At 40.9% G+C, this 288,358-nt stretch overlaps 6 protein-coding genes and 1 pseudogene across 11 annotated transcripts; 4 read left to right on the top strand and 3 right to left on the bottom strand.

Annotated features, from left to right (window-relative positions):
• Positions 1-24,169: 24,169 nt before the first annotated feature.
• Positions 24,170-28,674, top strand: TMEM247 (transmembrane protein 247; the record flags this gene model as incomplete). The annotated part of the gene is made up of 3 exons (XM_081068847.1): positions 24,170-24,286; positions 25,004-25,333; positions 28,435-28,674. The coding sequence occupies 3 exons, from the start codon at positions 24,170-24,172 to the stop codon at positions 28,672-28,674; spliced, it is 687 nt and encodes a 228-aa protein (XP_080924973.1).
• Positions 28,675-53,556: 24,882 nt separating this feature from the next.
• ATP6V1E2 (ATPase H+ transporting V1 subunit E2) lies at positions 53,557-54,237 on the bottom strand (the record flags this gene model as incomplete). The annotated part of the gene is made up of 1 exon (XM_081068321.1): positions 53,557-54,237. The coding sequence occupies one exon, from the start codon at positions 54,235-54,237 to the stop codon at positions 53,557-53,559; it is 681 nt and encodes a 226-aa protein (XP_080924447.1).
• A 20,240-nt stretch (positions 54,238-74,477) lies between these two features.
• On the top strand, positions 74,478-110,700 carry RHOQ (ras homolog family member Q). Its single transcript, XM_081068011.1, has 5 exons — positions 74,478-75,161; positions 75,729-75,787; positions 105,905-106,069; positions 106,389-106,484; positions 109,745-110,700. The coding sequence occupies exons 1-5, from the start codon at positions 75,020-75,022 to the stop codon at positions 109,898-109,900; spliced, it is 618 nt and encodes a 205-aa protein (XP_080924137.1). The 5' UTR covers positions 74,478-75,019; the 3' UTR covers positions 109,901-110,700.
• On the bottom strand, positions 110,183-134,423 carry PIGF (phosphatidylinositol glycan anchor biosynthesis class F; the record flags this gene model as incomplete). 2 transcript variants are annotated; one of them, XM_081068009.1, is made up of 6 exons in its annotated part: positions 134,328-134,423; positions 132,151-132,399; positions 131,434-131,525; positions 130,078-130,194; positions 120,709-120,817; positions 110,270-110,405 (listed from the first exon to the last, which is right to left on the bottom strand). In XM_081068009.1, exons 2-6 carry the CDS (start codon positions 132,376-132,378, stop codon positions 110,292-110,294), a joined length of 660 nt encoding a protein of 219 aa, XP_080924135.1. In that variant the 5' UTR covers positions 132,379-132,399; positions 134,328-134,423. The 2 variants fall into 2 exon arrangements, with proteins under 2 accessions (XP_080924136.1, XP_080924135.1); XM_081068010.1 differs by lacking the exon at positions 120,709-120,817 and having other exon boundaries at positions 110,183-110,405.
• Positions 134,424-134,598: 175 nt separating this feature from the next.
• Positions 134,599-144,474, top strand: CRIPT (CXXC repeat containing interactor of PDZ3 domain). Its single transcript, XM_081068219.1, has 5 exons — positions 134,599-134,716; positions 136,693-136,758; positions 137,509-137,563; positions 140,729-140,832; positions 141,142-144,474. Exons 1-5 carry the CDS (start codon positions 134,701-134,703, stop codon positions 141,204-141,206), a joined length of 306 nt encoding a protein of 101 aa, XP_080924345.1. The 5' UTR covers positions 134,599-134,700; the 3' UTR covers positions 141,207-144,474.
• SOCS5 (suppressor of cytokine signaling 5) lies at positions 134,610-257,023 on the top strand. 4 transcript variants are annotated; one of them, XM_081068216.1, is made up of 6 exons: positions 134,610-134,716; positions 136,693-136,758; positions 137,509-137,563; positions 140,729-140,832; positions 198,571-198,769; positions 252,772-257,023. In XM_081068216.1, the coding sequence occupies exon 6, from the start codon at positions 252,784-252,786 to the stop codon at positions 254,392-254,394; it is 1,611 nt and encodes a 536-aa protein (XP_080924342.1). In that variant the 5' UTR covers positions 134,610-134,716; positions 136,693-136,758; positions 137,509-137,563; positions 140,729-140,832; positions 198,571-198,769; positions 252,772-252,783; the 3' UTR covers positions 254,395-257,023. The 4 variants fall into 4 exon arrangements, with proteins under 4 accessions (XP_080924342.1, XP_080924341.1, XP_080924343.1 ...); XM_081068215.1 differs by having other exon boundaries at positions 134,632-134,716; positions 198,571-199,102; XM_081068217.1 differs by having other exon boundaries at positions 134,634-134,716; positions 198,571-198,819.
• LOC308506012 (AP-3 complex subunit sigma-1-like) lies at positions 227,077-228,624 on the bottom strand (annotated as a pseudogene). The gene is made up of 3 exons: positions 228,611-228,624; positions 227,589-227,659; positions 227,077-227,387 (listed from the first exon to the last, which is right to left on the bottom strand). The product of its transcript is annotated as an AP-3 complex subunit sigma-1-like (transcript).
• Positions 257,024-288,358: the final 31,335 nt, after the last annotated feature.

The raw sequence follows: 288,358 nt of genomic DNA, 5'->3' as shown, positions 1-288,358 counted from the left end.
TGCCAGTGTCCTTTTGATTCTCCTTTTGGGTCTCTTCTACCAAACATGGCCCTATTTTCCTCAGGTAGTAGAGGTGAGAATTCTTCCAAGCCTTCCTCCAGCTTCCAGCCAGTGACTCTCTATAGGAGAGGAGGTCTGTAAGCTTATTCTCCACTGATTAAAGTGGGACAGACTAAGACGTCCTAAACTCAAGTTGTTTAAATTCCAGGGGAAACTGTCCCACATGCCTTACTCTAGAGCCCCATCCTCAGCTCTGAAAATCCTTCCTAGGGGCCAGTAGTAGAGACCCAGGGAGCATGGATGTCTTCTTGATGATTGACCCTTTTATCATTAAGAAATGACTCTATTTACACCTGATAATATCTATTGTTCTGAAATCTACTCTGTTTGACATTAATATAGTTCCTATAGTTGGTATATCTTTTTCATCTCTTTACTTTAAACCTATTTATATTTTGTACTTATAATATTTATATTTAAAATGGGTTTCTCATAGGCAGCAAGTAGGTTGGCCTTGTTTTTTATCCAGTCTGACAATCTGGGTAATTGCCTTTTAATTTGGTGCTTACACCATTTCCACTTAATGTGAATATTGATATGCTTGAGTTTCAATTTTCTATCTTGATATTTGTTTCTTTTTGTCCTGATTTTCTTCTTCTACCTTCTTTTGGATTGAGTACTTCTTATGATTCATGGTATCACCTTTGATGGCTTCTTCACTAGACCCCACAGCGGTTGCTTTAGGGCTTATAGTGTTCATTTTTACTTTTAAGTGTTACACAACTTCATACAGCGTATGAAAACCCTACACTAGTATACTTCCATTTCTCCCCTCCTGTCTTTGTGCTAATATTGTCATACATTTCACTTCTTCATATGTTATAAAATTCACAATACATTGTTATTATTTTTGCTCTAAAGTCTGCTATCTTTTAAAGAAATTTAAATAGTAAGGTAAAAAGTCTATAAATTTACCCATGTAGTTACTATTTCTAGTACTCTTTATTCCTTTGCATTGATTCTGGATTACATCTGGTATCATTTTCCTTCTGTTTGAAGAACTTCCTTTAACATTTTGTATAGTGCAGGTCTGCTGGTGTTGAATTGTTTTCAGGATTTTTTTTTTTTAGGTCTGATAAAATCTTAGGTCTGATATTTCACATCTGTTTTTGAAGGCTATTGTCATTGGGTAAGGAATTCTATGTTGACTTTTTAAAAATTTCTGTACTTTAAAGATGTTGCTCCACTGTCTTCTTACTTATGTTGTTTCCAATGAGAATTATTCTTATCTTTGCTCCTTTGTCTTTTTTCTTTGGTTGTCTGATTGGTTTTCTCTTTATCATAGGTATTAAGCAATTTGATTATGATATGCATTGGTTTAGCTTTCAGCATGTTTCTTGTATTTGGGTTCATAGAGTTTCTAAGGATTTATAGTTTTTATCAAATTTGGAAATTTTTAACCCATAATTTCCTTAAAGATTTTTTTTCTGTCTCTCCTCTCCTTTGAGATGCCAAATGCATATGTAATTGACTGAGGTTATCCCAGTTCACTCATGCTCTGTCCATTTTTTTCAGTCTTTTTTACTCTTTGTCTCATTTTGAATAATTTGTTGTTGTCTCAAGTTCATTAATCTTTTCTTCTGCAATTTATAATCTGCCATTAATTCCATCTACTGTATTTTTCATCTCAGAGTTTTCACCTCTAGTAGCTCAATCTAGTTCTTTTAACTATATCTTCCCTGTCTCTACTTAATATGTTTCTCTAGCTTTTGAACATATGGGATTATATTACAATAATTATTTTTAGTTTACTAATTCTCTCATTTATGTCATTTCTTGGTCAATTTCAGTGGGTTGGTTTTCTTGTTTGTGTGTGTATGTGTGTGTGTGTGTGTTTAATTTTGTGTTTTCTTTGCATGCCTGGGAATTTTTTATTAGATGACATTGTGAATTTTGTCTTGTTGGGTACTGAATATTTTTTGAATTCCTATAAATATTTTTAAGCTTTGTTCTCAAATGCAGTTATTTGTAAACACTGATGATCCCTTCAGACCTTTATTTTTAGCAGTGAACAGCATTTAATCTAGGCTTCACTTTCTCTCCATTACAAAGGGAAAACCCTTCTAAGTTACTCAAACAAATACCCTGTAAATTATGAGGTTTCCAGTCTGGCTTTTGGGACTAAGCACTATTCTCAACTATATGTGATCTCTGGTCACTGTTCCCTCTGATCCTTTCAAGTGGTTCTTTTCCAGGTCTCAAGTAGTTTCCTCACATACACATTCTAATCAGCACAAACCAGAATGCTCTACACATCTCTAAAATTCTCTCTCCGTGCAGTTCTCTCCTGTTTTATATTCTATTCTGCAAAGCCTAGCCATCTTAGTTTCCCCAAACTCCTAGTTCCATCTCTTTAACTCAAGGAGACTGGTGGACAGTGTCCAGATTCCCCCTCCCTAATCCACAGCCTGAAATGTTTCTCCAGGCCATAAACTAGGGAAATTGTAGGATTCACTCATATGTTGTCTTTCTGGGACTACTGTTTCTTATTACTTGTCCAAAATCTTGTGAGCTACTGTTTCATATATTTTACCTGTTTGGTGTTTTTTTTAAGATGTTTCAGGCAGGAGGGTCGTTCCAGTCTCTGTTATCCCATATTGGGCAGAAATGGAAGTCAATACTGTGAGTGTCATTTTTACATCTGTGACAGTGGTAGCCACTGCAAAGCAAACAAAATAGGGGAGGGGGAGGGTGTGTATATCCTCCTAAATAAGATTATAAAATTCCAAGAGATGACAAAATTATTTTGCAAGAGTATAAAGAGCTAGGAGCAAAATACCTTAAGTCAGTCAAAGAAATGCAAACTTTAACTAAAGGAGAGGCAGAGTCTGTTGTAATCTTGGTGAGGTAATAGTCACAAAAATTAAGCAATGTGTAAACTGATATTGAATATAGAAGAATGGATTTACAGTGCTCATTTGGAGCCCAGGTACCTGAGCCCTGCTCCACCATCTTGGGCAAGCATCAAGCCCTGTGGCCTGGGTCATCTTGTGCAAGCATCAGGCTGTTTTCTCTAGTCAATGAGAAACATGGAACCTGGTATCAGAGACTCCAAACCATTCAAGTTGAAATGACATGATTGTTTTATCAGATAATGCCTTTCTAACCCTAGGCGATTTAAAAGTATAGAAATTATTAAATAAGTCAAATCTATATTAAAGGTAAAATGTTAAATTTAGGAATATTTTATGTAAATTTAATATTCAAGTCCATATAATGTTTAAAAGAATTTGTATATTAAAGTATCTGACAAATTAGACTTGTGATTCTAATATAAAATGTGTATTACTGTTGGACTTATGATTTTAAGTTGAAAATTCTAAGATGCTTTCTTAAGTTTATACAAAACACTGGAGTTTCCATATTTATATGTTTAATTTATTTTTGAAAATTTTTTCAAGTATTGTATACTTCAGAATATTGATTGTTCAGATAGTGGGAGCTCTTAAAAATAAAAATAGAATACACTGAATTTTAAAGGCAGTTTGAATATTTTAGAAAAACCTACAGTGGTCCCCCTTCAATGCGGTTCTAAATATTTGCTAGATTTAGCAATAGAATTATGAAACTTGCACGTCAAACTTAAAAGCTTAAGGAGAAACTAGAGGTTTCTACCTAAAATGTTCATATAAATTTTGAAACAAAAGTAGACCCTGAATAATCTTTTATGTGTCCTTGCTCCCTCCTTCCCCCAGAGTAAGTTTCCCCCAAAAAACTTACACTGACACAACAAACCCAGCCCTCCAAAAGTACGGTATGAAAAACACTGCTGGAAGTGGTGGACAATCACAGGAGGGGTTTTCATGAGGCTACTGATAGCTAACCCTGACTGAATGCTAACTTTGTACCAGACTCTATTCTTTACAGATTCGCTCACTGGATTGTCACACTAAAAATAGGGATTATTTTCAGTCCTAGTTTTACCAGTGAGGCAACTAAGGTTCACAGCCAGGATGGGGAAGAGCTGTGGGGTTCAAGCCCAGGCTTTTTATTCCAGAGTCAGTGTGCTCAACCACTATGCCATGTGTAACGTGATCCGTTTGTGTTGTTTCGTTTGCCTTTGTTTTCAGAGTATTCCAGAACAACACAAAGGATGGGTCCCTGAGAAGAGTCAGGGAGGCCAGCTGGAAAATGGCTGCTCCCGTCCAAGGACGGACACAGTCCAAGGACTGTGTTACTGAGGTTGGAGTAAAGAGGACAGATTTTAGAGGAAAGTTGGGAGAGGGCTACTTGAGAAGTACCCATTGGACTAGCTGACAGAGAAAGGTGACCCTAGGCTACTCTGAGCGGTTGGGGGTGGAGGGCACTGGGGTGGATAGTGAGGGACAAGGTGGAGAGAAGTAGAAGGGAAGGGTTGTATGTGAAGTGCCTGTGCAAGCAGCCAGTACCAAGAGATGCTGGCCGTGTGGTCTAAGGTTAGGACAAAGGTAAGGATTAACAAATTGGGGAGGCAAAACGTTTATTAACACTGAGAGTGATATGAATGTTGTTAATCCAATTCAATTACTAACTCGTTTTCAGCTAAAGTTATGGTTTGGTTTGGTTTGGTTTGTTTGCTAATTTTTACGTTAAATCTCTAAGGGCTAAATCAATGTGTGGAGTAAAGCTGCCTTTTACAATCAGCCTCAAAGAGAAAACTGTGTGTTGAAAACACCAGCAAATCCTCCTCATTCAGGGGAGCAAAAGTGAGCATTCCCTGGCTGGGAGCTCCACCCATCCACCTCTTGTGGTGCCTGCCTCTCCCTGTCCTGCAGTGGCTCTCCTCTCCCATGTACTTGGTGTTCAGGGGTATGTATTTCTTCTGATGAAGCATATGCCCAAGGAACAGGATCCTCTCCTTAGTCTTAGCTCCTGGGGCTCTTTATAAGGAGTTGGGATAGGGGAGAGGTACAGGAAATGGTACATCCCAGCAGAAGCAGGGGCTGAGGCTGGGGCTGGATGCAGTTTCTCCTGGCCACCCCACCTTCTGCCAAGAACCATTCCTAGGATTGGAGCTGCTATTTCCAGGGAAAAGTGTTATCTCTGCTGCCCCTCCCGTGGGCCCCATTGTGTGATGCTGTGTCTGTATACTCGTATTCTATAAAAGGTACTTGTCTTTTCCCTTTGCAAACTGTATTTGACATGGATTAAACCAACAACAACAACAACAAAAAAGTGAGTATTCCCGAACCAACTATGGCTAATTTCTATGCCAAGTGCAGGAGGGTAACAAAGAGTGTTAAACATAGTACCTGCCTTCAGGTGGATACCAACATCTCTCTGTGTCTGGCTTTCAAATATCTGCTATCCACCAGTGGGCTAAAGGGGTCAGTATTAATGAGTCTTGAAGTAGCTTTCATAATTTAGAATCTGGTCTTGCCTTGAAGTTGCCAGGTTCTAGAAACTTTGTTATTTCTTCTTTTATTCATTTGCATCATCAAAGGAATAAAACACATAATCAGTTTTCCATTGTTTGAGCAAAACCCATTACAGTTGCTGAAAGTGGTAATCGAGTTTATCAAATATAATTACCTCCACTCAACCCACCTCCTCTTCAGTTTGTCTCTCTCCATCAGGAAGAACTAACTCCACCTTTCACAAAGGACACTTGCATATTTGAATGGCTTCCCAGGAGTCTGAGTGGCATATAATTACACTTAATTTAATTTTTTTGACATTAGTCCCCAAGGCTTTGATCCAAAGTCTGTATTATTCTTATATAAGGAAAATAAAGCTCCACCTCAAATTAAATATTTGCTTTTGCATACAGTTTGCTGTTCATTGTACAACTGATTTTCTGTTAGAGTCTTTGGTTTCCAGAAGCCACTTCTGGGCTTGGCACCTTTTCCAGTTCCTTGTGCTTCCTCATCAGTTGTCAGTTCACCGGGAGCCTGAGCACACTCAGGTTTCAGGGACACTGTCAGACCCCAAGGTCCCAGGACATGACACATATGGGAATCTAACATCCCTTGTACTTTCCATGTGAGAGGCAAACCATCATGACCTTGAATTTAGGGGAGGAAAAATAAAGCTCTCACGAACTTGTTTCGGTTAATGTACCCAAATAAGTCACAATCTGGCCAACTTTCCATTTTAAACCAACATTTATTAAGTACTTGCCACACGAGCGTACACTATACCTGGTCCTCAAGGATCTAACCGTATTGTGAAAGAAAGGCTGAAAAAGGTTAGTACAGGTAACCCCTGTATAACACGGTACTTCTATAACACGGTTTCACTCTAACACGGTTTGAGAATTAGAGAAATCCCCGAACAACATGGAGCGTAATGAGAGCTTTTAAGAACAACAACAACAAAATCTCCTTCAATATCAGGGAAATCGCCGAACAACACAGAACGTAATAAAAGCTTAGTACTGATGACAAAGAAAACATTATTTAATACATATTAATGTGTTATACTTTGGGTGAAAATTGTTTAATAAATATATTTCTCTTAATTATAAAAATATAATAGTATGTTTTTTAAGTTTTGGAAACTAACCCCCTTTTTTGTACTAGTTCTTTGTTTTGTGTAACATGGATTCGCATAACACGGTATTTTTTAGGTACCTAACACCCATGTTATATGGGAGTTACCTGTAATAGCAGGAGGCCAAATGAAATATAGGCTATCACAGAGGTGCAAAAACTATGCAGAGGAACCTCAGAAAGAGGCACAAACTTAGTAGGCCATTCCTCTTCAGCTTTGTGGCAAGACCCCTTCCCTCTTTGGTGGCTAAACCAACCATCACGTTGTCCCCAACCCCTTATCATCACAATTCTATAGGGGCTACCTGAATTCTCCCTACCTTAGATTGAGGAGTGTATCATCCAGACCCACTGACGTCCTTGTCGCCCAATTCCCGGAATCATCTTGGGGGAATTCTGTACCCATGTGAAATGATATTTAACATCCCAGTCTCCAGGTCCTTAACATTCTCAGCTCCAGTGACCTTTTCCTCCTTTCCATATTGGACAGCCGAACCCCTTGGTCTCCCTTCTATATTACAACCACTGAGAACCAATTCATTTTTGAAATCTTAGCCTCAATACTCCACTCCCAGATCATAACCTCTGATTCTTCCAGCTCTCACTCAGGTCCTCCCACTCTACCTACATCTTACCTCACCTTGATCTCTGAGCTTTTAACTCTACCTGGTTCTCCATATTTATCAGCATCTCCTGACTTCACTTCCTTCCCCATTTAGCCAAGATCCTAGAAGATTTCACTTCAATTGTTCTCTTGAAAACCACCTCAGCTCTGTCATCTGCTTGTCTTTCTATCACATCTACCCCCAAAAACTCCTAACCCTGGATTATTCTAAATACCCACCTCCTATACCAGGGTTACTTTTAGGATTGCTGGAGAAAAATCTCACCACAATGAAGAATGGTGCCCCACAAATTTATAGCATCAGCGACTTCCTCATCACTCTCAGCAACTTCTCCATGACTTCTCCCATTCCCCTCAGGGTCTCGTTTAAATTTAATATCTTTTCCTCCTTCCTAACTCAACTCCCTTCTCTCTTTGTTGACCCTAATTATTATTTTACAGAAATATAAATTAAAATCTCTCAACTTCCTGCCCCTTCATTGCCACCACCTAGAAACATAGCTACATTTGCCCTCAACGCTACTCCTCCTCAGAGGAAAAGACAATCTGGAGATTCAGATGTACCCTTTATCACTAACTCCTCAAGGACCTGGCTCCATTAGAAACAATTGCTCTTCCATGATTGTCGATCGTTGGATTCCCACTGGATTCTTCACTTTCTCCTAAACAAGCTCATGCCTCCTCTTCTTTAAAAATTCTCCTTCAACCTATCCCTCCCCATCTTTCACCAAACAGTACACCCTTCTTCCACAGCCAGACTTATAGGACATATAGTCTATAGTTTCAGTCTCCACGTTCTCACCTCCAATCCACTCCCCAAACATGGACAATCTGGGTTCTACCCCTCCCATGCCACTGAAAATGCCCAGTCAGCATTTCCATTCAGGCGGCTAAATGAACAGCTCAAACTCAACGTGTCCAAAATGAAACTTCTCATGTCTGAACGCAAACCTTCCCTCACAATCCTTGCCATCCTTCCAATGGCTCATGCTAAGAAATTCAAAACAATCCTTTTCTTCTTTCTCTCATACCACACAGCCCAATCCATCAGGGGTTCTAGAATTTGATACTTCTGACCCCCTCCAGTGCCACCATTCTGACTCAAGATACCATCATCTCTTGCCTGGATTACTATAACAGCCTGTCGGCTGCTACCCTCCACTCTTACCCTCCCCTCTCTACAGTCTATTAGCAATGCTGTACTAGAATACTCTTTTTAAAACATCCATTATACCACGTCATTCCTTGGCTCAAAACACTCCAGTGGCTCCCCAGGGTCAGTCTTTCCAATGGTCTACCAGGCCCTGGAAGATTAGCCTCCACCCTCCTTCTTACCTCCTTGATGTTATCTCCTACTATTTCCCCCTCCAGCCACACTGGCTTCCTGGCTCATCCTAGAACACACCAGGCACATCCCACTTAAGGCCTTTTCAATGGCTATGCCTTTTGCCTGAAATGCATTTTCTCCCAGATATTCACATGGTTAACTTCTTACCACTTTCAAGTATTTGCATACAGGTAAATTCCTGACCACCACATTCAAAATTTCAACCCCTGCCCAACATTCCTGATTTCCACCTTAACATGTCTGACTCTAAAGTTCTTCTAGCATACTATAAATATGCTTATTTGTTACGTCCACTCTTTATTAGCTATCTCCCCTCACTAGAATAGAATTAGTTGCCGATCCATCCTCAGTGCTAAGAACAGAGCCTGGCATACAGTAGGCACTCAACATGCTTGCTGAAAATGAATTCAATTAAATTACCAAAGTCACTGGTGACTTTTCACCAGATCCAAAAGGAACTTTCCAGTCCTCACCATTTTGTGTCTCCCAGCAATTCTAACACTGTTGACCACTGTGTCTCCCCTGAATCTCTCGCCTCCCTTCATCCTCCTTCTACATCTGGCCAACCCTCTCCTCCTGTTTGCATGTTTCTCTTCCTTTAAGGAGTGATGGTCCTTCCAGCCCTATCCCCAATCCTCCCCTCTAGTCTTCACATTCTCTTTAAACAAGGACATCCACTCGAGGTTTCAATTGCCACCTGAACATTGATCTAAAATTTACATCTTCAGAGAGACCTTTTCTTTCCACGTTTCAGACCTATATAATCATCTGGTCACCAGAAAATCTGAAATTCAATGTGTCCAACCCTGATCTTCTTTCAGAGTTCCGTTTCTCAGTCAGTGAGCACCATTTGCACAATTGTCTCCAACCCAGGAACCTGGGCCTCACCCTCGGTCACTCCCACTCTCTCACCCTCCACATCCAGTCAATCACCAGTCGTCTCTGTCCAGCCCACTCCTATCTCCTAATCACCTCCTCCTTCACCTGCCATCACAGGCTTCTCACAGTCTCTCTTCTTCTAACCTCACCCCTCCAGCTCATCCTCCTCCTGTCTCAGCATGATCACTCATTCAGGTTGCTTCCTTGCCTCTTAGCCATCTACAGGGAAAGACCTGAATTCCCCTCAGGCAGGAATGCCAGGCCTTTCACACGGGCCCTACATGCCTGCCTAACCTCCCGCCACACCCCTCCCACTCCCCACTATGACAGCCCTGCACTCACGCTTGCCATCTCCCATGCCTGCTCATGCCTCTGTTCATGCTTTTCCCTGCCTATCTGTCTTTAGACATCTTGTTCCTCAAAGCTCAGGCACAACATCTTCCTCAAGCCTTCTCTGATTCCCTCAGGCAACTCGAAGCATTCCGTTCATGCTCCAGTCACATTTTGTACATGCCTCCACCATGACAATTACCTTGTCATCTTGTAATTAGAATAAAAGCCTCCCTATTGACCTACCATGGTGGTTGTGTGGGTCAAGTGATAACAGGGGAAAGAGCTTGGTAAGCTGTAAAACTTCAAACAGATGTTCCTCTCAGAGGGAGGTTGGAGCCAACAGAGAGAGATACAGGCCACAAACAAGTACGATACAATACAATGAGATTACTACTATTGTGAAGCTATAGATGTGGAAATTGAGGCTCAGGAAACGTCAACAAGGAGCTAAAAGACTTGCATCTAAGCATCTTGGCAACTGAAGAGTATCACTCAGGGAATCCACTTGTGTTTGTTAAACAAAAATGCTGCCACATAAGGAATCTGGTGCTTAAAGAACGCATCATGGAAAGAGCTGGAGAAGACAGCCCTCGGCTGGGCTCTCAGAAATGCTGACCCAAACCCTGCAGCCTAACTGGCCCACCAGGGAAGCTGCCGCCTCTGCCATAATCAGGATGGCAGAGAATGAAAGCCCAACACACGGAAATGTAGAAATGAAGAACACACCACAACTCCATTTCCAGGACCGGGAAAGCATTGCCACCCCACCCACGTGCCATGACATCCATGGAGTTAGTGGCTGCACATAGAGTCACAGCTGCAGAAACATCCACACCCAGAATCACACTGGTCGCCAGCAACAGCCAGCACAGTAGAAAGACAGACTCCTTTCACATCCACCTCCAAATATTGCCTTAGTGCCTCTAATGGTGGAAACTAATTTAAATCTAGAATCTCAGCAGCAGGGGAATCGGCCATTTTTAGCTTTCCAGCCTCTCAGGTACAGGAAAACACATAGATGAAGTTTGAAATGGATGCCAAGTGCCAATCCACAGCATCCCCACCACAGCACAGAGGGAATTGCGTGAAGTGATACACATCTTATTATGGACAAGCTCCTCCTCTCAGGGGAGACAAAGTGTTTGCTTGTTCGTTGTTTATTTGTTTTAGAACAAAGAACTGAAGGACATTTTAGTTCCTGGCGGGGGAGAGAGGGAGAAGAAAGATTTTCCTAATAGGAACTGCTGTAAGAAACTTCTCGCGTGGGACGTTCCATGGAGGACATTGCATGATGTTTCAGTGCAGTGTCTTCAACAGAAGACAGAAGGGGCATTCGTGTGCTGGTTCTTAAAGCGACGTTTGCTAAAATGCAATGGCATGACATGGACGTGAAATCAGGAACTCGCTTGTCTTCGTGTCCATCATTAGATAGTCTGACCCTTCCGGCATCCACTTCCAAACTGTGTTCCTCAGAGCCTGTGGGTTCCGAGAGGAGCCTGGCGATTCTAGGTCCCTTCTACCAGGATAGCCAGAGTTTTCTCTGTGCCACCTGCAGTCCACATAAAACTCCCTTTGAAAAAAGGGTTTAATTCCTTTCAAAAACATTTGAAAATTAGTCTTTGACCATCTCTCGTACAAGTTATGTCGCATACACCGGCTTTGGGTAGGAGCCAAACTCTGGACAATGTAAGGTTTGACACTGAGTCACAAGACCAGAATTCTGTTCAGCTGATCAAAACCCATTCAAAAGTGTTTGAGGGGCCGGAAGTGGTCAATTTTGAGGTGGCCTTTTCCAGATGACAAAGTCTGTACGTTTTTCTCCATCACTGCCCACATAACCCAGGTCCAGCCTGGGACCGTGACACAAGCTAAATTGCAGAACATCAGGGTACAAAAGGAGTTGGAAGGTCTTCCAGCTGGGACTCTTATTTTACAGGTGAGAAAACCGAGGTCTGGAGGGAGGAAGGGACTGGTTAGCCACAGAGCTGGGCCTCCCTCCCCCACCCAACTCCTCCTTGTGGGTACTTAACACCTATCTTCTCCTGCTGGTTCTATATTTAATCAGCGTCTTGTCTGCATCTGTGACTCCCTTAGAATCAAAATGCACATTTCACAATGCTAGCAATGTTCCCCTGCAGGAGCTGAGCATTAACCAGAAATTAGTGATTCCAAGGAAACTCCAGCAAATAAATGTCTCCATCAATCATACGAGCAGATGTCTGAAAGGATCTGAATGCCTCCTGCTCCCTTTTGCTTTTCCCAGAAAATGATCTACCATCTTTGTTGTTTCTCTCCCCCTTCTGAGACAGAACCTCTGGTCTTTACTCCCCAGACAGAGCCTGCCAAATGTGGGTAAGCTTTCTACCTAGCCAGCAAAACCAGCTGAGGCCTGGCTTTGCAGGGAGAGGAACAACAGCCCCCGGTGAGGGGAAGCCCAGCCATAGCCAGGGATCTTTCTGCCTAGGCCAAGGTCAGATGTCAGCACAGAGCCAGGCCAGCAGGCCCAGGTTCTTAATCTGGTAGGTAGCCAGAGGCTAAGTCAAGACACAGGGCCAGCGTGGAGAGCACGTTCTGAAAAGGAGACTCGAGTGCTGAGGAGAGCCTGTGGGAGAAATCCTATCAACTGTCCTCACCTATTAGTGTTTATATTTGTCCAAATGAACCCAGTCATCTCAGGTGGAATCGCCTTAAAGCTGAAGTTTCTCCCCATAGCAGACTTTGCCTATATAGCCTTGCCTGTTTCTTCCATAATATCACCATCCTCCTAAGCTCTGAGGCCTACACTCAGTCAAATCCCGTTGATTCTTCCTGCATAACGGCTATTATATCTGTCCCGGAACTTACACTAGTCTGCTAAATGGGCTCCCTCCGCTTGGTCATGCACAAATAGCCACACTAATCTTCCTCCCACTACCTTGTATATGATCCTTGCCCATAAACGTGCAATGTTCTCCAAACTAATGAGCCAGGACTTCAAGGCAGTCCATAATAGACCTCATACCAAGTTTCCAGATTCATCTCCCTGTTAAGGGCACACTTGCATGTGTACACACACACACACACACACACACACACACACACAGAGACACTCACACACACACCACAGCTTTTGACTAAGCCAGAATGATGTGCCCACTGTTGCTAGGAAATGTTTCATGGATTCCTGTCATTGTACCATTGTTCCCACCGTTCCCCATCTGGCACACCCTCCCCCATAATGTGCACATGTCTAAATCCCTCTCACCCTTTCAACCTTCCCTCGTTCTTGCACCTTCCAGGCTCACAGAGAGCCCTGCCCATCTTGAATGCATCCGCACCATCTACATGAACATGGCCTCCAGACAACTGGCAAGGTAGACAGGGCAGACATTATTATCCTCATTTTGCAGGAGCAGAAACTGTGCCCAAAGAGCTGGAAGCTCTGTCTCCAAGTTTCACAAGAATGGATCGTTTCAGCAGAAGTGGTCCTGGTCTCCAACGCAGCCCTCTCCCACTACCGAGAGGCAGAGGAGCCAGAGGAAGGGTGGGGGGGAAACAGGAACCGGCCCTGAGGGTGTGGGGGGAGGAAACCGTCACTCACTCACGCTCCAAAGACCCTGAGAAAAGGCAGTCAGTAATGGTCAGCGCCCCTGTCAGCCAGAAAAAATAGGGCAGGCTCTGGCTTGAGGAAGCCTCCGGCACAGCGTCCCCTGGTACCCCATGATCAGCCAGACCTGGGGCAGAGGAGTGGGCAGCTTCGTATAAACAGCCCCGTTGCTGTGTGGTAGAAATACGAGGGGGGAGTGCTTCTGCTTTCCTGGGAGGCAGGACTAAGGCAATTGCCATCGTTACATATTTCTATGTTATCACATGAACTTGCGGGAGTTCAACACCATTTGTCAGACTGTAGGAAAACACAGTAGCCAGGCCTTCAAAACAGGGCGCCTTTGTCCACCGCTGACACCCTGGCCTGGAGCCCAGCTCAGCTTCAGGGGAGGATTTAGGTCAAAAGGAAAATAGGGGTGGGGGGAGCTGCAGCCTTAAAACCTGTTTTAGCGCAATATTAGGAAGATGTTTCCCCTCTTCCCACTGTCACACCTATGCCCCCTGGGGCAGGGGATAGCTGGCCTTGCCTTAGTAGTTACAGCTTACTTTGAAGAGAAAATATGGGGAGGCCTCAGCAGCCCTGCAAAAGAGCTATTTGGCAACTTCCCATCGCGCTGGAAATTCCCCGGGCCATTTTGTTAGTCCATCACTTCTTTTCAGTCAGCTCAAGCCGGAAAAGTCTTTACTTACCTCCTCAGGGTGTGCAGACCAGCACAAAGAGGGGTGTGACGTTAGAGAAGCTTCCAGTTAACTGGGGAGGTGGCCACAGAGCTGGGAGTGATTTCCAAAGAAAATGCACTTCGAGAGGCACAAAGGATGTTGTCCTGAGTCATTTAGCATCTGAGGACTGTGTCTGCTCTTTATTAAGTTCATATTCTACGTGTTTCAAGAAATGCTACTACTCAAACATTTATGAGGAGCAGCCCCTCCACTGCCTGCTGTCACATTGTTCCTTTAAACACCCTTTCCAAAAGGCTGCTTTTCTCAGGGATCAACCAGAAAACCTACCTCGAAGGCCAGTCCTCACCACCCAGGCGCCTTTATAGGGTTGCCTGATAGGTTTCAGATTTCCTCATCTTTTATGAAAAGGGGTCACCCCCACGGGCCGGGCTGCAGCGCGAAGCTTTCCTGCTGGCCTCTCCCGCCATCTTGTGGACAAAGGCGGTACTGCTGCCAGGGAGAGGATTCTCCCGCGAGGCTTCTAGGGCACACTTGAAAATCTACCAGAGAAGGACCTGAAAAAAAAAAAAAATTACTCTTCTCAATAAAGCGAAGCGCGATAAAACAAGGTATGTCTGTAATCAATTTAATTTTCTACATCAAAAGTACATTTAATGGTATACTATTTGCTGTTGTTTTTAATCATTTGCAGAGCGTCTTGCCTCACCTATCGCTCAACGAGTATGTAGTTGAGTACTTACTATGTGCTAGATGGCATGCTAAGTGCTGGGGGAGAGATGAATCAGGCAGCCCTATCCTAAATAAAAAGCCTAAAGTCTTTTTCTATGAACCTAAAACTTCTCTAAAAAAAAAAAATTGGACAGGAAAAAAGGCCTGAAGTCCAGATGTCCAGAAACACATGAGCCAATAGTAACATTTCAATGTGATTAGTTCCTGGAGTGTACCATGTGCTACAAGGCCCCAAAAGAGGAAGTCTGCTTGGGGCAGAAAGGAGGAATGGTCCAACAGGAACAGAGAAGGTGACATTTGACTGATGGTGAGCAGCAAAAAGGGAGGGCAGAGAAGGTTCGATTGTCTTGTCAAATTGAAAACGCTGACCACTTCCTTCACTCTCCACCGTGGTCAGCAACGCTGTTAGTAGAACAAGAACACTGGTCACTGCGAGCCTGGAAGGCATCTAGAGAAGGGGGAGAGGTGAAGGGTTGTGGGATCTTTTTTGACGATGATGAGGGGGGTGGCTATAGGGCTATTGCCTCCGTCTGTAGGTGTGGGACAGTAAGTGCTGTGGCCAAAAGGAAATAAAACACTAGACTTTGGAGTAAAAGAAACCTGGGTTTGGATTTCAGCGTTGCTACTTAACAGCTATAGGACATGGGCAAATGACTTAACCTCTCTGTGCCGCAGTTTCTTCACCATAAAACAGCCATGGAAGCTGCGGGGAACTCAGGCAGCTTCTGCAAGTCAAAGCTACATTTTGATTCACCCTCTCATAAGGATCTCAGTGCCACGAAGGCAGATTCCCTGTGAGTTCCGTAGGAAACTAGTTCTAAGGAGGGGAAGCACAGAGCACACAGAGGAAAATGAGTCTAGATCAAATACATTTGGGAAATCATACTAAACAAAAGTATGCGGTTCCTTTACTGCTAGGCTTCTCAGACCTATAATCTGCTGATGTGGGCTGAGGATTCTAGCAGGCACATGTGGTATATAGTGCTTCCCAAACTGATATGGTCATGGAAACGTGGCCTTCATACGCATCCCTTAGGATTGGCTTTCTGGGAAGTGACACCTGAAAGCAAGACCACATCCCAAACTCCTATAAACTGCAAGCAGGACAAAGGTGCTAACAGTCCCTGTGAGAATAAGCCATTCTTGATCCAGTGGTGAAAATACCCTCTTAGCCAGCAAAGACAGCATAGCCATGGCCCACATGTGGGGTTTTTAAGATTGTCCCACGATAAGTACTGGATTTTAAGCTGATGGGGTGTTCATCTTGTGGAACAATGAGGAGTTCTGAGATGCCTTCCCCAGACTCCTAGCCATCTCTCCCATTATTCTGCTCTGCACCTCAAATTCCATCATTTCAGTGTAGAGGACTTGATACCACTCTGAATGCAAATACGCCTTGATGAGCCCCCAGCAGCCACCAGATGTGGTGTGTTCAGTAGATGGCATCCCTCTCAGGTAGCAGCTCCCAGGGCAGCCTTGTTTTCCTGGCAGGGAAACTTGCTCTGAGGCCCAAAGCAAGTGCACAAGCTGAGGGAAGGAGCAGGCCCAGCTGTCTGAGGGGAACAGGGCTCTGCCAAGGCTGGCAGGGAAGAAACTCAAGGTCAGCTCTTTCAGAATTTATCAAGCTCAGGTCTTACATGGAATCTTGTAAAAAGCTAAACACAGCCTGAAGTGACAGCCCCTACATACAGCTAGAGGCATTTAATCTTAACTTTCCCATAGGTTCAGCACCCCCTCTGGAGACTTCCATCTACCCTGAAGCTTCTAGTCACCTGTGGGATTGCATAGCACTTACAAGCACAGGTCAGACTCAGGGCCAGACCTGCTCTAACGTGACCCCAAATTCTGGTAACTGAGCCCACCTGCTACCCCAGTTCTAAGACCTGAGTGCTTGCTCTTGTCCCCTCACCTTATTTTCTAAGTCCCAAATTTGGTTGCCTGCCAGACACTCCTCTCCTCCTGTCTTAGTTTCTGCCTGTCACTCCACTTCGGGACCCCCAGATCTGTAGCCCTGCAACTCTTCAAGGATCAGGGGTCCTACCCCAAACCCCAAGACAAACCCAGTTGTTTGCTATCACAGCTCTCCTACCTGCTGGAGGGAACCTCCAGGGGTCGCACTCTACCTGCCTGCTGGGAGGGTTGCTGACTGCTCCCAGCTAGATGTCCCAAATGCCGAATGCCCCTCTTATGGCCCCTTCTATTTTCATTCTCATTCATGTGATTCTGTCTGGGCTCTGTTCCCAGGTATTTATGTTGGTGACGTATTCCTCTCCACTTTAATCTTCTCCCTGGAACACAGACCTCCACAAAGCCAGTTCTGCACATTTGGGTTGCCACCAGGCATTCTCTGGGGATGCAAGCCCTCCCAAGGATCTTGTGGGTTCAGCTTTTCTGGGGTGACCATCTAATAATTCTGCAAATGGCCTGGAGCAGGAATCTAGAAAAACTCCTGGGCTGAAAGCCTCCCAGTAAGGAGAAGCTAGACCACCAGGGGGCAGCATTGGCCAACACTAGCTTCACAGAGTTGTGGTCACCTTGTGGTTAGGGGGAGGGGTATGAAGTAGCACAAAGAAGAGGAAAGTCCTTTATGGGAATCAGTTTATTTTATGTAAACTTACATGAAATGAAAAAAAAAAAAAAAACATGTCAGGTAAGACACTTAAGGAGGCTTTTTTGTGGTCGACTTCCACAGTGTCAATCCCATTACCTCTTCCAGCCGAGCCCCACCAGACCCACCACTGGAAAGCACAAGTACAAGGCCAGGTGGGGCAGCTCTAATAGCAAATGCGCCACTGGACTCCAAACCCACCTGTTGTAAGTTGGAAACAATTATAATAGGCCTGTATGAAAGAGGGCAGCCTTAACTGTCCCAGCTTTTTACTACATGCAGAAGCTGTACCTCTGGAGGGTTTCAGTGATTTACCATAGGCTTGGCTTAGCTATGGCAAAGCTTGGGCCAGAACCCCAGACCCCTTATCCCTGGTGCAGAACGTTTTTCACTGTACTCCCCTGGACCGCTCCTCTTATCCCAAATGAATTAATCAGAAGTTGTTACTGAGAGTCACTGCGGCTCGTACTGGAGGGTAGCCATGGCCCCTTCCAGCTCTAAATGATGAAAGCCTAGAATTTCAGGCTTATGCAGGCTCTTCATTGGAACATTCCTCCCATAAGGAGCTCCAGCCTGATTAGAGCACAGGGGCACCTGTATTCAGGCTTCTCTGAGGTCACCACAGGTGGGCTTTGCTTTAACAAGCCCATTAGATGAATGGTCATAGATTTGCATAAATTATAGATTGGGGGAAAACATCTTTGTGAAATTATACCCAAAATTCCTTTAAATAACAAAGTTTCCACACTCATCATCCTACTTCACAAAATAAAGCTAAACTCAAAAGACCAGCTTTGGGGGAATTCACCTATTGCTAATTCACCCACATTAAGATCAAGGGATCAAATAAGGAAAGTGCCTAGGATTTGAGGCCTCTGGTCCTGCTTGGGGTGTGGAAAGACAAGCAGAAGGTTTAGCTCCTTGATCCTCTGGTCGGCTTGCATGTCACACTCATAGCCAGAAGGGAGCCACAGCCCGGCCAGAGCCATGGGCTAAACCAGCCCTTTTCTGTCACCTACTGTGTGGGGACAGAGCCCCAGAAAGCAGTTTCCAGGCTCTTGGCCTCACATAGAAAGGTGCTGGCTCAGCTAGTAAATGCCCATCAGCTCTGATTGGATGGCCATCAGCTGTGGCTAGTTGGCCGTCAGCTGTAATCAGTGAGCCATTGGCCACTAATATAACTGCTGTGGCTTCGCTAGCAGCAAATGGGGGCTAGCAAGAAGATGGTGGCTGAGCCAGCAAGCGCAGATTGCAGTTAGCAAGGAGTCGGTTGGCAGGCAGAAAAGTGGACAGCAGGTCGCACATTGTGTGAATCCAGCCTCCAGTAAGACTATAGTGGTATGACTCCCCTACGTATGGCTCCGTGGGTGTTCCTTTTTGGCCTAGCCACATCCTGTGTTCTTCTGTGGGGAACGGGAGCAGAGACCGCCCCACACGACATACTGGGAGCAAGACAACGTGCTCTGTGCTCCCTGGCCTCTAATCTAGGAGGGGAGATGAAACAAACACTGGATACTTTTCATACAAAGCAGTCAGAGACACAAAGCACCCAGTTTCACAGGTGATTGTAACTGGGATGGGCTCTGAAGGCTGGAGGGGATTATCATAGGTGGAGATAAAGAGAGAGGGTTTTGTGGGCTGAGGAAACTGCCAGCAAAAAATCAAAAAGACAGGCAATTATCAGGTGTAGATTATATAGTCAACAAAGGTAAGAGCTGTATATGATGATCTTTGGTATTCCCTCAGTACCTACCTAGCACAGGGTTATGAACCTGGAAGGGGCTTCTGAAATATTGTTTTGGGTGAACTTCTCAAAAGGCAGGACATCCCCACGGGGCAATGAGGCAGATGTGTTCAAAAGGAACTAAAATCCTGCTATGCACACGCTGTGCCAGTTATCAGTTTATAGCCTCTCAGCTACAGATCCACCCTTCATTGCCCTACTGATACCCAAGCTGAACCTTATAAACATTTCTCTTGCCAGCCCATGATGTCAAGCTTTGTCAGTAGAGGGCGCCAGAGAAACATCGCAGGAAGAAAAGGCTCCTCTTTCTGGTTCTGGAGCACGTTCCTTTTTTCTTACTCCCTCAGCGCTGCAGTGCTTGGCCAGCACACCTTGTTGCTCTCAACTCCCAAGAGTCCCATGGGCACCTTAGGGGCAGCTTCTCAAGTTTCCCAGCTGAGGTTCTCTCTCGTGACTTCCTAGCATATTCAACACCACCCTTTAGGCAGCTTCCTGATCAGTTTTGTTGGCATGTCCTTGAGTAGTTTCCTGCTTGACCTTGACCTGCTTGACCTCGACCTCAGTGAACTTTTACCCCATCCAGTCGCTCCAGCCACACCCTCTCCAATGAGATCTGAATCTCAGCCTCAGAGGAACACCTCTTCCAAATGTATTCCTTCCTGTATTATTTAGAGTTCTCTTTACCTCTAAGTAGCCAATCCCTATCAGTAGTTAATAATTCTTTAGAGTCTACCTTCCCTGTTGGAGTTACTGTCTATGTAGTTTCTGTGTCCTAATTGGACCTGACTGATACAACACTCATTACACATGCCTTCACACCCATCCCTGCAAACATCCTGGAGGGGCCCTCCTCAAGCAGCTCCCTGCTTCCTCCCCAGTTGGATTTCCCCAACAAATCCTCTGAGCATCTTGAGTCACCTCCACCTCTTGAATATTCCCTGCATGGCCAGAGTTCATTCAAGAAAACAGAATCCACTCTCAGTATTCCAGCAGGAAGGGATTTACTACAGGGACTTTGGTGCTTCGGTCTTGGCTTCCCCTATTCCTGTCACTGTGGCCCGGGTGCCTTTGCCTCTCTGAAACTCAGTTCTCATTCCTATAGAGATCATAATAGTACTTAACTCATACTTACATAGTTCTCAACTCTTACATAGTTCCTCTGAAAAATGACATAAGATAATCCATGAAAATTCCTTCTGCCTGGTACGTGGTTAGGGCCCAACAAATGTAAGCTATTATTAGTGTTACTATTATAATCCTCTAAATGCTCCTGCACATCTGAGCTAAAGTGTCCCAAAACCACAACAGTGTGTAGCTGAGGCAGCCAGGAAGGAAAGAGGACATTGCAGCAGTAAGACATCGTCTGTGATTAAAGACTACCCTAGAGCAGTAGGAGGCAAAGGGGTGGGAGATGATGTGTAGGCTGGCTATGACCCAGTGGCTCCAAGGTGCCTGCCTGTCCTCGGCTAGAACAAGTTATACATCTAAACTTCCTGCACCCATACTGAGCAAAGCTTTCTCTTCCAGGTACCTTTTTAAAATTCTAATTGAAAATGTAATATATGTACCTTGTTGTTTTTTTAATAAGTCAGTACAAAATGCTATATAGTTAAGAATGTCCCCCTTCCATCCCAAACCCCCAATCCCTCAGCTCTCCCACCTCAGAGACAGCCATCACGAACCAGTTTCTTATGTGTCATTCCAGGCATATTCTAGGCATCTACAAATATGATACATGTTCATATTTTAATACATATGGGAGCACTGTTTTTGCTTTTCTACTGAATTATATATATTGGAGAACATTCCATATTTGCACTGATACATCTATCTTACTTGTCTTTTTTTCTTTAATCTTATTATTTTTAAAATCTTCATAGTATTCTTAATATGAATACAGCACTAATCATTTAACCAGATCACTTCTGGCAGAAATTTAATTTTTCTCCAGTCTTTTGCTATTATAAACAGGTGTCGTAATAAACATCTACATACTGTTTTCTTTCTTTCTTTTCCTTTTTTTTTTTGGTAGAAAAATTATCTTACCTCTTAGAGCCCCAAAGCCCATTCTCATGATCTAGTATAAAAATACCACTTGTTGAAGGAGGTGGAAAACCTGCATTCCAGTCCGGGTTCAACCACTAATGTCCTTTTCATTCAGATATCAATCACTTCATCTCTCTGTGTGACTGGGGTCCCTTGCTTGTCAGGAAGCAATAATTGTACCTGCTTTCATTTGCCTCACAAGGGCATTCTGAGAATCAAATGAGATCATGTACACACAAGCTTGTGAGTGCTGTACTCATACACAAGTCTCTCCTCTGGTTATTTGCCAAACCTACAATTGACATGTTGCGCTATGAATGTGCCCACAATCTTCAACATGGTGCCTTCTAAGGGAAACTTGACCCTCTACACACAGCTCCTGTTTACACACAACCCCAGGCCCCATATGTCCCTGCCCTCCCCATCCTTCCACTTCATCCCTGACTGAACTGGGCTGGGCATCTTCCCAATCTGCAGGCTGTCCAGTGGCTAGAATGAAATGTTCTGCCCAAATAGAGACAAACCAGGTCATTCTAATTCTTGCCCTTGGAAAAGTCTACTAGGAAATCATGAGTGACTAAGATAGTTTGGACAGACACAATACAGAATGCATGGGGAGAGAGGCCATGCAGTCAGGGCCATGAAGGGCCATTAGAAGCTGAAGTCACAAGTACACTGAAATGAGGAGGAAGGGGAAACCTTGCATACACTGCAGCTATGAGGTAGGAAAAATATCAGGAAGGATGTTGGCGAAAAGTGAAAGGATGAGGAGCAGCAGAAACACCAGAACCAGACAAGCTATAACAATGACAAAGCATGTGAAGGTGTGCCCGCCCTGGCTGCTGAATCCAGCACAGTCCCCAAGAGACTCAGTCACCCAAGTCCCTGTCCTGTCTCTATTGTTCTCTCCTGTGACTTTACTATAATATCCTGTTCTTTCTCTGGCCTCAATGGAGAAAGCGGAGACTCTTTTCATGCTTCCAGAAGTGCCAAACCAACACAAAGCTTATGAGTCCTATCTCCCCAGCTTCCTGCAGAGTCCCCTAAAGAATAGGTGTGTGAGGATCTTACCTTGAGAGAGAGGAAATGAGAGTCCTAGACTCCATTTTGTGGGAGAGTATACTACTTTGCTTAATGAATTAATGCAGTTTCTTGGAGGTCAGCCTCCTAGGGAAAGGGCAGGGTGGCAAAGGGCAGAGAGCAGGAATAGAGAGCAAATGGATAATAATTTTCAGGCAAGACTTTGCTCATGCTGATCCTTCCATCTTGCCCAAATCTCACCTAACCTTCATGTCACCTCATCCACCAAACGTCCCCCCTGTTGTTCTAACCATATCAGCACTGACCTTCTTGACTATAATGATAGATTACCTTTTGGGCCCCAACTCTTCACCCCGCCCCAATTCCACATCCACTAAAGGGGCAGAGTACATTTCACCATCCTTTGATTTCCCTTGTGGTGGCCATTAAACATCTTACATTACTAGCCAAAGCCAATAGTATAAGATGGAGGTGATGGTGTGCCAGTTCCAAGACCTCTTCTGCTACTTCCATTGCCACGAAAAAGCATGCCCAGGCCATCCCACTGTTCCCAAGAAGAAAATGAGGGACATGTGGAACAAAGTTGCCTTGGCTAAGACCCCTAATTAAGCCCAGACACCTCACAGTTCTGGAGGTTAGATGTCCACAATCAAGGTGTCGGCAGGGCTGGTTCCTTCTGAAGGCTGTGAGGGAGAATCTGTTCCAGGCCCGTGATGGTTAGTGGGTCAACTTGACTGTGCCATAGATAGCTGCGTGGAGGCCCAGTTATCTGGTTAGACATTATTTCTTAGTGTGTCTGTGAGGGTTTTTCTGGAAGAGATTAGTATTTGAATTGGTGGGCTGAGTAAGGCTGATTTCCCTACCCAGGGTAGATGAGCATCTTCTACTCTTTTGAGGGCCTTCCTAGGACAAAAGGTGGAGGAAGGTTGAATTGGTTCTCTCTGCCTGCCTGCTTGAACTGAGATATCTGTCTTCTTCTGGTCTTGGGCTGGAACTTACATCAGCAGCTCTTCTGCTTACTATGTTTCTCCGAAAATAAGACCTAACTGGAAAATAAGCCCTAGCATGATTTTTCAGGATGCTCGTAATATAAAATAAGCCCTAAGGCATCTTTTGGAGCAAAAATTAATGTAAGACCCAGTCTTATTTTCGGGGAAATACAGAAGGGCTTATTTTATATTACGAGCATCCTGAAAAATCATGCTAGGGCTTGTTTTCTGCTTAAGTCTTATTTTCGGGGAAACCCGGTATGAGGCCTTCAGAATCAGACTGGAATTTTCCTGAATCTCCCATTTGCAGATAGCAGAATATGCTACTTCTCAGCCTCCATAATAAATCGTGTGTGTGTGTGTGTGTGTGTGTGTGTGTGTGTGTGTAGATAGACAGATATATCCTACTGGTTCTGTTTCTCTGGAAAACCCTGACTCATACAAGGCCTCTCTCCTTGGTTTACAGATGGCCATTTTCCCCCTTATCTTCCTTCTATGCATGCCTGTGTCTAAATTTCCTCTTCTTATAAGGACATCAGTTATATTGGATTAGGAACTACCTTAATGACTTCATTTTAACTTAATCACCCCTGTAAAGACCCTATCTCTAAATAAGGTTACATTCTGAGTTACTGGGGGTAGGACTTCGATATATAAATGGAGGGGGGTACACACAATTCAGCCAATAACAGGGTGTGTGGAGCTAATTGTGACTCATCCAAATACAGTCGGCATTTAAACGTGGACCCCAAGGGAGTAGATTTCAAATGATGGAATTCTGGACTTCGAGTGTTGGAATTCTAGTTTTCAAAGCAGTCACTAGGGGTGGCAAAGGCCCAGCCTGCGGTTCTCAATAGCGGCACCTCAAAGGTATCACATCCTCTGCCAAAGGGTCCCTAGCAACTGGTAGAATGTGGGTTATTATGAGGACAGGGGATTGTGATGAAGGCGGGCTGTGGAATCTGATGAGGCTAAATGTCAGTGCCTCTAAAGATGTCCTCTGACCCCAGTTGGCAGCGTTGTGGCTCTGGATGGCAACAGAGGAAAGGGAGATGATGGAAGCTCGGGGGGCGGGAGAAAGGTGCCCAAACTTCCCCAAGATGGTGCCTGATGACCCCATGTCTGAAGGGAAGCCAAGGGCTGCTTTGGTAAGGAGAATGCCTCCTCTCACTGCCGAAGCCTGTTCCCACAGGGGGAGGGAGAGTACTGTGGGGACAGGTGACAGTAGGTGAGTGCTATGAGGTTCCAGAGAGCTGCTAAGAAGAGCAGGTGACGTGGACCCCCTCCTCACAACTGGCACCCAGCTGTAACCAGGGAGCCCATCATAAGATTGTGAAGTCACTTGAAGCTAGCTTTGGTCTTTCCCATCTACTTCCCCTTCTGGGGCCATTTCCTCTCTCTGGATAGGACACAGCTCCCTCCGTAGTCCTTTTATTGATTCCTATATATTTAGGTTCTCTGTACACAGACCCTGGTTTCTTCCTCCCATTGTAGCCCCTAGAGGACTGGGTATCTAACTCTTCTCAAAGTTAGGTAGAGTTGGGAGAAGGGAAGTTACCTCCATGGTGATTTAAAAATCACCAGAAAAATAGCCTTGTATCTCATCTCCTCAATGACTCCTCTTGCAACGTTAGGGTACCATTCCTTTGTGTCAGTTTGTCCACTTCTTTTTCCTAACTCTGAGGTCCTGATAACTCCATGTTAGTGCGTTTCTAATAAGAACTCAGATCTTTACAACTCACAACATTCTTTGAAACACCTGAATTCATTGTGGCTTAGAGCAATGGGAGTGCCGTGGGGTGGGAGTAGGGGTGGAGGACAGTCCCATACTCACCATCCCTCGACGTCCCCCTTCCCAGCCCCAGGAAGCAGAGTCCCCTCATCCAGACTCCTCCTATGACTACCTGGAGGAGACAGAAACTTGTGACGACAGAGGCTGCCCAGGGCCACCTATGTCACTGTCCCCCAAAGGCGGCCCCACCACCAAGGGACAGGCGGGTGATGGACCAGAGCTTGCAGTGCCATCCTGGGCCCCGGGGACCCAAGGGACTGACTGTAAGGCCGAGATAGAGCTGGAGAAGGTGCGCATGGAGTTTGAGCTCACACGGCTCAGGTACCAACATGAGGAGAATGAGCGCCAACGGCAGCATGAGGAGATGATGGAGCAGCTGCAGCAGAAGGGGACGCCCCGCCTGGTAGGTGACAGGGAGGGGGTGGGGGGAACTGACCAAGAGGCCTGCAGGTCCAGCCTCAAGGGCCAGGGGCTGATTCTGGGGATCAGGGACGCCTCTGTCCCTGACATGTCCAGAAGCCCACCCTACCTGCTTCACCGCTACAGCCTGCCCTGGATCCAGAGCTGGGCTACTCACTGCTTTAGAGCTTCTATGCTAAGCTGAAATTCACCTCTTTAAGGAGAGTTGGCCCTAGGAGGTGTTCCAGAACCACTTTGTCCACCCACCTGTCCATGGCTTTCCTTCTCGGGGAAAAGTCTTCAACGTTTCCACTGTGACTGGATTTCCACCACTCTCCATTCCTCTCTGCATTTCTTTTAAGAGATGTAATGCCTAACACTAGAACTCCCACCGCAGTCTGGCCAGTGGATTTTGATAAAAACACCACCTCCTCTGATCAGGGCTGCTTTTGCTCTGTTGGATCACTCTGCCTCATTGTCAACTAAAACTTAGACCTCTTTTGGCAAGAAATGGACCATTCTCACCTAATCTGTACTAAAAAGGGATAAGAATGCCTATTTAGGATTAAATGGGATGTTACGTGCTTAGTACTTGGGCCATCATAAGCACTGAATAACAAAAGATGCTATTGTTTAAAGCAATGTCATCTGGGCTTTAAAATCAGACAGTATTGGGCTAAAACCCTGGTTCTACCACGTATAAACGGTGTGACGTTGGACAAGTTACTAAATATCCTGGAGCCTCGGTTTGCTCATCTATAAGGTAATACCTACCTCATCGGGTCATCGTGAGTGTTAAATGAGAAAAGGCACAGAAGGCACTTTGCAATGAGCCTGGCACATTAGGTAAGCACTCAATAAACATTAGCTATTACCATTTTTATGTACTCATGCAATTCACTTCTTAACCCAAATGCAACAACTTATGTTCATCATTTTTTAATTTGATTGGAATGTAATGTATTAGCTATGCTTCCCAGCTCTGACTCATCCTCAATTCTGAGAAACTTGCCTCTGTCTTTGTCTAAGTCATTGCCATAACTGTTGAGGAGGATATGACTTAAGTAAATACCACAGAAAGATCTCCCTACAGGTTAGCTGTGTTCCATTAATCACCACCCTGGTGTTACATTTTATCCAGCTCACATTTCTCTTTGTTCAAAAAACTATCCTGAATCATACTGTCAGGGAAACCTGGTTTCCCTGAATTAAGATATTACACTACCAGTAGCATTTCTCCAATTGAATGGTCGATTGTTTTTAAGAAAATGGGATTGGTTTTACATGATCTGTTCTCAATGAATACATGCTGGCTTCTTAACAAGTATCTTTTATTTATTTATTTATTTTGGTCACAAAATACTCAATTATACACTGTTTTGCTGAGCCAAGTGAAGTTTATTGAACTGCGATTTCCAGAATCCATCTTTTTCCCCCTCTTTTTAAAAATCTAGAAAACATTTGCCAGTCTCTGAGATTCTTTCTCATTTCTTAATGTTTTTGACACCTCAAAAATAAGTTCCATTTCCAAACTTGTGGTTTTATTCTCAGTATTCTGGGATAAAATGTGTTACAAGTTGGAGCCTGGAACTATTGAAAGCACATATGGTGTGGTACTATGCCTTTGGTCAATGTGTCCTCCTAAACATATTGGTTTTCCATTTTCCGTTTGAAAATCTTTTTCCTTGCTAGATGAGTTGGAACCCCTTGGTATATAGTCCTATCTGCTCTTTGTCTTCTACTCAAAAGCTAGACCATTGAAAGTGTTTTGGGAAAAAAACGAAAGGTTTTACAGATGCATGTTTTGTCATCTAAATCATAAATATCATCTATCAGCATTTCAGACTGAAAACACATGCAGACCGCACAAGGTGGCAGGAAGTGAACAGACCCAGAGCCGTATGGGGTCTGCAGAGAGCCATTAGATCTGTCCTCCCTCTGGAACACCAGGTTTCTTCCTCTGGTCTTCCACCTCCCTTGCTATTCATTCTAGCATCGCTGGAGTTGTTTTCTGACCCTTCAGTTTTATTTAGTTGCCCTCACATTTCATGCACTTGTTTCAATAATGGTGTGCCCAAAACCCCTGTCTCTGGTAATAGTTTACAAAAGTGTTCTACTCTTTGTGTATTTACGGAAAGGTGGAGAGTTGACTTGATTTTTAAGCTTCTTCCCACTCTCTCTTTTTCTGGGTGGATCGGTGGATAGGTAAATTTCATCGTATTGAAAAATACATCTTGTGAGTAAGTTTCTAGCTGGTTTAGGGAATCACAGTCCCTGTCATCTGCCTGCTTACAAAAAACATGTGGCCTGATTTAAAAAGACATTTTAAAGAATAAACCATGGGTAGTATCTTCACTGCAGATCAAAATATTGTATCATCTTTTGCTTCACTTATATGTTGATGCTTTCTGCAGTTAAAATGGGCTCTGTCAAACCTCAATTACATAGGTTCTGGAAAGGAACAACACAGAGGCAGCGTCAGCCAGACAACTCAAGCTATTTTCCCCTATGCCCAAGTCTCTGAGAGTTCAAGGAGGCCCACCACCCATTTCTCACCACCTGTCTGCAGGAGAGACCAAATCCTGGGCTGAAGGACCATGTACTAACCCCATGTGACATGGGCCAGGACCAAGAGAATCAGAAGCAGTCATATGTGTCCAAGGGGCACCCCCTCATTGTGCCACTGTCCAGAAAACAAGCTTGAGTATCAGGGAAAACCATCCAGGGGACACTCCAGGACTTAGCCTCCCAATCTGGGATCTCAGAGTCAGAGAGAGACAGCACAGCCGTGAGCCTCAGAGGCTGGATGGAACGGCCAGAGAGAAAGGTGTTGGCCTGAGCCAGGAGGGACAAAAGTAGGCTCAAGAAGTAAAAGCTCATGAGTGCCCTCTACATGCCAGTGAGCTGACTAGGAATTTCTCATTTCTTGTCTCACTCACCCACCTCATAATCTTGTGAGGTGGGCGCTACTCCCCTTCCCTTAGGTGAGGAAGAAGACCTTCCAGTGGTTACAGTCAGGAAGGGACAAAAGCAGGGTTGAAGCGCAGCTCTGCCTGGCGCCCACGCCCCCGTTTTGCCAGCTCCACTCTCTTCTTTCCCCCACAGTTCTCGGGAGGCCTCCAGGACCTCCTGCTCCCCCAGAACCAGTTTGCCATGTTCCTGTCCTGCTTCGTCTTTATACACATAATCTATGTCACCAAGGAGATGACGATCTTTCTCTTCTCCAAGCACTACCTGTTCTGCATCGTGGCCATTTTGCTCTGTTTGATTAAAACTTTATGGTCATACTTCCAAGTGCCTTCACTCTGTCCATCACTGGGAACCTCCACGCTAAAGTGTGATTAAGACCTGACCCGAGTTAGCCCATGTCTCCCTGCCTCCTCCCTTCAGGGCGCCTCCTGCCTCCAGTCGTCAGAACTGGTTGTTAGGAAAGGATCTGCTGCCAGCCATTCACACCTCAGTGTGAAGTACCAGGTCCCAGCCTTGTACTGAGCCTGAGTTCCCACTGTGGATTAACATGCTTTATCCGCTAAGAGAAGGATTTCAGAAGTTAACAGTGAGGGAGGGATCTGGAGGGAAAAGGGGTTTAGAAAGCCTTTCCAGAATTACAGAACTCACGCCATGACCAGACCAGACTGGCTTGGGATCCATCACATCCACTCACTCGCATAGACTCTGAGGTGTGGGAAGCTGTGGTAGCCTTGGGGGTAGGCCCTCCAAAGATGTCCATGTCCCAATCACCAGGGCTTGTGACTATGTCAGCTTATGTGGCAAAGGAGACTTTGAGGTGTGATTAAATTAAGGACATTGAAATGGGAAGATGATGCTGAATTATTCAGGCTGAGCCCAACGTAATCACAAGGGTCCTTCTAAGAGGGAGACAGGAGACTGAGGATCAGATTAGGAGACGTAATCATGGAAACAGGGGTTGGAGTGATGTGGGTACATGAGCCAAGGAATGCAGGCAGTCTCCAGAAGCTAGAGAAGGCAAGACAATGGGTTCTCTCCTGGATCCTCCAGAAAGAATACAGCCCTGCCAACCCATTTTACATTTCCAACCTGCAGAAATGTAAAAATGATTTGGAGTTGCTTTAAGCCACTAGGTTTGTAGTCATGTGTCATAGCAGCAACACTAATGCAAGAAACTAATATAGGAGCCAACACTCCTCGAGCTCTTTCCAGCTCGGCAAACATGTCAAGATAGCGTCACCAGACCACTGGCAAAGGTCCATTTAGCACTAGGCCTGAGCAGGACTGTACACAGTCCATCCTGCAGGCTTGGAGCATGCCCTTGGCCCACATGCAATTTAAAAAAAAAAGACACTGAAGCTCCAGGGAGCCCAGGACAGGCCTATCAGAATCTGACGGCAAAGGGTATCCATATGACTGAGCAGTACATGCCGGCTAAGGCGGGGTGGCAAAATTGAGGTGTCCTCCTAGGGGCATTGGGAAGGAGGAATTGAACACACGATTGGGCCCCCAGCAAGTCAGCAATGCTGCTGTAATGGAAAAGTGGGAAGAGAAAAAATAACAGGCCACACAGCCCAACCTTCAAGTCAGAGAGAGAGAGAGCGAGCAAATAAACAGTTGTCCCCAATAGAGGTGTACAACCCCCAGCCCCCAAATAAACTGTCAACCATATCTTAACGAACAGACTTTGAACACTAGTGGGCTCACAGGAAGCACAAAATGAAACCGCCTGGTGTGTACATAACAAGGAAAAGGGGTTCAACACCCTCATTGCCAGCTCCACGACCCCTTCTCTACCACACAGACCCCCTAGCTGATAGTCAGCTGCCCTGACCCCACCAGCCTCGCCCAGGAATGATGGCTGGCAGCCTGGCTGAGGTATAGGCGACTTTAAGGGGTAATGCGGCAAACTGAAGTATGTTGGACACAGCTGTGCAACCAATCAGGTCTTTATAAACCCCTCCTCTGCCCTAAGAGGGACAAAAGAGTAAGTTTCTGTCTTGTTGGGTTCTTCAAGTGAAAACACATGAAAAAAGGAAGACTGCCCCAGGATTCAATGTCAGTGCACATTATCCTGCCATCTAAGTCTACGGTGACTTCTTGTTTTCTACCCCATTCAATGCAGCCACCCCAATTTATAGCTCCATTTGACAGGGATTTATTTGGAAATAAGAAAGCCATCATTTCTCCTTAAACTTTCAATGATAGGATTTTTTGCTATAGGTCACTTCTCACAACCATCTTATTTTATCTGGGTTTCTGGGATGGAATTGAGGCAAAAGGAGGCAGTGATCAGGATATCAAAAAAGTTAAGGCCCCGGGGTGGCTGATTAGCTCAGTTGATTAGAGCGTGGTGCTAATAACACCAAGGTTGCCAGTTCGATCCCCACATGGGCCACTGTGAGCTGCGCCCTCCTTACAAAAATAATAAATAAATAAATAAATAAATAAATAAATAAATAAATAAATAAATAAATAAATAAATACATACATACATACATACATACATACATACATAAAATAAAATAATACTTCCTATCCCAAGGTCATGAAAAAAACAAATAAATAAATAATAAAAAAATTTTTTAAAAGTTGAGGTCCAGATGTTTACCTTATCACAGACAGAATTGGGAATTTGCAAAACATTAACAAGTGCTAGAAGGTCATTTAGTTCATCACCTGTTGCCAGATAAAACTGGGCTTTAACACATCTATTTTCCTTACCAACCAATCTTCAGAGAAAGACTTAGTTAACTCCCTTGAGCAGGTAACAGCTCATCTCACTCCTTTGGCAATGGGCATGAAATCTCCCCTGTACACCTCCTATTGTGATTGAAGACTGAAGCCAGGAGCCTAATACCTGCCTTCTCTGGAAACGAAAACAGTTCAGGGTCACTCCCCAAACTTGGTACAGGTCTCCCAATTCAAGTGCAAAGCAGAAAATCAGAACAGAAATAGACGAAGGTGGAAAGAGAGGCAAAGGATAGGAAAAAGGCACAGCTGAGGGGTTACCAAGCAAGCAACGTGTCACCATACACTTGTTGAGCACCTCCAGTTGCCAGGCACTTCCTTAAGTGCTTTATGGAGGCTATCTTCACCAAAAGCCCGGCAGGTAGAAATGCATTTTACCCCCCTTCCACAGACAAGGATACTGAGGCTCAGAGAGGTCAAGTGACATACTCAAGACCATCTTAGATCTCAAGTCTGACTCGCCAGCACATGATCTTTCTACACTACCATGCTCCCCACATCCTGCTCTGGAGGACACAACGGCCTTGCTGGGGAGACGAGGCCAAGACACATAAAAATGTAAAGATTTTGGTGATGAAGGAAATCAAAGAAGAAGAAGGCGCCTGGAACCCAGGGTGATAGAAAGTCTTCTTAAAAGAGCATCCCCCGAGAGCAGGTAAGCCTGAGACAGGAAGGAGGAGGGAGAACTCATATGCACTGAGATCAAGGTGGAGTATATAAGATGTATTCAGGAGAAAGAGAATGCTCATCCTTGCTCCAGTGAATGGTATAAAGGGCAACGGGCCAAGAAAATTAATTTGGGGCCAAATTTTATAGTCCTTAATGTTGGTCTGAGGAATATCAACTTAATCCCTTGGGAATAGGGAATCCCTGAAGACTGTAGAATGAGACCGTCACACACACACACACACACACACACACACACACACACACACACACACAAAGGGGGCAAAAGTCTCCTTTCCCCCTTCTCTCAGGCAACCATGTTTTTTCCTTGACCTTCTCTTCCCACTTCCATCTCAGGAACATTCTATCTAAGGTCCTGTGTGTGAGAATTGCATTCAGCTATAAAAGAAACCCAGCCACAAGTGGCTTAACCAAATAGAGGTCTATGTTTCTCACATACTAATAAGTCCCAGGTAAGACAGTCCATGACTGGGGAAATTGCTCTATGAAGTCATAGGGGACCCAGGTTTCTTTTTGCTCTACCGTCCTTAGCACACAGCTTTTATCCTCCTCATGCCATGGCTTTCAGCCTCACGATCAAGATGGTTGCTGCCGCGTCATATATCAGGTCCACAACTCCAAGTCAGAAGAGAGAAAAATGAAAATGTGCCACCCTTTAAAAGCTTTCTAGAAAGATTTACCTAGAGACTTCTGCCTACCTCTCATTGGCCAGTCTGGTCATGGGGCTGCTCCTAGCCACAGGCATGTGAGGTGGTAAGTTTTTTGCCTGTACACTGTTGAAGAATTGAACAAAATTAGGATTCTGATAGTATAGGGGGAGGGAAGGATGGATATTGAATAAGTGATTATGTCTACCACTGCTTTTTTAAGGTCCAGCTCCCACTTCCTTCCCCAACCCTGACCCAGTCATAGTAGGGGTTGAGACAATTGGGTGGTGCAAGCTGCAGCCAAGCTAAGCCTGGCCCACTTCTGCCTTAAGGCCTCATTCACATACCACAGCAGAAAGGTCATGATTTTCTCTGGAACTAGGACAGGAACAGCTCTTTCTTCATCCTCCTGCCCTCTGCCTGAGGCCTCATGACCTTACACAACTAGGGCAGAAGCCTTGCCTGGGGTCTCTCTGTGCTGGGTGCCCTCAGTAAAGCTGCAAGAAGAGGCAAGTTTGCCCCTAGAGTCCCCGTCCCTAACAAATCCCAGATCCCGCAGAACAGAGCCCAGCGCCCCTGACACCTCTCCTGTGAGCCCACTCACATCAAGCTGCTATAGAATGAGTGTGTAACAGATCCTACACATTACACTCAGCTTTCACCCAAACAAACAGTAATAGCAACGCTTTGGGCAGGCTTAGGGAGAGGAAGATGGAAGTATCTTTCCTGCTCCCCACGTGGAAGTACATAGGTTGCAACCCCAAGCCAAAGGACAAGACAAGAGGCCTGGACACTGCTGAAATCTGCAAGAGGGAAGAGGGAGCAGCCCTGGTTCCAAGCAGGCTTGGTTCCCTGCCATACCTGATTCTCATCCCAGTTTAACAGATGACCAACTGCAAACAAGGCGGTTAAACTTTCTCGGCTTCATTTATGTGACCTATAAGTTATCTAGACCCTAAGTCAGTTTTTAAAAAAATTTTAAAGGATCAAAGCCTAGGATCTGATTTAATTGATCTACAATGGTGTGGGGGCTGGGGGGTGGTTGTCATGGGCAACCAACATGACAAAACCTAAATCCTTGCTGCTCAACATGTGATCTGAGGACCAGCTGCATCCACATTTCCTGGGGCATCTTAGAAAGTCTAAGAAGCTCACTGCTCTAGGTGAGGTGACTCAATTCAACCTATGCTTTGTTGTGAAGACACAGCTCTTGGCCTGGAGCGTCTGGGGAAGGGGATGCAGGAAGTGCTGTGGGATCTTCTATCAGCTTCCGGAGCAGCCCAGGGTGCTGGTCCATCTGCCCTCAGCCCCCTGTGCTCTTTTGCAGTCCTTGCTTCTGGGCTTCTGAGAAAACAAATGATAGCTCCCAGGACTCTGGGATTCACCAGAAACTTCAGGAATCCCCCCAGGCCTGTCTCTGCCTCCGTGCCTTTTTTGATCTGGCTCTGATGTGTGTAGCTTTGGGAAAATCTTGTTAATATACATTCATTCATTATTTAAAGTCTGCCTTCAAGAAGGTTAAGCATGATTAAAAGATGGGATTTTTCCACAGGGCAGAGCAGAAAAGCTAGGGCTCCCACATTTTTAAGCTGTTTTGGCCAACCCTTGTGGCATAATTTAAAGTCTGTGACTCAATTAGACTTAATTAGACAACGGAGCAGCAGCTGCTGGTTCATTAGTCAGTATTTATTAAGCGCCCTTGGAGGACTTGGTCGGCTCTTAAGAGTAAAGTAGAGAATCAGCTTTGGACTTGCAAATTTCCTACACTTAAGCAAGAGGGGCTTATAGATGTGTCAGGAGGTAGGCACTTTTTCCTCAAGGAGATCAAAGGGCCTGGAGCCATGGGCCAAATCCCCACTAACGACCTTCTCCTCAGCCATGAGTGGATGACAGGTGGTGACAAGTGAATATGATAAGGGGGGTACAAGCTCCTGGTAAATGTGGATCTATACAAATGACAGGTGTTAGTAAGAGGTGAGCAGGGAAGGTGTAGGGATGGCCCATCTGATTTCAAGAATTGGAAGAAGCAGAGAGCACCGGCTCCAGGATTTGTGGGGCCCAGTGCAAAAAGGACAATGTAGGGTGCCTTGTTCAAAAAGTATTAAGAATTTCAAGACGGTAACAGTGGAGCCTAAAACCAAGTATGGCAACCCCCACCCAGCACAAGAGTCCCTTTGAACACCTGGGTCTCCCTGAGCTCAGGGCCCAGTGCCACTGCCCTGGTGGTATGCCCAAGAGGCCAGCCCTAGAGGTGCATGAAGGAGACTGGGGTAAAGGACTTTTGTTGTGTCTCTCAAATCCCACCCTGAGACACTATGTCCTTGGCCCCAATGTGGGAGCCCCATTAGCAGGAGGGAGGGGAGCAGGGGGACCACGGGAGCAGGCCCAGGAAGCTGAGTCTTGTAGTCTAAGAGGAGGAAAGTCCCACTTCCGGGAAAAGTGGGCTCCTGCTTCACCTGCCAGCTCTGGAAGTAGCGTCTGGCTGAGCAGGAGGTACCTCTCTACATGGAGGTCACGCCCTAGGCTTGCAGCTCCTAACCACCGGCTAGCAGAAGCCTCAGCTCCAGGCCTCTGTGGTTCCCCTCCCTCCGTGATTCTCCTCCCTCTTGGCTTCCACCCCTAGCCCCGTCAGCTGATCATTTTGCTCGAGCTAGAAAATCCAAAAATAGGAGAATAAAGCTCAACTTTTACCCCCATGAGCCTCATTTGTATCAAATGACACAGTCCCTTTGCCTCAAACTTTTCATCAAAGGGGCCTTTGTAAGGTCCCAGGGCAGAAAGCAGGCCTTGGAACAAAGCCACCAGGAAGCCATGCAGAAAGTGCTGAGCAAGGCAACTCTTGGCTGATGAGGTTGGGGGAAGGGGTCTCCAGAGGTCCCCTCCGCCCCAGAAGGGTTAGTGCCAGTGCTCCCTGCCACGGAGCCGCTCTTGTCCCAGCACCCAGCTCTGGCTTCAGCCAGGAGATGCCAAAGCAGCTACTAGCATGGCTGCAGGGAACACCCAAGTGATGGGGGCTGAATCAATGCTTGAGAAATAAATGAGTGAAGAATTCAATGAACCAAAGGATGCAATCGGCAACCTGAGAAAGTCTCTATGTACTGAAGCATTCTGTGAAAGCTTCCTGGAGAGGGGACAGGGAGCATCTAATACTCACTGTATATTCTGCCCGTCCAGTGCACTTGATGTCATCTCACTGCATCCCACAGCCACCTCCTGAAGCAACACTCTTACTGTCTTCACTTTGCAGCTGAGAAAGCAGACTCAGAGGTTCAAGAGTGGCCAGAGCTTCCTCAGCCAGAAGGTGACAGAGACCAAGTGTGGCAAGGAGCTGAAAGTTGATTTAAAGAAAACAAAGACATACGTGTCATTATCTATTTGGGTTTGTGGATGAAGATTCAGAGCTGCTTTAATGACGTAAAGAGTAGTGTTACTGTATTTCAAATGGTCTCATGAGGCCCCACTGTGTGTCTCTCCACGGGTACACCTAGCGGTAGCAGATTCAAAGGCGTTGGACTTAAAAACCTACCCTTTTATTCTACTCTCCCAGCAAAGGCTGTGGTGGGGGCGGAATGTCTTTCAGAGGGGAGAAGGATATAGGTCCTCACTCACTGGCCCAACTATTCCACAGGCCTACCATTTTCTTGAGAGATCCGTACTCAAGGCCCTGAATAGCTTCCTCTGAACCCCACCCAACATCCTCTACTTTGTCCCTCTAGTCAGGCGAGTGCGTCTATAAGCTGGCCTGAGGGTCTTCCCTCTTCAATCAGCCATGCATAGCCCTCTCTCTGAAGACAGGATACTATGGCAGGTGTATGAAAGAAGGGGAAGGTGGTGAAACCCAGAGAGAAACCTTGTAGCTCACTCTCCCTGACTTTCAATTCTGGGCCATTTCTGTATTCTCACATACACAAGGACCACCCGGGTATCAGAGCTACTCCAGCGAGTTTCTACAAAATGATGTGCTTTGGAAGACCCCGGAAGCAGAACAAAGTGGCAAAAAGCTCACCTGCTCTCACATATCAAGCTAACTTCAAAGGAACTTCAGCTGGCTGCCCTAAGCAAGCCACAGGCTGCAGGACAATCCTGATTCTCAACACAGGTCAGCTACAGCAGGGGTCAGAAACTGGGTTGCCGGTGGGACTCAGATAGGGCCGGTAAAAGAGGGACACTGGCCAGGTGCAGCTTATAGGAAAGGAAGAGCCAGTGTAAAAACATCAGCCCCTACTCACCTCCCTCCTGCCCATTTTGACCATGTGAGGAAGGAGGCCTCTTGTACCGTTCGTTGTTCAAGGACAGCCGGAAATTGAATCTTTGTACGTGATACCTGCTGATGTCTAGCTATTGATTCAAGTTTGTTAGCCACTTTGTGGATCTAACAAAAGTCTGTGGGCCCACCGGCTCACAGTCTCTGAACTTAACATGTGATTTCCCTTACAATAGAGTCTGTTTCACACGAGAGACCTGCTAGAGGATTTCTTTAAACAGAAATACTCCTAGTACAAAAATAGAATGTGATTCACTCTAGCACAGGGTTTAAGCACAGAAGAAGCAATAAGGGACACTTCTCCTCTTCACAAATTGCCTCACCTTGATGTGTTTTAAGAGACAGACCTCTTAATGCATTTCAAATCAGGTTAGAGTGGCAAAAATCTAATTTTCATACAACGTCTTGAAGAAAGATGGGAATTCGGCTCAAGCCTGGATCAGGATTAAAGAAGGGCCCTGGAAACAGGGAAATGAGGAGGAGAGTGTGTTGGGGTGAAAGGCAGAGCTGGGTGCCCAGGCTGAGTGATGTAGAGAAAGGGTGGCAGCAGCTCTGTGAGGCTGGTCAGACAGAGGCGTGGCGGCCAGGGACCAGAGCAGGCCAGAGAAGAGAAGAGGAGGATGCAGCATCATTAGTTGCCATGGTGACAAAAGAATAAGGAAAAGGGAGAGAGAGTGAGGGGTGAAGCTCAGAGAAGAGCTATGTTGTGCTGCTGTCTATAACCAGCTGTCTCCTCTCCATCCAGGCACCTTGTCTGTGACACCCTGGTCCCTCTGATACCCCTCCCCCCACCTGACTCTGCTCATTCCTGGCATGCATAAATTACTGTGAAATTACATCAAGGACATTTAGATCTTAAACATGGGTGGGCTGGATGGGTACCTACTTACTGATCCTCTGGGTCTCAAAAGGCCTCTTGAATTCAAAAATAGTTTCTCCACTGTACTTCCATAAAGCCTATAATTCCATCATTAGGGCAAAGTTTCTTAAACTAAAGATTTGTTCATGTTCAATGACAAACCCTCATTAGGAAGGCTAATATCTTGGATATCAATTTCTAGAAACTCATAAGAAATTAATTTATCACATGTAGCCGGGATCTCAGCTTCAGTCTAGGGAAGTCCACTACTCAGGTTCAGGCAAAACTGAACATGTATGATAAACTAGTAGGGCAGACTCCAGACAGGCCAGTCCACAGGACGGTTCCGGTGACATCTGCTCTGTGTGCCCAGACTTCATTTCCCTTGATTCTCTTTTTGGGGAAATCCTTGCTCCTCAACGTTTGTCCATGAGGTTCAGGTTGGCTGACTTCCAGTCAAGAGTGGGCCTTAGACCCAGACCTGACCATTAGAGCATTCCATCTCCTGATGAAAATACTCGGTTCTTGTGTAGACACATGACCCAAGCCTGACCAGTGAGTCTCAGAAGTAGGACTTTTGCAGGAACTCTTGGGAAAGTAAATTCTCTTTCCGCTGGGTACTAAGCTGATAGAAAATATGTCCAGAGCTGCTGGTGGCTATCTTGTTCCACTTGGGGAAAGCCTGCCTGAGAATAAAGCTGACAGAAAATTAGAGCCAAGAAAAGGTGAGAAAGAGGGTGGCCTGTTGGCTCAGTTGGTTAGAGCATGGTGCTCTGAATAACAAAGCTGCCGGTTCGATCCCCACATGGACCCGTGAGCTGCGCCCTCCACAACTAGATTGAAACAACTATTTGACTTGAAGCTGATGGGTCCTGGAAAAACACACTTAAAGAAATAAAAGTTAAAAAAGAAATAAAAGATGAGAAGACACAGATAGGGAGGGAGAAAGGAGAAATGGAGGAGAGGAGAGAAAAAGTGAGCTCCTGTTGGCATAATTTGAGCCCCTGGATCCACCTAAAATAACATCCCTAAGCTTTTCTGTTGCTATCAACTTTGATTTGAATGGGTTTTTGTCACTTGGAACCAAAAGTTCTAAATCATGGAGCTTTCCAATTTGGCTAAAGAAAAAGGATTATATGAGTTGGAACCTGGGCTCAGCAATAGCTAATGGAGGAGGTATCATGGCATCTGTTTCCAGCTTGTCCTATGGAGAAAGCTGTGGGATTAAAACTAAATAAGGGAGTTTTGGAGACATGGGGAGAGTTCTCACAAGTACTTCTGATCAAGAAAGGAAGCCATTTCCCCACTTTTTGAGGGAAAACAGCCCTGTTCTGTCACCATGAAGGTACCAAGGGAAATGGCAGTATGGCCCAGCTGAAAGAAGATGCCCAGTGGGAAACTCCACAGACAACCATATGCCATGTGTGGCCAATATACCGAGCACTGCACTCGCAAAAGGGTCCATGAAAAGACCATGAAAGGTCTGGAAGCAACCCAAATGTCCATCAACTGATGGGTGGGATCTACATGTGGGATTTGGCAATAAAAAAGAAAAAATGAAGTTCTATGACATATGTTACAACATGAATAAATCTTGAAAACATTATTAGTGAAAGAAGCCAATCGTAAAACATAATATATGATTCCATTTATACAAAATGTCCAGAATAGGCAAATCTAGAGAGACAGAGAGTAGATTAGTGGTTGCCAAAGTCTACGGGGGCAGGAGGATTGGGGGATGACAGCTAAGGGTACAGGGATTCTTCTGGGGGTGATAAAATGTTCTTTTGTTGATTGTCGTGGTAGTTGCACAACTCTGAATATACTAAAAGCCATTGGATTGTACATTTTAAGTGGGTGAATTGTATAGTATATGAATTATATCTCAATAAAGATGTTACCAGAAAAAGAGGCTCTTGAGTTTCCTGCCAATATGTGTGGTGGGGTGAGGGTTGGGAGTCAGCCTCCAGGGGCCCAGGGCACATCACTTAGCTGCTGCTACTCTTAGAGGCTGTTCTGTCTTTAGACCACATAAGTAGAACCTCACGCTGGGCTGGTACTCTAAGGGGTCCCCACTCTGGCTCTTCTCTTGCCTCTCCCCTCTCCCTCGGTTAAGGTGTCTGTGAAGCCAAGTGGATGTGTCCACCACACTCAAAGCATAGGCCTCTTCCCCATGTCCATCTTCCCCAGGGTAGACTGAATTGGTAGTGAATGTACAAGAGGTGTGATTAGAACTTGGATAGGTAGGCTGGAATACCCTTATCAGACCCCTGAAAGGGAGAGGCAGATCTGGGGGGAGAGGAGGAAGGGGACAGGCCATGTGCCATGACTACAGGGTCTGGGGCGGCCAGCTCTTCCGACAACCACTGTGTTCCATCATGGTGATGTGAGGAGTATGAGAATTCTCAATTCAACTTGAACTTCCAGGTCATTATGAAGATACATTTTTCAAGATAGGAAGCTAGAACTTTGAACAATTTATTAGCTTGCTTTATAATTGTAAGATATTCAAACACATGGTTTGTGGATCTCCATTTGTCCCCTGGACCCCCACAAATACAAAGATCTGACCTCCTGGTCAGATTTAAGAGAGAAATCTATCAGAGCTTTTCTTTCTTGTGAATGCTGGTGTGGGATTTTTCCCAGGCTGCATTTACGGATTTGTGAAACACGGTTCATAGATTCCTTGCTCCAGGCTAAAGAGAAATCTGACACATGCCTGCCCACAACCTTGAAGTTTAATGATTTCTCTCAGCGTCTTCTCAGCTGAGCCCACAGCTTAGGCATGTAGTGAGGTGTGGGCTGAAGACTGGGGTGGCTATATAAGCCACAATAAGAAATTCCGTGTCTGTCTTGTTCTCCTGTTTTTTGTTTTGTTTTGTTAATATCTAATGTAATAGAGTCCAATTGGCAAGACATTTTAAGAGAAGCTCATGAGAAACATCTGAGAGCAGGGCTGGGGCAGGCCAGAGAGTATTGTTCATTCTTCTACTTCTTCCCGAAGGCCAAAAACCCTGGGGGATCCTGTGCTAGTGCCCTTGGAGTAGAGACATACAAGACACGTGGCCTCTGTCCTCAAAGAAGTCACCATCTGGTGGAGACAACAACACTGACACATAAGTCACTAAAATACAATATGAAAAAAATCCCACAATACCATTTAGGGTGTGACATGAAGTCCTTTCAAGACTAGAGATCATCTCATCTAGAGTTTCTGCTTGGTACGATTGACATTTTGGGCCAGAAAATTCTTTGCTTTGTTGGGGGTAAAGGGTCCTGTCCTGTTCATTGTAGGATGTTTAGCAGCATCTCTGGCCTCTATCCCCTAGATGTCAATAAAAGGCTCCCTGCCTCAGTTGTGACAACGAAAAATGTCTCAAGACACTGCCATATGTCCCCAGGGGTCAAATTTGCTGCCGGTTAAGAACCACTGCTCTAGTGTAAACCCCCCACAATTTCCAGCGTAATTAATGTCTATACACTGACAGTACTGCAGGAAGCCCACGGAAGGGAAGATGACTGTGGGCTGCAACAGCCTGGTTCTTGGAGGAAGAGGTGACATCTAAACTGGACCTCCAAGGATGGGTAGAATTTGGCTAATGTAGCTAAAAGGTTAACACTCCAGCTCAGGGAAACAGTGCACCCAGGGGCAGAGAGGGTGGAACAAGCAGCACACCCACATGGTCATGCTGCTGTGCAATGCCAGAAGGTGCCCAGCTGAGGGGACAAGTGGGAGGTGAAAGGCAGCCCACCCTCCCCTGGCCAAGCCATGCCCCTGGGCGCACAGCTTCTTCAGTGCAATGGAAGGGGAGCCTTTTCCTTAGCACAAAGGTGTCTTATGTGCCCCAACCCAGGGGATCATGGGTCTACATCCGCCCAGAGGGGGCCTTTTTCTAATGACACAAAGGTGCCACTGAGGCCAACCAAGTCCCCATGCATAAGTACTTCCTGGGATGGAGAGGAGGTTAGCCAGTAAAGTAGCCAGCACTCTGTCAGGGGCTGACTGGGACTCTAGTTTTCTCTGGCCCTCGTTGGCCCCACCAAGTCCTTTCCATTCTGACTACTCTGTGAGAACCCCATGCTGGCCTGCAGAGGCCTTGCATGAAGGCTCTAAAAGAGTCTGGATCAGAAGACAAACTGAAGCCAGAGTATCTGGGGTTCAGATCACTGTTGCTTCTGCTCTCTCAGGAAGATGCTACAGAGAGGTGATCACCCATCAGGGAGGTCACGTCTACCCAGAGCACCTTTCCTACTATAAATATACCTTCAGACCTGCAGGAACCCCTCATCCCATTACCTTGCCTTCTTTGCTCATCAATCCAGCAATGGACTGTACAGACTAAGGTACAGGCACTCTTTGGGTTACATGAAGATTCTCCAAAGGGTACATATTTGGGTGTGGGTCATTTTAAGAGCCTCATACCACAAGCCCTCTACTTCCACAAAATACAGGCATCATGTCTGAGCACACGGATGAATGTTGCTTCTGGTTCTCTCTCTTATCTCTCCCACTTCCCAAAAGAACGGTCCTTGTGGCACCCATCTCAAATATTACATTGACTTAGGGAAGAAAACATATGGTGAAACAAAGGCGCAGTCAAAATTCTGGTATCCAAGTTGAGAAAAAAGTTACTAAGACTGGGCAGATCAACTAGCTTCCAATTCTCTGCTTTCATTCAAAATGAAAGAAAACCTATTCTAGTTGTCAGCTAATTTTTAATGATCCACCCATATGATCTTTGGCATGTAATTCAAAAGGAGTTTGGGAACTTGAGTGACATTGCGGTAAAAAAAACTCTTTACATTCCTTTGTACTTATGTATGTGAAAATGTTTCTGAGCTCAGCTCTTGCATCTATAAAAAAAAAAAAAAATACCAGAAATAGAACGCTGAACCCTGACCCCTTCTAGCAATGAGTAATAGTCATCCATGGATATATGAACTAATTAGTGTGGAGGGAGAAAAGCTTCATCTCATTAAGAGATGCATTTCCAATTAAGTTTTGTTTTTTTTTATGCTTCCTTAGTATCTATTAAAATGTCTAATAGCATTTGTTTTGATTAATTGTGTACTAGACATCATGGTACAAATCCAGACAAAATATTTCCAATATTTACAGTCTATGGTCACAGGAAATTAAAAAAATAAATTTGTTTTACATACATAGCTTTGTTGCACAGCAGCATGATAGGATGATACATAAAAGAAATTCAATCATAAAAATATATTAGGATGAAATTCTGTAGGGGAAGCAAAATGGAAATATAAATCCGAGGAGAAAAAAAAAGATGGAAATTTTTCCTTCTTTTAAGGAAGAACTTCACGTTTTTTTTATAAGGATGGTGGTGGATAGCCAATCATATAGCATTTCATTTAGAAAGATTTTTCAGAGGACTGAAAGTTTTATTTTAAAATGCCAATATTTGCATACACGCTATGTATGAAAGCACACCCTATGTAACTATCCTATGAAAACATTTTCATTTTCAACATTCTTTAAGGAGTTTGCAAGAAAATGTTTAGAGCCCTAGGATCACGCGGAGTCTGGCTCTTGCCTGCAAGGGGAGTGTGCCTAGAACAAATGCAAAACCAACAGATTTGACTATTCCCTAAATCTTGGGGGACCTGTCATCACTCTTAAAGGGGGAGGAGGACAATCACGGGCGCTGGGAAATGAGCCAAGAAGCTCTCCCTTTCTCCTATCAATACTTTACTCTGGTCTTCTGTGTTTTCTTGTTTTAAGCATTCCTCTAAAATCCCATTCTCTCCAACAGAGATGACCCATCAGGTCTGCGTGGGATCTGTTCTGCGTTTTTCCCCTGCTGCCTCAAGCCTTCCTTTCTTCCGGAAACTTTGTGGGCAGACAGCGCCCCCACGGCCACCTGCACCCCACCCCACGCAGCCTCGTGGCCGCAGTCTAACGCCAGTTTTACGCGTGTGGCACCCACTGCTTCCCCCAGTTTTCTGTTGCTTTGGGCTCGTCCTCACTCCCCAAGTAGGCCTTAAGTTTTCTCGTCTGTGTCCTCAAGTCTCTTTTCTCAACAGTAAGATGTAAATAAAAAGAATTAAGCGAGATGACATTTGCACAGCGCCTGGCACCGAGCCTGGCCTGCAGCCTCCAGTTGTGTCCATCAAATGCTTGCTGATGGTGCGGTCCAATTTTCTGGCTGGCCAGTGATCCCCGAAGTCTGGCTTTCTAGAGACCCCCTCCTTCCTCGCCCGGGGAACCAAGGACAGACAGTTCCCAAATCTCCAGGTCTGCTTCAGGTAACTTCCTAACTAGGAGTGACGAGGACGCCCTCCCCTTCCTGCTTCCGGCCGCCGGGTCGGCTGCGGGGAACCGGCGGAGCCGGGAGCTATGAGGTCATGCTCGGCTCACGTGACCGCTGCCGCATCTGTCAACTGCGGTGCAATTACTAAGACGGTGGAGGTGTGTGACATTCAAACCAGTTATCTCCCTCCTCCCTCTCTGGAGCGCTGGCCCCTTTCAAGCCAAGGGACCGTCTCAAAAGTCTAAGACACTGAAGGGTATGGCTCCAAATGCTACAACTTAAGGGCTAGTAAAGAAAGAAGGGAGAGAAGAGAGGAAAAAAGTCCAAGATTGCACTTCTTGCTCCCAGAGTTTGCTTCAGCTCCTGTTCTTTAAAATCTTTTCTGCCAAAATAATTTGGCATATGTATTAAAGAGTCTTTTGAAAATCGTCCTACTCTTTAACCCATTAAAGTTCTAGTAGGATGCTTGCCTATGGGAATAATCCAACCTGGGGCAAGGATTTAGGTACACAAACTTCACTGATGAAATTGACTAGATTGGGGTATAAAAGAACAATACAATATTGGGCACTCATAAATGGTGATTTCCAAGAATTTTCCATGACATGAAAAAATGACCGTAGGGACTATTGAGCACTCATGTTGAGAACTCACTATGTGCCAGATGTTTTGCTAAATGCTTTATATGGACTGAGTCTTACAAACTTAGGAGACAGATACTATTATTATCCTTCTAACACTGCAATCTGGAGAAGAAACTTGCCTAAAGTTGACTAGCTAGTAAAGTACAAAAACTGAGGCTTAGAGTTCATTCAAAGGGTCTCACTGAATAATTGGCGGAGGCAGGATTTGGATTCAGAATCCAGCCTCTTAACTCCCATGCGTTCGACTGTGTGCCACCATGGTAACTGGTGAAAAAAAATCAGGATGTAACACTGCTCATACACACCATCAGGCCACAAACGAGTGTGCACTTGTGTGTCCCTACACACAATATACACCTAGAAAAAGAATGGAAGCACAGACACCACATGTTCACAATTACCAATGATTTAAATTTTCTTTATGCTATTCTGGATATTTAAATTTTTCTACAATGTGTGTCTATTAATTTAACAAGTAGACAAAATGTTATATACAGACTGATTCCACGAAAAAGCCATGTGTCAATCACAGCTTTGTTTATTATAATGAAAACTTGAAAGTAGCTCAAATGTCAATTACTGTTTGAATAATTAAATAAATTATAAAACATATCAGGTGCAATAATTTGCAGGCATTGAAAAGGAAAGTAACAAAGACCAAGTGATACCATTATGTGAAAAATCATGGTATAAAATGGGAAGCATATAATGAATAATTATTTGAGGCTTTTGCTGTGAAATCTGAAAGAAAACAGTAGCTGTATTAAGAAGGTATTATATTATATGTGATTTTAAAAAGTTTTTGAGCTTTTATAATGTTTTCCTATTTCTTGCATAATAATACAAATATTTCCATTGAGTTAAGGTTCAGTTATCAAAATTAGCATGGTGTTCCATGGGAATCTCTTTTGCCTTTCTGTTTTGCTCATTTCATTGCCAAATCACCCCAATGAAAATAGGCTTTTTCTCTCCCATTTTACTTATAGGAAAGTTAAGGCATACAGGAGGTGAATGAGTTACTTGGAGTAAACTAGCTAATATACCCTGGGATTAGAATTTAGGCCTGAAGTCTCCCACTCCAGGCCTCTGGCCTATAAACCACAACCATTCCTTTATGTAAAAGGCTGCATGGCTCTGCCTAGAGAATACAACCTACTGTTATTAAGACCTCAATTTCTGAAATCCAAGTGTTGATTCTCTCCAATGGGTGAGAGCCTGGAAGCAGGCAGCATACCCTATTTATGCTCTTTGTCTTCAGAGTGGGCACGCCTAAGGCTGTCTCCAGCCACCCTCCAAATCCTTCCACCCACACCCATACCCACACACACAGCCTGCCTTGTCCCCAAAACAGGCTTTCAGGAAACATGTCTTGCCCTCTGATGGAGAGAGAGGTCAGTCATTTGCAGTTTAATCTCCCCCACTCCCTTTAGGGTACAGCCTTGCTCACAGCCCCCATTAGAGGAGCAGGAACCCCAGAGGCCAGCACGTGTCAAAGGCCAGTTACAAACCAGGTGGACACTGGAGATGCAAGCCTGGAAAGAGAGATCAGAAGAGGTCAAGGGTCAGCCGCAGTGGGTGAACCCTGCAATGGGGGCTGGGGGTCTAAGAAGCCCCAGGGAACTTGGTCATCAGGCCCTGCCCCTCACTTGACAGAGTGTGACCTGCCAAAGAGAGTAGAAGTGAATCCAAACCAAAACCCAAGGGAATCAGTCAAAGGCCAGGCCACCAGACTTCACAGAGTCAGGCTCATTAATTAATTCAAGATAAACCCAGTGCCATCCCTGCTTACCAGATTTTTCTGTGTTCTCATGGGGCTAGAGCCAGTACCCTATCTCCAATCCCACCCCTCTTGGGGGTCAAGAGACCCCATAGTTAAAGGTGGAAAAAATCTGGGAAGTAACCAGCAAGGAGGCAACTCCCTCTACAGGGAGACAAACCCAAACTCCAAAGCACAGGAAACAAACCAATGGGCTGAGAGTCCAAGGGTGTGACCAAGTCCAGGAATTCCAGGACCAGGTGGGGCAAGGTTCCAGAAGGCCAGAGGAGTCTGGAAGAGGTAGGACTTGAGTGGCCCAGAAGGAGAAGCCTGCTAGTATAAAGGGCTAAGAGAAACCAAAAGTTTCTGTGGATATGGTAGTGTCACAAAGAGTTATGAGGGGGAGCTAAGGCTAGGTTTAGCAATCCTGATGACAGGGTAGGCCCCGAATGAGGAGAAAGGGAGGTGTGAGTGACTGGATCTGAGAGAAAGGGAGGTGTGAGTGACTGGATCAGATGTGTTAGGAGGAATGAGTCACTGGAGACCAAAATTGGCCTATTAGAATTTGCCATGTTTGAGCTGTGGGAGATCAGGCTAGAAAAGCCCATAACCTTCCCAAGCAAAAAGGGGTATGGAGTTTTATAGGAGGGGGTAAAGGAGGTTGTTCCCCCTTCAATGCTTCAGGGGGATTTCCTTGCACTGTCTCTATCAACATGACCAAGCCCTCCCACCCTGGCTCCCAGGCCTCCAACCTGACCTGACCCTCCAGGCCGGCCCAGGCCTGCTGATCACAAGCCCCTAGGAAACAAACAAAGTACAAAGCAAGACAGAATAAGATGGTTTCTACATTCCAGGCGGCTTCTCCAGGCCTAAGGCAAACACAAACTGGCAGGTACAAGATACAAAGCAAGACAAGATGGCTTTTAAGATAAAAAGGTTCCTGTTCCCCGCCTGAAAATGGCCTAACAAGGTGATTTCTGTAAATAGTGCATTTAAGTGTTTGTTCCCACCTCGGAGTAGAAACCATGGAATATCTGAATGTTAGTAGTTCCTGCTACTGAAGACAAAATGAAGTTGATGGTACTTTCTGTAAGGAAAGGGGATGTCATTGGCCCCGAATGTTATTTACAGGGGGCTTTTCAGAAAACAAACAAACAAACAAAAAACAATGTTGCCCATAAAGAGACCTGTCATTGGTTTGAACTGGCTGATTTGCTTTCCTGTTTCTGTGGGGTTGGTGTGGTTTCTGAGCAAAGAAGGGAAGGGGCAAGTGCTATATATTGGGAACCAAACAGAGAACATGCTATTAGGTTGGTGCAAATTAATTGCGGTTTTTGCAATTATTTTTAACCTTTTAAACCACAATTACTTTTGCACCAACCTAATATATTTTACACGGTAAAATGAGGTCATGCCCTTTCCATGCTTGCAAGCCGTCAATGGCTTCCCAGTGTACTTGGAATAAATCTAAAATTTTTTAGTGCCACCCACAAGACCTTTTATGATCTGTCCCTGACCCTTTCCTTTCCCCTTCACTGGCTTAGTGAAGCTCCACTGGCCTTCCTCACTGCTTCTCAAACCAGCAGAATTTTTTCTGGCTTGGTGCCTTACATTTGTGGTTCCTTCTGCTCAAAATGCCCTTCCCTTCTGCCCACCCACCCCTCCCCCTCTGCTGTCTGCATGGCCAGCTCCTTCTCAAGCTTTAGGTGCCTGGGCCCCACTTGAGCAGTGGTCAGGGAAGGCCTCACTGCCCATAGCCCCTGACGTCTCTGTAGCACTGAGATCAGCCCCAAATCACCAGTGGTCTGTTTGGTGTCCACTTCCCAGTCCTGACTCCTCCCACCCACCCACCCCATCCACATTAGAATATTCTTTTGTGAAAGCTGGGGCTTTAACGGTCCTGTTCACTACAAGAGATGCAGAGCCTGGCAAAGCCTGACATTTGATAACCACTCAATAAATATTTGTGGAATGAATGAATGAATAAGAGGTCTGCTGATTTGAATTTAACTGCGTGAAAACCCAGGGCTCAAATTCCAAATGAGGAAAGAATTCAAATACTCCCTATTGTTCACCTTCTTCCAAATGAGCCCCTGCACATCTTGCTTCCACTTTGTCCTCTCCTCTTCTCCCTCCCTCCCTTCCTTCCCTCCTTTCTTTCACAGAGCTTCATTAGCAACTGCTCTGTGCTAACTCTGTGTTAGTTGCCATGTGATGGGCCCACCTTCCTAACCACTCTGCTCCCCAACATGCCCCTAGTGCCCTGACTTCCCACAGGGCCCCAGGCTTTCCCTGGGTCCCCTCAAATCACATCCCTCATGCAATCATTCACTGGTACCCTTTCTCTGTGGGCCTTCATTGTGATTGAGCCCTAAGGCTAGGACACCCTGGAAAAGAGAAATGAAGGATTCTCCAAGGTGTGTGGTCTGTGGCCATGCATTTGCTAACATACAGAGGATGCCAAAAAAAAATGTATACACATTTTAAGAAAGGGAAAAACTGTGCTAAAATTGTAATTCTCAATATATACTGATAACAAAAGATGAATACAAGGCGTGTGTATACATTTTTTTAGCACCCCCACCCCACCCCCTCCACCCCCCTCTACCCGGTGTTTGTCCTGCTGGGAACCAAAGTTTTGAAGCTTCTATATAGGAAGTTTTTCATAAAATGAATGACAACAACTCAGTCTTTTCAGGTATTTTCTTTGCAGTCCCAGGAGTCTCACTAGCCGGTTATGAACCTGGACTGCTTTCTTGCTTCCTTTGAGCTTCAGTTTCAAATGAACATTTGGCTCTCAAGATTCTTTTAAGTTCTAAACCTTCTGGAACCTCCAGGATGTGAATCCACTCAGGTTTGAAGCCACCACGATGAGTCAAACATCACCCTCTATGAGCTCATCTCCGAGTAAAAAAAAAAAGAAGAATGCACTCAATTCCATCATTCCCAGGGTGTGTGGGAGCTTGTGGTGACTGGGGCAAGGGTCTCCGGACTGTCTCTGGGAGCCGGGGTCCCTTTTGCTGCGTCTGCAGAGTGGAGTGGAGTAGCCTGCCTCCCAGGGAAAGGGCTGCTGGCCTGCAGGAAAAGGCCACGGGGTGAACTGTGAGATTGTGCCAGAAAGCTTAGGGTGCTATGAGAGAACAAGGTAGACGAGTCTAGGAAGATGGAGGTGGGAGGAAAGACTCAGTCCTTTCTCAGTGCTGTCAATAACAGGCATGATTTCAGGATGAGGTGATGAATTGGAAGGCTGTAGAGATGGGAACTGAGGAAAGCATAGGGAGGGACAAAAACTAGAGCAATTTCTCAGGGAAGCTCAGCTTAGGGCTGCATTTGCTCCCCAGAGGCCTGGGGGTTATGGTCGACCAGAGTAGATCTCCTGACCCTCTTCTGGGGGTCCTGGGACCCCAGGGACAGAGAGGAGGCCCTTAGCATTTTCTGTTCTGTTGGTTTGCATTCCTTGCTTGCTCTGAGGTTCTAACACAGGTTCAAAGCATCCCCTCCATTTCTGGCTGTCCAGGCAGCTTAAAATCAGAACTACCTTTACACTCCACTCTGAGTTCCCCTGCCAACAGGATTCCTGGGGTGGAGGCCTCAGCTAGGGGCGGGGCCTGGCTGTGCCGTGAGTGTCCAGATCTCTCAGTCCTCCCCCAGCAGGGAGTGAGCCTACAAAAGCAGCCTCGCCCTAAGTACAGCCTCTGTCGGCATCAGCAGCAAACAGCTTCCCTTTCACCTCAGGAAGAAGTGTCAATGAGGAAAGTGGTGGGGAAGGGTTGTGCCTGCCTGTGGTTGTAACAGTTTGCTCATTTTGGCTCTCAGGGATTGAGGAGCTTAAAGGAGCAACACGCCTTCTTGAGGGTAGGACAGTTAAGGCTAATAAAGAATACCTGTACGATTTTACCATTCAACCAACAGAAAGACCAGTGCAAGCATTTCTAAAGCAAAGACCCCTACAGGAGTGCAGCTGTCAGAATTAAGGCTAGCATTGGGGGCTACAGAAACATAAAAGCTCGGGGTCACCTCTCCCATAGCTGAGGCCCCTAAGGAGGACCCAGCCCATCCACAGACCCTAGCTTTGCACCCAGTTCCAAAACAAAGCCCCCTCCCCCCTTTAGTTTCCCAAAGAGGGAAGAAAAGCAATAAAGCACTAGGTTTCTCCAGGATGTAACCAAGCCCTGACTGAGGTGAGTAAAGGGCACAATCCTGCTTAAATTCAGGCTCCACACATCCACAGCTTTCTCCCCAGGAGCAGTAGAGAAGGATTTTCTTGCCAAGCACCATCTCTGGATGACAGTGCCGGCCCTTCCCTTCCCCCATCTCACATCCTTGCCCTTTTCTATGGCACTATCTATGGGCAGAAGAGGAGACAGACTCTGGAGGTCTCCATCCAGAAACCAAAATCAGGCTGGGAACGAAGAACGTAGCAACCATAAATGTCTGTTCAGAACCTACTACGTGCACAGCCACTGACATAACAGCACTGAAATAACAAGGCAGTAAGGAATGCAAAGAATAAACAATATCCCTGCCCACAAGGAGCGGGTTTTAAAAAAGTGAGATGAGTAGAAAAAGCTGCTATCTACGAGGAGAAGGCCTAAATGGGAGGGGCCGTCCTTGCAACCAGGGACTGAGGGAGGGCGAGGCTTAGTTGCCCACTAATTTTTATTTTGCTGAATGAACGTTTTGAGGGAGGAGACTGGAACCATGGGTTGAGAGCGCTGAGGAGAAGGTTGGGGAGAAAGAAAACGTATCTGTTGGCTCTGGGAGAGAGAAAATTGGAAAAACAGAGAGATGTTTAAATGGGACTTACGGGAAAATTTGCCCCACCAGCACTATGGAAAGCTCTCCTCACCTTCCCACAAAATCTTTCATAGAACCTACCTACCAATTGTTTTGGAGATGAACAAATATCGGGGCCTTAATAATGGATGGAGGGCAGCTCAGAGAGCCAGAGCTGGAAGTAGGCCAATGGGGTTCAGAGACTCCTGGGTTACAGGAAGTGGGGTCTGAGTGCTCAGAAAGGGTGGGTGCTGAGGTGCTGGTCATCTGGGAAGGGACTGCTTTGCTGGGTCTGGAAGATGGCGAGGAGAAAAGGGGGAAGACTCTGAGGGTGGGGGGCCTCTGATTAGAAAAAGTTGTAAGACGAGGTGAGACTGTGATGAAAAGCCTCCCGTCCTAGACAAGTGCAGGATTTATTCAGGTGGGAGGAAAGGAGGTGGGAGTGGAGAGAATATAGGTCACTGATTCTAATCTCTTCCAGCCTAGGCATCAATGAATTTGACCTACTTCACAAGAGATCTGGGTAGATTATTCATCATTTCTCCCTTGGGTGGAGAAATTGCCACCAATGGAGCTTCTGCCTCCAGTCTCTCTCTGTCCCTCTAATATAGCTTCCACATATAGTGACACTAAAATAATCTTTTGAAAGTCTAGCTCTCATGGTGTCACTCTTTATTTCTGGAACTACAACATGTAAATTAGGGAATGTAAACTTTGTGGGGTATGCATACTCCACATTTAAACTGAAGAGTAGAGAAAGTCACTCCTTAAAGAAAGAAAATGAAGTGGCCAGATGATTTTAGATGCCTTCTGATCCCCAAGACCAGCCCTCTCCTGAGACCATGAGAGAGTCCTATCCCTAGGTTCTGGGAGACACCCCTGTTTACTAATAACCTGTCCCCTACTTTGTGTGGGAGCTTCACAAAATTTCTGTTCCTTACACATTCCTGACCACACAAGGCAACCTTCGCCATTGGCAGAGTTACTTGGGGTTTTTTCCTTCAAAAAAACTTTTAATACATAAATCACACTCGGGTATAAATTAGACTTTAAATCATCATATCCATGCAGAACTGACTACATATAATAACTTACAAGGCTCAATGCAAAATGAAAATGTATCCTGTGTTCAAAAGTTAAAGTTACTAAAGTTATTAAAATATAAAGCTTTTTCCATTTTTCTGCAGTCTCTCTTTTTGACTAGTCATGGTGTTTACTTGTTATATAATGTCAAAGAAAATTAAAATTAAAATTTTAAACCATTAGCATGAATTTTACCATTTATCTCTATATTGTGCAATGCCCATACGTTGAATCACTGAAATTATGGTCTGTATTTCTTGGCTTCTCTTGGAAGATTCATCAAGCTGGCAGGAAGAGATGAGCCCAAGTGCCCCCCAGGCACTGAGCTGTCCAATGGAGAACTCTGTCAGGCATGGGATACTTTACAGGGCAAGTGCAGACCCTCATAAGACCCTGATGTTACCACCCTGAGACTCAGGCCCAGCAAGGGCCTGACGCAGGCCCAACGACTGCATCCTTCTTTCCAATAGCCCTCAGGTCTACATGCTATGCCATGGCTAGAGTCAGGAAAGCCCAACTAGGCATCTCTTATTCCAATAGGCTGACAGCAGACAGGCGAACCCCAGGGTCTTTAAACCTCCACACTGGGATGTGCTCAGTATCTGACAGGTAAAAGACTCACCCTCTTTGAGTCATCTGATGAATGTGCCATGGAGCTGCCAGCCAGGGGTGAAGATGGCCACTATTATACCCATTCATAAGAATTTGCAGAACACGCAATGCACACCTCACCCTGAACCTTCCTGCCTGCATGCCAGGTCATTACCAGGGTCAGAGGGCAGCAGTGTTCACTGAGTGAGGGAAAGGAAGGGTGGGTCTCGGGGGCACCAGAAAGCTGGACAGTGGACGGCCAAGAACCCATCCCAGGGTGGTGAGTAGACTTCGAGAGTTGTCACCATGTATGAGCCAAGGCTCTAAGCCCTGGGCCACGCTCCAAAGTCCCGTGGGGCTTCATTTACAAAACACATACACATTCAAAGATAAAAATTAAGAATATTAAGGCAGTAGCTACAGAGCATTAAACCCCAAGCACCAAGTTTTTCTGAGCAGAGAAACCTGTACGATTGCACTGGTTACATAGCCCATGAACTTGGCTCTGTACATACAAGGAAGATCTCTAAACCTCATTTAATAACATAAGTACAGGAAGTTGAAGCGAAAAAAGGAAAACACACTTCGTGTACATATTAAAGAAACTTGGGGCACTTAGATCCATAAGTCAAATATACTATTCGCATCTCATCTGGAGAATGAGCTAAAGAATAGATGTCTTCACTCCTTTCAATCCAGACTGCAGAATTGACCAGAAGCTGTGGTATTATGGATGAACTAGAATTAGATGTCTAAGCATTTAGTCAGGCTTTATTCCAAAGTATAATGCCATTAGCTATTCAAAGGGTATATCCTGAAAGAAGATGGAATAATATCAGAGCAACAAAGAAGAGGAAACATAACTAGTTTCCTTTGCCTTAATAACTTATGATGTTATGGCTTAACAGTTCAACATTTCCCAGAGGCTTATGCAAAAAACTTCCTGTTGGGATTGGGTCCAAATAAGGCCTTTCGTATTTCTGGCATCTTTTGCTCGGCTAAGAGATCCAGTCGACTTTCTAGGGTATTAGAAACCTTTATTCTCTGATTGCCACTGTAAACCTCCACACCTCCAGCTGCGTTCATAGCCAGGTGCACCTCTCGGTCAACTTGGACATGCACAGATTTTTGGGAGACTGCCGTGTATTCAGGGATGGCTTTTTGCACTGCAGCCTCCACCAGGAGGTGGTCCTGTGGCCTACAGCGGACAATCACCACAGGCTCCAGCAGTCGGAACAGACCCTGGAGCACTAGTTTAAACAACATTCCCTGGTAGACTTCTGAGTCTGCTACAATCATGCTGAGTCTCAGCTTTGCATCATTCAGTAACTCCAAGATGAGGTCATTTCGGGCTTTCAGGACTTCCAGCCTTGCCTGATTCCTCACAGTGGACATCTGGATTTTCTTCTGCTGCTCTATCTGCTTCTCCTTTTTCTCAAAATACTCCATAATCTTTAGTCGTTGGGTTTGCACCAGGCGTCCTTTCTCGATGTTGAATTCCTCCTCAGCCTTGGCATCTATTTCTTCTGCCTTCTCATTGGCTTCCTGTTCAATGAAAGCCATCATGTGCTTAATCTGCTTCTGCACATGAACATCACTCAGGGCCATGGCTGCTCCCCGAAAGGGAGGAGGAGGGAGAACTGGCAGATCTTCTGGTTCCTTTGCTTTAGGGCAGTTTCAGGAGTGTCCCTGGAGTTCCACTTCCTTTAGCTGTGGAGTGCATAAAGGGAGGTAGGAGAGAGTCAGGGTCCAAAGGGAAGGATCATGAAGCACAGCTATCCACTACTGAGGCCCACAAAGGGAAAGCAACCTGTCCAAGGTGATACCGTAAAAGAACAAAGACTTGAACCTGGGCTCCTAGAGTTCTGTCTCTACTACACTCACTATCTTCTTATCATCAAACAATAATGAGATGATTAGGGCAGACCTAGTCCAGTTTTCTAGTCAGCTATTGATGGCTCAATACTCAGGAGAGATTACTACAGATGCCACAGAAATAAAAAGAATTATAAGAGACTACTATGAATAATTATATGCCAACAAATTGGAAAACCTAGAAAAAATGGATAAATTCCTAGAAACATATAATCTACCAAGACTGAACCATGAAGAAGTAGAAAATATGAACATATCTACAACTAGGAAAGAAATTGAATCAGTAATTAAAAACCTTCCAACAAACAAAAAAGCCCAGGGCCAGATCATTTCATTGGAGAATTCTACCAAAAATTTAAAGAAGAGGGTGACTAGTTGGCTCAGTTGGTTAGAGCACAGTGCCCTTAACACCAACATCGCCAGTGCAATTCCCACATGGGCCAGTGAGCTGCGCCCTCCACAACTAGAGTATAAACAACAGCTTGACTTGGAGCTGAGTTGCCAGTGGGTGGCTGGTTGGCTCAGTTGGTTACACCTCAGTGCTCATAACATCAATGTCGCCGGTTTGATTCCCACATAGGCCAGTAAGCCATGCCCTACACAACTAGTTTGAAATCAACAACTTGACTTGGAGCCAATGGGTCCTGGAAAAACACACTGTTCTCCAATATTTCCCAACAAAAATTAAAAAAAAAAAATAAAGAAGAATTAATGTCAATACCTCTCAAACTCTTCCAAAAAAAATTAAAGAAGAGAAAACATTTCTAAATTCATTTTATGAGTCCCATATTACCTTGCAACCAAAGCCAGACAAAGACACTACAAGAAAAGAAAACTACAAGACAATATTCCTGATGAACACAGACGTGAAAATCCTCACAAAATACTAGCAAACTGAATCCAACACTGCATTAAAAGGATCATACACCAGGAACAAGTGGGATTTATTCCTGGGATGCAGGGATGGTTTAACACACAAATATCAATCAATGGGACACACCACATTAACAGAATGAAGGATAAAATCACATGATCGTCTCGGTAGACACAGAAAAAGCAGTTGAGAAAATCCAACACCCTTTCATGATAAAAACACTCAACAAACTAGGAATAAAAGGAAATTACGTCAACATAATAAAGGCCGTATATGAAAAGCCCACAGCTGACATCACAATAAAAAACTGAAAGCTTTTCCTCTGAGATCATAGAGCAAGGCAAGGATACCCACTCTTGCCACTTTTATTTAACACAGTATTGAAATCCTAGCTATAGCAATTAGGCAAAAGAAAGAAATAAAAGGTATCCTAATAGGAAAGAAAAAAGTAAAATTATCTCTATTCCCAGGTGACATGATCTTATATCTAGAAAACCCTAGATATAGTGCCACCAGTGCCACCAAAAAAAAAATGTTAAAACTAATAAACATGGGTGGTGAACACACAATGGGATTTATTGATGATGTAATATGGAATTGTACACCTGAAATTATGTAATTTCATTAACAATTGTCACCCCAATAAATAAATTAAAAAAAAAACTAATAAACAAATTCAGTTGCAGGATACAAAATCAACATATAAAAATCAGTTGTGTTTCTACACAAATAATGAATAATCTAAAAGGGAAATTAAGAAAATAATCCCATTTACAGTATCATTAAAGAAAAGCTAAGAATAAACTTAACCAAGGAAGCTAAATGCTTTTACACCACAACCTACAAAATACTGTTGAAAGAAATGAAAGAAAACACAAATAAATGGAAAGACATCCCATGTTAATGGATTAGAAGACAATATTAAGATGTTCATATTATTCAAAACTATGTACAAATTCAATGCAATCCCTAACAAAGCCCCAATGGCATTTTTTAAAGAAATGGAAAAAAAAAACCCTAAAATTCATATAGGACCTATTCTGGAGGTTCATAAATAGGTTCATAAAGGACCTAGTCTGTATAGCCAAGACAATCTTGAAAGAGAACAAAGCTGGAGGCCTCACACTACTGACTTCAAAACCTATTACAAATCTACAGTAATAAAAATAGTATGGTACTGGAAAAAAAGACAGACTTATAAACTAATGCAACAGAACAGAGAGCCCAGAAATAAACATACATATATATACAGTAAAATGATTTTTGACAAGGGTACAAGGACTACAGCATAAAGAAAGGATAGTGTCTTCAACAAACAGCGTTAGGAAAGCTGAATATCTGTGTGCAAAAGAAAGAAATTGGACCTTTATCTTACACTGTACACAAAAATCAACTCCAATGGATTAAAAACTTGAACATAAGACCTAAAATTATAGAACTCCTAGAAGAAAACATAGGGAAAGCCTTCATAATACTGGTCTTGGCAATTATTTCTTGGCATGACAAAAAGCACAGGCAACAAAAGCAAAATAGACAAATGGAACTATATCAAACTCAAAATTTGTGCAGCAAACAATACATATAGCAATAAGGCAACCTATGGAATGGGAGAAAATAGTTGCAAACTAGATATCTGATAAGGGATTAAACCGAAATATATAAGGAACTCCTACAACTCAATAGAAAAAAGAAAAGCAAAAAAAAAAAAAATTTTTTTTTTAATTAACAAAGGACTTGAACAGACATTTATTCAAGGAAGACATACATGTGCCCAAAAAGTATATGAGAAAGTGCTCAACATCACTAATCATCAGGGAGCTGCAAGTCAAAACAACAAAGATATATCACCTTACGTTTATTAAGATAGCCATTATCCAAAAAAAAAACAAAAAAAAGCAGCAGAAAATAAATAAGTGTTGGAGAGAACGTGAAGAAATGGAAACACTTGTCCACTATTGTTGGGAATGTAAAAAGGAGTAGTAGCTATGGAAAACAGTATGAAGTCTCCTTTAAAAGTTAGAAGTAGAACTACCATATGATCCAGCAATCCCACTTCTGGGTATTTATCCAAAAGAATAGAAAATAGGATCTCAAAGAGGTATTTGCCCTCCATTTTCACTGCAGCATTACTCACAATAGCTACGAGGTGGAAGAAAACCTGTGTCCATTGACAGCTGAATTGATAAAGAAAATGCTGTATATACCACAATGGTATATTGTTTTGGTCTTAAAATATGACAAGGAAATTCTTTCATGGATATAACTTGAGGACATAATGCTAAATGAAATAAGCCAGTCACAGGGCAAAGACTGCATGATTCCACTTAAATTAGGTATCTAAAGTAGACAAATTCATAAAAGCAGGAAATAAAATGGTGGTTGCCAGGGGCAAAGGAGTTAGGAAGTTGAAGTTCAATGGGTGTAGAGTTTCAGTCATGTGAGATCAAGTTCTAGAGATCTGCTGTGCAACGACGTGCATCGAGTTTGCAATGCTAACCATACCGTACTGTATCTTAAACATTTGTTAAGAGGGTAGATTTCCTGTTATGTGTTTTTTAACACAATTTAAATACAAAAAAAAATAGAATGCTGCCCCAGAAAGATGCACCACTCACCAAATTTGGTGGAAAAATAACCCAGTGTTTGTGACAAAGACCAAGACTTTGGGTTCAACCAACAAACTGTCATTGGAATTTAAAAAGAAAATGATTTATCCCACCCATTGTCCCATTATTTTAGTATGTAATCTATATTTCTAAACTGCACTTTTTAAAATAGAGCAAAACATTCTCTGATCCTAAATAAGACAAGTCAATTAAATGGTTGGGGGGGGGAAAAGGTTCCCTGGATAACCCTGCCGGTCACCAGCTTTGGAAACCACTGTCAACGAAAGCAGAGAGAGTGGGAGACCCAGGAAGCCCCAGGTTATGCATGTCGAAAAATAAAATGTACCAGATGAGCTCTTACCAGTCCCCTGCCAAAGGCCAGCCTTTGCTCTGGCGCCGGGAATCTGCAGGCGGAATGTGGAACTTGGAACGCACACTGGAACCTGGCACTGTTACTTCCTTCTTTCTTCAGACGACCCTCTCAGGCTGCCCAGGCAGCTTGAATCCAAAGAGCCAGACTGACACTGGGGAAGGCTGGCCAAGTCTGCAAGGGGAGGCCAAGAGGGATTTCCTTGGCACACAGGCCATGCCAGGGACTACCCTTGCATGCTTGGAATCGCAATTAAGTTGACATATGGTGGACTTCAGGTCTGGGGAGGGCTCACCTTAGCCAAGCCTTCAGAAATGAATATGCATGTGACCACGGGCAGCCAGTTTATTAATTTACTAATGAAAAATACAGCTGTCACGTTGGCAGATCTTGGCCTTCTTTCCTGTACGTGAGTCGCTTGGGAGGATAAATCCAAAGGCGGTTTAACGAAAAACCAGAGCAAGTAAAATGTGCTAGATGGTCTTTAAGAGGGCCACACCCCCCCAGGGGCTAGTCTGCTCTTGTTGGTGAGGGAGGACATCTTCTGCAGGCCCAGATGGGGCTGAAACGGGCATCGCCAGCTTCCAGGGGATCGGCTCTGGAGTCAGACTGCCGGAATTCAGATCCTAGTACTGTATTTCCCATTTGTATGACAAAGCTGCTCACCCCTTGAAGCCTCGGTTTCCTCATCTGTGTAATGGAAATAATAATATCCCCATCCCAGGATTGTTATGAGGATGAAATGAAAAAAATGAATGTTTAGCATGAGGCTAGGCCATAGTTAATCGTCATGCTTGGTCCTTATTTATTGTCATTATTACTGTTACTTATTCTCTTTTCTCTTCTGCTTTATGCCTCATTCTTTCTCAGTCACTCTTTGTGTGTACAGAGGACCTGTGACTGATTTGGTTTGCAGTCTAAAGTAAGTGGAAATGCAGTCTAGTCTCGCTTCCTTGTATTAAAGTTAGGAGCCTTGCTTGGAGTTTGGGAATCTCCCAACACCTCATGGCAGCTTTCCCCACAGGCTCAGGTGGCTGGCCATATCCTTAGTGATAGTGGGGGAAGTCCCCAGATTCCAGGGCTCGTGGGCCTGGGTGGAGTCATCTCACAGACTGTCACATATCACAGTCCTGCCTCCTCCCACCCACCTGCTACTAAATAGCTTATCAGTGCAGGGACCAGAAGGCAGCTGCAGGGTGGGGCAGGGTTAGAAGTCAGGGATTGAGCAAGTGTTTCTGCAGGAATTCCGGTACCCATGTAATATGTCTGGCAGATGTAACTTCCAGTCTGTCTGGGATGGGGATTATGAGGCCACATGGGCCTGTGGCTTGAGCAAAACAACAAAACAAACTGAGAAATGTGAAACGCACCATGTCTGCTCTTGCGGAAAGGGCCCAGACCCCTCTGATAAGATGAGGCAGGCTTGTGCTACAAGTGGCATCCCCGTTACCCACGTTTAGGGCCAGCACAGCATCTAGGGCCCTTCAAGACGGTCTTATTCCCAATGAGCTATTCAGTAGCAGGGTCTCTTCATTGGCCCCCTAAACATGGCAGGCTCTGCCCCACCTAACAGCATCTGGTCATACAGGTCTCTCAGCTGAAATGCCTTCCTTTGGTCCTCTCCACTTACCTAAATACCACCTATATTTTCAGGCCCAGTTTGAGTCTCACCACCTCCTTGACCCCTAGAGTCCTCCTCAAAATGACAGCATGGCCTATTTTCCAGATATAAGTCAGAGCTGGATTCAGTGTCGTTTTTACAATTATTTTGCTTCTTCCAGGAAATTCCTTGAGGACAATCATCAACGGGATGGGTGGAAATAGGCATGAATTAACACGGATTGATTGGATTAAGGGCTGAGGGTTTGGGGAGGACTTTCTTTTTTTGTCTTTTTTATCGTGAAGTATAATATGCACATGGAAAAAGTATATAGAACGTAAAGGTATGGCTCAATGAATTATTATGATATACAAATATCCTGTAGTCACCACTCAGGTCAAGAAATAGAAAGTAACCAGCACCCCAGAAGCCCCTCCTTAGGACATGAAGGAGACATTTCAAAACTGGTGATTTTGGGGTGACCGGATGGCTCAGTTGGTTAAAGCGTGAGCTCTCAACAAGGTTGCCAGTTCAATTCCTGCATGGGATGGTGGGCTGTGTCCCCTGCAACTAAAGATTGAAAACGGTGACTGGACTTGGACTTGGAGCTGCGCTGCGCCCTCCACAACTAGATTGAAGGACAATTACTTGGAGCTGATGGACCCTGGAGAACACTTTGTTCCCCAATATTCCCGAATAAAATTAAAAAAAAACCCACAACTGATGATTTTGTATTCGTGGCCATAGGAGGGGTCCTTGGTGGAAGTGTGAGCTTAGAAATCTCCCTTCATTGGCCCCTCATCCTTGCCTACAAGAGAGACTGTGTGCACCGTGGGGAAGTGTAGAATCCATGGCATCATGAGAGGGAGGAGGTGCAGGCAGAAGTGCTCGATGGGCAAAACATGTCTGTCAGTCTGGAGCCCTGCCCAGACCCTGAAACAACTGTTCTTCATTCAGCTGGGATTTGTAAATCTGAGGGCAAATATGTCTGGGAGTGGGCTCCCTACCCCTGGCCAAAAGAGAGGTAACCCAACTTGGACCTCCACACACATAGAGATTGCAGAGTGAGGAAGGGAAGGGGCTTTCCAGGGCCTGGAGCGCTGGGCAACTTGCAGGGCCCAGGACGTAGGTGAGGCAATTTAGAGGAATACTGTGTCCTTTGGGAGATTTCAAATGCTAAATATGTGGGAAGGAGGCATTCCTTTTTTTGTCTTTCAAGAAATACTTGATGAACAGTATTATTCTACATTACATGCCAGGCACTGTGTAGGCGTTGGAGATAGAATAGAGAAGACAGATAGCAGCCCTGCCTCACCAGCCCATGATGTAATGGGGGAGAGGAACTCTTAAGCAAATAATCGTGTGACAGTGTGGGATGGTAGGCACCAGAGGTTTCAAGAAAACTAAGTGAAGAAAGGGATCCAGTCCCTGATTCCTCTTCCAAGTTCATCACAGGCTCTTTTACAATGTATTGTCGTACAGGCAGGTAAACCCTATAATGGGTGACATACCATCACTGACAGAAGCCTTAACTTGGAGACAAGTCACCTGGAAAAGGTAGCAAGTTGACAGTATTCATTAAGAAGAATGTATACAAATAGACAAGAATCGAATGAGTCGTTATGGACACCTGACTCTATAGGCAATACCTTTGGGTGTCCAGAGAGAACCATGGTTCAGAAATATGGAACAGTATTTGGCACCCAAAATGGGATGGTATAAGATCCAGGAATGGACATAGGTTGAGTGGCTGCAGGCTTCAGCGGAAGGAGTGGTCTGGTGGGCAAGCGGTCAATCCAGGAGGGCAGAGTGAAGACAGGCATTGAGGGACTGAGCATCTTGATAAGTAGAAAGAGAGGGTGAGATTGTCTAGATGGGGAGAATGCTGTGGGCAAAGGACGGCGGTGGGGATTTGTAGGAGGTCTGGTTGCAGAGACCAGATTGGTTTGGCAGCAGCGGACAGGCCTGCAGTGGCTGTGGCAGGGAGCAGTGTCCAGAAAGCCAGTTTTAGTTCAACTGGTGAAGGTTTGAAATGTCAGACTGAGATTGGGTCATTAGGCAAAGGAGGCCCATCAAAGGCTTCTGAGCAGGATTGAAACTTGGCGAAACCTGGGTGTAGGAAGATTAGCCCGGTGGTGGCAGAGGCAAAAGAGTCTGGCTCTAAGCCAAATGCCAGGTGGCATCTGTGTGTGAATGAGGGCTTAGATAAGGACACAAGGAGGGAGGCTTTGGGATGGAAAAAGATGTGGTACAAGAGCCAGATGGCAGGTCTGATGACTTAGAGTCAGGCCCTGGTGGTGCCTCTGCACCTCCACTCACAGAGCCGAGCAGCTCAGCTCAGGATGAGGATGAGGGAAAGCAGGCACTAAGCACCCTGCTGCCTCCAGAGCGAACTGAGGAAAGACCAACAACAGCCACAGAGAGGCAAGGGTCTGGACATAGAGGGAGACACCCAGACAGAAAATCAGAAGTGCCCAGAGGGCTTTGTCTTCTGCTTCAGCGCTGATGAGTAAGGGGCCATATACAGTTATATATATATATATATTTATATATATATGATGTGATATGATAATATATATATATGATATTCAGAGGGTGCCAAAAAATGTATACACATTTGAAGAAAGGAAAAAACTGTACTAAAATTGTAATACTCAATACATACCAACAACAAAAGATGAATACAAGTCACATTTGACTCCTGCAATTACAAGAGGTGCTCAAAGTGGTTACCATTGGCATCCAGACACTTCTGATTACGGCGAATTACTGCTTGAGCAACATTGACCACAATGTTCACTTGTATACATTTTTTTTGTTTGGTACCCCATGTATATACAAATATATATATATATTTAAATTTATTTGGTACAGCCACTATGGAAAACAGTATGGAGGTTCCTCACAAAATTAAGAATAGAGCTACCACATGACACATACAATGTTATTCCAAAGACCTCCTACAGAGGCCAGGCAGGTCATATAAAGGAGAGAACCAGGCAGGGCAAGAGAAATTTCTCCTCAAATAATTTACATTAAGAATTCACACCTTAATTTCTCTTTTTCATACCTCTGCAGGAAGGTTACTTGAAAGCAGTCAGGTTCTCTCCAAGAGCAAATTGCTTCAAGTTGCATAGCTAAAAGGTTTTCAAACATGGTTTCCCCGAAAAGATTCCATCCTTGTCTAAAGAGCCCAGACTTCTGCCGCCATAGGAAATGTGGACTTGGGGTCATACGATCTGCTACTTTATAGAAATTGGAAATACCATTTTAAAACTAAAATTCATCCGTTTTCTTTGTTTTACTGAGGCAAAATACACGTAACATAAATTTTTACCATTTTAACCACTAAGTAACGATCAATGGCATTAAGTTCACTCACATTATTGTGGAACCATCACCAACATCCATTTCCAGAACTTTTTCATCTTCCCAAACTGAAACTCTGTACCCATTAAACACGAATTCCCCGTTCCCGCCTCCCTTCAGCCTCTGGCAACCACCATGCTACTTTGTGTCTCTATACATTTGACTGCTGTGGATACCTCATACAAGTGGAACATTCAATATTTGTCTTTTGTGATGGGCTGGTTTCACTTAGCATGTTTTCAAAATTCATCCATGTAGTAGTGTGTGTCAGCATTTCCTTCCTTTATAAGGCCGAATGACATTCCCTTGAATTTATATATCACCTTTTGTTCAGACATCTATGAATATTTGGGTTGCTTTCATCTTTTGGCCATTGTGAATCATGCTGTTAGGAACATGGGTGTACAAATATCTGTTTGAGGCCCTGCTTTTAATTCTTTTGGGTATATACCTAGAAGTAGAATTGCTGGATCACATGGCAATTCTGTTTAATATTTTGAGGAACTGCCATACCATTTTCTACAGCAGTTGCACCATTTTACAATCTCACCAGCAATGCACAAGGGTTTCAATTTCTCCACACCCTTGACAATATTGGTTATTTTCTGTTTTTCATTTGTTTGTTTGTTTTATAACTGCTAATACCTAATGGTATGAAGTGGTATCTCCTTGAGGTTTTGATGTGCATTTCCCTAATGATTAGCAAAGTAGAGTATCTTTTCATGTGATTATTGGCCATTTGCATATCTTCTTTGGTAAAATGTCTATTCAGGTCCTTTACCCATTTTTTAATCAGGCTGTTTGTTGCTGTTGTTGTTGAATTGTAGTTCTTTATCCCTCTGTGGTCCTGAGCACTCACTTCCAGTTGTAAGCCAGACAGCCATCCAGCAAACAGAGCTCTACAGAGGGGTTTTTCAAAGAGTGGGCCATGCAGCCAAATGGAATAGAAAAATCTAGAGATCATTACAGGTAATAAGGTTAAATATTGTGTAGTCAAACTTTTATTTCCTATATGTATATGTCTAGATGTATACATGTATGTATATATGCATAGATATATGTAACAAGTACATTTGTATATAATCTGATTCACAGTGAAAACTGCATTTGTTACTGTGATGGGCAGTACAAAACTTTTGAGAAACACTGGCATCAAGTTAACTGAATCTACCCTCTTCAGAAAGCAGTTAAGCAAGTATCTGTTGTTAAGCAGACCTTTGGAAGATCTCACTTAATCCACCTTTCAAAGTATTCACCCTTCAAAATTAGCCTCTTATAAGGTGGGGATGGGGAGGGGGGTGTGGGAGCGGTCTGAGATTCCAGTTATAATACATGATGTAGAAGCAGTTTATATGGTTAATGTTTACTGAGCATGCCCCAAGTTCTGGGTGATTATGGGATGTCATGGGATGGTAATTCCTCCAAGGCAGGACCCACTTCTCCCTCTGCATACAAGGAGACATCTGAGGGTAGGAACCAGGCTGCCCCTGAAATAGGAAGTCTCCCTCTTGGCCTCCAATGCCTCCACCGGCAGCAGCTTCGTGTCATGAGAAGTGCATTAGACTGTTCAGGTTTCAGCCCTGATGTCACTCAGAGGCTGGGCAATCTAGATAAAAGCTCAAAATCGACCTGAATTCCATCCAGATAAAGACACAAAGGCTCATCTGTAAAATAAGGATGTTAATGAGGAATTCTGCTGCTCTCTCAACGGAGCTGTGAAAGCCAAATGATGCGAGGCTAGACCGGCTTTGTAAAATGCTACCGAATGTCAGCTGTCATTCACAAACACCCCACCCCTCATTCTGCCCTTCCTAGAACCACACTCCTTGAGGTGCTTGTGGAAAGGTAGGTCCAGACCAGAGGTTAGAGCCACAGGAAGCCTCCAGGGTACTGAGAGTTAGTATGAGGTCAGCAAGGAGCCTCAGGACACAAGCCCTTCAAAGAGAAATGGTTGGCTAAGCCTCCAGCCTGTGAGCCAAGGGCAAGGACAGCCTTAACAGAGCTCAGATGCTCTGCTTGCTCAGAAACACATGGTCCTCACTCAGCTCAGGGCACATATTCAGATGCCAAACATTGCTTTAATATTGACTTAACTCTCACTGCAGTAAGTTGTGGCCTCACCTCTACTGAGATATACAGCTCAACCCCTGACACAGGGAGGTTTCTGGTTTGCGAGGAAGAGAGTATATTCATCAAACTCTGTTCCTCATCATGAGTGGGACTTCCACGGTGACCTCATTGGGGAAAGGACTATTTCTGACTCATCTTAATACTTCCCACAGAGTCCAGTAGACAGCAATTGCTTAATAATAAGTTGGACCTATAGATGAATAAATAATGGTGAGGAAAGAAGTCTCTTTTATAGACTATCACAACCTTAGGAATTTGCAACCCTCTTTCAGAAAAAAGAGGAAGGAATGGGGAGATGGGAACAGGAACAGCAGTGGCCTGCCCCAAAGGGACACCTCCTCCAGTCCTGCCCACATTCCTGGAACACAGAACTCAACAAAAACTTTAAAAATGTAAGTTATTTCTATGAATTCCCTCAGTCCTCTCGTGGAGTCTATTATACTCAACAGGTAACTTGAAGGTCCAGGAAGACTCCCTCAATCCTAACATATCCTGTAATCTGAGATGGCACTCAACCTAATTAACAGCTAACCAATCAGAGTAGTCCTGCCTGCCTTCATTGGAACAAGGTCCTGACGGCCTCTTGCTCCGCCAAGCATTAGCCCTTCATGTTGAATCAGGAGGTCAGAGGGAGCCAGGGAAAGGTCTGGGGTGACTGGAGCACCTGCGGGAGGAGGACTCAGGGCAGGGAACATTTACCAACCAACATGAAATTATTTCAGGTATTATACACCCTGTTCGGTTACACTGTTGAAGAGGTTTGAAGGTTAGCCTTATCCCTATGACATCTGCTGGAAATTCCCACCTTCAACCAAAGGCCTCAGCAATACGTAGGACACAGCTACTGTGTTTCTTGTTTTGTTTTATTTCATTAATCTTTTTCTCTGTGTGCTTTAGTTTGGATAGTTTATATTGCCATGTCTTCAATGTCACAGATTTTTTTTTTCTATAATGTCTAACCTGCTGTTCAGATCAGCCAGTGAAATTTTTCTTTCGGGTAGTCTTCAATTCTAGAAGTTCAATTTGGTAACTTTTTTATACTTTCCATTCCTCTCCTCCCGATCTTTACATTTTCCTTTAAATTCTTTTGTATATTTATAATTCCTTTTTTAACCCTTGTCTGCTAATTCCATTACCTCTGTCATTCCTGGGTTTGTTACTATTGACTGATTTTTCTCCTGATCACATTACCCTACTTATTTGCATGTCTAGTAATTCTTGACATTCTGAATTTTATGTTGTTGAAAGTCTGTATTTTGTTGTTGTCCTTTTAAAAATGATGAACGTTGTTTTAGGTGGTAGTTATGGAAATCGTGGATGAACTTTTTCTTTATGAGGTTTGTTTATAAACTTTGTTGGGGGGACATCTAGAGTTACTTTTATATTAGGGCTAATTTAGCCCTTCTACAAATGCTAATCCTTTTTAGAGGTTTTTACTGAATCCTCTTGACATTCTATCAGGTCTCTTCCCATTGGCTGGTTTGAAACTCAAACATCTCCCCGCCCTGTGTGAGCCATGGAAACCAATCAGTTCATGCTCCCTGGCAGTTCTTTGCCTGGCACTGTGGAATTGTAGATGCATATACAATTTAGTATCAGCAGCAGACTCAAGAGGATCATGCTGGAGCTTTTTGTGCTGCTTTACTCCCTTGTCTCTGGTACTCCGTCTTGAAAAGTCTCTTCACCTACCTCCTCAACTCAGCAAACCACTATGGTCTGCTTTGGTTTCCCCTCACTGTGCTGCAATTCAGAAAGTACTTCTGGCAGAAAGGGTGATAGTAGATCTTGCCCCATTTGTTCTTTTTTTTTTTTTCAGCCCCATTTGTTCTTTTTTTTTTTTCTTTCAAGAATCATAGTCTTGTGCTATGTGCTGTCCACTATCTGAAAACAGTGGTTTTATATATTTTGTGCAATTTCCAACTTGCTTACATTAGAAGGGTATTGTAGGATGAATGTGTCCCCCAAAATTTATATGTTGAAACCAAATTCCCCAAGTGTTGTTATTAGTAGATGGGGCCTTCTGGAGGTGATTAACTCATGAATGGGATTAGTGTCCTTAAAAAAGGGGCCCAACAACATTCCCTAGTCCCTTCCACTGTGTGAGGGCCCAACAAGAATTCTTCAACTCAGAAGAGGGCCCTCACCAAAAGCATGCTGGTACCCTGATCCGGCACTTCCAGTCCCTAGAACTATAAGAAAAACATTTCTATTGTTTATAAGCTACCCAATCTATGGTATTTTGTTGTAGCGGCTGGCATGGACTCAGATAGCAGGTAGGTCTAGGACCAGTTCCTTGGGTATAGCAGAAATGGGAACCTTTGCGTGAAGCACATTCACTATAGTGATCTGCTCCTCCAACCCCTTCTCAGGAGGGTGGGTTGCAAGCCACAGAAGCTATCAGTGGTTGACTGAACGGAAAAGGAACCTCAAAGGATCATATGTAGCTCACAGGACAGTGGGAGGGCTAGAGACGCTGCTCAGGACTGTCTTTATAGGAACTGTGCCCAACACGTCTCAGGAACTGCTCTAATAAGAAAACCACTTTTGGTACCATTGCTGCCATCAAACTCTAAACAATCAGTGTGTACAGCTGTCACTTCTGCACCAGGAACTCAATTATACCACAACCTCCACCACGGCCTATCCTTATGTGCCACTTCCTGTGTCAGTTACTGAATTGTATACCCACTGCTAAAGCTGCAGCCTCCAGAAGGAATGTGCCCTGTACTTAACTGTAGTTGCAATAGCTCTTGAATCTGACAAGGAAACCAGGACTGTAATTTTCAGCTGCTATAAGGGACGATCTTTTCTTCCCACCAAGACTCTCAAAGTGAGAGATTCCCCAGATTCGAAATGTGATCGTGATGCTTGATAGCCAAAACATGCGCTTTAAAAGAACAACCATAAGTGAGTCTTGGATGGTTTCTGGCATTCTTAGTACTGAAGCGTGGAATAACATCACTAATTTCATTGCTAAAAGAGGGGTCTGTGATTCAGCCTCCTTTGAGTTTATGAGAGAGGCCACTCCCAGATCATTTGAATATTCCATACAGTAACCTCTGAGGAAGTGTCCTTTCCTATAGCCCAGCAATGAGTGCCAATACCATCAGTCAATAACAACTGGTCTCCTGACCTAAGGTTGTAGCAAAAGACAGAAATGAAGATAGCAAAACATTATTAAGGGAGCTTGAGCCAAAATTCTGAAGCTGGGGCATACTTTGGAATTTCTGTTATGAAATGGGAAAAGGGAACTAGATGCATTCTAAAAGCATAACTAGAAATGAAAACCAAGTGACCCAAATCTTATGGGATTTATTTATCACTATGATCATTAGGGACCACTGATCTTTAAGAAATTGCTGCAGTGTTTAAGCCATTAATACCGTAGCTCAAAAAATTGTGCAATGTACATTACATTTGAGCCCTAAAAGAAAAGGAGGTTTTAGAAGTGGGGAGAAAAAGAGGAATAGGTATGGCATAAAGCAAGATGCTATAAAAGTGGGCCAAGTAGAGTCTGGGAAGCAGGAGAGCCCTGAGGAGTGAAGAGGCGGTAGTCTGAAGATACTGGGCATGTGTGGAGGGAATAAGCATTAATAGAAGAACAGGATGAACCAGAGAAAAGGATGATAACCATTTTACCTCCTTACCAATGATTCTAAGAAGGAGGTGCAGAGAGAAATAAGAGTACCTACTATAGGCCAAGAATTAGGGATTCAGAGTGAGCATGGGTTCATGTATTGACAAACCAACTGACTGAAATTTGGAATAAAGCATGGATTTCACTTGGATCCTTCTTACCTCCCTCTCCCCTCAAAATCTGCTTCTTTTCTAAAGTTCTTTATTTACTGTGTAGCTTGGAATGGGGGAGTGGCATAGCACACCCAGTGAGCTATGACCCAGATGTAATGGATATTGCTGGGTGCCTCCCCAGTGTGCATTTCCCCCCCAAATACCTGCCACCCACTGTACAAGAACCCTCTTCTCTAAGTGGGAATAAAACTCTGGCCTAAGGGTGAACCCTGATGGGCCCAATCAAGAGAGTCACAGTAATGGTTTCAGGGATGGGCAGTGGTCTAGACCTAAGGCAACAACCATATGACATTCTGCTGGCCACCATGATTGGTTCAGGGATGAACTAATCTGATCTAATCAGAGGAAATCCAAGATTTTAATTTAATGAGTGGGTCTAGAGAAGGTCTTTCTCCTGGGCAGTGTGGTGAATGGGTTGTGAGGCCTGGTCCTGATACAACCATTTTGCTTCTAAGAGAGAATGCAATGTAAGGAGGAAGTTGACCCAAGAAGAGAAAAACTGAAAAAGTATAGAAAAAAATAGAGCCAGAGCTTTGATCAAGCCATACCTGAAGTTTGAGCTACTTTCGGATGTTTCAGTTAAAGAAGTCTATACAGCTATTTTGTTGTTGAAGCCAGTTTGGGTTGACTTCTATTCCTTGCAACCCAAAGCGTCCTAGTCACATCAAATGATCTATTGGGATCCATTTTGCCATTTCTGGGATAGATGTGAGGGAACACAAACAAAATGACAAAAATAAGTATATTTTAGAATCTTACTGTCCTGGAGTTCTACGCTCAGTTTGATTTACGCAGTTGGTTGCATGGTTAGGAATCAATAGGAGATGGGAAAGATTTAAAAAGTGAGGAAGAAGCCCAAAGAAGAAGTAGAAAGGGTAAAAACAGAGGAGATTAAAAAGGAAAAGAGAGCGGGAGAGAAAATTGATGGAATCAAAACATAGAAGCCTTCGAGTTATCCTAGGTCTTCTCATGCTGTGTGATCAAGCCCTGAAGATTCTGATATCTAAATATCCCTGGTACCCACGGCTGCCTCTTCATTTTTCTGAAACATGCTTGCTTCAGACCCTCATGATCTTTCTCTTCTTCACTCTCTCTGCCTTCACTCTCATCCCCTCCAAATCCATTTTCTACACCACTCACAAAGTGACAAAATTCTCTATACATTTTCTTTTCAAATGACAACTCTAAACTTGTCATTTTCTTACTGAAACACTTTTGATGCCTCCTTGATACGGAAAGTGGGAAATAACTGAGCTTTTGACAGATCATTTTGAAAACTAGCCCTGCCACTTAACAGCTGTGTGACTGGGAAAATTTCTTAATCTCTCTGCATGTCACCTGTCTGAATTCCAGTGATAATACTGTAATGGTCAGGATTTCTTTGGTTACGAGTGACAGAAAACTAACCCATACTCACTAGGCAAAAAGGGAAGGGGGGACTTATTAACTCAAGTGACCAACTGAAGAACAGTAGCGCAGCAGGGTCTTGGGAATACCTAGAAGTAGGAACTCACAAATGGCCTATGTTGTCTCTACCTTTGGAGCTGGTTAGAAGGGGGCTTTATCTCTCCATTTTTTATTCTCTCTGCATTTTAGGTTCATTTTCTTGGATTGGCTTTTTATGAATGGCTGAAACATGAAACATGAAAGACCAACAGCTTCCAGGCTCACATCTTCCAGTTTAGTAAGTAAAAGAGGGGAGACTCCTGTTTTGAATCTTAAATTCAAACCTTTCAAGGATGGTTCAGACTGCCCCATCTTAGATCAGCTATCTACCCACGGCTCATCAACGGGGGTCAGGGGCAGGATGTATAAGAAGATGGCGCCTTCCATTTAAACCACATGATCACAGAGACTAAATTAGAAAGAATATTTAGCAGAAGCAAATGGTGCTGTTCTGGACAGGCAAACAAATAGATACTCTCTACAAACTTTATCTTGCATGTTGCTTTGGAGGTGAAACAAGATGCCCTATAAAAGTGAGCATCAAATACTCAGGACAGTGCCTGGGCATAGTATACAGCTAAGTACACAGCAGATGTCCTGCAAGTTCTCCTTTCCTCCCTTCATCACATTCTCATTCTCAGAGCCACTGTTTACCTAGATAGTGCCTTTGTCTTTTGCTAAGTAGAAAATGGTGCCCCTCTCTGGGTGGACGCAGCCCTATGGGCACAGGTTTGACAAACCAGAAGTCATATCTGTGATGAGAAAAGAATGCTCCTTCTTCCAATAAACACAGCCTTGAGCCAGGGTTATGGCTTTGTGAATATCAAGTGGGCCAGATTTCTCCCTTCACCTTTGTGCGGTGCTCAGACTGCACAGACCAGGAGGGTTCCTGCATGCTCCTTAACAAAGCTTTCAGAGGCCCAAGGACTGGCTGCATTTCAGTTTCCAATTAAACACAAACGAGTTCCTCTGCACCACTGATCCTGCACTTTGTCCACCCTAGATGGCTCATCATTCCCAAGAAGTCGTGTGCTTGTTCCTTCTTGCTGTAGTCTGGGGCTGTGTTTCCCAGGCACTCTTCTCTTACTCCTATTAGCCCTTTAAACCTCAGCCCAATGACACACCCTTGTGCAAATCCTTCCTGAGCACATCCAGAGCTAGCCACATGCTAACAGCCTCCCCTTTACTTCCAAAAGCCTGTCCTTTATCCTCTACCACACCACTGATCATACGATATAGTAATTATCTGCTCATCAGTTCCTTTCCACCTCTCCCTCCAGCGATTGTGGCTTTCCAGCTCTTTGTCCCCTGCCCAGGCATAAAGCCTGGCATCTGGTAGATACTAATAAATGCTTGTGAAATGAAATACTAGTGTATCAATGAAGAGTAGGAACTACAGGAAAAAGAGAAGCCTAAGGAGAGATTTCACCGTCCTCACACAGACCAATCAATGTGTTTTGACATTTGCATTTGACACAAAGGAAGGAAATTTAGCACAGAGCCTAGAGGAGGCTTTGAAACAGTTGCTTTCTGTCCCTCAATCCCTGAAATTTGAGGACTTTTTTAATCCACTTGAGACACTGTCTTCTTTGCACATAGGAACGTGAGATTTATGTTAAGATCTGTTTGGTCTTCCCAGCTAACCCATTCATGGGCCCACCTGGGTCATCCAAGATAATTCTCCCCTTCCACTTCACACACACACTGGTGGAATCAGCCCAGAGTGCTAAGCATTACTGGCAATCAGTTTTGGCTTTTCTACGGGCCAAAGGAATGAGATCACTCTCACCAATGAAGTCACCACTGCATGATTCATCTGACATCAGTTCCTCACGTGGGGTGCTCTGATACTCCCAGAGCTTCTCCCAGAGCATCCAGGACCTGGGGTCCCTGATATTTTTCAAGGTTCTGGAGCTGATCCTCCAGCTCTCTGGATCCCTAGTAAATGTCTGCCCCTCTGAGAACTAGAGTGAGAACTGGGAGGCGGGAGCCCTGAACAGGAAGTCTCCAGGAAGCCTCCATCCTCCAGGCCTGGGGCAGACCTCCTCATCCCTTATAAAGGCCTTCCCCATGTCTCCATCAACTGCTTCTCCCCTTGTTCCAAGGCTACTACTGGGAGTTCTCAGAACACATTCCAGAGGACCCTAGAGTTTCAAGGCTGAGACCTGATCTCACTCTTATGGATGAGATCACATTTATAGATGAGAAAGTCGTGGCCTAGAGAAGTGGCATGCTTAAGGTAACACTGTTAACTAGCATCAGAGATGGGACAAAATGTACTCTCCTGGCTGAGTGTACTCCAGTAGCCCCTTAACCTCTTCTGATAGACCCTTCTTTCAGAATACTGATCCCAGCAAATGCCTGAAAAATGGTATTGAAGGCAAAGGGAGCCTGTCCTCCTTTCTTCCCCTCTAAGCAGCAGCAGAAACTGGTCTTAAACCAAGACCTGACTTTAAAGCTGCCTTTCTTAACCTGTCCTTCAGTACATACAAAGTTATCTTTCGGATTCCTTGCTTAATCTAAAGCAGCAGGCATTGCAAATGCCCACACTCAGATGCACATGGAGGGGTCAGGTGAGATGTGGCCTGTGACTCCACAGGGAACTTCCAGTCATCCAGGAAATCTTCCTGCAACAACAGAAATCAGATTTCGGGTTTGAAAGTTGAGGACTGAGAAGTGGGGCGTGGGGACACAGCAGTGAGTATTTCGCAATACTTGGAGTCTGCTCCAAGTCCTTAAATGCTGGAATTAGGGAAGCCTTTGGGATAACCTCTTCAGCTCTCTAGGTCTGTTTGCTTACCTACAACGTAAGGGAGATCTAAGGAAGATGATCCAGTTGACCTGTGTGCTGCTTCTCAAGACAGCATTTTCTAATCCTGTGAATCGATGAAAGGAAGTGATTTATCTCAGGTCAGCAGTGGGGTGGGGGGGCGGGAGTGGAGGGAGGTGTACTCACTCTCCTCTACCTCACTCCCCCAGTGCCTAATGTTCAAAGCAGTACTGTTGGCCAGTGAACTGGATCTGGCCAGCCAGGTGTTTCCAAGCTTTGCCCAGGAAGGGGTTGCCACCTGGATCACAGGCCAAGTATTAGAGCACAAGAGTGTATCACTCCTCAGGGATCACAACCTAACACCTTCCAGGGACACTGCAAGAGGGCTTCAGAGAATATCGCCTCCAGAGGAACACAGGTACATTTGTCGCATTCAGAGCCAGCAGTGTCTCCCTTTTCTGGCTGGTTGCGGATGCTTCAGTGATTCAAGATGCTGTAACTTCCTTAGTCACCAGTTTCATAGTAAATGATTCAAGCCTCTGCTGTGAACGGCATGGGTGATGGTGGGAAGGGGGCCCAAGCAATAATCCAGGAGTACCTACTTTCCAAGTCAGGGACCACCACCACTCCTCTCCCATCACCCCGCGCGCCTTAAAAAAATGTGGTTTTTAACCCTCTTGTCTTTTCTTCCTTTCCTATTTCTAGAGCTGTGTGCACTTAGAGGCCGATGGGATGGATCTTGCCTTCCGGGTGGAGTTTAAATCTTATGTACAATTTTGCATGAGTATTGCGTCATCATTGGAGTCGTCGAGGGTCCCCCATGAGGCCTCCACGTCTTCTCCCAGCAACGGGGCCTTTGGACGCTTCCGGGCGCTGCGGGCACTTTCGAGAGGAACCCTCGGCTCCTCCCGAGCGCTTCCCTCCCCACTCCCTCCTCCAGCCTCACCTACCTCCCCGCCCTCCTCTCCGGCTCCTCCTCCACGCCCCCTCTCCGCTGCCCTCGCAGGGAGTCAAGCTAGGGTGAGCCGGCAGGGCCGAGGGGCTGCCGCGGGCGGGGTGCGGGGCGCGGGGCGCCGGAGCCCGCATTTGGGGGAGGTGCCTCGGCCCGCCCTCTTCCTGGGCCCTGCCGGGAGGGGGCCGGCGCGGCGCGGCGCGGGGCGGGCAGAGCCGCCTGGCCCCTCCCCTCTCTGCCCTCCCTAAAGTTGCGGTCTCCCCCGGGGCCGGACAGTCTTATGATCCGGCGGATTCTCCTGGGGAGGCAGGACTGGGGAGAGGGCGCGGGAGCCGAGCGGCGAGGGCAGCGGGCGGACTCTGCGACGGGGGCCCGGGCAGGGATCCGCGCAGCAACCCAGGCGGCGGCAGCACAGCGGGCCCGCCGCCTCCTCCCCTCCAGCGGGGGGAGCCGCTGCATGGGGCCGGGGGGGCGGTCCTGCTGCGCGGAGCCGCGGCGGCGGCGGACCCCCCAGGCGGGCTGGGGCTGAGCCGGGGGCCGGGGCGGGGGTTCCGGGGGGACCATGCCCGGAGGCCGGCTGGCTGCAGCATGGCTCACGGGCCCGGCGCGCTGATGCTCAAGTGTGTGGTGGTCGGCGACGGGGCGGTGGGCAAGACGTGCCTACTTATGAGCTATGCCAACGACGCCTTCCCGGAGGAGTACGTGCCCACCGTCTTCGACCACTACGCAGGTAAGAGTCGGAACTGCTGACTAAGGGGCCGTTGCCCGGGCCGGGAACTTTGGAGCAACTTTGGTGGAGCCCCCTCGCTGCCTCCCCTGGGCACTCTCCTTACCCCTCTCCCGCCGCGCCCTCTGCCAGGCGCCCGGCCCCACGCCCAGGCTTTGCCTCTAAGCCATCCCCTTCACAGGCAGCTCGGACCCGTCTTCCTATCCCCCACCCCCACCCCCGCGCCCAGAGCCAGCTCCCCGCACTTCCCAACCCCTTTGGCGTCCTGGGCCGACCTCCTTGACCTTCCTACAACCGCCTCCCCTACTGCCCCAAACATTTGGGAGTACTGGGCGAGAGAGTCGTGGCTAAGAGACTTGGGAGCAGGGAGTGAGCAGCTAGGGGGTCCCATTGCACCCCGAACCTCAAGCCACTTCACAGTGAGTCGGGCGCAAGGGAAAAGGGATGACATCTCTTTGCAAGCGCCCTCTTGCCTGCAGCTGGATTGGGAAAGGAGGGTCCTGGTGGGGAGCGAAATTGCTCCAGAGTAATTGTGAGCTTTTCTCTCTGCCCCCGCTTCTGCCCTTGCAGTCAGCGTCACTGTAGGGGGCAAGCAGTACCTCCTGGGACTCTATGACACAGCCGGACAGGTGAGTGTCTTGGCCCCTGGCCTACACCCCTTTCCCTGTCTCGATTCAGGGTGGCTGCGAAGGGCCTTTGGAAACTGAGGTGTCTAGGAGGGAGGGTGTGTCTGCGAGGGGCCCCTCTGGATCAAGTCTTTATTTCTTTTTTCAAGTCTGCAAATTAGGAAAACGAAAAAGACCCAACAATCCCAGACTAGCCCACCTCATATGAACCCCCGGGCTGTGAAAGTTTTTGCCTGTGTGTGCCTTCTGTATGGTGCTTGGTGTGTGGGTCCCAACTCCTGTTGCAAAGTGGCAGCGGCCAATCGTGAAGCGCCCTTATTTTTAGTTGCAGATGACCAGGTCTCCCCCTCACAGCCTCCGTCTGGTCCTTCATTGGTGATTGGTCTGCCGCCGGAGGAGCCTGATTGGTGGAAAATGGCATCATCTAATATGATGGGAAGGCATTTGGTCCTGGTTATGTTTATTACAACATCACTGCACTCTGGGACTCCAGTCCCTGAAAACGTAATTTGTGTTACCAGGGGACCACAGGGGAAAAAAGGAAAGAAACAATAACCATCTAGCCATACTCTGGCGCTGGGAGGGGCAGGAAGGGTTAGGAGTTCAGTGTGAGTCTTGGAAGAAGAGCTTTATTTTTTATTTTTCCCTGGAAATGCCAGGTCACTTTTGTCTGGGTTTTTTCTGGGAGAGGTTATTGTGCAGAAAGAAAATGGCATACTCCTCCAGGTAGCCTCTGACCATTATTTGCAAGTTAGAGGTGGCTCCTAAAAGATGAAGATGTCTCCTCTCTCTCTCTCTCTCTCTCTCTCTCTCTCTCTCTCTCTCTCTCTCTCTCTTTCTCTCTCTCTCTCTCTCTCTCTTCTCTCTCTCTCTCTCTCTCTCTCTCTCTCTCTCTCTCTCTCTCTCTCTCTCTCTCTCTCTCCCAGCTTCACCCTCTTCCCAGACCCACTTTTACTGTGAGGCTAAGATGATTGTGTGTGATGAAGTTTTGCAGAATCCAGCCCTGTGATTAGGTCTGAAGTTTCCACCTGTCATGCAGACTTGAGTCCTTGAGGACATATGAGGAGCTGAGGGGCTTAGAGAGTGTCTTTGGGAGATGTCCAGTCGTAGTTTCCTTACCTGTAAAATGAGGCTTAAAAGACTCAGACCATTCCCCTGTGCAGATATTATATGCCAGATGCTTGGGACTGAGTCTAGCACATACTAGGTAGGTGCTGAATAAAGGAAAGCTGTCCTTTGTGGCTCTTCTAGTTTTGGATTTCAAAATTGTGGTACCAGGTTAGATTCTGAAAAATGTCTTATGGGGGGAGGGGTGCCTTGATACGGCCTCTGGTTTCTGAACAATTAAGTTAGAGGAGCATCTGAAGATAAACTGTTGGCAGTGAGAGGTGCCTGAGGCTTCCCCCTTTCACCAAACTGATTCAAGTCAGTACAGCGAGTTCTTCAAGGCCCCTTTTGGTTGTGTCTTGTAGTTGTTATTCCTTCTATCAGAAGGTATGGAGGGGCAAAGAGGCAGAACTTACTCAATCAGATAAGACCACGTTTTCAGCAGTACAGTTGATAAACAAAAGGTTGAAATTGGTTGAAAACAGAGTGGTTTTAAAAAATTGTCTCTAATTTTAATTTCTGTTACTCTCCCTCTTTCTTTTTCTCCTTTACTTGACACTATGACCATTTTTGGACCATGAGCCCTATTCAGCAGGACTTGTATATGTCAGAGCTATTCTGTGCACATTCAAACGCAGCTAATATTTACTGAGTTCATTCTGCATATCACGCCTGGGACAGCCACATGCAAGTGTTATTTTCTCCACAAAACAACCCTATAAGATAGGTGATCTTCCATGTTTGCAGATGAGGAATCTGGGGCTCAGAGAAGTTAGGTTGCTAACCTAAGGTTACACAGCTACTGAGAGGTGTTGCTGGGATTAGGACCTGAATCTGCCCTAGTTGGAGGTGGTTATATACACAGGAAACTATGGGAGGTGCTGAGATACCACTTGGTTTGACTGGATTGCTTGTGTGTCTATAGATATGGTACCTGGAACCTTTACAGCCATTCTCTGAGTGGGGGTTATATGCCACCCCTACAGAGTAGAGAACTCAGATCCAATGAATCACCCAAATGTGGGCCCACTCACAAAACCAGGGCTTTCCATGTGTCATCATAATTTCTGTTTCCCGTGGAGATTGTAAGATATACAAATCGGATCAACCTATTCGTAAGGTTCAAATGATATATTACTGTTTTTACCCAGTGATGGAACTTTTCCTCTGTTAGCCAAGATGTGTATTAGGCACCCTTGGTGTTTCTCCCAATGTCTTAAAACTTTTGTTTTTGGATCAAAGTTAGTGATAATTCATTTTTCAGCATTTAAGAGTTTATTGTTCATAAGCAATCTTAGCAAACTAATCATCAGTGAGATTAAATGACAGGTGCCCACCATGTACTTAGCACTGTGCTAAGCACCTGGGGGGTACAAAAGAATGAATTTAAGATAGATTTGCCATGTCTGCTGACAGCAAAGGTAGAAGTGTCTGGAATAGATGCCTGTTCATGTGTGTTATGTAGCAGATTTCTGTGTTATATTGGTCATTAAGACTCCATACCTCTATATGTCTATGAATCTGTATCAGATTAATCTTACAATAACAGTAAATACACACACATACACACACACACACATGCACAGAATTTTTAAGCCTGATGGGCAGCAGAGGAAAAGCCCATGGGCTTTGGAACCAAACAGGCTTTGGCCCAGATCTCCTGCTTGTTCCACTAGTCATGTGATTCCAGCTAAGTTATTTACCTTCTTCGTGACCTAGTAAAAATATGAATAATTAGACTGTATACTGTGTAGTGTTGTAGGTCAGCTTATATTGTTTAAAGTATGTGAAAGCAGCAGACACTGTTCTTCGTTTGTAGGATATGTGTAATAAATACTACAAGAAATTATCGTACTCCACTCTTGGCAGTTTTGTGGGGGGAAGGGATCGCAGGTGGAAGGACAGCGTGTTATGCCTGGAGTTGATAGCAATTCTACTAGGATGCCAGATCCTACACTGTTCTCAGCAGAGTTGTGGAGCCAGCTTTGCACTTTCTAATTCCCACAGCCCCCATCACGGACTCATGGACATCGTTGAGTGCTCCCTGCTCTAAGTGCTCTGTTGTGTCATATGGTTTCCTTTTTAATATGGTTTCCTTTCTTAATCACAGCCTGTATCCCCAGTGATGTAAAAGGAACTCTTAGAAAAATAAGAGTTCAGTGTAGAGTTTGAGAAACAAGTGGAGTGTGTAGGTTTCAGTTGATTCTACTTTGGGAAGTAAGGTGGGATGGGGAGGACTCTCGCAGCACTGAAAGCCCACAGATGCTTTCTGTAGAAAGTTTGCTCTTGCACATGGGCACTCTCTGTATTTGAATAACAGCAACAGCGCCTCCCTCTGGTTGGAACTTCTGGTCAATGTGCTTAACTCTGACTCCAGCGAAGTTCAAAGCCATAGGCAAACATTTGCCCAGTGTATACGCCTATATTAGGGAACTCAAAGAATGACTGTACAGGCATACCTCATTTTATTGCACTTTGCTTTATTGCATCTCATAGCTGTTGCATTTTTTACAAATTGAAGGCAAGACCTTCTACCAACAACAAAATCACAACTCGCTTTATTGCTGTGGTCTGGAACAGAACCTGCAGTGTCTCTGAGGTGTGCCTACAGTAGATGACCGTGTGCCTTCCAGAATAGGCCACTTCCCCTGTTGACCTCTGCTGCTACTGGGGAGAGGGAGAGGAAGAGTGAGAGGGGAAAGGGGACAGGAGACCGGACAGGGAGAGGGAGGAGGGGAGAGGGAGAAATGTAAGTGTGTTGGTTAGTGTTAGTCCCCATCACGTGCTCTGCCTGGGGACATCCCTCCATATCCCTGACACACTTATTAGCATTACTGCCAAAGGGAAGCCCCCTCTCCTGGCCAAGCCCCTGGGTGGTCCAGGAGCAGCTGACATTTTGACTGCCAAGCATTCTGGAGTGGAAGTTGAAGGCAGCGCCTTCCTCCTCCCTGGGGCCTTGTGCGGGGGTCTGGCTTCCGGCCTGGGCCTTTGTGGAGCTTCTCTTTTCTTGCCTGGCTCTGAGGACTTAACATAGGCTGCTGCCAGCCCCACTGTCTGCTCCGGGAGGACTGGAGAGCCGAGACTTTCCCCTGCCTCTGCACTGTTTGAAGCACATGGGAAGTGGGAAGAGCTCTCACTCTCTGTGCAGACAAGCCATGGGGAGCTGCCTGGCAAGCTGCTCTGGAGTTGCTGGCTCCAGGCTGATATCTTAATTCTTGGCAGGGAGGCAGAACTTGATACCCTGAAGAGAGAGGACTGACGCCCAGTTTATTCCAGGTCCCGGAATACCCACACTCAGGAGAGTGTGTTAGGGGTGAGTTTGGGTTCGCTAGAGTTCCAGATTTAGCCATGCCTCGGTGTGTGGAAGTCCATATGTGCGCTTTGGGGCATGCTATTTGCTATGGCTGTTAACTTAAACACACACAGGTTCCAGGGCACATACATGAGAGCTATAAATTTCCTTAACTCAGGTGTCCCCTGGGGTTGCTTTTTCAGTGACAAGCAAAGTCTGTTTCTCACTTGACATAGCCCAGCAGCTGTGGCTGCCCTGCAATAGCTCTGGACAATCAGGGAAGCACTTCCCCTCCAGAAGGGAATCTTCCAGAGAGGCAGCCTCAGAATGCCCCTTCTGCGTGTCATGGGGCAGCACCCAAGGGCTCAGTATAATGGAAAGAGGGCCAGAGTTTTGCCACTCACCGAATTCCTCCCACCTTCAGGCAGCCTTCCTCACAATGTCTTCCCAGGTAGACTTTTCCCAGATGAGGAAATTGAGAGTGACTGGGCTTATGGAAAGCAGACAGAGAGGCGATGAGGAAAAAAGTTTTTCTTTACTTTGCAGGGGACCTGCAGGGCACACCAGTAGGGCTTAGGGAGTACCTACTGCCATCACCCAGGCTCCTGAGGGGCCTAGGGAGCAGAGTTTGGGAGGAGCCACTGGCTCCCTTCCAGATATCAGCCGCAACAGGTGAGATGCTGGCACTAAGCATCCTAGTTTCCCTTAGTAACCTACTGTAGATTTGTCATCTGCATTTTGCTCTCCTTTTTAGAAGCTATTTATATCTCCAGCCTGAACCACATCACATGGAATGCTGGCTTCCTCCTCTGTGTTGGGAAGGTGGATGGCCTTTGTTGGCTCCAAAGCCTTTGCAGTGACTAAATGCCCTATGTCCCCCCTCTTGGGACTGCCATGTGCGTTTGGGAAATGCTAGCTCAGACCGGCAGGCAGGGACCTCGCGGTGGGGACAGTGCCCAAGCAGCTCTAATTGGTTTCTCTTTGTGCCTCAGATGGGCCTGTCACCTTCCTGACCCTTGGATCCCTTTGGCTTCTCCACTTCGGTCATGATTCTCTTGAGGTTTGGTGACATTTAAACTCTGGGAGCTCCCCAGCAGGTGTATGAGGAATGGGTGTCACAGGTGTGCTGAGATATCATCCTCACAGCTGGTGGGGTGGGCAGTGCAGCCCCAAGGGGACTGAGCATATGCTGCCGTTTTCTGTGCATGCCAGGATATGAAGAAGGTGGGAAGAATGGCTTTAAAGTTCATGGGTCAGAGGCCTTCTGGAGAGCTGCGTGGTTGTGGTTTTGTCCTGGAATTTGGAGTTTCAGGAGATGAGACCTAGTGGCATTAAAACAAAACAAAACAAAGCAGCTGTCCAAAGGGGTGGGGGTACCAGTTTCTAGCAGTGACATACGTGTTGGCAGCAGCAGGTCCAAGAGGCCTCGGATACAAAATAGCAATACTTCAAGAAGGAGGCAAGAGAAGCAGTTGCAAAAAAACAAAACCAAAGACCACTGGTCTTTTCCAAAAACTAAAATTCCTGAAGCTCTGCTGAATATCTTTTCATTTGGAGGGGCCCGGTTTTATCCTAATTTGGCATGTGTGAGTCAAGGAGCAGCTTTCCTTGACCTCAGCAGTTCGCTCTTCCTCTTTTAGTTTCTGGCAGGCAGCTGCTTTGCCAGAGGAAGCGAGGGGACATACAGCCAGGGAGGCTGCATGGGGTGGCAGGATGGCCGTGGCCAGGTCATCAGAACTTCCCCAGGTTTCCCACCTCCCCAGAGTTCTCCCAGATCCACTGCCTGATAGCACCTCCTGGTCCGCTTTTGCTCTCTCTAAGCTCCATGAAGACAGATGACTATGTCTGTCTTTTTCTCCGTGTTTCCAGTGCCTGGTGTGTAGAAGGCATGCGACAACTATTTCTTAGATTGATTTGATTCTTATTTGGCTGTCAACTCATTTCTGCTAAAAGGTTAACTGAAGACTAAGGTTATAGCTTCAGGAACCACCCCTTTCCTGGGGGAAAAAAAGCTTTTTTAAGAAGTAGGTTCTCCAAGGTTCAAAAGAGTGACAGTGTAGAGGTATACAGTTTTACCCCACCCAGCACCTGGGGTGTAGTGGTCTCCAGTGGCCCGCTGGTTCTCTCGTAGGCTCAGGCCTTTGCATCTTTCCTGAGACTTCTCACTTCCAGGTTGCCTGAGGAGGAGGCAGTGTGGCAGTGAAAGTGTAGGTTTTAGATCCTCCAGACCAACTTCGAATCCCAGGTCCTCCTGTTGGTAGCTGTGAGACCGTCAGCCAGCCAGCTCACCTTTGTGATCCCCAGCCTTCTCCCTCCCTATGAATGGGAGATAATGTCTACCTTTCAGGGTTGCTGTGAGTTAGAGGTGAAGTATGTAGTTGCCCCATACGGCCTGGTGCTCAATCAGTGGTAAGTCAGAGTGATGGCCCAGACCAGCGTGGGGGGCTGCACACCAGGTCAGTTCAATTGGGGTTGACTCAGTGCCTGCTCTGTGTTCCTACCTTCTGCAGGAGAAGAAAGGGGGATCAGATCACAGAAAGGTCCACCTATGCAACTGGGAAAGTTCATCGTGTGAAACCGAGTGCTCCACAGTCCCAACTAGGAAGAGATGGCAGGGATAAGATTTTTGGAAGATCTAGGCTTTCAGGAAGAAATGGGAGGCAGTAGAGTATCCTGGTTACCATGGCAGATCTTCACATTGGACGGCTAGGGCCCACTTGCCAGCAAGGGGCTTGACCCCTCAAAACCTCAGTTTCCTTATCTGTAAAATGGGGATTATAAGAGTACTTCCTTGTAGAGTCATTGGATCATATCAGAGCTTCCCTTTGTCCCAGATAATGGATTTTTCAGGCTCAAGGTGGCTAGGTGGGGCCTGAGACAGACAGCCTAGGCTTGGGTTGTCCCTTCCAGTTTGAGCAGTCCAACTTCTGTCACTTGCCTCATGGTCGTTCCATCTCAACTGCTGTGTGTCGAACACATACTCTCTCTTCTCTGTACCATAAAGTGAAAACTGGGGAAGCATTGGACTACATGAGTTCATACAGGCAGAGGGTCATGGGAGCTCATATGCTGGATAGGAAGGATAGGAAGAAGCAGTGTGTGGACTGCAGGCATTGGGGACGGGGGTATCCCGAATGTGTCTTTTTATGATTCTAGATCCCTGCTATCAGTATCAACATGTGGAATAGGGTTGATAACTAAATTATAGAAGTTTTCACCCAGTAACTGACAACTTAGTAATTAGAGAGCTATTAATCTAGTGCTGTGGTGCTTTTTGATTTTAATAGAAAAAACAAGAAGTGGGGGAAGGGGCCTTTATTGCTGTCACTGTTTCTTTTCAAGTGACTGGTGGGAGTAGTACACCAGCTGCCTCTCTCCTGATCCCCAGACTTGCCAGTCCTTCCAGGGCTCAGGTTAGAACTTGGGGTTGAATAATGACACACTCATCGCTGAGCGGCATTTTTACAGAGTACAAAGCGTGTTGCATTTGGTACCTCTTTGAGCCTTCTTACCTGCTCCAGGAGTGAAAAAAGCAAGTGCTATTTGACTCATTTTGTAGGTTCCAGGAGGTTCAGTGACTTGCTCCAGGCCACACAGCTGATAAAAGGCAACACCAAGATTATAGGGCAGGCTGTCCACCTGTGAGTCTTGGGTTCTTTGTATTCAAGTACTCGCGCTAAAGAGCTCGACAATGTTAAATGTCTCCCTTAATTGCATATATTCTATCGTTGAATATTTCATGTGAAGAGTAAATTCCAAGTACATCGCTTTTCTAGACAGAAGAGTTGGTGGAATGGTGTCTGTAGATAGAACAGTAAGGGCTGCTGCTAAAAGAACTCCAAAAAACTGTCCCCCGCCCACCTGGGAAGTTAAGGTGTTTTGTCACTTTGTTCATTAATCTCTATTCTTGCTTAAAAAGAGGCATGCCTGGGTGGCAACATTGCTTGTGAGCGTGTGGAAGAAGCTCAGTGCCATTTGTGGAGCCTCTTCCGGGGAAGGAGGACAGGGGACTGTTCTATGTTGACATAAGCTGACTCTCCTCAGACCCAGAACTACCTCCCTGCCCCTTTGCGCTGTCACCCCTGTTCTGCCTGCCAGCCTTGACTTGACTTTAGCTTGCTGTTTGGGGGCTTTGGGTAGGGCAGCTCTGGCCTGCAAACGACAGGTGTCTTTTGCGTCCCAAGCGCCTGCCCCAAGCCTTTTTTTTTTCCTCTAAGAGTTTTCTTATTTAGGTGAAAACTGCCATTTCGTATATCTTTATCCCTCTTCCATCTGAAGATGCCCTGGATACACCCCAGGCTTCCTCTGCCACCTGCTGCTCATTTTGCTTGTCTTCCTGGGCTGTCCCCATTGACCTCTGTATGGGCTCTCATGTCTTCCTGCCTGGGCTGGCTGTCAGGACTGGATGAACATTCCCCAAGCACCAAATGTGGGCTGGGGCCAGGGGCATGGCTTACACAACAGGTCAGGCACAGGCCCTACCCCCAGGAGCTCACAGTTCAATGAAGGGGTTGGGCCAACAGTGAGTGATGGGAGAGGAGTGGGTACCTGTTCACTGGGGATACAGAGAAGGCCAGGTTCTGTCCTTCCAAGGAGATGAGCTGCTCCTAAGAGGTAAGCTGACCACCGAGATTTTCCAGATTGATTTTTGGTGTAGAAAGTGCTCAGATTGGATTCTGACATGTACTAGGTGCTTAAGAAAGGTTTGAATTACTGCACTGGCTCTCAAATGTGCTCCTTGAACCAATATGCGTCTCTAGGGAACTTGTTAAAATCCAAATTCTTAGGCTCCATCCCAGACCTCCTCAATCAGAAAGGTTGGGCCATCTCTTGGGAGAAAACCTCCAGGTGATTCTGATGCAGGTAGAAATGTCAGAGCTACTGAGTGACTTAGTATTTGTGTATTATGTGCTTCTTCCTAGCAAGCCATCTTCCTCTCCCCTTCTCCTTGTGCGCGCGCACGCGCGCATACACACACACACACACACACACACACACACACACACAGAGGCACCCCCACCTTACACACTTTCCCCAGAGTACATAATTTATTCCTTTTTTTAACCCCAGCTCCGCCAAACACACCTCTTTTGTAGTCCTTTTCACATGGTTGCAACGTCATTCAGCCACAGGTACTCTCTTCCTAGCTCACCTGGTGGAGATGGGGCCAAGGCACTGGGTAGAAAATGGAAGCATAATTTCCTAAGCCTCCCTTGGCTCCATTGGTACACAGTCTGGCCCAGGGCTGTGCACACAGTATGCAACATGGGTATTCCTTGATGAGGCCGAAGGGCCAAGCCATTTTCTCTCCTGTACAGTAAACAGCCAGACAGATTGGGGCCCGGGCTCTGCTGTGTTTACTGTAACCGAGGTTAGCACTTGGGGTGGTGATAGGCCAGCCTCTGAAGAGGATGCCGGTGTGGTTTGTGCTAAATTAGATCCAAAGCAACAGATGTTCGATGAGGTCCTTTTGTATTGAAACTTCTCAGGCAGGTCCGCAGGAGAGGTTGGAGGAAAGGCTGTTACTCAGACATCCATATTGGCAGTTATTACTTCTCTGGCTGATTCAAGCTTTCTGTGTTAAGTGTCCTCCTTCATTCTTTCACACACACACACACACACACACACACACACACACACACACCACTTTAAAATTCTTTGTTCCTTCTATCTTCCTTTCTCTTTCCCTTTCTTCCCCCACTTTTTTCTTTTTCCCCAATCTATGCCAGTGTAGAAAAACGATCCTCTTTCAAATGGCATAATGGTTGGGATTATAAATGAGTTGTCTGAAAGTATACTCCCTCTAAGAGCTGATGCCGAGAAAGCACATTTAATTCTGATTATCCAGTTCAATTAAAGTTCCATCTACTCCAGCTTAATTTTCAAAGGGCTGTCCTCCCCAATGACCTGGTTCAAGACTCACATTTACTACCTTAAGGTATTTCTAGTGGGCTCCTTGGCCCCAGAGGGATGGGGTAGGGACTGGGTGTGAGATGGGGACAGAGTTGAGAGGTGGGGTCCCTGCTTTCTCCATACAGGGTCCTTGTCTGGAAGGAGGTAGCTAAGTCTTCACCTAGTTGCAGAAAGTGAAAAGGTCTTTCTGAGGCTGAGGCATCTTATGCTTTCCTCAGTGACCCCAGCCCTCTTGAGGTTAACTCCTTCTTTCATTTCCACCCTCCCGTTCAAGCTGTTGTTTCTCAGTCTAGTTGTGTAGGACCAGCTCCCTGGCCCATGCTGGTATTATGAGCCTTGCGCTCCCCCCCGGCTGAGGTAGTCAGTTAGTCATCTGTCGGCCACTTTATGGCAGCTGCTCACGGTGGCACACGGTAGCCTGCAGCAGCTCACGCCAACCTCCAGCTGCTCACTGCAGCCCAGCTCCAGGGAGAGCTGTTGTTCACAATCTTAGCTGTAGAGGGTGCAGCTCACTGGCCCATGTGGGAATCGAACCGGCAACCTCGGCGTTAGGAGCACAGCACTCCAACCACGTGAGCCACCTGGCTGGCCCCCCTTCTTTCAATTTCAACTGAGTAAATTGTCTATAAGCTATAGTCTAGCATTTGGTTTTATTCACATGTAAATCTTTACTTGGCACTCAGATGGTAATGTGGCACATAACACTTAGCACAAGATTTGGGGGGGCTCCAATAGAAACCAGGTATGTATTGGATTTAGGGGAGTCTGTCACAAAATTATTGTGGAAAGAATCCCATGACTTTACATCACTTCCATATTGGCTTTCTTATCAGCTCACTTTAAGGGGGTTCTGATCTGTCTGGACATTATTAAATGTCTTTAAAATCAGGTTACAAGTGGTCATTTTAAAGTACTGCTCATTTAAGCACAATAGAAAGCATTTCTTCTCATTTCTGCCCATTAGCAGAAAGGCTTCCAGGTCTGTTTGGATAAAATATTGGCCAAGATGTGTATGTAACTGTTCTCTAGCACTTCTGGAATTTAAAGAATACTTCAGTATGCTTGATGTCATTTGTCCCTCTAGAGCCGGGGTGTCCACACTGCGGCCCACAGGCCAACTGCGGCCCGCAATCCATTTTTAGTTGGCCCGCAGCAAATTCCAAAAATATATTTAGTTTACTTAACTAAACCAAGTGAGGCAATACGTACTTCACCTCGAGTGAGTGGCCCGGCTGTTTATGTATTTTACTGCATATGGCCCTTGGTGAAAAACGTTGAAAAAAGTTTGGACAGCCCTGCTCTAGAGTGTCCTGTCGCCCCTTCTGTTAGAAGCAGGGCAGAGAGGGCGCAGAGAATGGCTGACTTTCTCATCTCTGCCTCGATAGGAAGGGAGGAGCTGAATGCTGTCTGCTGTCCTGGAGGGATCCCTGACATTCTGCTGCCAGACCTGACAGCACAGGAATCATCAGAGTCTAGGCAAGCTGGTGTTATGAAAAAAGTGATTAGTCAGAGATTCCTGGTGGACCAAACCGCTTGATGTATTTTTAAAAATATAAATGTAATTCACATTCATTGGATTTTATATGTTCAGAAAGTTGTGCAACCATCACTGCTATTTAATTCCAGAGCATTCTCATCATTCCCCAAAGAAACCATGTACTCATTAGCAGTCATTCTCAATTCTCCCTTCCCCGCAACTCGTAGCAACCATTAATCTACTTTTCGTCTCTGTGGATTTACCTCTTCTGGACATTTCATAGAAATGGAATCATGCAGTAAGTGACCTTGTGTGTCTGACTTCTTTCGTTTGACATAATGTTCTTAAGGTTCATCCGTGTTGTAGAATGTATTATACTTCATTCCTTTTTATGGCTGAATAATCATTGTCTTTCCTTTTTATTCCCTTTTATCAGTCTTTATTACATGGGCATTTTGCCCCAGGCTCTGGGAGTCAGTTTTTTGGGTTGTGAGGCAGAAAGTGAGGCTCTGCTGGTCATGCAAGTCTCGTGCTGTCTTAATCCCTGCCTTAGGTAGGGGTGGGCCTGGTCTCCCCCCTACCTTTCCAGTGTTCTCGTTTTCTCTGTGGCTCTGTTCATAGCCTCCCCTACCACTATCCCCACCCTTATATCTTTTTTCATCAAGTGAACATCTGTTATGAACATCTGTTAACCACAGGTGAGGTGAGGGACATAAAGATCCATCAGATAGGGTTCTTCCCCTGTAGGAGTTTAGAGTCTAGTGAGAGGGAAAGATATATACAGGTGACCAAAGTGCAGGTAGAAAATGGGACATGCCATGAGAAGCCAAAAATTGTGGAGTGTGAGGGATGTCATGAAGATGCCCAACTGCTTGGCTCCTTGCCCAGAGCCTCACAGATAAGGCCTCAGTGGGGCCATCTAGATTCGGAAACTTCATTTTATTGAGGTACTCACAGATCATCAAGTCCGTGGGTCTGATCTCTATTGATTCATAAGAGATCCAGGTATAAATGAGGTTGCCAAAGGATTAATTTACCATGTGGTCTCAGTGGAAGAATGGACACAAGACATGAACCAATAGCTCACAAAAGAAGAAAAGCAAAATGTCAGCGAACACGTGATATGCAAAGATATGCAAATAAAAATTTTTTTTTTCCACCTATCACATTGGACAGGATGGGAAAACTTGTTACCCAGAAGTGGATACACTGTACACTGTTGTTTGGAGTACAAACTGATACAAACCATTTGGAGGTTCATTTAGTGTTCTGAGACTCAATTTCAATGTGTGTGTGTGGCGGGGGACATCCTCCCCCATACAACAAGCAAACACCAGCAGGGTTGTTGGAGAATTTCACTCAATTCTCACACTATCTACCTGGAGACAGCATCAGATTCAACAGGTTAAGGGTTTAGTCCTACAAGACTCATCCCCTACCACCACTTCAGTTCAGATACCAGTTGCAAGCCCAGGTTGATACCTGTGCTTTCGACCAACCGACTACTGGTTGGAGTTCCCAAGGACCCCGTCCAACTCAGGATGCCAATCAGAAATCCAGATGGTTACCTGTCCTTCTGACTGACTGGCTATAAATCAGAGGTTCCCATGAATCCCTCTTCAGGGGGTTCAATTATTTTGCTAGAGCAGCTCACAGAACTCAAACCTGTTACTTATGAAGATCATGGGTTTATTATAAAAGGATATATAGCTCATGAATAGCCAGGTGTAGAGCTGCATAGGGCAAAGTATGTGGGAAGGGGTGTGGCGGTTCCCTGCCCTCTCCAAGCACACCACTCTCCCACCACCTCCACGTATTCACCAACCCAGAAGCTCTCTGAACCTTGTCCTTTTGGGTTTTTATGGAAGCTTCCTTGTATAGACACGATTAAATCATTGGCCATTGGTAATTCGTTCAACATCAGCCCCTCTTCCCTCCCCACTTCCCAGAAGTGGTGGGGAGGGGTTGGGACTACAAGTTCCAACCCTATAATCACATGGTTGGGTTTCCTGGTAACCTAAGAATAGGGTCCAAAAGTCACCTCATCAACACAAGAGATACCTTTATGCTGTCATCATTTAGGAAATCCCAAGTGTTTTAGGAGCTCTATGTGAGAAAAAGGGACCAAGACCAAATACATATTATTATAAATTATAATATCACAGAGGTTAATTTGGCAAAGACCTTAAATTTTTGATGATCCATTTCTATGAATTTATGCCAAGGAAACATCCAGAGTGCAGAAATACTGGGGGTGTCAAAAAAAAAAAAGTCTGCAAGTGGACACTTGGGTCAGTGTTGCTCAAGCAGTAGTTCGTCATAATCAGAAGTATCTAGACGCTGGTGGTAACCACTTTGAGCACCTCTTGTAATTGCAGAAGTCATCTTTTGTTATCAGTATATGTTGAGTATTACAATTTTCATACAGTTTTCCTGTCTTAAAATGTATAGACATTTTTTGGCACCCTCTATATTTACTTAAAATAATATTCTTCACAACAATATTTATAATAGGTATAACTTATAAGCACATTAATGCATAGTAAAAAGGGGTTTATTAAATGATAGCATGATGTGTATTAGATTAATCACAGCCATTAAAAACTACTTTCAACAAAGTGGGGAGGGGCTTGGTAGATGAGGGTAGAAGGGATCAAATATATGGTAATGGAAGGAGAACTAACCGAGTGGTGAACACACAATGTGAGATATAGATGATGGATTACAGCATTGTACACCTGAAACCTATGTAACTGTACTAACCATTGTCATCCCAATAAACTTTAATTTAAAAAAAGTTAACAAAAAAATTTAAAGATATGTGAAAAGATATGTGCTAAGTGTGGAAAAGCAGAAGTCAAAACTATATATAGCATGATTACAACAATGATTACAAAATGAAAAATATGCATATGTATAATGTGCAAGGAAAAGATTGGAACAAAATTGTCCAATTGTTAAATTGGTTAGTTCTCGGTGGTGATATTAAATATTTTTAATAATTTACTTTATGCTTTATTTTAGTTTCCTCCAATTTTTAAAAAAGGTCATTTTTTATTAAAGTTATGCCTGCAGGTGGCTTAGAGATCAACAGTGGTGTCAGACCCTATTATGGAGAAACAAAAGACCCCTATTTACTCCCCTACAGTAAAGCCATTTCCCACTTCTCTGAGGCAACCACTTTAACGTTTAGCTATTTATTTTGTTAAAAAACAAATCCTCTATTGACTTCACACGGTGCCTGTTGAGGCGTTCGCTCTCTTTCACACTTATCTTCCACTTCCCATTCATCCTTTCCCCACCCCGGGAGCTATATTGTGATTTGATCACTGATCAGTGGTTATACATTTCTTTTTCCTTGCTGCCATTTGCTTTTTTAAATTTTATTTTTCAATTATATTTGACCAGTGGTTATATTTTTATTACTATGTTATCACAGTTGAGCCACTTAGTATACTGTAAGTACTTTTTCCTCCTTTACCATTTTTCGTTTCCCTTGGAACTAATAATTAATTGTTTCTCCCCCTGCTTAGTTTTCACTGCATGTCAAACCTGCCTTTCCATGCAATGTAACATATCAGGTATTCTGTCAGTTTCTTCTTCTTGGAAGCATCCCTCAGGATCCTGACCTGCTGTTTCTAGCTTGCTACATAGCTGTCGTGCTGGGATTTCCCTTCTTCGTTATTGGGATTCTCTTTGGCCTATCCCTTGTATTAGATCCTTATTTGTATTTTTCATGTCTTCCTGGTTTATTCCGTCATTTTGGTGGAGCGTATATGTTATTAATTTCCCAAGAAAAGATGCATTGCAGGCAAAACTTTTTGATAGCTACTGTGTTTGACAATGTTTTTATTTCCTTCTACCTGATTGACAGTTTGAAAATGGATGGGAAATCATCGTCTTTTCTTCAGCACTTTGAAGAAAAACGTCTCCAGTGTTTCCTAGCTTCAATTTGTGCTGTCACAGGTCTGATGCCAATTTGATCCTTGATTCATTGTTAGGAACCTGGTTCTCCTCTCTGGAAATTTTCAGGAGCTGCCATTTCATGCTCCTGAAATTTCAGTCATGGACTTTGGAGTGGCGAGCTCCCTGTGTGGGTCCTTTCAATCTGGAAACTCAAGTCCTTCCATTCTGAGAAATTTTCTTGGTTTATTTCTTTGATTTCTTTGCTTCCAGTCAATCTCGGTGACACTAGAACTCTCAGCAGTTAGATGTTGGAGTTCTAAGGACGGTCCTCTAATTTCCTTGGGTTTGCTTCCTCTGTACCTTTTGGCTCTATTTTGGGAGGAGTTCCTCAATATTATCTCCTTCTACTATATTTTTAAATGTAATTCTAATTTTAGTTTTCGGGAGTCTTTTCCTGTTCTCTGGATGTTCCTTTAGCATCTTCTAAGTTGGGTTTCGCTTTTTGACTGAATACCTTCTCTAATTTCTCTGAGGATATTAATGATAGTTTTTTGAAGCTTATGTTGCCCTGCGTAGTCTCTCATGTCGATCTCTGTCTTTCCTGGGAGTTCCTCAAGTGCCTCCTCATATTTACGAGAATGTCACTGGAGCATGTGGGAAGCTCTGTGTGTGCGTGGGGCTGGCTGACTCTGGCCTTGACCACAGGTCGGGTTTCTCAAGCTCAGCACCATTGATATTTTGGGCTGGATAATTCTTCCTTGTGCGTTGTCCCGTGTGTTGTAGGATGTTTAGCTAGCAGCATCCCTGCCTCTTCCCACTAGATGCCTGGAGCACTCCCACGCAAGTCATGACAATCAAAAATATCTCCAGACATTGCCAAATGTTCCCCTCACTCCTTCAGTTGAGAACCACTGCTGTAGGGTGATCTGTCTGGGCCTTTACATTGGAGACGCTATAATGTCAGACTTTAGTTTTCTTGGGCTGGTCATATTCTCCAGAAAAGAATCTTCTATTTTCCTGCCCGAGGGGTTTCTGCGGGGCTGCCAGTGTTCAGGGAGGTGAGTAGAGGAAGTAGGGTAGGAATCTCAATTTTTAGTGTGTACCCTGGCCTTGTGTGTTTGGTACGTTCACTTGGGCCTTGTGTCCTCCCATCCAGGGAACCCGCAGTTCTCCCCTTTCCAGAGAAGAAATATTCTCTGCTTTTCATCAGACTTGGGGAGAGTGTTTCCCATGACAGATAACGGGATCTGGGATTTAGCGGCTTCCTAAGCAGACTGTCAGTCCACCCTCTTGTTTGTGGCTCTACCTTCAACTCAATTGCAGAACACACCGCTACGGTTCCCACACTTTTGGGCGCTCTGTTGTGCCTCTCACCTTTCTCTTCTTTGCTGGCCCAGGATTTGGCTCCCTGGGTCTGCTAAATCACTTCCAACTTGTTCTTTCACCTTCTAGCTTCCAAAATCATGTTGCTGTTGTCTCCTTTCCTATTTGCTTTGTCCTTGTGACTTTATTCCTTTTTCTTTTTCTAAAGTACTGTACTTGTTAGGGGACTTAGGAGATATCAGAGATAAATATATGTGCTCAATCAGCTGGGATTTAATTGAAGTCTTCCCCCCTTTTTTTTTTACAATTAGAAAACATAAATTATGAAGAAGAAAGTTACAGTGATGGGTATTCTTTTCCAGTGCCTGCCATCCAGTGTGTCTTTTCTTAGCATCAGGGTACCTGGGGAAATGAATTCGTAAGAAGCTTGTTTGGGGTGGAGGCTTCGGAGCAAAAGGAGCTAGACGTCTTAGAGATTTGTATGTCTTCCAGCTCCTGGAATCTCGTGATGAACTTTCCCTTCTGCATGAGAGCATAGCTTTCTAGTGACCAGGACCTGTATATCCATCAAGTTGAGCATCTTACCATCGGACAGAGCTGGATAGACATTAATGTTCTAATTATGCAGTTTCTCCTTTCTCCTCTGTGTACAGTCTTTCGAGACCGTGACTTTTCAGTTAATGTTTTTCAGACAGGCGAAAACATACTCTATTAGGTTACAGCATTCTTTAGTTACTTTGATTCGATGGCTGTTTTCAAGTGGTTCAGTCATCTCTTAGTATGACCCACATAGCAGATGACTAAGAACTGTTATGGTTTGATTTTCATTAATTCTCAAAATGTAGCCGTAAGCCAAATTATTAGGGTATCCTACTGTAGTTCTGCTATACTTATTAACTGTATTTATAGGTGTCAATGACATTGGGAGGCTGGAAGGAGCACTTTCAGCTCTGGGGATGGTGGCAGGAGAGTCCGAACAGTTTTCCTCAGTGAGGAGATGGCATGTGTGTATGGGTTCAGGATGGGCAGGGGTCACAGGTAGGACAAGGTATTCCATGCAGCCTTTTCTAGGCCTCAAAGGTAGATGTATTCTCTCCCCTCTGAATTCCTGTGGCACTTAGCATATGGGTCTCTTGTCAATAATGTTGTGTCTACAATTTGAGGACTTCTGTGGACCTGTTTATCCCATTTCATCATAACAGTGACCTGCTGGGGTGATATTGTCCTCCCCCTTCCCCTGCATTTTTTTAATGGATCCATAAAGACTCTGAGACACTGAAATGACCTTACAGGTTACGTGTACAACCCATGAGAGGCAATGCTAGAACTCCGACCAGGCCCTCTGATTCTAGATCTAGAATTCATTATTCTAGTGACTTCATCCTGCTGCCAGTGTCTTACTAGGTTGCCTAACTAAGCGAGTGGCTCTCTGGAGAGAGATGTATGCTGTGTGGTTTTCCAGGCAGCACATAACACAGATTCAGTGAAGGAGTTGACGTGACGACTGCAGGCTCCTACAGGACTCACCTTAGTGGGTAACACAGGGCAGCGCTAAGAGCTGGAACCTCGCAGTTTCCTGTGCAGCTTGACCAGACCATAGGGTCCATACCTCAAAGTTTAAAAACTACCCCCACTCTCATCCTGACCAGTCCAAATGCCCCACTAATAGTTTTGCCAACACTTCACCTAGTGCCCTGCGTTCAGCTGCTGCCCTCACTGTCCTGGAGGGCAGGATGAAAGCACCTGTCCTAATGCTGCTGCCAAGGGTTTTATGAGGATATGCTAAAGAGAATGGACACTTGAAACCACTGGAATGACCTTTATCTGGTGCTTATTGAGTTTTGTTTTTGTAGTCGTTGCCAGTTTCCTCGTCTGCCTGTAGTGTGGCTTCTCTTTGATTTTGTTTCCCTGGCTCTCGGTTCGCATCGGTAAATGTCATGTCTCCCTAGCCAGGTTCTTTGTAGTGGGACGTCGGACCCTGGATTGGCTGAGCTTCTTAGAACACAAAGGAGGCTGGTGCAAACGTCTGTCTAATTAACCTTTTACAGTCAGCCACTGAAAACTGCCTGTGGCTGTGTGCAGCACACGAGCAAGCAAGGGCTCAGTGGCCACATCAAAATCCACATGCACAGGCCCGGCCCAGTAGCTCAGGTGGTTGGAGTGCCATGCTCCTAACACTGAGGTCACGGGTTCGATTCCCACATGGGCCAGTGAGCTGCGCCCTCTACAGCTAAGATTATGAACAACAGCTCTCCCTGGAGCTGGGCTGCCGTGGGCAGCTGCAGGTTGGTGTGAGCTGCTGCTAGCTCAGTGCTGCGGAGTACTACTGCAGACTGCTGTGTGCTGCTACGGGCTACCATGTGCTGCCAGGAGCGGGCGGTGGCCAGTGTGAGTGGCCGGCAGCCGGCGAGAGTTGCTGTGAGCTGCCAACCAATGACTGGTGACCAACTGCCTCAGCTGGGGGGTGGGGGTAGTGCAAGGCTCATAATATCAGCATGGGCCAGGGAGCTGTGTCCTACACACAACTAGACTGAGAAACGATGGCTTGAACCAGAGTGGGAGGCGGGGGAGGCTAAAGAAGGGGGGGGAAATCTACATGCATCTTGACTCCTTTTCACTTCCTAGGTCTCATTAACCAGCATTTTAAAAAAACATATTTGAGCTATATTGGGTTCACTATATTCAGGTATTTTAATTAAGAAACCTGACTTCAGTTCTTGCCAACCATGTAAACATAAGCACTTATTAAACCAGCAAAACTTCTAATTAATACAGGTCCTGAGGAGTTGATGTGTCAGGTTCTGGGGATTTCCTGCAGGGTCTTTCTGCCATCTGCAGCACCTCTCTGAATTTCAAAGAAATTTCTGTGGCTGTGTGTGTGTGGGTGTGTGCGCAAGCGTGTACGTGCCAGTGTGTGGAGACCTGCAAGGTCCCACCTTTGCACTTTTGGACCTGTGTGTATTTTTCTTAAGGTGAACTTCACACAACATAAAATCATTTTAAAGTGGACAGTTCAGTGGCATTGAGTACATTCACAGTGACGCACAATTTCCTCCTCTATAGAGTTCCAAAACATTTTCATGACCCCAACAGAAACTGTAGTTTTCAAACCGTCTGTTCTGTGAAAAAAGTGTATTTTCAAACTGCATTGGGTCATCCTGATTTTGCTTTCCTGCTGAGAAGCCTTCCTCGTCCTCAGGTGGTAGATTGCACTGTATGTTTGGCCAAGGAGTGTGGATCAAGTACTCAAATTCCAAATGGGTTTGTTAGTCATGGTTTAACTCCTCCATGCAGCTTGGCTGCCTCATCTGGTCATGGAGGAAACCAGCATTTCAGGTTTAATCAGACTTTAGTTCCTGGGGTCCTCTCTTGCTGCTTGGCTACTTGTCTTCTTGGGACATTAAAAGGCCAGGTGTAAGGGTATATGCCCGTGAGAGACTTAAGTCCTTGCAAGCGTCTTCTCCAACCTCAGCAGCAGGTGTTAGTCCACAGCTGAGGAGTATAGTGTTTTCTTTAGATTTGGCCCATCCATAACTTAGAGTTGTGTTGGCTATTCCCCTCCCCCACCCCCACCGTGGGAAGCCCGAGTGACCTGTATCCACAATGCCCAAGGGTCCTATAGCCTAAGTACTGAAAAGCGTGAGAGGATTGTTCCCATGCAAGTGTGAGGCCCGGAACGTATATGTGCCTCCCACTAGATAGCTGTTGCTGGGTAGCATTTATTCTGCTATGATACAGGGACCACAGCAATGACCAATGTAGAAGGGATCCCCGAACAGTCTTCATGAGCTGCAGAGATGAGGCTCAGTGAGTGGCAAATCCTTATATAGTGCGTGAGAGAAGGAGGGAGGGAAGGAGAAGGAGAAACGAGGAGAACCAGCAGAAGGAGAAAAAGGGTGGGTGAGAAGCCACCTTAGATAATCTAGGGAATACTTCATTCTGTGATTGGACTCCTTAGGTCTTGTGCCCATCTGAGAACAAGTGACTTTGGCTAGGGCATAGGGAATGAAGCTCCATGATTGGCTTAAACCAACCAGGAATTCTTTTAGCTAAATATGGGGTCAGGGTCCCAAGGGGCATGTCTAGATACAGGAGAGGTGGGTCCTTGGGAAGAAGAAGGAAATAGGAGAAGGATGCGCAATAGACAGTCAACCTAGGTAAAATAAATGTCAAGACAGTGAAAAAAAAAAAAAGGCAGTGGTGAAAAAAACAGTAGCAGGAACTAAAATGCTAAAAGTCTATGGCCCAATCTGAGGCTCTCCTCTTTAGAGCTCCCATTGTTTGGGCAGATAGGTTGGACCCATTAGTACACCACAGAAAAAGAGCCCTGATCACAGGAGGCAGTTTGATTCTTGGCTGAATGTGGTAAATGCAACCTGAGAAATTAGCCTGTTATTGCAGAAGTCAGACACTTGATCCACCTTCTCCCACTTTGTAGCCCGTGAAGGAGGTGCAGACCAGCACAGTGCAAGCCACCTGGGATCTGGCTGCAGTTTACCTTTCTGACTTCACCTTCCCCATATTACCCTCTTTCACTCAGCAAGAATTTAGTAAGCAGCTACTATACTCCAGGCTTTGTAGACTAGTCCCTGCCCTCAGGGAGTCCTGTGGAGAGTACACATAAGAGGCGATTCTATTACAGTGTAAGAAAGGGGATGACAGGAATAGCCAAGTTGCTACAGAAATACTAAGGGGCAATGCTAAATTTGAATGGGGGTTCAGGGAAGATTTGTTGGATGAAGAAATTTCTAGACCAAAGCCTGAAAGATGAGTAAGAGCTTTTCAGGTAAGGGAGTGTGGCGAGGGAAAGGACAGGGATACTGGTTGGGCAAGTGACTGATTTGCTGTGTGTTTGGAGTTGATATTGAGATTTTCCAGGGGTCTGGCTTCAGCCTGATTGGGTGGTGATGTCTTTTACTGAGATGGTGAACACAGGAGGTGTTGCAGATGTGAGGGGGAAGAAATGAGTTTAGCGTAGAAATGTCGAATTTGAAATGCTTCTTAGCCAAAAGGAGGTGTCCATCACTGAGTCTGGAACTCCAGAGGCAGAGAGCTCCTCCATATAGACTTTTCCGACAGTCTTCTCGACATCTCAAGCTTCACATGTCCAAAATTGGCTTCCTGAGTTTTCTCCCTAGTGTTCTTCTTCACCCTCAGCCTTCCTCATCCCTGTAAAAGACATTATCCAGGCAACTACACAAGCTGAACCATGGATTATTCCAGAGACTTCCCTGACCTTGAGCCCCACATCAAGCCCATCACTCAAGCCTAAGTTTACTTCCAGAATATATATAGAGTCCACCATTTCTCTAGCTGTCCACTGCTACCACTTAGTCCAAGCCACCATCTTCTCTCACCTGAATTATTGTAATACTCTCTCCCCTTATACTCCTGTCCACCTCTAATTCATTTTCCACAAAGCAGCCTGAATTGTTTTTTATAAAAAACAAATTACATGATTCCCTTTTCTCAACCTTTCATTGACTTTCCATTGCAATGGGCTCTTATGACTCAGAATGGCTACCTCGCCAACCCCACTGAATCACCCTGGGCCTTTTTTCCCAGGGCCTTCAGAATTTGTCAGGGCTTTGCTGCTATGGGGCTGTTGCACACACTGACCCATATCTAGCTTGTTAAACCCTCCCTCATACCTCAGGTTGCTCCCTCTGAGAGGTCTTTCCCGACCACCCAGACTGAAGCTGGTCGTCCTGATGACCCTCTCCCCTAGAACATGGCTCTTTTCCTTCATAGCACATATTCCAATTTGCATTTATAGTCATTTTTGTCCAATTTATTAAATGCCTGGCTCAGTACCCCAACCACATCAGAACTATCCCCACTTTGAAAGAAATGTTTTTTTCTTATCTTCAGATGAAATCTACAGGTAATATAACCTCTCTATACACATAGTTTTAAATCAGTATAACATCCTAGCAGTAAATGAAGGGGAAATAAAAAGAAAGTAATTCATAATAAAAATGTTTATTTCAGTATTGAATTCCTAAGTTCTCAGAGCTGAAGTACTCCAGAAGTCATAATGAGCAGTCATGTGCCTGCACCTAGAAGTACAATTACCATGAATACAACAGCTACAAATGTTGCCTGACGTAGTTGTGGTTTATTGGTGATTCAAATACTGAGAGCAATATTAAAGGTGGTGTACAGTTTTCTATAGTGGTAAGCACAGTCTCCTTCAATTTGCACTAAAATTACCTTCCTAGAAAATTAATTCAAAACGTACAAAATATACTTTGTGCTTTTATGTACACCAGTTAGGAGGTCCTAAGATAAGAGTAATTATAAAAGGGGCTTTTCGTGTTCATCAATGCCTAGCATACACTCACCAGTCATGCAAACAGGTGGTAACATTTGACTCCCACCCCTGAATGACAGTTGCTGTCATTCATATTGACATTTATATCGACCCCCCACTCATATTGACAATCAAAAACACCTCCCACGTTTCCAAAACGTCCACCAGACACCAGACATAGAGTAGCGCGGCCCTAGTTGAGAGGCTCTTGCCTCCCTCACCCCTTACACTAGGAACTTCACGAAGGCCGGGGCCCGCTCTGTTTTTCACTAGAGCACACACAGTGCTCAGCACCAAGCTGGTTGTTATTTGTTAGAATTAATAAATCAATGACTTCCACCAACATGAAACTTGTGCCAAGAAAGTTCGAAAAGGAATAGACCGCCTGGAAGCATGACCTGACATTTACCTTCTTTCTACATGCCTTAGGCCAGCTGACCTCTGTTTTAGTGACAGAGATTTGTCATTATAGCTCCAGACTATGTAGAATTTCGGTTCTAAATCCTTTACAATGAGGGAAGTCATCTCACCATGCACAAAAGAAAACTGCACCAGCTCTGAAGTTGTGGTTTGTCTTTTTTTGGCAAGTCAGGCTCGTCTACTGAAGAGCTCAAGACACTTGACCAGCTCCCTCATTTATCTTAACATGTGTATGCTATATTTATTCTCCCCTCACAGATGGGGAACTTGCCTGAGGGCCATATTTAGCTAAGTCTTGATCCTCTGCCTTGTGGGGTCAGCTTAGATAAAACAGAATCTTAAAGCTTGATTTTTACCAGTCGTTTAAATCTCCTCCCACATTAAATCTGTTACTAGGGCTGCTCACCACGGTAAAAAGTGTTAGTTTGAGCATTTTGAAGCGTGTAATGGGGCGATTTAGTTCAGTCCTGTCCTTTTAGAGAAGAGGAAGTGCTGGTTCATAATGACATGGTTAGATAAGGGCTGGGCTAGTTCTCTAGCGGATTGTCTTTCTGCTATAGCACGTTTTAACTTTCTCTCCTTTCTCTCCAGCCAACCTAAACAGGAGTTAGGATCAGTCAGGCAGTCAAAAGGAAAATAGTGATGGGAAAGAAGCCAACTGTCTGGTTCACTAGCTTTTAAATAGTTGTTAAATCATTTGGGAGACTGAGTTATAAATCAAAATATATGAAGATGACAGTTGCTGAAAGTTAGAAGCTAAACCCTCAATTTCAAGAATTCTTTTACTAAGAGCGAATCAGGTCAGTGATAGCTATAAATACCATTTTACAACTGACTTGAAGATTTTTAAAAAGGCCAAATGTTTGAAAACTTTTTGAAAAACAGTTACCTCTTAGGAATTTATAGCACTTTTAAAAAGTTCTTTCTCCGCCCCAAACTTTGTTTCATCCAACAGTAGTCGGTGGTGGCAGGCAAATTCAACAAACTCATTACTGATGCATTTGGAACCAAACTTATCAAAATGCTTCCAGTACGGACCCAACTCAGCTTCCTTTGAAAACAGAATTATTGTTAAGGGGGTGAAAAACAATATTTTCATTTCGGAAAGTTAAATACAAATTGAACTCAAAAATGACAAAAAGGAATATACAAAGGAAATGAGGTTTCATAGACTACTATTACTAAGCATTATTGTAGGAATGCTTATAATTTATAAGTTAGATTTATGACAAAACACTTTTCATCTTCAGAAGCTAGCTTCGGTCCACGTGGCCTCTTGGCTTTAGTACAGCACCCTTTGGGGGTTGCAGTGTTTCAAGAGCCATGCCTGATACCTATTTTGGGCTTCTCACGAGAAACAGATGTTTCAGATGGAAATTACTGTGCAGTTTGGAAGTGACAGAGTTGCTCCTTCATATTCCACAAGCCACCAGTTGTCCGGGGCATTCTTAGTTGTCTTACATTTTCTGTATTTCTTAAAGTAGTTAGAAGCTGTTTTAAACTTCAGAAGTCAGGGGCTTTTCGGTTAAAGAATTATTTGCTTGTGGTCCCCCTTTTTCTCATTCTGGGTTGTTACAGAGGAAAACGCTTAGAGGCTTTGGTAAATGACTATTTCTGAAATCAAAGGAACATCCTGGATCATTCAGGAGTAGCATATGTTCTTAGAACACTTTATAGTCTTCAAAGCATTTGTCACTGACACTCTTCCATTTTACGGAGAAACTAAGCCTCTGAGAAATAAGTGACTTGACTAAGGCCGCTTTGCTAATATTTGGTTGATATAAAAGTAATTGTGGTTTTTGCAGTTGTTTTTAACCTTTTAAACCGCAATCACTTTTACACCAACCTAATAGGTCGCGTATGTGCCAATCCTGTCTGTTCTGTGAGCCCCAACTCAAATACCACCTCCTTTAAGAAGTCTTTCCTTGGTGTCTCCTAATTACCGCTCTTGCCATTTACCATATTCTTATTTGTAGTATTGCGTTCACATACATTTGTCTCCATTACCATGAGCTCCTTAAGAGCAGAGACTGTTATAAATGTTTGTGTCTCTCCCCACCTATGAAATTCTTCCTCCTCTGTGCTAACCTTATGCATGTTCCCACACCAGCATCATGATTTCTTCCCTTCTAGACTGTGGCTTTGAGGTCTGCAAAGCCCTGCTGAGGTGCACGGCTACATTGCGCGTACTATTATTGCTTATTTGAGCTCGTTGCCTTATTTTTACCATCCAGGTATCTTTGCAAATATTTTTAAGATGTTATACAAATCAGATGGGATCTGAATCTTGTCCTTCCTTCATTTCTCTGATGATTCATTGCACTTAGCACCATTCTGGACACATAGTAGGTGCCTTATTAATGTCTCTTGGATTAAGCATTTATATATTCATCTGCTCAGTTTACACTTTTCTTTCTCCCATTGTTGTGTATGACTATCTTTTTATATGTATGTGTCTTAAATTCCCAACTAAACTATCAGCTCCAGGGCAACAGTTATGTCTTATATTTATGTGTATTCTTAGATGTATCCTTCCATGCAGTAGGATCCCATAAATCTTTGCTAATTAATTTGAAGTGACCAGTGTGGGACAGCATACCAGTTAACAAAGCATGGCAAGGCCTGTGCTGTGAGTGGTTTTGCTTAAAATTCATGTTTTGGATATGTTTTTTAAATACACATGCTTAAAAATGTGTATTTTAAAGAGAATCCACTAAAATAGAAGGGAGCCCCAGGTCCACATGAAGGAGACAAAGGTAGTAGAGAAGTAGGGGTGCTCATGGGCACTGCTGGCTGAGCTGTACATACAAAGGGGGTCTCCCACCAGATGGTCATTGGCTACAGCTCTCTGTTACACCTGAAGGTCTTTTGTTTCCTCTCAGAGCACATTTCTTCGGTCTCTTTTTGTCTGTGAATCCTTGTCAGGTTGTAAGTGTGTGATATTTCTCGGGTGTTAAGGTTGTCATCATCACAGATTAAGGAGTCTTGACAAGAATGGAGAGCCTAATCCCTAAGCTACCAGAAGACACTTTTAAAAAATTGGTCATTAGCCAGTTGGTTAGAAACTAAAGATGTTACAAAGTAGTCCAACAATCCTATTGACCGAACTCACACATTGTTTTTCATGGTTTTGATGTAAAACATTTGTGTTTAATGCACTTTATTCCTAAAAGTGTTTAATACACTTTTCTCTACATTCCAGTTACCATGTTGAAATGTTTTAATACCTACCTTTTTTTTAAAGCAGTAAAATATAATCGATTTGTTAATTAGGAGGACCCTAGAGAATTGGTGGGAAGTTCTGTCTTTTATAAGGGGCTATTTAAAAGTAGGGCAGTTGCTCCACATTTTAACTTTTCTTTGTGTTGTCAAATTTCAGTAGCTGGAAATGAAACAAAGGTTCTGCATGCTTCAATTTATTTTTCCCCAAATCTGGAATTTCACATTAACTTCACCCAAGATCCTGCTCAGTGGATATAAATGATTTTATAAGATGCAGGGTACGGTATGCATCGGGGATAATTTATTTTTTTAATTTGCTATTTATTATTAGGCTTCTCATTACTCTGGCTGGATTGAAGTAGGAAGTTTTCATTCTTATAATAACTGCCAATTTATTAGCTGGAGATTACAAACAGGAGTTCATTTTAGATAGTAGAGTTCAGACTTAAGAGGTAAAATTTATTTTTTAAGGAGTTCTAAACATACTTGTCTTTGTTTTTTTATAACCCAAATCCTTCACATTTTAATTATTTCACCAAAATCTGCAATTTAACAAATACCTAGAAATGATTAGTCTAGCTTCTTTCCTTTGTGCTCACATGTCTCTCATTGAGGAAAGTCAGTATTTACCAAGGTTATGAAGGCAAATCATATAACAAACTTATGTTCTGTAGAATATTTGGAGTAATATTATTAAGCATTTCTAGGGAACTTTGCATTCACTTATTTTTTGTTCCTATAATACTCTTCTAGAGAAAGAGTGCACATTCTGTTTCCCCAATGAGGTAGGTTAACTTGCTTGAAAAGTAAAAATTTCATTAAAAAAATCTAATTTGGTTTTCTTAGAAATATATAAATCTTTTTTTTTTCTGGTTACATTTTAAATAGTCTGAAAGTTTTTGAGTCCCCAAATGACTAATTAGTACAGTAATAGTATTGTTTTTTATTAATCTGAAAAGTATACTGTCCTCAAGAGACCTCAGTTTGATTTGTGTGTTGATGCCAGTGTAAAAAATTTTATTTCTCACTAAAGGATTTTCTTCTCTGTGGTTGGAGAGAGATGGAGAAAAGCAGGCCTGGTGTGGGACTGCTGGGACCCTGCTTGGATTTATGGAAGAATAGGAGAATCAAGTTTCCTGTGAGATGAAAAAATTATGTGAAAGTGTTGGAGGAGTTCTTTTCTGTAGCTGGCTCTATGCTGAGTGCTTTCGTTGCATTATTTCATTCATTCCTCATAATCCAATGAGATAGTATCCACATTTCTAATTCTGTGAAAATTAGGTCTACATATGGATGAGGAGAGACTTTTAAACAAGAGTAACCCCATTCCTTGACCATGCCAAATTCTCTTGGAATGTGGAGTTTATGGTTAAAGGCTAAGATTAAGTGCTGTCTCCCCCCCACACACCACCACCACCACTGACATACAGTTTGAGATAGGCAGCAGAGTACAGACAGTATATTTAATGCACCCAATCGTACTACTTAACATTCACACTGATTTTTCAAAACGTGTTCTGTTTTTAATAATAGTCCTCTAATAGTAACTGGCTGGGATACCACATGTTACTGGCTGGGACCCACCTCTACTTGATTTCTTCATTAATAATTTCTTAACACCAGAACACTGCTTTATTCAAGACCAGTTAGAGGCCTCCACTTTTAAAAATAAAGGGTAAAGAAGATTGGAGATGGCATTTCCCCTCTTGTCGGGTAATAGCTAATACCTGAGAAATCTTTCAATGCCCACGGCTCCAGACAGTGGGTGTGCTCTTCGAAAACACTGCAGAAAAACAGGCTTAACTCCAAAATCAAGACTCTGAGGTATTCATATGCTTGAGTTGAACATTCCAGTAAGAAAAGGTGTTAGAAGAGAACATGAAAGGAAAATGGTTCCACAAGGGAAATTCTACTGCTGAGACTGAGAGTGAAAGATGTTTTTAAATGTTCTTTTAGTTCCACGTTCATTGAAGTTCTAGTAGTGAATTGGGTCATTTAAGTGGGGTGGTGGCCTAGGCCAAAAATAGTTTTCTTGAAACCAAATGACAGGCTAGCCCTGAAAAAAATGGAATCCTGTCTCTGTTCACTCACTAGAATGTAAATGAGCAGAATTTTGTGTCACAGAAAATAGTCTAAGCCAGAAGATCTTCACTGCCTTTTGTAATAGAGATGCTAAAACAGCCACCAGCAGTACAGCTCTTGTATAGAATATGAAGCAGCAGGTTAAAATGACTTTGTAGTCTAACATGTTCTGGTCTGGAAAGATCTCCAAGACATACTAAAGAGTGCAGAACAGTGCAGATTGCACGATCTATTCTATGTACAGGTGTTTGAATATGTGGAGTTGTAGGTACACACATGCACAGAGAAAGAACTGGAAAGATACACGTGAAAACATCTCCATTTCAGAAAGGACTGGAAATTGTGGAGGAAATGGGGGCATTGTGTGGATTTATTCTGTATTTTTCTATCTTTAAATTTTCAGACACACACACATACACACACACACAAACAATTAAAAAAAAACAGGGAAAGCAAAGATTTATGGTCTCAGCGAAGATGCATAGTGGGCAAGGCATGGGTTCTGGAGTAAAACGGCCAGGGTTTAAATTCCATCTCCTTTACTTACTGCCTCACATCCTTGACACAAGTTATGTAACTTCTGTGCCTCAGTTTACTCAAATGGAAAACAGGGATAATGGTATTTATGTTATCATGTAGTTGGTATGAGGATTAAATAAATAATACTTGGGAGAGCATACGGATCAGTACCTGACGCAATAAACATTCGGTATATGTTAGTTATTATAAATGATAATACTGAGACAACATCTAGCTACAATCAATTCTTTGTGCAAACTTTTCAGTTAAAAATGTTTCCAATGACAGCGTTAGTAACCACAACACGTTTTCTCCACGTTTCATTGTAGTTGTCAATGATCTTGTCATATTTTTACCCCACTCGTGTTCAGAACTTCAAAGGGATTAAAAATAACAAAAATAAGTGGCATTATCCTATTTTACGTAGAGTACCATACATTCCACTTGTGGAGTACTCCTGACTGCTTCTTTGACCGTGTGCTCTAAGGTACATATTGTGAGTAAACTAAAGAAATGGAAATAATGAGATTTTTCTTTCTCCCTTAGGAAGACTATGATCGTCTGAGGCCTTTATCTTACCCAATGACTGATGTCTTCCTTATATGCTTTTCTGTGGTAAATCCAGCCTCATTTCAAAATGTGAAAGAGGAGTGGGTGCCAGAACTGAAGGAATACGCACCAAATGTACCCTTTTTATTAATAGGAACTCAGGTATGTCTGTTTTGATTTTACCCATTTCAGAAGAATTTCTCTGGCGTAACTTGTTGTGTTGCTTGCAGACAAATGGTCCTAAGGTTTAGCAACTGGTACACATGTTTGTTTAATCTCAGTTGTAAGTTGTAATAAATGCGATCACATTTTTGGAAAAAGTAGTGCCAAAAGGAGGCAATTATTATATTACTTGGTTTTAAAAATTAAGTTCTTGTGTTTAATCTTTTATTGGTATGTGGGGATTAAATGGGACTACATGCTTTGATTTATTTTTAAAGACTTGTAATATTATGGGACATTATTGACCTTTCTTAATTAGATTGATCTCCGAGATGACCCCAAAACTTTAGCAAGACTGAATGATATGAAAGAAAAACCTATATGTGTGGAACAAGGACAGAAACTAGCAAAAGAGGTAATGAAATCTTTAAAGAATTTAAAAGTAAATGTAAGAGCAGCTAAGGTGATAATAGAAGCTAACATTTATTGTGTACTTACTGTATGCCAGGCACTGTGCTGAGTGCTTTCCGTGCATTATCTCATTTTCATCCTTGTGCTGACTGTGAGGTAGATCTGGCTAGTTCCCTGTTTGACAGAAGAGAAAACGGAGGCTTGGCGATGTCAGGTAGCTTGTCAGGTCTCACAGGTAATGAATGGCAGAGCTGGTTTTCAGTCAAGGCCTGCCTCTAGAGCCCAGGGTCTTACACTACCACCAATGTTTTCCTAATAAGTCATGTGTAGAAGGAGACATCAGAAAAAGGTGCTGATCTTTAAGTTCTTCGTAATCACTTAAATATTTGTACTGTGCCAGATCAGGCCCTGGGTTCAGTTAACACTCATGGAGTACGTAGTGGAGTGACATAAGGTGACAGCTTAAATCTGTAGTGAAAAACAAAAAAATTATGGGTAGGTTTGAAGTGAGTTGAGTTTTCTTCCAATCTTTTTATGAAAGATAGGATAATAGTAGCATTCTAAAAAATACATAACTGTGATATGCATGTATTACTTGTATTCTCCCCTTGTCCCAAAGCTAGGCTTACTTTTTTCTCCATTGGGCCCTAATATTATTGGATTCTACTTTTTATATGTTGTGACTTTAATAGGACTTTGGGGAAAACGGAATCTAATAAGGTCTTTTAAATTGTACTATCAGAAGGCAGGAGAAAGCAAGGACACTTTTTGGAGGACAGTTTTTCCTAAAGCAAAATATAAATAGCTTCACCAGCAAATCAGTTTAAAACTTCCACATATAATCTTGGGGAGAGAAGGAATTTCTAAATGTCATAAAGGTAAAAGTCATAAATGAGAATATTGATGATTTACATAAAAATTTAATACGTCAAATGCCAGAAATAAAATTAAAAGTCGTATTACAAACTTGACAAATATGGCAGAAAAATGCATTAATATCCTTGGTTTACAGGAACCATTGTATATGAAATAATCAGAAAAAGACATATATAGCCCAATAGAAAAGAACATCAGTGGAAATTTTTTAGAATGCAGATCGCCATTGAAGTTAGGAAATATGTTCAGACTCCGTAGTAGTCGATGTCCACCTACAAAATTGGCGACAAATGAGAAATTAATTATAATAGCTACTCTTCTGTGGGTTTAAGGAAGCGGGCAGTCTGTTGTACTGTTGGTTGTTGCATAAAAGCAGTCTCAATGATATGCAAAAGCCTTAAAATCATGCACTTTTGATCAAGCAATTCCATATGTAGGAATTTATCCTAAGAAAATTATTAGGGGTGTACTTCAAGAGATGGCTACAAAGGTGCTACACTGTTTATAAGGACAAAAAAAACCCTGCAACTATTAAACATTTATACTAATATATCCATTGAGATGTTCATATTTTTTATGTAGTTTATGAAAAACAAAGTGGTTGCAAAACAATACAATCCCATTTTTTAGACCTCTCAGCTGCATGTGGCAATTGGTTCCTTCTTGAAATACTTTCACTTGCTTCCTTGAATGCCCTCTCTTTGGTTTTTCTCCCCCATCATTGGCCTGTCCTTTATCTCCTCATCTCCCTGTCTCTGAATGTTGGAGGGCCCAGGGATCAGCACTCTACTGCTTTGACATCTTTTCTGCTATATCCACACTCCTCCTCTAGGGCTAGGTGAGCTGATAGAAAGTCTTGTGGTTTGAACAATCTATGACTGAAGATTCCCAAATATCTGTCTCCAGCCTGGATCGCTTCCCTAACCTCTAGACTTAGTTATCTAGCTGTTCCCTTGACACGTCCACCTGGGTGGCTAAGCATCTCAAAATTAACACGTCCAGAACGGTTCTTAAATTTGCCCTCCAAGCCCATCCTCCCCGTTATTCAGGTCAAAACCTTGAAGTCACACTTGACTTGCATCTTTCTCGCATATCATATAGCCAACCCTGCAGCAAAAGCTATTGCTCTCCCTGCAGAATCAAAATCCTCCGCACCACACTGCCCCCACCCTGCCCCCATCGATCAGGTTCAGGCCCCTCCATCTCTGGCCTGGATTATGGGACCGCATCTAATTCACTTTTCCGCGTCTGTCTGTGCCCCATGCTAATCTGTGCTCAACACTGCGGCTTGAGTATTTTAAAATACGCGCTCCATCAGCTCACTGCTTTCCTCAGAATACTCCAGCAGCTACCAGCTCACTTGGAGTCACGGCCATAGTCCTCACTGTGGCCCGAGACCTGGCTGCCTCGCTGTGCTCCAGACACGAGGCCGCCTTGCTGTTTTCCGAAGTCTACCTCAGAGCTTTGCTACTTTTGCTGCTCCCTCTTCCTGGAATGTTCTTACCGATTGCTCACGTATCACTTTAATAGGCCTTGCCTTATCTTGTCCCCACTCCTGACCTCTTTTCCCCAGACTGCATATTACCTTCGGACATTCTACATCTCTCTGAGTTCATGGTCTTCTCCCTCTGAAGTGTGAACTTCCTCAGCAGACTTACTTTTTTCCTTGCTGTACTTTCTCATTTGGCAAATAGAGTACTCAATACATTTTCAGTGAGTGAGGAAATAAATAGGTTCCCTCCCAAAGAAGCAGTGCAAGTCCTTAGGCCACCTCACTGACCTCATCTCTTGCCATCCTCCCTGCTGCTCATTCTCTCCTGCTACTCTGGCTCCTTTACCGGTCCCTAAATACTCCTCCCTAGCTCCTGCATCAGGGTCTTGCATTGGTGGCTCCGTCTGCCTAGAAATTCTTCTAGGTATCCCTCACTGCCCAGACTTCACCTTGTTGAGCAGCTTTCCCTGGCCACCACCACCACCACCATCTTCTGCTCTCATCTCCCTCAGTCTGCTGTCTTTATCTCCAGAGCATGTACCACCATCTGCTCTATAGTGCCTGCTTTTCCCTCCCCCAGTAGGACTTCAGCAAAGGTAAGCATCACACAGCAGGGATTTTGCTCTATCGCTCACTTCATTGACATTATCCCCAGCACCTAAAACAGTGCTTGGCATATAATAGTAGGTACCCAGTATTTGATGAACAAAGGAATTTTTCATAGAAAAAGTTTGGAAGGATATACACTAGTATTTTAAGTTAGCTATCTCTGGGTATTATGATTTCATTCTTTTTGCATAGCTGTATTTTATAATTCTCTTATAATGGTATCTTTGTGTCATTCCAATTATGTAAAAAAGATTTTATATATTTGTGATTTTTTTCCCCCCTCCCAGATAGGAGCGTGCTGCTATGTGGAATGTTCAGCTTTAACCCAGAAGGGACTGAAGACTGTTTTTGATGAGGCTATCATAGCCATTTTGACTCCAAAGAAACACACAGTAAAAAAAAGAATAGGATCAAGATGTATAAACTGTTGTTTGATAACGTGAGAAACATCTTCAGTGGTCAAGGAAACTGCCCATTTCTAAGAAAGCGTGTGAAATGCTACAGCTATACCCAGACCTCCTATAGACACTGAAGCAGTTCAAAACTTGAAAGAAAAAAAACAAAGCTTTCCTCAGAATTCTATAAAGTTAAGAATGTTTCTTAAAGGTCCAAGAAGCAGCAAACAGCATCTGAAGCCACAATCCATTATAAATACTTTATTTCAACTAGAAGGTACAATCTCTCAGGGGTTTCATAGTTTAAAAAGCTACAATCACATCATGTAACTACATAAAAAACAGTGCTGTAAATGGAACTGCCTGGCTTAGACCATATACATTTCTGCACAGTCTTGATGGAATCTGCACAAAGAAATATCTTCTCCCTTTGTTCCAATTAATTGTTCTTATATGTAAGTTGCTTTCTATTGCAGTATATCCAGAATGGTGAAATAACAAGGCCAGCCACGTAGCCAAAGGTCGCTCCGAGCGTACAGGAGATGGGCCATACCTGAGGAGAGAATGTATGAGATCAAAAAAGAACAAATGTTTTATTATTACTTGAGCACAAGTGTAACCTACATATTTCTATATTAAAGCTTAATGTGCTTTCTTAAACAATGCCGAAAGTGTAATAAGGTCGTAACTGCATTTATCATGAACACTAAAAATGTACACGTTTTAGTTAATGTGCATTTAACTGTAACAAGGCTTCTGGCGACTGTAGATTTAGTTTGATGCTCCCCAAACTGCATGACAGACATCCTAAAATTAAAATTTCGGGTCAGAGTTGACCATAATCTTGGACTCAGTTTAGCTCTCTGAACTAGTTGGTAATTTTGTTTTTGAATTTCCACATTGGCTTGTATAGTAAATGAAATGAGAAGTATGTATGCTGACCAAACCACGAGAAATTTTAAATTGTGTTAAAGAGAAAAGACCTCCAATTCAAGCATGTTACATGGAATTTATAACAAAGCAACTGCTTCCATTATAAAACTGATGTCACCTTTCAGATACAGATGTTGGAACCATGGCAGAAGTTATAGAACTACAACTTAAGTCAAATACCTAGAATGTAAGTTAAACAAAATACTTGCTTCCAAATACCCTTTTTCCCCTAGCCATATTACATTTCACAATATTACATCAAGCCAGAACTAAATGTTGATTTATTTCATCCACAAGCAGTGTATATTGGTCCCTAGGTGAAAAGTCCTGCTTTAAAAATTTTTTTCATGTTCAACTGTGAAACTTATTTGGTATAGTAGAGCCATTTCTAACCTTTCTCTGGGTGAATAGGCCATAGAATTGTGTTAGAGGTGAACCATCTTAATTACTGTTTGTTACCTAATTAAGCTTCCTTGTTTGGTCTGCTGTGGATCTGCCTTATTCCAAATGCCATGCAACAGACAGTAGTGTTAAACAAAGTTTCAGTGTGAACAAACTAGTGCAGTTCAGAGAAACATTAATCTAATTCATAGATTCCCCCCCCCCCAACAGTCTTTCTTACGTTTAAACTTGCTGTTGCCTAAATTAGGATTTCTTTATGCCTTTTGTGAGCTCCTGTTAATTTCCATGACTTGAGCTTATAGCTGTGTCTATTGCACAGATTGGGTAATGGAACACTAAACTTTTATACTTGAAAATGACAGCCTTAAATGCTCATCATATCAGTCACAAATTTAGGATGCACAATCTTGTATGTGAGCTTTGTAAAGATTTTTTAAAATATAAGAATCATCTTCCCTACTGAGGAGTGGAGAGTCTACTGGATACCTAGTCAGGAGCTTTCTCTTGGAATTGGACAGTGGAGTTGTCTTCTATCTCCCAAGAAGTGGTCGTTCACATTAAGTACCACGGCCTTATGTATATTCAAATGGAATCTTATGTAACTTTCTCCTTTTAGTCTGCTATTTTTAGATAAAATTGAAAGGAATTGTATAAATCAGTTGGTATATTAGCTAAGTTGTCCAACACTTGGTATAAAGGAATTAAGACACTAAAGTATTATACATTTCCAACTTGCCTTTGGGGATTTGATGGGATTTTCACCCCCTCAAATTCTCATCTCTGAAACTCTTCACACTTGTTTACTAGCCAATGAAATTTAAAATCTAGAATTTATCCTACCCTAAGAAATGGACTAGGAATCTGGAAACACAGCTCTGGTGTCATCTGGGCCTCGGTTTCCTCATCTATAAATATGAGAGGTAGAAGAGATGATCTCCAGTTTCTCTCCCATTCATCAACTCATGCTTCTCTTGTTTCTTATTCACAATAATGGTTTGACATTACCTTTTTAGCTTCACATTCTTAAGGTGGTAAAAATCCTGTGTATAGATTATTAGAACTCTAAGCAAAGACGATTGTATCATTAACCTGAGGTGCCTTAGGTATTCTATTGACCTTGACGGGGTTTGGAGTTTCCCATTGCTTATTAAGAGCTATTTCATTGCTTTGGTTCATATATATATATATATATATATATATATATATATATATATATATATATATATATATATACATGTACATATATTTTTTTTCAAAACCCTTCCTGCCACTTTAACTAAAAACCAAAGATTTGTTTTCTATTCATAAGCAGATTGTAGAAAATTGCCTTATTTTCAGAAGTACATCTTCATTAAAGGCTTAGGTTTCAACAGAAATTCAAACTAGTCCTGGAACAGCTAGTTCAAACTAGTGAAATACCTGGGATGTTAAATACTTCAAAAAATATCTTACATGAGTTTTGCTAGTGAATGCAAATATACTGCTTCAAATAAGGCCATGGACGAATGAAGTTAAACTTGGTTAATATTTTTTTGCATATAATCAGTTCTGAAGTTCTTAAAAGTGATTTTACAGGCTCCCTGAAATCTCATTTAACACTTTGCTAACTTACATTACACCTATCTCTAAAGGTACGTTTTAGGTTAGCCCATTTTGAATTACTATATTTCCAATAAGTAGAGCCTGAATTAATGGTTTTTATTGTGAATTATCTTAGTTACTTTAGACATTGCTTCCATTTTGATTTTTAATTATTAATTTTAAGTACCAAATTAAATACTGGTTTGTTGGTTGTTGCTTTTTAAGTGATTGTTACTTTAACAGTGTCCCATCTTAACACATGGGGTTGCAAATAAAATAATATGCATAGTTTACTATCTATGTAAAGCATTGAACTTCTTACCTTAATAGTTTTTATTTAACACCCTATGTAAATATTTGGGATAATATTCTTTCCTTTGTTTCTCATGCTGTTGAGTCTACTCATCATCTGCCCAGTGTGAGCACCTGCACTTTGTTAAAAAGCACACTGTCAGAGTGTAAGGAGAATAATAACCCCTCGTGCATCCCTGCTAAATTCCAATTTGGGTTACTAAATTCTCTTTTAATCACGTTGTAATTTCAGTATGGCTCTTTGTTTCTAAACACATACATACATTCACACACACACATTCCTTAAACAGCTGCTATACTTCACCTCCAGTGGAAAGCCAAAAAATGAAATAAATATTAGTTAAAAGTCTTGTCTAATGAAGGGGTAAAGCTTGGAACACTTACTATTATTAAATTTCTCAAGAAATTCATGCCATCAGCAAATTAAAATGTTGGACTGGCTTTGAAGGCTGTTTCCTAGTGATGGATCACGTTTTCTAGCTTGACTTTCCTAAGCTGTCTTTAATTGTAACAGCCATTTTAAAAAAAGAATTTCTCTACAAGGGAAACTTTCCTGATTTTTGTGGACTAAGACGGTATGGCAAAAGGACTGGCTGAAGGGAATCGGGGGAGGTTGCCCACTAACAACCTTTCCTCAAGCAATTTCTCACGAACCTTATAATTGCTTTAAAAAATTTAAAACTACACTATGGCAAGGTGAAAACCACATTGCTCTCTTCAGATCATGCATTACTGTAGAATTCTGCTTACATTTTAGGCAAGGAAAGGTTCCAATGTACCTATGTAGTGCTTCTTTTTCAAAGCATGTATTAAGTACAGAACAGTGATGAAGAACACTGATGTTTGTATTAGACTGGATTTGAACCTCAGCTCCGCCATTTGTTAACATGTGACTCTGGGCAGGTCACCTAGCCTTTCTGTGCCTTGGTTACTTATCTGCAAAATGATCATCATAAAACTCGCCTCCTGGAGTTGCTGTAATGATTAAATGAGATAACCATACTTATACTTACTTATACTTACATACTTACAACCATACTTATAACAGTATCTGGCACATAGTACATGTGAACTATACTTGATAATCTTTTAGTTCATATTCCCAATTGGCACATATGAAATAAGTTGTATTACAATGTAGAACACCGTCATTCCTGAAATACACAATCTCTAATGCTGCTCCTGTTAAAAAAAAAAAAAAAGTCCTGCCCAAATTTTAAGTACTGTAAATATTTTTTAAAAAAACTACATCTAACAGAATCATGTTTCCTTCTTGTCAAACACAATACATACATACATACATACACATTTCAGGGGGTATAGAGCTCTGAAGCCCATCTATGGACTCCTGGGTGAGAAGCCTACCACTCTTAAGTATTTTTATTAACAGTTCTAGTTAGCCAAAGAAATATGATGACCTTTTACATTTTGGTTTCAGAATTTTAAGGATCATTTTCAGTGATGTAGATACCATTTGTTTGTTATATGATTTGAGTAAAAAGTTTAAATTTTACTTAATTATAATATGCACATTATTATGTAGGTTCCTGTTATTACGTGCAAATAGATTTTTAACCCTGTAACGTCATTAAAATGACATTCCCGAGTTTTTCATACTCCATATAACAGTGAGTTTGGTATTGTCACTGACTATGGTTGTTTATAAGCTTCTGCAGGTTTCCTAAAGTGATCATGTATTTGAAATTAGATAGCTATGATTTTTTTCAAATTAAAAATATTCAACAAAAAGTTGAAAAATAATTATAGGAAAACATTAGACTACTTTTAAAAACACTTCACATTTTACTTGGGAGCTTTACTTTGCTTTTCTGGGAAGCAGCATGGGACAGTGGAGTGAGAACGGTGTGAGTCTGCGGGGCCAAGTCAGCCGCTTACTGGCCGTATTACCATGGCCAGGTCACTTAACACCTGCGCCTCAGTTTCCCAATGTGCAAACCAGGAATAACAGCACCTCTCGTACTTAAAACATGGGGCTACGGTGTTAAATGAAGTAAGATTTTACATTGTCATGAAAGCTGTAAAGTACCATGTACGCATCAGTATCATTTTGTGTATTACATGTTCTAACTTGAACAAAATTAAACTTACGATCACTAATGTAAGGATTTCTTAGGTAACGACACTGCGAGGTAATAATTAGATCCAGCAGTTGAGAACAAATAAAATAGTGCATTAGCAATGTTCTACTGTGTGGTAGGAACTCTTCCCTTGCCCTTGTGATACAATCATCTTTAATACCTGCTCTTCTTTACATGAAATACCTGGGGAGTATGAAGCTACAACAGAAAACACTGGTATTAACCATATGCAGCCTCACTTCAGAAACAGGAGGGCAATTCCTGCTCCTAGCTGTCATTTTTCATAAATTTTAAAAAGTGTCAGTACAGAACAATAGGTTCTAAACCAACCACTGGTAGACATTTGTGTCATTTTTAAGTGTATCTTATGAATGATTCCATTCGTTCACAACTATTAAGTCTCTATAAACCAAGCAGTTAAAGTACAAATTATTTAATTTTAGATATATTTGAATAACAAATTCTTAAAAATGTGTTGCAATATAATTGTAAGTGTGGGAGACGTATATGCCATCACAGATACCAGAACACCTAAAAACACTTAGAACAACTCAACAACCATTAGGATTACTGGCTCTTTCAGATAAAAAAGGAAGATAAAAGGCAGTCAGTTCTAAACTTCTCACGAGCTACTTTTTAATGTATTAGCTTGGTGCAAAAGTAATTGCAGTTTAAAAGGTTAATTGCAGAAACCGTCATTACTTCTGCACCAACCTAATATTTGTTTTGTTTATTGTGCTTATCACAAATTTGTATCTGCAGGACAGACAATTCATCTTTCAAAGCTTGCTGACACTTCTACTGATTTTAAATGGCCATTTATATTTCCTTCTGAATTTGGTTGTAAGTGATGTTTTTCCAGATGTTCTTAAAGCAAGTATTGTCTGATGCAGGAATAGAATACATGTACAGATGATCTACTCATCTGGACACACTTCTCTAGTTGTATTATCTGCACCGATCTATGTCTACGCTACCTCTCTCCTATGCCTAAGAGTACAGTCTGTGGTCAGAACTTCTTGTCAGTGACACTAAATGGCCTTGCCACGATCGCATGAAAATAAGGTAACTTGTCCAGCACTGTTCTCTTTCACATTGAAAGTCCTGCGAGCAGAGCACGAGCAACATGATTACCTTATAACGAACCTGCCTTTAAATCCAAAATTGCTTTGTTGGTTAAGTGTTAGCTTTTTTCCCATGTTTGGAACATATATTCATATAAATTTATTTTGGTCTGTCTAAAACACTGTATAATACCTTTGGCAACAGAAACACTAATTAACCTAGAAACAGGCAACTCTTCAATAATTAAAGCCATAATCTTTGTTTTATCCCCCACTCCACGTAACATTATTTGTAGTAATTCATTTAGTCATAATCCTTATCTTCTCTAGTTTCAATTTATGGAAGAATTTTCTGTGGCATCTGTGACTTTACAAAATGAATATGTTTCCCAAATATTGCATTTTTAACCTAATAAAACCAGAGAGAACAAAAAGGATTTTTAAATATAACAATGCTTCTTTTCTCTGGTATCTGATGGGAATACATACAAGTATTTTAAAACCATTTTAAATTGTTTTAAAGACAATCTCAACTCTGATCCATTTTGGAGATAGTAGCACTTAAATCCAAAGTTTAAAGGCATTTGTAGGTTTTCGAGGCACAAAAGATTTGCATATTAGCTTCAAATGCTCTCCTACAAATGTATTAAATTTTATGGTCTAAAATACATACACCAGCAGAGTGGTCATGGCATTTAAATGACATTCTTATGTGGGAAAAGAAATACAATATAATAACTAAAGCTTTTCCGAAGAGATGTACGAGTAAGTTATGGCCGTTTTTTAAAAACAAAAACTGTTTCAGTGTCTCCAGCAATGAAGAGACTTGTGTCCTGGTGGTCTGGCTTGGATCCTAAAGAAAGTCTTCCTCTTATCAGCCAAGTCTTGTTAAGCAAGATACGTCCTCCTCTCCCCACACTTTAACTTTCCTATGTGTAAAAACGGGAATGAAATCTACCTCGCACTAAGATTGTCAGGATTAAGATATTTGTGTGACAGTGCCAAGTTCCACATACATAGGGTTATCTAAACATTAGGTTTTCTTTCTATTGCCATCTGAAATGTCAGGATTGAAAATTATTTGAAGTCCAAATACCCTAAAAACCTAAATACCAGGGAAACAAGATGAATTAACAATCCACTCTACCAACTGAAGGACTGCTGAGAAAAATGAATAACATCGTTCGTCACTTCTCATTATTTACAATTATTTAAAATTCCTCTTAGTAAGTAAAACTTTCTCATTGAGATCACATATTTTCAATGGGCCTTTCCAGTCCTAAAATGATAAAACAATTTTAAAAATGTAAATATGCTTGAAATTGCTCAATTCAGAACTCACACCATTATAATCTTATGTTTTGCCTTTGGAACTTTATACAAAGTCAGATTTGAGTTCAAAGTAGAGAAAATTGAAATAAAACATGTAAAAGTTTTTGTGGCAGTGTGAGTGAGCGTTTTCAAAAAAGGCATAATTGCTTAACCAGATACTCTTGTTTTTCTGACTGGAATACAAATAAAACTTGATCACAATCTAGTAAAGCTTGATTTACCACAAACGTATCAAATCTGAATTGGGCTACAAGGAACAGAAATCTCTTCTTAATATGTTATATTTTAGATATAAAATATATACCGTAGTGTCTTCTCATGAAGACATTCTAGAAAAGTCTCCATTTTGAGATAATGCCATGTTCTTTTATCTGGTTTATTGTTCCTCTGGCAGATTCTGTCAGCATAATGAGCCACACTGAGTACTTACTCTGTGCAGTTTAGACTCATGAAGAAAACAAAATAAAAAACCTTGTTTGCTCAAACCAAAAAATGAAAGCCAAAAAAATGAAATCTCATCTTTTCTCTAGCAATAACTGCTAAAAGGGAGAAGGTCGGGTAGTTATTATATAAATAAAAGAGGATTAGTTATACATCAATTCTACCATTCCACCAACAATATGTATCGTAATTTTAAAACATAGTGATGAGTGGGTCATTAACTTGGAATATTCTAAAAACAACACAACGGTAAAGATAATTAAACAACCAGTAATATTCCAGTCAAATAAAACAATCTTAATGATGATCAACACTTGTTACATATTTAAATTAGACAGCCAGAAATCTTTTTAAAAAGTCAATAATTCAGGATCAAATATATGGTGATGGAAGGAGAACTGACTCTGGGTGGTGAACACACAATGGAATTTATAGATGATGTAATACAGAATTGTACACCTGAAATCTATGTAATTTTACTAACAATTGTCACCCCAATAAACTTTAAAAAAGTCAATAATTGAATGGAAACTTTATATTAATTTTAGAAGTCTGATTCCTTCAATTTGGATCCAGCTCACCTCTTATTGTAAACAAGCACTGAAGTTGAAAAAGGAGAGTAGCTAAAAGCCTGAACAATCCAAAATGAGTAATTGAATTATGAATAAGATACATATTTTCTACACAAACCTAAACCCAGATTTTACAAAGACACATCTACTCCCCATAATTCAATTTCTACTTCTAAATCTTGTAAACAAGTTTTAAACAAGTGTAAGATATCAACCTTTTACACTATAAAATGGTCCATCTATATGCAAACTGACATGTTAATTACACATCACCTTACCAACTCATTCAAGTTGATGGTCCATGATGCTTTATATATCAATGCTTTGTATTTAGATTTAATTGCATGTATCTGAAAGTAATGAATCTACTATAGAGTAAAACGCAATTCTCTGTGTGTACTTTTAAATGACTCTTATTGTCCCCCCATTTGGAAATCACTGACACTGTTGAATGAAATGAAGTTCCATCGGATAGTAACAAGTACAAATGAATCCCCATCTCCCAATGATCACTGAGATGGCCAACGAAATATCAAGGAAACCTTTTTTAGTACTAAAGCCTTGGGAAGGGTATCAGTGACAGCATGTATTCCAAACCCCTAGGGATTTCTATAATGTATAGTAGATGAAGAACCAATACAGGGAATGGCAAACCCACCAGACATGGAATGTACAAGAACAACTTGTCTGGGAGAGACTCAACATCTACTAGAAAGCACAAAGAAAGAACTTAAAAGCAGGCAGTTAAATGGAAGATAAACAGTCTGGCTCCCTCAAGGGCCTTTGGAAAGTGAAATATGTATCAAAGATTTAACCTAGCCATTCATTACCTAGAAATTTATACTAAAGAGGAAACTGGGGAAATATGCAAAGATGTATGTTTAAGTATGATAATCACCATTAATAATAATAACAGTAATAAACTAATAATAGGGAAAACGATAAACAACCTAAATGTCCATTCATAAGAAATTGGTACGTGATTTTACCCAAATAATGGATTACATATATGTAAATTTTCACTGATATAGAATGAGTTCCATCTGAAGCTCCATTAGAAAAAAAAAGCAGATTAAAAATAACATATTATGAATAGTTAATAGACATGGAGAGAGCTGCAAAAATTATCACCAAAATACAAATGGGAGTTGCCTCTAGGTGGTTGGATATTAGATAATTTCTGCTTTTTTCTTTATAATTATTAATATTGATTAAATTTTCTAATTATAAACTGTAATCAGAAAAAATTCTCTTCATGTTGGAAAAAGAATACTTTTTTTTAATACCTCAATTAAATTTTGGGGAAATTATCTTAAAAAAATAATTGGAAAAAAATCTATGAAGACATACAGATCTAAAGATGTTTATGATGGAAGTATTTTTAATAGTAAAATATTGACAATGACCTAAATGATCAATAGTGAATTTGTTAAATAAATTTTTGAATAACTATGTAATGGCATACTACTAACCCATTAAAAATTAAGACAAAGATATGTGCATTACTAGCTCAGTGACCTTGGAAATACTGCATATCTTCTTGTTACCTGTTTCCTCAACTGTAAAATGGGGATAAAACAAACACTTTTGTCAAATTGCTTTACCTAGCATATTAGCTATATCCTACTGGGATAGGAAACGAAACACCTGATGTTTACAGGCTTCCATTAGTATCGCATATCCCTTTTAAAAACTTATTTTGCTATATGCTTTTAAAAAAATATTTCAAGATCAACATTCAATTTGGCCATCAAGCAAGTTAACAAAAATATGAATCTAAGACCACAAAGACAACGAATATCAAGTTGAAAATAGGGAATCCCTGCAACTTCTGGCCTATTTTTTAAAAACTCCTATCCATATCCACAAACCAAGCTTGTTTATTCACCTATACATGTAGAGAAAATAGTACTGGAAGATAGACCCAGACAGATGTAGACACCTGTGACACTGAGATGCCCCAAAAGGAAATCACCTAGGTTATGGTGACAGAGGAACTGACGTCCCTACTTAATCGAACAACAAAACAACTTATACATACATCAATTTCAGTTTATAGCTTCATCAGTTTTATTATTGTACAAACATTTATTTTGTTGCTTTAAGGAGCTGAAACCAACCTGCCATGGTCTTTCCCAATCGAGTGGAATAGGAAAGGCTCCAAGCCATGTTCCTATAAAACTAGAAATTGTAGTGATCTGGAGACTATTCTCCCAAATGGATGTAAGTCTGTAAAATACAAATATGTAAATCATTGGTGGTATATATTTTAGCTGCTGGAGAATCAAACAAGCACAAAAGGAACACTATACATACTCATATATGTTCTCTTCATTTAAAATAAGCATCTCAAATTGACAGTTACTTACCATGAAATATTAACAATTGGTAAGAAGTATTTTTCAGTTGGAAAAGTAACATATGCACATAGTAAAAGTCAAACAATATGATCGAGCATTTGCAGTGAAATCTAAGTCTTCCTCCCACCCTTATCATCACCGCTGGTTTCTGTCCCAGAAGCAACTGCTATTACCAACTTATTACATATCCTTCTAGAAATGTTTTATGCACGCACAAATACACACACTTTTGTTTAGAATGATGTATGTATATTTGCATATATGCACACACATATGCATATATCCTTCAAAACAAAACTCAAAGCATCATGTTATAAACCCAGTTTTACTGTTATGTTTTCCCTTGTTGATAGTTATAATAGTATTCCATTGTAAGGAGGGAATATCATTTTTCAGCTAGTCCTTCTGATGGCACATCATATTTAAACAAATCAACTCTATTTATTTGGTGGTGGAGTAGAGAACGAGAACAAAATATTTCTAAAGATTCAGTGATTTTGCCTACCATTCTTATTAACTGCACATCTTAAGAGTGCAAAGGTGGAAAGACATAATTCTGCCATTCTCTTAGTAGGTCTTGGTTTCAGCCTGCTCCTAACAGGGTGACCACTTAGCCATGGGGAACGTGAGTCTGGTTAGAGTAAAACCCCACCACAATGCAGTGAGTAGGGTCCAAATAATTGTTTAAGATGTGGGGTATTATGAAATTTATGAAATGCACTTTCTTCCAGATAGCGTGGAAAAAAGGGAGAACATTTGTTTTGTTAGATAATTTCTTTTATTAGAAATAAGCCAATTGTTACACCAAAAGGTACACTGAATTAAAGAAGTCTCAAATGAGAAGTCAGTTCATACCCAATCCCTCTGTCACCTTTTCATCTCATTACTCTGCCTTCCTCACCTATACAAGAGCTTTAGCTTGTTCTATTGAAAATTGGGGCTGGAAGAAGGTTGATGCCAATCATCACATATGCAAATTTGTTATTTGATGGGCTTTATTGTTCTTTATTTACATAACACCTATAAATGCAAGTCAATTTCTTCAACTAGCATTCAACAGAACAGATACCTGTTACAAGCTTGAAAAAAATTAGCAAGTTGTATGTAGAGAACTGTACTGTTCAGGCAATTTGAAGGATTTTCTAGGGTAATTTTGACTCTTATGTGGCTCACATATATTGACTAGCATTTCAGTTAACACGAAACTCCTCTATGTTGCAATATGTAACGTGCTGTGCCTAAAGACACAAAGTCTGATAGAGGTTGAGAGCAGAGTTTACTTTCTGCTGGGAAGAGTTTACTCTTTCCATTTCATGGAAGAGGAGGAAGTTTCGCTGGATTTGGAAAAATTGGTAGCATTTGGTCTTGAAGAACTGGAGAAAGAGCTGCACTGCAGGTAAAAAGAGTATTAGTAGTAAAATTGGTTGAAACTGAGTGGAAGAATGAAAAACAAGACTAGAAAGGTAGTTTACAGTTAGGATTTTTGAGTAAATACTTGCTAAAAACAAATCCTTCTCCAGGCATATAATTCACTCATTCAAAGTATACAACCCAATTTTTTTTTTAGTATATTTACCGAGTTGTGCAACTATCACCCCAAAATGAAACTCCATCCACTAGGAGTCACTCCTCATTTCCCTTTCCCCCCAGCCCTATGCAACCACTAATCTACTCTCTGTCTCTATGAATTTGCCTATTCTGGACATCTCATGTAAATGGAATCATGCAACATGTGGTCTTTTATGACTGGTTTCTTTCACTTAGCATAATGTTTTCAAGGTTCATCCATTTTGTAGTATGTAAAAATATTTCTTTTTCTATTGCCAAATATTTTGTTGTAGGGCCACACCACATTTTATTGTTTCCATGCATCGGTAGATGGATATTTGTGTTATTTTGACTTTTGGGCTATTATGCATAATGCTACTATAAACATTCATATACAAATTTTAGGTGGAAGTATGCACTCATTTTTCTTGGGGATATACTAAGGAATAGAATTTGTGGATCATGTGGTATCTCCATGTTTAACCTTTTGAGGAACTACCAGATTGTTTTCCAAAGCAGCTGAGCCATTTTATATTCTCACCAGCAGTGTATGTGGGCTCCAATTTTTCCACATCCTCGCTAACATTTGTTATTAGTGATTACAGCCATCTTAGTGGATGTGAAGTGTTATCTCATTGTGGTAGACTCAGGGTAAGCATTTTGGAGAAGCCTTAAAAGTCAGAGTAAAGGAGCCACTGAGGTTTTTACATCAAGACAGCAGTATGACCAGACCTGCGTTTCAATAGGATTTATGTACATGCCTTATCGAACCTCTAAGCTCCAAGCTGCTTGCGCTAAGGGGCAAGACCCATGGCTTCAAAGTTTTGTTACAGCACATTTGTGGCCATCCTATAATTGTTATGATTAAAAAGTGCAAACATCTAAGAGGCTGTCCTCTATTTTTTTGATGTATTCAAGAGTGTTTATGATCTTCACATATAATAAATGTAAAAAAAAATGGAACCAAGGCCTAGTTTAAAAAATACTCTGTAGCCTTTTTAAAATTAAAATTTGATATTTATCAAAGTAATATATATAGTAATCTGTGATACTTTTAAAGTCAAAGATTACAATTAGGCTAATAATAATAAAAATCCCTTCCTGCAACAGACGCTTTCAATTCTTCTCGGTTTCTTCTGTGTACCTCAAATTTAAAAGAATATACATTATGCACGGATTTTTCAAGATTTAGTTACTGTCTGCTTTCTACAATGGAAGATTTAGCACTCTACCCACAAGCATCCTATTCCCACAAACACATTTCTGACTCATCGTCCCCTCTTTGATAACATCTCCTCTCGGCTGAATCCCGAACACAGTATCTACAGTATTACGATTATGAAAATATTCATCACAGCTGAATCACGCAGTAAGCCACAATTATATTTCCTTTCTTTTAGTACACATAATTTTAATTTTCCTTGGATGTTAAACACTGCCTCCCTTTTCGCCTCCATTTGCTTACGTACTTGTCATGAAACTATCCTCAAGTATTCCAAAGAAACTAAGCATTGACTCTAAATGCTCGCTTGAGCTTTCTTTTGTGGAGACACTTCACCTGCTTCAAAGTGGACTGGTTGCTCCCTTAGCCTGACATACAGCTGCTGCCCAAGCTCCCTACACCATCATCTTGTGAATTCCCTTTGCCTCTCAGTGCTTTTGGGTCTCCCGTTTCCCAGATTCCCAGACTGCTTCCATTTGCCTTTATTTTTTTCCTTAAAGCACCTCCTTCATTAGATTCCTGAAAAGGGTACGCGGAAAATAGATTTGAGAGATGTTTTAAGTCTGAAAAGGACTTGGCTATAATTGTTGGAAATCATTTTGCCTCAGAATTCTGAAGGTGTAGTGCCATTGTTTTGATTCCCGCCTGAGAAGTTCGGAGCCATTCGGAACCTAGTGCTCTGTAGGTAAGATGTTTCCCCTGTCCCATTCCCTCTCTGGGACCCTTTATTCCTGGTTATTTAAAATTTCACAATAATTTGTCTTTGAGTGGGTGTTTGTTTATCCATCATGCTGGACATACATGTGCCTTCTTATTCTAGAAGCTCAGGTCTTTCGGTTCTTGAAATTTTCCTTTATTTAAAAGCTTGCTTTTTTTCTGTCCAGATCCCTTAAGAATTTTGTTTTTCTTACCCTTTTGCTAGGAATACTACCATTTGGAATTAATTCTCTTATTTTCTTACCTTCTAGCTCATTTCCTATATCTTTACCTTTTTGTTTGACTAAGGGATCTTTTTAACTTTGCCTCTACTTCTACTGAATTTTTTTTTATCGTATTTTTAATTCTCAAGAGCTTTATTGTTCTTTCAGTATTCCTTCTGATTGCCTCTTGGTCGTTTTTTATGGATGTAAAACATGTTTTTTTAGTTACCTTTATTCTGCCTTTGTTTCCACTGAGTTTGTTTTTTGTTGTTTTCAGACAGCTGTTACTCAGATGTCTAGTGATTCTTCATTTCTCATTCTGCTTAAAACACTATATATGAAACGACCTGTAGACACAGCAAGTATTTTAGTGGTTGCCTGGACTGGGTGGGAGAGAAAGGTAGGAATGGAGGAGGACTGCTAGTAAGCATCGTTTCTTTTGTGGTGATGGTTGCAAAACTGTGTCTATACTAAAAACCACTTTATGGTATGATGTTGTATCTCAATAAAGTTATTTTTAAACCCCAAAAAGTGAAACACTAAACAGCTGACTGGATGTTCACTGTGCATGAATAGCATGACTCAACTGCTGGGCTTCACTGTTCTAGGGATTGGGTAGGACCCCTGCCTTTTAGAGAATCCCCAAAGGTCAGTAGCTGTTTTTCTTTTGTACCATTTTCCCCAGAAATATTTCAACATTCTACCCAGATGATATATCCTGGCTGTCAGTATTCTAGGCCAAGCAGATAAAAAGAACTAGGTGTAAGGTGAGGACTCATTGATCAGTATGTAGAATTTTATTTAATCCTTATTCTCTGAAGAAGTTGTACCGAATAGGCTCAGGATCTGGCGATAGCGAGTAGTTTGGGAAACAATTATATTTTCTCCATCTTCCTTTCCCCTACTGTATAACTTCTATTGATTGTTATTTTTTATAGTATTTATATTGTTCTGTAACCGTAATTCAATTATTTTCTTGATACAGTGAGCCCCCTTAATATGCAAATTAATTATTTCATTTGGGGAAACTTGTCTCCTATCCTATCTTTGAATTAATATTTTATTTTGTATTTTAGGGGCACTAACTCATCTTAAGTTGATCTCATTTGTTTGTTCTCTATTTGTTATTTCTTCTCGAATTGCTTTATTCTTCCCAACCCCCGCCCTATCCCTGATTCATTGAGAGCTGTTCCTCAGCTCAAATCTTTGCTCCATGCTAGAATTTGATTTTCTAATTTGTTTCTAATTTATGATCTTGAATGGTGTGGTTTGGATTCTCAATTTATTTCATTAATTTGGAATTTCCTTCTCCATCTCATTTTGTTTCATTATCTCATCTCAGAGCTCTTCTTATATTGAATTATATCCTCAATAACAGGTAAACTGTGTTTTATGGTTTTTATTCCTTGGGCAGTATTTTTCTTCCAGGTTGGATTCTTTGTCTTTTGCATGCCTTTTTCTTTTTCTATAGTGCGTTTTTAGGGTTTTCATGCCATTTCTTTTCATCTTGCCCACACTTCACATGGGCAGGCTGCCCAGACTACCTATTTGCCCAGATACAATCTGTGGTCATCCCATCTTCACTGGTACCAATTTTTCCTGTGCTAAAGCTGCTTTTGCGGACTAGATGTTATTTTCTATCCAGTTTTCTGTAATATGAGGCAGAAGAGAATGGGTTCAGGGAGACAGAAAGGAAAATGCTATTTCTGAGGTTTAATCAGTAATATTCAGTTGAAATTTAATAAGTGGTAGTTCCACAAATCAAACTTTAAAAAAATTTTGTCCCCGGAGAATGCATCCCATTAGAAATCATATGAAGCTACTGTAGCACAATCTGCCCCTTTGACAGAGCCCAGTAGACAGAAGACGTGGTAGATTGATAAAATATATTTAGCTTTGATGGGGACTCAGCGAAACCAGCACCTTTACACATATGTATACAGGTATGTAAGTATATACATATCCTTCAAATTAGAACTTTAGTTTGGCACTGCCTAGCAACTTCTTTTACTCTAGGAATTCTACTCCAGGAATCTAGTCTACAGAAATCCTTGCACAATTATACACAGTGAAATGGTTCAAAGATATTCATAGCAACATTATTTATAATCATGAAAATTTGACAGCATTCAACAGGAAGTTAGTTAAATAACTCATGGTACATGGAATACTTGTGATGATGATTAATTACCCTACATTCATCTCATACTTGATGATTAGACTAATTAAACCATGGTGATCCCATTCTCCTTCCCAGTGATTAGTTAAGGAAAACTCAAAGAAGAGAAGCTGCTGCCATCTCACTACCAATCCAAGGATGAGAACCAGGAGAATCAGTGGGAAGCACAGCCACACCTTGACTATCTGTATCTAGAACCACACAACCTGTAATGTGAGATAATCAGTTTCCCTATTGTTCAAACCAGTATAAGCTGAAGTTTTCTATTACTTATAGATGAAGGAAGATATACTAAGGACACTTTGAAGAAATATATACACACAATTAAAAACGTTCCTAATAAGTGGGGGGGAAAAGCAAGTTTATAAAGCATTGTCTAGTATAACCATTTTTATTTTTAAATTACATACATGTTAGACAAAATTAGAATACATAAAATCTATTAGTAATGGCTGCTTCTTTGATAGGATTACTGGTATGCTTAACTCTCTGTATTTTTCTATTATTTGAATTTTTACAATATTTATTCTTTGGTAATAAACAAGATAAAAAGAAACAAAAAGGAAGTTCCTTTCTACAAAGTAATTTATAGCAGTACTGACATTGGTTCATTCTCATTTTATGTTTCCTTAATAAAGTCATCTGAATTCTATGGTTTTTGGCTATTTTTTTCATATTGTATACACATAATCAATAGGGCTGAGAATAGAATAAATGGCTCACCGTTTTGTGAATAAACTTAAAAAGTAACTAAAGCAGTATTACAGGTCAGTCTTTATGACAATGAGTTCCAAGTACCTGTCCACATTATTTGACTCCACTGAAATTCATTACATCAAACATTAATTGAAATAGTAGAACATTTTAAATGGCTAGTATGTGCCAGACTTTATCAGATACCTGAGGTAGTTAAAAGTAACTACTATGCCTTAGACAGCCTGTCATCACAACGGCTTTTTAGATGGAGATGTTTTTAACAGTTCATCTCTTCATATGAAAAAGAAACACCACACAACTCCTCCTAGTGGCTAAAGATGTTTTACAGGATTCTATATAAACTTTCCCCTTAGCCACTGAATGATTATTAAAATCACTGCCTCTTAAAAAAAAAAGAAAAATAGAAATATGAAGATCATGAGGAAATTTAGTTAAAATATACCTCTTTGCCACTAAATTTTTGTGCCCACGTTAAGGCTAAATTACCTATTTTTTATGTATACATTTTTGGTTATTCCTATCTTTTTAGTGAGTGTTCACAGTGGTTTTTTCAATATAAAATCCATTTCAATACAAAGATGACAAAACGAGGCCTGTTGTCTTTGTCTACACAAATAGGTCTACTACCTTCACCTTGGCAAGACAACCAGATTTAGGAATCTATTCAGAAATTATTTTTTCATTTCACCAGAAGTGATCCGATTCTGACTTAAATATTCAAATAATGGCACAAAAGAACTAATTAATGAAAAAGCAAACTTCAATGAGAAGCATAGGTTTAAGGTAGATTATTACTTTCCGTCATAAGAAAGTCTGCAAATGAAAAATAACCCACAACAATTATAATACTAAGGCCACAAATTAAACTAGTACAGATTGAATATATTCATTTTGATTTTGAGTAGGTAGTACATTAATATGGTTCGAATTTCAAAGGATATCAAAGGGTAGTCCAGTCAGTGGAAAGCTTCCTTACCTGTCTTCTGGCTTCTCAGATCCCTCCCCAGAGAGAACCAATATTTTACCAGTTTCTTATGTATCCTTCCAAAGATATACAGGTATATCTATTGTCTCCTGCCAACTTTTTAAATAAATGGTAGCATCCTACACACATTTCTTCACCTTGCTTTTTTCCACCTAACAGCACATCAGTAAATAGTGGGTTAGGGGTTTGTTTGTTTTCACAATTAAGTTTAATCCATCCCTTATTAAAGGACGTTTAAGCTATTTTCAAAGCTGCAATGAGTAATATATATATGCACTTTGTAAGTGTGCAAATATTTCTATGATAAAATCTCACAAGTGGAACTGCTGGATCAAAGATGGGTATTTGTAATTTTTACAGGTATTACCAAACTGTCCTCAGGGAGTTAGAGCCAATTTATGTTCCCACTGGCATTTACTTCCTCCAAATCTTTAACATTATGTATTATCAAACTTACGGACCTTTGTGAATCTGCTAGCTAGAAAATGGTATTCCTCTTCCTATAATTTTTAGTTTTACTTTTGTTATAGATCCTTCTGAGAAGTGCTGGTAGGTAAATACCTACTCCCTGCTCCCTTCCAAATCACACAAAAATACCACGTTCATTTCAGTTTCCTTGGTTTCATTCACTCCCCTAGCACGAAGTGGCTTTCCCTTTCCCCTAGTCTCACCAAATCTCCTGTTCCTGATTCAAGTCCCTCAGAGATCATGCCTCCTCCAGCTCATTCTTCAGTGGTTGCCTACCACTTGGAATTCTGATTTTCTGATTTACACAAATTTAGCCTCACAGTTTACTCACTTCATTCTTGTCCCTTGAACATACAAGTTCCTCAGGGAGAGAATCATGGCTAAGACTTGAGAATCTACACAGAGCTGTACAACATGGAACACAGAGTAAGAGCTCAAGAGCTTTTACCGCCAGTTGATAAACAGGACAAAATCGTGGACACCAAATAACCTTCTAGTTTTGTTAGTTACAACTCAACCATTTCTGATAGAAATCATTTCAATGGCTTTCAAGAAGCTTACATATTCATTTAGCTATGCTGAAAATACACATGGCTACCAAGGAAATAAAATCCTATAAAACTTGTACCCGGATGTCATATCACAAAAGAGGCTAAACAAGAAATTAACAGTTCTTACATTTTTAGATTGTGGACCCCAATTCTACATTATAAGATGGATGGAAGCAATTTTATCTGTAGCAATTTTATCACCGTGACAAATTATCCCTGAAAAGTGGTTTTTCAAATCTTTGGTAGAAGAAACCTTTTTTCAAACAAAAGGCTAAGTAGAATTCTACCACAGAAAAAATGCAGAGCTGATCTTGCTAACGTACAGGGAGGAGCCTGTAGTTGTGTCTGTACTCCCCCTCAAGTTCACACCACCCCTTCCCTGTCCCCGGTCCTCAAATGCAGTGGGCCCTTAGGCATCTCCAAGAACTATACACTGCTGAGAAACACTCATGGAACAATCAGCAAGCTGCCATTAATAGAAAAGTACATTAAGTTTTTAAGATTTTCAAACATCATTAAAATATAAAATTAAAACTTACCCATTTCTACTGAAAACTCTTAGCCATGCTTTGATGTTTGGTCCTAACAAACACAAACAAGGTACAGTAGTAAAAGTAGACAAAATTACTGCAAATAAAAATGTTTCCAACACCAACCTAGAAAAAAAAATTTTCGTCAATTTTTTAAAAAGTGTTAAAGGAGCACATATACCTAACCTTTGTTACTTAAGTAGATTTCATATGAAAATATTTTACTTATACTTTACCTTGAAAGGTAACATGAGTCCTACCAAAATGATTACTATAAAAAATGCAAGCTATAAAAAAAAAATCTAGCAAATATCTGACTTTAATGAGCTCAGAAGTGTTAAATACTCTATGAGCCATACTGTCCATTGCAAGAAACCCCATTGCAGATCGTTAACTTTCTTCCTCAGGAGTCTCTGGAACTTTCTCTGCACACAGTAGTTCAACTTGAGCTTATTTTGGAGCCACTTAGAAAGCTGGATAAAGATGAGGGGGCCCACCTCTAGAGTTTGTACTGAGACTTGAGAATTTGCATTTGGATAAAATGCTGATGCTGCTGGTTTTAGAACCACAGTCTGAGAACCACTGCTCTAGACATTCATTCTCCTCTAATAAGGACTAGATACAAACATCCATTTACCATTACAAAGGTCTTGTCCTCCCTTCTCTAGAAAAGAATTACCTGTTAATTTAGAGTGTGTGTGTGTGTGTGTGTGTGTGTGTGTGTGTAAATATAGCTGTATAGCTATATTTGTGTGTATACATATAAAAAAATCACTCATTTCACCATGATCATTAATTACTGCTAAACTAAAGTTTCCCAAACTATTATGAACATTATATAAGAAATACTCATCAATTTAATTTCCACTAAGTTAAAATTGGTCATATTTGAAAAAGTATTGAGTTAAATTTTACCATTAAACTATAAACATTAGCATACCAAGTATTTAAATACAGGACTCGATTGACTTTTCTTAAGAAAACAAATTATTTTCAAGCACTTCAGAATCATACTTACTAAGAACTTATATGCTTACTATAACTAACTTCTCTGTATTACTATAACAAGTTCTCTTAGAGGTTCTAAGGGCCACACATCTATTTGTATATTATAGTTTCTCATGACCTCCTCCCACATGCAATTAGGTAATAGAAGGCTAGGTAATAGGAGGGTTTGATGATTAAGTTATTCTACTGTTTTTTAAAAGAATAACACTGCTAAGGCAGGGCAATGAGGTCAGTATCCTTCCATGACCCAGTAATCAAACACACCAGTTTTCTCTAATCACCAAAAGAATTAGCCCTTTATTTAGTAAATGAACATTTTAAAATGTAATTGCCCTAAGGTAGAAATTTCAGACTTACTCTATTAGTGGTGCTCCATACAGAACAAAAATCACATGGAAGAAGAAACAAGACATAAGGAAGTAGACACAGCATTTCAAAAATCTGGTTACCTAAAAAAGAAATGAATAATTTAAAAACTCAAGAAAATGCCTAAAGGACAGCCAATGCTTCCATTTTATATATAAATAGAGCTTATTCCCATGTGTGAAACAGTTGAATGTTCCTTGGATTTGGGTATCCTGAAGTCAGATCACATATCCTGTGCATAGTCAGGTGCACAGCCCTCAATACAGTCCTGTGAAAAAGTCTGTAAGGCAAGAATCCCCTCATATTCCACCCACCCAACTGACATTAGAGTCAAAAAGCATGCCTATTTGTATGGTATGTATTGAGCTATGCTGTTAATCAGGACTTACAAAATAGTTGCCAATAACAGACTGCTAGAATATAAGAACACAAATACAGTCCTTATTATGTGATGATACATGAAATATTTGTTATATTAGCCTGAAGATGTCCAAGTCCCACAATTAATGCAAGGCACAGATTTATGAAACATAAATCCTTCCATGTGGGTAGCCTTCCGGCAAGTAACAGGTTACTAATTTGAAATAAAAATCAGGTCCTCTTTACTCACTGTAAATAACCTAATAAGTACTTGACTGATGCTTTGTTTTTCCATTAAGAGAAACACTACCTCTATGTAAAAATCAGTTATCAAGAAATAAGCCTTACCTTATATGATAATGAACTTCTTTTAGAGGATGCATTTGGTTTCACTACTAAGTACAATACTAGATTGACGGCAGTTACAAAGACAGAACAGATGCACAACCACGTCAAGTGTGTTTCCAATATTGAGAAGTTCTCCAAGAAGAATGATGGAATGAAGAGGCTTAGGATAACTGAGAATATGCATGAAAGATGGATATACAGCAGTCTCTTGATATCAGTATCTTTCATGGTGTTTTCTTCAGTGGCTACCTAATGAAAAGCAAATTAAGAAGAGCATATGTAATAATATACTTTTTCCACTGTCCTAAATGCTCCAACACCTGAAAATAAGTCACGAACCAAAGACAATTTTCTATGGGCAATAATGTATTAGTTTCAGAATATAGGAAGATACATATCTATAAATGCATATGTAGACTAATATGGTCAACAGCTCTCAGAGCCTGAAAAGAACAAGTTTTCTAATTTCTTAAATATTTGTGACTGTTTTCTGCAAAGGGTCATGTGCTAGGACCAAGTAAGCAATTTCTTTTCTCTCTCTCTCTCTCTCTCTCTCTCTCTCTCTCTCTCTCTCTCTCTCTCTTTCTCTCTCTTTTTTGCCAAAATCAGAGGTGAAAACAAACTGCATGGATTAATGATCTGCCCCATAGGAAATATAGCCTAGGCATTCTAGAACCTCCCTGAATATACTTTTTTGAATATACTGAATATACAGTTTGGCTAAACTGTTGGCATTTTTTGCCATTGTGGACCCTTGCCTAACATCACAGTAGTTCACATCTTCTAGCAAACACCAAGTGACACCAATACACACTCGAATATTCAAACCGTGGCCAGTGTAATCAAGAGAGTTTAAAGAACACTGTGCTAAACTAAAAGATCCCAGTGTTCCAGAACTACCAAAACGACAATGTCTGTTACAGGTGCAGCTTCCAATCAAAAGTACAGCATAAAGGGAAGGAGCAGAAAAATTTACTCTCTCTCTCTCCCTCTCTATATATGTGTGTATATGTATAAATAATAATGTATAAATAAAACATTTTTATATATACACTTATTTGTAATGACTTAACAGAGTTTATACATAGCACTGACTAATGTTAAGTAAGGACCTTATTAATTTAAAGTTACACTGTGGTGAATATTCCAGAATATATATAATATATAATAATATATTCATATATTATAATATATATTATATAGTATACACACACAGAGGAGACACCCACTAACGCAAAAGGGAAAAGTCCAGGCCCTATCCAAACAGCTCTCATTTAATTCACATTATAATTTTCAAAGGCAAATATTTTACTGATAAGGAAACAGGCTAAGACAGGTTAAGGGACACGTCCAAGGTCCCAAGTGTTGAAGCCATTTCCAAGCCTAGCCTCTTTGTTATAAAGATACATACTCGGGGTCAAGAAGAGAATGAATGGCAAGGAGGGAGAAAGGAAAGGCTTCTCACGGGTCCGGAGGGCAGGGGGGGGATTCACAACACATGTCTCGACGCCCCTTCGGGCCTTTCTTTCTGGCCCACTCTCAGAATCCCAACTGAGGTGAGCAGATTTGGATGTAATGCAGTGAGCAGTACCCAAACTCAAAGGTTTGCTGAATGAATGAACGAATGAACGAGGCAACGAAGAAACAGAGGAGAAGGGGTCAGGGCTTTGCCCGTCTTGAGAAACCAGTCCTGTGTCAGGCCCGGGCGAGCGCACGAGGACACCCGTCCGGCTTCCCCTCCGGGGGCCACGGCCCCGGCGTCCCAGGTCTGACCTGGCCCGTGTCCGCAGAGGCTGTGGCGGGAAAGAAGGCCCTTCTGAACCGCTCCCGACTTCGCCGGAATCGCGGGACCTTTAGCACCCGCATCCCCAACTATGCCGCTCGGGACTCTGCCCAAGGCTCAGCCGGCTTAGCAGCGCGGGACGAGGTGACAGGCATAATCAAAAAGCACAGGCGGGGAGACCAGGAGAAACGGAGGGGCAGACACAGTCAGAGGACCCGTCCGTCACGGCCGCTCGTGGGTCACCCCGAAGGGTGGCGCACAAGCGGGTGGCGCACGTGCAGGTGGCGGGCGCCGCAGGGCCGGGGGCACCGAAGCTAGCAGCCATTTGGGCAGTTAGCGGGAGTTGCCTGCACACCCAGGAGGCCCGCGTGATGGAGCGTTCGGCTTTGCTTACCTAATTCTCCAGCCCGCACACAAAAAAAAAAAGCTAGCCACTACCTCCCACCATCAGGTGCGACTAGCTGTCCGGACCCTCTCCCAGGCGCAGGCGCAGGCGCAGTCCTGTGGGGCGGAGACGCAAAGTAGCAAAGCCAATCGGAAAAGTGGAGGGGCGGGCAAAGGAAGCAGCCCCGCCTTCCCGCTGCTGTTTATTCCTGCCTCGCCTTTCCAGGTGTATGATAGGCGGGCCGGAGGGAGGAGGGGCCGCAGGGAGGAGGGACCGGAAGTGGGTTTTCGTAACCCGGAAGGGGGATCTTTCCCTGGCTGTAATATTGATGTTTTCAAGCTGCTGCTGTTGCTGTTGCGACTAAGAGGACAGTCGCGGAAGGATGGTGTGCGAAAAATGTGAGTTAAGGGGCCGCTTCTGCGGGAGCAGGAGGAGGGTAGAACAACCTAGCTGAAGTTCCCCAGGAACTTTGCCCGTTCTTTGTGTTTCTCTCGGCCTCAGGTCTCTGGTTATAGCTTCTGTCCTCCTACCCGACCCTCTGACGGTTCCTGCCCCTTCCCAACGACCGTATATATAGCCCTATATGTTTTGCGTTCGGGGTGGTTTTAGTTCTTGCACCTATTTGTCCGTTTCTGTTGCTTCCCGCCAACCCCGGATTTCATCCCCTACAGCTTCTTAACCGGCTCCCTCGCCTCCCAGACCTTCACGTTTGGAATGGATCTCAGTCACTTCTCCATTTGCCGTATTTAAGCAAATAAAAATATCGACGCCCACGTAAATTGCAATTTGTGGAAAAGGACGGATAGTTTTTAGTATAAGTATATCCCATGCCGTATCCGAGACTTGGTTGTTTGCTGCTCCGAAGCACTTACTCGTAGGGCAGTCTTTCCAGAAAAAGGATTCGTTGTTTATCTGAAATTTAAGTTTAATTATGCATTTTATCCAACGGCCCTAAGTCAGTATCCCATGCAATTGCTGAAGCGCTCTTTTCTTGAGGCCTGGTGGTAGGAGATTCTCAACACCTTCAAAGCATCTGTGCAGATTTCACCGGCTTTTAGAAAAGTCTGGCCTCCCTATAGTTGCCATCAATGATTCTAATGCCAACCCGTGAGATTTCTAAAAGCTACCGTATGCCTTTTTTTTTTTTATCTTGCAAACTGTTTATGTTTTAAAACAGCCGTCATATACCCAAGTCTCTTCTTCCCCGGGCTAGCCATCTCTGGCTCCTCTGTGGCCTGTTTCAAGTCCTCTTATCCTGGTTACTTTCTAACGTGATCCATTTCGTTTGTGTACCCCCAGTAGGTAAAACTTGGAACACAGACACCCATGAGTGTGAATCACAGATCTTTCATTAGGTAGAAGAATGGACATGGACGAGTTACTTTCATAAGTTCTCGCTGTGCAGAGAATAATTTGCGGTTTCTGTATTTGGAGCCTGGCATTCAGGACCACCCTCCACCATAAGGCCTCAGCTTATCTTTCCAGTTTCATTTTCACTAACCCCTATCCTCTTAACACTTTGGCCAAACGAAACTGTGTTGCATGCCCATGTCTACCCTTCGCTTTCCATGCTTTTCTTCAGGATGTGTTCTTCTTCGAGTTTGTCTCTATCATCTTTCCTCCGATTTCTTCACAGTCTGATTGCGACGTATCCTCTCTGTTGCCTTTCCCACAAAGTTTTCCTAGCCAAGGTTATTTCTTCTCCATGGAATTTTTCCCAGTATATTAGCGCTCAATATATTTTAGCTCTCAATGCTTACACTGTTTGTTTTCTAGCTTATATTTAGTTGAATGGTTCTTAACTTTTTTTCCCTCGGTTCTCTGAACCCTTTGAGGATTTGTTGAAAGCTGTAAGTTCTGACCGAAATCTGTTAAAAAAGAGATATACAAAAGGTTTATGTACAATTTCATCTAGTTCATGTAGCTCCTAAGGTCCACCGGTGAAACCCAGTTAGTACTACTGTTAGAGAAATCAGCAAGCTCCTTGAAATTTAGAACTGTAACTCATTGGATTGTATTTTGTACAATAGTTTATACATAGTATAAATGGTTTATAGATGCTTTGTAAATATTTATGGAATGAATATGCTTAACAGATACGTTTACCTGATTTGTTCAAAGTATACATGTACAGAGGAAGCTTATTATAAACCATACTATTATACTACAGATTTTCCTAAGAGTCAGTCAGTTTTCCATTGCCCACAGTTAACATCTGAAGTCTCAGGTCACTGGCCCTGACTCCAGCATTAGCGTTACCAGCCTCCTACTATAATGTGACTGTTAATGCTATTGTGAACTTGAGGCACAATGTGGTGTATTTATTAGATAGTAAAGACTAATTCCCCTTCCTTTTAATATCTTGTTATAACAGGTGAAAAGAAACTTGGTACTGTTATCACTCCAGATACATGGAAAGACGGTGCAAGGAATACCACAGGTATTTTTCCTTTTTGAACACAGTTGAATCAGAAACTTCCTGTGAATAATGTTTTAACTTTTACATTACTTGTAAAATGAAATGTTATGGGTACAAAATATTTCACCTATTAAATATTAAAGAATACTGGATCCCCCGACAATTTAATATCTTATTCTATTTAGTTTTCTCAGTTACATATCAGTGTTCCTAATTTGGTAGGCAGAAGATGACATAATAAATAATTGTCAAGCAATGAGTATATCATAGTAATGGATTTGATTCAGCTTATATAATTATAGTTGGTATTTAATTCCCCTTTTCCTCACCTGATTTTTATATTCTTAAACAAATCATTTAAATGTTTTCATCTTCCTAATCATTAAATACAGTGAAAATGTCAAATGGAAGGAAAATAAATACTTTCACTGTATTCAAGGTCTATGGCACCAAAGTGTGGCTTCTAGGTTTTACAGTACATATATTAAATGTAGACCTATTCCTGAAGTCTTGCTTTGAGTCTGAGAAATAAAATGATTGTGTTATCCAATTTTTTTTGGCTTCATTTTTTTGTTTTCCTAATAAATGTTTTAAGTAGCGTCTTAAGAACCTGGATATTAAATGAAGATTTTTGAAAATATTGATATAGGCTAGTCTATTAGTAGGATGTCAAAAATGAACTTTTAAACTCATTGTTAAATGTTATATGTATATTTTATATGTGAAATGTGTAGAAATGACTCACTGAAATACATGTATATTTTGATACAGAAAGTGGTGGAAGAAAGCTGAATGAAAATAAAGCTTTGACCTCAAAAAAAGCAAGGTAGGTATAGGAGCATCTGTAGAGCAGCAATATATAAAATTACCACTCTTTTTAATATTACGCATGCTGAAGTGAATTTCGTATGCATCATTCTATTGTGATAAAACATAGGTAGTTCCTGTCACGCAAAACCAAGCTATCTGTTATAACCTGCTAGTTTCACCCTGTCCCTCCGCACTGTATCACTATATGAAATTATTAGTGCCACTTTCTTTTTATAATTTCACCAGAAACATGACTTTTTTTTTCTAGTTCTTAATTATCCTGCAAATGAGGGGCTGCACAGAAATGTGGAAAGAGTTTAAGTTCTAGAGTCAGACCTCAATTTGAATCCAGACTCTGTCACTGTCTATCTCTGTGACCTTACACAAGTTAAGTCAGTTTTCTTAACTTTTCTGAACTTTACTTTTTCATCTGAGAATGGGGCTAAAAATGTCTCCCACCTTAAAAACATTTCTGGACACCATGCTTTATTATATCCAGTCTTAAAAATCCCATGAACCCTTCCAGTTTCCACCCCATTTCCTTGCTTCCCTTTATAGCAGAAGTTTTCAAAAGCCTTATTAGATACTTTCAGTGTCCTTAAATTTCATTCTCTCCTTCAGCCACTCCAGTCAGGCCTTCCTCCCCACCACACTTTTGAAACTACTCTTGTCAGGATCACACGTTACCTTTAAAATTGATGGCTCTGGGACACCATGTTCTTCTTTCCTCCCAACTTATTGGCTATCTTTTCTTAATCAAGTGCCTCTACACTCAATCCTAGACTTTCATAAATTTATAATTTCTCCTCAAGTGACTTAGTACAATGGCTTTAAGTTCAAACTGTCTGTTTATGACTCCAAAGTGTGTATCTTCAGTTCTGACTTATCCTTTGAGCTCCAGACATGTCTCCAGCTGCCCACTTGATTTAGCCAATTGGATGTCTAACAGGCAACCTCTTTTTCCTTCAGTCTTCTAATCTTGTCTTATCATTGCACCACTGTCCAATCCAGTTGTGTAAGCCTAAAAGCTAGAATTGCTCACAGGTTGCCTCCTTTCCCACTTCCCATACCCATCAGCAAGTTCTTTGGCATTGCCACCAAAATATAACCTGAATCCACCTGCTTCTGTCCATCTCGCTGCTATTATCATATTCCAAACCACTGTCATTTCCTACTTGGATACCTTAATAACTGTCTGCCTCCCTGCTTCCTCTCTAGTTCCCTACAGTTAAGTCTTAAAGTAACCAGAGTGGTCCTTTAAAGGGCATGTAAGTCCTTTGCTCAAAACCCTCCATTGGTTTTCTTTTTATACTGAATAAAATCCAAGCCCCCTACTACGTATGTTCTTACAAGGTCCTCTGTGATCTGGCCTCTCCTGCTTTCTATTGTACCAACTTCTGCATCAGATATGCCAAGCCCAGTCCCACTGGAAGAGGTCTGTGTTTGCTTCTCTCTCCTACAGCTCACCCCTCAGAGCTTAAATAGCTGGCTCCTCCTTGTTACTTTGGTCTCAACTGAAATGTTACCGTCTCAGAGAGGGTCCCTAACTAGCATCTAAACTAATGTCTTCCCTCCTTCCCCTCATGTCTGCCATAGTATCCTGTTTGAATTTTATCTACAATGTATATTACTATCTGAAAAGCATGTTTGTTTCATTACTTATTGCCTATCTCCTTTCACTAGAATGTCAACTTGATGAGGGCAGAGACTTTGACTGCCAAGTTCATCTTTAGTATTTAGAACAGTAACAGGCACATAGTAGGCACTCAGTATATATGTGCTGAATGAATAAATACCTGTTTCATGACTTCATCCCAAGGATTAGAAATAATAAAGATAAAACTTTTACTGTATACAGTACCTGGCACATAAAATAGCACTTAATCTAAGCACAACAGACTTAATCTTTTAAGTGACAAGCAGTGTCACACTATATTGTTGACAATGATCTCTTCTATGACCATTCAGTTATTATTAAGTTATTTTTATAGATTGTACAATTTTACATATTTCTAGTTCCTTTATGTTCCCAAACTTACTCTGATATTAAAAAGTAACTATTAGTTTTGATTCTCTATCTCACTTTGGAAATTTTTACTACTGTATTGTGTTGTAGCCAAGATATCATTATTTGTAGAGTGCATCATTGGTTTAAGAAAGAAAAAGCTCTGCCAATTAATTTTAAGATTTCAGAGATAATAAAATATACATCTTAGAATGATAAAATACGGTTTTAAGAAAAATAAATCTCCAGACATACAGGTCCAAACAAATTGAGCTTATTGAAAAGAAGAATAGTGCCTGTCTTCTCTTGTGGGGCGTAAAGTGACGTTCTTTTGAGTTTGGGAAAATTAACCTTTGAACGTGAACTATTGTACTGTACCCCAAGAGAAGAAACAGTCTTGGTATTCAGTATATGAGTATTGTTAGAAAAAGTTATTGCCAATTTAGGGGGAGGTATTTCCTCTAAAGTTATTTTGCACTTCAATCACTATAAGGTAGCATTTTTATATAGTAGGAACGCTTTTATCCAAAGATATTGGATCACTTAATTGAAGAGGTCAGTTAAATTAGACAGTCATTAAAAATACGCATACCTTATTTTAAAGCACATAATTGTATGTGAATTCATCAACCACTTGATTTTGAGATAAGGCCATTTGAGTTCTTCATTTTTCTCCCACAAATCATAACCAGAATATATATTTCCAATATCTTTAAAGTGGAGCATGAACTAACAGTAGCAAAGTACCAAATCCTCCCACTATGATTTTTCCCCAGTTTTTAAGTTGTCTTATCCATACCTAAAACAATCAAAGTTTTAATGATTCACACTTACATAGTCATCCTAAAGCATTCACTTGGTTTTTCATAGAATCAATCACTGTTTCTGCACTCATATTTCATCAGTTTTCATAGCATTTAATTTTATCACACAAATAGATTGCCAAATACAGCTAATATAAACAGGTTTGGGATTCAGTACAAATGACTATAAGCATGCAACTTACATGGAAGTGGCAGAGGTGTGTAGGCATTTTAGAGAGTAGCCATCTGGAAGAGTTGTAGAGTTTGACAGGAAATAAAGAGCATGGATTAATCTCATTTATTGCTTAAGTGAGGTTATTTGTAAGAGTGTTGACATTATACATTTTTCTTTCTTTTAAAAAAAAAACTCTAGATTCGATCCATATGGAAAGAATAAATTTTCCACTTGCAGAATTTGTAAAAGTTCTGTGCACCAACCCGGTTCTCATTACTGCCAGGGCTGTGCCTACAAAAAGGGTAAGTTTAATACCATTTTTCTGTTCATATCAAACCTGTTTCATTTGGTACTGATTTGGATAATAGAGAAAAAGGAGTAGCCTTTCGTAAATCCTATTGTAGTAAAATACTCTTTTTTCCTAAGGCAAAATAGAACTTGTTCATTATTAAAAGTATATTTTTTCTCTTTTCTGATGCTGTTAAATTATGTTTTTAGCTTCAGGATTGCCTTATATTAACCAAACTGTTAGTATTAGATATTTGATTGGTATTATTAGTTTGTATTATGATTTGGTTGCTCACATGGTTTTGTTTGTTTGTTTGTTTTAGGCATCTGTGCAATGTGTGGGAAAAAGGTTTTGGATACCAAGAACTACAAACAAACGTCTGTCTAGATGTATTGATGAAGTTTTTGGCTTTCTATATCATTTTGCTTTTTGCTTTAAATTTTCAAGGTGTATCATAGTTGTTAAAGTTACAAAATAACATGTTTTAAGACAAATTAAGTTTAAACCAGGGAAGTTGATTGGTATTCATTCTTTTGCTCTCAAGAAGTTCTAAATAGAAACAATGTAACTAAGGCTCCTGTATTTTCTTTATAAGCATCTTACTGAACTGGAATTAAGTGGCAAATTTAACAACAACAAAAATTTTCCCAGTTCTATATGCACTTTTTATTTAACATTATTCATATAATTCTTCTCCCTCTCCTTTATTTATAGATATTGCAAAAGTGAGAAGGAAACTATTGATATTTGCTCAGAACTTGGCATCCAGACTTATAATTCTACCTTCATTCCCTTGTGGGTTGCATAGTTCTTAGAATCAGTAGTCCCTTAATTAATTGCAGCTTCACAGAGTATTTAAATATCTGAGACCATTATTGCTGAATGGTTCCTTAGTAATTAGCCAAGACCCAAATCAAACACAAGTTGTATTTATGGTTTTTAAAACTTTGTTCTTGAAACCAAAGTGCTAATACCTTCATCTGAGAACAAGAACACAAGGGACACCCCATATATGTCCAAATAAATACACTGGATTTCAGAAAAACATGTCATACACATTACCTTGAATTCACACTGTCATAAAAGCCTGGAGAACAGTGTTCACCCATGATGATGGGTAATGAAAATGAATCGCCACTCTTTGGGAAAGTTTTTTTGAAGCAGAAATCAAACTTCTTGTATTCCCCCAGTCCCCCAAAAGAAATAAATAGAACAAAACGAACATTTTGATATATGTATGTATATGTGTATGTATACATGTATATACTTATATATATGTGTATATATATGTATATGTACATATATATGTTTTTTAGGCTTCAAAGAAAGATTTTTTTCTTATGTTACCTTCATTGGAAACCTGCAGCCTACTAGGGGAGACCAAAATAGTATTCCCTTGTTACTAAGTATAGTATGTATAAATACTTATCACTTATAAAATATGTAGAATATGTAACATGATGCTATACATAGTATAGATATTGCTTTTTATATTAAAGTTATTATGGAAAGTAAAGTTTTAACTGTTTATAAGGTTGTTTAGTGTTTCTAAGATACGTTGTTATTCATATTCTGAAAGATCACAAGGAGAATGTAAAATACAATAAATAACAATAGCTGTGAAGACAGGAAGTATCTTTTCATGCTTTAGTCACTTTGGGGATTTTTAGTTAAAATTACCACAAGGGACTCATAATAGGACCTGTTTAGAGAGTGGTCCAGATCCGTTAAAAGTTGGGTTGGTCGACTTAGGGAAAGGTGCATTTCTGAGGTATTAAAACTGGGATCTGGTCTTCCGCAACTCACATTTCATATTCATACCTTGAGTAGCCTCCTTCCATAAGTGATCCAGTGGCCAGACTCAGTTTCTCCTATGAAGAATTTTGTTCGTATTAAATCACAGAACAGAATATAAGTATTATAAATATTCATATTGTTGAAATAATAATATGACTTCCATACATTGACGTTACTAGATGAGAAGTCAAATTCCAAAACATAACATGAATTTAAAATATTTTTTTTAAAGTCATAAAAACAGAAACTATAACATTAAATAAGATAACACAATTAGGGCCAAACATAGTTTTCATCAAAGTAAATGTAAAAGTGATGAAATAAGATATTTTTTAAAATCTCAGACTGTATCTAAATATATACAGAGGGTGCCAAAAAAATGCATACACATTTTAAGAAAGGAAAAATACTTAAAATTGTAATTCTCAATATATACCGATAATAAAAGATGAATACAAGTCATGGGTATACTTTTTTTTGGCACCTCCAGTATATTAGAAACAACTTAAGTACCAATAGAACACTTCTTCAAATCATTTATTCATTAGAATATGTAGCAATCAAGATGATATAAGAATGACATATATGTGCAGCAGTTTGGGTATACGTATAGGAAACATCTGAAAGCTATTAATGTTGTGTTTTCTGAGCAGTGGAACTCAGGGTTGAGAAAAGAGAAACTTAACCCTTTACAACCTCATGCCAATCACCTAATACTTTTTAGTCCTAGTTCCCTTACCTAGGAGAGCAGGAGAGTACTACTAATTTTAGTATCCTAGAAATAGACATTTACATGCACATGTATGTATTTGTTTTGAGAATTTTAAATAGAAAAAATACATATATTCTTCACTTTGACTTTTTTAATGTTTCTCGTATCTGCTTTACCATTTTCGATCTCTTGTTACATATTTTTTTCCTTGACCCTTTTGAGAGTACATTGCAGACATTATACCCTTTACCGTTCAGCACAACAGATGTGCATCCTAGGAACAAGCATACTGAGTACAGTTATCAAATTCAGGAATTATAACATCAGTAACAGCGTTTCATCTACAGTCCCTATTCCAATTTCATTTGTTCAATTGTTTTTGGGGTTTTTTTCAGTTACAGGGTCTAGTCCAGGATCATGTTACTTTATCGTGACTCTTTAATCTAGGACAGTTCTTTGGACTCTTTGTCATTTGTAGTATTGCTGTATTTGAAGAGTATAGGACAGAAAAAGTATAAAACATCCCTCAGTGTGGGTTTTCCAGTGTTTCCTTATGGTTAAATTCAGGTTATGCAGTGTGGGCCGAAATACTCTGATGGGTCCTCCAGAGTCCTATCCAGACTTCTAGAACTTCCCTTTGCCCCTTATTGGTGATGCTCACTTTGGTTACTTAGATAAGATGTTGCCAGTTTTCCACTGCACAGTTGTTTTTCCTTTGCAATTAGTGGTTGATTTGTGCAGAGAGATTTTTGAGACCATTTTGATACTCTATTCATCAGACCTGTCCCTCCTAGATTAGCATCCTTTCATGAGTCTTATCTGAAAAAAAATTTACTGTGATGTTTACAAAATTGTTATTTTCTAACTACATCATTCTCTGTGTATTAATTAGTTGTCATTCTACTATAAGAAACAGGTTTCCCTTTGTCAATATAGAATAAATGCCTTTTTTCTGACCATTTGTATGTTAGCTGCAGATATGATGCCTCTTTACCTCAAATACTTAAGCTTAAGTGTGTATTTCCTAAGAACAAGGATATTTTATAATATAACCATAGCACAATTGTCAAAACCCGAAAATTAACATTAATGCAGTACTATAATCTTTTATATATTTTACTAGTTGTTCCAATAATGGCCTTTGTCAAAAAACAAAAACCAAAAAACAAAAACAAGAAAAAACAGGGCCAGGATCCAATCCAGGATAACATATTGCATTTACCAATCGTGTCTCTATAGTCTCCTTTAATCTAGAACAATTCTTCAACCTGTCAAACATGTCAAAATTATGAACGATATAGTCCAGTTATTATATAGAATGCCCCTTAGTCTGAGTTTTTCTGATGTTTTTTCATGATTATATCGAGCTTTTATACATTTTGACAGGAATGTCATAGAAGTGATGTGTATTTTTTAGTGCATCATATCATGCTGTCGGTTGTCCATTTCAAGGTGTTAATTTTGATCACTTGTTTTAGGTGGCATCTGCTAGATTTCTTCATTATAAAGTTTTTTTTCCTATTAAATTAAGCATTTCATGGGGGAGATTCTTTGAGACTATTGTTTCTCAGCAAACTTTCACACTAATTCAGTGATGTATCTTGGCTGAATTAATACTCTGATGGTTGCCAAATGGTGGTTTTACAATTCTGTCATTCCTTCTACATTTATTAGTTGGCATTCTATTGTAAGAAAATACTTTCTTTTTTCTCACTTATATTAGTATGAACTCATGGATTCCTTTTTTATTCAGTCTGTTACTTTCATTTGTTTTGATGTCAAATTGTCCTAGGTTTAGCCAGTGGGAGACCTTTCAAACTGTCTCCTGGGTCTTTTTGACATGTTCTTACCATTTTTTTGAAAAATACTTTCCAGCACAAGTGTTCCAAGTTTGTCTTTTTTTTTTTCCCCACTCCAGCTCTGGAATCAGCCATTTCTCCAAATATCCTTTTTTTTTTTTTTAGTGGAGAATGGTGTTTAGAAACTAAGATCTGGGCCTGTTGGGTTGTCATTTCCTCTAGGCCTCTTCAACAGAAAGATCTAGAAAACACATGTATTAAACATCACAGGTTTTATCGATAACTTCAATTCCATTCCAACCCCACAGGGTTCTTCCTTGCCTTTCTCCATTCCATATTTGTATCTTCTACAGTGGGAATGATAGCTCCCAACAATATATTAACTCAGTTTTTATATTGGTCATGCATTTTGTAATTAAAAATAATTTTAAGTTTTTTTAAAAATTTAGGTAAGTCAAGCCCACAGGGGAATTACACATGTGAGTGTCATTCATCAGTCTGTTATTACCAGAAAACACTTGGAAACTTCTGTACATAAGTTGCCTCCCAGGTAAATTTGACAAATGAACAAATGGTACTAAATACTTTTTTTCAGTTCAGCTAACATTTATTGGACCTCTACTTTGTTTTCATCCCTAGTCAGACTGCTGTTATTGGTTCTAAAATTTTTGCTTTTAAGCAGGAAATTGATATCCCATCAAATTAACGTAAAATTATAAAAGTAATGTGTGACAATAGGAAAAAAGAAAATACATTGAAAAAATAGTGACTAAAGAGAAAATTCTAGCAGAACAAAAAACTAGGGAGTAGACTAAGGTGGTACTAGGAGAATGGAAATGAAAGGACAGATACAGAAAGACCTGGTAAAAGAAGATTCCACAGGATTTGTTGACTAAATGTAGGGGGAATGAGGTTAGTCATAGTGGGTCTCATTTAGGTGTGGTAATAGAAGCTTTGTCCACCAGATGGCAATGGTGTTCTTTCTTGGTTTTGAATTTTTCATCATGCTAAAAGATTTACAGTTTTAGCAACTTAAAGATCAAATAAATGGACTTAGGTTTCCAACAGAATTGTGAACAAGATAGCCAGGGAAACTTAACCATACAACAATAAAAATCCTGGAAAATATTTACATACATACGTACATGCGAGATCTGACAATTAAGTTTGTGAACTTGTTGGAACGATGCTAACTAACCTTTTCTGATATCAGAGGGATTATTCATTATGAATTTGTACCAACTGGACAAACAGGTAACCAAGTTTACTATCTGGAAGTGCTGAAAAGGCTGCTTGAAAAAGTTAGACGACCTGAACTTTTCGCCAACAATTCATGGCTCTTGCATCACGACAATGCACCAGCTCACAGGGCACTGTCTGTGAGGGAGTTTTTAGCCAGTAAACAAATCACTGCATTGGAACACCCTCCCTACTAACCTGATCTGGCCCCCAGTGGCTTCTTTCTTTACCTGAAGATAAAGGAAATATTGAAAGGAAGACATTTTGATGACATTCAGGACATCAAGGGTAATACAACCACAGCTCTGATGGCCATTCCAGAAAAAGAGTTCCAAAATTGCTTTGAAGGGTGGACTAGGTGCTGGCGTAGGTGCTTAGCTTCTCATGGGGAGTTTTTCGAAGGTGACTGTAGTGATATTCACTGTAGCAATGAGATATGTAGCATTTTTTCTAGGATGGGTTCACAAACAGTTGTCTGACCTTGTATGCATATAAGTTTACAGAATTTATATGTATGTATGTAATTTTAAATATGCACGTGATTGTACTGGCAAGAAAGTAATGATGATCCTTGGAGGCCAGAAACAAAGGAAAAGTACAAATTCAAAAGGTAAACTAACACCAAAGGCAGTGCTTGCCTTAAGGAGTATCTGCCAATCTCCCAGGATCTAAAGCCTAAGTTTTAAAGGGCATCACATACATGGAAGACAAAGCCCTGGGCTTGAGCAAGATGGGAAGATTAGATCAGAGATGTGCGCATGAAGTATAGAGCCCTGCAAGGCAACAATTTCAGTCAGTTTACTGGACTACTCCCACATATGCACAAAGATAGTGGGGATACTTTTGTGTCTTGGCCTTAGCTCTGGGAAGACCAGGGAGAAAATCAAAAATCTCTCCAGAGACTTCAGCACAAAAATCCAGAAATAAAAATATTGAAATTGAAATTGAAACATGAAAGAGGAAAAATGGTCTCACATTACCACCCAATGTTCCAGAACAGATATATTTAAATTTTTTTCAATATTGTTCTTTTAAAAAACAGAAAAATGAAATCGACGTTTTTAGGCAAGCAAATGAGTTTACAACTAACATCCTCACTAGAGGACATTCCGAAAGGCACACAGAAGGAAATGAGCTCAAAAGGAACATATAAAATGTAAGAAAGAATAGTGAGTCCCAGAAAATGGTAAATACACAGATAATTGTAGAAAAACATTGATTATATAAAATGATAATATCACATTTGTGGAGTAAATAACTAAAATACTAGAAAATAATAGAATATAGTTTAGTTGATTAGAGTAAGTATTCAAAAAGAAAAAGATAATGACAAACTTTGAATTTGGTCAAGTTAAAAATACATATTAAAATTTCTTAAATAACTAAAGAATAAAATAAAGTGCATAATTTCCAAACCAGAAGTATATGGAATGAGGGGGAAAAATGCCAATGCAAAAGAAGTCAAGAGGCCGGCCCGGTGTCTCAGGCGGTTAGAGCTCCATGCTTCTAACTCTGAAGGCTGCTGGTTCGATTCCCACATGGGCCAGTGGGCTCTCAACCACAAGGTTGTCAGTTCAACTCCTCCAGTCCCGCAAGGGATGGTGGGCTCTGCCCCCTGCAACTAAGATTGAACACGGCACCTTGAGCTGAGCTGCCGCTGAGCTCCCGGATGGCTAAGTTGGGTGGAGCGCGTCCTCTCAACCACAAGGTTGCAGGTTCGACTCCCACAAGGGATGGTGGGTTGTGCCCCTGCAACTAGCAACAGCAACTGGACCTGGAGCTGAGCTGCGCCCTCCACAACTAAGACAAAAAACAATAACTTGAAGCTGAACGGCACCCTCCACAACTAAGATTGAAAGGACAACAACTTGACTTGGAAAAAAGTCCTGGAAATGCACAGTGTTCCCCAATAAAGTCCTGTTCTCCTTCCCCAATAAAAAAAAAAAAAAAAAAAAGAAGTCAAGAAAGGAGAGGAAGGGAAAAGAAAAAGAAAATAAGATGGAGGGAATGCAAATATGTCTCTAATAACAACGTGAATATACTAAAATTTCCAGTTAAAGCAGACAAAATATTATCACATTGATTTTTTTTTTTTAAGTTCCAGCTAAATGTATGCTAAATGTGAGTTTATAGTAAAAGGGTGGGCAAGTATATCAGGCAAATACTAACAATTGGTATGGCTATATTAATATAGAGAAAATAAGGCAAGAAAGCATTACTAGAGGAAAAAACATTACATAGTGATAATAGGTTGAACTTTCCAGAAGATTGAAAAAAAAAACACAAAAACTCAACTTTCATCCTCCTAGTAATGTACTTCAAAATACATAGAGCAAAAATGACAAAACTACTGTAGTGGAAGATTTTACACACTTCTTACAGTAGTTGGGAAAACAGCTGAAAGATAAAAGTTCAGTAAGATTTGAACAATATAATTAATGAGCTTGATCTAATAGACATATAAAACTTCCCAATAACTGAGTAATACACATTCTTCTTAAGCCTGCAAGGAACATTTACAAAAAGTAACCGTGTATTAAGCCATGACAGGTCTCAACAATTTTCAGAAATTTGCTATCAGAAAAACCAATTTCTAACCATAACACAATTAGGTTAGAAATCAATAGCAGAAAGGTAATTTTTAAAAACCATATATTTAGAAATTTAAAACACTATATAACCAATGAATCAAAAAATCATAGCGGAATTAGAAGATACTTAAGATCAAATAATAACGAAAATATTTTATCAATACTTGTGGGATACAGGTAAAGTGGAATTTAGAAGGAAATATATAGCTTTAAATGCTTATGCTGTATAGGAAAAGTCTGACAATGAGCTAAGAATTGAACTTGGAAGTTAGAAAACAAGTCCAAAGACAGGAAAAAGGAATTAATAAAAATAAAATCATAAATGAATTACATAAAATAAAATAGAAGAAATAGAGCTCAACAGAGCAAAAAATGCTTTGTAAAGACTAGTAATATTCTAAAACTTGTAGTAAGACTGATAAAAAGTCAGGAATAGTCAATTTTAGGAATAAATAAACATAATTACAGATGCAGCACAGGTTTTTTAAAAAAAGAATGTTTTGAAGAATCTTATTCCAATGTTTGAAAAATATTAGGTGGAACACTTTCCTATAAAAATAATAGGGATTGAAACTGACTCAAGAATAAATTAAAAATCTGAAAGGACTTATACTCATTAAAGAAATTTTATAAGAAGTTAAAGAAACCAGAAATTTTATCAGGCGTTAACAAACCAGAATGAGATAGTTTTATAGGTGAGTCATATAAAAATTCTAACAACAGGTGATTCCAAACTTAAAACTTTTCGAACAATAGAAAAAAATGGGAATACTCCCCAACTCACCTATAAGGCTACTATAACCTTGTTGCCCAAACCAGGCAAATACTATAAAGGAAAATTATGGGGCATTATCAATCAGGATCAGAGATGGAAATATTTGAAAATGAATCCAGCAATGCACAACAGTTAATACGTATTTTGTGACAAATGTGGATTAATCTCTAGAATACAAGATTGGCCAACATTAGAAAAACCTATTAATACCCACGTTAACAAATTAATGAAAAAGCTATTTTTGATAAAATCCAATAACCAATCATAATGAAAACTGTAAGTAGATTAGAACAGAAATTTCTTAACCTAGTAAAGGGTAACATCAAAAAGCCCACAGCAAATTCATATCAAGTGTTAAATGCATTGCCTTTAAAATCAGTAATGATAAGAATGCCTACTCTACCACTTCTATGCAACGTACTGGAGACCCCAACAAGACAAAGGGTGAAAAAATATAGAGATCAGAAGGAAGAAACAGAACTGCCATTATTTGTGGTATTCCAGTACATTGTGGATTCCAAAAGAATCCACAGCAAATTATTAGGATGAATAAACTTAGTTTATCCAATTTACCACAAAGGACAACACCATTACACAAAAGTAAAATGCATTTCTACATAGCAGCAAAAACAGAAAATGTAATTTAAAAATACACTGTATGTAACAGCAACCAAAAATATAATAAATATAATAGAAGATGTCCAAGTCATTTATGTAGAAAGTTATAAAATTTTATCAAACAAGATAGAACTCAACAAGCTGACTGTAAAATTTATATGGAGGAGCAAAGGGCCAAAAGGCACTTTTAAAGAATAACAAGTTGGAGGGATTTGCGGTACCAAGTATAGAAGTTTATTACAAAAATGAAGTCTGAAGACAGTAACAAAGACAGACACAGTCCAGAGGTAGACGAATACATCCATAGAAAGGTGGTATATGACATAGATGGCATTATAAATCAGTGGGGAAATTCTTCAGTAAATTCAAACTGGATCCCTACACACAAAAGTCAAATCCATGACTTAAATGTGAAAGGCAGTCCTCCTGTGCCTGCTGTTCAATATCAGAAAACAATTATCTAAATGTCTAATTTTCTAATTTAGAGCAGAAAGGTAAATGTCCCCAGTAATCCATCGTAGTCATAAGTGAAAGTCTAGTATAGTTTTTTGGAGTTGTCCTCTTCCTACAGTCTATTTTCTTCACATTGCTTTTATCTGTTTGTCTAGTTCTCTATCTTCCTTGTTAGAAGTTTTCCTCATATGTCTGGTCGGGTTTTTTTTGTTTGTTTTCTGCTTGTTCTTAACAGAGCGGGAAGAGTATTGGAAACCTGCCTGTGTGGGTGGGCAGGTTGACCGGGAGTTTCACGTCAGACAGCTTGTGAGCGGTGACACTGCGGACATTTTGGACGGGATAATTGTTGTGGAGGCTTTTCTTGTGCATTGTAGGACATTTAGCAGCACCCTGGCCTCTACTCACTAGATGCCAGTACCACTCCTCTGAGGTTTGTGATGTCGCCAGGCATTGCCAGGTGCTTCTAGTTGAGAATCACTGATGTCAGATGATTTCTCTGGGTTGTTTGTGAGGGGACTCTTGAAGTCAGCATCTTTAGATAATTCCTCTGGAGATGATCATATTTTACGCAGAATAGTACTCCAATTTCTCTTGTCTGAAAGATAAAGTGGAGGAGGAAAGCAGGAAGACTTAGTATTCAGTATATATGCGTTCGGTTATTCTTCCTGTTTTAAGTACTTCATACCCACCCTCACCTGTATGAAGGATTCTGGCGTGCATACTGAATTTATTTTTATCTTTATCTAATGTCAGTTTACAGTTTGGTCTTTCGTCAGCCAAGTCCAATACCATTTTTCTGCTTGCTTGCTACCCTCCAAAAATTTTGTTCCTTTGGTATCTTCTTTCGCTGTCTTTATCCTTACAATTTACTCCAACCCCTAATGCAAAAAAATACCTTTAATGTAGTTTTATGTGGCGAGGTTGAGAAGCATAAAACCTAAATGTGTGTTTCATTCTGCTGTCTTCATCCAGAAGCTTCAATTTCATGTCTTTTTTACAGTTTTGTCATGTTTCTAATGGTCACCAGACATTGACTGTTACTTCAGAATGTTAGCTGTCAGGTGGAAGGGAACAGATATAGCCTTCATTTTCTTTTCACCCTTTCTCTTTCATACAGATAATATTAGGTTTATATTTGTTATAGGTGATATTATAATTATATTTTGACCCAGGGAGGAAGTACTCTAATTAATAGGAGAAATAGTGGGGACAAAAATAAGCAAAGACATGGAAATAGGAATGAAGTGAGAAATGAGGTTGGACAGTTAAGTTCGTGAACTCATCCTAGAAAAAGTGCTCCAAACCTCATTGCTGAATATCACTACGGTCACCTTCGAAGTACTCCCCTTGGGAAGCTATGCACCGATGCCAGCGCCTAGTCCACCCTTCAAAGCAATTTTGGAACTCTTTTTCTGGAATGGCCATCAGAGCTGTCGTCGTATTTTCCCTGATGTCCTGAATGTCATCAAAATGTCTTCCTTTCACTATTTCCTTTATCTTCAGGTAAAGAAAGAAGTCACTGGGGGCCAGATCAGGTGAGTAGGGAGGGTGTTCCAATGCAATGATTTGTTTACTGGCTAAAAACTCCCTCACAGACAGTGCCCTGTGAGCTGGTGCATTGCGGTGATGCAAGAGCCATGAATTGCTGGCAAAAAGTTCAGGTCGTCTAAGTTTTTCATGCAGCTTTTTCAGCACTTCCAGATAGTAAACTTGGTTACCTGTTTGTCCAGTTAGTACAAATTCATAGTGAATAATCCCTCTGATACCAAAAAAAATTTAGCAACATCGTTGCAACAAGTTCGCGAATTTAATTGGCAGCTCGTATGGCCCACAGTCCAATCTCCTATTTTTGAATATAAGGTTTTACTGGGATACAGCCATAACCATACATGAACAGGTTGTCTATGGTTGCTTTTGTGTGCAATGGCAGAGTTGCAAAGCCTAAAATATTTACTACCTGGCCCTTTAAGAAAAAATTTCCACTCCCCCCCCTTTGGATAGTTCTAGAAATGATTAGCATTTTTGGAGAAACCTTGGGTTGATGTAAAAGGTGGCTGCACAGTTGCGGTACAATTTTTCCCAGGCTCTTTTTATTATTTCTTAATTCCTTAATCACTTGGTGGACTAAATTTAGGGCCAGAAGTCACTAAGGCATTCCTGAAGATTGTCTTATTGTCATAAGCTAATGCATATATTATTCTTCACTCATGGACTAACCTATTAAGTAATTTGATCTAGAGGACTTGGTTTACAGTGAAACCCAAATGTCTTTACTCTGTTCTGGTTACTCAGCCAAGGATTATATTTTCTTGCTACATTCACTCAAGATGAATAGTATGTCATTTATATCTTGTGTGATCTGGAATATTGTGGCCTTACTCCATATCTACCCGTGACATGATTCTACGACGTGGAATTGGCCTTTTGGTGATGTGGTTGAGGTTCCCCAAATAGAATATTAATTTTTACTCTTCACAGCCGGAGAAACATAATCCTGTTTCACAGTTTAGTAGGCCAAAGAGCCTCCTATCTTCTCATACTCTTTTTATAAAAAATAAAATAAATGTTAATTTGGTTTCTTTGTGGACCATTTGATACAAACTTGTAATTTCAAGGCACTCACCCATCCACAGGTGAGTGGCCTCAACTAAGGCAGACCATTTGGAGTGTTAGCCACGAGTTCAGTGATAAAAATACATTGCTTGCGAAAGCTCTAATTTGGCACTCTGCTGCCTCCTGTGTGGTTTTGCCAACAAACCCTTCTTTGCCTTAAATATAAGTTTTTGCCTTGCCTCTCCAAGAGGCAAGGGGGAGAGACTTTGTAGCTTTTGCATTCATCCTGAAGGACTTTCCACCCCCGTGTTGCTCCCCGAGGCTCCTGATTCAAACAGCAAAAAGTTGAGAAACAGGGAAATGAAAAGTTCTTGCCTAGACATGCAGTAGTTAATTCTTTTGAATTAGAAAAATGTGTGTTCATAATCACCAAATTTGAAATGTGTAGCCATCACTGCTGGGAATTTGGGGCTGGTTCAGAGTCAGATCAGCTGCTCCCTGAGCCCTTTCCCACTTAAGAGGTATCTGTCTAGCCTGTAGTCACGCCTGCCAGAGCTTGCCCTGCCTCAGAGCTCTGGTGTTCCTTCTCTCAAGTTCCATCTATTCCTTCTTGTCCTACCCGGAAACCCTTCTCTGACACCTCAAGGCTTAGCTAGGTATCCAGCCTCTGTCACGGTGCAATCTGCATTTTCTCCATCACAATATTGAGATCTCTCTTTCACTTATTTTTTCATGGGCTCCTCCCTCCAACTGAACTGTAAGATCCTTAAATCCAGAGACTAGGTCTTTTTTGTTCAACAAGACTCTCAGATAAGTTCACCAAGACCAAAATAGGGTTACTTGTTCCCCAGTATATAGCCCTGCATAGAAATTCAGTGGTTTTGAATGAAAGAATAAATGAATGAATGAGGGACTTTAGATCTGCCTGGGGCAGGAACTTCAGAGTTTGAGGCAGCTGCCTTTTTTACAGCCCCAGATGCATGAGCCATGAGACAGGGAAGAGACAGCCAGAGACAGGGAAGTTGCAGAGAGGGCCTAAATGAGAGGAGAGCTCAAGGTGGTGCCTGGCAGTTTGCAGCTGCCTCCCCTTCCCGCCCTTCCTCTCCCGACACCGCCGTCTGACTGGCTGAAGAGCCTCCATAAACCACTAATGGAGCTTTCATTGTTCACCCCATTCTTAGAAAAGATCCCTGTGTTTCCGTGTTGTGTCTAAAAGTCACTTAGCTCCAGATGCTGCACTGCAGAAAGTGTGCAGAGCGTGTAGGAAATCTGTATCAGTGCTGGGGGGCTTACTTTAATTGTTCTATAAAGGTGCACTTTTTGCTCAGTGTCTGATTTCATTTGGGGGCTGACTTCCTCTTTTGCAGGCCCTGGACCCATGAAATCTATATTAATTTGTGTATGTGGCAGAATGATATCAGCCGATTCCTTTCCCCCACATTTATCCTCCTCCTTCCTTTGCCTCATTCAAGCGGCAACTAGTGGAGTTTGTGCTTCTTTTATCAGAGGAGGGATGTGATAGCAAGAGGCAGAAAAATAAGAGTGTCTTCCTGGCTTTTTGTTTCAGAAGCTGCCCTTAGGAGAAAGAGGGAGGGAGGGAGGCAGGAGGAGGAAAAGAAAAAACTAGTAGCTTAAACAAAATGTTTGGAAGATAATTAAGGTAAAAAAAGTTCCCTATTCCTGAGGGGAGGTGGGGGGGTGGTGGAGGGAGATGAACTAAATTCATGGGAAAATACCAAGAGCGGAGATGGTGCTCGGTCCTGTGCGCTCCTCTGCAGGCTCACCCTGGGAAGGTGGCACAATCCCTGATTGTGGGGTGTCAGAATAGAGAGGATATGTTCCTTGCGTCCTCACTAGAGTCCCAGGAAGGTTACAAGGCCTCAGAGAAGAAATGGGTGCATAGTAGGTCCCTCTGAAGGGGCCTTAGAAGTCCTGCAAAATTGTCCATGCCCCAGTGAGATCTGGAAGCATATCTCCTGTGCTCAAGAGGACACTGGAGAAATGGAGGGTGTTCCTGGTCCTGAAAGGGTCATGCAAACAGGATGAAGGATGGGTCGATAAATACCAGTGTGGAAGGATACCCGTGGGGACCAGATGCCTCACTCCCTCCACTCCTCCCCCTATTGCATACCTTGGCATCTCATAATCACCTCCCAGAAACTAGACACAATTCTTGGGAAAAGGGAGGCTGAAATCAACAAGTCCTCTGAGATCGAGTTTTTGACAATGCAAAAAAAAAATGGAAGCTTGAAATAAAAATAAAGTTATATTTCTTTATATAAATGTGTGGACTAAGAAATGTATCCACTGCTTATAGCTTGTATTCCAGGATGACATTTCTCACAGAGGAGCAGTGCTCAACTAGCTACTTAAATGTCTTCCAAACTGGTTTTAAGGTTCTAGACACCAAATGATGATATACTACCAACAATTGCCAGTAGAACTAGTACCTAGAGGGAAAGTTTCTCTCCTAGTGGGAAGCTGTCCGTATTTACTGAGCTAAGAATGAAGTCAAATGATCTGACATGTGAACACTTTTGACATCAAAAAAAGTCTTTTTCTTAAACTCAAGCATGGTATTATCTCTACTTTTAGTATCAGTTGATTAAGAAAACACATAACAAAAAGCTAAGATATATTCAGTGCATTGTAAGTTCATTTCTTTTATTCATCACAACATGTATGCATATGGATGAGTACATTTTTCATCCAGTCTACGGACAGAACATGCACATGGGTTTGCAGATCTATAAGGTAACTCCACAGCAACCAGTTAGGACACGCAGGGCAATCAATTTGAAATTGGTTGGAAAATTTGAAATTGGTTGAAATTTGAATTAGTGGGAAAATCCAATATGGATGATGGCAATGTCTTGCATAAATATTTCTTTCAGTATCCCAGTCTGTGGGCTCTGGCAGAAATAATAGTTTGCTGCAAAACAGATCACTCTTTTTTTGTTGTTGTTGTTTGCAAAGTCTTCATACCAGCTGAATCACAGCTTGCTTTTCACTTCTCGTTAACACCTTGCAACATCGCAAAATATTTGCCGAAGTTTGTGAAGGGCGGCTGCAGAATAAGTAAACTGAAAGGAGGCCTGCCTTTACTCCCACCCCTGTCAGCACCTTCTGTTCTAGCAGACCGACAGGCAGCTTGAGAACTCTGACTGCTTCTCCAGATTGGGACAACTTTTGGCACCATAGCCTGGAGCAAGAGTGGAAGCAAAGGAAACAGGGAGTTTTGCAGGTGCCTGTACAGAATGTTGTCACTTTACAGAACTGAATTTGTAAATGACTTCATGAAGGTGAATTGCTATGGAAACCAGCCTTTTTAACTTCAACATAAATAAGGCTGGTGTGGGCCATTTCTATTTGGGATTATCTGAGTTTAATGACAAACTACCCATGCTCTAAATTCTAGTTAACTAGGCTCATATAATGCTGGACCAAGAAGGAACCTTAGCAATTATCTAGCTCCACCTCCCAGGTTTATAGATGGGGAACTAAGACTCAGAGAATGATGTCTCAGACCTGAGCCCATATTTCCTCACTTAGTTTTCTAGTGCTCTTTTCATTGTACCATGCTGCCTTTTTGAATGGACTCAACTTCCACGAGTGGATAAGAGAAATGGGACCACAATTAGACATAAGGTCATCATCGCTTCTTATTACGGTGTTAAATCAAGTCATCGATATGCTGGTGTCCAAGTGTATAACTCTCTCCATCAGTTATAAATTCCAAATTCCAGCAACTTTCATTTACCCAGAATGATGGATGGAAGAACAGAGTGGGGAGGTGAGACGTGATCTGAGGAGACTTGATCCACTAATGTGGTTCCATCATATACCATACATAGATGAGCAATTTGCAAAGAATTAGGATGTGCCAAAATTATATTGAACATAAGGTAAATTTCCTTTAGTGATTAAAACAATATCCTTTAGGATTTTCCAAGGCCTAATTTCTTGGAGAACGGTTCCCATTGCATAAATACATGCAAAGGTGCTTTGGATAAGAGCGTTCCTTCTGGTTAATAAATCACCAGACCTAGAAAATTTAGCTATTATGAATCTTCATAGGTTTTTGTAGAGAGGAATGGCAGAAGCTTAGAATATTTAGTAGCATTCTTTCAAAAGCAAATCAAAATCCAAAGTTAAAACTAAACAGTGAAATTAAAGAGTGTTTTAGAGTGTTATTTTAAAGGGACATGAATACAAATGTTAATTCCCCAAAATCTTTAATGTGTGCAAATCACCTGGGGATCTTGTTAAAATGCAGATTGTGGTTCAGGAGGTCTGAGATGAGACCCAAGATTCTGCATTTCTAAAGAAGCTTTCAGGTGGTGGTGTCTGGTGATGGTGTCAATCCCACTGATCTTTGGTCCACACCTTTAGTAGGAAGGAACTAGTTTACCTGCCTTCTCCTTAAATGCATTTTCTATGAAAGTCAACCCTGATTTTTCAGATCTGTGACCACCCCAGTCACAAGAATCCTTCTGGCCTCTGGTCCTAGGACTCTTCTATTTGTATGTATAATCCATAAGGCACTTAGGTACTGCTGTGTATTATGTCCCATATGTCTTATATGTCTCTTATGTCTTATATCCCCAGATTGTAAGCCCATCTGTGTTTGCTTAGCCCTGTGTGTGCAGCACACATGCTGAATGAAGAACTATTGATGATTGCTAAATTGAAGATTATTTCCTCGTCACTCAGAATGCTACAAACTAGCTCATTAATGAGCTCAAGATTTAAATCAAATGTCAGGTCTAAGAGCCACTGAGTTTATTCTGCCTCTCATTTCCCCCTCTCCTGTCAACTGACTTTTTAGAAATCTACGCCTGTGAGGAGATTTCTGATTAGGCATGTGATAAAATAACAACCAGCTGTGAGGGGGGAAAGGGGGCGGGGCAACCTGTCACAGTAGGAAGCATGTTTATAGGTTGCATTAGACCACTAAAGTGGAAGCACTGGGGTATACTGAAAAGAACACAGGCTTGGAGGCCAACAGACCCAGGTTCAGAGCCTTAGACATCGTACAAGTTGTGTATCTTTACAAAATTTACTCAAAATTACTAGGAATTTCTCTCTTCATCTGTAAAATAGGTATTTTCTCCTGTGGTTATTGTCAGAACTACAGAAAATTCATTGTTAATTATCTATCAAGTTGCTCAATAAGAGATAATCGTTCCCAATTCAAATTAGAAATTGAATGGTCCAGCCATCCCTCTGGTTTCAGAAGCCAGCTGGACAGTGTACATGCCTGGTATTAGCTTCTCCTAGTGGTGTGCCACTGCCTCAGCTTCCTTACAATTCCGTCTTCCCCGTGTACATACTTTTGATGGTCACTTGATTGATTTGTTGATTTCATTCCACAAGTATTTATTGGATGCCTCCTGTGTGCCGACACTGATTTGGCTGCTGAAGCAACAACAGGGAACATATAGAGTCCCTGCCTTTAAGGCATTTACAGGCAGGTGGGGAAGACAGAAATTAAATCATTGCCCAAGGAACTTTCGAGTTCGAATTCTGAAAAGCAGTAGAAAGGGCTACAGGCTCCTGTGCGTCTGTGATAAGACTTTCCTAGGGATGGGACAGTAAGGGTAAGAAGAGAAGTTGGCTAAAAGACCACATCGGGCATGCGTCAGACACCTAGCATCTCTGGATACCTCAACTCCCATTTAAGAGCAGGATGCTGCCAGTGTACTTGGCACTCCAGTCTTAGACTGTGGCCTCTTTCATGAGTCATTTAGTAACTATCACATCCTCCACGATGCAAGTCACTGTGCCTTCATCATCACTGAGCTCACATTATCCTTCTACAGAGGATGGTCAGAAAGGCACAACACGACATGCCACAGACAGGATTCGCACCCAAGTCCTGCATTCCAAGTCCATCCTCTCCGCGGCTTGTGCTGTCTCCCCCATGCCAAACCCAGACCTCTTTGTTCTGCTGCTTGCATGTGGCCAAAAGGAAACTACTAGAAAAAGTATTTGGAAAGAATGAAAATGTGAAGGGAAAATAGAATAATAGCTTGGTGGGTCATGTGTGAAGGGCAGAGAGGAAGCTGCTGACTCGCCTCGTTATGCTCCTTCAGTGTGTTTTAGAAAAGTGACCCTGAGAGATCTCCTCTATCAAGGAAGACAGTCTCCCTAATAATGTTCATTATGCTCTTGTGGTGCAGCTGTTGCTAAATTAAAATGATTTGAGGGATCAATTGGAGAAGAGAGATTATTATCTGGAGACCTGTAGAAAAATTCAAGGATTACCAAGCACCAAGAACAAAACTTTACTGGGTCAGGAAATGGCTACAGGCCTATGCAATGGGTCGGGTAGTTTGCACAAGGCTGAAAAATTTCCCATAACACAGGACTTTCAGCTTTAAAAGCAGGACATTCCTGGGCAAACCATGATGATTGGACATCCCAGAAATGGGCTAGACTAGGAGGGTCTGATATACCCATGGAAGTTAGGCTGGGGCAATTCCTGAAATGGGGGCTCCAACTGGGAGCTTGGTCATAGACCAAGGCAGAAAAGGTGGGACAAAGGAAGAGAGCTTTGTGCTGAGTCCCTGGGTTATCAGCTCAGGGCTCCTGCTCTAGGCCCTGAGGGCAGAACTTTTTGGCCTCAGGCCTGAGGGAGGGCTCAGGTAGAAGACAAGTATGAAAGCAGACTCAGGCTGGTCAGTGCCTTGGTTTCCTCATCTGTAAAATGGGATAACAGTACCTACCTCCTAAGAGTGTGTGTGTGTGAATATTTGAGTTAATATGTGTAAAGTGCTCAGAGCAGTGGCTGGCCCAGAAGAATACATAAAGTATCACCACGTGATTCTCAGGAAGAGAAACATGTGTCGCCCTGGACCGATCACCTTCTATAGCTGTTTCCCCATCTTTTTAAAGTGGAAATCAAAAGCTCTGCCAAAAGCTTTTAGAAGAAACAGAACAGGACGCAATCAACAAGGAAATGGAGAGTGGTTAGGAATGTGTGCTCTGGAATCAAACCATCTGGGTTACATCCAGCTCTGCAATTTAGATGTTCATTTATTATTTAGCAAGCACACACAACCCAGGCACTTTTCTAAGCACTTTACACATATCAGCTCATTCAATTCTCATAGAAATCTTATCAGGTGGGTACTTTTATTATTCATCCCATTTACAAATCAGGAGACTGAGACACAGAGAGGTTATAACTTGCAAGTTTGTTGACATCTATATTCCCTTATTCCCCCAGAAAAGTGGCGCTATAAATTATGCTACCTACCTACATATAGGGTTATTGTGTGGATTCGATGAGATATTCTATATAAGGCATTTAGCAAAGGGTCTCTTAGAACAGGGTAAGTGCTCTGTACTTAAACACAAAGTACCTCACTACTTAATTGGGATGCCAATACAAGTATTACTTGCTGTAACTATCAAAAAAATAGCCAGCGGTTTAAGAAAATGGCCAAATGAGTACAGTAGTGCACGTCTGGGGTGGGGTGGAATCTATAAAAATATCCTGAATTTAAGGATAGGAGGACAGGCCTAAAGAGCCTATTTGCACGAGAGACCTTGTGATCCTGTGGGGAGAAATAGTGAAGAGAACTTTAAGGATTGACACTTGGTCCCAAAACTCCAGGCTTTACTTTCCTGAGCTAAGACAATGACCTGAGCTACCTGGAGAGGCCCACACGTGGGCCTGGGCTGCATGGCTGAAGTGGCCCACAAATGCAGCCGATTCTTGCCTCCTGCTGTAGAAAGCCTGGGCAGGGGCAGGCTCCAGCCCACGTTCCAGATTTCTACCGTGACTGCCCTCCTGTTTGCAGGCTTCAAACCACTGTTGCCCTGGCATTATCAGTCTGGCTTCATCCATTTAGACTCACGTTTGACTCACTAAACTCAGCCTTCATCCTTTATCTGCTCTGTGTTTGATTGTGCCCCCTGATTCCCGACAAGGCACCTCACTCTGTCCTAAGTGGAGGGACCTTGAGGGCAAAGAGGATTGGCCAGGGATGGGTGAGGTGAGAGGAATCTCTCTGAGAAGAGATGTGGCAATGATAGCTCTAGACTCTTGGCCAAGTCCTAGGAAAAACTCACCCCAAGTTTTTCATCAAAGAGGGCGTTAAGCTACATTTTGGAAACCTAGTAAGAGTTGTAATTAGCAGCAGTTAAGAGAATAAGAACCCTTATCCAGGGTGCGTTATACGAGCAGTTAGCATTGAAAGGACACTGGTTGTCCAGCCAAGCCACCATCCCTTTGCTCCTCTGTCACCTCTTAAAAAGTGGCTGGAGCTGTGTACCCGGGCTCAGGGAATTCTTTCATATGGCACTGCTTTGCCTCCAGATGGATTCTCCATCTCTCCTAACCCCTCCGGATGGATGGTACTTGATCAAAGGCACTTGATTTTAATTTCTATTTCTCGCCTGGATGCTGCCCTCCTCAAATCATTGGCAACCAGTATTAGCAAATTCCATTTGTCACCTTTGGGTGGATATTACACCCTACCCTGGGCCAGCGCCTCGAGGCCTCTTGTCTGTGTGGAGGATTTGGGTTTCTTGGGTCTTGGGTTGTGGGTGGGATGCTGCAGAGCGGAGCCGCCATGTGGCAGAGTGGCACACACTGGGGAGAACCCCTGCAAGGGTCAGGGGCGAGGGGTTCCGTGGGAGGACATGATGGGGAAACCCTGATGGTCAAAGGCGCCTGAGTTGTTTCCCACAAACAGATGTTGCCTGGGGAGACTCAGCTAAAGTCACCGTGTGTCTCTAGGGTTCCACGAAAAAAGCTTCCAAGAAGAGACTGGAATTGGGCTTCGTTTGAGCTCGTGGGTGATCCACCCACGTTGTGCATTTAGGTCTGCCTTTCCGCTCCAAGGTGTCTGCCAATCCAACTTTACATTTTAGTAACGCTCTCTTTTCCATGAATGTTCTGTTTTGTTCTACAGATCCTATAGGAGATGGCATGCTATTTGGCTTCCTATTGCTGTTACGAAGAGACTAAATTAATATTGTATGGCACTTTTTTTTTAATGTAGGCTCTGTGTGAAAATATCTAGTACCCAAATCAAGTAGCCTGCTTTCCATTGCCAAGCATCTCCGACACAGGAGCTGTATGAAGTGGAATGAACATAAAACAGTTTTTAGAATCACAACTTTGGTAGCTGGGATCTGAAGGCTGGCAAGCGCCTCTCTGCCCATGCCACCAACGACGGACCAGGTTGGGCATGCCCTTCTGTTAGCTCAGGATTGCTGCCGAAGAGGGAGCTGCCTCTCCTTGGATGCCATCGCCAGGCAGCCCCTACATTTCTGACACTCCCATTCCTGCCCTGGGGACTGATGAGCACCCCGCCGGTGCCCTCCCAAGCCCTGTGCACCGGCCTCCTTGCTTACACACTCCCACGGATGGCATTCCGAGGGCTCACCGGGGAATGGAGCCTTGTTACTCATCTCTTGCGGTCACTGTCATCTTCCCTTCCCTCTCTGTGGCCTCTCCTTCTGGAGCACATTTCTTTTTTTAACTAGGAGGAGAGTCTCTTCTGACCTTCCATCGGGAGGCCTTTCCTTTTCAGTAAATCCACAGCCGCCCCAGCTCAGCCCTGGCACCTAGTGTCCTTCTCACAGTCCCCGTCACAATGCCCTGGGCTTATCTGGGCCAGCTGGGACATTTCTATTTACGTTTCATTACAACGTGGACTTGAGGTGCACTGTGGATGAAATAAGGTGTGAACTTGTTTTTGTTTCTTGTGATTTTCAAGGGTGGGGAGGAGAAAACGAATGAACCTGGAGGGAAGGAAAAGAGAAGTAGCATTTATTGAGCCCTTAGAGGGCTGGAGATAGACACACATTAAGTTACTCATCCTTCCAGGGGTCTTGGGAGGTGTCTGGTATCCCATTTTACAGAGCAAGACATGGAGGGTAAATAACTTGTACAATGTACCAGGGCTGGTAAACAAAGAAGCCTATTACTCATTTGCTCTTATTTTGCATAAAAATTAATGAACATTTTCTGGATGATTCAGTACTTTTTAACAAAGGATTCATGAAGCATGCCATCAATTGAGCTCTGTGACCTGGGGCAAGTCAATGAACTTCTCGGGCTATCATTTGAACATCTATAAAATCTGGAGGCTATTCTAGAGGCTCTACCATCTAAGAGCTTCTGACCCAGTCTTTAATTACCCTTGTCCTCAAAGAAGTACTTCCTCCTGCCCAGCCCAAATCTCTCGAGGAATTAAATCATGTAGGAAATAAAATGATTAGCACTCACGCAGTATTAATCAGGAGTACATGGGAATTTCCATCCTTTCTCCAGTGGGGCAGCAGTTGTATAGCCATGCTTTAACTCTCCTAAATCAGGACCTGTGAGCGGGCAGAAGGATGAGAAAACAGAATGAGTGCTAAAGGGTTTCTACGTCACCTAGATTTCTATATCACTCCTCCTCCACAGCCCCAGCCTCAGCAGCTGGAGCCAGTGTGCCTCGACCCTGCCATTCTTCCCTCTGCAGTCATGTGCTCCCCACAGCTGGCTGCCAGCACCCTGGGAAGAGCCAGTGCTCACCGTGCTTTATCTCTGGGCAGGCCCAGCCAGGGTGAACAGGCCGGACTTGCATGGCTCCCCTGCACCCTAGGAAAAGCACTGCCCATGTGGGGAAAATAAGATACTATGTATGAGAAACTATGAAATTCTAGGAGCCTTGAAATGAAAGACCACTTCTTGACTCCCTGTGCAATTTGTACTTGCCTGGCCTAAGTGGAGAAAGGATCTCTCTCTCTCTCTCTCTCTCTCTCTCTCTCTCTCTCTCTCTCTCTCTTTCTCTCTCTCTCTCTCTCACACACACACACACCACACGTACATGCACATACATGTATACACATACATATATGCATATATATATATATATATATGCATATATGTATGCTGACTGTCTCTTTGGGATTTGGTAAGCCTCGCACATGAAACATCAACAACCTTAGGAAACTACTTGTGAAGTCTAATTCTGCTGGAGCTTGCCAGCATTCCAGGGCCAACTCAAGACTTTTAAATAGCCGTGGACTAGATTCTGACCTGGGAGCATAGACTGGAAAAAGTAGGGCCCAGAGATGCCAGGGTAGCTGAATTTAGGAGGAAAGCCAATGCCTGCCCCTCTCACCATCCCTATCCCTCTCTCCTTCCCAGCCTTCCCAAGCCTACCCCTTAACACACACACCAAAAAAACATTAAGGCCTAGAATGAGCAAGCGGGTATGACACAGACAGACGGTGGTTGCAGCGTTGTGTGGGCATGTGTGTAGCTGTGCCCAGTACTTGCTCTGGGGGTGACTCCCAGACGCAGTGTTATAATAGTTTCAGTCAAGTTTTCTTTGGCAGTCACGGGTATCTCATAGCTTATCCTTTTTGTTCCTATCCCAGCCCTTCTCGGGCACCCATCCAAGCTGCTCTGTGCAGGTCAACTAAATTTATAGAGCGCTCCTCCACTCATCACTGCGCTGAAGAATACAAAGTCATCCGGTACCAGGTCTGTTGCAAGCTCTGTGACCTTGGGCTTCTCAAGTGACTGTGTTCTTACTCCACCTTAGAAAAACTGGAATGATGCAAGAAAGATGACGAGGAACTCATGCTCAGATGAAAATCCTAGGCTTCTCATCAAAAGACTGGCAAATAAACCTGTATCTGTATGTTTTAAGTTAAAATAAGACACTTAAGGCTGGTGTTTCATTGTCTCATCAGCTCTAACCCACCTTTTCAGTAACTCCTCAACAATAGTCCCAATTACGTTTGATGCGAGCTTCTGCAATAATATCTTAATGCCTATATTTATTAATGTCCACAATTTGTAAGGCACTAAGAAGATACTACTGGAGCCAAAGGGAGGTCATCCTGGAGGGGTGAGACTTGGGGCGGGGCTTGAGCCAGGCTGATTGACCTGAGGAAAGACCAGGCTGGGAAAGGACACAGGACATGGACCTACTCTTATGTCTGGACATAGGACGAGGGTCGGGGTCAGGGAAATTGGGGTGGCTGAAGCGCAGGAACTTGTAAGAGAGTAAACAATAGGACGTAGAATTGCATAGGTAGAATAGGGAAGAGGAAAACATATTTATTATTCACCAGTTAGTATATCACATGATTTCATATATATAATCCTAACATCCCTGGAAGTAAGTGGGGCTGGGGTTTCTTAGCCTTTAACAGGGTTCATTAAAGAAATTAGCTTATTCACTTAATCTCGAAATTGGTTGTGGTTCTCTACCAAAGACGGGCAGGTAGTTCGTGGTAAAATTTAGATTCTAATCCTCCTTTTCTGTCTCCCGGTCCAATGATGGCTTCTTTTCATTATACCTCACCTGCCTAGTTACTAGCATGTTAACTTTCTAAAAATGTATGCAAATGAATATAAATAATATATATGTATTGTTGAAGAGGAATAAAATAAGCACTTGTGAACTCACCACCCAACTTAAGTAATAGAATAAAATATGACCAATATTATTGAAGCCCACATATGCCTCTCCCTTCCTGGCCCCAGAGGTAACCACAATGCTGAAATGTGTGCCAATGGTTTCTTTGTCCCTTATAATTGTACCACATGTATTTGCTGTGTAATTTCCATTTGCCCCTCCAGATCCATTCTCCATCCTGCCCTGTGTCCCACTGGGGGCTCCCTTGCTCCCTGGCTTTCTGATCCGTGTGGCTAAAGTGAAGTGCTGCCAGGAGATCAGAGGATGAGGAGAAAGAGGTCAGGGTGTTTGCCCCCGTGCCCCCTCCGTGTTGGGTCACCATCATAAATTGGTTGCAATCCGCTACCAAAGACAGGCAGCTACCTCTCCTTATAGCTGTTCCCTCCCTCCCCTCTCCTTGGTAAAGCTTCCTGACTTTTGTTAGTCCTCTAGGACCCTGCACCATTCTTTGTTGTTTTCCCAAACACAGTGTTTCTCAATCTTTGCTTTTTTTCCTTATCACCTCCCACTAAGCAGCCTTTTTAGATTTTTTCCTTATCGTCTTCCCCACCATGAAATTTTAATACCACAGACATGCTGTTTATGTACTGTAAATATCTTCTGTGCTTTGTACATGACAATAATATGTTTTGCCCCCAAGAACCAATTTTCACCCCCTTGGAGGTGATACTGCCCTCATTACGAATGCATGCGCTAACTCGAGTCACATGTTTTTTGTATAGAGTCCTTCTAATAAGCTATCCTAACCACTCAGTTTGTGGGTGCCATCTCTTTTTTGCCAGAGCACTGACTGATACATATCTGTGTCTCTGACAATATAGTTTTAGTTTTTCTGGATTTTAATCTTTACATAAATGAAACAACACGGTGTGTTTTTTTCTTTATCTTGCTTTTCTCACTCAATATTTTTTGTGCAATTCATCCATATTAGTGAGTATAGTGATTGTTCATTTTCACTGCTCTATAGTATTGCATTGAATCAACATATCAAAATTTACATCTTCATTTAGTGTTGATAGACATTTGGGTTGGTGATTCTGAACATGTGGCATGAAATATTCTTGTACATGCTTTTGGGTATGGATATAGAGATACAGATGAGATAGATAGAGAGAGAGAGAGAGAGAGAGAGAGAGAGAGAGAGAGAGAGAGAGAGAGAGAGATGGAGTGTCTACGGTACATACCTGGGTGTAGAATTGCTGGGTTGTAGGGTGTGCCTATCGTGCTTCTTACGAGGAAATGCCAAATTGTTTTCCTAAACCTGTACCAATTTACACTCACACTGTTAAGGTATGAGAGGTCTGGTTTCTCCACATTCTTTCCAGCATTTGTTATTGTTAGACTTTAAAATTTTTGCCGATCTGGTGGATATGAAATAGGTATCTCATTGCAAAACAAACCAAATGTAGATCATCTTTTCACTTGTTCACTGGTCATTTGTGTTTCCTTTCTGTGAATGCTTGTTTATGTATTTTGTCTATTTTTCTATTAAGATATTTCTCTTTATTTTTTATTCTTTGGTGCCCTGCATATATTGTGGATGCTAATCCTTTGTCAGTTACATATGTTACGAATATTTTTCCTAGATTCCGGATTATGTTTGTGCCCTCTTTAAGGTGAATTTCAATTAATAGAAGTTTAACTTTTAATGTACAAAAAAATGTATTAATCATTTCCTTTATGGTGTGTGCCTTCTATGATTTGAGATATTCTTTCCTATCCTGAGTTGATAAAGTTATTCTGTAGTTTCTTTTAAAATAATTTTGAAATTGTGCCTCTCACATTTAAATTATTATTCTATCAGAAGTTCTTTGTGTATAATCGGGGTCCATTTTATTTTTTCTCCCCATATTAATTGAAACTTATTTTCCAGTGCCACTTATTGAATAGGCCCTCATCACCCTTGTCTATGTTTCGCGCCATCTCTATTATATATTTATATACATGTGGGTCTGTTTCTTCATTCTGTCTTCTATTCCCTTGGTCTGTTAATATATTCCTGTACCAGTAACGCAGTTCTAATTTCTATAGCTTAATAATAAGTCTTGATCTCTGGTAGGGTAAGTCTCTTTTCTTTCTTAGAAGTGTCTTGCCTAATCTTTGCTCTTGGATCTTCCCTATAAAAACAAAACAAACAAAAATTGTAATGGTTTGCCAAGTTCCAAAAAGAAGCGTAGCAGGCAGTGTCGTGCATAAATAGCAGGAGCAGGGAGCAGCAGCCATATTCAGAGCGATGAAGGCTACTTGGGGCAGAGCAGGTGATGAAAGGTGGTGCCAGTGATAGAGCTAGCTGAAGTCCAGGGACCGGGGCTTCTGAGAGCCACAACAAGACCACCTGGGATGGGGCAGCTCAGCCAATGTCAGAAAGTGATGCGAGGCTGTCTCTGCCTGTTTTTATTAGCACAGAGGCCCAGGGACATCATAAAGGTACTTCACTTCAATCATAAGCCTCCTTTATTAAGGATCTGGAATTATTTATTCGGAAAAAGAGAAAAACTAGCAGAGACTTAATTGTTCAGTACTGTTCCAGGCTAAGAACAGAAGTGAAAATGGAAAAAGAGACCAGAGTTGGGGAATCAGATTCAGAGGCATCGATTAGTATCACAGGGAGATAAACCTAGATGAACCCATAGCAGCAGCCCATTTTCTCCCAAAGAGAATGTAGATGGTTCCAGTACAAATCCACGTCCACTACTGGCGTTGTTGTTGTTTGTTGTTGTTGTTGTTGTTGTTGTTGTTGTTTAGATGACACTTGTTGAGCTTTACTATGGATCTGGCTCTCTGCTAGGCACTTACCAGGTATTAGTTTCTTTATATTCCCCCCTCTGACCCAAAGCAACTCATGTGTCCAACTGATTGATGATTAATCGATCAATTGGTGTGTTCCCAGGAGGAACAGATTACTGAGGCAAGTCGAAGACTTCCCTTTATGTAGAGACCTTTGATAACCACTCCCCCAACTGGGCTTTTGAACATTTTCCTAGTGGATCTTGTTCATTTGCTCTGAATGAAAGAACGTAAAGCCAGGAAACGGGTTATGCAGTTTAACAACAAAAAGAAACTGGATCGTGGTGACCACATTTTCTCTGTTGGGGGCAGGCAGAAGGAAGGAGTGAGCAGGTCGAGGGCTGTTCTGGAACAGACTGCCTGGAGTAACCATTATACCTTCCACAGAGGCTGTGTGAACAAAACTTGGCCCCTTGCTGTGGGCCAGAAAGTCCACAGTCTCAGATGCCAAGTATTGGCGTCAGGGGGTTTCCAACAAGACGGCAGTGCCTCAAATCCTTTGTGGAGCAAGACAGGTTATAAATAGATGTATAATTTTTTTTTTAACCAGAAGGCAACAGGCTTAGCACAGCTATTCTTCCCTTTGGTTCTCCTCCCCACACGGCTTTGCCTATTAAAGCCCTGCTACCAGGCAGATCTACCTACCTCATAGCCAATCCTCTGCAGCAGCCCCAGGAGAGCCAGGATGGAAACAGGCTTCTATTACGATTCCAGGTTGTGACCTTGCTTGTGGAAAAGAGGCAATCTTCCTGTCTTATCTCTGGCTAATTGGGCAGGAGGTAGAGGAGACAAGAATTTATTATACAATTTGCCACCTGCTGAATAGAACACTAATGTGTCTATTTCAGAGGCAGGCTCTGATTTTAGTGACAGGCAGAAGAGAAAAAGGACATAGACTGGATTTCTGGGACATGTAGTAAAGACGTGTTCATGGGGCTTTTAACTACAAGATCAGAAGACTGGTATTTTACTGGTGGCCAAGTTATATGTGGCTGTGTGTGTGTGTGTGTGTGAGAGAGAGAGAGAGAGAGAGAGAGAGAGAGAGAGAGAGAGAGAGAGTTGGATTTCATCTCTTCCAACAGATCCGAAGGCATTTGAGCATGCAGGGACTGAGAAATCATTTAGCCCAGTGCTTTTCACACTTGGTCATGCATCAGAATCACCTGGAGGCCTGTTACAGTACAGATTGCTCGGTCCCACTCCCAGAGTTTCTGATTCAATAGCTCTGGAGTGGAGCCTGAGAATTTGCATTTCTCATAAGTTACCAAATGTCGCCGAAGCTGCCCATCCGAGGACCACACTTTGAGAATCACTGCTATAGCCCAGCCTCCTGATGTCCCAGACGAGGGAACTGAAGCCCACCACTTAATCAGAGCACATGTCCAAGGGCGCACAACTGGTTACCGGCTTAAGCCAGACTAGAACAGAGACTCCTGACTCCTAATCTGGTGCTTTCCCCACCACTTCAGGCTGCTACGTGGCCAGAGTGCCAGGGAGGTGCTATTCTAAAAATAAACACGTTACCCTTTATGGCTGAAGTTTACCAGTCTCCACATTGTTTCCTCTTCCTCTGCCATCCTCAGTCCAGCATCACTGGCCCTGCATACATAAATAGCCCAGTCCAGCCCACTCACCCCATCCTGCAGTGGGACTTAGGCTGTTCCCACAGCCAGGTACCCACTTCCAAAGGCCTAGTGCCTACTTTACTCCCTTCATGTCCTTTGCTGGTAAACGAACTGGAGATCGGAGGCCCCTTCAGTGACCACTGGTAATGCGTATTGGCCCTGAATTATGGCTCTTTCTACATCCTCCCTCTTCACCAGAGCTTTAGCATTGGTATCTGAGATTTAGCCTGCCTACCACCTGTCTATCTTCTAAGGCTGGAGCTCTACTCTGAATGACCATCCAGCAGTGGGGGACTATGCTTCTGAGGGTCCCATTCCTGGGCTGGAGTGTTGGCCTACGCCCAAACCTCCAAATGGCCAAGACGTGCAGCCCATGGGCAAACCTCCTATATGGTGTCTGCCCACCCAGAGGCTTTCTGAGCACTGACTGCCTCTTGAATTCTTTAGGGCTACACTCTGGCTGCCATATTGGAAACCCCAGAAATCAAAAGCTGAGGTTATCACCGCCCTGTGAGGCTCATCTACCCATCACTGCTACTTCCAGAGCCAGCTTCTGCAATTGGACCCGTTTCCCAGCCCCATCTCACCCTAGTCACGTTCCTTCATTTGCCCAGTGAGATCCAGCACAGAGATGTTCTCAAGAGGGCAAACACGTACAGTTTTCCCCCAGCCTGGGGAAAGGATACGCTGATCCATCCATATAATACCTTAGAGGCCTCTTTTCACAGGAAGGTGTTGTTCCAAAGGCATGGTCTGAACTGGCTAAATTATTCTGCAGAAAGAATTGCTGGGTACTGGAGGTGAGGGAGAAAATACATCGAGGGTGCTGGAGAACACTGGAGTAGTATGAATGACAGCAGGAAGCTGGAACCTAGAGGGAAGGTAGTCAGTAAGAGAGGCCCTCTATGGCGTGGACTTTTGCTGTTCAGTTTTAATTTGCCTGCTGTGGGGCAATATGATCTCGTCCTTGCTCCAAATTTTGATACATGTCTGCAGCTTTTGTGGTGGTGGCGCGGGGAGTGACAAAGGAGGACAATATACAAAAGTGTGGCTTGTTCCGCTCACCTCTGCTGAGGCTCGTGTAGCTAGCAGCGCTATATCTTGATTCAGGCTGTCATCTACTAATTCCAGGGGGCCGACATCAAGGGGTAAGCAGTGGCTAAAAGTGGGAGGCATGCTTGACCCAGAAACAACTGCCAGGTGGACGTCTCAAGCAGGGAAGTGAATCGTATCCCCAGTTTGCTAAACATACTAGAGGCTTCAAAGGCAAATCTTAGGTGATGGGGCTGGGTTATTCTGGGATTCATTGTCACTGTACTCTAACCATTTGAGAGAACTAGCCTGATATGAGACATAGAAGATTCTCTTTAATTTGGATCCAATTAACTTGGAATCTCTGCTCCCTTGGTCAGGGATTTGGGGAAAATAATCTTTTTCTTGTCTGTGAAGAAACAAGTCAGAAGTAGAGACAAGAAGGTAGGAAAAATGTTTAGCCTTTGTAAAGGAACAATTTAATAATTCTTGCATTCTGTTTATTCTTGGGAGCAAGGAAAAAATAATTTGCAACAAATGCATTCATAGTTTAGGGGTTTATGATTTTAGAGAAAAAAAGTTTTAAACCCTCAACCCCTTTTTTTTACAATTTGGTTTGAGGGGACTTCCAAACCTCTTCCTAACCCCTTTCTCCCTTTTATTTCTCCCAAGTAGATCTTTCATGATGAGGAGATGATATGGAGAGCTAGGGTGCCAGGTTTTTTTTAAAGGCTCCCCAAAGTATCCTGGAATGGGACAAGTTTTCTTTCTCCTCTCCAAATAAGTGTCAATCATCAGGGCTTGTGGATGGTCAGGATATTGCAGTGGGAATAGAAAGAGAGGAGAGAAAAACGTTCTTGCTGAAACCATTCCCTTTCTTTTATTTGTTCCTAGTCCAAGAGCTGCTGGAAAGTGTGTCCCAGAGCACACCTTGGTACTTTTCCTGAGAAAGCCAAACTTGGAAGTGACTAGCAAGTCTAATTGTGCCTCTATGGAATCCAAATTCTGGAAGGAAACAAAGAGAGGTCTGGAGGCCTCTGACTGGAGAGCCTGATGGATTAAATCCAAGCCTCGAACGGTCCCAAAAAGCTGTCAGGGTGCCTGGGCAATGTTGGAGCCAATCTGGACAATGCATTCCAGATGGTTTGCCTTCCTTCCTTGGATTTGGGACCAGTTGGAGCTCTCGGGCGGTCTCCCAAGGTAGACCCCCAGAGAGGTCACGGCAACTGTCCAGTGGGAGGGACCAGGCTCAGGATGACTGGGGCAGGCTAAAAATTAGCGGAAGGGCCCCCTCCTTTGTGTGGAGCATCTGGATATCATTTTTCAGGCTATTAAAAACACTAACTCTACTCTGCTAAAGACAGCCAATTCATTAAAAAAGAAGAAGCAGCACTCGGGGGACAGTCCAGGCCAACCAGTTGCCCCCAAACAGATCCAAATAATCTTAGGCTGCATTATATGGTGGAGTTCAGAGAAGGGCTCCAAAATTCTCTAATAGATGTCCAATCACCATGCGCACGCCCACCTCCCAATTTCATCAGCTCACAAGCAGTGACGCCACCCACTGACAACAAAGACTCAAGGGCAATGTTAGGGCTTTGCAGTCTATTTTACTTTTTGTTTTTGTTTTATTTTAGCTTGTGCAAAACGTATAAGGCAGAGGTAGAAGGTTTTCTTCCACATTCAAGGCTTTCTGACTGGTTTACAGAAAAGAAGCATTAGCCAGAGATAAGGGTAGGGACAGGAAGCGCGCGTGAGAGAACAGAGAAGAAGCAGACTCAGTGGATGAGCCACCTGAAAATTCCCAGTGCACTCCATGCTCTGTGAATTAGCTTTGACCGGGATCAAATTTTTTACTGTGAAATAAAGGTTTATTTGCCTGTGGTCCTGTTGCAACCATGTCTTTGGATGGTAACCTGGGGTCAGTCAGCTAACAGCAGCCCCCTCTCCAAGAAGCCAGGGGAGGAGACAGAGGGTACAGAGCATTCTTCTGTCCAATGAGTGTCCAAGGCTGGATGGGAGAGAACCAGTTCCATCTCTGGGGGAAGCCTAGCTAACAAAGCAGCAGGTCCCATTGCTGGGGAGCTTCTGGCTTACTAGAGGAGAATGATCACAGAGCAACATGCACTAAATAATGTCAAGGGAAATGAGTTCATAACTATTGAGGGGACAAGGTGAAGGAGTGAACAGAACAAGCTGGGGTCATTTGGAAGAAGAGTTGCTAAAAGAGAGAAAACCCTTTTCTACCCACTTGTCATACACAAAGGAAGCCCAGGTACAGGTCTTGCTCAAGCATTCCAATGTCTATTCTGTTGCTTTTGGAATTGTGCTTTAGTGAAACTATTTTGGACACATTTCCAGAAGGTAAATACCAGAGAATTAAAATCATATACATCCAATTAACCCCTCAAAGTCACCTTGTTTGAGGAGTGGAACTGTCATCTATATGTATCTCCAAATTCTATAAACTACCTCTGATGGTAAAAACGTACATCCTAAAATTTTCAGTATAGTCCACCTTGGGGGAAAATAATGGCACTCAGTACATAAATGTCTATGTCATATATATTATTATACAAAAACAAGCTATGATAGGCAAATACATAAATCTATAGACTGCAATGTCGTGGTGACATAGCCCTACAGAGCACATCCTCATGCTCCTTACTACTTTATCTAACTATGTCCTCAGGAGTCAGACAAGAGTATCAGTATCCCTATTTTTGAGACCTCATTTGACCCTAGTCCTCTTGGATGCCTCAGCATGCAAATCTACAATCTTGAGGCTCAGACCCTCACCTGTCTTGACAGAGCTTTTCTGGGCTGCCAAACAACGCCCTGCCAAGGTGTTATAAATTAATGTTGATCTTGCTCATGGCAGCTCTGCTGTGAAATGCCAGTCCTGATCATAACTCACCAGTGGGCTCTGGGCGTATCTTCATCAAGTTACACCTCAGACCTAAACTTTATCTTCTTTTGCAATATTAGGACATTGACAGACTCTCAAATGCCATAAACAATAATTTTCTGAAACCCAACCATCTTGTGGTAGCTGACACACAACATGAGCGCCAGCCAATCCTTCTGAAATAATATTGATGGAAGTTGACAGGCACCCAAGGAAATGACAGGCATTTTTACCTCCAGATTTAAATGGGGATGTTTGATATTATTTCCTAGACTAGGAGATTTATGTGGTGGAGAACTTCCCTGGACTGAATGTTTCTTGCTTATTTGAATTTTAAGAGAAACTTTTCCAAAGGGTCCAGACAAGTGTTGCTCTCATTGTTTACCTGGAGCAATGTCAGTTCTCGTCTTGTCCCTACCTGGTAACCAGCAGCACTGCTCTTCTGCATGATGTTAGATACTTTCCCATTATGGTGGGACCTTTCCCTGTGTGACTTGTGCTCCTCAACGACAGGTTGAATGAAGGAGCCCAGGATTTTCCCAGAGACACCTGAAATGGGCCCCAAATCAGCTTGCCTAAGGAACAGAAGGATGCAGGGCATCTCTGCACAGCCCCAAATTCCATGGCCACCAGTCCTCATTTACTTTCCTGGAACTGCCCATAAGTTCTACTTGAGACGTAGGCCCCAGTGTTTGCTTAGGAAGAAGATACCTGGGGAACTACTCCATGATGAAAATTGGAGTCCTTGAGACTCTGCTCCATAGGAGTTTGGTCTAGATTTTTCTAGAATAACTCACTGCACTGTGGGAAATGAGCTCATCTGGTCATGGACCCAACAGATGGCAATGACTCTGGTCAACAGTGCCAAGGAAAACTCCCCAGATTACTGCTCCTCCCTGCGGTTTTGGTGGTAGTGCCGCATAGATGGGTCTGTCTGCTGGTAGCCTTTTCATACCCACAGAGTGTAAGCACCAAAAGAAGCCACATTCCCTGGGATCTACATAGGGGATTTCTTGGTGGGCATCTGACCTAATTAGAGTCAGCAGAGGAGAATCCATCAAACCAAATCTCATGTAGGAAATGTGGGGCTGTTCTTAGACTCTGACCTGATAGAGTCCACTCTGGGACCTAAGGGCAGAGGAAAATTGGCAGAAAACAGCAAGACTCATCCAAGAAACAGGGTGGAGGCACACCCATCCTGCCTTGGTGGCTGGCTGCCAAAGTGGATTGGCTCCAGGTAAGTCACTGGCAAAGAAAAGAATGCTTCTCCCCGCACTGCATCAGAAACCTATACATGGGTCATGAGCTGCTGGAGCAAGGGCATGGTGTCCAATTGGAAGGCCACCAGGAGGCTCTTGTTCTCTGACGATATTCCTGGGGCTCAGTGAACTCTTCCATCCGTTTTCCTACTTCCAGGAGGCTTCCTCCCCTGGCTTCTCTCCAGGTGCCGTGATGGGCCTTTCATTTGATACTGAGCAGCTATTTCCACACTGAATGTCCGTGCCTCCATCTGAGAGACGTTGTTATGTTCTTGGCTGACCCAGGTGATCACCATCTGGGCTTTTTCCCCCCAGCTTCTTTCACTTGTAACTGAGAAATGAGATTACCCTGCAATAAGTATTTTAGGAAGAAGGTACACAGATTTATTGTTACCAAGAGTATCTAAATTTACTTGAATCCATGGCAATTCATGTGAGGAAAAAAGGCACAGCAGTTTTCTTTTTCCTTCTGATTGTTCATTTTACCCTTGTAATGCTCGGAATCACTGAAGGACTACACAAATTTCCTCCATTTGACAGCTGACAACAACACAGCCCCATAGTAACTTATTTGAGGGAGTCCAGGGAATTGGTGACAAAACTTATATGTGACTCCCATTCTGGGATTCTTTCTACCAGTCTTCCTTATTTCATTCATTCAGGGTAGCAACTAAAATGACAAAGTGCCTACTACATGCCATGAAAGAAACAGGTTTCTAGTCTCATCTCCCACATCCCACCCACACAAACCACCTGTCCAGCCACACCAAAATAGGTTGTGTTTTCAGCCTTTGCACCTTTGCTTCTGCCATGTGACTTGCTTGAACTGCCCTCCTCCAATTCTCTGTTTAATGAAACTTAATCATCCTTTAAGCCCAAGCTCACCTGTTTCTATATTGCCCTCCTGATTATTGCAGCAGGAAGTAATTTCTTTGGCTGGGGATGAAGTTAATTTTTAAAAGGTAACTTTGGTGCCATCATATATTGCTTTGGAATTTCATTTTTTGCAGGTGAATTTTATCTCCCCAAGTAAACTATAAGCCTAAGGGAGGCAGAAACTGTGTTTTGCACATTTTAGTGTTCCCCACAGAGTCTTGTATATAACAGAAGCTCAATATTTATCAAATGAGCAGAGACGTGAGGAGGTTAAGTGGCTTCTCTGAAGTTTCACAGTACTTGGACTTGAATTCAGAACTCCAAAATCTGATCGCTACCTACTTACCACCAAGTTATGCTGAAAACAATGCAGTGTCCACTATGGTTAGCCTCTTTGTAGGTCAAAAATGGTTGAACATAGGCTATTTCATATAGCTCAATCTAATACAATGCATATTGAGCTGTTCAGAAAGAATAGAATAGTTTAAATAGTTGGGCTTAAAAACAACTTCCTGTGCTGTTGGCTGCCGTGAAACGAGTAGCCCTCGCCTAAGGATGCCTTCTTTTTTTATAAACTTGAATTGATTCTTATGATGGGTCAGTGTACAAATAAAGTATGGTGGTCATTAAGGTGCCTTCATGGACCAAACAAAGAGGCGAATGAGAGATTGACCCAGCGTTATCTTTCTTCAGTCATCCATGCACTATTTCTATCAGCATTGACTAAGCACTCTCTTTCTACCCACACTGAGCTAGATGTTATGGATACAGAAGTAACACAAAATCTCCACCCTCTGGAATGTCAATCTGGTAATCATTTATGGCTACTGCCATAGTAGGAGTAGAAATCTTCCTGTTGTTTTATCTGAAGAGTTGAATTGGGATTCCAGGCATTCTGTAAATGAAATGTAACTCAATCTATATTGAATCAATCTGCACACAGTAATAGAATAAAATAGAGATAATTATGCTTGCTAGGACTTCTTCAAGAAGCTTCTGTGGGTGGGAGACTCCTAAGAGAGTTGCTCAGGTAATAACAATATAATAGCCTTCATAGAAGGCTAGAGTGTGGTTAACTATCTCTTTTGCTGAGCCGAGGGTACAGGTTTGGGTCAGAACTAAATTGTTCAAGCCAATAGATCAAAGACTTATCCTATGTTCTTTCCCCTGTGGTTGTCAGACTGTCTTTAAATAAATATTAAGCACATATTTAAAGAATATGGGTTTGAAGTACTACCAAATTGGCCTATTAAGATGGCAGTCTATCTTGGTCTAGCCTTGTTTGTGTCATTTTACTTATCAAAGGGAATGGACCACTCCTTGGACAGTAGTAGCAGAAGCCACAGCGGAATTCAGGAGTCTTAACCCAGTATTGCAGCCTATGCTGCATTAACATCCCATTGCTATTAGCAATTCATTCCATTTGTTTATTTATAAATGACAAGGATCTGCATTGCTCCAATGACTTCCTCGTCCAAATTAAATATTGGGATATTCGGTCAACAACATCAGTCTTTTTGAAGGCTATACCTCTCTGAAGTACAAAAAGTATTCAACAAATCAAACAAAAACCAATTGCCCACTTCCTACTGGTTACTATGTTAGATATTGGATGCCACAATAGGTCAGAGCTAGTATGGTTCATTCAAAAGACTACTCTGATAGACAAACCAATAAATGTTTCTGTAGAAGGCAAAAATAATCACCATTACATCATCTTTACAAAATTATAGCCACATCCTAAACAGCGCTAGCTCCCTTTAATAAAAACTCATGTGTTCTTTATCTATGCAGTTACGTAAAATCCTATAGCATTTACTTTGTTCATATCTCTAGCACTTCTTGATATGATGAATTTATAACTCAGGGACTAAAGTAGAGTTTCCTCTCATGTGTTCTAAAATTACTTCTTTCAAAGTTCAGGGGCTCCTTCTTCCCTTTAGTTTTAGTGTTGGATAATCTGGTGAATCATTCCCGATTATACAGTATATAAACTTCCTATTTTCATAAAATTTCGTCATGTTCCTGCCCAGTCTTCTTTCCAAAGTCCTTTACCTGCCGCAGTAAGTCACCAGTCCTCAAGTCATTTCTGAGGCCTGTGTGGAACTTTTCTAGTTCTTCATGTTTGTATTGATGTGTATGGTTTCCAGAAGAGGAGGCGATGCCCGAGAGATGTAGCCTACCATGATTCTGTATATATCCAGGTCGATGCCTAGATAATTACTTAATCATAAACAGGTCAGTATTTCACGCAACCATTTGTCATCAATCTCTGTTTCTTATCCAGCAATTAACAGTCTATTCTGTGAATGGTTTTTAAAAATACAGTTGTTGATATTTCACACTTCACAAATGCCAATTGTGAGACTTGCATTTAGGGAATAATTAACTACTTTAAAACTGGACTTCAATGTTGTGGATGGAAATCATGTAATGGACTGATGAGGAATGGATGGAATGAGTGGGTTTTAAGTTTTTAGGAAGTACTATTGCCTTCGGGACCTTCAAGATAGTCTGTGGGCTAGTATTCTGTAAAATAAATACAACTAGTAATACATTTAAATAAACGAATTCGTTCTAGAAATGAATGCTTTTTAATGTTTCATTGGTATATCTTCAAAAAAGGCAACATTGTACCCATTCATTCAGGGAAAGCTTTTTTTATTAAAAAAAAAAAAAAAAGCCCATAAAAATTGGTAGTCTTCCCCTGAATTGTCCATTCTAAGTATTTTTAGTCTAGAGAATCATCATTGGCCTTGAAACTCCTCCAAGGAAAGCCTCTACTGAGTTTTCATCCTGAGTTTTCTAGTGATAGGCTCAGTACTAGTCAGGCTGCATGAAGATATAGGTGAGATCTTCACTTTTCTATGAGCAGGCCACTGAGTAGGTGGCATCATATTTCAGTGAATTGGGAGTGAACATAAAATTAACAGGGACAAGTGTTGACACTGCATAAGGAAGAAGATTGCTGAGTCTAATGTTTTAAAATTATAAATTAGTCAATGTCTAGGAACTCTTCCACACATCAGTCTGGAAAGATTAGTCAAGTACAGAATGTTTTCTTTTTCTACCGTAAATATCTGTACCAGTTGACTAGACAATGCTATGTGAGTTGCTAATTTTAGAGGCATTGGACTCATTTTTACAGTATAGATATAAACTAAATATGAGGTCCAAAAGAACTAGTTTTTTGAGAATATGACAAAAAGTCCCTGTCAGAAGCTGTCTGTTGTTAATGAGAAGCCTATTGAAATAGAGAATATAATAAAAATCAAGTGTCCTTCCCAGCTGACTTAATTTTTGAAGGAAGCTGAAAAAATAGACATGTGACCTGGGGTTTGAGAGATGCCCAAATAAACTCCTCTAATATATTTATATTCAAACTTGACCCTGCAGAGATCTTCAGTTTCTGCTTTAAAGATGCTATGGCTAATGGAAGAATTCATATGCACATTCTTCCTGAGTGGGCCTCTGAAAGGCAGTATGTTACCTGTCCTCCGGCTGCATTAATCATCTCAGAGAAGCCCATAAAGATTCTATAAGCATTCTACAGAATTTAAGATCCCACCAGCTCTTATTTCCAAAGCCCTTTGATACCTATTCACAGACTTTTGGTTCAGAACGAAAATGCATAGGATGTATAGCCCTTTCCTAGAAAAATCACTATTTTCCTTTTGCTGTTTAGGAATAGGAGTCTAATGATTTAAAGCAAATGTCCACAGGAAACACATCATCCTCTAGGTAGTGTAGTAATATATACCAAATTTTAAAATTTGGAAGAGATTCTGAGAAGATAGAATGGGTAGCAGCATAGCTTTGAATCTCCCCAAGTCCCTTCACAAAAACAGCATAACTAGATAGCAAAACTAAAAAAACTTGATGTATTACAGTAAAAGTTGAAATATTACAGTAAAACTTGGAATATTACAGTAAAAGTTAGGTGACAAAGTACCTCCATGAACTTCAAAATACAAGCAGAAAGGGTTAGACACAAGACCTGGATTTTATTGCACCTAGGCAGGAATAAACAAAGGGAAGGGACAGTGTATCCAAAAGACTTGAGAACAGGAAAGATTAAAAAATAGCCAATAGGTACTCACTGGAAAGTATAGTGGGCCAATGTGATACCAACAGCTAAATCTGGAGGAATTTTGCCCTCCATAGTGGGTGAGTGCATGGAGCCCACAGTAAGAGAACTAAAGGGATTGAAGCCATATAATCCCTACGTACTCTTAAGACTGACAAGCCAGAGCATCTTTGCAGGTGAAAACCGACAGTCAGGAGAAACTTTGGGGAGTAGCACCAAAATTGATCTGGAGTAGGACAATAGAGACAAAAGAAAAGAAATTTCAGATAAAAATGAGGAGAACAGAGCCAGGAAATCCCAGAAAGCCAGACACCTTGTTTTTGAACACTCCACAAAACAACAAATGAGAGAACTCTGTGAAGTTAACTTTTCTAACTCTTGAGCCATGAAGAACAAATCCTGTGCAAACATTGTTAGAGAAAAGACCATAAGGAGCAGAATAATATTCCTACAATGAAATCACTCTAGAAAGGCAAGTCTTCAAACAAAATGAAAACTGTAAGTTACCATTTCAAAATGAGTGAAAGACATTAGGAAAGTTACACAACCTAGGAAAGGATGACATAAATCAAAATTAGAAAAATATGAGAAATAAGGAGCCAGAACTGAGAAAAGAATTAGAAATAAAAGAAAAATTTATTTCAGAAGTAAAAATGAAATTACAAGGAACACAAAAGTAAATAAATACATCAACAATGCTTTAAAATAAATATAAGATACAAAGGAGGGAAAATCTTACAAACTATATGAAACGAAGAAAGAAATAAAAACGTTGACAAAAAAGTGACCAATATTGACAGTAGCCAAAGAAGATCCAACATACAATAATGGGAGTCCCTAAAGAAGAAACCCAAATCAAGTGGTTTCTTTTAAAATAATCAAGAAACTTTACTGAAATAAAAAAAATTATATAGAACTACACAAGGAAAAAGTATACCGTGTACCTGAGAATATTCATTCAGAATGATGAACCAATACATAGTCTAGTAAAACTACTGAATATAGTTTTTCTTTTCTTTTATTTTTTGAGGATAGTTTACTGAAAGCAAAGAGTCAGAGCTCCTGTGCAGGAGGGGGTCCTGAATGGGGGTGCCCCTGAATATAGTTTTTAAAAGACAGTGTTATAAATGAAAGAAAATTAGGTTAGCATCAGATGTTTCAACACTAACACTTAATGTCTGAAGAAAATGGAGTAACATATTTAGGATTCATAATTAATGTGAACTCAGGATTTCCTATCCACAATAACTGACTTTCAGGTACAGAGGACACAAAGTGTCATCAACATGTAAGAGATCAGGGAATATTGTTCCTGTGAACCCTTCCTGTGTCTCTGCTAGAAAACAGGCTTCAGAGTGACAAGTGCCACGTCAGTATGAAGACTAATGAGTGTTAAAATATATAGCTACTTGTAGAATCAGAATAAAGTGAGAGATAAAAGGGAGTGAGTACTGTATGCAATGGCTATATACTCTGACAGTAGAGATATAGTAAAAATTACTTTTAAAAATAGAGGCAAATGCAGAATGCAAATGAAAAAATATATAACTCTGACCAATCATATTGGTGACAGTACTAGCATTGCTCTGAGTCTATCATGTTTTTAAACCTGTGGTACTAAATTCTAATTGGTATTATCAAAATGAACTCATAAGGTATTTTATCTTTCAATATATAGAGATATTTCATAGCTCTGTCTACTGAAAAGGCCTGGAAACGATGACCAACATAGAAGTGATGAACATACTTAGAGCCTAGATTATAGTTTTGAAACACCATTTCCTACTAAAAGAAATCAGGGCTTTTGGAGAAATGGCAGATTCCAGGTCTGGGGCATGAGATGTACAAGATGAGGCTAGAATATCTTGTCATATCAGATGACAAGGAAGCTATCAAAGGCTAGTAGGGTCATGTCAAAAGGACTCAAGTGCTAATGGGAGAGGCTCTCATTGGCCAAAGATGGGACCAACTGAGCTGCGATAAAAATAACGATTGCAATGACTTGAAACCCATAAAATATGATGAATACATGAGTTCATGATGACTAAAATAAAAAAATCACCTTTGTAGGGTGACAGAAAACATTCACTATCTTGAAAATCGGTAAATTCAGGCAAATAATCAAGTATTTACTTTGTCTTTCCTATCTGATCCTCATCGCTGATTAAACAAATAATAGATAGGAGGAAGTATCTTTTTATAGAAATAGTCCAGCTAATAAATGAAAAAAAAAAGCAGAATTAAAATGTTCTAACTGCACAGTAAATTCATGGATCTAGTCCTTGAGCATCAATATTTACTAAAGTCACAAAGAGAGACAACTAGACATTATGTACCTCCTGATGTACTAGCCAGCATCTTGCCAAAGGTGAGATTCAAAACCTGAGTCTCATCAAGCCTCCAAATCTAGCTGCCAACTTGCAGAAAAGACAAAGGACAAGGGAACATGCTAAACTGCATCAAAGAGTATGCAACTGGCATCATCCAGACTGCAGGAAACTCTGCGGGTCAAATGCCCTGAGTTCTACAACAGAGAAATCATATGGACACAACTAGTGTTCAGGGATGCCACTTGGAGGGGAAAACCACAAAAAAATAGAATGAAGTGATTTCTATAGAAGTCAGTTTAGTGGTTACTTTCAGGGGAAGGGAGGCAGTTGCGATCACCACAGAACACATGGAGGGATTCTATTTCTTGATCCGGGTGATGGTTAAAAGGGTACTTACCTTATAACAATCCATTAAGCTCTGCATTTGTTTTGTTTGGTTTTCTGTATTTGTGTTCTATTGTATAATTTAAAAATGGCTTTAAAATAAAAAATGCACATATCCTTTGGCCTAGCAATTCCACTGCTTGTCTATAAGATAAACTCATTGAAATATGGGAAGATCCATGTACAGATATGTTCACTGCAGCACTGTTTGTAATTGCTAAAAAGTTGGGGTGGTGGTAGAAATGAACACCCTTTAGGTGGGGACTCATAAATTATGGTACATCATTACCATGGAACATTAGGCAGCCAAGAAAAAAATGAGATAGATCTATATCTCACACATATCATTAAGTGTAAAAAAGGAAGGTAGAATAATGTGATGATGATCTCATATGTGTATACACATGCACACACATTGTATTTGCATTGAAAACATTTTCAACAAAATATCCCAAATGAGAAAACACTGAGGCCAGAAAGGGCTGGTGCAGGAAAAGTATGTTAGGATGGCTGGCAAAAGTAAACCCTTTGGGGTTGGTGAACCTCAAAGAAAGCAGATTTCCTATGGTGTGCAAGATTTATTTAGGCTTAGTTTTAATAAATAATCATGAGACACAAATTAAACTAATGGTCATCTTACCACTGATGGTTCCTGAGAGTCTTCAGAGTATGGTAATTCAACTTAAACTTGGAGCCCTATGCTGTTGGGTGGATAGGAAATTCAACTCGGGTCAGTCTGAAGTATCTTTTGTATACTCATTGAGGGATCTGGCAGGGACAAGACATTTTAAGCAGTGCAAGAACATCTGGAGGTCCGTACCATCATGACTCCACACGGGCAAGTTCCAATCTGCACGGTCCCTTTGGGTTCACCCCTCTGCTATTTCCTAGAAAAAAGGGACTCTGGCAAAGACACAACCTCCCTGGAGCATACATAGCAGGGGTAGTGCCAATAAATACTGTGGTATCCTTGCTGTTTCTAGGAGAACAGATCTTCACAGTCTGGGGCAACCCAGTGCTCCTTACACCATATTCCCCTCCGTGGGTTTATTTGGAACTAAAGCCTGGAAGTCCAGCCACAAGACTCTCCTGAGGCAGATACACAGAACCCTTTAGAATGGGAGAGAGAAAGGGGGGAAATACGGAGAGAACAAAAATAAATACTTCTTAAAAGCCTTTCTCTCCAAATTCATTTTATTTTAGAGTTGGGAAAATAGACCTGGGCATAAGGACCAAGGGCATACGACTGGTTACTGAGAGAACTGGCTCTTTCTGCTAGATCACAGTGCCTCACGGCTTTTCTGATTTCCAACCTCTGTTCTATTCTAAATTGCCCTTGTTAATTGGCACTTAAGTCCTTGCACCTCGAGTTTTAGACATATTTGGAAACTTCTTTTAAACATGTTGATCCACTCAGGGCTGAATTATTTGTGACAGCAAGAATAGCTCCACCCTGGGGCATATCCAGCAGGATGAGGGATTCTGGGATAAATTATGGTGTGTTTCATTCTTTCTGGCTCTTGATATTTTCACACAGGAGGAATCCGGTTCCTGAGAGTTCACAGGCCCCAAAAGGCCATCCTAGTGGTGTTTGTGAGGAAAATTCCCTCTGTGGAGCAAAAGGCAAAGTCTCATGGGTCCACATACCCTCTACAGACACCCTTAGGATCACCTTGGAACCTGATTCCTCCGTGGCAATGATGTTTGTCCACTGGGTGATTTTGGTGAATGAGCATTATATGTAGGTGGTTAAGTTTTTGGTCCTTCTTAGTGACAGCTGGCAAGACCATGTCCTTCTCCCACTGCCTCTGAGAGTCACCATTCAGCTGCAGCTAGACAGGGAGGGGAAGAGGGAGTGGTATTGCATCTAATTTTGAGAGCAATCATTATTGTATCTGTGCAAATGACGTGTTCCAATGGACAGTGTAGGAGTGTGCAGGATTGTCTAGTTATCTTGTATATTATAGGCACAGTCTAAGACTTTCTCATACTCTCTCTTCTAATAATAAATCGCAAGAGAACAGGATGTACTGTCGTGCTTCATAATTCAGGCAAACAATGCATGTATTGGCTAACATGAGTTGACATGATCAGCTGCCTTTGTCTTTTTTAAGCCAATCTGCCAAAAAAGCATTGGGGCATTGTGAGAGTTGCATTGGTCCTTCCAATACTTCTCTGTCCAGTCCATTAATCAAGCAGCAGAATAGCTGTAGTTACTGCGCTAAAGCCCAAAGAGATCTGTGGTTGTGTGAGTGGGCTGATTGGGAACACAGTTATATCATTCCAATTCTGATTGATTAACGCTGAAGTCATTGCTAAATAATGATTACCAGTCAGAGTTACCACAAATCATTTAGTGGGTGAATAAAGACTAAGTGAAACAAACTTGGGCTTTTGAACACTGATTTTTCTTGCAGTGGAGCCAGAGGTGTGGAAATGGTGGGGAATGGGAGAGAAAACTAGATCTGACTAGTTTTTTTTTAATACTAAGCAAAGAGAAAACAACTGTGGTTCAAGTTCTCATGATGCCTTCTCTCTGTAATCAGATTACCTCTGAATGCTGGCACCATAGTCATTCCCTTCTATCATCTTTGGCTCTCTCCTTACAGATTCCCAGGACTAGCCAGATGGAATTACTGCCTACTCAAATGATTTAGACCTCCCCTCTCTCAACGCTTTTCCACCCCAATTCCTCCCAATAACTTGTTTCTAGCAAAATATATTCCGTATCATTCTCCTTCTCTCTCTCTCTCTCTCTCTTTCTCTCTCTCTCTCTCTCTCTTTCCCTTCCTCCTTCCGTCCCTCCGTCTCTCTCTTATTACTCCCATGTCCAAGTATTCGCATGTATGAAAAGATAACATTCATCTACTTAGGTTAGAGGACCTTTTCAAAATGTTTAATGTGTTTCCACTAATCCTCGACACAGAGTAGGTAGCATGTTAGAGTCGCAAGAATATTTGGGGCAACATCAAATTTAAATATTGCTTTATCATTTGTGGTTCTTTGAGACACGTTCAAGTGACCCACGGGATAAAAAATGTAAGTTTTAAGTAAGCTCTGGTTGCTTTGGTGTCAGCAACCTCTAATGTTGCTTCTTCACCGCTTTCCACTTGGTAGAAGATGCTTCCTAAAGATGCACTTTTGTGAAGTCAGAATCAGCATAGACTGAGCCAAATCATGATTAAAATTCTTGCTGGCTGCACCTTTTGCCAGTATAGTTCTGTGTTTCCACTTGTTGGAAATATATGTGCCTGTCCATGTTTGAGAACCTCAGTACCTTCTTGAAATTAAAAACACACCGTGTTCCTCTTTAAGAACGCCAGCATTCATAATTTCTAAGTCTCAAGAAATGGAAGCAGTTGAATCCCTCTGCATTTTAAAGTAGAAATGGGAATATTACATAGCTGGAAATTTCTATAAAGTGTGGATTGGCAATAATGTTATTTATGCTTTCAAAAAGGAGTTCCTTCTAATTTTATGCTTGAGTATCAGTCACAAGTTAGTACATTCCTTAACTTCAAACTACTTTCGTGTCCCAGAAATTCTGACTGATTGCTATGATGCAGAAATTTACAGAAGTCTGAGTTGAAATGAAATGTTTCAAAACTCAGGTAGAAGTCAATTATAATTTATTACTGCGAGGAAAACACTCTTAGTTGCAACACCTCTTACAAGAAAGTTGTTAAATATTCTAGATACAACACATAAAGATTTATGAGGTATGATTTCACAAGTAGAAAAGTATTTTGGTGAAAACTCCTTTTTTGTAGGTAAAATAAGAAATCACAAGAATAACTATATGACCTCTGGGGAAATCATCTGCTAACTTAATTGAACAAATGAACTCCATTAAACTTTGGAAAACCAAACATGCATGTTTATTATTTAGTTTCTGGCATTGAGTTATTTTTATTTTCCTTCAGAGTTGTTTGTGGGATCTGTTATTTTGAAAACATGCTATTTTAACATAACTTGATCCTAGTAATATAGTGGAGAAGGCATTAGATTAGGAACCATAGGGCCTGGTTGTCATTCTCACTCTGTTCCTCACCAGGTTTGTGACTCTGGTCATTTCTCTCCTATACTTTGGACCTCCGTCTTAACGATTCAACAGGATTAAGAAATACCTGATCTTGCCTCTTCATGTTGTTGTGAGGATCAAATAAGGTCCTAATTGTTAAATCTTTTGAAAATATAAAGTGCTATACAATATAAGGCATTCTACTCATTATCACCTCAGAATTCCTCTCAGATTACATTGCCTCAAATGCATTATTTAGGAAAAGTACAAACTTAAATGCCATATGGAGTTCTTGTTGACACTGCAGATGTTGGTTAATTTTAGATTCTAAAAGAACAAAAGAACAGAAGTACTACCAAGCAAATTATCCTCTCTTTAGCTTTTTCTTCGAAATCTTCTATTATATGAATACCAAGCTAAAAATGGCAGGCTAAATATTATAGAAAATTACTTCATTTGAAGCATTGAAATTCTGTATATTCAAGCCCTTTTGCAGAACATGAGTTTATTTCTTCTAGGGCACATTGCCAATGAATTTAATGCTGTAAGATTAATTATGGTTATTTCTTTGAGGACCAGGTAAAAGGATTTTAATCTTAAACATCAACTTCAAATGACACAGAGCCAGGGGAAACGCAAGGTCCCAGAAGAGTCACAAAAAGATAAGCAGTCCATTTTGGTGGTCTTCGTCTTTCTCGAACTAATGGAAAACTGAACTAAGTTCAGCTATCCCTGGGCCCCAATTCTTAAATCCATATTTATAAGTGGGAATTTCTTAGCAGAACAGGTGTGACAGACATGCACATACTCATGACAACTGGTTTTACAGCCCCATCATATTGAGAAGACCTGTCCTGCTCACGTGTGCCATCTGTAAGATATCTCTTTGCATCTTGTCAAATCCCACTTCCTGCTTACAGGTGCATAAACAAGATGTGTTTTTGTAAAATATATAGATGGCATCTGGCATTCTCTCTTTTGTTTGCATACCACCCACTAACAAAAATATCCTGGAACGAGATGATCATTTTGTAAGTTTCTTGAAATTATTTATATATATATATATACATATATATATATATAATATTTATATATTAAATGATAATATATTTATATGTTCTACAATATATTCATATAATTAACATTATATATTATATATATACATACACACACGCACCCACACACGCACGCATATATATGAAGCAATGAAACAAAGGATACTTCATATCAGACCGTATCCATTAGATTACCTGAAGAAGTTCAAAAATGGTCCAGCTGATATTGAGTCTAGATTTTTAATAACATTTTCCAGAGAATAATCCTATCCCAAAATTGTTCACTATGTCTTAGGGCCTTAAGATATTGACAGAATATCACTCTAATTGGAAATAATTTTCCGAGGCCATAAATGTTTTACCTTTAAGATGGTTGTTCCTCTAAAAGAGGCAAAAAAGTTTCAAAAGATGTTTAAGTGTGCTCTCCTGTAGATTAGAGATACTGAAAGTAAATTCAAAGGGTTGATTTTTATGACACTGCTTACAATGGATTCAGTCTAGGCTGATTATTTTAGTATTAAGTATTCCGTGAATCACCTCCCTATCCTGACCATATGCTACCTCTTTTAGCACCAAGACCAAATAAGACAGGTGCAACTCGATTCCGTGTCACATAGTTCTCTCAAACTGGAACACAACTTGAACCTCACAAAATATTTTCCCATGTGAAGGACTTTGGATTACTGCAAATGATTACAGGCCTGAACCAGAAGTACATCCAAACAACTTTCATTCACTACTGAAACTGAACTAGAGCTGACCCCCAAAATAAATTGGCATAATTCCCTGTAAGAGGAATACGAATCAGGTTGCCATCTGTTCCCTTCCTTCTTTTACCTCACCAATGGGCTCTGTTTAAACGTATAACTGGTGGAGTCCTTGGAGGGAGAGGGCCAGAACTCTGGTGTGGTGTCTGGACAGCTATTCTGCAATGGTAGAGTCACTCCAAGTGCAAGAAGAGAAGAGTCTGGGAATTATCTGGGGAAATCTTGTCATATGTCAAACCATGGGAACAACATGAATTTAATTTGCCTAATTTTGTTTGAAGATATTGAATCAACTAAAACTCCTTTGCTTGCCAGAGATGTAAAACATAATCCAAACTAGCTTAATCAAAAAGGTAAATTTATTGGCTCATGTAACTGAAGCATTTCAAGTTTCTGGTTCAGGTGAAGCTTGATCCAGGGCTCACACAGTGTGAGTGTGACCAAGGACCTGATTTCTCTGTCCAGCATTTTCAATCCTGGCTCCATTCTTGGGCAAGTTCTCTCCTTGTGTAGTTAATAGGGATGCGAACCACTGCAGGGACTACTTGCCTCTAGGTTCAAATCCAGGGCCAACTTTTCTAGTACGTTTAGAATGGATTACTGTGGCCAGGGGAATAGGTTATACTAGATGCCGGAGACCAAGGTCACGTTTCCTCTCTGAGGCAGGGGGGTGGGCACAGGGGTGGAAATATCACTCTTCTCCCCGAGCCCTGGACTGACAGTAAGGGAGGACTATAGACCCCAGAAAAAAATGAGAGTGTGGTGAGTATACCTGATACTCTCTGCAGATACTCGGGACCAGACGCACAGATAACTTCATCAAATACTGCTTTTCACTTAAGAAGGGGTCTGGCTATATCCTAAGGTTAGTGTCCAAGTCTTACCAGCTGAGGGGGGATAATGTAATAGCCAAAAGAAAGACTATAGAATCCTCATGTGAGACATTTTAAAAATGGGAGATAGTTTCAATTAGAGCCAGGACTAGCTACTCTTCAGAGAGATTGAACAGTTCTCCAATTTCTACATTTTGTGATTCCTGAGGAAGCGAGCTTTAGAGCTATGAAAAACTTCCTGGTTCGCTATCTGCTGCACCTTGTAAACATCATGGTTTATTTTTAAACACTTTCTCTCACACTATAATTTTTTTAAAAAACCTCCATACACATGGAACAGAATGAAAGAGAAGTACTATGTGGAAAGATAATTTTATTTTCTAATAATAATAATAGTAATATAGGTAAGTTAGCATCTTATGTATATATGTGTATGTATAGAGGGTGCCAAAAAACGTATACATATTTTAATTGTATGCAATCATACCCGTATATATTAATGGCAGCTCTTACTGTCATATCACTTATACATATTTCTGTATCTGTTCTCCCCAACATCTCATGTAAATTAACTGCCTTCGGATTCTTCCATCCTGTTCTCATGTATCTGGAAGCTAATAAATAAGAAAAAGCCTTTGGAAGTGGGGGCTAGTGTAGAGGTAGAATACTTACTTTACATGACCCCGTTTTAAGCACATTTACTAAAGTCTACCTTTTTACTAAGCCCTTAAATCTATTTTCCAAAAGCGACTATGCGAAAATGAAATATTCCTAAGGGAAATGAAAAGGGATGCTAATAAAAGATGGCCAAGGAGTATTTGGCCCTGGGGACAGAGTGGCACTAGAGCTATTTGGGGCAGCATACTCCTTACAAGTTCCAACTCTAAACCCATCATCCCCACCTGAGGTTTCATTCTGGAGATGCTTTTATATGTTGAATAAAGAAAATGCAAGTATCATTTAGAGCGTGCGATTCATCAAACTGAATTTTATTATGCAGGAATAGTAGATTAAATATGAAAAAATTTTCTTTATTGGAAAAAATACAAAGATATAATTTATAGGCCAAAGAATGAGGAACTATTCTTAATGGACTGTGAGAGTTAATCCTTGGAAAGCTGAGGTTCTAATTTGTCTTTTTTTTCGGTATTTACATTCTGTGTTTTTTTTTAATTAAATTTATTGGGGTGACATTGGTTAATAAGATTGTATAGCTTTCAAGTGTACAGTTCCATAACACATCATCTGTATATTGCACTGTATGTTCACCACTGAGGTTCTAATTGGAAATTTAGTTACACCATTCATTGTAGAACATTTGTTTGAAAGATTTTACTAAAAGTGTTTGGGAGACTTCTGGGAATTTATCCTAAGGACATGTCTGCAGACATACCTGCTAGGTTACCTGCTAGGTTATTCATTACAACATTGTTTGTAATAAATAGCAAAGATTGTGTTCATCAATAGGGGAATGGTTAAATAAACTATGGCATATCTTGCAATGTAATGCTATACAGCTGTTTAAAAGAATGAGGAAGCTCTCTTAGTGCTGATCTGAAACATCTCCAAGATACATTGTAGAGGGGACAGCAAGATGCAGATATATAAGAATGCAAAATATAAGAATTGCTTGTATTTGCATGAAGGAATACTGGAAAGGGACATACAGAAACCAATATAAAGTTATCTCTACCTATGAGTGTGGGTGGGTGTCATGCGGGGGACCCTGCTCGCTGCGCCATTTGTCGTGCAGGGTCTCAGCTCCCACTCCCCGCCCAAGAACGCAGGACACGGTAAGGCTAAAAAGGAACACCCACGGAGCCATAGGTAGGGAAGTCAAACCAATATATTCTCGCTGGCGGCTGGGCTGGAGACACAGGAAGCAGGATTTACATAATCTGCCTAACAGCAGTCCGTGCTTGCCAGCCACCATCTTCTTGCTAGCTTCCATTCCTTCCCTGCTAGCGTAGCCACAGCCGTTATATTAGTGGCCAATGGCTTACGGGTTACAGCTGACGGCCAACTAGCCACAGCTGCTGGCATCTGATCACAGTTGATGTCCATTTACTACCCGAGCCAGCACCTTTCTATGTGAGGCCGAGAGCCTGGAAACTGTTTTTTGGGGTTTTTGTCCCCACAGTGGGTGTGGAGACCTGGATGGAAGGAGCAGGATGGGCAGAGACTTTTCACCATATAACCTTTTCTTTTGCCTTGATCTTTGAAATAGGTGAATGTATCATTTGGTCAAATATAAGTAATTAAAGAAATAACAGATAGAAAAAAGCTTGAGAGAAGTCAATCAGGAAATCATGTGGTGATTTCATTAACGTTATGGCTGCAACTAAAACTAACAAAAAGCCTGAATCCATCCTCAGGTGAAAGCCTACTGTTGGTCAGGTTTGAGAAGGGAGCCGCAGCAGTAGCCCAGACCATACTGACTCCCATTCCTGTTACCGAGTGCCTTGCCTCAGTATCTTCAGCCTCCTGGCTCTCTTTTTTAACACTCTTCTTTCCAATTCTTTAAAAAAAAACAAAAACCAAAAAAACCAGGATTTGTTGACTACTATTATACTTTGTTCATAGAGAGTTCAGTTAGAGCTTTACCTAGAATGTAGATTGTTGCCTATTCACAACGTCAGGGAGGTTCCCTAGTTATCTTCCTGAGAGTAGGACTCCTGGTTCACTTAACTGGACAGGGCTTAGGGGCTCCGTTTTGATGCTTTCATTGTAACCCATGCATAATTCTGTCACTGGGCTTAAAACATCCCACAGAAATCACCACGGTAGGAAGCAGTCTTCCCCACTGGACAGTGTCTTATTCCTCGAGCTCTGTATTCCCAGAGCCTTGACAGGTGCTGTGCAAACTTGGTAAACTGCAACTTCGTCCACCTAATTGCTTAGCCCACAGTCCTGAGTCCTCTTTAATGTCTTTCCCTCACTCAGTGATTAAGTCTATCAGTTACACCTGTCAGTTTTCTTAATTCAATAAAACAAAGCCCCAAACCTACCACTCTTCCTCATCTTTACCATCACCACCCTAACCGGACCACCACCATCTCTAGTCTGGACCAAAGCAACGAGTCTGCCTTCTGCTCCTCTCTCCCACTGCCCCAAGAATGCATTCTTTGTACGCAGTTAGCGCAATCATTTTAAAAACAAATGAAATCATATCACACTCCTGCCTAAAGCCCTTCAATAATTTTAAAAATTACAACTAGAATACCATTTAAACTCGTTCCCCTCACCTTCCAAGCCCTACAAGATCTGGCCCCGTCTGCTTCTTGGATTTCACTTCCTACTGTCCCTTCCTCCCTCTGCACTACATAGGCCTTCTTTCAGTTCCTCACATCTACTCTGCCTACTCCTGTCCCCAGGCCTCTGTCTGCTCTTTCCCCTGCCTGGAAGACTCTCCCCCTTTCTTTCTGCATGGCTGCCTCCTTTTCATCCCTGATGCCCAAACACCACTTTCTCAGGGAGGCCACTCTGACCACTCCACTTACATCAGACCCTGAACTCAGCGTTGTTGTATTTGTAGCACCTTTAACTAAATAGATTCACATCTTCATTTGTTGGTTTGTGCTGATTGTCCCCCCTATAATGTAAATTCAATGAAGTCTCTTGTTCGCCTCTAAATGACCAGTGCCTAGAACAAAGCTGGGCATGTAATGGCTCCAAAAAGCTTTTGTTGAATAAATGAAGGAATTTAAAATTAATTGTGGATAGCATATTTATTTCATTTCCTTAGAGGCCTTTTAATTATAAAAGCAATGAATAATTATTTTAAAAAGGAGAATGTCACGATTGGCTTTTGAAGAAACATTTTAGAAAGCAGGTTAACAGAGTTAACTGCAAGAACATGATTCTACAAAAAATGGTAACTTGTGTCATAAACCAATCAGGCAACAGGCAGGCCGAGGCACTATGTTATGTAGAAAGGATATAAAGATAACCAGATGTTGGTTTTGCACTCAGGGGACTCAAAATCTATCAAAAGATACAACTTTGTAATTATAATATCTAACATCTACATAATTCAAATCACATTCACATTGGTAATTACTTCATTTGATCACCACAAGAATCCTATGAGGTAGGGTATTATCATAATTGTTATTATTACAATTTTATAAATTAAATAACTGAGGCTTAGAGAGGTTATGTGACTTGCCTTAGATGGCACAGCAAGTAATGAATGAGATTTTTCAGTTAGACCCAAATCTTTTGACTCAGCTCTCCTGTTCACCATTTATGTCTATTCGGTGTGAAAAATATATGTGCAACTTGCTATGGGAGGTCAAGTGTAACTTATCTGGAGAGGTCTGGGAAGCTTTCATTGAGGAAAAAATATATAAATGGGACTCTGAAAGGTGAACAAAAGTTTTCAGGTGGAGAAGGAGACACATTTCAGACAGAATCTGATGAAAAAGAGCAAAAGATGAAAATGTGTAGCATGCTCCAGGTGGCAGGGAGCAGAGAAGTCCAGAAGGAGAGGTTGAGACCATACTGTAAAAAAATTTCAGTGCCATTTTGTATGCAGCTGGGCAGTCTCTGAATGCAGAGGATTGAAACAGTCAGATCAGGGCTTTGAAAAGAAAATTGGTGGCAGATTGGTGGATGAATTGGAGCATGAAGAAACAAGTTAGGCATTTTTGCGATCGTGCAAGCGAGTTTAAGTGTCTGAGGGAGGATAGTGGAAATGGAAAGGATTGACTACAAAATGTTTATGTGAATTAGAATCATTTTTGCAGAGGTGGAAGAGAGGGGGGAGTAAAGATTATTTTTAAACATTTCTAGCTTGCATGACTTGGTAGCTGATTATCTCAACCAAATTGAAGAATACAGAAAAATGGTTTGAGAAGGGAATTGGAGGAGGGAGAAGGGCGGTTTTCTTATAACTGAGATAAAGCATTTGCTTTCTTTCACTTGTTTTTGATTTGAGGTGCCTGTTTGTAACATCCTGATAGGTATGTCAAGCAGGTAGCTAAAAATATGCGCCTAGACTTTGAAAGCAAGGTTGAAACTGGAGATCTAGATTTTGGAGTGATCAAAATATAAGTTGTATTAAAATGCCTACTGCAAAAGGGGCACAAGGGAAGTTTTTGGGGATGATGGAATTGTTCTATCTCATCATTATGATCATGGTTACAAGGGTATATACATGTCTCAGAACAGATCAAACGATATATAAAATCGGTGCATTTTATTGCATCTTAAATCCCTTAAAAAAACTGAAAACAAATGAACTGCTTTATCCAACATAGTAAGTGCTAAATAGTTTTGTTCTTAATTGTTAATCAATTATTTTAGAAAAATGAAGAGAACGGGATATTCTGCACACATCAGTTAAAAACAACTGATTGGCAGCATGGAAAGCTGCCATAGTTTCATTTGTTCCAGAAGCTAGTGCTAGATGTGTCAGTTTATGGGCCATTTGGGAGTCTTCCATTCAAAATCCTATTCCCTCCCCAAACCATCCTCTTCCATCCTCAGCCCACCCTGGCACCACCTGCGTTGATTTCCGCATTTGGAATTGCTGAGACAATAAAGGCACTTGAAGAATATAATATGACTCATCGCTGAACAAAAAAATCTTTCCTTATTGATTGATTTTAGGCTTATGGCCAATTTGGTCTCATTTGGCTCCATTCCCTCAGCATCACTTCTGAATCATCCTTTCAGTGCTCAGCTTAAAATCTACTTTGCACAGAAAAACATTTTTTAATTTGATAGAGGGAGGTGAAGTTCGATATCTGTATCCATTCACTAATGTGGGCACATCTACCATGAGTATATAATCACCAAATTTGTATCTTTATGTTGAAATCTCAGTTCTGTCATTTGCGAAATCTTTGAGACCTTGAAGAAAATGAGGACAACAAAAACCTGCCTTGCAGAGTGGTGTGGATTAAGTCAGATAGCATAAGTGAACATGCTGAATATGGCATCGAGTAGGCATTTGATAAAAGGCAGATGTCTTGTCAAACCTGGCTATACTTTATGAATTATTTAGTCTATATCATAAATATTTTGAAAGTAAAAGCACTCTTACCTGTGCTCTGTACTCCCACCCTAACTAATACATCCTCAGGAGTCATTGGGAAATGACGTTTAGGAAGCTGCAAAGTAAAGGATAAAGTTGAAAAGGACTTACACAATAAATATGAGAAGAGATCATTGTGGGGAGATGGGGATAAAAAAAAGGAACTCGTTGCAGAGGTGGTGTCAAAGGTCTTTCTTTACATTTCCTCTTTCCATTTATTTAAAATTTTATGTTGCCAAAAAGAGGGGACAGAGGATTCATTTTGATGAGTGGAGCTGCAAGACTGTGTGCCAATACACCTGGTATTGATTCATGCCAGCTGGGAGAGGAGCTTGGCTTCTAAGTGTTTTACTACTGTGGTTTCCTGGGCTGGGCAGCTGGGGGCCTAATAATGATAAAAACCATAATAATGCTTCATAATTATGTACTGCCCTTTGCCAGAACTTGGGTTTAATTGCAATGACTATGACAGAACTGCCAACATCTCCCTCCCTGTTGGGGTGCAGTACTCAGGGGCCTGGAAATACAAAGTGAAGTGGCAACTGCAACCTTCTCCTACAGAGCCTATCCTGGCAATTCACCCAGAGTGCTCTGGGTTTGAAGCTCATCACCAGAAAGAAACTGTACTTTTTAAATTGCCCTCGTGTACTTTTGGCACTGTCAAGTAAATAGTGTTTATGAAGCAACTACTGCCACACATGGGGCACAGCATCATAGAATCCCAGGCCTGGAAGGGACCAACACAGGTGATCTCATTCATTATTACCCTGTGCCCTGACGTGAGGCATCAATCACTGCCGCTACTCTAATAGGTGACTTCGCTGACCCTCCATTCTGACTTGGGCCAGAGACACTTTTGTGGCAGCCTGATTCAGGTGTCAGGGGATTCACCAATTCATTTAACACTCATTTTGTGGTACCTATTCTGAGCCAAGTCACTGAGGAGACACAAAGATGTGCAAGGTACAATCCCTGCCCTCAAAGTAGCTTATCTTCTAGTTGGGGGATTTGTATTCAGGCAGCTGTAACATAAAGATAGTGGAAAGTTCTGGCATACGAAAAGGAATACATTCAAGACTCCAGGTGAAAGGATCAGGGCCTTCTTCTCTTTGAGAATAAAAAGGAAGGATGAGAAGGTGTTGGAAATACTGGGGGAAGAGTGAGGTGACGAGTTGGGCAACAACTTCAGGAGATTCTTGCAGGTTTCCATTTTTTGTTTTGTTCTGTTTTCTATTTTTGGTCTTCACGGCACTTAGCAACGCCTGAATTATCTTATTTATTGGCTACTTGACTCCTGTACTTTGTCTCACCCCATTTAAGAACCTTGTTAGTTTTGTTCATCACTATATCCTAAGCATCTGCAATGTCTGGAGCACAGTAAAGTGCTTAGTAAATATTGGCCTAATGAATAAAGGGCCCAGGTGAGGCAGTGTCTTTCGAAATGGAGAGGAAAAGGCATTTAATAAATATAATCAACACGACAAAGTTAGAAAGGGTAGGGAGGTATTACAGCAGTGAAGCAGCAGCATTCAGGCTTACTCCCAGGTTCCTGGTTTGGCTAAGTGAGTGGATGGTGATGTTATGAAATAAGATCAGGAACAGAGAAAGAGCAGGTTTTGTGAACCTCTGCAAGTATTTGAGTTCCCGTTTGAGTCTGTCACGATGAGACTCAAGTGGTGATGTCCAAAAGCACTTACACATGCTGACCTGGACCGCATTCACGGCATACTCAGCCCTCAGAACGGTTAAATCACCAAGTATGCAGCCGAATGACTGTGTACCACCGAGGAGAGGACCACGGATCAGATCCTGGGAGTCTCTTAGAGCCAACAGAGAACCGACTTAGGTTAACCGAAGAGAAAGACGACCTGAAGGTTTACGGTTTCAGGGAAACTGGGATGAGTGGTGCACCGGGGAGGCGAAAGGGCTTCGAGACGGAATCCACGGAATCCACTGCAACAGAGATGGAGTAACTGATAAGTGACCTGGAGCTTGGTCACATGCATGCCACTGGTAGCCTTAGGAGGAGCACTTTCCGTGGACCAGTAGGGAGTATAAGTTAGTCTATACTTGAAGCGTGAATTAACTGAGGACGAGCGCTAGACAAGGTCTCTTGGCAAGTTTTTGTTTGTTTTGTAAGTTTGGAGGCGTTGGGACACGACCACGGGTGTGCCTAACACAGCACTGTCCGCTGCGTTGGGGAAAGAGGACAGGTTTCTAGAAGGGCAGATGAGTCCGGGCAGCGTCCTGAAGCCTCAACTATGCTCCTACCCTTTCAGCCATTTCTAGGGCGGGGGCCCCTCCATACAAAGTGCGGGCAAAAAGTGGGAGATACACATCCCGCCGTCTGATCTGTGGGCTGTGTTTGTGCCAGCTGGGAGTGGGAATGGCAATATTTGAATTACATGGAGTTCCCAGTTGCCAGCAGATCGTGGAACGTAGTAACCAGGAGGCTCCATGCTGGAAGACGCTAGGGAGACGACTCATTCACATTTTCCGACCCCGCGCTCACGCCATCCATTCATCATTTTTCCTTTCCTTTTCCCTAGCGGAGTTGAAACCAGAGACAAAGCGTTTTTCCTCTTCCCACCTCGGATTGACCTTCTGCCCCCAAGCCCACCGATGACCCTTCTCCGACCACATGATGCTCCTCTGCTCCAGTGACTCGCCGCCGCCGACCTCTCCCCTCCAGCCGCTGCCCGCTTTACCCCGCCCCTCTAGCCCACGTGACAGTCTCTCGGCCACCTGACTGGCTCCTCCCTTTCCCCCGCAGGCCGGACCCGGCCGCCGTCACAGCTGCCAGACTCCAAAATGGCAGCCGCGCACAGCGCGCACCGGAGCGGCCAGACCTCCCTGACTCCAGGGCCGCCCCCTCCCGCTCCCTGCCTCCCTCCTCCGGCCATCACCTACATGCCTTCGGATTGGCCTCTAGGAATCCCGCCCCTCCAGAGCCCCGCCTGCTATTGGTCACGGTAGGCTGCCCTTCAGAGAGGCGTGCTCCCGCCGCCCCCCGCCCCGGGAGGTATTTTCCATTCTGGTGGGGGTTGGGGGGTGGGGGGAGGGGAAAAGGGTGAAGAAGGGGAGGCGGCCGGGGAAAGGGGTGGGGGCCTGGCGGGGGCATCCGGCGGAGCTGGGGTCCCCGAGCTCCGTTCGGAGGAGGTGAGCCTGCGATCGCCCGGGCAGTCAGAGGGGACCGGACGGGACCTGCGGGCGGGCGGACTCGCCCTCTCGGTGACTGCGCCGTCCGGACCCGCCTGCCTGGCCGCAGGTGCCCCTGGATGAGGCCGCCCCGCGCGCCCTGACCGGTGAGTATCCCCGCGGCCCGTGGCCGGCCGTGCCGGAGCCCGCTCCCCGGCCCCCGCGCCGCCGTTAGCGGCCGCCTCTCCGGCCCCCGGTGCCCGCGCCCGGCGCAGTCTGGCTTCGGCCGGCGTCTCCACACCGGGCTGGAGGCAGCATCGGCCCTGTGGTCGGGAAGAGGAGGACGGCGAGCCCGGTCCAGACCGCGCCGCGCGTAGTGGGAGCTCGCATTTAGTAGGCTCTCCATGCATTTCCCTGGAATTGTTTTTCTGGTTGCAGAAACGTAGGGCGTCAAAGGGGAAGGGGGTCGCCTCGGTCTAGCAGGAGGGCTTTCGTGATCTGGGTCGTGGTGGAAGGGGGGGCACCCGAGAGTGTGGGGCAGTTGCGCGCGCTGCAGGGGAGGGGGCTCCAAGGCTCCGACCCGGGGGCCCCTCAAGGTCGACGGGAAGAGGTCCACGGGGAGAGGAGCCAGGGCACTGGGGCGCTTGACTGAGGGAAGTGACTGGAGCACCTCCGAGGCTTAACCCGAGGTGGAAAGGGATGTGCAGGCGGTCACTGGAAGACTCCTCTGCAGATACTTGGGGTCCTAAGATTCTTGGGTGCTGGAAATTGGGCATTCAAGTAACTGAAGTGAAGTGGCTTTCTGGAGGGGCACTTGCATTTGAAGAAGGATGCTGAGAAACAGTTTAAGTACACATCCTGGCTTGGTTCTGAACTTTGACGGCTGGGGGATTACAGTCACAAGGTGATTTTGACATTTTCTTTTGACATTCCAACCGAAAGGTGGCTCGCAGCTGGACCTTGTCAGTTATCCTTTATTTTAAAATGTATTTCTGTGTTTGATGGTATTTCACAAGTTATTAGTTTTGCTGGAAATTCTTGTAACTGCACCTTGAAGTTCTTGTAGAAGCCTCTCCATCTGCAAAAGAGCCTTTCTTCAGGTCTCTCCACCTAAAGCAGTGGCGTAGTTCTTCCCAATTTAACGTTTAGACTCGACTGTACTATTATAATTTGCTGAGTTTTATTCTATAAGATTAATAAGCAATTGGCATGCTTTCTTTCCCTTGCTTTTAATTGTTTCTTTACAAGATCATGCAAAATTGATAGAAGTTTTAAGATATTTTTTAACTTTAATTGTTGAACTGGAAAGATGTTGGTAAGCTAGCAGCTAGAAAGCAATACTAAAATCAGGTTGAGTTTTCTAACAGTTGGGAATCTTGCTTAGAATGTCACATGCTTAATTTAATAATCTCGTATTTGCACAATACTCTTAAGCATGAGTTAGGGACATAGAAAATGCATACCAGAGTTAGGCAGTGGCAGTCCACATAATCCATTTCTGTGGCAGCCCATGGAAGTTCTTCATGTCACTGAGAAGCAGCAGTTGAGAATTGCACAGCTAGCTCTTTAATCTTTTAAATATTTCCTTAATCATATATATATATATATATATGTTACTAATTCCTCATACTTTAACAAAGTGAAAGCTTTTTTTAGGGAGTACTTAAACATATTTGAGAAATTTTCGTAGATCAGATTTTTCCCTTTAATGTAATTCATCAGTCAAGAGAAAACATTTCTGCAAAAAAGTGTTAATATTTTCAGTTGGCACCTTTGTAGTTCTTGAATAATTAGTGGAGAATTACATTTTTTTTCCTCCCCATTGTCCTTGAGTTTTACTGCTCATTGGTAGGGAGAATGTACTGGCACATAAAACAGTAGCCTAAAATATTGAAACCTAACACCTTTTAACATTTTAATTGCTTCTATATTATTCACCTTGAGACTTATTTCTATAGCACAACAGTATTTGGAAAGGCTATATCCCCCTAACACCTTTGATGAGGATGGGCTGTTTTCTCCACTTGTAGAACTAAGGGACAATAATGCTTATTGCCTGCAAATTAGTGGTAATAACTAAATAGAAGGGAGTATGGAAAGCTTGGTAAAAAGACCTATGTGTGAGTCACATTTCTTCTAGAGCTGGAAGAGTAGATCATGGAGATGATTATTTTGCAGATCTGGAAACCAGAGCAGTCAAAAAAAGGGACAATGAAATTGCTAGTGATGGAACCAGGGTTGGTGGGCAGGTCCCTGGGTGTTGTTCCTTCTAAGGATGCAGACATTTGAGTTGACTACTTTTATACATGAAATGGTGTAACACTGGATGAGCTTTTACTGAAAAGTTTAAAACAACATGCATTATTAGTGGAACTGCTGATATTTTTCTCATTGAAAAGAAACAAACTCATCTAGATTAAAATATTAGATGAACTTCTTAGAGTAGGTTTATGGTTCATCATGTATATACAGGCACTTGTGTGTCCATTTGTTTGTTTGCTGTTAACAAAGTCACTTTGAAGCTACAAAAAATATTCCTAGATAAATACATGATCAAATAATAGTCTGCCTTAAGGGTCAGTTAGTGCAAATGATGGTCTAATTTTTCCCCCTCCTTCCTCTGTTCACTTTGGACCTTTAATTAGGTGTGCATATCAAGTTAGACTAAAGGTGTCAGTTTTTCTGAATGTCATTGGGAGCCTTGTTGCAGTTTCATTATTCTAGAACCAAAATGTTAATAATTGATTTGCAATTATTAACATTGCATTGAGTTCTAGAGGCCTAATGGATAAGCTTAGATGAAGAAACCAGGAGTTTTTAAGGTCTAGTATTAATTGCAACCCGTTTCTCCGAATGGAACCATGAGATCATTGAATGTTACTTTCTATTAAGTGAATTTTTTGGTGACATCATAACACTGTTAGGTTTTAAAATTTATGTAATTCCTGTTTTGTTACATTTTGTTCTTTTTAATTCGCTATAACCCAGGTCTAATTAGTGTCATGAACATGTAGTTTAGCAAATGTTTTTTACAGTGACAGTGGTAGATTTCTTCTGGATATTCTCTGCTTCTGCCTTAAGAGGTTTCTCTATTGCTTTTATAGCAGCTCTTCTTCTATTTATAGTCCTCTTAACTTTGATTCTTAGGCAGCTCACAACATCTTTACCTGTAACAACGTGTAACTTCTTACTGTTTGTCACACATGAGCTTACTTTTTTATGCCTCTTTTAAAACATTAATTTCAATTATTTTTAAAAGTATATCACATATTTTTTAATTGCCCTTATTTTTAGAATTTCATTAAATCAACTTTATTTCACAGGTTAGAGATTAAATTTAAAAACAAGTTATAACTCAAAAGCATCTTCGTTATGGCAGTAATAGATTCTTGCTATATTGCTTTAGATCTCAGACAGGCATTATGTTGGTGGTACTTCAGACGATAAATACATGGGTCATCCTTTTAGTCTGAAGTAATGCTAGCAAGGCTAAGAGAGTTACATGGAGCCATCAAAAGTTTCCAGGGTCATATTATTTTTTAACTGATACAGAATTTTGATGTTTCAGAGTAACCAACTCCTAATTTTTTTTTGATTAACTATTACAGTAAAGATTATGAAATGATTACAGTTTGTCGTACATTTTTGGACTCATGACATGCTTCTAGGAATTTTATAGAACTTAGACATACAGATCTTTTCTTTAAGGCTGTTATATAATTCAATTATGTGAATAAAATATTTAGTTAAATATGGTTTCAAAAGACATCAGAAATACCATTTTATAATAAAATACAGCCATTGCTCAAATTTTAATTAAGTTGGAATTTTCTTTATTTAAAAATAATTATGGCATTGTAAATTGCTTGGTACTCATATTTAAAATTCATGGATATATGAACTGAGTAGATATAGACCATGCAAACTACTTAGCTTCAATGTAGATGTTAGAGAATGACAGAGGGAAAATATGATTCATTTGCCCTGCCCAGCTTAATAAATTCTTCTTCTGAGTTAGCCAACCTTCCAGCTTTTAAGGGGGGAAAGGGCTTTTGAATCTGGTTAGAGCAGAAGTAGTCTTGAAGGGTAATTGGCTGGACTATTGATTCATGTTAATATTAGGTAAATTTACATTTCAGTGGCTTAACTAAGAATTAGTTGCCTGGCTTTATTCTATATGTAGGTGAAAAATTTTAAGGACAACTTGAGAGACCTTAATGACACTATTGCCAAATGTGGTATAGTAATAATAATATGTTTCCACATGTTCTCTAATAGCTCGTAAGCATTTCCCTTATATGCTGTTTAACACCAAAATTTACTGTGATGAAATGGGATACACTATTTTTTTAGCAAAGCTAATAATAGGAAGCAATGATGAAAATAATTTTGAAAAAATTATTTTTGAAATGGGTTTATCTACTCTGCATTTGTCTTCAAAGTATGTCTTCTTTATTTTATTTAGACTATTGTAACAGGAAAAATATCCAGTCTTTTTATTCTAAGCAAGATTCTTCAGTTAGAGATGGTAGTCAAGTGTGTGATATGCTGTATTTCAGCAATTCAAAAGGATAGAGGCTTACTTAAGTAATGTAAGTCCTTAAAATGGAACATAAAAGGTAGAATGATGTAATGGAAATGATTTGGGAGCTGAACCTTCAGCCTACATATATAGTGGGTAGTCAGAAGGGGAGCTCAGGAAGCAATATGAAGATGGATAGAGAAAAATGTTGAGGAAAACCAAGATTTTGTAGGAGTTTAGCCCTAGAGTAGATTCTGGGTTCTATAGATAGCATGTTTTTGTATCAGGAAAACTGCTGAAGTGTATTATAAAGCTAAAGGATGAACTTACTAAACATTAAATATAATCTGTTGGGAGAAGTCCACGTAATTTCTTAAGGGTTAAAATATGTGTGTAACCAAAGGGGAGCTTTTTTATCTATGTTTATTTAGTCTTTGACTTTATTTAGTCTTTGACTTTTTAACATGAAACAACAGTTCAGCCTCATTATCTTTCAGGTGATCAGTGCTGGGACCATTTTTATTTTATTTTATTTTGTTTTTTTATAAATGATTGAAAAAACAGATTGACAGTAAAATTTGCCAGATTTGCAGCTGACTCTGTGTGTTGTTCCAGGTAGCTGAAAGCCAAGCCAACAAGGAGAAGGAATATCCTTTGATGAGTTTTCGTGCAGCAGAGAACAAGATAATGCATTTAGGAGGAGATATTCCAAATTATATTTCTAGGACCTGAGTTATGACCCAGGAAGGGGATCCAGAAGTCATGGAGATAACTTCCTTGAAGGCATTTATTGTGGTTGCTGCTGGGCCACAAAGTCCTAGAACATGTTAAGAGTTGGTTGTTGAGTATGGTTTTGAAAACAATAATGGTGTACATAAAAACAATTATAAAAGGGGTTACCATTTTTTCACTATTATGTTTCAGCCTAAGTGATTTGCAGTCATACTTTCATTTAATTCTCTTAATTCTGAAAGGTAGGTGGCATTACCTTATTGTATCAAAGAGGAAATTTGACTCAGGGCGGTTAAGTGACTTTCCCAAGTCAGACAAATGTGTGGTGGAATTGGGACGTAAATCCTAAGTGTTTCCCAGGATATTAAGAGGCATCTCTTAAAACTTGTACTACCGTGTTTCCCTGAAAATAAGACCTAGCCGGACAATCAACTCTAATGCGTCTTTTGGACCAAAAAATTAATATCAGACCCGGTCTTATTTTACTATAAGACCGGGTATGATATGATATTACATATGATACCGGGTCTGATATTAATTTTTGGTCCAAAAGACGCATTAGAGTTGATTGTCCGGCTAGGTCTTATTTTCAGGGAAACACGGTAGTTTAATTTAGGGTTTATGAAGTGCTGTTTCACTCCTTTGCTGTGGCAGCTTCAGATGTCATTACCTCAAGAGATAGTATCTAGATCTTTTCTAGAGGATTTAGAGACATTCCTTAAACTCCTGATTTTTAAGGAAAGCTAGGGATGTTTTGGTGTACAGTTTTACCCTTGGTATTGCTAAATCAACATTGTTTCTCTGGTTGACTTTATAAAATGCTGGATCATTAATGGGCATTAATAAAGATAACATTGGTTAATAAAGAAAATGTTGTTTGGTAAAAAAGACACCAGAGTAGGAATCCAGAGACCCTGATTCTTCTAGTGGTGTGAAAACATTCTGATAGCAATGAAACAGGAATAACATTCTTGCTCTGGGAGGAAGGGAAGGCGTGAGCTGTGTCTTGAGAGATGAGCAGGAAAGGAGGAATTACGGAGCTCTAGGCAGAGGGAATAGAGAAGTAGGTAAGGTGAATCACTGAACTATGTGAACTGCAATTTCCTCAAATTCAAGTTAAAATATAAGAAAAGTATCTTATATTTTACTTATACGGGCAACATCTGTTGTATATAATGTTACACATATAAAACAATTTTATATTTGTTGATTTTGGAATCCCAAAAGTGAGTTTCTAAGAACCAAGTAAGTATATGTGGAAGTGCTTTGTAAGTTTTTAAGTGTTCTACCGATGAGCATGATAGAGGAAATGCTGATGATCTTGTGAAGGTGGACACAGAGGATGCTGTGGAAACGTAGGTAGCAGGAGGAGAAAAGTCTAAGAGAAGAAACAGCGGAAGTGGGGAAGGGAGGTGTGAAAGGTGAAAGGAAGAAAATGGACAGATGTGAAGAAACTTGAATTGTAGTATTCTTTGTGCCTGTCAATCAAAAGAAGGGTTAATATGTGTGTATTTGAAGACTTTTAACATTAGCTTATTCTAAGGGAGAAACTCAGTAGGTAGTTGAAACATTTTATTCACTTTTCCATTTAGTCTGTACTGACCATGTTAATAAATAAGCTAACTGAGAGTTGGCTCTATGGCCTGATTGTTTCTTCACTCATTACCACTGTACAGGTTTAGCTAATGGCTTTAAATAGTATAAGGGTGCTCATAAAAATAAAATAAGCTGGACTGAGTTCCTATTTATTCTAGATTATTAAAAATGAAAGGGCATTGTGTTTTTAAGGAGAAAGGTGAAGTTTGATCTGTTGAATACAAAAAAGAAAATAGGAAATCACGCTAGGTAAAACGGGAACAAATTGTGAATAGTTTCATATGCCATACTAGTAATTTGGATTTTTATTTTGTTTTATAGGTGGAGAAGTGACACACATAGTATGGTGTTTTAGAAAACTGATTATAGCAGTAATAAAGAGAATAGTCTGTAGGAATAGAGAATAGAGACATTTATTCACCGAGTAATACATATGGCAGGGTGAGTGGATGAGGCCGTCTCTCTGGCCTCTGGTAGGTAGATCAGTCAAGGATACTATTGAAGGCTCTGCTCTAGGTCAGGAAAGAGACTATGATGGTCTGAATTACAAAATTGTAGTGGGGATAGAAACAGCACTGATTTCAGAGAGATTTAGGAGTTTAAGTCTTCCTGACTCGGTTAGTGTTTGGAGGTGACAGAGAAAGTTGAGAAGGAATCCAAGGTTCCTGACTTGGCAGAACAATAATGTGTGCAAGTTTGAGGGGCGGATACTTTCAGATAAGTAGTTACGTTTTTAGATAAGTAACAGCAAGACCGATTTATCATGGGTCTAGCTCAGGAGCATGGTCAGGTTTATAGATATGATTTGGCAGGCATAAAGTTTATAGTTGAAAGTTGTGAAATGAGATGAGTAATGACTGTAATTCCTAAGTAAGAATGCACACAGAACAAAAAGTAACTGCCAATTCTGGCACTTAGTTTGAGAGTGTAGACATTTTTTAATATTTACTTTTTGCCCACTTCTAGTCAAACCCCCACCCGCTAAGACTTAACAAGGAATCCATAGAAATATTTGCTGCCAGAAAGCCAGAAATATTTTAGTGTCCTTGAAACAGTGCTTCATCCTGTCCAGCCATCCGGTACAATACAGGGAATTCGTAGACAAACACACTTCCTTATTCCTCACCTAAAGTCTCTGAAATCCTGTTTGCTTTCTTTGGACTGTGGAATAGTAGTCTGAACAGATATTGAAGCCTAAAGGTTTTTTTTTCAACTTTAAAATCGAGTCCAGAGCAGCCCTAATCTACCATCTCTTTGCCTCTGTTTCTCTCCAACCCCCTCCATCCCTATGGAGTTTAAGCCTTTGGCAAATAGAATGCACTCCAAGAAATAAAAGTAAAAACAGCACAAGACAAAGAACCTTGAAGAAGACTGTAATCTTTTCAGTTCTCCCCCAAAGGTTATACTCTCTAAGCCAGGGGATGGAGGTGGTGAGTCATTGAGAAGAGAGGTCCAAATTCAGTAAAATAAATACATCTATTTAGGAGCTAGACCTTCAAATGCTGAGAGAATTTGGAAAGAATCTGAGGTGGTTTAGCACTTGTGGAAAAGATGAGTTTTTGGTTCAGTTTTAAAGGAGGTAGAAAGACAAGTCTGTGCAGCGAAAAGTAAGAATAACACTACTAACGAGGTGGCAAAAACAGTACCAGGGAAGAAAAAGCAAAGGAACTGGCGAACAGAGGTTTTATCTAAAATGTACAGGTTGAGTTAGGATTAATGAGAAATTAGGGTAGTTAGGTGATTGAAGACCAAATTTTGGAATTGGAACTCTTTGAAGCACAGAAGTAGAAAATTGAACTTAAACAGAGGAGTATTGTAACATGACTTAAATGGCAATTAAGCACTTATGTAAGATGACAGCTATTACATATAGTTTATGACGTATGTAACACTGATGAATTTCTAAACTACCTAAATCCCTTATATCTTTTTTTTTGTTTTTTTACGTACTTACATAACTGGTATAAATTTATATTTCTGGGAATAAAAATTACATGAAGCTCTGGTTTAAAATATGTATTTCATCCATGTTACATGTAACAGTACTTAGTTCCTTTTAGTTGCTAGCTAGTATTCAATTGTATGGATATCTATAATTTATTATTATTATGGAAAGGGTTGTTTCCAGTTTTCAACTGTTAGAACTAACACTGCTCTGAACATTCTTGTGCGAGGCATTTTGTGACTCATGTTGTTGTAGGTGAATACCTAGCAGTGGGATTGCTGGGGAATAGAATAGGTGTGTGTTTAACATTATGACTGACAGAACAAATTCCAAAGTGGCTTTACCATGTTACACTTCTACCAGCAATGTTTCTTTTATGGAAAAGTTTGGGTACAATTGACGTTCTTTATTAAATGTTTGATAGACGTCATCAATGAAGCCATCTTGGCCCGCGGTTTTCTTTGTGGAAAGGTAAAGACTGGATACAAGATTATTCAGATCTTCTGTTTCTTTTTATGCCTGTTTTGGTAATTTGTGTCTTTCGAAGAATCTGTCCATTTCATATAACTTGTCAAATTTATCAACTTGAAAATAAATTAGATACAAGCACGGTTAAGATTGTTAAGTCTTGACCTCTCTGTCATCGTGAAGTTACTATCCCTGGGAACTCCCTTTGGTTTGAAGTCTGTTTCTGATGCTAAAATTCGTTTTGATTAATATTTCCGTGGTATATCTTTTTCTGTCCTTTTAACCTATTTATATCATTTTGTTTAAAGTGGGTTTCTTGTAGAGCGCATAGAATTGGATCTTGCTCTTTTATATAGTCTGGTAATATCTCTTTTAATTTGGTGTGTTTAGACTCTGAGTTGGCAAACTGGCTGGCAGAATAAACTTGACCTGCCACCTGTTTATGTAAATAAAGTTTTATTGGAACACAATCATGCCTATTCATTTACATAAAGTCTATGCCTGCTTTGGTGCTACAGTGGCAAGGTTAAATAGTTGGGGCAGATAACACATGGTTCTCAAAGCCTAAAATATTTTCTGGCTCTTTACAGAAAAAGTTTGCCAACCACTAGTTTAGACCTTTTATATTTATGTAATTATTGGCATAGTTGGATTAAAATGTACCATCTTACTATTGTTTTTTTCCTTAGTTTACTATCTGCTTTTAGGTGGATTTTTTATTATGATTCCATTTTATTTCTTCTATTGGTTTATAACATGTCTCAAAATTTTTTTAGTGGTGGCCCTTATAACTTATTAGTTACTTAATAACAGTCTGCCCTCAAATAATATTATACCATTTCATGTGTAATGCAAGAATCTTATATAATAGTATACTCCTAATTCTTCCCTTCCATCTTTTGTGCTTGACACACATTTTGATTTTATGTGTGCTTAAACCCCATTGCTATTCTTTTTGGTTTTCTCAGATAACCTTTTAGAACAATTAAAAGTGAGAAATATATTTTTAATATTTATCTTCATTTTACCCTTTTCTTCAGATCTTCATTTCTTTATATAGATCCAAGTTTGTGTCTGGTATCATATATCTTTTGCTTGAAAAACTTCCTTTTGTATATCTTACAGTGTAACATTTTCTCTCTCTCTCTCTCTCTCTCTCTCTCTCTCTCTCTCTCTCTTTCTCTCTTTCTGTCATTTTACCTTCTATTTTGAAAGTTACTATTGTTAGTGGATATAGAATTCTAGGTTTTCAAGGTTTTTTTCCCCTTTTAGCACCTTAAAGATGTTATGCCACTATCGTTTTTTGCATAGTTTCTGACAAAAACTTTGTTGTGATCCTTATATTTGTTTTCCTGTATGTAATATACTTTTTCCTTTTGGTTACTTTTAAGATTTTTCTCTCTATCACTGGTTTTCAGCAGCTTTATTATGCCTCTTGGTGTAGTTTTGTTTCTGTTTATTCTTGGAGTTTATTGAGGTTGATCTATTTATTGTTCTCATCATATTTATAAAATTTGTAACTACAGATTTTTTAGTTCCCAAGTATTTCTTTTGTGCTCAGACTATAGTCCTACATGTGTTTGACCACTTAATATTAACTCACAGGTCACTGAAGCTCTGTCCATTTGCCTTTAGTGTGAAAAGTTTCTGTTTCCTTGTCTTCAAGTATATTGATTTTTTTTTAAACAGTGACTTTGTCTAATACGCTATTATGCCCATCCAGTTAATTTTTATGTCAGATATATTTTTTCAGTTCTAGAATTACCATTGGTGTTTTAAAAAGTAATTTCCTCTTCTCTGTTGAGATTTTTCTCTAATTTTCTTCATAATGTTCATCTTTTCCTTTAGCCTTTGAACTCTTTTCTAATATCTATTTTAAATACCTTTTATTAAAATTCACTTTATACCTGCCAATTCTGGATCCCAATCCTAGGTTACCGCTTTCATTTTTACTTATGTCTGGTAATTTTTTATGAAGTTATTATGTTGAGTGTCTTGATTTTTTTTTTTTTTCTCAAATGTTTTGTTCTGGCAGGCAGTTTATTTGTGGATCAGCGTGACCTTTTGAGTTTTGTTTTTAGGGTTTTGGGGGTTTTGATTTGGGGCAGTTCTAGAATACATTTCAGTTTAGGGCTAGTTTGGGCCCATTGCTGAGTTGTGTGCCTTCTTGTGTCTCCGTTGGTTGCCCTATATATTCATCGAGGTTTATTCACCCTGGCTGGTGGCAGCTGAATGATCCTGGCACTGTGTGAACTCTGGGAGTTGTTTGGCTTAGAGATCCCCAGTATTTGTTATTTTCTTGGTAATCGTTCTCTGTCTAGCCTCATAAATTTACACACCACACAAATGCAGATTGGTATTTATCCAGAAACTCAAGGAGACCCCTTTTGCAGATATTTGGAGCACTTCTGTTTAGTTTATTCCTTTGTGGTAATGTACCCTGCAAATTCTAACTGTCTCAGACTCCACAAACTCTAAGCTATATCACCTCTACTCAGTGAGACCATTGGCTCTATTTGGGTTCCCACTGTCTGTGTTGTAGTTCCAGACGGAAAGCTGGGATAATCTTAGGGGTCACCTCATGTGTTTCCCTTCTTTCAGGGATCATGTTTCCATACTGCCTGTCATACAGTATCTGAAAACAATTGTTTTGTATTTTATCTAGTTTTCTACTCGTTTATATCAGGAGGACAATTCTGGATGTTGTTATTCCCTTTTGCCTTCATTTTTGAAGGATATTTATGCTGGATATAGAATTTTAAGTTGACAGATTTTTTCCCCCTTCTTCTAGCACTTTAAAACCATTTTAGTATTTCCTAGCTTAAATTGTTTTCTGATGAAAAGTTAGTGGTCATTCCTACCATTGCTCATTTGATATGCTTCCCCCCACCCTTTGGCTGTTTTAAAGATCTTTCCTTTTTCTTTTTATCCTTGGTTTTCAGCAGTTTTATTAATTCCAGGACTAACTTATCTAATCCAGAGGCATAGCCTTTGTGGGATCTCTGTTGGATGCATGTGACAGTAAGGTCTCTCCACTGTCGCTGCCAGTAACTTGAACAGCTCCCAGACTTTGCAAGCTCAGAAGTTGTTCAGCTCACATTCCTGACTTGTTCTTTCCCCAGATTTTACTCTTTGGCTGGCTTCATGGAGTCTTGTACATACAGCTTAATCTCCAGGCAATGAATTAGGAGATCTCTACAGATTTCTGAAACTTTTTCTTTCCATAGCTCCCTTCTTTTTTGTAATCTGCTCCTTAAATTCCAGCTACTTCAGTAGCCTCAAACTTCGATCTCTGTTTTCTCAGCTTAGTGAGCTCTCTGTGCTCTTTTGGGGTTTCTCTTCTCTGTAGCATAAGCAGAAAGCCAGCGCATTCATGAGTCTTTGTTTCCCTTCTTTCAGGATTCACAGTCCTGAGCTGTCTATTGTCCAACATCTGATAATAATATTTCATATGTATTGCCCAGTTTCATGGTCACTTACAGCAGGGGGTCTAGCCCAGTACCAGCTACTCCATCATCACTGAAAATGGAAGTGTAGAATTTTATTTTAATTTTTTTTCTTTTAAGAACTTTATAATTTTTGACATGTCATAATTTTTAGAGTGGCGTCGTTAAAAAATAATGATAGCTCATAGTTTAATTTTCATACAGAGAAGTAAAAAGAAGAAAGTTTTTTGGGGAAAAATCTCATTATCCTCAAATCCTTAGTTTACCATGGTTATCTTCCTCATTTCAGACATTTCTTATTGCAAATATACACATAGAAGAATAATCTTATTTTAAAAATAGATTTATGCAGTTCATACTATTTTTAATTAAAAGCATTTAAATTTAATTAACACAGGTAAATTTGTTAAGCAAAAGTGACACTGGAAAAATTGGTCTACTGTAGATAAATATTTATTTATACAAGAGATATTACTTCTAAAAGACTTTCCTCTCAGCTTATCAACTAAGATTATAGAAAAAGCCTAAGAAGTTAGAATCATTATGTCATAGACTGCATGCTTGAATAGATCTGTCATGTAAAAAAATCAAGTGTTGGCAAATATTTGCTGTTGGTAGAAGCATAAGTTGGTACAACTTTCTAAATGGCTATCTTAGCTCAGTCTGCTGTAACAAAATGCCATGAATTTATGGTATCATAAACAACAGGTGGCTTATAGACAACGCAGTTTATTTCTCACAGTTTTGGAGGCTGGAAGTCCAACATCAAGGTGCCAGTATGGCTGGGTTTTGGTGAGGGCCCTCTTCAGGGTTGCAGACTGCAAACTTCCTGTATCCTCACCTGGTGGAAAGAGCTAGGTAGTTCTCTGGCCTCTGCTTCTAAGGGCACCAATCCTGTTTTATGAGGGTTCCACCCTCATGACCTAATTAGTTACCTTGCCCCCTTTCTAACTACCATCACGTTGTGGATTAGATTTCAACATATAAATTCTGGGGGTTCACAAACACTTTAGTCCATTGCAATAGCAATTTGGCAGTATTCAGAATCCTTAAGAATGTTCACACCCTTTGTCCAAAATTCCATTTTTAGGAATTTATTAAGAAGGAAGAGATGTGCACAAATATGTGTGTGCATGTATGTTACTCATTACAATGCTATTCATAATGTTAAAAAATTGGAGGCCTCTTAAATGATTAAATTATGCTACAGCCATTATAACCAGATACTGTAAAACCATTTTTGTTTATTATATTGATTATAATAAAAATAATTGGCAGGTGATAAAATCATGAGCTTTAGGATATTGAAGAGTATATGGTGTAAGAAGATGTTCACAATATAGTAAATGAAAAAAGTAGGACGGTACTTTTGAGTGTCTCAAAAAGGAAACATTTATTAAAAAGACAGGATATAAAATAAAATGTGCTGAGTAGTTAGATTTTTCAGTCGTCTCTTGTACTATTTAATATTTTTCACATTTTCTACAATAAGCACGTACCTTGGCTCATGGTCATCCGAAAAACTGCTTACTTTAATTTTTTAAATTTGATAAAATTAATGATTATGAGGATAAGGGAAGAAGGATTTAAGTGATTTTAGTTTTTTTCATTTTGACCATGCATGCCTCTTTTCTATTTTTGCAGATCTTTAGCTTGAGTTTTATTAGTATAGATTTAGTGAAAAAGACATTTATTCATACACTAAATGTGTAATGTATATTCTGAATTTTTTCCCAACTAAGGCAGTCTTTCATCTTTCATGTTTCATAGTTTAAAATTGTGGCTTTTCTATCAAGTACTTCTTTGTATATTTGAAGAGATTTAATATTGCTTTCTTTCTTTACTTTTTTTTTCAGAGCTGTTCTTTTAAGAAGTTTTTTTGTCTTGCTTTCTCAGCCACTATTACTGCCCCCATCCTTGCAGATGTCTTTATGTTAAAGAAAGAATGGAAGTCATAGTCTTTCGTTTTCTCAGTAAAATATTGTGTATTTGCTGTCTGTCCCTGGCATCTTAAGCATATGGACCTGGTGCTCTTTAGGAACTCACTCTAGTGACTCAGCGTCACGTTTTTTGCTATATATAGAACATATTAGAAATCCAGTAGAGAAAGTTAATATTCAAAAGAAGAGACAAAGGAATCTTGTGGTTAATGAGTAAAGAAATAGACATGCCCTCCAGGGAGGTGCCATTCATACCAGACTTCAGAGAGTGACCTTAACTTGAATAGTCTGGTGTCTGTTCCTCAGCGATCGCAGATCTAAGTCACTCGGTTTGCTTAGGGGAACTGATTTCATGCTAAGCAAATTTACTGAAGACTAAGGTGGAAAGCAAAGCTAATTTCTAGTTTACATTAAGAAATAATATCAAGCCACGATAGTTTAGTAGCCCATATCTTCATTGTAGGGCTACATCTACCAAAGGGATGTGAACAGTTGGGTGCAATGATCAGAGTGTGTTTTCCTGGAGGCTTGAGATATTGGTACATTCATCTTTGATTACCTTATTTTTAGACTTGGTGAAGTGCTGTGTAGCTCTGGGCAAATTTCCTAATCCCGAGCCTCAATTTTCTCATCATTACAATTGTGATAATTACTAGCTACCTCATAGGATTGCTGTGAGAACTAAATAAGGTAACCCATGTAAAGTGACTAGTACAATGTATAACATGTAGTTGCCATTCATTAACTCTTATCAGTAACTGTTAAGATGATTTGTTTTCTTTTCTGCATTTGAGGTCTGGAAGTTAAGAAAATCGCTCATTTTGAAAATTTTTTATTAAATTTATTGGGGTGACATTGGTTAATAAAATTATATAAGTTTTAAATGTACAATTCTATTTTACATCATCTATATATTGCACTGTGTTTTCACCAACCATAGTCAGTTCTTTTTCCATCACCATATATTTGACCCCCTTTATCCTCTTGTATCCCCCTGCCTGCCCCCTTCCCTTCTGGTAACCACTAGACTGTTATTTGTGTCTGTGAGTTTTTATTTGTTTGTATTGTTCCTTTATTGCTTTCAGTTTTATATCCCACATATGAGTGAAATCATATGGTTCTCGACTTTTTCTGTCTGACTTATTTCACTTAGCATGATAATCTCATAATCTATCCGTGTTGTCACAAATGACAGTATTTCTTATGGCCGAATAGTATTCCATTGTATGTAGGTACCACATCTTCTTTGTCCAATCGTCTGTCAAAGGACACTTTGGTTGTTTCCATGTCTTGGCCACCATGAGTAATGCTGCAGTGAACATAAGGGATACATATCTTTGTGGATAAGTGTTTTCAGATTTTTGGGGTAGTTACCCAGAAGAGGTTGCTGGGTCATATGGTAATTGTATTCTTAATATTTTGAGGAACCTTCTTCATATTGTTTTCCATAGTGGCTGTACCATTTTACATTCCCACCAGCAGTGCGTAAGGGTTCCTTTTTTCCCTACAGCCTCTCCAACACTTGTTACTTGTCTGGTTGACAATAGCCATTCTAACAGGTGTGATGTGGTATCTCATTGTGATTTTGATTTGCATTTCCCGGATTGCTAGTGAAGTTGAGAATTTTTCATATATCTGTTGGTCATTTATGTGTATTCTTGGGAGAATGTCTGTTCAGGTCCTCTGTCCATTTTTAATTGGCATGTTTGTCTTTTGTTGTTGAGTTGTACAAGTTCTTTATATATTTTGGATATTAGACCCTTATCAGAGACGTTGTTTGCCAATATCTTCTCCCATTGGATTGGTTGCTTTTTTGTTTTGTTGATGGTTTCTTTTGCTGCGCAGAAACCTCCTGACCTTTTCTTGCTGCATGCAGGCACTGCTGGGATCTCGGCTGCACTTGGTGGTTTAGAGGCACTAACACTACATGATTTACAAGAACATTGTTCTGAGTCAGTCTCGTGAAGAATTGTGATGAGTCTTTGCGTAGGTTATTCTTCATTGTGAGATCTAGCCATTTTAATATTTTGAGACTAAGGTAAGAATCGTTCTTTTAAAGAATTCAGTAGTGTCTGCTTTTCCAGTTTGGCATCTCTCAAATAGTTTGATATTTCTTGTAAAACAAACAAGTGAAGTCCATATAACAAATATAATAAGCTCTTTTTACTCATAGCTGACAACTTAGTAAGGTTTGTGTTCTATGGTTAATATTTCTAATTTTTGTATTTGTAGATTGTGATGCTGTCAAGGACCTAATCCGATTCCATTCTTTCAGCTGAGCTTCCTGAGACTCGGAACCAGACTGACACTAAGGCACACAGCTGAGGCATCAGAGACAGTCCCAGGGCCTGAGGTCCCCGTGCAGCGGGGGTCCAGGCCAGTGAGGCCCTTGATAGAAGAGTTTGTGCTCTGGAGGAGCAAGGAGAGTGGCCAGCTGCTTCTTTTGGGTATCAGCACTTTTCCTCTCACATGGTTCTGAGAAGGCAACATTGAATGAAAGCAGCGAGCTGGCCATAGTTGTCGGTTGCAGACATTCTGAGTGAGTCCGTTCTGTACAGAGCCCCTGCCTACCCCTCTTTCCTTGCTTAGCCAAATCCAAATCAGAGGTAAATGAACAAATGTCCTTTTTGTGTCAGGTACTGTGTCTACTAACTGCACTGTGGAGCAGCGGGAACTTAACCCAAGAATTTTTCATGGCAGAGCTGAGACAGGTGTTTACACTTCAGCATACTCCTCTTTTCACTGTGTCCAGTGCCTCTCTATAGCAGATGAATTTATTTTGTCTTCTGAGTTACCATTTGACTTACATGAGAGGTTTGTCAGAATGGTTTCATATCTTATGTAGATGTTATTGTACAAGGCACTTTCTTATTTATAGTTCTGGTGTCTGTCTCTCTCATGGGTCTGTTGTCTCCTCAGCCACGTCCCTGAGAACCTATACCATGGCGATCTTTCTGGGCGACCTCCCCTTAGGGCTCGGAATGTTTAGGCACTCAATTAGCCTGTTGAACAGTAGGTAAATATTTGTTGTCAATTTTTTTAATTGCACCAAACTTTACATTTTAACATACTTCAGCTCTAGAAAGAGCTGGATTTGCTATGGAAAGCTCATATCTTCAGAAGACTTAAGATTGAAAAATTATAAAAGTGTGGTTGTAATTTGAAAGGAATTGAGTGCTCCCACGGATAACTTACATTTAATGCTTTAAAAACTAGGACACAGTTAGAGATGGTGAGGTTATTTACTTATTTAAATAAGTGACTTTGGTCGTCTGGTTGTGTTTTGTTTCCTAAAATCACAGTCTAAGATCTACTAACTTTAATGGCAGCCATCCAAAAATATATATATACGTAGTTATAGAAAATAGCTGTCTTGAATTATAATACTCTGGTGTTACGGTGGACTGATTTGCTTTGGTTTTATTTCTTGGGAGAAAAAATATTTCATGCCTTCTCAGGATAGTTTACAGAATAGTGCAGTTGTGACCAGTCTTAGTACTTAATCCCAGTCAGCGTTCCCCCTGCCCTTAGCTTTACTGAGGTATAATTGACAAAAATTGTATATATTGAAGGTGTATAACGTGATGATTTGATACATGTATACATTGTGAAATCGTTACCACAATCAAGCTAGTTTATATATCCATCACCTCACATAGTTAACCCCCTTTTTTGAGTGAGAACATTCAAGATCTGTTCTCAGCAAATTTCAAGTATTTAGTACAGTAATATTAACTGTAATCACCATGCCATATATATTAGATACCCCAAAATTATCTTATAACTGAAAGTTTATATCCTTTGACTAGTATCTCCCCATTCTCCCTCCCACTACCCACCGGCTCCTGGAACACCACTCTCTTCTCTGCTTCTGTGCATTTGGTATTTATAGATTCTGCGTATCATTGAGATCATACAATATTCGTCTTTTATGTCTGGCTTATTTTACTTAGCTTTATGTCCTCCGGTTTCATCCAGGTTGTCACAAATGGAAGGATTTTTTTCTTTTTTGTGGCTGACTAATACTCCATTATATCTATCTGTGTATCTATATATAGTACATAATGATAATGGACAGTAATGTCATTTCTATTCCAAGTTCCAAAATAGCATCTAGTATGAATGTGGAATCTTCATTTAGACTTCCTTTGATTTCATATATATTGTATTTGTCTCAAATTATCATTTTTATTTTTTTATGTGTTAGTAAATATTTGTGTTTAGTTTGACGTTAGTTATTAATAGCCTCTATGGTTGGTTTAAGGATATAGTTGTTTCTGAGTCTAGAATTTATCCCTGGGCCATATCTTTGTAGGTGATTTAAAACATTCCTGTTAGCTGTCTCTGCATGCTCCCATTTCATTGATATACACACAACTGAAAACATTTACTTTTGAGCCTTAATTTGTAAAGAATTAGAAAGTTCTAAGGTATGGTATGCTATATGTTTTTTAAAGTTTAAAAAAAATTAAAATTAACATATAGTAAAATTGACTTTTTTGGGGGGAGGGTGTATAGTTCTATAAATTTTAACCTATATGTAGATCCATGTAACCATTACCGCAACCAGGATTCAAAACTTTTCCGTTATCCCCAAAACTCCCTCATTCTGTCCCTTTGTATCACACTTCTAATTCCTGGCTATCTTGTCTTAACCTCTGACAACCACTGTTATCACATAAATGAAATCAAACAGTGTGTAACCTTTTCAGACTGGCTTCTTTCACTCAGCTAATGCTTTTGAAATTCATCCAGGTTGTTGCATGTGTCAGTAATTCATTCATTTTATTCCTTAGTGCTATTCTATTGATAAACTGCACTACAATTTATCTAGTCACGTGTTGAAAGATATTTTGCTTATTTCCTGTTTTGAGTAATTAAGAATAGAACTGTAACAAACATTTATGTACAAGTTTTTCTATGAACACAAGTTTTCATTTCTCTAGGATAAATACCAAGGAGTGGGGCTGCTGGGTTATATGTTAAGTGTACGTTTATTCTTTATAAAAAACTGCCAAACTTTTTCAGAATGGCTGTTCCGTTTTGTATCCTTACTAGCAAAGTATGAGAATTGCAGTTGCTCTGCATATTCTCTTGTATTTGGTGTTACCAATTTTTAAATTTTTTTTAGCTGTACTGATATCATTATGCCTTTAATTTGGATTTCCCTAATGGCTAAAAATGTTGAACATCTTTTCATTAGTCAGTTGCCTTCCATCTATTCTCTTTGGTGAACTCTTTGTTCAGGTCTTTTGCCTACTTTTTAATTGGGGTCTATGTTTTCTGTTGAGTTTTGAGAGTTCTTTACATATTCTGAATACAAATCCTCTGTCAGATACACTATTTGTAAATATTTTCTCACAGTCTGTAGTCTGCTTTTCCTTCTCTTGACAGTGTCTTTCACAAAACAAAAGTTTTTTAATTTGAAGTCTAATTTTTAACGTTTTTTTATGGATCGTGCTTTTAGTGTCATGTTTAAAAATTCTTTGCCTAACCCCATGTCACAACAATTTCATCGTATGGTTCTAAAAGTTTTATAGCTTTGCTTTTTATATTTAGATCTATGATCCATTTTGAGTTCATTTTTGTGTAAGCTGTGAGGTTTAGGTTGAGGTTCATATGTTTTTACTTATAGATGTTCAGTTGTTACAACACCATTTTTGGAAAAGACTACTCCATTAAATTGCCTTTGCATCTCTGTCAAAAATCAGTTGGCCATATTTGTGTGGATGAAATGAAAACTTGTGTTCACAGAAAAACTTGTACATAAATATAATAAATACTGTTTTTGCCTTGAAAAGTACTTGAAGTTTGTTTGTGGAAGTGGGCATGGGAAAGGCTGTCTCTTGTGAGTTATTTTGAAGTGGTGGAAGGAAAATGTCTGTAATCTGAGGGTAAAGTTAAAAACCTGATGTGGATGGTGTGGCTCCTGACACAAGAGGTGAATTAGAGAGCTGGGAGATGTTTGAGGTATGTGTGTGCTATGTATTCCTACTGCTCAGGGCTCGGTGCAGCTGGGTACAGTTTTCTGCATTCATCTAACTATCTAATATTTAATGGCACATAAGCAAATGGGATTAATACTGTGCTCATGTTACTTCTGAATATAACAAGCACATTGAAACAATTTTGAGTTTTCAAAACAAATGTTATAACAGGACTGACTATATCCAGGCTTTTTTTTTCCTTCTGAGAATTATTTTACCATCACACCACTGGAGAAGGATCTCTTTGATTGTCCTGGAGGAGTCTTAGAGAACTTGACGAAGATGGCAATTGTACTCAGACTTGACGAATTGAGTATAGTACTTTGTCAGGTATTGTACAAGTAGTGGAACATTCTAGGTAACAGAACAGCAGCATTGTGAAACAGCACACAGATGTAAGCCTGGTGAGTTCAGGAAATCCTCATGTAGTTCAGTGTTAAACGAAGGTTAAAGCTTGGAGGGAGCAAGGGAGGAAGGAGATAGATTCTCAATGGCCTTAGATGCCACTTGAAAGAATTTACATTTTAATCCCTCAGGGGGTAGAGAACACTGAAAAATTTTGGACAGAGAATTATATTTTCTAACACTAATTGACATGGCACTCCCTGGTGACAGTATGGCGGGCAGATTGAAGGAGGTCCAGCTGCAGTCTGGGAATTCAGTGAGGTAAGGAGGAACTAGTGTGAATCTTTCATAGGCTTGACCTCTGAGAATATCATAAAACTATAGATGCTTACTAGCAACTATTCCTTTCTGTGTCCCTAGAAGTCATTATTACTATAATCCTGTTTCTTAATTTTAAGGTCTAGGGCCATGAGAGTTAGTCTTCCATATAGTGACAAGCCAGGTGAATTTATAACCTGCCTTCACAATAGCCAGTTTCACGGTTAGCTTCATGTTTACAATGCTTAAAAATGGTGTGGTGAATCATCAGTGGAGAAGTTTTATTATTGTAATGTGCATTCATTGAAAAATAATTACATGGGTCAACGGTCTCTCTGCCCTCTGGATTCCTATTTTTGTCCGAATTATTTTATAATATAGAAAAACCATTGTAAGGGATGAATAAATATCAGGTGAAACTCAAGTATTTAAGAAATGATATAACTGCGTTCCCTCAAACGAAAGTTAGATGCAAATTACTTGAATACCAAGTCTAAATTAAGAAAGCTATTTATCCCACCCTTTAAAAAATTAAATCTTTTCTTTTCTTGTTCCTCAGCAAGTGTTTTGATGTGTGTTACCAGAGTAGGGTACTGATAATCTGGTTGAAGATACCAGAGACACTTTCTAAAACTAATTGAAAACAGGAATATCAGGATAAAACATTTAAAAACCATGTCCTACAGTTTTCTAGTTAATAAACTCCAGTATCCCACACAGTATGTATGGTCTTATCTACAGGTAGTAAATATTTGTTAAAGGCTAAAAAGCAGTATTTAAGTATAGGAAGAGCTTGAGACAAAATTAAATGGAAACATTGAGAATTTTAAAGAATTTTCTGGTCTTTAAAACTTTGAAGAGTATAATTAATGGATTATGGATGCACAGAGGCCATATATCCTCTCAGTAAATTGTCTCTGATACTTTTATGAGGTAATAGTTGCTGTCTTTTCTTTTTGATAAGGCATGGGTGGTGGTTTTTTAGATTATAAAACTACGAGGTATGATCAAAAGTACAGTTAAATGTTTAAATAAAAAATTATTACAGTAAAAGACACATTGCCATTAATCCCGCTCAGAATACTCCCCCTCACTTTGAACACACTTATCCCATCGTTCTTGCCACTTTCTGAAGCAGTCCTGGAAGTCCTCTTCTGTGAGTGTCTTTAGTTGCACTGTCGTGGCTGCTTTGATGTCCTGAATCGATTCAAAACGTTTAACTTTCATGGTCATTTTGACTTTGGGGAAGAACCAGAAGTCACACGGTGCCAGATCCAGTGAATAAGGTGGATGAGGACACACGGTTTTTATTTGACAGAAATTGCCATACTAGGAGCGATGTGTGACATGAAGCCTTTCCATTATGATCAAGAAACGCAGTGAATGCTGCAGCCGAGTGCCATCCAACAGAAAGGCAGGGAACTTCAATGTGGGAAGCAGCGCGTCGAACCTTAGTAACGGTGTGACAAGTTTCAACTTGTTCAGTGGAATCAGTCAGGTATGAGCTACGGTTGAGAGCAGGTGTGTTTTAGTGTGCCGTAAATCAGCCTCCATCATGACAGCGCTCCATGTCACACACTGCTTGTGGTATATGGCAATTTCTGTCAAATAACAACATTACGGTGTGTCCTCATCCACCTTATTCACCAGATCTGGCACCATGTGACTTCTGGCTTTTCCTCAAAGTCAAAATGATTCAGGACATTCAGGCAGCCACACCAGCGCAACTAAAGACACTCAAGAAAGAGGACTTTCAGAACTGCGTCAGAAAGTGGCAAGAATGATGAGATACGTGTATTTGAAGCAAAGGGAAGTATTTTGAGGGTGATTAATGGCAATATAGCTTTTATTGTAATAAATTTTTTTATTTGAACAGTCACCATATTGTTTGCTCACACCTCATAAATGTACAAACGTAACACATGATTATTTCAGAAAAGTAAAACAGTACTACTTGCTTGAGTAAAACTTAAAACTCTAATAACCTTAAGGAGCACTGAATTCTTTTCCCCTCACTCATGTTTATAACTTCTCTGATAGGAAAAAAGTTCCCACTATAGACTAGATGTTCAGCTATTACGACGACAGCCACTTGTAAAAGGAAATCATGGGTGTAGGTAAATAATCAAAATAAAATGTATTACAGTCACATGGTCATAGTTATACTGTAATTCATCGACCTCAGTTCACTTTTAAAGGCAAGTATTCTAATGTTTACTTCATCCAAACATTGCCAAATGTTGTCCAGACTCCTCTCCCCTCTAACCATGTCAGGAGCCTAATCTTTTCTTTGTGCCAGATATTTCTTCTAGTCCTCCACATTTACAGAAATACTAGTGTGCTTTTCTCTTACAGACATAAGATTTTCTTTTTCTCCCTTACCCCTTACCATACCTTAATCCATACTGCTTTGATTGTTTTCTGACAGAGCCATTTGGCTCTTCTAAAATATGCAGAGAATCATCTGTGAATTCTTAATCATTTAATTATGACCAAGTATGGGAAGAGTAAAAGCATCTGTTTTTAGCACGGCATGGAAGACCTTTTAGAGTCTATTTTCCCCAGCTTTCAGGTTGCTTTTTCTTTTACTTCACTCCGCCTGCCCTGTACTTCAGCCATCCATCCGAACCACTTCTCATCTTTTGGGAATCCAGACCCTTTCCTGAGTCTGTGCCTTCACATTTTCTCTGCCTGAAATGCCTTTCTCCATTTGGCAGGTAACTATTCATTCTTCAAAACATAGCTCAAAGTCACCTTTTCTGTGAAGCCTTCCCTGACCCCTGCATTCATTAAGATTATGTACAGTGACAAGTAACAGAACCACCAAAGTAACAGTGGCCTAAAAACAAAGGAGATTTATTTCTCTCCTATAAAAATTTGGAATTTGCAGTGTAGGGCTAAAGTGACAGCTCTGTTCCATGAAGTTACTAGGGAAGTAATTGCCAACTCTTGGCTTCAGAATCTCTCAGATCTCTCAGACCTTTGTTCTCATGGTCCAAAATTGAAGTATCTTTGCTTTAAACAGTATGAGTATGAAGGGAAGAACTAAGGGCACATGCAAGCTGTCTCTTCAAGTTTCCCTAAAGCTCCCACACTACATTTCTGTTTGTATCTCATTAGCCTGAAGGAAGGCTGAGAAATAAGTCTTTATTCTTGGTGGCTCTGTACCAGCTGATTATATTATGGAAGAAAGGAAGAACAGGTAGGGGGTGTAACTAGCAGTGTGCTACACTTCCCCAGGTAGAGGGAGTTGCTTTGTGTTCCTGATAGCACTCTCTAATTAGTTAGCATTTAGGTTGTATTATAATTTATTTGCCTTTTCCACCAAATTGTGGACTTCTCAGAGATTGAATGTATTTATTTCGTGGTTTAATCTTTAGCACTTTACATATAATTTAGGACTCATAAAGTGTTGAATGAAGAGATAAAGACATTCAGGAAGATTACAGCAAAATTGTCAGAGACAAAAAAAGGTGATGATATTTAAATACCCATGTGAACAAGAGTAATTGCTTATGTAGACATTGATTTCTTAGACTTAATTTTTTTTCCTGTTTTCTCTTATTATGTAGCAAGAAGGTGGACACTGCCAATAATAGATGGCATAGCTTCTCCTTTTCAATAATGCCTCAGGATTGACCACACAGATAGGACACAGAGTTATTTGAAAGGTTGTGTATTCTCTGTGTTATACTAGTTTTTTTATTTTGGTAAAATAAACATAAAGGTTACCGTTTTAACCATTTTTAAGTACACCTTTCTGTGGCATTACATTCACATTGTTGTGCAACCATCACCACCATCCATCACCAGAACTTTTTTTCTTCCCCAACTGAAACTCTGTACCCATTAAACACTAACTCCCCAATCCCCTTTCCCCCCAGCGCCTGACAACCATCATTTTACTTTCTGTCTCTGAATTTGACTATTCTAGGAACCTCATGTAAGAGGAATCAGACAATATTTGTCCTTTTGTGCCTGATTTATTTCACTTAGCATACTATCCTAACGGTACATCCATGTCGTAGCATGTGTCAGAATTTGTTTCCTTTTAAGGCTGAATATATTCATATATATATCTCCACATTTTATCGTTTCATCTGTCAGTGAATGCGTGGGCTGCTGTGTTACACTGTTTTTTTGCAAGATTTTTAAAATTTGTTTTCTACAAGTATTTTCAATACAAATAGTGTCTTACTCTGTGGTAATCTCACTACCACTACCCTCAAACAGAAACCATATAATTACATACCATTTTATCAGAAAACATAAGAAAAGTGCAAAGAAGACAAAAACAATCATCTACATTAGGAACTTATTTTTATAGGAAGTAATACACTCCCTTCTCCCAATCATAGTTTCTGAAGTATAAATTTAAAAAATAAAATTAAGTTATGAAAAACATTATCTTGGTATAAATCTGGAAAATAGGCACAAGAGCGGAATTAGAAGGAAATATGGTAGCTTTTCACAGGAAATGATTAGATTTTGTTTTAATGAAGAATCTCTTGATTACGTGGTAATGACACAGGAGAGTACAAACTGTGACTCCCTATCCTTTTGAAATAGGAAGATATTATAATAACATGACTGGACAATGAGAAAGAAACTATAGCTGTAGCTTGGTGGGTTTGCTTTTATGAAATGTCTGTAACATTTTTTTAAATTAAATTTGTTGGGGTGACAATGGTTAATAAATTACATAGGTTTCTAGTGTACAAGTCTATAATACATGATCTATATATCACATTGTGTGCTCACCACCCAGTCAGTTCTCCTTCCATCACCATATATTCTAGCATTGAAAAGAAAAGGGTCAAGAATTGGTGGAGGAAAATCAGTTCCATTCCTATCACCTGACCTCTTTTGTTATCAGAAGGAAGTTTGCTTAGTGACAATAATTATTATTGAATGTTTGACTGCCAATAATACGACTGATGCCTAGAAAATTCTTGATTTTGGCCTCTATCCCACTGGGTACATAGTCCAAATTAGCAATCAAATTCTTTTACTAAAATTCTCTGATCAAGCTTTCAAATATTAGGTTGGTGCAAAAGTAATTGCTGTTTAAAACCTCAATTACTTTTGTACCAACCTAATAATTACTTAAGAGGAATACATGCCCCGCAGTTTAAAAAGAATCTCATAGACGCTTTCTCGTTGCAGCTAATTGTTTAGTCCTTTTGGCAGAATGGTGAGTCATACTTCACCAGCTAACTCTCAGACCAGCTGTTGATATACTTAATTACCTGAGCCAAGACCCAGGCACCAGGATAGAATAGGGCACCTTGGCTCTGGCGCCTTTTGTCTTTTCCTAAAAAATTTCGATGTAAATTTCTCTCTCTCCCCTTGGTGTACTGTTGTAGAGATAAAATTGACATGCCTGAAATGATCTGAGAAGAAAAGAACAAATTGTGGTGTTCGTAGTAAATCCTTTTAGAGAAATTAGAACTTGATGTAGACATTAAAAATAGAATTGAATGGTGAAGGACAAAGTAGTGGAGGTATTTCAGAGTAAGGAGAATTAAGTTTGGATAAAATGGGGCCTAATCATGGATGGCGGTGAGTGCGAGTCAGGCACAGGACTCTGTGTAGGACTGTTGGGAGTTCTTGAAAGGAAGTAAGTCCAGAAAGAGAGGAGAGACTAAGGTTGTAGAAATCTGGGAATGTGGCGTTAGAACTCTGGACAAGCTTCCTGGCAGCGTAGGTGCAGAGAAAAGGTACATTTGAGAGCCATTCTGGGAAAAGAAGCTGTTGTACTAGGTTACATTAAATACAATGGTGTTAAGTGGAAGAAGAGTAAAAAAAAATTTTCTAAGAACTTGCATAGAAATGTGGTACTGATAACCCCCTTTGGGGAGAAATCTTAAGTTAATTTTAGATACTGTGAATTTGAGGTATATGAGGACAAATTGAGACAGACTTCTTAGGCTGTGGGTGGGATGTGTGGACTGGAATGTGCTTCCGGCACACATCCAGGAAATCCCGGTTATAACTGTAAAGGCAAGAACATAGGTTTTCATAACCTCTAGGTACATGTAAAAACTCTTAAAATCGGATAATTTGTTCCCCCATTAGCTTCATTGCAACTGACTCTTCTAGGTTAAATAGATGAAATTCGTAAATCACATTCAGGAAACTGCAGTTCTTCTCCCATGCTGCTAAATAAGAAAGTGGAATCTAAATTGCCTATTAATTCTAATTTTTTTTTTGTAGATCATTTTGTCTTCATCTTTTTTTGTTTTTATTTTCTTTCTTTTCCTTTTTATTTTTTTGTAGATCATTTTGGATTTTTGAAATACACAGTTATTTCATCCGGGAATAATAATTGTTTGTTCCTTTCAAATCTATAAAGATGAAGTTAATGAATGCCTTTTTCTCTCTCTCAAACTAAGAGGAAAGGTCATAATGTTTTTGTGCAATGCATGCTTTGTTCTTTAACAATTGTGAAAAATGACAGAAAGAATTAAGGAATGCTGTACTTCTGACCCATACAAAACACCAACATTTTGGGTTGATTATAATATAAAGAAATGTCAAATACTTTTTGAAATACTCTTGTAACTAGTACATAGAGGCGTGGCTTAGGTGGGCATAGGAATACAATTTAGAAAAGAAAGAAGAAAAATCACACTGCAACTATTCAATTTCTTCAAAATTGAGCAAGAAAAGCAACATTGAACCACCATACTGATGTTACGCATTTTTTGTACAGTACCTTGACTTAAATCCAAGAGCAAAAGTTAAGACATTCCTCCTCTATTTTTAGTAAATTACTGCATGGTAAACTTAGATGACTTTCCCCCAGGATTTTACCTGGGAAAGTGGCCTTTTTAAATTTTTTATTTAAAAGAGGGCAGGTTTGGCACTTTTATACTGCTTTCACCAATGCTAATATTTCTTGGGTTCCCGGGAAGATTCATATTCTTTACAGCTGCTGTATCATGGGCTGGCGCTCCCGCTAAGCCAGCCTCAGATTTCTCCTGTTTATTTTGTGTGTCAATGGGTGGTGTAACAGTTCTCATTCATGTTGGTCACCAATACCATTCCCCCCATCACAATTTCTGCAAAAATATTGTGAAACTTGTCTACATGGAAAATTAAATCCAGTTCACAGACATTTTCAAAACACTTGTCTAATGTTTCCAAAATACTTGACGTAGATCTGAAATGCCAAATTCACTTTCTGAAGAATCCACAGAAGACGAAATATAACATTGCGTAATATCCGTAAATCAGTTTGCTGTCAGATTCTCCAATTAATGATCCTCCTTCTAGGAAATTACAAACATTTTAATCTTTTATAGATACCAAATGGAATGTCTCCCTGATGATTTGCTTTGTGTATCGTCACTGTGAGGCTGGGAGAACTCGGAGAGCAGCGGCTTCCCGTGATTGTTGAGGATAAGATCACTTGGATCGTGTCTGAAGGGGGGGCGCTGGGATGGGGGCTGGATTGCCTTTTACTTCTTAATTTGCTCACTAGCACCTCTAGGACAATGTAAAATAGAAGTGATGATAATAAGGATTCTCTTATTCCAACCTCAGCATTTCATCAAGGATAAGGTTAGCTGCCATTTTTTGGAAATGCTCTTTATTAACTTAGGTAAGGTTTATTTTTCAGTCTTAGTTTGCTAAGAATTTTCATCACAAGTATATGTTGAATTTTATGACATGCCTTTCTACATCTAAAGAGATGATCATATATTTTTTGTTCTGTACCTATCAGTGTGATCAATTACACTAATTGATTTTCTAATGTTCATACAACCTTGTATTCCTAGACGATATCTAACTTGATCATTTTTATATGCTGTTGGAGTGAGGTTGCTAATATTTTGTTTAAAAAACTTCTATGTATACCTATGACTGAGATTGGCCTGTATCCTTTCTTTTCAGTGTCTTTGTTAGGCTTTGGTATCAGGTTATATTAGCCTAATAAAATCACCTGGGGAATGTTTCTCTCTTTTAGTCTTTGGAAGAATTTGTATGAGATTCGAATTTTTTGTTTTTCCTTAAATAATAATAGAATTCACCAATGAAGCCATCAAGGCCTAGGATTTTCTTGTTGGAAAAAATTTGACTATTGATACTTTTATTTCCTGTGGATGCTTCTTTTCACTCATGATGTCTTCTGTATCCCTATATTTGACTGTGCCTACTGCTATTGTCCTTAAAATTACTTGTAGGTATTCTTTGAGGCCAAGAACGAAGGTGTCTTCCTTCAGTAAAGGTTCATGTTTTCTTCTTTTTTTTAATTTTTAATTTCATTTTTCAATTACAGTTGACATTCAATATTAGTTTCATGTGTACAGCATAGCAGTTAGACATCTATATCATTTATGAAATGATCACCCCGTTAAGTCTGGTACTCACCTGACACTATACATAGTTATAACAATATTATTGACTATATTCTCTGTGCTATACTTTATATCCCCATGACTATTTTGTAACTACAAATTTGTACTCCCTAATTCTGTCACTTTTTTCACCCAGCCCCCCAACCCCCTCCCATCTGGCCACCATCAGTTTGTTCTCTGTATCTGTGAGTCTGTTTCTGTTTTGTTTGTTCGTTTATTTTGTTCTTCAGATTCCATATATAAGTGAGATCATATGGTATTTGTTTTTCTCTGTCTGACTTACTTCACTTAGCATAATACCCTCCAGGTCCACCATGTTGTCTCAAATGGTAAGATTTCATTCTTTTTATGGCCAAGTAATATTTCATTGTATATATGTGCCACATCTTCTTTATCCAGTTGTCTATTGATGGGCACTTAGGTTGCTTCCGTGTCTTGGCTATTGTAAAGAATGCTGCAGTGAACATAGGGGTGCATATATCTTTCCAAATTAGTGTTTTGGATTTCTTTGGATATATGCATATACCCAGAAGTGGAATTGCTGGGTCTTAGATAGTTCTATTTTTAATTTTTCGAGGAATCTTCCTACTCTTTAACATAGTGGCTGCACCAATTTGCAATCCTCCCACCAATGCATGACGGTTCCCTTTTCTCTAAGTCCTTACCAATATTTGTCATTTGTTGATGTGTCGATGACAGCCATTCTGACAGGTGTGAGGTAGTATCTCATTGTGGTCTTAATCTGCATTTCTCTGATGATTAGTGATGCTGAGCATATTTTCATATGTCTGTTGGCCATCTGTATGTCCTCTTTGGAGAAATATCTATTCAGGTCCTCTGCCCATTTTTAAATTATTTTTGTTTTCTGGTGTTGACTTGTGTGAGTGCTTTATAAATTTTGAATATTATACTCCTTATTGAATGTATCATTGGCAAATATCTCCTTCTGTTCAGTAGGTTGTATTTGTTTTGTTGATGGTTTCCTTTGCTGTGCAAAAATTTTTTGGTTTGATGTAGTCCCATTTGTTTTTTTCTTTTGTTTCCCTTGAATGAGGATATATATCAGAAAAATAAACATTATTAAGAGCAGTGTCAGAGAGTTTATTTCCTGTGTTTTCTTCTTGGAATTTTATGGTTTAATCCATTTTCAGTTTATTCATGTATGTGGTGTAAGAAGGTGATCTAGTTTCATTTTTTTGCATATTAGCTATCCAGTTCTTCCACCACCATTTATTGAATAGACTGTCTTTACACATTGTATATTCTTGCCTCCTTTGCCATAGACTAATAGACCATATAGGCATGGGTTTATTTCTGGGCTTTCTATTCTGTTCCATTGATCTGTGTGTCTGTTTTTATTCCAACACCATGCTGTTTTGTGTATTACAGCCTTGTAGTGTAGTTTGGTATCAGTAGTGTGATACCTCCACCTCTGTTCTTCTTTCTCAAGATTGCCATGCTATCTGTAGTTCCATATAAATTTGGGGACGATTTCTTCTGTGAAATATGCCATTGGTTCTGTGAAAAATGCCATTGGTATTTTGATAGGGATTGCATTGAATCTGTAGATTGCTTTGGGTAGTATGGACATTTTAATGATGTTAATTCTTCATATCCGTAAGCACAGTATATGCTTCCATTTATCTGTACATTCTTCAATTTCTTTCTTCAGTGTCTTAGAATTTTTTTGAATACAGGTCTTCTACTTCCTTGGTTCAAGTTATTCCTAGCTATTTTTGTTGTTGTTGCCGTGGGATTCTAAATGGGATTGTTTTCTTAATTTCTTTTTATGATAGTTTGTTATTGGTATATAAAAATGCAACTGATTTCTGAAAAATAATTTTGTATCCTGCTACTTTACTGAATTCATTTATCAGTTCTAATAGTTTTTTGGTGGAATCTTTGGGGTTCTCTACATATGGTTTCATGTCATCTTCAAATAATGACAATTTTACTTCTTCCTTTCCAATTTGGATTTCTTTTATTATTTCTGTTTTTTGTCTGATTGCTGAGGCTAGCACTTCCAATACTATGTTTAAAAGTGGTGAAAGTTTACATCCTTGTCTTGTTTCTGATCTTAAGGAAAACACTTTTAGTTTTTTGTTGTCGAGTATGATGTTAGCTGTAGGTTTGTCATATATAGATAGCCTTTATTATGTTCAGGTATGTCCCCTCTGTTCCCACTTTGCTGAAAGTTTTTATCATAAATGAATGCTGGGTTTTGTCAAACACTTTTTCTGCATCTACTGACAGGATCATAGGATTTTTATTTTTTATTTTGTTTATGTGGTGTATCACATTAATTGATTTGTGGATATTGAACTAACCTTATATCCCAGGAATAAATCCCACTTGATCATGGTGTATGTTTTTTTTTTAATGTATTGCTGAATTCCATTTACTAATATTTTGTTGAGGATATTTGTATATATGTTCATCAGGGATATCGACCTATAACTTTCTTGTTTTGTAATGTTTTTGTCTGCTTGTGGAATCAGGGTAATGGTGACCTTGCAAAATGATATTGAAAACCTTCCCTTCTCCTGAATTTTTTGGAGTAGTTTGAGAAAGATAGGTGTTAAGTCTTTGAATGTTTGGTAAAATTCACCTGTGAAGCCATCCAGTCAAAGGCTTTTGTTTGTTGGGAGTTTTTAAATTACTGATTAGATTTTGTTAGTAGTTATCAGTCTGTTCAGATTTTCTATTTCTTCTTGACTCAGTCTTGGAAGATTGTATGTTTCCAGGAATTTATGTCTTTGTTCCATATTGTCCACTTTGTTAGCATTTAATTGTTCGTAGTATTTTCTTATAACCCATTGCATTTCTGTGTTGTCAGTTGTCACTTCTTTCATTTCTGATTTTATTTATTCAGGTCCTCTCTTTTTTTCTTGATGATTCTAGTTAAGTTTATCAATTTTCAAAGAACCAGCTCTTGGTTTCATTGATCTTTTGTATTGTTTTCTTAGCTTCTATTTTGTTTATTTTTGCAGTGATCTTTATTTCCTTCCTTATACTCACTTTGGACTTTGTTTGCTGTTCTTTTTCCAGTTCCGTTAGGTATAGATTGTTTATTTGAGATTTGTTTTTTTTTGTTTCTTGAAATAGGCCCGTGTTGCTATGAACATCCTCCTTAGGACTGTTTTCACTGTGTCTCATAGATTTTGGGTCATTGTATTTTCATTTGTCTCAAGGTATCTTTTGATTTCTTCCTTGATGTCATTGCTAACCCATTCATTGTTTAGTAGCATGTTATTTAGCCTCCATGTTTTTGTGTGTTTTTCAGGTTTTTTCTTGTAATTGATTTCTAGTTCCATACCATTGTGGTTGGAGAAGGTGCTTGATATGATTTCAATCTTATTGTGACTTATTTTATGGCCTAACGTGTTGTCTGTCTTGGAAAATGTTCCATGTGCGCCTGAAAAGATTGTATATTCTCCAGTGTTGGACTGTAATACTCTAAAAATATCAAATCCATCTGGTCTAATGTGTCATTTATGGCTGCTGTTTCCTTGTTGATTTTCTGTCTGGAAGATCTATCCAGTGATGTCGATGGGGTGTTAAATCCCCTACTATGATTGTATTACTGTCTCTCTCTCCCTTTATGTCAATCAATATTTGCTTTACGTACTTAGGTGTGCCTATGTTGGGTGCATAAATGTTTACAGAGATTATACCCTCTTGTAGGATTGGTCCCTTTATTATTATGAAATGCCCTTCTTTGTCTTTGTTTTAAAGTCAGTTTTGTCTGACATAAGTATTGCTACTCCAGCTTTTTTTGATTTCCATTTGCGTGAAATATCTTTTTCCATCCCGTTACTTTTGGTCTCTGTGTCTTTTACTCTGAAGTGGGTCACTTGTAGACAAGATTGACCCTCGGTGACAGGCTGTGAAGATTGCCCATGACCACAGAGCATAAGCTGCTGTGTGGAATCTGACCCCACAGAGCAGGATTCACCCCAGAGAGCACTGGTGCCTGCTGAGACCACCCTTTGGAGCTAATCAGGTGGTGCTTTGTTGTGGTCTGAAGCCGGCCACCAAGAATGTTAGTTCTGGGGCCTCTTGGGAGGGGCTCCCATGCAGGGCAAGGTCAGCCACTGCCTGTGACTGCCCAAGGCTAATCTATAATTATTTTAAAATTTTTAAAACTCCTTCCAGATGCTACCTGGTATCACATAACAGTCCACTTCTTTTTGTGCTCCTCCCCCTCCAAACTTGCTTGTGTTTCTTTCTTTTAAGATGTGAAGGTATCACTAGCCCAGTAATAGTTTTAAAGAATTTCACAGTTTGAAGGAGTTCATGCAAACTCAGACTACAAACCCTGCCCAGGCTCGTCAAACTGTTTAGGGACCCTGGTTCTGGATGTCCTACCCACCATTCTTTTTTTTCCTTTCACTTCTGTCTGAACTAAAACAACCTTCCCTGTCATTACCTGGGCATGGGATCAGGGTTTAGGCTTAGTTATTGTTTACCTTTACCTGAGGTTATGTCTTGGATCCCAGTTTAATGTGGGGAGATGTTCCCTTGGGCTCTCCCCCTTTTGAGGAATCTGTACACTGACATTTGTTCCCCTAATCCTGTGAGGCCACTGAAACCAAAGATCTAATTTGCTGATCTCTATCTGCAGGTACCCTAAGGGTCAGTCTTCTGGAGTTTCTTATTACCTGTCTGGGTTCCCAATTGTCCCTAGAATTTGGTCCAGTTGTTTCCTACCATCTTGTCAGCTTTTATTTTAAGGTTTTGGGTTTTTGGTTTTGAAGGATTTTTACTTTTTTTCGGCAGGAGGGTTATTTTGAAAAATCCTAGTCTGTCATTAACAAAAATGGTAATCCTCTTGATTTTTCCCCCACTTCTCTTCCATTTACCTTCCATTTTTACTTCCGCCTCCATGTTAATGACTTCTTTTCACAAACATTTATATATTGAGCATCTAATTCATATATTGAGCATCTAAAATGTACCAATCATGACATAAAACAAAGTCCCTGCTTTCTTGAAATTAACACTGTCCAGTCAGGTTCTCACAGAACTCATTGTTTGATTAAAGAAATACAGCTCTTGCTTTTAATTTTCTGTCTATATGATTTCAGTACTGATAAGAAAAGGTGATTACTGGAAGAATATACATGATGATGTAGATCACAAAACTCACAAAAAGAAACAGGGATTTGGCAATTAAGCAATGGAAATAAGCAGAATTTGAAAAGTCAAGAGAAAGATAGGAGGGACCTGTGACAGACTGAGAATTAGCCAAAGGTATGACATTGACAAAGTGGCCGCTGTGAGGTAGAAAAAGAATAGAGTATTGAAGCAGGGAGACCAACTGGGAGCTGGAGGCAAATCAGGTACCAAAAGCTGGTACCCAGGGAGTTGCTGAGTCACAGTAATGGCAGGAGCACTAGAATGAGGACGCAGAAATTCCTGCTGCTTGATCTCCTAGGGCAACCGTGGAACTGGAGCAGGCTCTCAGTTCCAGTGCTTTGAGGACTAGGCCCACTTGTGTTACTGATTTTGTTCTTGGATTTCAGTGAGAATTCTTATTTCCCTTACCATCAAATTCACACTTCAAACCAGGACTTCTCCGTCACCACGCACACCTACATTTGCCAACCTGAGTGAATGTGATCAGTACCCAACAATGAGAAAAGACTGATATTGTAAGGAGTTGAATCCTTCAGAGATTGATATGTAAAAGTTGAATTCATATCAGAGTGCTACTTTTTGATTAACAAGTAGAAAACTTTTATAACAATGGAATACCCACCTTTCCTGCCACCTTTATTACATTTTAGAAATTAATTGAAGCTCAGCTGTACTAGAAATGTTAATGTTACATGGCATCACATAATCTATTTCTGTTGGTTATCATATAAATAGTATCTCTGTATCCAAACGAATGCACATTACTTTCTGGTACTCTCTTGGAAAGGGTGTTTCCTACTTCACAATCTAATGTTACTACTCATCTATCCCCAATTCTGTCTGAGAAAATCAGTCTGGGTTAGTGGAGATCTCTATTTTGTTATTCCTTTCTCCATTGATTGTGTTAATCTGCCTCTCTCATCCCTTCTTTGTGTGTCTTTTGCTTCCACACTGTTCTCCTATCTTTTCTAAAAAAGTTTTTTTTAATACTTCTTATTTGTTCTGCATTTTACGCATAATTTTCACTTATTACATGAAATTAGATTGGTCTTTTTCAAGATCTACTTCCTTTTAAAATAGCATTTTTTTTTCCAGCTAGGAAATTAAAACATTTGAATGTAATGTTTTGGAAAATACAGGAAAAAATGAAATTACAATAGTAAAAAACCACCCAAGATAACCACAGTAGAATTTCCTACCCATAATCTTTTTATTAAAACATATGTTTGTGTGTGTATGTGTATGTGTGTAGAGGTCAGTTTACACATACTGTTTTATAGCCATATTAATTTAATATGAACATTTCCAGAAAATTAAATGCCCCCAGAAACGTGGTTTTTAATGTCTTTCTGTTATTACAGCATATGAAAGTACCACAGTTTATTTAACCAATCCTCTGTTAACTGAATAATATGGTTATTGCCAATTTTTTGCTACTATAACTAATGTTTTGAGGAATATCTCTTGTATATAAATCTTTGTGTCCTTATCTATTTTAAAAAATTTCTAATTGAAATCTTGGGTCAAAATGTATACATCTTTTTAAAGCTTGGATATGTAATATAAAATTTCCCTCTTCAAATGCCACATGGATTTATATTCTCATATGAACATGTGAACATGCTAGTTTCCCAGTACCCATGCTTAGATATTACCATTAAAATGTAAAAGAAAAAAACAAAACAAAAAATTTTGCCAAGCTGGTAAGTGAAAAATCTTATATCACATTTTATTTTGGATATCTTTAATAAATTCTAAGAATTACCTCTTTTTCATATATTTATAAGCCAAGTATATATCCGATTTTGTGACTTTTCTGGACATGTCCTTTGCTATTTCCCTTTGAGGTATTGCATCTTATCATTTTCTTATAAATACATTAATACTTTGTCATATATTGAACATGTTTTATCCAGCTTATCATTTTGTTTATGGCATATTTTTTAACATGCAAAAGTTTAAAATTTTGTCATTAAGTATTAATTTCCTTTTTGGTTTCTTTCTTGAACAGTTTGCTTAAATAGGCTTTCCGTCTCTTCTTGGAGAGATCATATGGTTTCCTATAATTTACTACTTTTATTTTACGGTGGGTTTTATCTATTTTACAGTACATTGATATTCTCATCAGTTGCTCTGTAGGAACATTTGAGATTACTAAATTTTAGACCTAGAAGTATAGTTTTCAAGTTTCTGAAAATTTGACTGTTAAATTTATTTTTATTCCTATCTACTTCCAAAAAGAAGGGAAAAAAGATGGATTAATAATAAACTCATACTTGGGCATTTAGTATAATGATGATTGATATAGAATTATAGTAGGAAATGGAGGGATCTCTAAGTCTATCAGAAATTTATAAACTAAGCCTTCCATTTGAATTTCCTGTTGGTAATAGCAGAAATGAAGAGGAACTCAATGCTTTATATGTTTCTCATTGTCTGCTTTAAGGAAACGTATCGGGTTTTTAAGGAGAGAAATGTTGGCTGTAAAGTCAAAAAGGAATTTTTTATGTGAGTCTTTATATAAGGAATGGTGTCTTTGATACTGTTTTTATAGAACATGAAATGATACAAGGCCATTTATTTTATAAACTCAATGAAGCTTAAGGGCATAATATTAAGTTGTAATTCTGGTAAAGTGTATCTGTAGGGAGTCATAATAATACAAACCACATATTATCTTTCTGGTGAAGTAATTTGATAAGGGACAGAGCATAGAAAATCTTTGTGGATGGTTAGCTATTCCTTAAACTAGCTCTTTCAACACAACAATAGTTTTTAAAAATCAAATTTTGATTTATGTATGTTTATGATTTCTAGTTAGAAATAGCAATTGTGGAATGGTTCATCCACATTAGATCCAAGTGTTTAACTGAAAAGTTTGATATTTTATTGTGAAAACTAAGAGTCTATTGTTATTTGACAAGGTGGAGAATTACCTCATAAAGTGGGTTTCCAGGATTACTTGCAAGCAATAACAGACTATTTTTACCTGCTACACGTCAAACAATTGTAATGTGAACTATTTAAGTAAATAGTAAATCTCATTTCATTTCAAATCTGACAGAATGTTGAAGAATTTTTTTCATGAAGCACTACTTCCTTCATTAGCAAAAAATATTATGAATTAACTGTACTTAAACTGCTCAGTTCATTTTTGAAACTATTTAGATTTACTTTTCTTTACTTGTAAAAGAACCCTTATTTTTCAGTTGTGTTTATGGTAAGAAACTATACCTTAAACTGGGTAGAAAGCGTTGTTTTTTGTTTTTTTTTTAGGGGAGACAGGAAGAAGAAAGTTTGTGTTGACAGAACATTATTGCTTTTATTAGTATTTTTGCAGCTTGCACTAAACTTGTAGTGTTTAAATTGAACATTAAGTTAGCACCTGACTGAAACACGACTAGATATACAGTATAAGACTATTTAGATAACTCAGTATCTTGGACATTATGATTATACTTTAGTTTAATTGTACAGTGATTAGGAATCAGTTTTAACTGCTGTGCTATTGCTAGACCTTTAAATAACTTGAGTCTATTTGTGGAATGCTGTGCTTATTTTTTAAATTCGAATTTTTGTTTTAAAATCACAGATCTTTGAGGTTAGTTAATCCAGTTGCTTGTAGAGGAAGGAATACCTGGGCTGGCTAGAGACAGAGGGTTGCTTATCCTCTTGAGCATCTCCCATGAAAGACTCCTCACAAATCTCTTTTGGTTGTTTATTTACAGTTTTAATATTTGAAATATTAATTTTTTTCTAAGTGTTTTTTTGTTTTTGTATTTCGATGGATTGAAAAGTGACCAGAATTTTCCTTTCTAGAGAAAAACTCTTCACATACATAAAAACAACCATTTGGTCACCTTTTTTCTCCAGATGACATAATTTTAGCTGTGTTTTATTTATATTCCTAAATTATAATACTGAGAACTGTTGCTTCTTTTGTGTTCAGTTCTTCAAGTGTGGAGGAGGTGGCCAGACATAGAGTCTTCTTGACTTTTCCTAAGCCGCTTGAAATCCTGGGGTCAATACTATGGAAGATGTTCTAGAAGGGAGTGAGACGGAGGAAGGTGGACTGTTGAGGCAGCTGTTACCACTAATGCGTAATGACGTGTGATGATGATGGAGACCACCTTGGGAGAGGGCAGGGGGGTGGAGAGGAGGGTTGGGCCTGATGTGTCTGTAGAGTGGACAGGAGGCCACATTCTTACCGCTCACCTTCCCCAGGGGAAGGATGAAGGCAGTGGTGACTACGGTAGCGAGCATATTGTTCTCCAGCCGTTTGAATCTCATTCTGGAGCATACAGAAGTGAGGACTTTTGCTAATGGAATAATTTGAAAGAAATATCCTGTCAGTCTGTTTCCTTGCCCTTTAATGTCATATTCCTTGTTGCATCTCTTTTAATTTCAGTTTCCGTGTGTGTTTGTTAGCATATGGATACGATTTGATTTTTGTGTTAATCTTATATCTTGTGACCCTACTGAACTTACTTAGTTCTAGGATTTTCTTTCATTTTTTTATTTTTAATTTTTAATTAAGATTCCTTCGAGTTTTCTATTTGGAAAATCATGTCATCTGAAAATGGAGAGTTTATTTCTTCCTTCTCAATTAATATGCATTTCTTTTTCTTGCCTTATTGTGCTGGCTGTCACTTCTCTTTTGACCCTAACCTCTTGCTATGGCCATCAGTGATAAGAAATCATAGTTGTCAGACAGATTGACGTCTGCTTGGAACACTTGCCTGGAGTGGTACTTTCTTTATGCAAAGATTTTTAATTACTGATTCAGGTTTTTTAAGAGTTACAGGCCATTGATTTTTTATTTCTTCTTGAGTCAGTATTGGAAATTTATATTTTCCTAAAAATCTAGCCATTTCTTCTAAGTTTTTCAATTTATTGACATAAAGTTGTTCATAAGAGTCTCTTATCTTTAAAATCTTTTTTTTTTTATATCTCCACTTGCTCACTTTTTTGTCTTACAGTGTGTACCCATGTAGTTAGTGACCCCAGGCTTTCATGCTCTCTAAGGTTTTTGGTCTTGTTCTGGTAAGTGTACCTGCTCATAGCACTTCTCTTTTCTCTGACCATCCTTTCACACCACCTTTTCTGATTGGCAATTTCTAAGCTGCTATGGACTGGGTGTCAAGAGTATGAAGTTTACTTCAACTGTGGATTCGTTTAGAGTAAATACAATTAAATTCATGGACAGTTAAGTTCACAAACTCATCCTAGAATAAGTGTTACATACCTCATTGCTGAGTATCACTATAGTTACCTTCAAAGTACTCCCCTTTGGAGTACTTTGTATAAGGAAGCTATGCACCTACGCCAGCGCCCAGTCCACCCTTCAAAGCAATTTTGGAACTCTTTTTCTGGAATGGCCATCAAAGCTATTGTCGTATTACCCTTGATGTCCTGAATGTCATCAAAATGTCTTCCTTTCAATATTTCCTTTATCTTTGGGTAAAGAAAGAAGTCATTGGGGCCAGATCAGGTTTGTAGGGAGGGTGTTCCAATACAGTGATTTGTTCACTGGCTAAAACGTCCCTCACAGACGGTGCGGTGTGAGTTGGTGCGTTGTCGTGATGCGAGAGCCATGAATTGTTGGCATAAAGTTCAGGTTGTCTTTTTCATGCAGCCTTTTCAGCACTTCCAAATAGTAAACTTTGTTAACTGTCCAGTTGGTACAAATTCATATGAATAATTCCTCTGATATCAAAAAAGGTTAGCAAGGGGCCGGCCCAGTGGCTCAGGCGGTTGGAGCTCCGTGCTCCTAACTCTGAAGGCTGCCGGTTCGATTCCCACATGGGCCAGTGGGCTCTCAGCCACAAGGTTGTCAGTTCAATTCCTCAACTCCCGCAAGGGATGGTGGGCTCTGCCCCCTGCAACTAGAAAACGGCAACTGGACCTGGAGCTGAGCTGCGCCCTCCACATCTAAGACTGAAAGGACAACAACTCGAAGCTAATGGCACCCTCCACAACTAAGATTGAAAGGACAACAACTTGACTTGGAAAAAAAGGCCTGGAAGTACACACTATTCCCCTATAAAGTCCTGTTCCCCTTCCCCAATAAAAAAAAATAAAAAGGTTAGCAACATCGTTGCAATGAGTTCCCGAACTTATTTGTCAGTCTTCCTATGTGTAGAGCAAGGGCTTTCAGTATTATCCTCTGAGTACTTGAGCTTTATTATGTTTTCCACTTGTGCTATCAGTAAATGTTAAAATGAATATATTTTGTCACCTATTCAGCTTACTTGTTTCTCAGCTTTTGATAGGTGAGGTTTTATTTCAGTTATTTATAAGCAAAAGGTTTTTTTATTTTCCTGATTTTTAAAAAGTAAAATTTTATGTTATATGATAACACTAACACAAAACTGGGGTGTTTACTTGGAATTTCTGTAATTTTGGTCAAAATGCTTCTCTTAGCATTAGTTTTCTTAGGTGATTAAAAGATATCCTTATTTGCCTTTACTTCTCCCCGTACCCCTCCCAAATCTCTTTCTACAGAACGGACTAATTTTGTGATGTTTAAATTTTCTTTCTTAGTAAAGAAAAGAATCTTAGCTAGTAAGATTAACTAGTAAAAAATCTTTCTTAGCTAGTAAAGAATCTAGATCAAAAAAAGAAAACTTGTCCTGATTATGTTTTCTTCCTTTCCTCCCTCCCTCCTCTCTCCTTCCCTCTTTTTTTCCCTCCCTCCCTCCCTTCCTGTCTCCCTTTTTCCCTTGCTTCCTTCTTTCCTTCCTTTGTTTCATTCATTCATTATAACTGTCACATTATTTGAAGACTTTAAGCTTTCTTCGGGCCTTAAAATTTGGCATAGAAGACAGTAGTATCCTTTAGTTCATAAAAGGTTGATAAATGTCTTTAAGTAGTTTCAAATAAAAAATAAAAGGAAAGTGTTGTTATAAAAAATCATTTTATTTCAGTCCTTAATGTCTTTGTATTTCTCGTGATACTAAACTGCTGGGCTTATGAATTGGTTATCCTTTTTAGAAAAAGAAACGGTCCAGATTGCAATTGCTCACCTACCATTGGTAACTGAATATTCTTTATAAATTATTTGTAGGATCACAATAAGCTCACTGTTAAGCAGTTCCCCAAATTAGAGATTCTTTTTTGGATTAAGGCTAGCCAGTGTAGTAGTTTGATCCACTAAATTCCTCAACTGAGAGTTGTTGGTTTTTGTCTGTTTGTAGCTGCCTTTTGTTGTTGAGGGAGATTTACGGGATGGTTTAATGGCTTGTGCTCTAGGAAGCATGATCTACAGAGGCAGTGTTTACAGTACTGAAACACAGAGTTGCATTGCTTAGTGAAGTGGCTTGATTTATCTATCTGAAGTAGCCTCCCTTGAGGGGGGGATAAAGGCAGGACTAATTTACCCATGATCTTTCCCTAGACATAAAATAGCTTTGCTTTTTGCCACCAGCACCAACATGTATCTTCTCCTACTTTGGATTGATTATGTAACACAAGCTACCATTTCTGAGCCACCATTACATACTCAGCTGTACTTGCCTTGTGTCGTGTTATCCTCTTAAACCCCTTGTAAGAGGGGCAGTTTTTCCTGTTTTTAGATGGAAAGCCTGAGGCTTAGATTTCACACAGCTAGTGAGTGCTTGAGTTTGGTTTGAGGACTCTCTGAAGCTAAAGCACAGGTTCCTTGTGTTCCATCCCGGTCTGCCAGTGATACTGGCCAGATAAGAAACATTTCAATGAGGAGTGTCATTGTTAGTACGTTACATAAGACACTTTCTCCATAGAAAATGCGGTGTAACTTGTCAGGATTTTACACTTCTCTAGTGTGCAATCTCTATATAGTAAAATTTAAATTGTGGCAGTGTTTTATAGACTGAAAAGGAATTTTGAAGCAAGGAAAAAGAAGGAGGACTGTGTTCCTGGGCTTTGTCCAGTACTATACAGATCAGCTGTGCTAGTGTAGGTTGTAGATGAGCTGTAGCTTCCACTGCTGAGGAACATTGAAGTCCTCATCGTGTTTCCTGGGAGATAACAGAAGTTTAAGTGATGCATAGAACTTGCAGTCTGGCAGATGTTGTACATAGGACGGTACTGACACTTGTGGCATGAACCACAAGAAATGAAAGGGAGGATTATGTTGAAAGGAAAGAAAAGCTAAAGCTTTATGCTAGATAGTACTGGTAACATTTTTAAAGCCACTGTCTTTTCAGTGTCTCCTGTGAGCCAAAGGCTTTGTAGATAAGGTTTCTAATCCTCATATCTAACCCACAAGGGTAGGTATTGTTAACTTCATTTTACCCAGAGACAAATTTAGGCTCAGGAGTGTGAAGGAATACATTCAGGGTCACAGTATTCTTAGTGGTACAGCTGGAATCTAACCTGCTCTCTTCCCACCGCCTCCCATTGACTAGCTCATGCTTATCACCGAAGCGAAGCACAGGCAGTGTCTCTACAAGTGATTTGGGTTTAAGAATGGCATTCTGATGGCCTAGAGCACCCTCATACATGACACGGGAAGTGAGAACTGTGTGAGTAAAATTCAAGAAGTGGAGATGCAAATTTTAGATACTTATCTTTTATTAGAGAAAGAAACAGCCCTTAAATTATCATTTTGGGGGGGTATTAATGCAGAATCTGTATACCACTGTGACTCTTAATTTGCTCTTATGTCCTCTTTTTTCTTCTTTTTTAAAATGGATTATTATATTTTTCTTAATATGCAGAAAGAAATATAGGAACTTCTTAAACTTAATCACTTGAATTAAGCATGTGGTTTCAAACCACATTCTTAACTGACCATTTAATTAAAAGCAGTATTCTAGAAAAGAAATAGAACTTAGTCCTGTATGTAGATTCACCAGTTATAATAATATCAGAACGTTTCTGAGTGATATACAAGCCTATACAAAACATGATGACTTTCATAATAGATAGGCATAGAATATAAACACCAATACATTCACAGCTGGCCTGTGAATCTAGCTTTTTCTCTGGATTCTTTTGGTCAGAGTATTGTTTCACACATTACAATAAAATGGAACAAGTCAGTAATTTTCTTTTGAGAGTGCATGTGCTACCTTTGTCAAATTTTAATATCAGTTCCATCACTTGTTTTGCTCTGCAGTTTCAAAAAGTTGAAACTTTTCCATTTCTGTTACTGAAAAAATATAGAAATCATGTATTCCTTGAGGTTTTAAAGAGTTTGTTAATCACACTCCTTGGACTTAGAACTGTTAATATACAGTTCCAGAACTGCCTCAAGAATAGGTAGAAAACCTGAATAGATTAATAATAATGGAAGAAACTTAAGCCCAGTTTATTGTTAATAAGCCCAGTTTATTATTTACATAGACTAAGGAGTGCCCACATGAAGTGGAAGATGTAGGGCTTGTAATCCACGCTAAGAGAACAAGAGAGGAGATTGACACTGCCCTGCAGACTAGTACTGTGTATCAGTTTCTACATCTATAAAATTGAGAAAACTTTTACTCATATGGTTGTTGAGAGAAGCTTATACCAGTGTCTGGCACGTGGTTAGTATTCAGTAAGGTAAACTGTCATCACAGCCATCACCGTCATTCTCTTTTTTGAGCTTCCCAGAGGTTTGTCTTATTGCTCACTTCACTTACTCTTGGGTTTATTTATCAGTTTAAAAAATACAGCTGCCAGAAGTTTTTCTGTTTTACTAGTCTGATCCCATTTCTGACATAGATAACTAAAAATGATAAAAGAAAAAAACTACTATTCAAAAAATGAGAAAGGAATATAGTTACAGACATGAAGGAGACTTTTTTAATTATAAAAGATTGTGTACAACTTTTTGCTTAAAAGAGAACATATGGAAAGATTTTCACCAAAGTAGTAACAGTGGTCATCTCTGGGTGGTAGGATTTCAAGGTGAAGGTTAGACTTTTTTGTTGTTGTTATGTTTAAGTAGCGTTTTAGTTCTATAATATGTATATGTTTCATTTTTACAAATAGTTTGCAGTTTTTTCACTATTACGCTCTAGGGACCATCCATATATCTTTGTTATTATGTACTCAAGATTATCTTCTTAGAGTATTGTTTCCCAAAATTGTTCCATAGAATGAACATTGTTTTAGTAAATGTAGTATGCAAGGTTTTATGATATACCATATCAGAGGTTGGCAAACTATGGCCCCTAGGCCAAATCTACCACTTGTTTTTGTACAGCCTCTGAGCCAATGGATTTTACATTTGTAAATGGTTGGAAAAAACAATCAGGAGAAGAATGCTTTTGTGACAAGTGGAACTTCCATGAAATTTAAGTTTCGCTGACCATCATTAAAATTTTATTGACATATAAAAATTTATTGACATATGCTTATGCAGTTACATATTATCTGTGGTTGCATTCAGACTACAATGGCAAAATTCAGTAGTTGCCACAAAGAACCTACTGTCCACCACGCGTAAGATGTTTACTTACTATATGGAAGTTTGCTGACCTTTGTACTACATTAGAGAAAACTGTTTGTGTTTTGTTCTTCTTGTTGGTTGTTTTTCCTTTTTTCAACTTTGCCTGGTTTTAGGGTAACCATCTAGCCTAGAATGTGATTGTCAAGTTAAAGAGTAAGAGCATTTTGATAAATATTGCCAAATTGCTATACAGCAGAAAGTTTGCAAAATATTAATAATGCTGTTTTCTAAACAGTCTGTAATTTTCGTTTTTGAATTCCTGTTTTACTTAAGAGTTATGAGAACTTTTTATTTTCCTGGTGGTTTTTTGGTTTTGTTTTGTTATAATATTTGGTTATTAATTCCCATTGTGGTCAAAATGTGGCTTGTATAATTTTTAAAATGTTATGATGCAATGTATCATATACAAAAAAGAGTGTATAAAATATAAGTGCAATTTTAAAGAATACTTAATAAGTACAAACCATGTACCCATTACCCAGGCTAAGAAATAGAAGCTTTCTGAGTACCTCTTCCTAATTCTGTATTCCTCCCCGAAATAGGTAACCATTTCCTTGCTTTTTATATTTTTTATTATATATGTATGTATACCTAAACAATGTATTTTGGGATTTGCCTGTCTAAAAGGTAAATGAATTCATAATGAATATATCATCTGTATATTTATTTCTCTAAGCATTATGTTTTTGAGATTTGTGTGTACAGATATAAGTAACTATAATTTATCCCTGCTGTATAGTAATCCATAATGTAAATACACACTAAGGGACTAGTGAGACTTCACTTAGATGTTTCAATGACAGTCTCAACTGTAACATTTTCTAAATTGAATTTATTAACTCCCTCCAACCCCTCACTTGCCAAAACTGCGCTGTTGTGTTTCCTGTTTCTGAGATAGCATCTCTCTCCAACTATTTCCCCAAGCCAGAGACTTGGCAGTCGTTTGGACACCTCCCTCTTCCTCATTCCCCATTAGCCATCAATCATTCATCCTGTAGATTTGACTTGTAAACATGTCAAATCCATCGGTACGATCACCACCGTTGGCCAGCTCTTCCTTAGATCTCTGCGGTAGTGTTCAGGGCAGTGTTAATATCCTCTCTTGTTCTCTTAGCGTGGATTACAAGCCCTACGTCTTCAACTTCATCTGGGCACTCTTCAGTCTATGTTAACATTAGCCATTATTCATGCCATGGTCATTCCTGCTTCAGGACCTCTGCAGATGCTGTTCTCTCTGCATACAGAACACGATCCTAATTCGTTCTTACTCATCCTTTAGCACAAGATTTTGAAATATCACCTCAGAGAGAAGTCTTTCTTGCTTACTATCCCGTAAACTAGATCGTGTCTCCCTGTTACCAATAGGACTTTGTACTTCTCTCTCCTGACATTACTATGAATTTTAATTAAATGGTTATTGAGGAAGACCTTTTATCTGATTCAATCAGGATCAGCAGTCTATAAAGTCTAATAAAGCAGGAAATCATAGAAAGGATACACACCTTGAATATTTTACTCTAAGAATAAGATTGCATGTTCACTTGTCAGTCTTTCGATTAAGGGGCCAAGGAAGGTCTTTTCTTTGAAGGTAGGTCCTCTTGTTGCAATTCCATATTATTTATTTTGCGGAAACCATATCCATAATGTATCATCTAAGATTTCCCTTTTGAGTTTTTAAAATAGAACACAAATTTAGACTCTTGATGCATTCTGAGTTTAGAATCCTTAAAGATCTTTGCAATGTTTTCTAATTTTTTTAAACTATTTTCTTGCCTATACCTAATTCAATAGCATAAGTATCTCACTTTTATTATTTCAGAGTCATTCAATTCATTCTTCCCCACTCTGCCACATTTCATTACTTTAATGAACACTTAATTGAATCACATAATTTCAATAATAAGTGGCATGAACATATTTGGAAACTAACATAACTAACTCAGAAAAATACAACTCAACCAGTGGGAACAGAAGTATCTGTGTACTAGATCAGTGAGCTCCATGTTTTTGGGTGCGTATGTACAGCTACTATAAGAATATATTATGTATATTGTAATAGTTGAACTCTGAGGTTGAATTATATGACCATTTATTACCCACAAAACAGTAATTGTATATGGTTGAACGTAATATTAAATCGCAGTATAAAAGATAAATAGGCATCCAGTCAGATAGTCACAATAAAGAGTGTAAACAACAAGAAATAAATAATTTTTTAAAAAACCCAAGTGGTTCTTAGGCTATTTAAGGGCCTATGGCTATGACGGCCATGCGTCCCTGCATCTCTGGGTCATATTACTACTGAACGTTGTATTAGCTTTTTCTAAAACTTATTGAAATGCCACCAAAATATCAATCAAACGTTGAATCTCCTAAACTGCCTCTTGTACCTGAATTTGGCAGAGAAATACTTTAATCTTACACACTGTAGACCAGGGTCAGCAAACTTTTTCTATAAGGGGCCAGATAGAAACTATTTTAGGGTTTGCAGGCTACATGTGGTCTCTGTCAATTTTCTTTGGGGGTTTTTTGTTTGTTTGTTTGTTTTTTAATATCTTTAAAAATGTAAAAACCATTCTTAGCTAGGATCCATGCAGAAACAGGCCACAGGCCACATTTGGTCCTTGGGCTATAGTTTGCGGACCACAGCTGTAGATCAGTATTGTCCAAAAGAAATATTATTTGAACCATATATGTAATTTAAATTTTTTTAGTAACCACATTGAAAAACTAAAAAGCAAATAAAATTAATTTTAATAATATATTTAACCAATTATATCCAAGCTATTATCATTTAATATGTGGCACTAGCCACATTTCAGGGGCTCAATAACCACACATATTGGACAGCACCGCTCTAGACCAGAGCTAATCAAAATATGGGCCACCAATTGGTGCCACCGTATAGTTCACTACCAGCCAGTGACAAGTTTAGGTATAGAAATTAAAAGCACGCATTTAAAATATTTTATAGCAGTTTGACAGTTACTTTATGTCTGTTCAATCTAATAAAATTGGCATTTGTATTTCACGTCTTTTTTTTACAGTTCATATTTCCAGTAATTTATTCTTATTATATCTTACAAAAGAATCAGTCTGCAAAATTAAAAAAGCAACTGGCTCTTTATAATGGATAGTTTAAGACGCACTGCTCTAGACGATCTCTCCTAAGATTCTGTAGGCCTCTTGTATACAGTGACAAAAATAAAAAGAGACATGGTGATGAGATTGTGGTGCCTAGTTTATTTAGTACTATTCACATCCCACGACAGAGCAGTGTTCTTTTACTTGTCTCTTTTGGGGCTACCGTTGGAGCCTCACCCAGAGCTTATAAAAGATAGCAGTGCTCATGCCCAACCCCAGACCAGTTAAATCAGAATCTCTCGGGAGGGAGCCTATGTATCATGTAGTTTCCAGGTGATTATATTATGCAGCCAACATTATTGTGCAGATCCCTCATTCTAGAAAAATTTGCTATTTCTGCAATTGGAAGGAATTACTGATCTGATTGGGTGATATTCTGTATGGTACCATTCATGTCTTTAACAGTGAAAAGAGGACTTTTTAGTTAAATATGTCAATTTGGCATTCTGTCTTTACTCCTTCCTGGAACCCCACTAAAACTAAAGGAATAAAATAAAAATAAAAAAAGATATAAGGCATAAACTCACAAGTAGAAAGCAGGTGAGAGAAGACAGAAGTAGGCCTGATTGGTCAAGTTTTGGGTAGAAGCAGGTAGCCAGAAATTAAGAGAACTGAGAAAGGTGATCTAAGTGCCAACAAACAAGTACGTTAAAAAAAAAGCAAACCAACTTACACTGCTGGCTCAGAAATTAGAGGAGTCAGTTCACTTCAGAAAGTAAGAATGAAGTATAGAGCTGAAAACAGGGATGGTTTCAAGTCTGTATCAGACTCCTTCACCCTGAGCAGCCATGAGACTATCGTTCTTTTACCTTGGATATAACCAGAGGTTAGAGCTTTGAGAAATTGAAGAGGTTCAGTCATTGCTGGAGTTGCGATATGTTTTATAAATAAGGACACCTTTTGAAAAAAACAGGGACTTAAGCGAAAGTCTTAATATTCAGGTTAAGACCCCACCATTTCCTTGCCCTGTTCGCAGAACATGGCAGTCAGGTATATATGCCCCAGACAGGCGATTGGAGCATTTCTCTCTGAGATATGCAGTCAGGAGACAGGCTTACAGGTACTTACTTTTGGGGATTCCCTAATAGAAAACTAACTCATTGCCTCATCACCTTGTAGTGAAGCCAGCCAGTTGACAAGCAACCCCCACCCCCCAATTAGAGCTTCTGATTAGCATGTTAGTTAGCGCTGGTGGATAGCCAGGGATCATCAGACACTTGTGGAAGCCTCTAACATAAAATTTAAAAATAATAATAAAAAAGAGACCTAAAGCCTTAAGGGAAAAAGGTACTGAGAAGACACAGATAAAAATATTTGAAATGTTAAAAGAAAAAAAAAAACATTTAAAAGTTTTATATCCTTAGACAAATGAGATATTATATTCAAGAAGTTAAAATAGGATGCTGTTAAAAAGAACATTGGGGCCAGCCCGGTGGCTCAGGCGGTTAGAGCTCCATGTTCCTAACTCTGAAGGCTGCCGGTTCGATTCCCACATGGGCCAGTGGGCTCTCAACCACAAGGTTGCCAGTTCAATTCCTCGAGTCCCGCAGGGATGGTGGGCAGCGCCCCTTGCAACTAAAATTGTACACGGCACCTTGAGCTGAGCTGCCTCCCTGATGGCTCAATTGGTTGGAGCGCATCCTCTCAACCACAAGGTTGCCGTTTGGACTCCCGCAAGGGATGGTGGGCTGTGCCCCCTGCAACTAGCAACAGCAACTGGACCTGGAGCTGAGCTGCGCCCTCCACAGCTAAGACTGAAAGGACAACAACTTGAAGCTGAACAGCACCCTCCACAACTAAGATTGAAGGGACAACTTGACTTGGAAAAAAAAAGTCCTGGAAGTACTTACTGTTCCCCAATAAAATCCTGTTCCCCTTCCCCAATAAAATCATTTAAAAAAAAAAAAAAGAACATTGAGAGAACACGAAAATGGTCTTGCAAATTAAAACTGTTAATAGGAAAAATTGTAACTGCAATGGAAGTGTTGGAAAGTAATGCCAAAGAAATCTTACCAGACAGTAGAAAAGGAAAAGAAATGCAATATTGAAAATAAAAATATGATCAAAAGATGAGTCTAAGAGGTCTAGTGTCTAATAAAAAGGACTTTCAGGAGGGCGGGGCGGTGGGGAAGGACATTGAAAGGACTCAGGCTAAGGATAAAGAGAAGAAGCTGCAATTTTCCATGAAATAAAAACAGATCACATAAGAAGACTGGGAATTGGTATGATTCTGGACTTTTCAACAGCCAAACTAGAAGCTACTAGAACAGTGGAGTAATACCCTCAAAATTCTGAGGGTAAATTATTTCCAACCTAGAAATTTATCAACCAATAGCAATGTGAACATGTTATCTAGAAATGAGAAGGAAAATACCAGCAGGAACAGCTTAAAAGAATTTAAAGTAATTTTCCTTGATTCCCTAGGAATCAAGGATGGAAAGGATGTAGCAGGCAGTGCTATTTTTTTTTTTTGTTATAAGCCTTGTAGTAATATTTAAACTTTGAAACTATAAATTTATGAATAAAATAAGAAGAAATAAAGGGGTAAAAATAAAGGTTAAAAAAACCTTAAAAGTAAATGAGAAGAAAACTAGGCTAGGAAGGGCTAGGCTATTAGAAGAGTACATCTACAAAGATTTTGGAGTCACCAAGAATTAGTGAGTAACTAGGCAGAAATTAACCCTGTACATATAACCGGACTATAAGCGAAGAACAGAGAATGTAAAAAAAAAAAGATAAGTGATAACAACAAGGCGTGTTAAGTTCAGGTGGTGTAAGCCTCAGAAAAGGCTCAAAACAAAACATTTTTTTAAGGGGAGGAGACAAAATATTCTGATAAAGTTTAATAAGATTTAACAGTTCCATCTAATACATTTTATTAAAACACATACCACCTACCATGTAAGCTCATATGAACCTAACAGTATGCTTTTAATAAAGAATAATCTGAAAATATATTTCATGATTTCAGAGACAAATTCTGTTTTCATTGTCATTAGTCCAAGAGCATTATTAGTCCAAGAGCTCTTTATGTAAGAAACTAAAGGGAAGATTTATCATTCATTTTAAGGAAGGTTATTCTTTATTGTTCTCTTAACCCTAGTCAACTTCTTGAAAATGCAGGTATTTATGGCAAAGAGGATTAGTCAAAATTATGGAAGGATCAGCTCTAATGACTCTTCACCACTATAAGAAAACAATGCTCACATAGCTTGCCAATGCTGGTTCTAAGCTGAAGAATAGTACATAATGAGATAATAAACATGAACAAAAAGTTCTGGAGAAAAAGACTATCATACTGATTAAATAGCAAAATAGAAAAAAACATTTTTTAAAAGTTTCTGCTGTCATGTTGTGACCAAACCAGTTGAATTTTAAGTTCAGGCTTTTCCATTTCTTCTAATGTTGACTTCTAGTTGCTGAATGAGACTGTGTGCCTGTCAGTGTTGTAGTCTTAAAATAATTTACTTGTAGAGTGCCGTAAACTGCTTTAGATTTTCTTAAAGGAGCAAGAATAAAGATGCCAAATTGCATGTTTTTTTGGTTTTGTTTTATTATTACAGTATCATAACTTTTTTCTATTACTCTATTCTAAGCTCTTCTAAGATTAAGAATTGGGAAGTTTAAAGACACCTTTTCATTCAAGCCTAAATATTATATTCTCTTTCTTCCTCCTGTTTTCTTTTCTACTCAAACTCCTTCAAAATCATGGATAAAACTTGATACATTGTAGGGTGGGGAAGGAAGATAGGGAATTTTTGTAAATGATTGACCTGTAAGCTTTAGATTGCTAGATGAGTGGAGTAGCAATTGGTAAGTGAAGATTGCTACTTAAAGGTTTTTGAACTAATTTTAATGTGTTACACAAATGTGGTCCTGATTATAACTTTTGAGAAGTTGAATACAGATGTTTCAACAATACAAAATACATTTTCCCTTTTAATACATGAGGCAGTATCTAAATTATTCGGAGTAAGAAGACAATCAATGTCATGATGAAATTAGGTTGATACATGGCAAAAAGAAACCACTTTCCTTGAGAGGGTTTATTGCCTTTCCCCTGAGTTCTGAGTATTCTATCTGACAGGAAATGAAAAGTGAGGACTAGCTCGCATAATGGTGCAGTGCCACAAAAGGGCCTGGTGACCTGACCGACTACCAGACAGAATGTTTGCCTTGTCACTTTAGTGCAGCAGTATAAGGTGAATTTTTTTAATTTTTATTAAATTTAATTTTTGCTGTTACTTTTTTTTTTTTCACATTTAAAAAGAGTATTTATTTATCACTGAGTAAGCTAAAGGAAATGATTACAGAAATATGCATTTATTAACAATAGTCTACATTTTCAACTTTTAATTTTTGCTGTTACTTCCTTTGCCTTTGGAGTCAAATCCATGAAATCCCCTCTGAACCCAAGGTCCATTAGTTTAATACATATGTTTTCTTCTATGCAGTTTATTGTTTCAGGTCTTATGTTTAGGTCTTTGATCCATTTTGAGTTAATTTTGGTGTATGGTGACAGATAGTAGTCTAGTTTCATTCTTTTGCAGATGGCTTTCCAATTTTCTCAGCACCATTTTTTGAAGAGGCTTATTTTCTCTGTTGTATGTTTTTGACTCCTGTGTCAAAAATTACTTGCCCATATATATATATATATATATATATATATATATATATATATATGGGTTTATTTCTGGGTTCTCCGTTTTATTCCATTGGTCTGTGTGTCATTTTTTTTCCTGCCAATACCATGCTGTTTTGATTGTTGTCACTTTGTAGTATAAATTGAAATCAGGGAGTGTGATACCTCTGGCCTTGTTCTTTTTTCTCAAGATTGCTTTGACTACTTCCAATCTTTTGTGATTCCATACAAATCTGATGATTTTTTTGTTGTTCTATTTCTTTAAAAAATGCCATTGAGATTTTGATGGGGATGGCATTAAATCTGTATATTGCTTTGGGTGATATGAACCATTTTAACTATTTTGATTCTTCCAATCCATGAACACGGAATATCTTTCCATTTCTTTGTGTCTTCTTCAGTTTCTTTTAAAAATGTCTGATAGTTTTCACTGTATAGGTCCTTCACATTCTTTAAGTTTATTCCTAGGTATTTTATTCTTTTTGTTGCAACTGCAAAGGCAATTGTTTTTACATTTCTTTTTCTGAAATGTCATTGTTACATAGGAACACAGTGGATTTTTGTGCATTGATTTTGTATCCTGCAGCTTTACTGTGTTTGTTGTTTATATTGGTTTTTTGGTGGAGTCTTTAGGGTTTTCTATATAAAGAATCATGTCGTGTACAAAAACTGACAATTTGACTTCTTCGTTCCCAATCTGGATGCCTTTTAGTAAGGTGAATTCTTGACCAGTATCACTGAAATTTCCATTGAGAAAGGGGATGAGTGCTGCCTTTTCTGTTTTCACACACCACTTTAACTTATTTTTCTCCTTTTTCTGTTTTTTCTTTAGATCATATAATCAATGGATAAAGTAGGGAAAATGTGGAATAACTTCAAATATAGATGTCAGAATCTCTTCAGTCATGAGGGAGGAAGCCGTAGTGAAAATGTGGACATGAACTCCAACAGATGTTTGTCTGTCAAAGAGAAAAACGTCAGTATAGGAGACTCAGCTCCTCAACAACAAAGCAGCCCCTTAAGAGAAAATGTTGCCTTACAACTGGGATTAAGCCCTTCAAAGAATTCGTCAAGGAGAAACCAAAACTGTGCCACTGAAATTCCTCAGATTGTTGAAATCAGCATTGAAAAGGATAATGATTCGTGTGTCACCCCAGGAACAAGACTTGCGAGAAGAGATTCCTACTCTCGACATGCTCCATGGGGTGGGAAGAAGAAACATTCCTGTTCTACAAAGACACAAAGTTCATTGGACACTGATAAAAAGTTTGGTAGAACTCGAAGTGGACTTCAAAGGAGAGAGAGGCGATACGGCGTAAGCTCTGTCCATGACATGGACAGCGTTTCCAGCAGAACTGTAGGAAGTCGCTCTCTGAGACAGCGGTTGCAGGATACTGTGGGCTTGTGTTTTCCCGTGAGAACTTACAACAAGCAGTCGAAGCCTCTCTTTTCTAATAAAAGAAAAATACACCTTTCTGAATTAATGCTTGAGAAATGCCCTTTTCCTGCTGGCTCAGATTTAGCCCAAAAATGGCACTTGATTAAACAGCATACAGCCCCTGTGAGCCCACATTCAACATTTTTTGATACATTTGATCCATCCTTGGTTTCTACAGAAGATGAAGAAGACAGGCTCCGAGAGCGAAGGCGGCTTAGTATTGAAGAAGGGGTTGACCCCCCTCCCAACGCACAAATACATACATTTGAAGCCACTGCACAGGTTAATCCGTTATATAAACTGGGACCAAAGTTAGCTCCTGGAATGACTGAAATAAGTGGGGACAGTTCTGCAATTCCACAAGCTAACTGTGACTCTGAAGAGGATACAACCACCCTGTGTTTGCAGTCACGTAGGCAGAAACAACGTCAGGTATCTGGAGACAGCCATGCCCACGTTAGCAGACAGGGAGCTTGGAAAGTCCATACACAGATTGATTACATACACTGCCTCGTGCCCGATTTGCTTCAGATTACAGGTAATCCCTGTTACTGGGGAGTGATGGACCGTTACGAAGCAGAAGCCCTTCTTGAAGGGAAACCTGAAGGCACGTTTTTGCTCAGGGACTCTGCACAAGAGGACTACCTCTTCTCTGTGAGCTTCCGTCGCTACAACAGATCCCTGCATGCCCGAATTGAACAGTGGAATCACAACTTTAGTTTTGATGCTCATGACCCATGTGTATTTCACTCCTCCACTGTAACAGGACTTTTGGAACATTATAAAGATCCCAGTTCTTGCATGTTTTTTGAGCCATTGCTTACTATCTCACTAAATAGGACTTTCCCTTTTAGCCTGCAATATATCTGCCGTGCAGTAATCTGCAGATGCACTACATACGATGGGATTGAGGGGCTTCCTTTACCATCAATGCTACAGGATTTTTTAAAAGAGTATCATTATAAACAAAAAGTTAGAGTTCGCTGGTTAGAACGAGAACCAGTTAAGGCAAAGTAACTGGTCCCCAAATGGCTTTAACTAGCTCTGCTTTTATGTGCATCAGACAGTCCCCCACAGCAAGCACACATATCAGTGTTAGGTTTTTCTCAGTACAGTATGGAAGCTTAGTGTTAGTATCTGTCAGATGCGATCTGCTGTTACGTACTCAGAAAAACGTGGTGCCTATTGAGACAACAGAGAATAGAACTACAGGTGTTCAGTAAGGCTACAAAAACGTTTTGCCAACTTAGCTAACCATTTGGTTTTTAATGGCTGTAGTAATTGAGTGAGCAACTCTGGGGCATTTGCTATGAAGAATTCTATTTCTTACTGAAGAACAAATTGCTAATATTGGATGAGGATTTCAACAATGCGACTAATGTTTAAAGTTATTTTTTCTAAGAATTTTTCTATAACCTTCCAAAAAGTAGTGATGTTTGTAGTTACTATAAATCAAGCTTTCGAAGTCCAAAAAATAAAGACTGCCTTCCTTTTAGAATGAAAAAAAAAAATGCAATTTTCTGGCCACAAGGGCATAGTGCAGTTCACTTAAGTGTTGATATAGTTTATAGTCAGTCTCCTTTTCTCTTCTGCAAAAGGTACTGTTAAGTAAACCAGGTTTTCTAAATAGTAGTACTTAAAATTTCAGACTTTTAAAGTTGGTAGGAGAATTTTATCTAAAGGCCTTGGGTATTAATTTTTTTTTATGAGTGCTTTAACTTAAAACACATTGGAAATAGCTGCTGCAATATAGTCCTATCTGTGACTTTTTTTTTTTTTTTTTTTTTTTTTTGTTGAGAGCCCACTGGCCCATGTGGGAATCGAACCGGCAGCCTTCGGCGCTAGGAGCATGGAGCTCTAACCGCCTGAGCCACCGGGCCGGCCCCCATCTGTGATTTTTTAAAGTTGATATGTGCAGTCTAATCGTTGATTGATTAGTGTTGGATCTTTTCCTATGCCCGTGATGAGTTTGTGAACCATGGAAAACAATGAGACTAGATGCCCAAACAAGTCAGATAATAGTAACTACAGTGGTTGCTGATATTGAGATTATTGTTAAACTGTAATAATTTGGATGGCAGTACTTATCTTTGTTGTAAACTCATAGCTGAATTGCTTAAGTACAATTTATAGAATTTCAGTGCAATTTTTAATGGAAAGTCTGAAACCTAAATTGCAGATTTAAAAGGTACTGTACAACCATTGTGTCTGTAAATAACTTTACTTAGCACCTTTTTGTCACTTAGAATAGTATGCAATACTACTTGAGTGAGCTATTTTGGAAGTAATACCAAGTTCTAGTGTTTGCTTCTTAGTATTGAACTGAATTTACAGTTCTGTCCTAGACATTTTGCACTAAAGTAGTCGAATCCATTCTTGTGTCTTTTTGTTATTGTGCTCTGTACCATTGGTGAGTGCCCCTTAGTTTCCTTACCTGCTGCTACAGAAAGTTATTTTACATCCTGATGGCTATTGCCAAGGCTACAAAAAAAGAAACGCTATATTTGTATGCAACACTAACCCTTTGACTGCTAATGTATGTTTCTGCTTGCCGTGCCTTGTTATGGCTGCTTTTTGTGCTAATAAAGTATGTTTGGTGTTCTCCTTGTATATCTGCTGTTTTATACATTTGCAACAATTTCTCTTGTAAATGGAATGGTTTGGGGTTTTTAAATAAGCATTACCTGACAACCTACTATAGTCAATACAAAATTACTGTACAGCCTAATATTGACTTATTCTGAGTAAGCTAACTAAATTTAATGCTATACATCTTTCCAATCATATATACTGTGAAACAATATAGTTACTGCAAATTACTGTACAGTTTAGATTATAACAAAATGAACAGAGAAATATTGACTAAACCTATTGATTTCTCTGCTTAGAAGTGAAAAATTGAAAGTATCAATAACATGTCATAGTAAATGAGTATGTATAGCTTCCCATGGTACTAGAAACAGGTTAAAGGAAGTCTTGTAAACTAACACATCAGCACCATTTATTGGTTTGGGGACCATTTTAATTAATATTAAATGCCCAAAATGTAGAACTTTAACCAAAGATTTGTCCATTTTAAAGCAAAATGGGGATTGAAGGGACTTAAAATTCCTATTATTTCTAGTAGAAGTCCCTGAAAAACATATACCAAAGTGTTTGAGAACTTTATCCAAACCTACTTTAAAGCATTATGTGCAATTATGTTCTAATGACATAATTATATTGCGTAATTGTTGAGTTCGTTTTCTTGAGCTTATAATGTACCTGGAAAATAAACCTCTTGGAAAAAGAAAAAGTTCATATTGCTTTTTGGAGAAGGACTGTACATGCAAGCAAGATCTTGTTTTAAAGAGGTAACTTGAAACTCCAAGAAAGCACTTAATATTTTATATGCTTGTAGCAAATTGATGTTCTAACTGTAGTTTTATAGGACGTATTGCTTTTATGTATTTCAGAACTTTCAAATGTTAAATGGAAATTGTTTTAAATGTGTAAATATTTGAGTTTATGTAAGCATGTATACACTGTGCTAAAAGTCACTTATGTTTCAGTTTGTGTGTAATATTAATATGCAACTTTTGGGTTAAAATTTTTTCTTACAAAATTAGTGGCTTACATTTAAAAAAAAAAAAAACCACCAGCATGAAATTGCACCTAAGTCTATATTCACTGTGTCTTTTTCTGAATCCCATTGTAGTCTGTCAACTAAATTTGTGTTTTCATGGTCTTTTTGAAGTGCATTTTAATACAAACCAGGAAACTCTTTAGAAGTTTGGACACATCTTCATAGTGAAGTAATTAATCCGGAGACAGGTTGCTCTGATTCGTATTCATTCTCATTCTTTCACTCATTCATTCCCTCTATGTACATACATGTATACACACACACACACACATACATATATACATTTATGGTGTTAATACTACTTTGACAATAATATTACCATCTGATTTTAAATCATTTAGAGGCCTTATTTTGTATACTCGTATATATACTATCCTTGTACCATTCAAATTTGATTATCTGCACCTAAAGTTTAGTCTTGCTGCTATTAGTCTTGTTTGTACAATCACCTTATAAAAAGAAAGCATTCATCAGTATTTTCTTTTCTGGCTAAACACAGTAAAAATTTTTTGAAAAAGAAACAGCTTGGTTTAAATACAGTTATTAAGAATCATAACTAGATTTATATTTTTAGGCAAAAATTTAGCCCAGATAATCATACCTCACAAACTGATCTGTTTCCCTATGGTCTATTAGAAGATTTATATGAGATTTTAACGGTTTGAATCATAAAAATTGATACTTCTGAGCTTCATTTTGACAAAGTTCAATGTTTATGACCCTTTTAATTTGACATTTTGATCTTGTTGCTATTTGTTTTCACCCCAAGCTTCCTTTGCTCCCTGGCACCAAACACTAGTTTGGTAAGTTTTATGGAGCTTGGTCTTAGAGCTCCTATTTTTGTTGCAAAGAAAGCTATAAAATTGCTTTTTGATGGAGGGAAAGAGGCTGTGAGTCAGGACTCTCCTAGGAAAGATGCAGACACTGTGGCCTCCCTCAGAGTGTTAGCACAGAGCAAATCACACCACTTCACTCGCTTGTTCTGTACCTCAGCACAGTTTTACCTAGATGAAATTACATAAAAATTCACACAAAGGGCTGACTTAAAGGTGAGAAAGGTTTCCAAAGGGGACAATACTTCTTGGTGTGTATGCATAAAAACTATTTATCAGTGAGGCTCAGGTTTTGTTTCATTTTTGTTTCACATTTTTGCAACAGTCGATACAGAACATGGACTTTCTAAATGATGTCTTCTAAGAAGGTTTGGGGTGGGATTTTTGTGGGAGGAGGTTGGTGGTTTTGGGAGTTAGGTGGAGGGCTTGCCATTGCAAAGTGTGGATCAATTGGAACAACTGTGTATATGTTCAGGAAGCTTGATTGAATATTTAGACTTCAGCCATTCATTCAACAAATGCTCATTGAAGACACGTACCAGTCATTTTACGTGATGGGTATACCTTGGGGCATAAGCCAAAGATACAGGGTCACTGGGGAATAGTGACCGTGAGTGGTGGGAAAGGAAGAGAATCACCAAGATCAAAGAAGAGCATTTCGATAAAAGGAACAATAAAACTAAATGTCTCAAAGAAAGAATGAGTTTATATGCTCAGAAAGAGTATGCCACTAAAATGAATCCAGTGAGCGTGGTGGGAAATGGTAGGTCCTGAGGTTGTAGAGATTGTTGAGGGCCTAACCACTTAAGGCTATGAACCCATAGTAAGGAATTTAGATTTTATTCTGAATGTGTTGGTAAGCATTGGAGGGTTTTAGGTAGGGGAATGACATATTCCCTGTGGAGAACAAGCTATAGTGGGGCAAAATAAGGGAAACGGCCCTAGTCATCTAGGTGAGAGAAGATTGGAGCCTCGACTGGGGTGGTACTTGTAGGAAGAAATCAGATTCAGGATGTCATTTGGCTCTAAAGCTGACAGGATTTGGTGGTGGATTAAATGTGAAGAAAAAACAAAAATCAAACATGACCCCAGTTTTTGATCTGAGCAAGGATGGTGATGCCGTTAGCTTAGATTTCAGAAAACCAATGGAGGAGCAAACTTGGTGTAAATTGAATCCTGCCTTGGATATGTTGAGTTTTGAGATTCTAATTAATTATCCCAATGGAGACATTGACTAGGCAATTGAATGTATAAACGTAAAGGTAAGGGGGAAAAATAAATATGGGGAGTCACTATATGGATAGTATTTAAAACCATAAGGCAGGATGGCAACAGCTAGGGATTTTGCATGCAGTTATTTCTTTGGGGAAAATAATTATGGCAACATTTATCTTAGTTTGTTCATTCAAGATTCTGTGCCTTTTTTTTTTATAAAGCCAACTAATTTTAATAAGAAATTTGCCTTTCAAAAGTTTTTAAATATTGGAATCAAACCTTGCACTCAATTTTAAAACTTTATTCATGTAAAATTTGGTTGTCATGCTCTCCATGTCAAGTTTACTTGTGTATTTTTTTTGGTGGGGGTACAAATTTTTATAGAGAAATACAAGTTCATTGGGGAATATTTAGAAAGTACTGAAAACTACAAAGAATCAGTACTAGAATAAAAAGTCCATATTATCATTTTCTCAACCATTATCAACCCCAGCCCTCCCCTTCCCAACTCCCATTTTGTAATCTTCCAGGGGTAACTGCTATTAACATTTATTTTATTCCCTTCCACTATTTTTAACAGTTAAAAGATCAAAGTTTATAAAATATAGATGGTAACACACAGAGATGGGAAGGGATTTGTAAGCCTCAAATCATTTAGTATACTCAGATGTGCTCCAAATTCTACTCTTTACCTGATTTGTGCGGTCCTTGGTTTCTTAGGTCACTACAGAGTTTGAGGCAGGTCATTCAGTGGTTAGAATAACAGATTGCAAAGGCCCATTTACTGATAGCTTCTTAAAATAAAACTTTAGTAGAAGGTGAGAACCCTCACCTTATGGAATTTATAATGTGAGGATACGGGCAAATATATAAATGTATAATGATGAGAATATAGGGAAATCGACCGAGCACAAATAATTAAGCAAAGACTGATTGGATACTTGATAAGGAAACAACATATTTGATAAGGAAAAACAAACCTGACCCAAGTGGAAGCATGGTGATTTGGAGTCTTGGATTTGTTTCATCACAAGAATGTCTAAGATTTGACTTAGCAGAAAATGGTGGAGAAGCACGATGGGCAAATACAGTGGTAAGTAGCAACTGAAGAGATGGAGGGCTGAGGTGGAAGAATCCATTCACTAGCATTTGTGTATGTGAGACTGAAGAGTCTGAATTTAGATTCTTAATCATAGAATTAGAAATTATGCAAGAAGTTGCAAAATGGAGTATAAACAGGAGAGACTGGAGGCAGGAGACCCTGTGAAGTTTGCCTAGATCAAATAGCCCTGGAATTAAACTGAAGAGTACACATCTGAGAGAAGGAGCAAAAGAAAAGAGCACAATTTGAGGTAAGGAAAAGCAAGCAATTTGCGCAGGAGTTTTTTCTTTAAATATGTCATGGTTTCTCCAAATTTAAACAAATTGTAAGAAAGCCAAGCTAGTATCTTCCATTTAATATGAATATATATCCTGTTTTTAAATAAAACTAAACATGGAAAGTATATTTTGAGAGGCACATTTTTAATGCAAAGAACTTAACATTTGATCAAATAAAAACATCATTCCTAGCTATAGTTACGTAGAGAAAACAAGAAAATTAGGTAAAACCTAAACAAAAAAAAATTTTTTTTTACTTGAATAAAGTGCTGAGAAAAGGTGGCAAAATAAGATTTATGAGGAAGTTAATTAAATTTAATCCCCAAAATGCTATGTATTGGTGTGCAGTAAGGTGTCACTTAAGGTCGCCAATAGGTCCCGTGACCCTAAGCAAAGTGACATATAATGGAACCAATTTTACCACATGCTAATTGGTATAAGCAAGAGTTAAGATCCTACAACATCACATCAATGTTACAATGATTGAGGACCTGCTATAGCTTTTCTCATAATTTTAAAGTGAAAACTGCATTCAATTTGTATTTAGTAGTTAATACTACATTTAGAATTGTATAGTATTTACTGCCTGACATTTTTTTCTGTATGTATTTACAAAGCATCCCTTTCTAACTAGAAACCCAAGGTTTTAGGGTATTTTCTTACTGTAAATCTATCACTACACCAAATTGTTTAATGTTTTCTCATCTGTATTGAATATAATTATGCACTTAATTCAATATTTGCTTCTATTTGTTAGGATGAATTATTTTAAATTTTGAGTGCTTAAACTTTTAAAGATATTTTTTAAAAACTGGAATAATTAAAACTTTGTCACCTAATTTTATAAATATTTTAGGTGCCCTTGGGTGTAATTTAGATAGTATTGAATTTTAATGACATAGGAATAGAGAAATATTTTGGTATAGTAGTTCCAACACTGAATGATATAAATTTATAAATTGTACCTTTAAAATATTGTCTAACTTTTAGCAATTTTCTAATACTGATAGTAGGATTAAAAGGCTAAAATTAATTTCTAAAATTTGGCGATGCTCAATTTCTCATCCTTCAAACATATTCTGAGAGGCGGTATAGTTTATTGGTGACATGAACAAAATAAATGTAAGGGCCTACATTTGATCTATAAACAATTCTGTCAGAGGCTGTGTGACGTACCTAAAATAGTCCTAGAGGAAAAGCTACCATAATGGCTTCCTGGCCCAGCAAACAAACCATATACAGAGGGTGCCAAAAAAATGTATACACAGTTTAAGAGATGTTATCTGCGTAACAGTAGTTCGCCGTAATCAGAAGTGTCTGGATGCTGATGGTAACCACTTTGAGCACCTCTTGTAATTTCGGAAGTCAAACGTGACTACATATTGAGTATTACAATTTTAATACAGTTTTTTCCTTTCTTAAAATGTGTGTACATTTGTTTGGTACCCTCTGTAGATTTCCTGATGCAGCAGACAGATTGGTGTGTAATAGGGAAGGTTCACCTGAGCTGCCTGTCTAATCCTCTGCTTGTCTTTGATACCTGACTTAGGTATCAAAGTCAGGTATTTGGGGTTAAGTAACTTGTCCAAGGTCACAGAGTAAATGTCAGAGGCGCAGTTCAAACATCTGAGGCCAGAACCTAAGCTATCACCCCCTATATTTATTGGATCTTAATTTTTGTCAGCCAGATTAATGTCTTTTGACACTTTGTCCTCGTATTGTCGTCTTAAAATGGCAATAGATTGTAAGCAACTGATAAAAATAGATTCTAAACATTGATGAAAATGTTAAAAGAACAAGTCACTAGAGTCGCCTTGATGCATATTTCCCAGTTGCCTGGGGAGTGCCCCTGCCTATTTCTCCAACTTTATCTAGCACTACTCTCTGCCTTGCTCACTACTCTTCTGTCACACTGGCCTTCTTTGAATAGCTCCAACGCCTCATTATCTTTCCCACCTCAGGGCCTTTGCACATGTTGCCGCCTCCCAAAATTCTCATCTTCCCACTCTTCCACAAAGCAAGATAGATTCTTGTTATTTTTTATACCTAAACTTAAATGTCACCTCCTCAGAGAGACCCGATCAAGCCCTATAAATGAGATTTCCCCCTGACTATCCTCTATTGTTGCCCTGCCTTTGTTTTCGTCATAGTTTTTATTACAAAAACTTGCAAATATTTTATTTATTTGGGTTTTCGAGTTTTGACTCTCCCTCTTGAGAAACTCTAAAAACAGAGACCGTGTCTGTCTTGCAGTTTTATTCTCCATGCCTACCAGAGTGCTTAACACAGAGTAGGTACTTATTATTTGTTATAAATGAATGAATGAATCCACTTAATTTATTTTACTACTGACAAAAACATCATGAAAATCTTATTGCATGCCCTTCTAAAATCTATATTGCTCTATTTCCATAATTGGTTTCGTTGTTTTGTCCTATGAAAACAGATAGGGTTCTTGTTGAGCCCAAGCTGGTTCCTGGAGATTACCACTCTTTTCTAAATTCTCACAAGGCCTACTTTTAGTAATCCAGCCCAGAATGTTGCCCAGGATTATGCCCAGTTCAATGCTCTGAAGTCTGTGGAACCACCTGCCTCCGCTTTTTTAAATATCGGACTCGCTCTAGTCTTCCAGCATGCCTTCCATTTTCCTCAACACCTCTGATGCCTGAGGCTTCACAGAAACCTTCATTGGAGACACTCAGTTCTCTGGAAAACACCAGTCTAAGCCAGGATGTTTGAACATTTAAAGCCGCTAGGGTTTTTTTCTAGAATCTCTTCACCCGTATGGACCATCAATTTCTGCTTGCCAGTATTTGTTCTGCCTTTTTCAGAAAAAGGTAGAAGTGTAATAGAAATTGGGTAGCTGAGTTTTCTCATCATCCATTAACATTATACCATTGACTATTTCTTTATACATCATCTGCTTATCTGAAACATAACAAATAGTATGTGTCTTTAACTTGAACTACTTTCATAGTAGTAGGTCAGCTATCTTTGTCAATTCATTGGGACCATCTTTCAGCATTCCACAGCTGTGTAGCAAAAACAGGTGACTCTAAAATAGTTCCTCTTGAAAAGGTTGCAGTTTAAGATGAAATGTGCTGTTGTAGATGCCGAAAAAGTACAACTAGATGCAGGCTTCCTCCACTATCCAAAAGTAGAGAGTTCTATGAAACTTTTCATAAGCCGAAATGGCATAACGTGAAAAAATAAGTAAGATACATTTTGCTAACGATGCACAAAATAAATGGAGATATACCACAGATGCTCATAGCCACTGTGCAAAGCTGTGGAAGCTTGCTGCTGAGATGTGCGTGTGGTTCCGGGGAAGGAGCTGGCGGGACCACTCTCCCTGCTTGCGGGGCCGCTGCCTCTATGATGGCGCACTTTAAACCGGTGAACACTCTCTTCACTTTTTGTCTTTTATCTTAAAAGCGAAAATCCTCTTTGGATTTCTTTTGGTTAGCAAAAACAGGTACTAATGTAGGTCTTTCATAAAAGCAAAGGGGCATAATGTGAACTTTTAAAAATACCTGTATTTAAAAGAATGCAGACATATTAAGAGGAGAAAATTGGAAATAGCCATATCTGAGGCTTCTAAAAGTTGTTTCAGAGTAAATTTTCTACAAAAAAAAGATAAATATAGAGATTGTATTTTCTGCCTGAATATCCAGCATGCAGGTCCATGGGGGTGATAAAATCAAAAGGACAGAGCTCTACCTTTTTCTCTCTTCATTTGTTTCCCCAATCTTGTTTTCATACTTAGTGTTCAGATCAACTTTCTTCCTTATATGTTGTGATTTTTCTAAGCATGCATGTTTTTTTCAAAGTTCTTTGGGTAGCTTCTAGTGAGTTCCAATACAAAGAAGGAAGATGATAGATAGATAGACAGACAGACAGACAGACACAGACACAGATAGATACCGTGTTTCCCTGAAAATAAGATCGGGTCTTATATTAATTTTTGCTCCATAAGATGCATTAAGGCATACTTTCAGGGGATGTCTTATTTTTTCATGTACAACAATCTACATTTATCCAAATACAGTCATGTCATCATCTGGAACATCGTCATAATGTAGTAAATGTGTCCATCTGGCTGACGATCTTAATGGGGGCTCATTTTCGGGGTAGGTCTTATTTTTGGGGAAACACTGTAAATAGATGATAGATAGATAGATAGATAGATAGATAGATAGATAGATAGATAGATAGATAGATAAAGCAATTGTTTTTATAACCTTAAAACTAGTAAAGCCAAAATGCTGTTTGGAAATAGAGAAATACAAGTATGGTATCATGTTTTCAAATGGATTGTGATTATAGTCTCAGTTCACTGAAATAAAGCTCTAGTGTGCAGGTGTAGGATTACTATTTCTTCAATCCTTATTAAATGAGGGAAGAGACTTGGGGGACTCATGATCATGTTCAAATGGATGAAGTGTAAGTATGTGTTCTCTTTTGTGGTATGGGCACAAAGCTATCCATCCAAGTAGCTTTAAAAAAGAGATAAGGAGGTAATTAACATAATGGCTTTCCTGTAGTGAACGGATGAAGCCAGTGAATAATACACAGAACAAATGCATGCCTTAGGAAACACTAAGGCAATAGTCTCGTGTCACTGGAGGTAACCATACCTGTGAAAATACAGGATCTAAGTTACACGGTACTGAAAGTCTTTTTTTAGTGGAAAACAATGCCCTTGAATAAACGTCCAAGATCTTATGAGATGTTAGAGAGTTGCGATGTGTGGGGGGTGGTAGCAGACTTGAGTTCAGTTTAGAAGACTTGTATGGTCTTGGTCAAACCACAGTTTCTCTTGGCCTTTGTTTCTTGTCATAAAAAAGAAAAAAAATCTGCCTATCTCAGAATCGTATTTTGGAAACCACCTCAGATAAGAAATGGCAGATAGAACACCAATCATTTTCTGAACTCTGTTGCATTTGGAAAAAATGAACATTTTGTAATTTGTATATATGAGTTAATGTAAGATAGATTTATTTAAAATAGTTTTTAAGCTAAGAAAGTTATTCTTTATATCATTTTTTTTTCTGATGAACTCAAAAATTTCATAGCTGTATAGCTATTGTCAGATTGGCTGGGTTGTGCTTCAGCTCAGCTACGTACTAAACAGTAAGTTTCTTAACTCCTGAGGCTCAGTTTCTTCATCTATGTCGTCTACCTACCTCATTGTGGTGTGGGAATACTACATTGAATAATCCCTGAGAAGTGCATACATAGTACAGTGCCTGGCATACAGTAAGTGCTCAATAAATGTTGTTATTGATTTATTTATCCTTATATCCATCATGCATATTATTCCATTTGTAGAAATGCAGAACTGAAATCTGGAGCTCCTGAACAAAACTGGTCTTTCCTTTTACTTCCGAAGGCTTGACTGAAATGTAAATTCAGCCGGTAATTCTCCTAGATACTGTTGGTATAGTGTGGAGTTATATTGAAAGACATAGTCAAAATGTTGAACCATTATCTCTAAATCTTCATGATGAATAAGTCTATAAAACTTCTTGCTCAGGAAATTACTTGGAAGCAGGATAAAGCCAACCATAATTCTATGCAAATTTTTACTTCAGTGCTCATAAAATGTTTTAGTGTTTTCACAAAAAGTGAAACAATTTATCTCTGGAGTCAGCAGAAGGATAGTTATAAATTTAGTTCATGTCTTTACATCCTGGTAGAAATGTGGCAATACACAATACACCTAGAAAAGTTTCATTCAAGTTTATTTTTCTCTAAATGCACCATTCTCTTTTATAACCTTGGCTATGACCATAGGACTGGGAACACACACACATACATTGCATGGGACATGGCTGCAGTGAGCCATAAGACCTGTTGTAGCCATCTTGTCCCACCAATAGAAAATATCACAACTGTGTCATCCTGTGGGAAATCCACATTGTTACCAGTTGCTGCCTGAGACTGAGAACAAGTGTGGCTCCTTTCATGACTGAGATTTCTGGAAAAATTCCCTGTGTCCCTTTGCATCGTATTTGTTCAACGCACCCCATTTTATACACGGAATCATAGCTAGGTTGTTAACAGTGGGCCTCTTCAGGGCCACGACCTTACCGTTGTGTTGCCAGCTGTACCCCTAGTACCCAGCCCAGTGCTGGGCTCATGGCAGGCACTTGGCAAGTACTGCTTGAGAGAAAGAATTTTCAAAGATCAAGTCATGTAAGTATCTATTGAGCATATATTTTAAAAGCATGAAACATGGTCTTTTGCCCTAAAACCTAAATCTCTGATTTGAAAGAATTAAAGAAAAAGATAGCATTGTGTCACTGCTAGTTTTACACCTTACATCAAAAACTTTAATAAAAAGTCATCGTTCTTTATTCTAACCTTATGACTACCATTTGTTGAGAAGTGGGGCCCAGAAGACCTACGGTGCATCAGTAAAAGGAGGAAAGTGCTTCTACCTAATTAACATAAACTTTTTCCTATAAAAGAGACGAGACAGTGGGACATCGGTAAAAGACCACGTAGCCGTCACTCCTGAATGTTTCTATTTATGCCAGATGGATATCAGAGTGGCGCTTTCATTCTCGAAAGCACAGTGTTGAGGATCTTGTCCTTGGACCTACCCTGGAGTGGTTTCTAACAGAATGTTCTTAAAACTGTATTACCCTTTGAAGGAGTGTCTCTGCACACACAATATAGATCACGTCAAAGAAAGGGGTATTTTGACTCTTATGTTCTGTCCTCCTTGTGTGCGTCTCGTCCTTAGGCGCTGGCTTGAGTAACAGCATGTGTGCTATTCAGTGCACAGGCCCATATGTCGCCCGGGTCTGGCAGTGTGGGAAGGAAGGTCAAGGTGAACGAAGGGAATTCCAAAACAAACTACTGACCATAGCCTTAGAATCAAAGCTCAATTCTACCTTAAATCACTTGATTCTTCTTTAAGTTCAAGAAAGCTAAACATTTTGAGGAGAGCATAATTCCAATCCCAATTTACTCCTGTCTTTGGGTGATTCTAGTTCTTTTAGGTGTAAAAGCTTTATAGTTTTTGATCCTATGATTATTTTATTCTGTTACTGAATGAAAGGAAAAAAGTGACCCAAAATATCTTTCATTTGAAATGTTTTGGTTCATTATATTAAGTGGTTAAAAATAATAATAATCATCTGGGATGTTCCAACCCCACATCTTGGAAAAAGAATGTCATTATACTTGCCAGGAAGTCTCAATAAATGACTCCTCCTAGGAAAGACATGGCCCAACCCTACAAAACCTGTGTTCTAGTCCCACCAGACATTCAGGCACGGCCGTTCCGTGGCCTTTTACCTGTGTCTATGTTCTCTTGTTTCTTTCTGGAATTAGTTAGAACTACTTCCTTCCTTTAACTGATGCACACCTCAGGTCACTTGAGTTCATTTCCTAACATACCCTAGGTTCTCATCAGTTTAGAACAAAGGTCTCAAAATTTTGGTCTCAGTATTCCATTACACTCTATAAAATTATTGATGACCCCAAAAAACTTTTGTTTGTTGCTTTATCAATATTTACCATATTAGAAATTAAAACATAAATTTAAATATAATAAAAATCCATTATACATTAATATAAATAACATTTTTTGAAAAAGACTATATTTTGTAAAACAAACTTTAGCAAAAAGAGCAGTATTTTTTTAAGTTTTCAAAGTCTAATATCTGGCTTAATAGAAGACAGCTGGATATTCTTATCTGCCTCTGAATTCAATATGTGGAAATAAGTTGCTCTGGTTGAAGAATATGAAGAAAATTTGGCCTCACATAAATATGCAGTTGTGAAAGTAGGGGAGTATTTTAATAGCCTTCTCAAATAATAATGGATATTCTTTAATGATACCAGAGCAAAACTCAGCAAATGGTAGTTTCTTAAAGGCTCATTGCAAAGTAGAGTCTGAAATTCTATCAATGAACTTACTACATTAAAATGGTTCATCTTGCACTCTGAGTGGATTTTGTAGCATCATGCATTGGTCATTTGGAAAATATTATTTCACTTATTATTCAGTTCTTCCAACTGTTTACTCGTTTCAATATACAATATTGAAAAAAAGTCACATTTGGTAGTAACACCCCTGATCTCATCTTTAAGTATTGAGCAACTCATAATATTGGATACAAGTATTCTAAAATTCTAGTTTTTGCTTGAGAGCTCAAATTTTATTATTACCAACAAATACTGTCAATTGTTTTTTTTGAAGTGACATTTTTAAGAAAATGTCTGCCAGATACTAGAGTCTGATAAATGATAGTTTGCCTGTCAGTGATTCTTTCAAATAAAAATGGTGTTCCATTAAAAAGCAGCTGGTTCAGTTTGAAACCTAAAACAATCACACAAGTGCTTTTCTTGGAGACAACTATTTACTTCAGGGTGCAGCAGAATGCTTTGGTGCCCTTCCATTTTGTCACACAATATTAAAAAGATGTATATTCAAGGAGTTAAAATTTAATAAAACTAATCATTTTTACTGCTTCATTAAGGACATTCTTAGCTCGAGCTGGCTTTTTCTTTTTTGCCAGCACATGGCAGTAAAGAATGCAGTAACTCCTAGTACAGATTGGTACCACTGCTTTGATTGGTGTGAAGACACCATTTTTGCCCATCATTGCTTTTGCACCATCAATGAAAATTTTGATGCAGTTGTGTTGAAGAAATTATTCAACACTTTGACCATTTCAGCACATGTGTTTGTTGCCCAGCATTCATATAACAAAAGATCTTCAGTGATTCATTGGGGGCTAATATGGACAAATATAAGCAAGACAGCATATCCAGCCACATCTGTCCATTTTTAAGGCAAACGTATAATTCTGTAGATGAGGTACTAACTTCATGTTACAGTGAAATCTGTAATTTGACAAGTTTTTGGGTCTTTGAGAAGGGGCACTGGTTTCCTTTACTGACTTTTTATCCAGCAGGCATTCAGCAATGTCAACCATGGAAGTCTTTATTATTCTTTCAGCTGTTGTGTGTGCTTCTCCAGGCACCCCCAAAATTAAGACCTAACCGGAAAATAAGCCCTAGCATGATTTTTCAGGATGACATCCCCTGAACATAAGCCCTAATGCGTCTTTTGGAGCAAAACTTAATACAAGACCCGATTTTATTTTGGGGGAAACATGGCGGTGAGCTCCAGATCCTTGCTCCCAGCATTACTGTTGGGGCCTCGGTGACATTAATCATAACTGTGAGTGCTTGGTAAGAATGGACGTTACTCCACTGGTAAATATGGTGTCTGGAAGGTCAAAAGCCACTTTCTCAACAGTACCTGGCGTGACTCTTAGTTCTGGTACCCTCTATTCAGTAGCACTGAGCCCCTCAGCTTTATGTGCCGTGCAGAGGACTGTGGTCTGATCACAGTGGATCTGTTTGCAGGAAACTTGAGCAGAACTGCCATCAGAGAAGGAGTTGGACTAGAGAATCCCTAAGATCCCTTCTTATCCTAACATCCCAGGTCCCAAGTGTTGTGCTGTGTTGCCACATAGGTTATTTGGGGTCCTGAGAAGTAGATTAAGTGGTGATATTAAAATTTTGTTTTATATAAAACATCAGCAAGCAAATGTGACACCCCTGGAACTCATCATGAGAAACAAGCATTCCTTTCATGAAGCCGAGGTCAGGGGCCAGCCCTGGGCTTGACTATAAAGCAAGCAGAGGCCTCAGAGGTCAGTGTCCTCCCCACGGCTGCTTTCTGTGCCTTGCCCTGGTTACTCAGGCCTGCCCCTGTCACCACAGCTCCCGAATAGCACTTCTCCAGGTCACTTCTCCACTGACTCCCGAGGGCCATAAATGCAACCCAGGTCCCTTAGGCTCCTCCCACACCAGCGCCTCTGTGGTCTGACCACTGACGGCCTTTCCCGCCTCGCTCTGGCCACTCTCCCACCCGTGCCCTCTGTGCTCTGGTTACTCTGGACTCTCGCAGCCCCGAACCCACCCCTGCTCTCAACGCTGCCTTTACGCCTCCTGTTCCTTCTCCTTAGACTGCCTGCCCTTCCCTCTATCCACCCACCCATCTGCCTGGCAAAGCGTTGCTCAACCTCAGGCCCTGTTACCTCCTCTCTGTTCTTTTCTCTGACATCTCCCACCCACTCCATGTTCCGAGTATTCTGCTCACACCTCCATTATAACTGGGGTGGGTTTGGGGTGGGGGTTGTTTTGCACTACAGGCCTCCCCCGCTTTGTCTTCATGCCACTGGGTTGTGAAGGCCTGAGAGCAGGAACAGGGCCTCGTCTATCTTCGCGTCACCAGCACTGTCATGGTAGTGGGCCTCAGGGAGCGTTGCATGTTGAACACATGGCTTCCCCTTGCCTCTCCCCAAACCCGCTGAAAGAACTGGTTGTGTCTTATTTTGTTTGCTTCTTTGAATGTCTCATGAGGTGTCTAGTACAGTAACAGGAGAAAGAAGAGAGCCCTCTTGACTTTTCCACCGGCAGATGCCAGGGTAAAATGGCACCTTAGGAATGTCTTCTTGTTGGGAGGGTGCAGGATGTGCTGGCGGGAAAGAAGGGAAAGGGAAGAAACAACAGGACTGGAGGCTGGGAGAAATCTGGTATCAGGCAAGGAAGAGTAGGCAAGTCGCTGATCAGCAGGAATGCACCGGGATAGCCGCACCGGCTCTTACTAATATTGAAGCTTCCATAATGGTCAAGAGTATGACAGTAACTGCAGCATGTGGTAAATGAATAAAATAAACTAAGTTTTGGCATGTTATTTCTCAAAAACCACACAGCAATGCCATTTCAGGATTTTTTTCAGCTGTGGGCAGTGGCGTTCAGAGCTGGGGGACAGGTACGGTGTACAGGGGTGGCAGATATCCTGTTTATTTCAGGTGTTGGGGACTTCCTTATTCTCCATGATCATTTATGTCTCTAGAGCCCTCTCCTCCTTTGGGGATGACAACATTCTTGGGGGGGAAGTATGAGTGCCCCCATTTCAACTGAAGAGCAAAACAAGGCTTAGCGGTAAAGATAGCTGCTCAGGGTTGACTCTGGGGGCAGAGCTAGCTTCCTGAGTTCCCACGGATGGCGTCTGCAGTGAGAGCCAGCCTTGGGGCCTTGGTCAGCCTGGCACGGTCTGTGTCCCATGCACACTGCCCTGGCCCACCGGAGGTCACCTGCAGGCTCAGAGGACTGTTCCTGTACATGCAGGTGACTTCCTACCCCAATCACCTGAGACTACCTCAGATCCCAGAAGCATGCTATGTCCTCCAGCAGGTTGGACTGAAAGTTTGGGGGAGGTAATGCCTTTTAGGAGCACCCCTCAAATCACACGGAACCAGAGTGGGTGGAACCCCAGCATCCGGCTACTCCACCCTCCTCGCCCTCATGGGGTGACCCCCAGGTGCATTCTGCACTGACCCTCAGTGAGGCCTCAGCAGCGTTGCCTCTCAGCTGACCAGAGCTCACGGCCAGAGCTCACTGGCACATCCCTCAGTGGCTCTCTTCCCTTCCCCGTGTCTCTCCCTCGCTCGCTCTCCTATAGGAGTTTGTGGGGCCTCCCAGAGCCTGTCATGTGCCCCCCAACTCCTGTCTGGGGCCAGTCAGCACTGTGACAGTAGTGGGCAAAGCAGGCCCCTGGGGGCAGAAAACCAGCACTGGATGAAGGCACCTGAGGCCCCGGCCAGTCCTGACCCCGCTGCACCTGCCTGCTCAGGCCCCCACTGCAAGTGGCAGGACTTTCTCACAGCACGCTCTCTTGACCGAGCAGATTTCCAAGTCCTAGTTCTTGCAAGTCTTGAGTCTAGAGATGACAATGTTTGGCTAGAACATTGAACTTGGCCAGTGCTGCCTGGCCTTGCTGAGGCACGGCAACCTGGTGACATGAGGCCGAGCTCAGGATCAAGTGTGACATGTCTCAAGTCCATCTGAACTTCGAAGCCCAGACCAGTGGCCAAGTCTTTGTAGACTTGAATTATTATAACCTCCTGCGACTTCCAAGTATGTGATTTTGGGTATTGAAAATGCTTGTTATTCCTTGTGTTAATATGATGAAAGCGATAATAATGAAGTGTGGTCTCTCAGAGGCTACGTGAACAGGGCTGGGCTTCCTGCTCTCTTGACCTTGGGAGAGGCGACTTGTTCTGTGGCCATGTCAGCTTTGGCTCTGGCAAAATTCTGTGACCCTTCCAGCAGTTTTGATGCCCCCGCTCATAGCTTTTAGCCTGTTGCTTCCCAGGGGTAGTCCCAGGCCAGGGAGCAGCTCCAAGCCCTCCTGGCAAGGCTGGCTGAGACGCTGGAAGTAAGGGCCCTGCCCCATCCCCACAGTCTCTAAATCCTCACGGAGCGACGCCTGCCTCATAGACGGGAGAATTCAGAATCCCAGAGGTGGCTTAGGTCTCCCGCTTGGTGTGGGGAGCAAAGAGGGTGTATGTTGCTCGATGTCCTTTTACGCTATACCGGCTTGTTTGTCGTGCCCACCACCTTTAGGGAATCACAGCCTGTCTTTTCACTTTAACCTGTTTCCTCCCAGGAAAGTGAGGATTTAACAAAGCAAATTATGAAACTCCTCTGCTGCAATCAGACTAAAAGGAGGATCTTTACATAGAGAGTCAGTTATAGATGTTGTGTTGTTATGCCGACTTTTCTAAGAGGGCAACGATAAACTAATGTTCTCTTATCTCCTTTTCAAACCTTCATGGTCTAAATCTAGCTGTTGCCACATAGAAACTTTTTCTGTGTGAATTCTTGAACATTCCACAGTTGCCATGAAATTACCCCGAACTTTATAGATAACATTTGCTTTCTCTTTGAAGAAGAGAAGGCCATCTCTGAATTCTCAAAAGAATGGCCTTTGTCTCCTCTGTTCCCATTAAGAGAAAAGATGTCAGATGAGAAGCCAACCTTGTTTCAGCTTCCCATATCCATTCCCATGAAAACTGCCCCTCCTCCCATGTCAGGTACAACTAACTGGACCAGGCGGACCTCTGATCTAAAGATACCTCCCCTAAGGCCACTGAGCTGTGACCTGGTGAAAAAGATGATCTGAGCCACTTAAGAGTCCCCCTTCAGGACCTAAGTGTGGGAAATGGAGAAGCTGTTGACATTTGGAAATGGGAACCAAAGCAGAAGGTTGTGGCACAGCAAGGGGAGAGGGGCAGGTGGTCACCATCATGATCACTTGAGGTCAGAGGACACGAAGGACCCAGAGACAGAGACACTCAGACAACAGCAGCAACTAGAGGCCACAGGTCCCTGGTAAAATGGGAAGTGTGGCCTTAGCTTGGAATAGTTTTCCCATCTCAGTCCCTGTTCCCGGGAAAGCCAGCTGAGTCAAAACTCCCACTCTAGAAGCCGCCATTCCTTCCACATAGATTCTTGAACTAACCCCCCTTCCCTGAGCCACCTCAAAGGGGAGGGTCTCTGTTTCTGAAACCCCTCTGCTCATCAAGGGAAGTTATTTAGATAATTTACATTTAATGTAATTATTGAGACTCAGGTTTCTATGTACCATTTTGCTACTTCTTTTCTATTTGCCCCATCTGTTCTTTTTTCCCTTTTTATTCCTTTTGTCATTTTTTTTGCATGAATTGTGCATTTTTTTAGTATTCCATTTTATCTTCCTATTGACTTGATAACTATATCACCTTGTTTTATTTTTTAGTCTTTGTTATAGGGTTTAAAATATGCATAATGTGTTACAGTCTACCTTCATATAATATTATACTACTTCATATATAATATAAAAACCTACCAACACTATACTTCCATTTTCCCCTTCTGTACTTTGTGCTATTGTTGTCATGCCTTTTACTGCTCCATATGTTATTAACACCACAATACATTCTTTTTTAAAATAGTTTTTTAGTTATTTTTTACCATTACAGTTGATAGTCAATATTTTATATTAGTTTCAGGTATACAGCATAGTGGTTAGACATTTATATAAACACAATACATTCTTTTGCTTTAAATCATTATTATTTTTTAATTTTTAAATGAGAAAAACAAAGGGCTTTTATTTTTGCCCACATATTTACCATTTCCTGATCTCTCTAGTCTTTTGTGTCGATCCAAGTTTCCATCTGGCATCATTTTCCTACTGCCTGAAGAACTTTAATAGTTTTTAAGTTCAGACCTACTGGCAACAAATGCTCTCTCATCTTTTGTCTGTCTGAAAAAATCATCATTTCACCTTCATTTTTGATTTATATTTTTACTAGATTTAGAATTCTGGGTTGATTTTTTTTTTCTTTCAACACTTTAAGATGTATTCCAGTGCCTTCTACATTACATTGTTTCTAAGAATAAATCGTGATAAGTGTTATCTTTATTGCTTTGTACAAAATGTGTCTTTTTTCTCTGGATGCTTTAAAGATGTTCTTTTTGTCACTGGTTTTCAGAAACTTGATCATATTGTGGCATGGCATAAGACATTGGATCTGTGGATTTATAGTTCTCCTCAAATTTGGGGAAGAAAAGATTTGGTCATAATTTCTTCAAACACTTTTTCTGTTTCCCCTTTTCATCTATCTTTCTGGAACTCCAATTTCATGAACACTGGACTTCTTGATATTAGTGCACAGATCACTGACAGTATACTCTGCACTTAAAATGAGTGCATTTTCTTACATGTAAATTAAAATGAAATAGAATTGACAAATAAATGAAACAATATATACAAGCTATTGTATGTAGTGATGACACACGATAGGTGCTTAATATTATTCTCACCTCCCAACCCCACCTCTTTAATTTGCCTCTGAGTCCCTTCTCTTTAGACACTCTCAGCCTCGGATGCTTCTCACACCCCTCTGCCTCTCCAAATTCCTCCCATACTTCAAGATGCATCTTAAATCCCTCCACCCTGAATGTTTGCCAGGTGACTCCAGGCCACAGTTTGGAACTCTTAAAGCACTCACCACTTGCTTCTCCAGAATCAGGCATGGTTGTATAGTGACCTGTGTCGTTCACAACTCATGAATGCCTCTGTGTCTTGCCTCACCTTTGGTTTTGAATGCCTCAAGGATGAGTCCTACTTTTTCCCCCTCTGCTGCTTCGTCACTGCCGGCTCCAGCACTGCCAGGAGGTGTTTCTCATTGTCTGTTACCTGGAATGGAGTTCTCCAGGTCTCCCTCCTCTCCTCCCTCCCGGCCAGCAAGCTCCCGGGGGAAAGAGACGGGTCTAGAGAGAAGATGTGTTCTAAAGGAAAACAGATTTTGGAGCCCAGTCATCCTGGTCTGAATCTCAACCCTGTTTGCTGCCGACCCGTGTGAACTTGGCCAAGTCACTTAGCCAAACCGAACCTCAGTTTCCTCGTCAGTTTCATGGGCATGATTGTTGGAGTGAGATGAGAGAATTGTGTCAAGCGCCTGGCTATCATCTGCTGTCCTTGGGAGCTGAGTAGATGGATGCGGGAGCAGGCCCCCGGCCTGGCAGTGGGTACGTGGAGCTGGTACTCCTATTCAGAGAACACCTAGGCCTTTGGAGTTTTGCCAGTCGTGAACTCATTTCCCCAGAGAGGAGAGAAATCGGCTGTGTCTAGGGCTCTACATCCCTCACAAAAGCTTGTTGTATTTCTTCAGCCCCATCCACACATCTGGTTGTACTTACTGATCTAAAAATGTATCCATCCTGTTTGCCATGTTCACATTTCAGAACATGGTAAGCCCCAGGGGGGAAAAACTCATAAATACCATGCATTAAAAAAAAAAAAAAAGGCAATGCCGTGCACTCACGTATTTCCAAAAGACGAAAGTCTAGGACAAGGAACTCGGCCAGTGGCAGGCATCCAGACAGCTCAGCACCCCAGAGGCCGGTGTGCCAGGGTCCCCAGGACTAGTGGTCTTTGCCTAGGAAAACCCCTCCACAGCAGTGAAGAGAACTTCTTGAGTAGGGACTCTAGAAAATAGAAGCTGCTTTTGACTACCTAGTAAAGATTCACTTCCAAAGATGGGCAGAATAGCAAGGAGGGGCTAAGTGTCAGGACACCTAGCTCTGCCTTTGGATTTCCTGAGTGACCAAGAGCATGCCACACATGTCTCTGGGCCTCTGCTACTCACCTGTGCATAACTGCTTGCCTCTCCATTGCAGCTGTGATTCTGTGAGCGTCTGTTAAACCAGTGAGGCAGAGACATTTGTCTCCGTTCGTACTTGTCCGTGTCCTCACGGCCTCGAACAGTGCTTGCCATGCAGTAGATACTCTACAAATGTTTTTGGAATAGATGAGTATTCCAAGGTTGAAATCCTAAGCCACTGCTTAGCTGTGAGCTTTGCCCTCAAGTACTATGACATCAGGCAAGTGACTTCATCTCTGAGTTCCAGTTTCCTCATTTGTAAATAGATAAGGAGACTACACATCATGATCAAATGAGATGTTTGTAAGGTCCATAACAGGTGCCTAATACCGAGTGGGTGCCCACTAAATGGGAACTCTCATAGTTGTTGCTATATCTACCACAGTCTTGCTTGTTTAAAAAATGGCTGTAGGAATTTCCCCTCTTTTGTCTCTTTTTTGCCCCACCCTCGCACTCCCAGTATAATGCTGCAGAGCCAGAAGTTTCTCACTCAGTGGGCTGTTTCCAAAAGAACTGGCTTATATTGTAGTAGGAAATTAGATTCAGGTTAAAAACGAACAAGGAAGGTCAAACACTGAGATAAGTTATGAAAAGAGATGGGGAATGTTTCCCCAGGAAATCTGTTGGCGCACAATCTATGTTTTCATCAGTGACCAGCTCTTGTGTTGACTCACGAGAGTAATGTGGGACTAGATGACCTTTCCTTTGATGGCCTCTACCCGCCATGAATAGCTCAAGGACATTGCGACGGCCATGGGCTGCGCCAGAGATGTTCTTTCTGCGTGTGATCTGCTCCACAGTGCCCCACAGGTCTTTGAGGTTAAAGAACTGCCGGAATGCATTAGTGCTGCCTGATGACAGAGTGAAAAGACATAGAGCCTGCCTGGCGCCCAACCAGCCCTGATGCCTGGCTCTGAAAGAGGAAATACAAAAGGGCCCCAAGAAACCTGCTTTTTCATGAGACTCACATGTGCTGGGTCCTTCAGGAAGCTCCTTACAACCTTGAAAGCCAACTTAGGGACACTCTGGAGCCTCTCTGCGGTTCCAGCGCAACCCCAACGGTCAGCTCAGACAGAGCCAGGGGCCTGCAACTACCCCTTCTCTCCTGCCCATTTCTCCGTGGACTCGGTTTGCAAGGGGAGGAGTCACACTCACCTGAGCCGAGTGTCCTCCAGGGGCTTTGCTGGAGACTGCCGGTCACCCCCCAGCTCCCACGTTCACTAAAGGAGCTGGGCTTTGGTTCTGGTTAGGAGAGCCTGGGATGGGGGTAGGTGAAGGTAAAGAGAAGTGACTTGTCATGATTGAGGTTGGGACAGAGAAGATGGAAACCTTTGTGTGTCTTACCTATTTCACTAGCTTTGTGGAAGTTAAAGATAGGGCGTGCTGACCTGTGACTGGCACGTAATGTGAGGAGCGAGGTTAACTGAGCTGAGCTGAACCGAGCTGTGCTGAGCTGAGAGTTGAGCTGGAAAGACAAATCGGTAGGTGCCCTCTTAGAATCTCCTGGGGTGAAGCATCCTTTCTGTGATGAGATGGAGTTTGTTTTCCTCAAAACTGCTTCTGACAACTGAGGAAGAGAAATGCTTTACTTGTGGACAAGACATCCAGGAAGACGATCCTCTCAAGGTTCTCTTCTGGCCTCCAGAAGCAACACTCCCACAAGTGCCCCCATGAAGCTCCTCCCTGCAGCCAACCCCTCTCCCCACCCTCACCCCCACCCCCACTGCCTCCCTTCCCACTGCACCTTCCTATCCCTGCTCCTCTTTCCCACACTTCCTCTCTGCTCTCACTCCTCTTCCCACATGGGAATGACTTCCTGGAGCTTTCCAAAGGGACTTTCTGGAATAACCCTGTGCCATGAAGCGTTTCTGCACTTACCTGATCATATATGTCTTATACTGACTCGCGTTCTCCATTTGTTGTGTTATTCTAGGTTTTTCTCCCCTGAATCACTCTGAATGCTACAAAGGAGGGACTTGTAATTCTTTGATGTCTCCCAGAGTACATACTCAGTATACAATGGGTGCTCAATACATGCTCCTTGAATGAATGAATGAAAAGCTGTATTACCTCATATTTTAAGATGCACTTTTAAAAACGTTGTTTCCTAACAGATGTGTACACTCCAATTATCCCTTAATGTTTATCACTGAGAACTCCAGCTTTCCTCCGGCTCCACGCTTGGAGGGCTCTGTGGGTGGTGAAGAGCACCGCACTAGGAGTTAAAGACATGAGCACTGGCCCAGCTCTGTCACCGGTTTGTGTGTGCTCCAGAGTGAATCAAACAGCCTTTCTCATCACCCACCCTGTCAGTGGGTCACCACCTACTCTTATAGAGTGCTGTGGGCATAAAATGGGACAGGTTTGAAACAGCTTTGGTAAATGCTGACTAAATGAAGCAGATTATTATTCTAAGGGGTTCATGAGAGATTCATTCAACAAACCTTTACTAATACTCTGCCATGCCTCAGATACTAAATACGCAAATATAAAAGCACGTCAAAGCCTGTCCCTGGCAAGCCAAGGAGAAAGACTCCAATAGGCACAATTGGGTAAGTGTCGTAGAGAAGTGCCAGGAACATAAAGGAAAGCATCTGGGGGTGTGGGAGGGAGTGGCATTTGTGGCATTTAAAGAGACCTTGAAGGAGAATCAGCTGTGCCCAGGAAGAAAGGCAGGTAGGCAGTAGCCCATTCCTGAGAGTGGGCTGAAGGCTGAAGGTGTGGGCGGGAGCAGTGAGCGGTGCCTTGTGACTACAGCAGAAAAACACAGGGTGAAGAGGTTTCAGGAGAGCTGATCAGAGACGTGAGGTGGCAGCAGGGTGGGTGGGGCATGTATGTATGGAGGGGCAGGGCAGGATGTGAATGATAAGGAGGGGAGAGGACTCTGCCAGGTGCAGGCACAGGCGATGCCTGGATTACCGGGTGAGCAGAGACACCAGGCCCTCCAGGGAGTTCTGCTGGGAAGGGGAGAAGCACAGGCTCTGGTCCTTCTCGTTCCTGAGAAGCTCCAGAGGCAGAGAGAGCCAGGAGGGGCCCCAGGAGGGTCTTGCAGGTATCTGGTGGGAAACAGCCCCAGGGCCGGGTTATTGTCCTGCTCCTCAATAGGTAAAATTCTCCTCATGTCCATTCCTTGGCCTGAAACACCCTCCCCTTCATACATACATGCTTTTCCTTTGTGTGGAGTGTGGTTAACACCTCTTATCTTCCAGGTCCCAACTTCATGTCCCTCCCCAGAAGCCCTTATTGCCCCTAGGTGTTCCTCAAGATTCTCCTTTCTCTATCATGGCACCCAATCTGTTCCTTTCACAGCACTTAAGACATTTTGTCCTTGTCGACTTTCCTTGTCTGTCTCTCCCCACTAAAGAGTCAGTTCCATGGGGGTGGGAGATTTGATCTCTCGTCCTGTTATCACTGGTGCTTTGCACACAGTGTCTGGCACATGGTAGGTTCTGAATAACTGAATCAATGGTCTGGCTACACAGCATGACTTGAAGAGCGTTGTGTTTCTTTGAACATACAGTATCGTCTCTGGGTTACAGTTGGGGTCAACCTCCCCTAGAGGAGAGTTCAAGACACTGGGGTCCCATCGTTCGTCTTAAAGATGTGTCGCATTAGATTTCACAGTAAGTGACAAGGAAAGTCAGCAATGATGTCCCAAGACTGGCATTCTGTCTCTGCACCCTCTCCCCCCACTCAAGTACAGAGTATCAGGTCTTAAGTCTTAAATCCAGCCAACGTGGATAGTCCAGGATAGACATAGCCCTAAATCCAGCCTGGTCAAGGGACACCCAGCTATGTACACAGCCCTCTCTCATGGGGCCACAGCCAGCTACAGAGAATGGAAAGAACAGGCTTCAATGGGCAAAAGTTGCCATCGCCTTACTTAGCCATCCATGTGTCATTTTAAATAACAGATTTAAATAAGTAATGCAAACTGTGAAACTCTGTGGTTAAAAATGAACCAGGGGGTTGGGGGGGTTGGGAATAAAAAATGTAGCAGATGGTTCCCGTGCTTCTCTCTCTGTGACAGGTGGGACAGAATCATCTGCATAAACACGTCTCTAAAGGCCCACTTCTTTTTTATTGGACATTTATTGGCATACTGCAGAATTAGCCCTGCACACTCAAACTGCGCAGTCAGCCCAGCCCACAGCAGCTCTGGAAAGGAGGACCTTGCTTTGGCTGTGCCTCACCTGTGGCCAAGAGGAATAAAAGGAGAAAAATCATACACACCTGGTCAAAAGAGTGGAGAGCTGACCAAAGGTGGGGAGAGAAGACCTGAAGCTCACCTCTGGGGTGGCCAAGGCCCAGCCCCCTCCGCCATGCTGCCTCCCGCAGACCCTGCCTTCTCCCCACTGCTCCACTCAGACCTGCTCTCTGACGAGCCAGGACTGCCAGGCTCTTGGGAAGATCCTGGCTGGCCCACTAATTGATCTGTGCAGAAGAATCTTTTGCCCTCCCATGGCCAGCCACAGGCAGCCATGTCTGAGCTGTTCCCATAGGCCTGGCACAGTCACCCTCATTTCCCACCCTGCCCATCAGTTCGGGGCCAGGCTCCATGGGCAGGGCCCCTTCTCATCAGCATGCTGCCTCTCTGTAGTTCCCCCTGCGTGTTGCAGTCTGGCCTCTTCCCCCGGCCTCCAGCCCCTGCCTGTGTGAGCACTGAAGGCTGGACACTGGTGCTCAGTCAACATGAGTCCACAGGGCATCCACGAAGCCTGCGATGGGATGGCGGGGAGCTCTCCCAGGAAGCAAATCACAGTCTCGGGAAAGCCTGCTATTTATGAAGCACTGGTTGGCCCAGGCCACTGTGCTAATCCCTTTATATATGCAGAATTGTATTAAACCCTTACAACTATCCTATAAGGTGTGTCGTCGTCATCATCATCACTCTTCACTTAATATCTAAGGAACCTAAGACACAGAAAGGGCAAAAGTTTGTCCAAGGCCACAGAGTTAGTAAATGGTGAGGCTGGCAGTCTCGCTCCACACTTCTGCTCTACTGTACAGTACTGCACACTTACCGTGACCTCACCTGCCTCACCGTGCGTGTCAGGCTCTGAAGCAGAAGCTGCGGAGTGCAGGCTGAGCTGGGAGGCTGCCTCTTGGTGGGTCAAGTCACTGCCCCTCTCTGAGCCCCCTGGTTTCTCATCAACAAGACAGGGTTTGTGATAGAAGCTACCTCACAGGATAATTGGAGGATTAAATGTGCCAATACAAGGAATAGTGCCTGTCACTGGACGTACTCAATACATGTGAGCTTTTATCACCGCCATTAAGGATGGGGTTGTTCCAGTTGGAACATTCCAGGTCCCTGTCTGATCCCCAGTCTCTTCTCCAAGAGATTTGTGTATTGACTTATAATATCCGCTCTCGTTTTAATTTGTTCCTCTATCTCATGCTTCCACCTTCTTCTTTTCTCCTCCTTCCAACCCCAAGATGCCATTGAATCTGTTTAATTCACGTGAATGCTCAGATCCCTGAATGTGACAGATCGAGGGGGTGGGGAGGGGGTGGAGAACAGAGGAGCTTGTGTAACAGGACATAAATAAATTGGCTCATGCTTATATTTTTAAATTTCAGGTTTATCCCATAATGAGCAATTTTTGCTTTATCTTCTCTTGAATGAGAGGGAAGGTGTTTTATGCACATCTCTCCAGCACGCACGCAGTACGTGCTCCGTGTGTGCTGGTTCTTTTGGTTCTGTTTGAGCCAACGTGCCAGATGTTGTTCTCAGTGCCTCACACACACTAATTCTTTGAATACTCTGGTACCCTCTTAAAGTCCCCACGCCTGGCAGATAATAAGCACTCAAATGCCTGGCTAATGAAAGAAATCTGTTCAGTTTCTATTCTTTTAATGGACACACCATTTTAAACCCCCTACTTGATTTTGTGGCTCCTTACTGTTCCCCCTTAGCTTCCGGTGTCACTCCCTTCTAACTTCAGGAAGGGTTTCAGCACAAACTTTCACCTTGGTGAATGGCAGGGCCCAGGTGACGATGACAACGCTGAGCACTCACCTAGAGAGACCTCATGTTTTCCTCCAGGGTTTGATTTGTGCAGCCTCCAGAAATCCCCTCCAATCATCTGAAAACATCTCCCTCGACTCGGGAAAGGCATTCGTTTGGGTTACTTCTCAAATAGCCCTTCCCAAACTACAAATCATGGAGGCTTAACACACCACAGCATGCCATGGCCAGATAGGCCCAGGTTCAAATCCTTGTCCCATGACTTAACAGAGCCAATTCCTTACAGCCTCCTCATTGATAGAGCCGGGCCCGGGGGAGATCACCCAGTTCAGTGTCTAACATTTCATGGGTGCCTTTCTCGCTCTAACAGCCCTCTGAGCACAAGCACGAAGGAAAGAAGAATTGTGAGGGAGACAGCAGAGGGAAAAGAAAGGAAGGAAGGATACTTTTAGAGTCTGTGAGGCTCCAGGGTGGGATAGGGTGGTGGGTGGAAGCTGGGAAGGGAGGGAGCTGTTTACCGATACTGTCAACAAACAAGGCTTGAGAATATAAAGCCAGGCATTGTGCTAAGGGCTGAGGAAGTAAAAAGGAATTTTTATTTATGAGTTAGACCCCACCTACTTCCAAAGAGATTCTGAAGGTGACTCACAATGAAAACCACATATGCAGCAAGATCACGGAAATAGAAACTCAAATCCATGAATTGACGTAAAGAAGCCAACATTTATCATCACCATGCACCAAGTCCTTGAGTGCACTTGGTCACTTAATGCAACAACCCCATTTTACAGATGAGAAAGACAGGCAAAGAAGTGAGCCCAGGGCAGGTGCAGAGGAAAGAATAACTTCTCCATTAGGATCTGAGACCCATGATATTTTCAGGAGCCCAGGAAAATGTTTTAAAATTTCTTTTAAAATCGGAAGAAGGAAAAAAGGACATTTAGGTTGGAGAAAATATATAATATATATATTTTAATATATCATATTAAATTTATATATTAAATTTTGATATATATTTTACATAATATTAATATATAAATATTTTAATATGTAATGTTAATATATAATATTAATTTAATATATAATATTACTATATTTTAGTTTTAATATATAATATATAATATTAATATATTTCTACCAACATGATCATAAGATATAATTTTTGCTTTTTAATGGAGGAAGGAGCTGAGCAATGTAAAAGCACCTAGGACCCCAAAAAGTCATAATGCAGCCCCAGACCACAAACTCCATCTAACTCCAAACCTGTACTCTTTCCTGCGCGAATATACTTGCTGTCATTGAGTACAACATGCAAGTTAGCTCTGAAACTAAAAAGAGACTGTGATGAGAAACAGTTCTCAGTGTCATAAGATAGGATGTGCAGTCGGGCACATATACTCACTTTATCATGCAATTGTGGAAAAAATGGTTTTTGTATTGTCTTTATAACTAATCTACTTTTTCTTATCAATTCCACTAAGTATCAGGGGGAAAACCCTAAATTTTGTCCAATTTGGTAAACTTCCAATCTGATTCAGTAACAGAATTGTCTTTCTCGGTAAAGAGGATGACTCAGGTGGATCTCAACCTTTGGGAAATTGTTTTGTCTGCTGCAGAATGCGATGCGGTGAACTGTTCTGACCAGCTCCTCCTGGCAGCCCAGGAGAAGGTCCTTGGATTCCTGTGGGGTGATTCGGAGCCTCTCCACTCTCCACTCTCGTGTGGGGCTGAACTAGCCTGCTCCCTGAACTGATGACCACTGCAGTGAGATGGGCCCCATTTGCTGTCCAGGGTGCTGTGCCAGGACGCAGCGCTAGAGCCCGTGGTCCCTGCCAGCTGCTCAGGTGACCCCTGGGTCCCATTGCCAGCCCTGTCCTATGCCATTCTGCTGGCTCTCTCAGTACCTGCTGGAGTGCTGTCTTGGGCTCCCCTACCGACCATCTCCTGCCACGCCTTCACGCCATTGTGTGGGTGCTTCTCCTGGCCTTGTGGTCTCCCCCACCGGCCTGAATAAGGGCACTTCTAGCTTAGATACTCACTGTCTTCTCCTTCATACTTCTTCTGGGTGCTTCAAAACTACCAACATGCCAGGTTGCGCACTGACATATTCGTGAGGAAGGTAGGAGAGGTGACAATGGCAGTGACAGAGAAAAACCCTGGGGCCTGCTCTCCCTGTTCTCTCTCTACCTCCCTTCTCCCTCTCACAATCTATTAGAGTAGAAGGAATAGGCTTTCCCCTCTTCATTTTCTAAGACCGAGTCAGGCAGGCCTAACTCTTGATATGTTAAATGAGAGTTCAAGGAATTTAGAAAACCTTTTCTTCTAACAATGTCTAGCTTTCCCTCTGAGACTCTTGCTACAGGCCCAGACAGAATCTAATTTGAATATGTTGAACTAGTATTTTATCTGCCTTACCTGCTGCCCCAAACATTGCTTCAATGGACAAGAAACTCTAGAACAATAAGATTTACAGGATACAAAACTTCATTTAAAAATAATTCCAAAAAGTGTTAACTTTGTGGCAGAAACATGTTAATTCAACAGGAGAGAGCAGTTATGCTGATATTAAATTCCAAAAGAAATGTATTCTGTGGGTCCTTATACAAGGAACACTGAATTACATGGTGAACACTAACTTCAATAGTTACTTGGCAAATCTTCTTCCAATAACTGTTATATCAATTTTCAACAAAGGTAGATTAGAACACTAGACATTTCTCTAATCTGGTGAGTCCAGTTGTGCTATTCCTGATGTTCTTACACATGGATGCAGCTTATACAACCGGAGATAATAGCATACCATCACATAGAGTAGCACGCCGCTGTCCTTTCAGGCAGGGTTTAGATGTGGGAGCAAAGACACTGTCCATCTCTCCCACCCTAAAGAAAACCAGGGAGAGTTTCAAACAAGGCACATGGGCACAGCCAACCTCTCGGCCATCACAGTTTTCTGGAAGATTCGTCATGATTCAAAATGTGAACCAGAAATCGTTTGGGAGTTTGAGGAGGAACTGAGTTTCAGAGGAAATGACTCAATGAGTGTGAAATGTTGAAGAATAAGGGCTCAGACTTCAGTTCTAGATTCAAGCCAGAGATATGAAACTCTCAAAGGTCTGGATACAAATTATGATGCTTACTCTGGACCAGGAGAAAGACTAGCAAGCCATGAGTAAGAATACATATTATCATGAGGAGAATCAAGATCTTTGCATTGCAAGAGATTATCTTGTCCAACCACTCTGTGATGGAAAACAAGACCAGAAGGTTTACTATCACTACTTCTATCAACATTGTACTGGAAGTCCTACTCCTTTCAAACAAAGAAAGAAAAAAACTTAAGGGTTAAGATTGAGAAAGAAGAAACAAAAGCTTAAATGTATACAGATAATATTCAACAGAGTTTTTTTCTTTATTTTTTTCCTACTTCCTGCACCAAGATTGACTGTTGATTCTCTTTTGGGGGGGCCATATTGCACAAAGAATGCTCTCTTGACCTGTGCATGCTCCACGAGTGAACACCCATAGTACATCTGGGGTGGGAGCTGGTGGCTGACGTGCAGCTGCCCTGCACTGAGGTCATCAGCCCAGCCTTCGTGAAGTCCCTGTCTCCAGGCATCTTACATTTGTGCTGCAGCAGGAAGGGCCGTGATGAATCTCTAGGGGCTCTTGGTGAGCTGGGCAGCCATCATTACCCCCAGGGGGCACCTGGGGCCCACGTGGCGTTTTGAAGCCGGCCATCATGAGGGTGCTCTGTGTGTATGAAGCCCACAAACATCCTGGCACAAGAACTGATCAAAGCACTGCTGTGGCCCATCTTTCCCTACACTGCTCCTGGGCCCACAGCCCATCACCGGCTGCTCCCCACGCTTGAGAACCTGTTAGCTGCACGACTGTCCGCTCACCATGTAGTCTCCTCACAGCCTCCTCTTTGCAACTCAGGGACTCAGCCATAAATGACACACATCTAGTAATTTTGTGAAAGCTCGTGAACTCCTGTTTTGGCTGTGAACACATAACTTCTTTTTCCTTCTTTTTAGGGCTGCATTGGGCTTTGTTAATTCCCAGGGTAATGTCAGCAGAACCTGTTAAAAGAATTGAAGACCCAAACATTTAGGTTAAAAATGGAAGAAATGTTGCCTCTCCCCCAAAAAAGATCGCTTGGTATAAGATTAGTGTACAAACAATGAGTTTATTTCAATACATGAACGATAAGCATTGTGAAAATGAAATAGTTTAAAAGTGATTATTTGCAACAAAAATGAAGTATTTATGAATGCGTCTAACAAAATTTATACTAGATTTCTATTAAAAAGCATTAAACTTTATTGAGAGACATTAAAAGATGCTCTAAGAAATACAAAATTATACTATATTCATGGATGGATGAGTCGGTATTAAAAAGATGTCAGTTTTATCTCACAAGAATGATAATTTTCTACAATTCACCCTAATATAGTTTATTATACGATAAAACCATAAGGGAAAGCAAAGTAATGATGAACAGAAAAGTTAGGATAGTGTTACCGCTGGAGAGGAGGGAGGGAGTTTTGATGGAGGGGGAACTTCGCATGTCCTGGAGATGTTCTAATCTGTTTCTTGACCTCATGAGTGGTCACAAAGATATTTGCTTTATCGTTCTTTTTAAACTATGAATAAGTTTTATGTAGTTATAAAACAACCACGTGTGGTTGAGTGGCAGAGAGAGCAGGGTGCCTCCTACTGGAAGCCAGGGGACCCACATTACAGACCACTTGGAATAGTTGATTGGCACAGTAGACTTCTCGTCTTGTTTTTCCTACATAACAATTGGTAATACTTTTATAATTCCACTTGTAATGGTATATTACAATACATTATTTATGTGTGTTTCCCCAAGAGAGGGGGAACCCAGTGAGGGCAACGATTGAGAAGTTTTCATGGTTGACTTGGTAATGTAGAGTGCCTGGCACACTGTAGATTCTCGACTAAAGTCAATTCAAAGAGTAGACTCCAGGGGTGGCCAGTTAGCTCAGCTGGTTAGAGCGCAGTGCTCTTAATAACACAGTTGCTGGTTCGATCCCCACATGGGATTGAACTGCGCCCTCCACAACTAGATTGAAACAACTACTTGTCTTGGAGCTGATGGGTCCTAGAAAAATACACTTAAAATAAATAAAAGTTAAAAAACAGAATAGACTCCAGATGAATGGATAGAAGGATAAGTAGATGGATGGATAGAGATCTCAATGATTACAGGCCTTCAGTAAATAGGGGATTTTATTTTCAGAACCAGCAAAGAGATATTAAAATATATTTAATGATTTAGTGAATGGGACAATACATGCTGTATTTTGAGTACTAAGTTATATCCCCATCAAATGATGTTACTAGGACGTGCCAGCCACATAGGGCCTGCTACTTCTTTGCACAGCTCCAGCGCACTTGCTCACTTTGTGTTTTATTTAGGTAAATAATGCTCCCAGAGTTGTGTAATGAGGAGGTTCGGAACCCGCCTTTGTGGGAGCACAGAGCTGACCCAGGAAGTGGGGTGTCAGAAAGTCACTCCATGTTCGGGCTGGTTCCTGATGTGCCCTCCTCACCCCCTCAGTCACAGAGGGTGGTCACTCAGATGACACAATTTTAGGAAACATTGTCCTTCCTCACTCTCTGTCCTTCCTTTTTCCTTCTTCCTGCCCGCTTTTCTGCCTCCCTCCCCTCCTCCTTTCCTTCTCTCCTTTCTCTCTTTCTCTCCCTCTCTTTTTCCCTCTCTTTCCTTTCTTTGCTTCTCTCTGTCACCTCTGCCTCTTTCCATCCCTATCTTTGTTCCTCTCTCTCGCTCTTTCTCCTCTTCTCACCCCTGCACTTGGCAATCTTTCCAGTCCCCTATTTATATCTCCTACTGTCAGTCAGATAGGCTCAGTGGTAAAGAAACCCAAACATTTTAGCTATC

The sequence above is a fragment of the Rhinolophus hipposideros genome (genome assembly GCF_964194185.1).
Source record: "Rhinolophus hipposideros genome assembly, chromosome: 12".
NCBI classification, from domain to species: Eukaryota; Metazoa; Chordata; class Mammalia; order Chiroptera; family Rhinolophidae; genus Rhinolophus; species Rhinolophus hipposideros.
Note: the sequence above shows the minus strand (reverse complement) of the source record. Positions and strands in the feature narration are given on the sequence as shown.

Coding starts and splice junctions, on each gene's coding strand:
- CRIPT (XM_081068219.1), top strand. Junction 136,759..137,508: donor CGGTGCAAGGAATACCACAG/GTATTTTTCCTT, acceptor ATTTTGATACAG/AAAGTGGTGGAAGAAAGCTG. Junction 140,833..141,141: donor GGGCTGTGCCTACAAAAAGG/GTAAGTTTAATA, acceptor TGTTTGTTTTAG/GCATCTGTGCAATGTGTGGG.
- RHOQ (XM_081068011.1), top strand. CDS start 75,020: ATGGCTCACGGGCCCGGCGCGCTGATGCTCAAGTGTGTGGTGGTCGGC. Junction 75,788..105,904: donor TCTATGACACAGCCGGACAG/GTGAGTGTCTTG, acceptor TTTCTCCCTTAG/GAAGACTATGATCGTCTGAG. Junction 106,485..109,744: donor GACAGAAACTAGCAAAAGAG/GTAATGAAATCT, acceptor CCCCCCTCCCAG/ATAGGAGCGTGCTGCTATGT.
- SOCS5 (XM_081068216.1), top strand. CDS start 252,784: ATGGATAAAGTAGGGAAAATGTGGAATAACTTCAAATATAGATGTCAG.